The sequence below is a fragment of the Phocoena sinus genome, chromosome 8 (assembly GCF_008692025.1).
Source record: "Phocoena sinus isolate mPhoSin1 chromosome 8, mPhoSin1.pri, whole genome shotgun sequence".
Classification (NCBI taxonomy): domain Eukaryota; kingdom Metazoa; phylum Chordata; class Mammalia; order Artiodactyla; family Phocoenidae; genus Phocoena; species Phocoena sinus.
The window spans coordinates 11,204,853-11,493,210 of NC_045770.1; the positions used below are offsets into that span (position 1 = coordinate 11,204,853).

At 45.2% G+C, this 288,358-nt stretch overlaps 1 protein-coding gene across 3 annotated transcripts; it reads right to left on the minus strand.

The window, feature by feature from the left end:
- Positions 1 to 60,900: 60,900 nt before the first annotated feature.
- SORL1 (sortilin related receptor 1) lies at positions 60,901 to 228,110 on the minus strand. Of its 3 annotated transcripts, XM_032638923.1 has the most exons (48): positions 227,799 to 228,110; positions 211,611 to 211,727; positions 205,429 to 205,554; positions 198,639 to 198,800; positions 197,182 to 197,249; positions 191,885 to 192,065; positions 182,616 to 182,717; positions 181,431 to 181,600; positions 175,613 to 175,805; positions 172,657 to 172,774; positions 172,373 to 172,446; positions 151,719 to 151,807; positions 141,983 to 142,161; positions 140,337 to 140,523; positions 136,510 to 136,638; positions 135,583 to 135,668; positions 132,129 to 132,301; positions 130,920 to 131,051; positions 128,780 to 128,871; positions 127,301 to 127,547; positions 125,953 to 126,091; positions 120,752 to 120,925; positions 119,248 to 119,361; positions 115,024 to 115,146; positions 112,627 to 112,746; positions 106,638 to 106,763; positions 104,093 to 104,200; positions 102,854 to 102,985; positions 101,730 to 101,861; positions 100,944 to 101,078; positions 99,953 to 100,108; positions 96,428 to 96,577; positions 91,858 to 91,989; positions 90,374 to 90,500; positions 90,044 to 90,213; positions 86,559 to 86,671; positions 86,213 to 86,317; positions 85,477 to 85,549; positions 82,655 to 82,737; positions 81,136 to 81,232; positions 78,902 to 79,086; positions 75,559 to 75,678; positions 74,472 to 74,636; positions 72,976 to 73,150; positions 71,839 to 71,945; positions 69,066 to 69,258; positions 66,410 to 66,622; positions 60,903 to 65,007 (listed from the first exon to the last, which is right to left on the minus strand). In XM_032638923.1, the coding sequence occupies exons 1-48, from the start codon at positions 228,072 to 228,074 to the stop codon at positions 64,940 to 64,942; spliced, it is 6,636 nt and encodes a 2,211-aa protein (XP_032494814.1). In that variant the 5' UTR covers positions 228,075 to 228,110; the 3' UTR covers positions 60,903 to 64,939. The 3 variants fall into 3 exon arrangements, with proteins under 3 accessions (XP_032494816.1, XP_032494815.1, XP_032494814.1); XM_032638925.1 differs by lacking the exons at positions 181,431 to 181,600; positions 182,616 to 182,717; positions 197,182 to 197,249; ... (2 more) ...; positions 211,611 to 211,727; positions 227,799 to 228,110 and having other exon boundaries at positions 60,901 to 65,007; positions 191,885 to 192,012; XM_032638924.1 differs by lacking the exons at positions 181,431 to 181,600; positions 191,885 to 192,065; positions 197,182 to 197,249; ... (2 more) ...; positions 211,611 to 211,727; positions 227,799 to 228,110 and having other exon boundaries at positions 60,901 to 65,007; positions 182,616 to 182,633.
- Between the last annotated feature and the right edge of the window lie 60,248 nt (positions 228,111 to 288,358).

Genomic DNA, 288,358 nt, shown 5'->3' on the forward strand with positions numbered 1-288,358 from the left:
ACAATTTGTCTGGGCGTAACTTCAGTGGCTCAGAGGGCAGCTGAGGTAGAGCCTGGCTTTGTAGTCTGAGCAACCTGGGTCTGATTCCCGGCCCTGAACAAGAACACTGGAGCCTCAGTCTCCCCATCGGTCATAGCATCATCTTGCAGGGTTGCTGTAAGATGGTTGTAAGTAAGATCAGAGCCGCCAGTACTATGCCTAGTACACAGTCTGTTCTCAAGAAATGGTACCAATTTCTCCCCAGAATAGTCAGGAAAGAGTCAAGCCATCACCAGAAAAGATGTTGTATATCTGACTTAGGAATATGGTAGTAAGGGCAGGAAAGAGACATAAACTAGGTTATGAAAAAAATTTTTTTTGCGTGGTTTTACTATCTCTCCTGTCACCTCTAAGGCAATTCTTTCCCCTTCCATTTGTGTCACTGAGGAAGCTGGTGGAAAACACCCCCTAACCCCCTCCCCAAGCAAGCATACTAGCAAGCCCAGGAGATCCTTGTGCTAAGCTACTTTACGGGGGTTTTCTGTTCTTTTTTCCTCTCTCCTTTCACACTAGAATTAAGAAACCTGTAACTTGCTGCTTATCTCATTATCTCCTGCCTTGCATTTTAATGTGTTGCTTCTAAAAAGAACTCATTGATATTCCAGTTATGCATGTGTTTGTTTGTGTCTCTTGGGAAAATTTGCTACCCATCTTCCAAGTTGAGCACCCGTGTGCTCACAGCTCAAAGGTGGAGCTCTCTTTTGTAAAAGAATGAATAAATAAATAAATAAATAAAATGGAGACCGTTTGACGATTTTGCATCTACAAGAAGCTGCAAATAGAGCAGCTCAAGAGTCTCCATCCAAAACCATGCACAAAAAGGCAGGTGAAAAATTGGGTGTCTTCCCGGGATGCTGGGTTATGTTGATGAATAATTCAAGCCTACAAGCCTGTGTCTTAAAAGGACACAGTTACCTGGTTTTCCAGATAATTAGAGACCACCCCTGACAAAAAGGTTTTAACCTAATTTAACCAGATAATTAACCAGATCATCCAGAAAAGAGCAAGCTTTTTATCCTGCCTAAATTATCCTGAGTTTCATCGTTATTAGGTAACCGACAACCTTCTCCACTTGGGGCTATGCTGAGTCTACGCTGTGGACGGAGCTAAATCAGGCCTCGAGTTAGCAGGTGACATGAACAGGATAATAAGAAATCATTTTACAAAATCTAGTTGCCCTTTTCAAGCATTACAGATCCCGGCTACCTCCACACAAATTTCAACGGGAGGCTTAGGGAATTATCTGTAACAAAACAAAACAATCCTACCATGGGGACAACCTAGACGGGGCTGAGACCCGGTTACATTGACTTTTTGCACAGATCGAATTACTGAAGTAATAGCTTGCTTCATGTTATTTTGCTCTGTATTAACATTAGGAGACAGAGGTCGATGGAGCATTTTTGTGATGTTACTGCAGCTGATGAAATCTTCTCATCTTATTCATCAGCTCCTTCTTCCCCAGAACAATGCATTGAGACCTTCAAGGAGTTGGCCGCTGCTGATACTGACGACATATTGACTGAATACCAAACATGCGCATTTATTATTATTTCATTTAAACATGGAAAAGGCCCTTCAAGGTAGGTTAAGCTTCCCCCACCTTTCAGGGCAGTGATATATATAGAAATTCTGACTGTAATTTCTTAGGTTCAACCATCTGCCGTTGGTTCCCTTGTGCCGGTTGAATCGATAGCAAGAGACAAAAAATTTTTTCTACCTAACCGCGGATTCCAGCCACCCGTGGGGTTGAGACAGGATGTTCACAAGGGAACTTACTTTGCCTTGACAAGAAGTCGTGGAACAGAGCCAGATGTCCCATTAAAAGGCCTTCCGAACCTAAATGAGTTTGTGACGATGTGTGTTTAGACGTGTGAGGATAAAACATACTGTGAGCATCCCTTCTCCTAGTGTGTGAGCTGTTATCTGAGAAGGAGGCTCTTCAGGAGGCTAACTGAGCACTGGAGGCTGTCTACACAGGCAGAGCAGAGGGGAGATCTGGAACCCTCCCCATTCCCCACCCCACACGCACACATAAGCAAAACCCTGATAAATTATCCAGAAAGCCCATTTCATTGGATAATGCATCGACATCAACTTCATTTTGCCTCTATAAGACAAAATATTTTTACATTTTTGGGAGCCTGGGCTCCCAGATGCCCAGATACATCTTAGCTTATTCTGTGAAATGGTCCTCACGGTACTTCAGAGCATACCTCTGGCTCTGCCTGGTCTGCTAAGACAGACTCAGCCACGATGCTCCAGCACTGATTTTCAGAGCCTTCCTGTGCTGGCCACAGCCATTTTGTCATTTAATAACGAGCATTTACAAGAAAAACTAAAGGTGAAAAAGAATCACGTTGAAAGTCGACTCCATATTTTATATAAAGATGTTATTTTTTTAATGGCTACTTAAGATCGTTGGCCTTTTCAGATTATGACACCGTTTTTGTGAGTCGCAGAAGCAATCTGTCCCCCAGAATTACACAGAAGGCCACCCAAGCTCCGTGTTTCCTGTTATCCAGCTGTAAATCAGTGTAACTTGCGGGGAAGCATGCCACAACACACCGATGGCCGGCCCGTCCTCTGTCACAATCAATGCCGTGCCCACCACTCCCCTCTTCTCGCTCCCCAAAGGGTCCTGAAAGAGGATTTGTCCAGGACCGCCGCAGCCCCGCAGCCTGCTGACTTTATAAAGAGACGAGGTGAAGTAACACTTTTCTTTTTAATACCCCGCGGTGTGGAACTGAAATTGCAGCCTGCTTCTATTTTCAGAGGCCTCCTTGGTAAGAGAATGTTTTTATCTGGAGATACAATGACCGTGGCCCATACTCTGCCGTTCCCATGAAGGCCTTGCCAAAGTCCATGAATGCTCGCTTTATGAATTGGTCTTGCAGGTGTTCAGGGGGGTATGTAATCACGAATGAATGGTCGAAAAACACAGAAAGTCTCGGCAGCCTCTGGCACCGAGAGCTGCTGGGCTTTATAATTCTGTGAGAAAACACACATGCGTCGAGAGCATTCCCCGGGCTCCACTGTTGCCTCAGGCCAAATATTCGTCACAGTCCATCCCTGGGCTGGTGGTACATTCCAGAAGAGAAGGGATCTGTAAGTCGCCCTGTGGACCAAGAAGCTGGTAGCTCTTAACACGATTTTCCTGCTCTGACTTGCTACAGGCATGATTTGGGCCAAGGTACTATTTTTCTGCACACGTGTAACCCAGCAGGCTAGAGTGTCTGGAGATTTTATGAAGACCTCATGGTTGCCGGCGCAGGTGGGCTGGTTGCCCAGGCAAAGAAGGCCTCAGGAGGTCGAGACCAAACGCCCTCGGATAACCTGCACATATCCTCGGGCAGGGTCAGGACTAGAACTGTGGCAGGCTGCATAAGGGGGAGGGGACTGGGAAAGCCAGTCCTGCTGTTGGAGGTCCAGAGAGCCCTGAGGCCTTCATTCTAAACTGGATCTATTGTATCCCCTCCACCCAAGAAAAGCTACCTGAGAATCAGTGATGATGGAAAGAGGGTCACTATTAGCTAAGCTAGCTTGTCCTTCCCAGCCTCAGCCCCAGGGAGATAGCAAAGATGTGGAAGAAAATATTTGTCCTTTTTCTCACTCTCCCCACCTGCCCTTCCTCTCTACCCTGGGCTCCCTGAGAGCTGGTAAGTGGAAAAAAATCCCTGAAGGGGAACTCCATCAGCTCTCCAGCACTCTGGAAGGATGCAAAAGACGCAGGGGCTTTGCTGAGAGATTTCCAACTTTTTACCAGTACAGACTCAGGGCCATTGAGAAAGACAGGAGCCTAGCCTGGGAAAAACAGGACATTGGGTGGTAATAGGTGATACCTCCCAGAGGCCTCCATGGCCAGAAGTAGCCCAAACCCCTGGCACCAAGTGCCTCCAGAGGCGCTGGTGATGCTGAGAAAGAAAGTGGGAGCTGACAGCATGACAAGGTGCTAGCCCGGAGAGGGAGGCTTCTATTGTTCCAGCACCTGGAACTGAGACCACTCTCATATCCAGAGCTGACAGGAGTGGCCCCAGAGCAGAGCTAGAATTGGAGTTCAGAAGCTGAGCTGTCAAGGCCACTCATAAACATTGGGAAAAAGAAAACCTCCTGTACTTAAGGGATTAAAGAATTTTCAGATGTGGGAGCTACAAAGATAGTAGGCTCTCACCAAATACCCACCTTCCCTGGCTTCTCATACCTCTCCTAATTCACGTTACACCAGCATTTCCTATCACCTACACTGACACCCAAGATGCCAAAAGTATCCCATAGGTTAGCCGACTAGTTATAGTTAAGTGGAAGAGGAAGTCTTTGAATTAGTTAAATTTCAGAGGCACAAATGAAAACATTCTATTTCCAAAAATATTCCCAATTTGGCTCCCTGACACCAGAAATTCCATGATATGAAATGTATTCCTTTGGTTTAATCCAACGTTAAGCTACCATAAACATTAATTTATTCAGCAAATATCTATTGAATACCTTCTTCATTGCCATGCCCTTTACTGGGCACTAGATTGATGGGGGAAAAAACATAGACAAAGTTTCTGCTCTCATGGCACTTAATCTCCCTCAGTCATTTAAGCATGAGTTTATCTAATCATTTCCTGAAAGCACATTTCAATAGAAGAAGGTGACTAAGTGAGACCACCTAAAGGACAGCAAGATGGAGATGGGCTACCCCCGAACAGAAAGGCAAAAGGATGAAAAAGTGGTGGAACAAGAGCCACTGAGAATTTCATTCATTCATTCATTCATTCATCCATTCCACAAATACATTTTAAGCATTTCCTTAGAGCCAGATACTGAGGGTAGATAACTGAACAAGAAGGACACAGCCCCTGCCCTCAGGGAGCTTATATCGGGTGTAGTCAGACACACATCTGAGTGGTGCTAGTCAGGGTGGGCACAGGGCACTAAAAGGGCACACATTCGGGGCACATAAAGCAGACTTGGAGAAAGGGGTTGATCAGGGAAAGCTTCTTGAAGGGGATGAAATCCCAGGAGTGAGGGTGGGGCTTCAGTATTCCTGAGAAAGGGAATTGCTTATGCAAAGTCCCTAGAGAGAACCACTGTGCTCCCTGCTCCACTGTTGAAAGATGGAACATCAGAGTATAGGTGAGGTGAGAGTGCAGGTCACCTGCGGGTCTAAGCCAGAAGTTGGCTATGTTTCCTGTAAAGGGCCAGATAGTAAATACTGCAGGCTCTGTGGCCCATGTGGTCTTTTGCCACTACTCAACTCTGTCATTGGAACAGGAATTCGCCACAGGCGATATGCAAAACAACGAATACCACTGTGTTTCGATGATTATTTATAAGATGAGGCATTCTTATAAGTTTGGTCCATGAGCCATAGTCTTTCAACCCCTGGTTTAACCAGGACTTGGAGCCAAACAGAAGCAGCTAAGGGAGCTTCACCCACTGGGGTGGGCCTCCCTGCAGAGGGTAAAATTTGTGGCAAAAGAGTAACCAGGCAGGGAGCTGGGACATCTGAACTTGGGTCTTGGTCAGCGCACAAACTCTAGGATAATGTCTTCCTCATCTGTAAAATGAAAGAGTAGAATAAGGTGGTCTTTAGGGCCTCTTCTCTGAAAGTACTTAACCTGGGGCACAGGGATACCCCAAGGAGTCTATGGATAATACTGAACAATCCATGAACTTAGATAAAAAAAAAAAAAAAAAAACCCACATTTTTAGTTTCATTATTTTTCAACTGAAATGTAGTGTTTGTTTCAATGACAAGTGTAGTCAACCAAGCACAGTCATATCAGCAGTACCTATGATTTTGTGTCCAAGAGGCATCACAGCGATTTTCCTATCATGCTACGGTTGTAGCATATATATTGAAATATCATCTGTAGTCATCACTTCTTTGAACCTATGGTAGCTACTGGATCTGCAACTAAACTTTGTTATTTAAAATGTGAGTAGATATACATATAATATCTATGGGGTTTTTTGATATTTAAAAACTATATTTCAATATAATTAGTTTTCTTTGTAATCCTACGTAATTTATTTTGCCCTTCAAAAAACAGTGTTCTGAGGAGTACATCTCCCCCAAAATAGTTAACAACTCCTAGTCTAGAGTTAATGAATTATATTAATTTATATCCATCCTGCTGGCAAAATATTCTTTCTAAAAAAGCACCCTTTTCAGGGGAAGATGTGGCAAAGGAGTACTTTCTCACGTAGTTGGAAAAAAATGAGAATTGTAACAGCCTTTTTAGAAAGTAATGTGGCAATATTTCTTTAAAATTTCAAAATGCGTATATACGCTGTAACCTCACTCCTGGGAATTTAGCTAATACAAATAAAAACACCCATACAAAAAAAAGTAGATTGGCGAGTATTGTTCAAAAGGCCAAAAGTGAACAAACAAACCTGAAAACAAAGGGAATGCCTATTGCTAAGGGGAAAGTTAGGAGGTAATGATCTATCCACACTCTGGAATATTATATAGTCGTTCAAAAGAATGATTCAGAGCTCTAAGAGCTGCCCTGGTGGGATTTCCTGGAAGAATCATTGAATGAGGAAAAGTGATACAATTTTATTTCATTTAAGTAAAATCCACCCTGACAAAGGAATGTTGTATGTGTATGATGTGTGATTACATGAACATGGAGAAAAGTGAGGAAAGAAAGACAGTAGGGTATTCATGTGAGTTACGTGGGAGAAGGTGATATGAATGGAGGCAGGGTGGGGAGGAAGGAGCTAAGAAAAATGGAAAAGAAAGACCACACAACAAAGTGTATTACAATTGCATTTTGTGTTTATATAAAATTATGTTTGTAGGGTTAAAAGAGAGATCATTCCATCCACCCCTCTGAAAAATCTATGATATCAGATAAATGTAAGCTGAGTTCAGCCTCTCTGGTTAACTGTCAATATACTGAGTATCTTTTGAATCCTGCTTTGCTCTCAGCCGATGCCTGACATCTTCTGGCCGTGTACTTGGGGGTTGAAAAGATAAATCACAACAGCCTACATGGTTTTATCTCACAAAGGAATATGTCTATTTTGATACAAACAACTCATTCATTCACTCATTCATTCACTTACAGAGAACCATTAAGCGCCAGGGACGATGCTACACTCTGAGAATACAAAGGATGGAAAGGACAGGAAGGGAGGAGTCTTTGATATTCTTTTCTGTTTCTAGTGTGTTTCTTTATTGTTGCCGTTCACTAAGGTCAAACATGTATTTTTTTTCTCATTTCCTCTCCTTATGCCTTTGCTGGCTCACCAAACTCTCATAAAGATATAAGATTGATGCCCATGATATCACCGATACCAGCAGAGGCTCACAGAGCAATGAATGCAAGTCCACTTGTGGCTCCCTTCAAGGTCAGGAGGGCGTGGTGTTGGCTCCGGCCAGTCGCCATGCTGCCCAGTGACCTACAAGCTCAGGAATCTGATCAGGCCACTTTGCAGAGGCCGTCCACGCCATGGACTGCCCATCAGTTTCTGTTCTGACGGCCAAGAGGGAGAACAAAAGAAGTGAAATGCCAGCAGCTTTCAGTCTCCTCACTCAATTCGATGGCCTTTTTGTTTTTTTACCTCCCCAGATCTATTCTGGGAACTGTTAACCGAAAGATAGACTGACTCTCTCAAACTGCCTCTTCTTAACTCTTAGGAAGACAAAGCCTCTCACCATTTTCTCCTTGCACAGAGTGGAGGATGAGAAATAACTCGAGACATCCTGGGTCCTCTAGTACAGGTGGCAGGCACTACTGTCTAACAATCATTACAATTCCTTACGGCCAGGGCCACACATTTCAAACTGTTTCCAGCTGCACATAAAATTTCATAAGAGACAGGAAGCACAGTCAGTATAATTAGCAGGAGGCGAAGACGCTGAATCTAGGTATAGATAAGCAACTTGCAGGAGATGATAAACTAGGAATACTGGAATTAGGAGTCCAACCCAGGTGCTTCGAATAGCAACACAGGAGCAATCAACACTTTCCAGAAATTGGTGTAGATCAGCACTGCCAGCAGGAATAGAATGTGAGGCACATGTGTAAGTTACACATTTTCCAGTAGCCACACAACAAACTAAAAAGAAACAGGTGAAATTAATTTTAATGTTTATATGTAACCCAGTATCCTTTAAATATTGTCATTTCATCATGCAATCAATATAAAAATTTTGATGAGCTAGTCTAACCTTTTTTTGTACTAAGTCTTAGAAATCTAGTGTATATTTTATACTTAGAAGACATCTGAATTCGGACTAGCCCCATTTCAAGTATGTAATAACCACATGTATCTGATGTCTACCATATAGGACATATGGCTCGTAGACATAGAAAAAGGGAGAAAACGAAGATGATAGGTTGTACTGCAAATCCAGTAGAATTCCCTTCAAAATGGAAATGTTTCACCAGAAAATGTGCTGAGGGGAGCCAGCATCAGCCCCAAACGTGGAACCCGGCATCACAGGTCACCCAGGAAAACAGTATTAGCCCTCGGTAATAGAAGGAAGGCCTGGAAAGGTTAGGGAGAAGCTGCTCCCTCCAGGATGGAGGCAGGAGTAGACATACTGGGGTTTATAAACCCCTGTCAATAAGAAACCAAGCTCCACAACAATTTTAAACCACAGTGAGTCCTGACAGGAAACTGACCTAGTAAACTAGACAAATTACCGCGGCAGCCCTCCCTGCCTACTTTCCACTCCAACCCACCCCCCCTCACCCCCATGAAACTCGAGCTGTTTGGAAGCTCAGCTCTCTGGAGAGTAAGAGAGGGAAGACACACAGAGAGGCCGTGAGACCTCCGACAGTCCAAGCCACACGCCCTAGGTCACCTGTCTGAGAGCAAGTACCGGCGCGTGAACTCGGCAGCAGGGGTGAATCCTGATTTGCTGCGTGTCTCTGAGCTGATTGGTTCCCCTCTCTGACCTCTTAGTTGCCCAATCAGAAAATGGCCATCATAACGCCTGGTCACCTGGGACCACAGCCGTTCAGGCGGTGATTTCCTCAGGGAGCGGAAGTCCATTCATTGCCATAATATGTAAACTACCTTTGGATAAAGTGGCCTGGGGTGGTCACACTGGAATCCTTGGGACTTGATTCCTGGCAAGGAGGCCAGAGGGACACAGGAAGAACCACAGGGAAATGAAAATCATAAAAGTCTAAAGCTTGGGATCTTCTGGGAAAATAGATTTGGGAGGCATCAGCAAGCCAAGTGGGTGAGAAATAGCCTCTGGGGCTGGAATTTACTCCACCTCCATCTTCTGTGTAGACAGGAAGCCTGTGCTCCTGCTTGAGGATTATAAACAACAAACCGTAAACTCAGACAAAAGTGGTGTCAAATCAGTCTTGAAATAGGGCACTTTGAATTATTGAAACAGCATGAACCTGCTTAGCTTGGAGCGGTCCCAGCACCTCTCTGAGCCCCGTTACGTATCTACAACACAAGTCAAGACGCCTTCAGCCTCCAGTGTCATCTGAATCTTTTTCTGAGCCCTCTGTACATTCTGCCTGTGCCACACGCTCTTAAACACGCACTGAAAGGATAAGTCAGTGCATTCCATGCAGGACAATAAGGGGGCTCTGTTATCACTTTGTCCTTATGCTCGCTCAAAATGCCAAGGTGCTAGAGATACATCCTATGGGAAGGACCCGGAAGGCAGGTGCATGTTGGGGCAGCGCAGAGCGGGAGAGAAGGAGCCCCATCATTTAGGAAGCTCCCGAGCCTTTGCCAACCCAGCTATGTCTCCCCCGCTTCGACCTGCACCTGTGTCCTAAGCGCCAGCGCTGGGCTCCTTCCACTCAATTTTTGTCCCCTCAGTCTGCAGAATTTCTCAAATGCTCCAGATTTTCTGGCTGGTTTAACAGCCTTATGGAGGGGTTAAAATCTCAAATTTAAACTGTCAAAGCTGTTTAAGGTCAAACAAAGCCTCAGTCATCTAACTGAATCCAGGTTCCTCTCAAAGATGCAACTGAACGCCATCATCATTTGGTTTTTGCAAATTCCCCCTTTTCTATTGATGTTAAGAAACCTCGACATCATCCTAGAAGACAACTCAACATGCAATGAAAGTAAAGGCAATTTCTTAGCAATACCTTACGCTCTAATTCATATCAGTCAGGGAAACAGTGATTTCTAAAGAGAGCGGCTCTAACATAAACTGCTGGCACCAGTCAGACACCCACATTTCTCTTGTGTCTTCACCCTGATTTCTGATATAAAACTGAGCAGTTTTCTTGAATCCCGGAGCCTCAGTTTCACTACCTGTAAAATGGAGATAGCCACTTATTTTCTACCTAGCAACATGTAACAATAATGTAATATTGGAAAAACTTGAATTGAGAGGAAAAAAACAGCAGAATAATAAAAAGGACTGTTATACATATATATATATGTTCTTTTTAATATTCTTTCCTATTATGGTTTATCACAGGATATTGAATATAGTTCCCTGTGTTGTACAGTAGGATCTTGTTTATCCATCCTATATAGAGTAGTTTGTACCTGCTAATCCCAACTCCCAATCTTTGCTGTACAGCAGAAATTAAACACTACATTGTAAATGAACTCTACTTCACTATTTTAAATAAATAAATAAAAATAATAAGAAGGACTGTGATAGGATTATAGATGGATTTTTTTCTATCCCTTATCTTCCAACAGTTTTGAAATTTGATTACGTTAAAGAAAAATTTTAATTTATTGTAACATTTCACATAAAGTAACTTGAAATTGATGAACTCCACGTGAGGGCAAATCGGAGTCAATTCTTAATTATCCATGTGCCACTGAATGCACAAAGTATTTTGTCTACACTCATTTTTTAAAACCCAAATGGGACGCCCCTGCTCACTAAGAACCCCTCTGTGGCTACCTCGATCAATCCATCCATCAAAAAATGTAAATGCATGTGTTTATTTGGAACTGTGAATTCAGCATTGTGGAAAACGCGTGGGTGATAGATATGAAGGGCTCCGGTCCTGCCCTGTCACAATGATGTTAGAAAAACAAGACCAATGTGTGACAAAATACAAGTGACAAAACTGTGGCTATGACTAAAGGGCCAAACCGTAGGGAAAAAACTCTAGAGATGAATGAATACCCAGGGTGACCAGTGACAATGTTATAGCAAATTGGGACTAAGTGAAACCTTGAAAAATGGATAACATCTATCTGTGAGATAGAAGGGAGAAGGGAGAGCCCCGCAGGAGCAGAAACAACAAAGCAGGAAAGAGAAACTAATATTTCCTGACACCTACTATTCAACGGGGAATTGTTGTAGGTATTTCACTAAGTAATCTTCTGGACTCCTTACAGCCAGCATGGGAGGGAGTCATTCTTAGTAACCCCATTGCACAGACAAGCAAACTGAGCCTCCACTATTGTGCTATGCTCATGGGATAATACAGGAACCTGCCTGGTTATAGGTGGCAGGAGTGCCTGGCGACATAATGAAGCGTGACCTAGAATAAAGAGGGACCAGATGATAGAGTTATGCCTTTCAATATGGCAGCCACAAGCCAATACGCCTATTGATGACTGGAGACATATCTGCTGGGACTAAGGAACTGAAACAGGGTGAAACATTTTCCTGTTAAACAAAACTTTACTGTCTGGTACGACTACATTTTACTTTAACCACTGAAAATGTAGCTTCCAAATTGAGATGTGTAATAAGTATAAAATACATGCTGAATTTCAAACACTTCATGTGAAAAAGGAATGTAAAATAATTCATGAATAATTTTTAAGATAGATTAAATGTTAAAATGAGAATGTTTTGTACATATTTAGGTAAAGTAATATATGGTAATAAAAATATTGCATTTATTTCTTTTCATGTTTTTAATGTGGCTGCTAGAAAATTTTAAGTTTCTCATTATATGTCACTGGGCAGTATGGATAGAGAGCTTTGAAACTCTGGGCATCAACAAAATATAAGTTAGATGCCACGAGACATTCTTTTTTAGTGTTAGCCTGAGCTAACATGCCCTTGGATTATAAATTAAAATATATTCCCGGGCTTCCCTGGTGGCGCGGTGGTTGGGAGTCCGCCTGCCAATGCAGGGGACACGGGTTCGGGCCCTGGTCCGGGAGGATCCCACATGCCGTGGAGCACCTGGGCCCGTGCGCCACGACTACTGAGCCAGCACGCCACAACTACTGAAGCCCTCACACCTAGAGAGGCCACCGCGATGAGAAGCCCGCGTGCAGCAGCAAAGACCCAACGCCGCCAAAAATAAATATAAGTAAAAAATAAATAAATTTAAAAAAAAATATATATATATTCCCAGTGATTTTAATTGCCTGATTAGGATCATGTGTAATCTTTTCATACATTACACTTTGCAAAGCACTCTCACACATTTATGTGAACCCCTACATCTCTGTGATGAGACAGAGTGAGTGTGATTACCCCATTTTACAGAGCAGGACACTGAGGCTAGTTAATTCAATTGCTAGTGAGGGGCACAGAGGGTTTCAGCCAGTTTTTCAGCTCCAATTTCTCATCCTTCCTTGGCCAGAGCCTGCCTCAGTATACCCTTGTCCCTGTCACTCTTGCTTGCACAGCCCTGGGAGGCCTCCCCATGCAGCAATATTGCTCAACAAAGGAGTCCAGATGGATCTCTAGGACGTCTTCCATCAACACACAACCATAGCACTATATCAACTCTTGGTACACAAGAACAGTGTTACAGCCTCTGTGCCTCAGGTGCAGGCCTTCTGGACGCTCGTATGTGGATATATATCCAGATGCACTCCCATCCCCTTTTCCAGCAGGCGTTGGGAACTGGCTGTATGGCTCCAACAGGCTGTTCAAGCAAGTATCTCCAGACAGCAAGAAACCACCAGCAAAACATGTCTCTGCTCTTGAGCTAAGTAAATTGGCTACTTACCCAAGGCCCACTTGGATATGTGCACCAGCTTCCTGAGTACGGAAGCGCTGCCTGCTTGCTCAGCTCTCCGCCTTGACAGCACCCTATCAGTAATTCCTGGCACAAGGGGCGGGCTTAATAAAGGTCCACCTTGACAGGTAGACAGAGTCAGCAGCTTCTTTCTAACGGTAACCCAGAGAAGATTAAGAGTGGCCATGTTGCCTGGTGCTAAGTGTGTGTGTTCTGAAGCTAGACAGAGGCTTGAGTCAAGGTTCTGATTCAGCTGCTTGGTGCATATGTGACCTTGGGCAGGTTGCATAACCTTTCTGAGCTTCATTTCCCCAGTTTTAAAATGGGGATGAGGGTAATGGTGGGAGTTGGTACCTATGGCTGTGGAGGTGAGGTGGGGCTCCAGTCTAGCTCGTACTCTTATCACCAGGCCACAAAACATGGTTTGAGGCAGTGTGTGCCAGAAAAGAGGCTCACCATTCTCAAAACCACACAGAGGTGCTATCTACCCACCACGCCTGTGCCCGCAAAGCCAAGTCTGTCCAGATAGGAGGACTTTTTTTGTTGTAAGGATTCATTGTGCTAGATAGTGCATGGAGTACTCAGTCAGAAATGACGGTCTTTCAGCATGCCATCGTTTAGGACCTGACGAAGCATTTTGTATCTTCATGGAACTTTCCGTACTTGATGTCATGGAAAGAGGACAGCGTGGGCTCATAGCCTGGTTCACCCCTTTCATTTGTGTCTGCTGAGCCTCCATTTCTCATTTGTAAAACCAGAACAAGAATAACAGGACTTTTGTGAGAAATCAAGGAAAGGGTATATGGCACAGTGGTGGGCATATGGCAGTCTTATGATAATTTTGAATGACCTTCACACTTGCTGAGAGAGAGGGAGAGAGAAGGCTCATAGGGAGAGGGGCCTGAACACCACACTGATTTCCCTGACTTTGTCTCCTTTACTGATTCTCAGTTCCTACCCTACACCCCAGCTTTGGACAGTGGAGAGGCCTACCACCTTGTATTTGTCTATTAGAGAATTCATCCACTAGCAGGGCTTCAATCTCCACATCTTTTCACATGGCACCCAACTTTTTCCTTGACTGTAACCGCCCAAGTTGTAATCACATTGCTCTAACTGCCTGCTGGGTATTTTCATCTGTGAGACCAATCAGTTCATTAAATTCAACTCAGGCAGAAACAAACTGACGATCGTCCTTCCAAAATCTCCAACGTCTCCTCCCCTCTTCTCTATCCACTGGTGGCCTTGCTCCTTATTTCACTGAGGCAGCAGCGATCAGAAGAGAACTTCTACAAGGCCCACCGCCAAATCTAATAACCTAGTTGTACCTGTATTCACATCACTGCCTTGACAGCAGTTCCCCCCTTATCTGCAGGGTACACATTCCAAGACCCACAGTGGATGCCTGAAACCATGAATTCTACCAAATCCTATATATACTACGTTTTTTCCTATATATACATACCAATGATAAAATTTAACTTACAAATTAGGCACAGTAAGAGATGAACAACAATAATAATAAAATAGAAAACGTATAACAATATACTGTGATAAATGTTATGTGAATGTAGTCTCTCTCTCTCAGAATATCGTACTGGACTGTACTCACCCTTTCTGTGATGATGGGAGATGATGAAGCGCCTGTGTGATGAGATGAAGTGAGGTGAACGATGTAGGTGTTGTGAAGTAGCATTAGGCTGCTCTTGACCTGAGGATACATCAGAAGAAGGACCATCTCCTTGGATCATCAGCCATGACAATGCTGAGTTTGGACGTCAAGAGCAGACCATGTCAATGGTCGGGGATCCCAGGCGGGATGGAGTGGGATAACATGAGATCCCATCATACTACCCAGAACAGTGTGCAACTCAACACTTATGCGTTGTTTATTTCTGGAATTTTTCCATTGAATATGTCCAGACCATGGTTGACTGGGGATAACTAAAACCATGAAAAGCAAAACCACAGATAAGGGGCAGCTCTGGTATCCCTATTACCATAGTGAACTGCCTCTGCTCCTGTCTCCCAGGCCAACCCCTTCAGTTCTCATCCTCACTTAAACAATCCTGTCCTCTCTCTCCTTAATATTTCCTTCTCAAATGGACTATTCTCATCCCATCAACCTACGAACTTACCAACAAATCCCCTTCCCATTAAAAAATTCCCTTGACACCCACATCACCCCCATTCCTCTGCTGACTTTCCTAAGATACATCCTCAGAATAATTATGATACTTGTTGTCTCTATTCTTCTCTCATTTTTCCCAGGATCAACTTCTGTTAGGCTTTTCAGTCACTATCAGCCAAAGGAAAGATTCTTGTCACCAGAGACCTCCAGGTTGTCGAATCTAGTAGCTACTTCTGATTCTCATCTTAATCAATTTAAGATCAGCATTTGATGTAGTTCATTGCTCTTTCTTGAAACACTTTTTTCATCTGGCTTCTCCCATGGTCCTCTTCCTTGGATCTCTCCCCAGCTATTGCCTATTCTTACTCAATCTCCTTTGCTGGTTCTTTATCATCTTCTCAACCTCTAAACCTTGGAACGTATGGTCCTTTTTCTCTTCTCACTCCAGTGGTGTTCTCACCCAGTCTCATGGATTTAAAGGATATCCAGACACTGAAAACTCCAAAAACTACATCTTCAGGCAAGAGTGCTTCTCTAAACTTCACAGATCCATATATACAACTGCCTACTTGATATTTCTTCTTACAAGTCTCAAATTTATTATGTCCATTTTAGTCACAACTTCCAACACACACACATACACCAGCCTGCTTTTCCCTGAAATATCTCCATTTCGCTTTCTCAGGCCAAAAATCTTAGAGACAACCTTGACATCTCTCTATCTCTTATACTTCAAATCCAAATCATCAGGTCTACCTTCAAAAGAGGTAATTCAGAAGGTAATTTGCACCACTTCTTCCATTATCACCGTAATCTAAGCCACCATCCTGTCTTCCTGTCTGCACATTAGTGTAGTAACTTCCAATAAGATCCCCTGCTTCTCCCACTAAAGTTTATCCTCTACACAGTGGGCAGAGTGATACTGTCAAAATAAGCCAGCTCATAACATTTTTCCATTCAAACGTTCCAATGGCTTCCCATCTCAGAGCAAAATTGAAGGTCCTTTCCATAACTTACTAGCTCCCACCTGATCTCCAGAAAAGTCCCTGCCCCACCTCTCTGATCTCATTGCCATGACTATTCCCTTGCCCACTCTACAACTTCCTTGCCACATATATGATCTCCTTGCTGTTCTACAAATTTTCCATACCCACTCCTACCTCAGATCCATCCTATTTGCAGTTCTCACTCCCTATATGGTCCCCAGAAAGTTGTATGACCTGTCCCCTCCCTGATTTCTCTTCTCAAATGCCAACTTGTCAGAGTAGTCCCCCTTGATTACTTTATACATATAACACCATCTCACCATCACTCTTTCATGCCTTACTGAGCTTTATTCTCCATCACACACCCACCACCCTTTGACATGTTATATATGCATGTGTTTATTGTCAGTCAGTCTTCTCCTACTAGAATATAAGCTCCATGAGAGTAGAGGCTTTGTTTCTGTTCACTGCTGTATCCTCACACCTATTAACTAACTAACTAACTAATTAGTAATTAATTAAGAATTGTAGGGACTTCCCTGGTGGCACAGTGGTTAAGAATCTGCCTGTCGAGAAATTGTTTCTGGGGTTCAAGATGGCGGAACAGAAGGACATGCGCTCACTCCCTCTTGTGAGAGCACTGGAATCACAACTAACTGCTGAACAGTCATCAACAGGAAGGCACTGGAACTCATCAAAAAAGATACCCCACATCCAAAGACAAAGGAGAAGCCACAACGAGATGGCAGGAGGGGCGCAATCACAATAACATCAAATCCCATAAGTACTGGGTAGGTGGCTCACAAACTGGAGAACACTTATACCACAGAAGCCCACCCACCAGAGTGAAGATTCTGAGTCCCACGTCAGGCTTCCCAACCTGGGGGTCAGGCAATGGGAGAAGGAATTCCCAGAGAATCAGATTATGAAGGCTAGTGTTATTTGACTGCAGGACTTCAACAGGACTGGGGGAAACAGAGACTCCACACTTGGAGGGCACACACAGGTAGTGTGTGCATCACGACCCAGGGGAAAGGAGTAGTGACTCCATAGGAGACTGAACCAGACGTACCTGCTACTGTTGGAGGGTCTTCTGTAGAGGTGGGGGGGTGCCTGTGGCTCACCATGGGGACAAGGACACTGGCAGCAGAAGTTCTGGGAAGTACTCCTTGGCATGAGGTCTCCTGGAGTCTGCCATTAGCCCCACCAAAGAGCCTGTAGCCTCCAGTGCTGCATGGCCTCAGGCTAAACAACCAGCAGGGAGGGAACTCAGCCCCACCCATCAGCAGACAGGCAGATTAAAGTTTTACTGAGCTCTACTCACCAGAGCAACACCCAGCTCTACCCACCAGCCATCCATCCCATCAGGCAGCTTCCACAAGCCTCTTAGATAGCCTCATCCACCAGAGGGCAGACAGCAGAAGCAAGAAGAACTACAATCTCGCAGCCTGTGGAACAAAAACCACATTCACAGAAAGACAGACAAAATGAAAAGTCAGAGGACTATGTACTAGATGAAGGAACAAGATAAAACCCCAGAAAAACAACCAAATGAAATGGAGATAGGCAACCTTCCAGAAAAAGAATTCAGAATAATGATAGTGAAGATGATCCAAGACCTCAGAAAAAGAATAGAGGCAAAGATCGAGAAGATGCAAGGAATGTTTAACAAAGACCTAGAAGAACTAAAGAACAAAACACCTAGAAGAATTAAAGAACAAACAAACAGAGAAGAATACAATAACTGAAATGAAAAATACACTAGAAGGAATCAATAGCAGAATAACTGAGGCAGAAAAACAGAGAAGTGACCTGGAAAACAGAATGGCGAAATTCACTGCCATGGAACTGAATAAAGAAAAAAGAATGAAAAGAAATGAAGACAGCCTAAGAGACCTCTGGGACAACATTAAATGCAACAACATTCACATTATACAGATCCCAGAAGAAGAAGAGAGAGGAAGGACCCAAGAAAATTTTTGAAGAGATTATACTCAAAAACTTCCCTAACATGGGAAATGAAATAGCCACCAAACTCCAGAAAGCACAGAGAGTCCCAGGCAGGATAAACCCAAGGAGAAACACACCAGGACACAAAGTAATCAAATTGACAAAAATTAAAGGCAAAGAAAAATTATTAAAACAATAAGGGAAAAATGACAAACAACATATAAGGGAACTCCCATAACGTTAACAGCTGATTTCTCAGCAGAAACTCTACAAGCCAAAATGGAGTAGCATGATATATTTAAACTGATGAAAGGGAAGAACCTACAACCAAGATTACTCTACCGGGCAAGGATCTCATTCAGATTCCATGGAGCTATCAAAAGCTAAGAGGATTCAGCACCACAAAACCAGCTCTACAACAAACGCTAAAGGAACTTCTCTAAGGGGGAAACACATGAAAAGAAAAGGACCTACAGAAACAAACCCAAAACTATTAAGAAAATGGTAATAGGAACATACATATCGATAATTACCTTAAATGTGAATGGATTAAATGCTCCAATCAAAAGACACAGGCTCACTGAATGGATACAAAAACAAGACCCATGTATATGCTGTCTACAAGATACCCACTTCAGACCTAGAGACACATGCAGACTGAAAGTGAGGGGATGGAAAAAGATATTCCATGCAAATGGAAATCAAAAGAAAGCTGTAGTAGCAATACTCATAGCAGATAAAATAGACTTTAAAATAAAGAATGTCACAAGAGACAAGGAAGGACACTACAGGAAGGATAGGATAGTGATCAAAGGATCAATCCAAGAAGAAATAGCAATTATAAATATATATGCACCCAACATAACAGCACCTCAATACATAAGGCAAATGCTAACAGCTATAAAAGAGGAAACCAACAGTAACACAATAATAGTGGGGGAATTTAACACCTCATTTACACCAATGGGCAGATAATCCACACAGAAAATTACTAAGGAAACACAAGCTTTAAATGACACAATAGACCACATAGATTTAACTGATATTTATAGGACATTCCACCCAAAAAGAGATCATACTTTCTTCTCAAGTGCACATGAAACATTCTCCAGGATAGATTACACCTTGGGTCACAAATCAAGTCTCGGTAAATTTAAGAAAACTGAAATCATATCAAGCATCTTTTCCAACCACAATAGTATGAGATGAGAAATAAACTAGAGGGGAAAAAATGTAAAAAACACACACACTTGGAGGCTAAACAGTACGTTACCAAATAACCAAGAGATCACTGAAGAAATCAAAGAGGAAATCAAAAAATACCTAGAGACAAATGACAATGAAAACACGATGACCCAAAACCTATGGGGCACAGCAAAAGCAGTTCTGAGAGGGAAGTTTATAGCAATACAATCTTTCCTCAACAAGCAAGAAAAATCCCAAATAATCTAAACTTACACCTAAAGGAAAGAAAGAAAGAAAGAACAAACAAAACGCAAAGTTAGTAGAAGGAAAGAAATCATCAAGATCAGAGCAGAAGTAAATGAAATAGAAACAAAGAAAACAATAGCAAAGATCAATAAAACTAAAAGCTGGTTCTTTGAGAAGATAAACAAAATTGATAAACCATTAGCCAGACTCATCAAGAAAAAGAGAGAGAGGACTCAGATCAATAAAATTAGAAATGAAAAAGGAGAAGTTACAATCGACACGGCAGAAATACAAAGCATCATAAGAGACGACCACAAGCAACTCTATGCCAATAAAATGGACAACCTGGAAGAAATGGACAAATTCTTAGAAAGGTATAAGCTTCCAAAACCAAACCAGGAAGAAATAGAAAATATGAACAGACCAATCACAAGTAATGAAATTGAAACTGTGATTAAAAATCCCCCCAGAGGGAAGCAGCCACAAGGCACAGGGATATTAGCTCGGTGCTTTGTGACAGCCTGGAGGGGTGGGATAGGGAGAGTGGGAGGGAGGGAGACACAAGAGGGAAGACATATGGGAACATATGTATATGTATAACTGATTCACTTTGTTATAAAGCAGAAACTAACACACCATTGTAAAGCAATTATACCCCAATAAAGATGTTAAAAAAAGAAAAAAAAATCCCCCCAGAAACAAAAGTCCAGGACCAGATGACTTCACAGGTGAATTCTATCCAACATTAGAGAAGAGCTAACACCCACCCTTCTCAAACTCTTGCAAAAAATTGCAGAGGAAGGAACACTCCCACTCATTCTACAAGGTCACCATCACCCTGATACCAAAACCAGACCAAGATACTACAACAAAAGAAAATTACCACCAATATCACTGAAAAAAAATGGATGCAGAAATCCTCAACAAAATACTAGCAAACAGAATCCAACAACACATTAAAAGGATCATACACCATGATCAAGTGGGATTTATCCCAGGGATACAAGGATTCTTCAATATCCACAAATCAATCAGTGTGATACACCACATTAACAAACTAAAGAATAAAAACCATATGATCATCTCAACAGATGCAGAAAAAGCTTTTGACACAATTCAACACCGATTTATGATAAAAACTCTCCAGAAAGTGGGCATAGAGGGAACCTACCTCAACATAATAAAGGTCATATATGAGAAACCCACGGCAAACATCATTCTCAATGGTGAAAAACTGAAAGCATTTCCTCTAAGATCAGGAACAAGACAAGGATGTCCACTCTCACCATTATTATTCAACATAGTTTTGGAAGTCCTAGCCACAGCAGTCAGAGAAGAAAGAGAAATAAAAAGAATACAAACTGGAAAAGAAGTAAAACTGTCACTGTTTGCAGATGACATGATGCTATACATAGATAATCCTAAACATGCCACCAGAAAACTACTAGAGTTCTTCAATGAATTTGGGTAAAGTTGCAGGATACAAAATTAATACACAGAAATCTCTTGCATTCCTATACACTAATGATGAAAAATCTGAAAGAGAAATTAAGGAAACAATCCCATTTACCATTGCAACGAAAAGAATAAAATACCTAGGAATAAACCTACCTAAGGAGGTAAAAGACGTGTACTTGGAAGACTATAAGATACTGATGAAAGAAATCAAAGATGACACAAACAGATGGACAGATATACCATGTTCTTGGATTGGAAGAATCTATATTGTGAAAATGACTATACTACCCAAAGCAATCTACACATTCACTGCAATCCCTATCAAATTACCAATGGCATTTTTGACAGAACTAGAACAAAAAATCTTAAAATTTGTATGTAGACACAAAAGACCCCGAATGGCCAAAGCAGTCTTGAGGGAAAAAAAATGGAGCTGGAGGAATCAGACTCCCTGACTTCAGACTATACTACAAAGCTACAGTAATCAGGACAATATGGTATTGACACAAAAACAGAAATATAGGTTAATGGAACAGGATAGAAAGCCCAGAGATAAACCCATGCACCTATGGTCAACTAGACTATGACAAAGGAGGCAAGGATATACAATGGAGAAAAGACAGTCTCTTCAATAAGTGGTGCTGGGAAAACTGGACAGCTACATGTAAAAGAATGAAATTAGGGCTTCCCTGGTGACACAGTGGTTAAGAATCTGCCTACCAATGCAGGGGACATGGACTCAAGCCCTGGTCCAGGAAGATCTCACGTGCTGCAGAGCAACTAAGCCTGTACGCCACAACTACTGAGCCTGCACTCTAGAGCCCGCCAGCCACAACTACTGAAGCCCATGTACCTAGAGCCTGTGCTCTGCAACAAGAGAAGCCACTGCGATGAGAAGCCCACACTGCAATGAAGAGTAGCCCCCACTGGCTGCAACTAGAGAAAGCCTGCATGCAGCAACAAAGACACAACACAGCCAAAAATAAAATACATGTATTTAAAAAAAAAGAATGAAATTAAAACACTCCCTAACACCATACACAAACATAAACTCAAAATGTGTTAAAGACCCAAATGTAAGACTGGACACTCTAAAACTCTTACAGGAAAATATAGGAAGAACACTCTATGACATAAATTACAGCAAGATCTTTTTTGATCCACCTCCTAGGGTAATGGAAATAAAAATAAAAATAAACAAATGGGACCTAATGAAACTTAAAAGCTTTTCCACAGCAAAGGAAACTATAAACATGATGAAAAGACAACCCTCAGAATGGGAGAAAATATTTGCAAATGAATCAATGGACAAAGGATTAATCTCCAAAATATATAAACAGCACATGCAGTTCAGTATTTAAAAAACTAAAAACCTAATCAAAAAATAGGCAGAAGACCTAAATAGACATTTCTCCAAAGAAGACATACAAATGGCCAAGAGGCACATGAAAAGCTGCTCAACATCACTAATTATTAGAGAAATGCAAATCAAAACTACAATGAGGGGACTTCCCTGGTGGGGCAGTGGTTGAGAGTCCGCCTGCCGATGCAGGGGACACGGGTTCGTGCCCTGGTCCGGGAGGATCCCTCATGCCACGGAGCGGCTGGGCCCGTGAGCCATGGCCACTGAGCCTGTGTGTCCGGAGCCTGTGCTCCGCAACGGGAGAGACCACAACAGTGAGAGGCCCGCGTACCACAAAAAAGCAAAAACAAAAAACTGCAATGAGGTATCACCTCACACCAGTTAGAATGGGCATCAATCAGAAAATCCACAAACAACAAATGCTGGAGAGGGTGTGGAGAAAAGGGAACCCTCTTGCACTGTTGGTGGGAATGTAAATTGATACATCCACTATGGAGAACAGTATGGAGGGTCCTTGAAAAACTAAAAATAGTGTTACCGTATGACCCAGCAATCCCACTACTGGGCATATACCCTGAAAAAACCATAATTCTAAAAGACATATGAACCCCAATGTTCACTGCAGCACTATTTACAATGGCCAGGTCATGGAAGCAACCTAAATGCCCATTGACAGACGAATGGATAAAGAAGATGTGGTACGTATACACAATGGAATATTACTCAGGCATAAAAAGGAATGAAATTGGGTCATTTGTAGAGATGTCGATGGACCCAGAGACTGTCATACAGAGTGAAGTAAGTCAGAAAGAGAAAAACAAATATCGTGTATTGATGCATATACGTGGAACCTAGAAAAATGGTACGCATGATCTGGTTTGCAAGGCAGAAATAGAGACACAGATGTAGAGTAGGGACACCAAGGAGTGAAAAAGCGGGGGTGGTGGTGGTGGGATGAATTGGGAGATTGGGATTGACATATATACACTAATATGTAAAAAATAGATAACTAGTAAGAACCTGCTATATAAAAAAAGTAAAATAAAATAAAATTCAAAAAAAATGTTTCGAATTTTGCCTTTATCACTAATGGTCACATAAACTTGTTTTGTAATCATGTCAGGATGATGTAAAGATTAATCTGTTTTTGATGATAATAAAAGTGAAGTAGAACTTTAAAAAAAGAAAAGAATCTGCCTATTAATGCAGGGGACACAGGTTCAATCCCTGGTCCAGGAAGATCCCACATGCTGTGGAGCAACTAAGCTTGTGCGCCTCAACTACTGAGCCCGCACTCTAGAGCCCGTGAGTCACAACTACTGAGACCACGTGCCGCAACTACTGAAGCTTGCACGCTCTGGGGACCATGTACCACAACGAGAAGTCACCACAATGAGAAGCCCGCATACCTCGACAAAGAGTAGCTCCCACTCACCACAAATAGAGAGAGCCTGCACACAGCAATGGAGACCTGGCACAGCCATAAATAAATTAATAAAATTTTTTAGTATTTTAAAAAATAAATAAAAGTACAAGTTGCGTCTTTAAAATAAATTGTAAAAAATTGTAAGAAATCTTTTTTGATGTGTCAAATCATTTATAACTTACCCTAATCCATGAATGCTAAGGTTGCTTTTATCCTTGTCCATAACCCTTTAAGGATCCCCCACAAACTACAGGACAAAGTCCAAGCTCAACTTGGCATTCATGCCCCACCATCATCTGGTGATGCCTATCTCATGGTCGCCCCCTTCTCTACATGCATCCCTCCCTAAGAATATGCCTTTCTCCTGCTTGCTTCTGCTTATATTGTTCTTCACCCTCCTGTGATACCTTCTCTCATCTATTTACCAAACTCTACCCACCCTTCAAAATCTGGATCAAGACCCACTTCTCCTTCAAGGACTCTCCTAATCATACCACCCAAAAACGAACATCCTCTGCTCTGTCTTCCCGTAGGTCTCACTGTTGGCGTTAGTCGTGTGGCATGTAGCACACCCTGATATTTATTGATCATTGATTCATTCATTCAACAGATGTTTATCTCATCAGGCCTCTATCATATATTAGCAATATTCTCTTTCCATACATACACTTGATCTATTTGATCTATTTGTTCATGTTATAAATTCTTTGGGGGAGAAAACTAAGATTTTAACCTTATTTGAACGGTCTATGAAAAAAATATATATAACAAGCAAAGAAAATGTGGCCTGTTTCATGCCTCTGTATTGTTAAACATATTGTCCCACTAGCCTGGAACGCCCTCTCCCCAGCTCTTATTATTCCCGTCTGTCAGGCAAATTCTTCCTACTCTTTAAATAGAAGACTTAGGCTGATCTGTCCTTCCTCTGGGTCTCCTCTACCTCTAACATATTGCTCTTTTCTGGCTCTCATGGTTTTCTTGTTTGTCTTGTTTGGTGAATGATTTCCCCTCCTAAAACCACTAACTATGATATCCTACGGTATATTTAAGTACTTTACATTCTTCACAAGAAAAGCATGCAGGTGTTGTAGTCATTGTTTTGCCCAATATATCTATGAACTTTAAATGCACATTCTCGTGATTAGTTCCTTATGTATCTAAAATGTGTTTCTTCCTTTTTTACCCTCACAACATCCACGTGAAGTTGCTATGAAACAACCCCATATTGCATTTGAATTAACGAGTCCCACAGTTTTGTGTCTCTATTTTGTTTTACATGTTGTTCCACTTGCCCACAATGCCCTAAGAGTAGAAAGAGATGAAGTGAATTAATCAGTAGAACATACTCAATACACACTGAAGGTCCCTATATTATTGCTCATATCTGCCATTCCTTGGGTATCGCAAGTGATATTTAGAAACAAAGAGGAATTAAGAAGCTTGATTATAATACAAATTCTGAGAAATCTTGAAGATTGAGAAAGGTGATGTTAAGGATAGATAGCCTATAGTGGTTAAACTGGCATTTTCTAAGCAAACTACCTTGATTCAAACTCCAGCTCCACCTTTTTCTAGTTGAGTGTCCTTAGGTGTTATTTTATAACTTTTATTCCCAATTCCTTTGTCTATCTAGTGAAGATAATAGAAGAAACTAACTGATAGTATTGTGATGAGTCAAAAAGAAACATACATAAAATAATTAGCATGCTGCCTGGCACAAAGTAAGCATTCTATAAGTAAATAGATGTTATTTATAAATATTATTGTGTCAAAAGACCAGAAATAGACATATATCTTCATACTTAAAAAGAAAAATAAATTCTGGAAAAAGCTTAATAGTGAACATGATATAGACAGAATCCTAGAAAATATTATTAAACAATGACTTATGAAGAGAAAGAAGTGATCCCTTTAGGTTAGTATGTGTTCGTTATGACTAAGTCAAATCCACCAATCTTATTTCCTATTTGAAAATGATTATTAGAGTGATTTTACCTAATGAAGGTAGTGTATGTTCATTTTTTGTAATGTTTTATACTCTTTGGTAATTTCTTTAGAAGAATATATACAAAATGAGAATTCTGTTAGGTAAGCTGGTTAAAAATATATCACTGGCCATGACATCAGGTTTGTCCTCCTATGGTAAATAACTAGGAAACTAGACAAAGCAGTGAACTATCATTTTTCAGACATTAGAAAACAGGCAGTGCTTGATTGTGATCCCTAAGAGATGCAAACTAGATGAGCCCTGTGGTAGGTGAGGCATTCTGTCTGAAAGCATTTCCAAGGCCATGGTACAGAGAGAAGCAGCCCAACTAAAGCATAGTAGTCTTGCTGAACTGAGGAGGTAGAGATCAGTGTTTGAGTATGCTGAGGCAGCTGGAATTTGTGGAACAGAGTACCATAGAAAAGGAATCTACACAGGAAAAGAGATCCAGAAATTTGCATAGTGATCCTCTTGAGTCTTTCATTAAGTACTAAGCTTCACATGCTCAAGAAGAAGTGCTATGAGGCCAGGCAAAGAACAAATACTGAGGAGACGTAAACTAAACATTTCTAGAGCTCACATGAGGCTGGGAGACAGTCAAGTTCCAACCAGCCCCCCATGGAGAGAATTTGTTGATCCTTGGGGCATTCAGTAGAGACTGAGAAGGGTCACACCTTAGAAATATGGTAAAACTATCCCATGGGTAAATTTATTTTAAAATAAATACACCTACTTTTTTAAAATTATTGAAACAAGTCCCAAAAGGATCAGGCTGTTCCACAAGTAACCTAACAGCTTGCCAGAAGAAACATTCATCACTCCTTAAAGAAAACAACACAATCTAAACTGTTACAATCACAATCTCCAACACCAATTGGATACCCAACATGAAGAAATTGCTTGATATGTAACCCATAACCAGTAAAAAAATTTTTAAATAATAATACAAGAAAAACAACGGAACAGATAGAAACAATGAAGGTAGCAGATGAAGACTTTTAAATGGCTAATATAAATATGTTTGAAGATTTAAAGGAAAACATAAAAGTAATGAAATAAATTAAAGAGATGAAAAAGAAGCATAATGAAACTTCCTGAGCTGAAAAATATTATATCTGAAATTAAAAATTTCCTAAATGTACTTACTTAATAGCAGATTAAGCACTGCAGGGGAAAAACAAACAAACGAAAGAAAACAGTGAGCTTTTAGGCAAGCAACAGAAAGAGAAAAAGAAATGCTCAACTCTTAAGACAATATAAATCAGTCTAATATGTGTGTAAGTGGAGCCCCAGAAAGGGAAGCATAAAGAATATTTAAATGAATAAGTCAAAATTATCCAACTTAGTAAAAATTATAAACCCACAGATTGAAAACACCAACAGAGAGCAAGTAGAAAGAAAAAAATTAGAATCATCATAGTGAAACTGCTATAAATCATAGGTAAAGAGAAAACTGTAAAAGTATCCAGAGGAAAAAGACATATCCAAAGAAGTAAAGTAAAAATGACTGCAGACTTCCCCCCAGAAATAATGCAAGCTAGAGGGGAATTGAATGACACCTTTAAAGAAAAACAGTCAACCCAAAATTCTATATTTATTGAGAATATTCCTCAAAAATAGAAGCAAAATAAAGACATTTAAAAAAAAAAGCTGAAAGAATGTGTCACCAGCATATCTGCACTCCAAAAACAAAAAAAAAAATGTTAATGAAATTCAGGCTGAAGAAAAATGACACCAGATGGGAACTCAGATCTACATGAAGAAATGAAGAACGCCGAAATAGTAAATGTATGAGTAAATACAAAATATATTTAAATATATTGAATTTGTAAATTAAAACATTCCTCCAAATAAACTCCAACCTCAGATGATTTCACTGGGGAGTTCTAACAAACCTATAAGGAAGAAATAATATCCATCTCACAAAAACTTTTTCAGAAAACAGAAAAATGCCAACTCATTTCACAGGACAGCAATATTACGATACAAAACCAAATAATGAAATTACAAGAAAAGAAAATTTCAAACCAATATCCTTCAAAAATATAGACACAAAAATCTTAAACTATTAGCAAATTAAATTCAGCAATGTATAAAAATAACAGTGCATCATTACTAGATGAGGTTTATACCAAGAATGCAATATTGGTTTAACATTTTAAATTCAACCACTGAAATTTACCTTAGTAACAAAGTAAAGGAGAAAATTTTATAATTATCTACATTTCTTATAGAATTCGACAAGCAGATTCTAAATTTATATGGAATGCCAAGAGTCTTTAATATCAATAGTGTAATTTTAGATAAGAACAAAATTGGAAGATTTATACTATCTGATTTCAGATTCACTATAAGCTACACTAACAATGCAGTGTGGGATGGTGTGAGGGTAGCTATACAAATCAGTGGAGAGTACAGAGGGTCCAGAAAGAGACCCACACATTATTTGGTCAATTGGTTGTTCAACCTTTTGGTCAGTTAACTCAAACAGTTGAATTACCAAGGCAATTCAATGGAGGAAACAGACTTTTCCAAAAAAATGGTGTTAGAATAACTGGAATTTGTGGGGGAAGCCATGAATCTTGACTTTTACTTTACATCACACACAAAAAGTAACTCAAAATCAATCATCAAACTGAACCTAAATTTACAACTACAAAACTTCTAGGAGGAAACACAGGGGGGAAAATCCTATCAACCTTTGGGCAGCAAAAATTTCTTAGGGCAAATAAAGCATTAACCATAAAAGAAAAATGATAAATTAAACCCATCAATATTTAAAACTTCTGTTCTGTTCTTTGAAAGACACTGTTAAGAAAATAAAAAGGAAAGCCACAGACTGGAGGAAGGAAGGGAGGGAGGAAGGGAGGAATAGATTTCTCTTCTCTCTCTCTCTCTCTCTCTCTCTCTCTTACAATTTGATAATGAGAAGATGAATACAAACAACCCAATTTAGAAGTGGAGAGAAGTCAGGTCAAGCCACATGTGACAAAGCAAAGCAGAAACTATGGCAGAGGAAAGAGGGGATGGGTCTTTTTTCTTTTGGGGTTCTGCTCTACAACATCAGTGATAGAAAAAACCTTTCTAAAACAAAAATGGACACAAAAGATTTGAACAGCCACTTCACAAATGATGATATATAAGTGGCCAGTAAGCTTATGAAAAAGAGCTCAAAATTATTAGTCATCATCAAAATAAAAATCCATTGCACAATGAGACACCACTACACACAATAACAGGTGTTGGTAAGCATGCAGAGCAACTAGAACTCTCATACATCGCTGGTAGAAGGACAAAATAGGACAACTCTTTGGAAAACTGTTGGACAGTTTCAAACAAAGTTAGCACATATTTAACATATACCCTAACAATTCCACTCTTAGGCATTTACCCAAGAGAAGGGCAAGATAATGTTCATACAAAGACTTGTACACAAATGTCTGAGACTGATTTAACCACAATACCCAAATGCGGTAATGAGATAACCCAAATGTCCATCAACAGAGGAATGAATGAAGAAATTGTGATAGATTCATATAATGGAATACTCCTCAACAATAAAAAGAACAAACTACCAAACTACTAATATAGACTCTGCCACACGAACGAATCTCAAATGTGTAACACTGAGTAAAAATAGCCAGACACGAACAGTACACACTGGATGATTCCACTTGTATGAAACCCTAGAACAGGCAACAGTGTACTTATCGATACTGACAGAAAACAGGGTTGTGGGTGCCTGGGTCCAAAAGCAGTGAAGATTGCCTGCAAAGAGACATGTCAGGTAATGAAAATGTTCTAGATCTTGATTGCGGCGGTGCTTACGTGGGTCCATACATATGTCAAAACTCATGAAAGTGTCCACTTAAAATGAGTTCATTTTAATGTATGTAATGTATATGTAAGTTATACCTCAATAATGTTGATTTTAAGTAATCAAATAAGATCATATAAATTGGATTAAAAGTATTGGGTTTCGTCCTCAACCTTGCCTGCATCTATACTCTTATAGAGCAAGATGTCATGTTTTGTTTTGTTTTCTCCAAATTTTTATTGTGAAAAAATTTAAATACACTGGAAAGTTGACAAAAAACCGGTAGAGTGAGTACCAGTATAACACCTAGTTTATGTATTGTCCTTTTTTTTTTTCCTTTGGATAGAACACTTGAAAGTAAGCTGTAGACATTTTTTCACTTCACCCCTAAAGGCTTCAGCATGCATCTCTTACCAATAAAGATTCTCTCCTACATAAGCACAATGCCAATAAAGAAATCATGTTTACCAGATGGATTGGTGACACATAGTTGGGGGAATGTCTTATTTGTTTATTCAGCAAATATTCTTTAAGCACCTACTGTGTGCTAAGTATTTAAGGCTATAATGGTGAAGGAAAAAAGTGAGGTCTCTATTCTCATGGCATCATCGTCTTATGGGTGAGGCAGATATTAATCAAACAAGTGGAATGCACAGTTCTAAGGTGAAGGAAACCAAACAGCTCCGTGAGATAGATCATATAAAAAGGAATCCGACTGGGTGCCTAATGATGAGTGGGTAGGATTTATCTAATGGAGGGGTGCATTTTGCATTAGGAAGTCTGAGTTGGGGTGGGAAGCATTTTGAAGAGGCTAAAGGAATATCCGAGTTCGGAGCTCTAAGAACAAGGCAGAGAGTGCAACAAGATGAAGCATGAAAGATGGGAAGCCGTGTCCAAGTACATCCTGAGAGCAATGAGAGCCCCCAGAGGGGTCCTGGGCAGGAGCAATGAGGTCAGACCCTCTGGTGGTGGTCCAGCGCTGATACAACCGTCCAGGTGAGAAGGTTGGCTGTTTATACTAGACCAGTGGCCATGGGGAGGCAGAAAAGTGGATGTATTTGCTAAATAGGAGGTAAAACGGGTACTTGTTGGTGAAGGTTGGACATGGGGGATGAGGGAGAAGGTGGAGTCCAGGATTCCAGCCAGGTTTCCGCCTGGGACACCTCCATGGGTGCAGCGTTCTTCACTGAGATAACTACACAAAGGTGTAAAAGCAAACTGAGAGGAGGGTGGAGAAGACGGGAGATGTATGGAATCTAAAGTGCCTGGAGGACCCTGATACAGGAAGTCCCAATTACTGGCACCACCTAAAGTTTGGAGAGCTGGGCTGGAGCTGTACTACAGCCACCATCAGGACAGAACAAATCATCAAAAGCTCTGGGGGTAACACATATACATGGAATCTAAAAAAAAAAAAAAAACAGGTTCTGAAGAACCTAGGGGCAGGACAGGAATAAAGATGCAGATGTAGAGAATGGACTTGAGGACACAGGGAGGGGGAAGGGTAAGCTGGGACGAAGTGAGAGAGTGGCATGGATTTATAAATACTACCAAATGTAAAATAGATAGCAAGTGGGAAGCAGCCACATAGCACGGGGAGATCAGCTGGGTGCTCTGTGACCACCTAGAGGGGTGGGATAGGGAGGGTGGGAGGGAGGGAGACGCAAGAGGGAGGAGATATGGGGATATATGTATACATATAGCTGATTCACTTTGTTATAAAGCAGCAACTAACACAACACTGTAAAGCAATTATACTCCAATAGGGGTGTTAAAAAAAAAAAAAAAAAAAAAACCTCTGGGAGGATGAGATCACAAAAGCACAGTTGTGCAGGGAGTAGGACCCAGGACAGAGCCCAGAGGAGAACCGGTAGATAAGGCCCCGCCAGAAGAAGCAGGTTCCACAAAGAACAGTGATAGAAGGAGAGCCCAAGAGGTGGGAGAACAGGCAAATGTTATACCACAAGGGCCAAGGGAGGGAAGAGAGCATTTCAAAGAGGATACAGTTGGAGACGGCACCCCCTCTAACTCAAGGTTCCAGACCCACGCAGGAGGCCAGTGGGAGGGTAGTGATAACGTCTCACCCGATCGAGTACTTACTGTACGTTCTAGACACTGTTCTAAGCACCTTCCGAGAATCCTCTGATTTGATCTCTGCAACAGCCGCAGTGGGTAAGAACAGAAAACAGCACTGCTCTAGCTCTCCTGCCAGAGCGGGAACTAATACAGGACTCCTGGCTCCCATTCCGGTTCTCCTTCCCCTACGCCTTTTCCTTGGCCCAGACCATCTAGCCATCGATTTCTCCAAACTGCTCCCCTCCCCCACCCATTCTCTGCACCACGGAACGTGGTGTTCACCAAGATATCTGAGACTTCGGACCTCTGGGTCTCCGTCCTGGCCCACCCTAGAGCCAGCTCGCTCACAGGCCAGAAGGAGAGGCAGCTGTCGAGTAGCTTCCAGGGCAAGAGCATCTATTCCTGCAGACACGGGCGCAGCGCCCCTCCCTGCCCCACCTCCATGATGCAGTTATTATTCCACAGCTGGGGGCAGAACTTCTGCAGGAGTTATTATCTCTGCAACCTGAGGCGGGGGGGGGGGGGGTGGGGTGGGTGGGGTGGGGGGAGGGATGGACAAGGGGGAACAGCTCTAGCTGCGTCCCCTGCACTTCTTCCTCTCCCTCGCCATCCCATCCCTCAGATTGGCATCCTTCTTCTTCCTTCCCGGGCCTTATATAGTCATGCGCTTTCACAAGTCCCAAGGCAGACTGTCTGCCAACCCCTCTAACCACTCCGCTGCCAAGGCGATGGCAGAGGCGAGTTGCAAACTCCGCGTCGGAGCCAGACACCGAATATATCTATTTTCTGCTTCTCCAGCAAGGCACCCGAGACGGCCTGGGGACCCTGGGTCCCTTCCCAGCTCGTGCCACAGGCACTCCACAGATGCTTACAGGGACACCAGGATGTCGGGGGGTGGGGGGTGGGCAGGGGCCTCGGTGCCCAGGACTGAGGGAGTCGGGGGCGGGCTGGCCGGTGCACTGGGACGCAGGCAGGTGCGAACCACCGCCCGGCTCCCTCTGGTCGCAGTGCGCGCAGGGCTGCGGCTCTTTGTGTCTGCGGCTCGGCTCGCAGTCTGCGCTAGACTGGGTGGGGTGGGGAAGCCGGAAGCGGCAAATCAGCATCTGGGTCTTGAAAAATGCCTAGAAGTGTGGACATTTTCATTAGAAACCCTCGCACATTTGGGGAGAACAAGTCTGCCTGGCCAGCGGCCTTCCCCTCCGGCCCCCTCCCTCCCGCACGCCCACTCCCTATCGCCTGGCCTCCCCCTCCCCGGTCATCTGGATCTCGTTGTTCTTGCATTTCCCCAGCTGCCCTTCTGCGTTTGCAGCCCTGCACGTGCACAGACACACCCGTGCTCATGGCACCCACCCTGCGGCCCCCTTTACCGCGACCACCTCGCGCTGCCACTCACAGATCCGTAAGACAAGGATTCCTTCCCTGGCTCCAATCACCTTAACAGAATGAGCCCTTTATTCCAAAGGAGGAAGAGAAAGGGCCTCGGGTGTAGTTAACAGGAGCAAGAGAAGCTACCAGGAAGGCTTTTTGTATGGGAGAGTGCGTGGGCAGTTGCTGTGGTTTGGGATGTTTTCATTTCTCCCCAAAATATACTATATGAACAATCTAGTTCTCCACTTTGGGGGCTTCCCTGAAAGAAGACTGTTAAAGGAAAAGTTCAGAGAACACAATTAACAGTATGTTTTCCCCTCACTTCACCTAAAGGCCTTTTGCTACATTCAGTTACTGTTCATTTTCTATTTTACAAATGTTAACCGATGTGCTGAAAAAACAGAGGCAAAAAATCTAGGACATTGTTGCTTTAAGAATCTAGACTAAAACACCTTAAATGAACTCTGCAGCAGACAGATAAAAAAAAAAAAAAAAAGGCCCTTCTCTGGCCCTTGCTGCTTTTGCCATTATTCATGATGTAATTTTTCAGGTGTTAGTTTGGCAGAGAAAGATTGGAACAGGGCTTGTTGCTAGGACATGAATGAAGGAGAGGAATCCCATTGGTTCTCTGGGACTTCACGGGAGCCAATGGGAATGAAGGGGATGTAGGTGGAGGGGGCGGGGAGTCAAAAAAAAAAAAAAAAAAAACTCTCCGGCTGGACTGTTCTTGTATTTGCTATGCTAAAGTGGGGTACTGTAAATTTATGGGGTTTTTTTTTTTTTTAGGTCTATGTGTAAGGTGTGGGTGGGTAGTGTTGTCCGAGGGACTAATGCTGAAGAGTGAGCAAGAGGCAGCTTTGTTCACACGGTCCTGCGTTTCACTAATAGCTCACTGTCACCAGCAGTCTGGAGCAGTCTGCAAACGAGGTTGGGCACATTTCACACCCTTACCCTGCAGAGCCACACAACGCTCGGGGGATGCAATTATGCTAGAGCTGAGTTGGGAGGTGGGAGTGTGGGTGGAGCGGGGCTGGAAGATTTCTCTGGTCTTAATCACCATACGTGAACCCCGAACAACCTTTGGCAACGTAAGTGAAACAGTTTTGTGTAACGTAAACCGGGGGCTCATCACGTTCCCTGCCCAAGGCTTCGGAACCGCCTCCCGACTCGCTTCCCGCGGCCTCTCAAGGGGTCACGGCAAGATCTGGCCCAGCAAAAGCTCCAGTTCTGATAACAACCACGTGTAGGCACCGTTGGGCCGAGAATGTCACCCGGCTGCCAGACCCGGGCTATAAAACATTCACCCACTTCAGCCGTTTGAGGCTCAGTCTCCTGGCTAGCAAAGTAAGCAGTTTTGTGTGCCAGTCAAACTCAGCGGCTCGATTCTAGGCAGTTCCTTGCAAACCTAGGCAGGAAGAGAAGCTCTGATCCCTGCAGGGCCCCTGCTTTCCCTCCATTGATTGCACGGACTTGACAAGCATCCACCTCCCTTGCCATATTCCATTGTCTGGGCTCCGGCTGTAACCCACACCTTCTCTTTCATAAACGTGCAGTGTGTGTGCGCTGGGTGACTTGAAACACGCATGCAATAAATTCACTTCTTATTGGGTTATGGACCTAGCCAGTTTATTTACACCCTGGAGGGGGCCCTACCTCTGCCAGATTCCTAACTTCAGAGATCCTGTGGCTGGAATCCAGCAATATAAAAGGATTTCTCCTTGTAATCGGAGCACTTCCTAAGACCACAGGCAGTTTCAACCAATTAACATCTCTGATTGCAACAGAACATTTTAGGAGACTCAGAAGGACCAGGAGGGTTTTCAACCATAAGCCTTTATTGGATCCATGGCAGGAATTGATCTGATTATTGATTTCTTTCTTGTGGATTTCTATGACTTCTCAAGATTTGGGGGGAAAGAGGGTGGGCCATGAGCAGTAAATGGGAGGAGACAAAAGCAAAAAGGGAGATTTTTAGATAGGTCTTTCTTTTTCTGTCAGTTGCACAAATCCCAGGCTCTGCTCACATCCGCCCCTCTGCACTGATAGAGAACACGGCTCCAAGTGCAGACCCTAATTGCAGTCCTTCAGGTGACAGGTAGCTTGTGTGCTTCAGTTCAAAGCCAAAGTGGAGGTTGAGTAAATCTGATTTCAGACAGTCAGCATTTCAAAATAAAAGCGTTCAACCTTAAGCCCCAAACAGGAGGCCTCCTTGCAGCCTTTTACCAGGAATCCTGTGAGATGTACTTCAGTCAAGGTCTCCGCTCAAACCTCACTTTGTTCTCAGTCCTCGTAAAACCTCAGACTGCTTACAAAGCTGCCCCGCCTGAACCAAGCAGAGGCCCCAGAGACTAGTGCCAGGGAGTGTGAAATGCATGGGAACGATGTTGCAGCCAGCCCACACTGTGGGGTGGGGGGCCGGCCGCCTCCGAGGGGGACAAAATGGTCCCAGAAAAGAACAAGGAAGGTTACATGGTGTCTTCCTTCCCTGTATCTCAATGCACTAATTAATCAGGGGCCCTTTTATATATATTAGGGAAACGGGTAAAAATCATAAGATCTGAGCTCTCCCTTTCATGGAAAAAAGGGAGAGAAAAAATTACGGGTCCAGTTAAACAATCAATATTAGAGCTCTCTCATTTAAGTAATACGGATTGTATTCAAGGCCGGGATCTAACTTCAAGCCTCTACATAACCAGTTTATGTATTATTAACTCTGTATAAAAGCACTGTCATTCCTTGGTGCAAAGAACTAACAAAGGCCCCCGAAAGTTGAGAGATCTGCTTGGTGATCCCCAGTCTGCCTGGGACAGGAGCCAGGAGGGGACACCTCCACTCTGAGCAGGAAAGGACCCTCCACCCACAAACTTCAGAAAGGAACACATTTTCATTGTCACTGTGCGAACCGTAAGCTAATTATGTTTTCCTGCAAGGGAAGCAAATTATGTTGATTGTACAATAAAAGCTATTGTCATTCTCAGTATATTCATCATGACTCAGAAAGATGCAAAAATATTGACTTGCTCTAAATAGCATTTTACTTTTCTCTCCAGACAGCAGTTTTTAAGACACAGAATGACCAGAGATAGTTTTGTTAACCAGTCACAGGGAGGGAATGTGTCAGCAGAGATGAGAGTTATGGGTATAACCTAAGCCACCATTTGTGAATGACAGAGCGCCCTCAGGGGAAGGATACACGTCTCAGGCTTCACGAAAGAGTTAACCTGGACTATTCCATATATATTTCTTAAATTCCTTAAAACTCCCAGTAGTACCTACGGTAACAAGAAATTAACAAAGCCCACTGACATGTCTGAAAGGAAGGTGATTAATGAAAGTCATTAGGCTGCATTGAATTATTAAAATATGAAATCTTCTGTAGGGATGACCAAAAAAGGCAGAACATTTTTGCAGTTCAAAAATTAAAACCATACTCCGATTCATTAGCTGAGATGGGAACTCACACGTTTTAGCCTACAGTGTTATTCACAGATGTGTAAATGACTAATATTGCACACCTTCGTAACGGTTCTTGTAAAAAGAAAAAAAAGGAAAGAAGAGAAAAGAAACAACAACCAGACTTCAATGATTTGATTGCTTGTAGGACAGAGGAGATCTTTTGAAAGAATGACAACCAGCCTTTCGGGTTTACTTTGAAAATGCCCCGAGGCTTTGAAATGCCAGGTGTGTGTGACAGGGGCTTGTGACAAAAGTCAGGCTGGGGACAGTGAAGGGCAGAGAACCACCTCTTGACACATTCCTCAGCTGTGTCTTCAAAGTAGTCGATGTCTCCTTCCTTCATACTAAATCAAATCGAACTCCTTGGCTTGATGTTGAAATCCCTAACTGTGATGCTCTGCCCCACCTGTCCTGACCCTAGGAGACCAGCTCCAGGTCAGTCAGGCAAATCCCACTACCTTGTTCCAAACCATACTCACTTCTCCTTCTACATCCCCAGGCAGCTTGTCCCCTGCCTGGAATATCCTTTCATTCTCTCTGATCCACCCTAGCCGCCCCACCTCTCAGAACCCAGCTTCAGATCCCCACAAAGGCTTCTGCTCTCTTCTCCCAGATCTTCACACGCAGAACCTAAGCTGTCTATGATTTAATTGAAATCTGATCATGTCTCTCCCCTGCTTTAAAACCTTCTATGGCACCCTCTGCCTTCAGAATAGATGCTCAGACAAATTCGTTCCTCTGGAATCTGGCCCTAGCCTATTCCCCCAACCAGTGGGTAGTGGTGGTTAACCCACTTCGGAGCCAGACCACCTGGGTGAGGACCCAGCTTTGCCACACCCGGGTATGACCTTGGGCGATTGCTTCACGTCCTTGAGCCTCAGTTTTGACAAAGGATTATTGAGATGATTACAGAGTTAATATATGTGAAGCACTTAGAATGGTGCCTGGCATATTCTTGGCACTGGATGTGTATTTCTTATTACCATTATCATTAATGTTATTTCTCCACGTCACAATCCTGCCCTCCGGCAAACTATTCACTATTCTATTTGGCTTTTCCACCAACATCCATTGTTTAAAGTCCATCAAAACCTACTAATCCCCAGGCCCCACTCTCATACCACATTCTCCAAAATTCTGTCCTGGATTCAGCCCCACTAATCTACCCAGGGCTAGACTTCCTCAGCACATGATCTGTTTCTCTGACGAGGGTTAGCATCACCTGCTTTATAACACAGCTTTGCACAGCAATTGAGGGTAGGGGCTATATCTATCTTTACATCCACTCTCCACTTGTAGCAGAAACTTAGTGCTCAAACATTCCAGGTGTTCTATATGTTCCAGCCTCTCTTGCATGACTTTGGGGTCATATGACTAGTTTAGGTCAACAGACTGTAAGCAAAAGTGGTAGATGTCACTTCTGGGCTGCAGGTTGAAAGCCAATGTGCCTCATCCATCCTTCTCTTCCCTTCTTTGGAAACCTTAGAGGTCACATGTCTCCCCAGAGTGCGACTAGAAGATGGCAAGCTGCCATCCGTATGGATCCCTGAATGACTGCGTGGGGCTGGTACTCCCGATGACCCTTCTTGGGTGTGTTACCTGAGCTAGAAATAAACTTTTGTTGTGTTAAAGCTCTGAAGTGTGTGCACTATTGTTACCTCAGCATAGCCTAGCTTATCCTATTATACCCCACCCACCACTTTTCAACACTCAGGGAACTTAGCACATAGGGAGTATTAAATATTCAAATGCTGAATGAATAATGTACAAAATGACTTTTTTAAAAATATGTCTTTTAGTATAATGGTGCTCAATCCAACTTCAAGCATTTTATTTTGACTCCTTACTTAGAATGCATATCCTCTGTGGGTTTTCTCTGTTGGCCAAAGGACCTACCATAGCACTGAACATGTGCTTAGTAAGACCTGGTGATTAATGAAGGGTCAGCTTCTGTTCACCAGCTCACGAGAATCCACTCCATCTGAGACCAGGGCTTGGTAGTAAGAGCCGATTCCTCCAGAGCTACTTCTGACTCTATGCCCTACCGGGGTTTAGTGAGATGATGACTGAGCCGTGCAGTGACTGCCCAGCTCCAGAGACCACAGTTCTTCAGTCAAGAGGACAAAAGAGATAAAACTGTTTTTCAACACTTTTTAACCCATACCTCAGTAAGTCAAGATTTTATTAGGGCTTTTGCTAAGCGGTTTATAGTATAAACATTCACTTTCTAAACATGAAAGTATAATGAATATATTTCTGAAGAGTACCCCTTCTTTCCCTCCGTTGTCTGCTCTAAAGATTCTGATACACACTGGATGGGTAGAGATGTAGCTCAGCCCCTGTAACAGTGCAGTTTTCTACCATCTTCATCCCAGAAGGATGAATCAGGAATCCCATGTGATTACCCCACCCTCAAAGAGCCTCTGACTTTGGTGGAATCTAAAGAACCAGGTTCAAGTCCCAGATCCACCTAGTGGGTAACTCATCGCTTCTATGTCTCAGTTACCATCTGTAAAAAGGGAGGGGGAAAAAAAGGGTCCTCTTTCCTTCCCTCACCCTTAGGATAGCAAGGGATGCAATGAGAAAATGTGTTTTCCTATTAGTTTCTTAATAAAAGCCCCTATTCCCTAGAACATTCATGTAAATATACGGGACAAAATCTACCTTTTAGGGCCGCCGCGTATATCTGGAGTGTATGTTTTAGCTGTCAGTGAGAATGCAACACTCAGAAATCTAGGCATCAAGCTCCTCTTTACCGTCAGGGTCATGGGAAGTTTGCCCACACAAGGAAAGACTAAAATAAAATAGAACAGAGGCAACTCAATTCAGAAGAAGAAGGGTAAACTTTGGGGTTTCTCTATTGACTGGGGTTTAAGAAAAAGCATTAGTTAAGAGGAGGAATATTTGGTCAGCTCAGCTGAGGAAAGCTTTCCACTCTGGGGTCATGCCATAAAACTAAGATGCCATAAACTCAAAGCCATCTCTTCCACTTGAAAAAGAAGAAAAAAAGTCTGAAATTCTTTAGAGGGAGGATAATTCAAGAATAGACATCATCTGTGGTGAGATAACCCACCTAAACCTGGCTCCATTCCAGAATATCAGAAGCTTATACAGAGCATCCAGGATTCAGGTAATTACCATCATCCTGACTTGGCCAGTCCACCAATGGTAGATTACGCCACGGGGCCCGGGCACCTCTCAACTATCCTCTTAATTGGTTTTCTCCTGTTCCAGCTGCTCTCAGAGCCAGTTTGTCCTGTGGGGCATTGCCCCCGAGTGGACAGAACTAGCTTAGAGTTGCCAGGGCCACCGGGATGTCCAAGTGCTCTAAACCCCTAAATGTGCAAGTTCAGGACATCTCAGAGGGGAAGGGCTGGCTGAAGGTAAGCCCTCTCAGCCAGGAGAGATGGGCTCATCAGGTCACTGCTTAAAATGTAACAGGGAAGCAAAGCTGGTCTCTTGAGCCAGGTGGGAGCCAAGGCTGGTAATTAAGAGGTAAGTGACACTGGAGCCAGTGGGCTGGGAATTAACCAAGCAGATGGTGGAGGTGGAAGTGCAGTTGCTCCCCAGCCGAGTGCCCTTGTGCACAAATGACATTGCTGGTTAAGTGTCCTGCCAAGGCTCCAGCTCTTCGACATGGCAATGCCACTGTCCTGCCTCCTGCTGCATGGAGACAAGTCAGAGCCACTCCTCCGTCTCCCCCAGAGCATGTCAGAAGCAGTGCCTATCTCAGCCACAGAGGTCTCTGCTTGGGGGACATCTTACTCTCCTGCTTGATCTTTGAGATTTCTTTCCCATTCATTAGACAATGAGCAAGTACCAATCATGTGTCTGGCTTTGTGCTATACCCTGGGGACTCTAAAATAAATAAGACATGATTCCTACATTCAAGACATTCAGACTAGTAAACTGCATCATGCAGGTGATGCAGTTTCCAGGAGAGAAGCCTGGCATGTTGATAACTGATTTCCTCTGAACACTGTCTTCTCTGGCTCTGAGGGTCCCACACCCACCTGGTTTTACTCCTCAATCAGTGGTTTCTCCATTTCAGTTTCCTTTGCTGAATCCTCATCCTCCATTTCTCTACATTTTAGAAAGTCCCAGGGCTCCTTTCCTGGACCTCTCCTCCCCTGGGTGATGTCTGACCTGGTGGCTTTAAGTACCATCTACTGACAATTCCCAAATTTCTATCTCCGGCCCAGACTTCTCCCCTGAGCTCTATTTCATGCCTGCAATTGCTCCCTGGCATCTGTGCTTAGCCGCCTAAGAGACATCTCAAGCTATCTTTTTACCTATTGATTTCCCTCTTCCCCAAATCTGCTTCCACCTCCACCACCAAACAATCGCTCCCTCAGTACACGGCAAGACTCAGTTGCTCAAATAGAAAACCCCAAAGTTCTCTCTGCTTCTGCCACTACTCTCATGTTTTCTCCAGTCCATCAACAAATCCAGAATAAAATCTAGCACCTGGCTCCTTCTCACCACCTCTTCTGCTCTTATTCTCATAGTGGTTGTGGATCCTATCCCCAGAATATGCATGTATGCAACCTTCTCCCTATAATTTCAGTGATTTCATAGGGGGAGGGGTTTAATCAATAGATTCCAGGGTAGGAACCCAGGTCATCGGCCACTATAAATGAGTGTTTCCATCTGTTTAACAGTTTTAGATGTTAAGCTACTTAGGGACAGGAATCCTTCATGTAATTGTCTCAGTAGGGCACCTGGCACAGTGCCTCATACAGCTAATCCCTTAATTAAGTTTTTGAATATAATATGAAGAAAATTAAGCATTCATCCAATAAATATTTATTGAACACATACCACGTGCAGGGCCTGTGTTGGTTGTCATGGGGTTTACAAAGATTCCGACAAAACATAGGAAGAAAGTGAGTCGACGACACAAGAGTGGCATGGACAGAAAGGAGACGTCAGTTCTAGCTTCAGGGTCCAGCATTAGAGAAGATGCAGGGGTGAATAGGACAAGATAGGTTTGTTGAAAAGTAAGGCAACCCAACCTGGCTAGAACAAAGGGATCATACAGGGACTCAGTGGGGCCAAAGTTGAGAGGTAAAGAGCAGTGGAAATAACTCTCAAGCAAAACCTTCCTGTGGCTGAGCTGGCAGGAAGAATCATTTGTCACTATTCAAAAACCATCAAATCACTGAAAGGGGTGGAGCAGCCTTCTTTATCGCCCGATTTTCATTTGGAAGAAGGAATACGGTTTAGGTCAAACCACTTAGAGGGTAGTGGGGCATTGGGGTCCTTACAGAGGGCACTAGGGTATTGATGTGCTTAGACATGTACTATGTGTGTCATAGGTGTGTGCCACGGCCTTCTAGCATGACTGTAAGCTCTTTGAGGGCGACTATAATAATAAGCTCTCATTATGGCAGTAGTTAAGAGCTTACAAAACACTTCAACATGCATTATCTTTCCTTAATCTTTAAAACTTCCCACTGAAAGAACCGTTATTCTAGCTGCATTTTGCAATAAAGAAATTCAGATTTAAAGAAAGGGAGAAGGAATTCATGTTATTGAATATCTACCAAGTACCAGTTTGTCAAAAATATTTCATTTATTCCTCACTGAAATGCCACAAAATAGTATGAATATTCCTAATTTACCGGCGCAGAAACCGAGGTTCAGAAGGGTTGAATAACTTGCTGATACACAACAGGGAGGTAATACCACCGGTCTATGGCCCCCTTACCACTAGCAATGAGTACGGTGGCAGACATGTGGCAGATGTTTAATAGATACAACTTGAATTGGTGGATTAATGGACGGCAGGATGGATAGTGGGACCAAGTGGCTAGTGGGGAGCCCCTTCATTATGACACAGAACACAGGACCTTCTAGAGTCACAGTAACTCAAGAAAAGGTCCCTGCAGGAAAAAATCTGGGGAATTTGAACAAAATTAACTTCAAACTTATCACTCTCTTTCATCTAGGGGGACTGGAGCTCCCATACACAAAGCTTACCTAGCAGTTTCTTTTAGCCACTTTGAGAATCCTGCTTGTCTGTCTTTTAATGGGTCTTTACCCTGTGCCCACAGTCCCAACCCTCTGTTCCTGATGACAGTGGACCCATGGCATCCAAGCCAAGGGAAGAGACATGTCCCCAAATAATGAAAGTAGACCATTTATAGCTTTCTTATCACCAGACCTCTAAGTGGCAGGCAGAAGGATCGCTGTTTCTGAAACCAGAGAATTTACAGATAATATTTCTAAGGTCTTGGTAAATCGAATTTACAACCAGACTCTTCTTTTGCATAGCACCGTTCCTTTAAGATATTCAGCTGATTATAATCACTCTCACTCCACCCATACTCCTATTTCCTGGGATCTCCTTCTCCATACCAATTTATCTGATAGCATCTGAGGATGAAATCAGTTCTGTGGTCCTACAAGAAGTTGCAGCAGAGATGAGATCTAGATCTAGAGAGCCTTGAGGAGCAGGGTCAATGTATAATGTATAATTTTGTGCTCCCACAGAGCCTGGTACAGTGTCTCATGAGAGTTGCTCAATAAATTATCACTGAATTGCACTGAAGTGAACCAAAATGGTTCTATGAATAGTGTTCAGAGAGGGTATGGTATGTGATTCTTTGGTCAGAGACTGAGTCTCTTGTAGGGGGAGGACTCTTGTGCTTCTAGTTTAGGATGGAGGATAAAGAGATGAGAACCTCTCTCTATCACAAGGTGATGTCCCTAAGCCCAATCAGGTTGCCAGGTGTCCATTCTCGGCCAATGGAATCAGTCACCAAAGCCACCTCGTGTTGTCCTTCATGGGATTTAAGCTGCTATTTGATTCAGCATGAGACTTATTTTCTACAAGAATCCCACAGACATGGTCAGCTTAGTCCTGAATTCAGAAAGTACTGGAGACTCATTTCCTACCCTACAGAGATAGAGCCTAGGAGTGGGGGGCAGGGACAGAGGATGCTTTGAAGAGAGTAATCAAGGAAACATTGTCCGGACAAAGCATATAAGCCAACATAATTACCCACCATCTGTTATATGGACTAAGGATGGTTATTTAGTGATCAGAACAGACCCCATGTTTCCTGGCCCAGGCTCTTCATGGAAACTGCTTTGTGTTCTGAACTTGGTTCTTTTGACTCTCTGCACACAATTGACTGGTATGGGGAAGAGCGGTGAAATGGCGATGCCTCTGTAGATGTGATGACAGTGCACTTCCCATATAGCCTGGACAGGAATACCACTCTAGCAATCTTTTGATTTTAATTAGTATTTGCTGCATATTTGGTGGATCTGCTAGTGCAAAGGGCCCCATGTAAGAGCAAAGTCTGATTACTATGGTTTATGACTCAACTCCTTTCTCAAGCACTGTGTTGACACAATTTAAAATCCCACTGAAATTTCAAAGGCAGAGTTGATCTCTTTTACATGTATCGGGAAAGCAGCTTCCCAGAGGAACACAACTGGAGATTCTCACTGTCTTAGGAGCCATACTTAAAACTCACACTAATACAAATAAACCCAGAGATGGAGCTTCAATAAAGTAGACTCTGTGACCTGTTTATGGCTGGTGGTTCCTACACAAGTAGTCAATTCTCAATTATGCACTCAAATAAGGGACTAATAGTGCAGAAATCTAAAGGGATGTCAATGAAAAGATATTCCTCTTTGTCCACTGCTTTATCCACTCACTCTTTCAATAAGCATTTATTGAGGGCCTACTAAGTACCAGGCAATGTGCTAAGTTCTGGAGATTCAAAGCTGACTAAGACATGGTACTTGCCCTTTAGGAACTCATGATCTAGTAGGGGAAATGGACAAAAAAAATAATCACAGCACAGTATGATAAATACTATATACAGTAAAGGTACACAGATTTGCTGAGAGCATGAAAGAGGAATGCTCTCATCTTCTGCCCTGGTGACGGCCCACTGAGTCTAATCCAGCTGAGGTGGGTCCCTGGCATGAGCTGGGCAGCAGCCAGGCCACTGTCCTACAGCCATGATCCATGGAGCCAGCAAACCAAGCTAATTTGAGGAAACCAATGAACCTGAGAACACTGACTGATTACTGTAGCAAGCAGAGCTTGAGGCAAGGATTGAGAAGTGAATTGTGGAGTAAGGACTGGAACTCCAAAAAGGAGGCGAATAAGGAGCAGTGGGATAATTCTAGAGAAAGGTATAACTGGCTGTTGTCAAGAGCGGCCTTCCATGCTCCTCACTACATGGATGGAGAGCACAAGTGAGTGTCAGGAACAGGAATGGAAAAGGAAAGAGTGACTAATTCTGTCTGCAGAGGTTGGAGAAAACTTTAGAGTTGAGTCAGGTATGCTGGTTTTGAAGCATCAGTACAAGTTTACCATAGAAAATTCACTAATTAGATAACAGTGTTGACGCTTATACGGCAAAGAGTTGTGGATGTAAGATGAAGAATACATTTGGTTGATCTTTTCTTAAGGTCAGATTTTGAAAATTTTTCCTACGGCATTCAAGGCCACGCATCATCTGACATCAATCAATATTTAAATCCCAGGGCATCCCTTCACATATCTATTATCTTCCAGATACACTGGACAACTTCCGGCTCTGTAACTTTGCTTCTACTGTCCCCTCAGCCTAAAATCCCCTGCCTTGCCATTTTCCTACTGAAATTGTACACATCTTTCTATACCTAACTCAAATATTGCCCCCTCTAGGGAGACTTCCCTCACTACCACCAACAACCCCCCACCCCCAGGCCCCAGGGAAAATGAGCCATTCTTTATTCTGGGCTTCCAAGACTTACTACTTATACCTCCACTGGCCATCCATTCTATTCTGTCTCAGATTCGACACAGTGATTCACATGGCTTTTTGCCCTTGATAAAGAATAAATGGTAAGTAAATAGTAAAATCCTTGAAGACACAGGCACTTCTTTTTCGTCTTGCTTTTTTATTTTGAAAATTTTTCATCTACAGGAAAATTGAATGACTAGTCAATGAACATCCAATACACTCCATCCTTGCTTTACCAATTGCTAACATTCTGGCACATTTGCCTTTCCTTCCCTGAATCATTGGAAGATAAGTTGCCAACATCATGGCATTCATCCTGAAATGCCTCTAAGGATGAGGAGTGTCTCCTATACAAACGTAATACTATTATCACATCCAAAAAATTAGCAATAATCCCATCATGCAGTCTACACTCAGGCTTCCCTGACCGACTCAAAAATGTCTTTTACAAGCTTTCCCCCTTGGATCTAGGCTCTAGTCAAGGTCCACATATTGCATTTCGTTATAATGCTTCTTTGGTCTCTTTTAATCTGGAAGAGTTGCTCCTGGGTATAAGCTTTTCTTACCCATCTTTTTTTTTTTTTTTAATGTAGTAGGTATTTAATAAATGTTTAATGATGGAAGAAACAGGTGGATGGACAAATGAACCCCAGTGATGCAAGATCCCTTGGCAGTTCCTCCAAGAAGGGACCGAATTCTACTGAAGGGACTTACAAGTGTCCTTTGTGAAACCACCAGGCAGCGGGTAGGGGACTAAGTCATCGTCTGCCCGTAGCTGCTTCTCGTCAGATTTCCACTTTAATCGTCATGAACTAGCCCTTAGGCCACTGGGGAAATGGCTCTAGAGTGATTGAAGGAAAGAAAAGAATTTGGTCCCTCACATCTGACCAAAGATGGGGAGGTCCCAGAGAGCAGGGACTCATTGCAGAATGTCAGAGTGAGAAGAGGCCTCAGAGGTCATGTCCAGGAGAGAGAACTCAGGCCCAGAGAAGTACAAGGGCTCCTTCGAGGCCACACAGGGAACCTTTGCCCCTGACTCCTGTCCAGCTTCCTTTCTACTTGACCTGGTCACCACGATGATATCCAGGATCTTTGCCTCTCGTTTCCAGTGACTTATGGTCATTCACTCAACCTATAAGCATCACAGATCTATTCTCTGAAACCCTACCTCAAGGGATGAGCCAGTGACTATTCCTTGCCCACGCAGGATGGAGTTATTTCAGAGGGTGATTGTTGCCCCCAGTGGGGAAAGACTGAGAAGCAAACAGCATCTTAAACAGTCACAGGGAAGGCTGGCAAGAACCAAGCCCATGGTCTCACCAGCTGAGGGGGGGGATGGCTCCGCGTTCACTTGGTTCACTGTCATCTACTTAATCCTACACACGATGCTGAAATTTTCTAGGGCCCTCTTGCCTCCCCCATAAAAACAGATCACTGCAGATCTGTTATTACACGATGGCCTTGTGCAGGCGTGAATCCCATTTGGAAACGGAAGTGATAAATGAGGGACATCAGGGTGCAGGGTGATTCTCATTTCTGAGTGTATGCATTTATTTAAACGAGCAAAACTGAAAATTCCTCAGGAAGTATTTGCTCTTTCCAAATTTCTTAGAAACAACAGTGACACAGGTTTGTGGTCATTGGAGAGTTTCACTGAACAGGGAAAAGTGATAGTAGAAGAGGTGATTGGCTCAGTGATTGGAGGAAGAGTTTCGACCATCACTGAGGAGCTAGTGCTCTTATACAGAAATTCCAGGCTTGGACTCGAACTTGAGTGGCTTTGGCAAAACCCCTTAACTTTTAGGAACCTCATCTAGTTGGGATAGAACCTCATCAAGCTGGGATAGAATCACAGTGATTTTTTTTTTTTTTTTTAACTTTCGGGTGTACATTAAAATCATCTGGGGGCAGGGGGACTGCGGATTAAAATTACGATATCTGTCTCCCACCCTATTTCCATTCTGATGTCAGCATCTCTGGGGGAGCATCCAGGCGATTCTTAAGTAGCCAGGGTTGAATAGCCTGGATTATAGAATCTCTAAAAGCTGATTCTCAGAAGGGAATAAAGTTATCGTGGCAGTGGAGAGGAATACTGGAATTTCTCGGCTACTCTTGGTGTACAAAGACTGTGGTAAGTATCGTGCTCACCTGTCTACTGACTGGATGATTTCCGCAAGCTGAGCACCTGCTAGGATGGAGGTGCAGCTCTTACCACTGACCATCAGCATCTCCCCAGCAACGTGGAGGGACACATGCGTTTTCCAAACTGAGAGGAAAACAGTCTGCAGCTTGGACCCCTAAACATTAAGGAGGTGTTCAGCTAGCCTTGTGGAGGTCCCATCACCCTTCCTATGTCTAATCCAGGCAGCGGGGTGGCCGCTGGAGCAGGGAGGGGCGAGTGCGAGGTCCCGACCACATCTGACAAGATGGCCGATCTGCCTGCTTGTCTGCCTGATGCCGGCACCAGCCACCAGCTCCTGACACACAGGACACGAAGCATCTGCCGGACGGGTGCCGGCTTTTGATCAGGAGCGTGTTAAGCCAGAGACCTGCAGGGAAACAGCCAGGCTCCCCGCAGTCGGCTAGCAGGAATCTCTCTGCAACCGCAAGAGAGGTGCTTGCAGAATCTGAGCACAGATGGAAAAGTGGGGTGCAGGCAGGAGGAGGGGGGCCTCATGACGGAGGCTGTCTCCTAATGCCAGGCTACTCCATCTACGCTAAGGGAAGCAAGACACCCTTTCCTGTCTGACGATCGGAGCAGGATTCCTGGGCTGCCTGAGCACATGTGTTACTCTTCCCCAGGGCTCGGTGAATCTCTTAGCCTCAGCTGACACGTCTGTAAAACCCGAGACCACCAGAGTGGGTGCCCGGTTTCCGGGGTGTCAAGCACCAGGGTGCGGCAGTGACCGACTGCAGCAGGGCTGTTTACAAGACACTGGAGGCCTCCAGCAGGTCTAGACGCCTTCACGATGTCCTGCGTTTTCTAACTGGGTCCTCCAGGGCCTTCTGCTGGTGTGCTTAGGAAACCCAGTCTGTGTCCCTAGCTGGAGACTAGGGGTACCCCTCACAGCTGTGTTAAAATACCGGCCCCTCCTCCCTGGCCCCCTTCCTGAGCTGCCAGGCCAAGTGTGAGCAGAGGCCCATCCACAGGCAGATAGCATTCTGTGTCTCACAATAGCAGCTACATGACTTGAAGGGCTCTTCTCTTAGAAAACCAAATGCTCACCGGTTCTACTTATTTGCTCTAACCTTCAAAGAGCCCAGAGGTCCCTCCCTAGTTCAACAAATAAATCCAGTTCCATTCTAGCAGACTTCGACCCACAAAGTTCTATTGTTACGCCTTCCCTGAATTTCCCCCTGTTCTGTCCCTCTCGGGCACCTCAGCCCCAGGCGGCTCACCCTTCTTTCGTTTGGGGGATAAATCAACCTCTGGGTTTTTGTGCGCATTTTTTTTTTTTTTAATTCTTTCAAAGGGTAAGGAATGTTGACACCCCCTGAAACATGCCTCTGATGTCTGGTTAGACTTCAGACGGCTGTATTTGAACATGTGCTGACGCAATCGGGCAGATTGGGTTAAACCAAATATTACAATTGCAAGAACTCATCTGGAACTAATAATTTTGAGGCCACCAAAAGTAAAAGGGCCCGGCTTTGGGCCTGGCCATTGGCAGAGGCCAGGCCGGGCCGACGCTGCCACCTGCCGGGAGCGTGGGGAACAGGGCGCGCCGTCCTGGCCTTCCTGTTTTGTTGGGGACGCACTGGCTCCCACGCACACACGGTCCCCAGCCTGCCAGACCAGGGCTATTTTAAAAAGCTAGCGCCTCTCCCCAGCCCTCGGTGTAAAGATAGCTAGTCTGGCCGCCCTGGCTTTACTCTGGGGAAGAAGGAGGAAAAAAAAAAAAAAAAGCCTCCCAATTATAGAGCCAGGGCTGGCTACAAAGGCAGTTTGCACTTGGCTCCCCATGAGACATGTGCCCTTGGATTAAACAGATCACGCGTCAGTGGCTCACTTAGGAGGAAGGCTCGTTCAAGTAAGGATTTTAATTTTGCGGGGGATGAAGCGAACGCACATCTCTGGGTTCTGTTGGCACACTGCTGAACTGCAAGTCACATGCCGGATCCAGAAATGATGAAAACATCTGTTTTCGCTTTAGACCAGCGAGGCTCCGGCTGCGGTGCGGAGGGGCGGGGCAGGGAAGGGAAGGGCTTTGCTCACCAGCGCCATCTGCTGAGCCTGGTGTAGAAGCGCGTGCGTCCCAAGCACACTGCGGCTTGACGTTCACCCCGGGAAGGGGGAGATCAACAGGTGCGGGGGGAAGGGGAGGGTCTGTGCCCCGGCGATCACTCTCCTTGGAGGACAGCCCTGATTTTGCCCTGGAGACTGTCCAAGTCCGTATTGCCTCGGAGTGTTCACAACAAAGAGCTTTGTCCCTGGGGACTGCTCTGGGGCAGAAGAGGAGGAGGGAGAAGCGGCAAATGAATTCCCAGGTTGGGAGGGAAGGAGGTAAAGCGGGAGGGGAGTAGCTGGTTGGTGGTTTGCAGACACTAAAATTTGCTGTTCCTTCTGGCTGAAATCTACCAGAACAAAGGAACCGCACCTCGTCTCTAGGAAAATTCCCAGCTGCACTTCCCCCAGCCGTCCCTCCTTCCTGCCATGGTGGCTTTTACTCTAAATGTTCCAGTATTCACAGAGACTATTCTGGTGAGGCAGGGCTTGATCAACCCTTGGACATAAAATCCACCCAGCCCGGTGTGAATGGAGCGCTGGGGATGGGTTCTGAATAGGAGCCATACTGACAGCCAAGCCACCGCATTTTTTCAACGTTCAGCAAATATTTACTGCCTGCCTGCTAGGTGCCCAGCACTCACTCAGCACAACTATCTGTCATACAGTTTTTAAAACAATACAAATATGTTAGAGGAAAATGTATGTTTAATGTCAAGTCAGTGTCCGTGACAAATGACAGCTGTGAGTTCAGAGGCAGGGAGGGGATTCCAGACCCTCAGTCGACCTTTTCTCAGTGTTTGGGGGCAATTCTGAGAGGTCTGATTCTCCCAATCATCCCTTGTGTTGTCTAATCCCCTAAATAACTGATTTCAGTCAACCCGTGTCAGCCTTGACCTCCATTCCTCCAGCTTAAAGTCAAATCCTCGTCTCCAGTTTCTGGGGAGCTCATTGCCAGAGGACAACCCTGCTAGGGGACCATTCAAACTGCATCCTATCACGCAAAATCAGAATTGGGTGGGTCCTAGACTTGACTCCCAGGCAACATCCTTGGGAGAAGCAAAATTCCAAGATACAGCTGTGTGAACAGAACTCCCCAACAAGACACAGGCTGCGAGGGGTTAATCTACAGGGGAAAGAACTGTGGTCGAACGTAAAGGTCCAGGCTCACAGATCTCACTCAGTCCCTTTACCTCCCTTGACACACATCTGCTGAACACACCCTCAGTTCTCTGCTGCCTACCTTTGACGTTCCCAGAAGAGGAAAGTCTGCTAATACGGACTGGAGTCAATCTGTCTGCTCATCTTTTCCCACCTTACCTATAAACTCCCCAGTTCAAAGGGAAACTGAGGTTCTCTACTGAGGCTCAGTCCTTCCCATTCTTCCATTTCACCCCTAAATAAATACAGAAAGAGATGTCCTCTGCATGGGTCTTTTGAGCATGAGCCCTTCTCCTTGCTTGGTGCCCTGCAAACACACACTGTACTTTCCTTCACCACAATGTGTCAGTAAATTGGCTTTGTTGTATGGCAGGCGAGTGGACCTCAGTTCAGTTCAGTAACACCACCATCTAAGGGATGAGTCAGGAAGAGTTTCATTTCCTCTTTCTGAGGAACTGAGAACCAGCTCAGTCTTCACAGATCTTGCTCTACTCTAGCTGTATCTCCAGCGGCCTTATCTGTTTCCATAGAACCCAAATTCTTCAATGGCTGGGGCCCAAATTCATCCTCAAAGCTGTTTACAGGTCAAGCCTGCCCTGCTCTGGTGGTGGAAAATTACTAGTTCAGGGGAACCATGCAAATCATTACAATCAACTTCAGTTTTTGTTGCCTTAAGAGATGAGAACATGAGACTTTGTTTTAGCCTGGTTTGATTTTGATCTGCCCCGGAGAGTTCTGATGAATTTTCTTTGTTTTGTAAACTGAGGAAACCTGGTCACCGGCCCATATTTCTTTGCTGGACTCCTCCCTTGACTTTTTCTCATTTGCAACAGGTGTGTGTTTTGATCCATGGGGGGGCTGGATCTGGAATTTTTCATGCCACAGGGACATCTTTGAGCACAGAAGTTAGGGTGTTTTGGCAACATTCAGCAAAATAAAATCTCTGAACTAGACTCAAAGAATAAAGTAGAAAACTGCAGGTGAAAAGATGTGGCATGAAAATCAACAGCAGTCATTTTGTGCTTTACCAGGTGTAAGGCGCCAACCTTCCAAACTATTCTTCCAGTCCTATCCAAACTCTCTTTTCCTCCTTATGAAAATAAATTCTATGGCCCTACTTCGCTCCATACACCTTGGTGTGATTCTCTTCACACAGAGAAATAACCTTTGTTCAAAGCTCCGCTTTTCTAAGCTGTGCCAACTTCTGCCTGATCACTCTCCACACGTAAGATTAGCACCTCCTTTCCAGCTCCAAATAGACTGTAATCCAAATGCTGCTCTTTTAAATAGAGGTTTCTCTTATGCTTAAATTCCTAAATAAAAGAAACATCAATGCTACTGCTACTCTCCCCAGTTAAATCCGATTTGCAAGATGTGCTGCTCAAAAATCTGGGTGTGAGCTGGAGCCTGGGCTCAGGAACACATTTGGGATTCTCCAGTCATCCTCTATCTGGAGGGCCCTCCAGTGGCCAAAGTAATACCTGATATAAACAAAGACCACCGAAGCGAGCGGTTACAACAAAGGCGGGCGATGGACATTTTGCCTGCGTTGAAAATGCTGCCTGTAAGCCCCCCACTCTGCCCCATAGAGGTGTGTGTCGTTTAAAGAAAGTCAAGACAGAATCACAGCTCAAGAGGAGCAGACATTTGCATTACAAAAGGACCCTTCATTTGATAGAGAGGCAGGTTTGAACTCCATGAAATGACAGCTCCCTCTAATTTCTTTAAGATTCTATTGAATTCACGGAAAACAGATTGACACATTCCAGAATGCATCTGGGGTATAAAACATGGTAGGTTTGAACTCGATCTGCACTACTCAACCCACCTCATCCACATTTCCGTCTCTGAAAACCTCATAAGCACCCTGACCATGAGACACGGGAGAAAGTGGAAGTCAGGTCACCTGGTAAGATCTGAATGCTCAGTGCAAGTCCAAGGTCCTCCGAGCCCAGAGCTGCCTTTCTGGAGCACTGCGAGAAAAAACAGGAGGTTGCTCCAATATGCTTCCCTCTGGACTTAGAGGACACTGCTGGTATTCCAGAAGAAGACTCCAGAAGGTTTTCCAGAAGAAGCTCTGCCACGAATTACAATGTCATTGAAACCGAGCACCCTCCCCGGTACAAAAGCCCCTCCATGTTGCGCGCGCGCGCGCACACACACACACGCACACACACACACCTGTTTCTTGTTTGTAGGAAAAAAAGCTTTAGTCTCCTAAGCCTTCCCTGAGTTCCAAAGAGCAGATTCAAACAATTACGAATTAGGGAAGTGAAGGAATGTAGAAACAAAGGGAAAGCAGCCAGGAGACAGTTAAGTCAGCCATAAAACAGAGTCCTAGTTCCTCCTCAAGGGATACACACAACAATGTGCTGCAAGTCTTGGAGCTGCTCTGCGGGAACTAAGGCCCCCTCCACCCCACCCAGGTGGAGGATGCTGACCACACTACACGCTGACCGCAAGCACGCAGACTCCAGACTGTTTGGCACCAGAGGGCTGATTAAGATTCCTGGAACACCGCCCTGTTACCTCACCACCAGCCAATCAGAAGAAAGTCATGCCCCCTGCAGCTCTCACCCCAAATGTTGTCTTTAAAAACCCTTCCCTGAAAGCCACCAGGGAGTCTGGGTCTTTTGAGCACGAGGTGCCTGTTCTCCTTGCTTATTGGTGTCCTGCCATAAACCATCCTCTGCTGCAAACGCCAGGGTTTCAGATACGCCTTACCCTGCTGTGAGCACACGGACTCCGCTTCGGCCACGTGCCCCTCACCCGGAACCGCCCCCAGCACGGCCCACAGCAGCCGCACCCAACTGACTTCCCTCCACAGACCACAGTCTTCACACACCTGCCCTCACCCCACCCCCCATGGGGCAAACTCCTACTCATTCCGCAAGGCCTCGGTCAAGTGCCAACTCCACGCTGGCACCTTCCCCAACGTCGCCAAATGTACGGCTGTTCCATCCCCTTCAGCCTCCATAGCATCGTGTCCCTGCCTCTGTCAGGGCGCTTGGCAGTGCTGGGCCCTCCAGCCTGCGGATGGCAGGTAGCCTGGCTCCTCCTTTGTCTTTGCATCCCAAGTGCTTAGCGTGGGGACTGCTGAGTGGACGTGGAGTAAGGGGGCTGAGGCTGGGGCCAGCATCCCCCCTCCCAGGCCACCGCATGCCACTGCCAGGTGCTGGGGGAGGTGGAGTGGGGGGCTCCCTTCCCCCAGTGGAGTGTGCTGGTGATGGAGGGAGCATTCTTCCCTCTCCATCCCCTCCCTCCAGGTCAGGCACCCGCCATCAACCAGGCCCCCTCTGCATCCCAGTGACCTGGGTTCTCTCTGCACTTACGGCAGCAGCAGCAAACACGGAGAAGCAAGTGATATCGAACCTAACCTGAGTCCACTCACCTGCCATGCCGTGAAGCCCGTCTGCTGATGCCCGGCTGTGGGGGAACGAAGTGCAGCACTTATTGCAGGCACCAAGCAAGGAGAACGTATGACTCATGCCCCGAAGAGCTGAACGCCAAGGAAGGATTTTTTAAAGGCAAAATTTGGGGGTGGGGCTGCAGGGGGCATGACTTTCTTCTGATTGGTTAGTGGTGAGGTAACAGCGTGGTATTCACGAATCTTAATCATTAACCTCCTGGTTTCAGTCTGGGGTCTCGTGCTTTCGGTCAGCACGTAGTCACCATCCTCACCTGGGTGGGCGTCTTAAGTGCCTGTTAACTCAAAGATCTGCATCAGATTGTATATTCCTTCAGGAGGAATTAGAACTCTCATGGCCGAACTATTACCTTACTTTTCTTGCATAACTGCTTTTCCTTTGTTTCTGCATTACCTCACTTCCCTAATTAGTAACTGCTTGAATCTGCTCTTTGGAACTCAGGGAGGCCTAGGAGCCTAAAGCCTTTTTCTACAAACAAGAAGTAGGGGACACGGAGGGCCCTGCAGGTTCCTGCGCAGTTTCGATCCCCCCTTTTTTGATACCCCTCAACGGAACAGAGACGGGACAAGAAAGGGAATAAAGTTTTGTGCAGAGAGGTTAATCATAAACTCGGCAGGGGAACTTGGTTTGGGAGGGACTCAGTTTCACGAGTATCTGTCTGGATGCTGTGCTAGGCTGGGTCCAGCTCGCACTAGGTCTCTCTCTGGAAAGTAGAGAAAGAGGAGCCTGAAGACGGCTCCTCCACACCGTCCACGCCCTGCTCATCCTACACTAAGCTAGCGTCCACACCTCATGCCCCAAAAGCCCTCTTGTGAGGACACCACTGGTCTCATCTAAAATCAGGGTGCAGGGCTTCCCTGGTGGCGCAGTGGATGAGAGTCCGCCTGCCGATTCAGGGGACCCAGGTTCGTGCCCCGGTCCGGGAGGATCCCACATGCCGCGGAGCAGCTGGGCCCGTGAGCCATGGCCGCTGAGCCTGCGCGTCCGGAGCCTCTGCTCCGCAACGGGAGAGACCACAGCAGTGAGAAGCCCGCGTACCGCAAAAATAAATAAATAAATAAAATCAGGGTCCGGCTCGCAGGGCTGTGGGGAGGACAAGAGTCACTCTCCTAGACAGCGTTCAGAGTTGTGGCATTTCATAGGCGTTACCTAATGTATCTAATCTGATTTCATCCTCGCAGCAACCCTATGAGGTAGGTGCTAAAGGATCATTATTTACAGGTGAGGAAACAGCAGGGCAAAAAGGGGCAAGACACCGAGAGTCACCAGCTCCCCAGGCAGGGTTCCAACTCAGGCCATCTGAGCCCAGACCCTTGACCACATGCAACTCTGCATGAAGGGCTGCCAGGCACAGAGGAAGAAAATGCCCCGCAGACGCTGGTCATGGTTCCTTGAGGCATTTGCCAGGACTGAATACTCCCTCCTCCGAGGGCACCTGAGGGCTCCAATCTGGCTTGGCCCAGGTCCCTCGGCTTTGGGTGTTACTTTGAGATTTCTTTTCACTCCCAACATCACTCTCTCTCTCCAGGCTTTTATCTCCACCGACCCCTCTAACTCTGACCATTCTAGATGTACCTCTGCAGCAAGCATCTCCAGCCCAGCTCGGTCTCTGAGCTCCAAAAACTGCCTAATCCTACAGCACCTTCCAGCTTCAAAGCTCTTGCACATCTGTTTCTTTAGACCTCCCAACACCCTGTGGTGTCAGCTTTGGTATCACTCCATTTGATGGACAAGAAAACTACGGCACTAGGGAGACTTGACAAGTGGTCTCTGTAGTCACGTGGCTCACAAGAACTGCAGCACCAGGATGAGACCTCAGCCCGCACTGTCTCCCTGAGTTGGACCTATCGAAGTGGGCCAGCAGTCTTCCATTCATCCTGCCTTCCATTGAGGAAGTCTACATATAAAAAGCAATAGCTCAAAGGAAACAAGGTATGACATTATTAATTAAAATGTGGATACGCAGCCAATGATGCACTCTTCTCCTCGAAGTAGGGTTTCAGTGTTTCTCTTAGAAGCTGAGCTGGAGCCTTCTTCCTCCCCCAGCGTAATCATGGGAGACCCCAGCACAGGCTTGACCACAGGCTTTGAGAATTAAGATGTGTTAACTCCCTAATTAGCTGAGCTCTTAAGCAAGTCATGTAACATCCTTAGCCTCCGTTTCCCCTTTTATGAAATCACATACACCATCTACACAAGACTCGTAAGTGACTTGCCAACCCTGAGGTTTATTCTCTGCTGCTCCAGAGGGCAAGCATCCTGTCTGCTTTTACATTACTCTTCCAGAGGCTAATGCAGGACCTGGTACAGAGGAAGTGCTCAAATAATACTTCTTGAATGAATGTTGCTCTGGGGTCCAGGAATCAGGTGCCTGACTGACAGGGAGTTTTGAGTCTTGTCAGCCTAGAGCTTGATACCCGACATTCATCTCTGACTTATTTGGAACTGCCCAAATCCTCAGAATTCTCTCTTCTTCTGCCTGATACCTCTCTATCTTAGACACCTGCAGACATTTATAGGAGAGTCCAATGGGGGCTCAGCATCTATTCACATAAAATCCACCTGTTCTACCCTCCAGCTCTTGCAAAGCTAGATGCTGCCGTTTAATATTTAGGGAAACTATTTTGCCATTTAACACATCCCCTGCCCTGCTGAGATGGAGAAAGTGTTCACCATCCAACACTAAATATTAATACCTCCAAAGCTCCTTCCAAGTGCTTCCTTTCCTCCTACCCCATCACCCAGAAACACGCAAAGTGATCCCACCACCTCGCTTTAGACCATCCCCTTCTCTTCCTCCGAACTCAGACACATCCCTCTTGATGAGTCAGGTTACTTTGGGACCAAACACATTCATATGACAACCATGTTTGCAAAGCACCTTCTGCTTATGCATCTGTCTTATGCTCTCATGTCTACTTAACGCTGTCCATTTTCTTTGATGGGATGCATCGAAAAGCTGTTCCTCCCATATTTCCGAGCAGCAAAACACTCAATAGGGAAAAATTAGTGAGCCAGAGATAACGAAGTGACTCAAATAAATCCTCCTGAGTTTCACTAGAACAGAAGATGAGTCAAAGTACTTCACTGTGATGATAGGTAGAAATGCAGCTGATGGCATGGTGGTCCTCTGGTTCCACTGGTCCTCAGAGTAAGTCTATATCAAAACTGCTTATAGGGACAAAGGGGAAGAGGGTATCAGGCTGCATTTGAGATCTGCATTCAGGTTCACCTTTGTGGTGGAACCAGGACAGAACAGAAGTAGCAGAGCTTTGGGAAACTCTCCCACGTGAACTTGGCCACATTCACGACAACAGAACTGTAACCAGATGCAACTGCTCATATAAAATAAAGTGATAAAGGGACACACACCAAACGTTAACAGTGGTTGTCTCTGGGATTTTACCAGGAAATCTCATTTCCTTCTTGCTGCTTCTTTCATTTTTCCCAAATTTCTGTAGTGGATACAAACTCCTTTTATAACCCAAAAAATAAAATGTTTAAAAAGATAAACTGGTTAAAATAAATTCCAAATGTATACACCCAAATCAGGCTCTCAAAGGGTCACTTGGCGTGTCTGTGTGAAAGAATTAAAAGCACAGACTCCGAAATCAAGCTACTTGGGTTCAAATCTCAGCCCTGCCTCTTACTAACTGTTGTGTACTTGGGCAAATTTCTTAACCTTTCTGTGCATCAGTTTCCTTATCTATAACATGAGGATAATAATATCTTCCTTACAAGATTATTGTGAGGATTAAATTAGTTAATACACAAGAAACCCCCTGAACAACGCCTGGCATAAAACAAATACTTATTTGCTATGATGACTTATTGCCATAGGACTACTATCGCTCAAAATGTTTAGGGACCATCTATTGTATTCAGGGTCTTAAACACATTCCCTTGAATCATTTCAATGGGATTAAAATTTCCTCCTCTGAAGATATGCCAATTCTTGGGAGCAGTCAAGCTGTTTGGGGTTCGGGGTAAGGTGTGTTTATGAAATCAAGGGCTATTGCTCATCTACTGCCTACGAAGAATTCCATAAAACACACATGCACACCTACCCCCAGGTAATTCAGCACCACCTCGGGTGTGATCAATCCCTGGGTAACTAATAGGTTCTGCTTCTGCTAGAGAGAGGCTGAAAATTAAAGTTTAATTATGAGACCTCTTCATTCAATTGATCTTGAAGGCTTTATGTACTAGCATACAACCAAAGGGCAAATTTCATAAAAGGCTGATTTACATTTAAATTCGAGCCTTTTTTTTCTTCCTCAAAGTTTGCTGATGCTGAGTTTTAAGTATGATATTGTTTTCACACAAATACTCCCAAACATTACCAGTTGTCATCTGGCGTTAAATAGGGTTGTGGCACGACAATGATAACATTAGCATTTTTAAAAGCATAACATCATTGTTCTTCTGTAAATTGTTGCAGGCTCAAATTACCCTACACATAATCTTTTTACAAAAAATTAATGGGGCACTGGCATCAAAGCCAGTTAGGGTTGTATACAAAGAATGGCAGCCACCTCCTTTTGCTGGGACCCTACTGGTCTTGTGTGAGCCCAATTAGCGCCCTAATGGGACATGGTGCAATCGTATGCTCCACTGTGTACATAAATAAAGGTTAGTAAAATGTGCACTGGACATCTTTTCCCAAGATGCAAAGGATTTTGATAAAATCTAACTGGGTTGTCGCAAAGCAAAAGAATCGTTCGTGTTTCTGATTACTGAATTCTTAAAAAAAAAAATTCCAATTAAAAAAAAGGCTTCATTGATCTAGCATCAGTAGGAAATATTGTGTTCCACATAAATGATTTTGCAAAGCAACTGAAGTTTACCTCTGTCTCCAAATGTCATTTTTAATCTTTCTGGTGGAAATCTTTTAAAAATGTATTACCTCTACCCTTGAATTCCCTAAACAGTATTACTATTACAGACTTCTAATATTGTACCAAAAGGGCAGAGTAGCATGGCGAATAAGAACACAAACTTAAGAATGGTGTAAGTCTAGGTTTGAGTCTAGATTCTACCACTTCCTACATGTGAGATCTTGGAGGTGTCACTCAGCCTCTCTTACGAGCAATTGTCCTCATCTCTTAAAACAAAGGTTAACTATCTAAATCACAGGATCACTTTTAGAATTAAAAAAAAAAAGTTTATAAAGAGTTTAGCACAGCAACTGGTAAAGAACAGGGGCCAAACTGAGGAGAACCATTATTTTAATCAAGTGGGTAATGTAACTTGTAGGACTCTGTACCTTTGGGGCCCGATAGGGTCTATACTAAATGGCCCCAACAAACTGTTGAATTCCTTTATCTCTAACAGAGGTTTCTGACAGTCTCTATTTTCTGATAGCTTTTCATTTGTTGTTGTCAGGGCTTCTGCCTCAATAATCTTTTTCCATTTTTAATTTACTGTGGCCTAGGGAACCAGAGACTCACAGCTGACACATGTAGGCAGAGTTTGAGAGCTACACTGTCACTCCAAGGACTCAAAAACAGCATCTTCCCAGGGTTAAACTTTAAAATCAACACATAATAGGCAGAATAATCTTACAGAAACACGGCTCTCAAGCCAGGAAGATAGTATTATAGCCCAGTCTGAATGCAGTGTTAACATCAGCTACGGAATGTTTTCGTGTCGGGGGGAGTGAACTCAACCACAAAACAAAAAGATGACTCAGGGTGCCAGACACGGGCAGTGCCCAAGCCCTGTCCAGGGGAAACTGGCAAAGGGACTTCAAGGATTAAGATGCCATTGGCAAGACCTTCTTAAATAGAAATGGATACAGGGAGTATCTATATCCTGAAGGTTTCAAATACTAAGTTTGTATGGAGTAGATTCTTCTTCTAGCGGAACGTCCATCATTCGTTATCCTTTCAGTATTTATTGGGCGACCACTATTGATGCCCAGACCCCTAGCTCAACAAGCAACCTTTTCGTCGTAACTGGCTTCTTAGGTAGAGCTCCTTACATGGGGAGAATGTACTGGCCACATTAACCTGCTAAGAGACAGGGCGATTTCCTGAGGTGAATTAATAAATGGGCGTTACCTTGCTGCATATCAGTCTCGGGAGCTTGGTTAAGGTGCGTTTGCCGTCGAGAGCTAACTATCGTATGTCGACAAAACCCTCTATCTAAGCCTGGAACCTAAGGGCTAGGCCATGACCGGATGGTAGGTATCCCCTTGGGATTCTTCTGGGCCCAAGGCACTGGATTGAGAGTGTTCACTCTGACACTGAATGGTGACAGGAGGCAGGGCGGCACAGTGATACAGAAGAGGGGCACTGTTCTATTGAAGGCTGGTTTTGCCATTCACTTTCTGGTTTCCCTTAAGCAAATTACCTAACTTCTCTGAGCCTCTTTTTCCTCATCTACCAAATGGGATGATAAAACTTCAGAGGTTGATTCCGGCTCAATATTTAAACAAAAGCAACATCCCGGAAGATGTCACACCAAAGCACCCTCTCCCACCCGTTCCGTACTCTCCAGTCCTGACTTTGTCGGTCCACCTGCCTTTTCATCACTGATCAGAAGCAGGGGCGGCATCCCTCATAGACTTCATCACCTCCAGAAGCCTCATCATACCGCTGTGCTTTCTTCTCTCAGATTTGAAAATTGCCTTCTTAGCAAACTGTCTCTTAGCAAAGGTAGTTACAGCTCTGAGGGAGCCACTTAGCTGTCGTCCTGGCAGAATAATTTTATTGACTTCAAAACAGCCACCATGTCTCCCTTCTCCTCAGCCAACACAAGGAGACATCGTGATCCGCCACCTGAGACCAGCTTGTTAATAACAAAATTATTCCAGGTCTTAGTGTTCTCTTCTCGATGAAATAAACATGCCTTTAAAACAGACAAATCAAATGGTGTTCCGAGACTGTATTAACCATCTTTATTGCACTCCAAAGAACAACTCGAGACACGCGTAGAGAGTGGATATTCAAAGAGGTGTTTTCTTGACCCAGTTAAATTTTTATTCAGTGAAAAAAGTTGACATTGAGACAAAAATGATTTAAAACTGTGAGACAATATAGTAGAATCTTCAGCATAAACCAGTGATTTGGAAACTTATCGAGGCAACTGAAATGATAAATATCTAATTTCACTTTGGAGAGAAGCAAGTATACAGCGTTTCACTTTAAGAGCAGAGTAGGCCTTTATTTTGCTGCAAATACTTTTGATTTTTGCCTGTAGGTTCTAATAATTCACAACAAGAGCCTTTAATCGAGAAATGACATGGAATATCAGAGACTAATGTTCCATTCCAGCATTCGTACATGTCCCATCTGAGCTATTACACATGAAACTAATACCATTCTTGGGTTACTTGGCTCCAATGATTTAATTCAAAATATGGCTGCTCAAAATGAGTGGGCAGAAACATATACACGACCCATCCTCCCTCAACCCACCTTTGCTGGGGCTACCCCTTCCGAAAACATGCTTGCCATCTGTGTACCCAACAGCACACATAATCTCTCACTATCTGCTCCGTACCTCAGTCTTGCATAGAAAGTAGTCTATATAAACTTAATGCACTGGCTTTTATTACATAAAAATTGTACCTGAAAGGCAACACATGCTTCCTTTAAGAAAAATAATGCAATGGGAACGTCAAGATACAATATCAACACGAGTGAAGATTCTGCACAGCATTTTGGAGTCAATCCCTAAAATCAATATGGAAGTGGTATGGGGTTTGCTGACTTCCCTGGATCCTTTCTTTGAGGGACCTCCAATTCTCCGCAAGGAAGAGAAACATCTCAGGGATTCACTGTGACATTCTTAGTGGGAAAGCAACCAACCAAACCCGACAGGATGGGGTTTCTGCCCTTAAGGAAGTACTGAGAACATGACCTCACTAGATGGAGAGTTACCACTACGTGAATATTTGAAGGCAGGACTGTCCAGTCCCCCTACCCAAAAATGTCCACTGGTCTGAGAAGTTCCTTACATTGTTGGAGAGCTGCATCTAGTGGGTCACACGTGTTGGGCAGAGAGAACATGTAGCTGTGTGTCGCACATCTGTCCCCCACAAATATCCCCAGTGAAACTACCAGAGATGGAACCCCAGGAACCCCTCTTCCCAAAGTCAGAAGTTTCAACCAGTTACCCAGCTTCGTAACTATTTACCCAGCTTGCCAGGGCAGCCAGTGGTCACGGGAGCGTCTCACCTGTCTGGAAAAGGGTCTGCATAGGCATGGCCTCTCCCTGGATTCCTCTGCAGAACTATATTCTCTGGTATTTTATCCACACAGACCCACATCTCATAGGCTTGAGGGCCATTCAATCCATCAAGGGGCAAAACCAACTTCCAGAGGAGATTTATACACAATCCCCCGCCCGCCCAACTGTAGTGATCCACTCATGGTCCGTCGACCACATGAATGTGGGCTTCTGAAATTCTAATGCATCCTGGAAGAAAATAAAGCCCTTTCCCTATACAGTGTGAACTCTGGAGGTAGGATCTCCAATGAGGTACAAAAGCCCCTTCTTCAAAGGCTCCAACTGGTCACAGTGAAGACAATTATCTGGTCACCTTCAAAGTCTCCACGGAGTTTTCTGTTCTCATTTGCTCTCGTCACTCCCACCTCGGGACTCTTGCAGACGGCGTATATACATCAAACCCCACAAAGCTATGCAGAGGGAGGTGAGAGTGCGTGCTTCAAAAGTTCATAAAAATAGACAATTTCCACATAGCTCCATCTATCTAGCTTAGTCTTCGGGAACTTAGCTCTTCTGTTTATATAAAATACTCTAGCCCTAAAAGGCTGCTTTTTCTCCAACAGCCCAGTAGCATTTTCCAAGGAGAGGGGTGATGGCCAGTCTATACAGTACAGCGCACTAAAGCATTGGCAGGCACTGGGAATAAGACTCGGAAGCTCAGGAATACCTCAAGTTGCCAACTGGAGACATGTGCTCTGTAGAAAGGCTTTTGCCTATGGAAAAACTGAATATAAAGTCTCAGAGCCTTTGATATCAGCTTTCACAAATGCCACCAAAAAGTTGGCGGAAAAGGAAAAGAAGAAAATAGACTTTCTAGTGGTTCGATTAAATGACTCGCCTCCCACCAGATCGTTCACCTTTCAGTTACTTAAAGTGCTTATTTATAAAAAGGGGAGGTGGTAGGGCTCGGAGTTCTGAGTGAAACTCCGCGGTAAGACAAGATAAAGCCAAAGAAATTCCAGTCTTTAAAAACACAACACGGGAAAGAGATAGAAGAAAAACATGCTGGAAGAAGGCTTGTCCTTTACCACCACTCACGACATACCAAACGTCTACAATTGAAAATACTCCTCAAGCAGAATATATATATACACAAGTAAAATGTTTTAACTAAAAAAACTTTAATTGGCTCTTTGTTTCCCAAACACTCCCCAGGTAGAACAAAACTATGTTATCAGCCAAGAATGATACTTCTGGTTAAAAGGAAGCAAATACTTGGGAGAAGGTGATGCATTGCATCTAAGAGGAGATGGGGTTTTGACAAAGCTTGCAGATGAGGGACACACGTGCAGAAGCATGACTCTGGAATATCCCTAGAGCTCACTGCTTCTCTTTCAGGAAGAAGTTCCGCAGTGAGGTGCATACGATAGGCAACACAACAATGCTAGACACTGCTGCCAACAACACTAGGTCTCAAGAGTGGGCACCAGTCCCCAGTGGATCTCACACACCTGCCAAGTGGCCACGGTTTGAATACAGGGGAGGCATTGAAAGGCAGAAGGATACGGCCCAGCTTATTTTACAGAGCATATCAACTCTAGCGTTGCCACTACCACGAACTGGATCGAATGGTCTCAAATTCACACATCTCCTGTCTCTCTGTAAGAGTGAAGAGCATTTTCTCTTTAAACTGGGCAGGGGTACAGGTGAGGCAGGTGGTAGAAGAGAAGAAAAGAGAAGGCACTGACCCAATTCAAAATGACTGCATATATCAGTACGGATTTTTAAGGACAGTAAGCGGCCAACTCAACACAAATACAAAACTTTACATTCGACATTCTTCAGCGGTAAGTAAAAACAAAACGAAAACAAAAAAATCCCAAAAGGAAAAATTAGGTACTGTATCTGCCAGTGTAGCTATCATGGCACAAATCTAGAACTCTCTCCCACAACCAGAGCAATGTTTTGCAATGACAATGACACCAGTGTATAATAAAGCAGTGTTATCAGTTTGTAGCTTTCAAAGCTACATCTTGTACAGAGGTGTGTACAGTAAGAATCCATCCATTAATATGAGAGAGGAAGCTGTTGCTTGCAGGGCTTCCCAAGCTGCATCTCTGTTTAACTGAAATGGAGCAATGACTCAATATGCTCTCCTGCCAAACACCGTCGTGTGACACACGAGTGAATAAAAATGGATTGCTTCTGGAATGGCAACAAAACTGCTTCTGTTCCCCACGCCTCAACCCTATAGGCGAGGGGCTCATAACATGTGTGGTGTCAGAGGACCACTAAAGCCTTGCCCTATACAGAGTTCCAATAAATTAACAAAATAACACAAAAGAACCTTCCCCCGTCACACGCCCAAACACTTTCACAGAAACTAAATGCAAAAAAAATTTTTAATTTGAGCATACTTTCGAGGAGGAGGGATTCTACCCGTCACTCCCGAAGTTTTTATTAAATACATTTCTGTGTCTTAGAAAAATAAAAAGAATGGCCAATTTACTGAACCAAAATTATCTCACAGACTTAAACAGCATATGCCCAGTAAGCACAGCCCTGTGAGACTACCCTAATATCAAACCAAAGCAATTTGGTTACTAAAATCCACCTGGTTTGAAGTTCACAGTTGATGACGACAAAGTTTATTCATTCCTTTCTTTCCTCCTTTTTTTTTTGTTGTTTTTTTTTTGTTTTTTTTTTTGGCCCATATAAAAATAACATATTGCAACTCAAAGTGCATCTTTTAAAATAAACCATCAACTATCTTTATCAAATAAAATATTTACACCATTTGGTTTCTAGTGAGGAAAGCTCTTTTAGGCTATCACCATGGGGACGTCGTCGGAAAATCCAGTTATCATTGGAGCATCTTCATCGTCCTCCCCTAAAGGCAAGACAGTCAGTCCTTGGTGAGTTCCGGGGCACTTCCGCCCAACCCCACACCCCACCACTGACCCTCCATCCCTACAGTACAAGCCCCAGCTGGAAAAGTCAGCAGCAGAGCCAGCCGGGCACAAGAATCGATGCTGAAACCCAGCCCAGCTTCTCTCTGACACTCTTGGGTCACCTGTTCCCCATCAACGGGTGGCCAAGCTTATTTTCATGGTACTTGAAATTAACCAAATAAGAAAAGTAAATCTTTGATGAGGGAGGATCTTATTCCCTACCCCAAAGTCCAACGGGTGGCTTAGGTGCCCCGATTTGAGTTGTCCACGCCCTATGCTAGCACAGTGAACGTCAATGTCTGTTTTCTCCTTTGAACCCACACCGATCATGAAGAAAAGGACCTTAGAGGGGTTTAAGCATTTAGCCAGACTCATGGTTGTCCCCTCGTGGGCCCTGGTACCATCCTGAGCAACTAAGTGCTGATCTGCTTTCAGTGATCACAGCACGGCCCCGTGATGGATGGATTCCTCTTGCCCCCAGTAACAGAAGCAAAGAACCCACCAAAGAACCCACCCTATTCACGCAAGGCAGTCCAAGCGCCTGTGATAAAACAAGAAAGGAAACTGAGAAGAAAAGGGAGAAGACTCAATAACGAACGATCAGTGAGCAGGAAATACGTAAATGTCTGTATAGACAAAACTGTAACTAGTTGACAGAAGAAAATAAATATGTAAACTCCCATTCAGCAGTCTGAGTTTGGACAAGCCCGAGTTTGGGGAAGGCCCCAAAACACACCTATTTGATTACATTTATTAAGTGGCCTACTTGCTCAATTAGCATTTAGCAATTTGAGCGCACAGACGTTTATAAAAGGAACATCTCCCTCTCTTCGCCATGCCGTAATACGTCAAAGAAGAATGGCCAGTGAGGTTGTGCTAGCCATCAGAAAGAGAAACAGTAAGATGGGAAGGGCTTCTTTGGACAGAAGCCGACGGGGAAAGCATGGCTTTTTGTCTAGACTTAACATCTCCAGAGACGTCAGGCCTCTAGGTCTGTGAAGGATGAGAGGGGTCGGAAATTCTTAAGAATTTGCCAATACTTTGGGAATACCCCAAGCCCAGGGTCTGCCTATCCTTCCTGTAAAAGGCAAGCTCCTATCTGTTCTTTCACAGAACTCCCTGTCTCGGGCACACTATTTAAGAGAATACTGGTATTTTAATTTAGGAGCAACTTCAAAGCAAAGGGCTCCAACCGATTCAACCCAAACCAGTAGGATCACTGGTTAGTAAAGCACTCTGCTAGCGTCAAAAGATGAGCTCGAGGCAGGCGTTTCCTCAGCAAGCCCCTGGCTTTGTGGGGTCTGCCCTGGGAAGAAGAACCCTGTGCCCTGACGCACTCACCCAGGTCATCCCCCGAGGAGAAGACGGCCGAGCCCAGCCTGGAGCTGTAGTGGCTGTTGGCAAAAGCGGTGAAGCTGCTCTGCAGCCTCCGATGCTTCGTGTACAGGACGGCAAACCCGACGCCCAGGCTCAGCAGTATCAGGAACAAGATGGGCACCACCACGGCAGCAACGTCGGTAGATCTGGCGGCCTGGATCGTTGAGGCATCCCCACCTGCCAAGGCAAGAGGCCAACCCGTAAGCCTCCCACGAAAGGGCGGGAGAACAGACTGGGCAACCCCTCACTGCCCCACCCACCCCAAAACGCCAAGAGCTTGCAACACCTCCCCGAACCGCCTGCCCGGTATGGCACGTTCCTGCACGTGACGCCTGAATGTTTCCCGACTCCTTGCCATGAGTGATGGAGGACAGGCCTTGTGCATGCAAATACGGTAATTACATTAGGCTCCTAATCACGGCCTCGTTGGTTATTTAGATAATCTCTTGGAAGGGAGACCTTTGTTGGGGTACCAACACTGATTTCATTAGCGTTATTACTTAAGACCGCTCGCTTGCCTTACATAAGAGGATGTGAAATCAGACCACTAATTAACGAGATTGCAATTATTTCCCCCTACTTGGCACCAAAGTCACTCTGAACTGCAATTACCTGAAGCTCCATTAAGTGATACAAATGAGATTCCTTTACTGCAATACTGACTTAACAGCTCATGAAGTTTTATGAGGTTTTTTTAACTTAAATAAGAGAGAGAATCTTTCCATATACATTTAACATTTTGTAAAAGCTCTTTGCAAAGCCATTTGGGTGTCTATAACCTAACAGTGATGCTCCCTTCCCACTGTTTTAAACAAATACTAGCTTTAGCATGAGGTACTGACAAAGTTGTAGCAACAGGGCTCTGGGGCAAAGCCATCTCCCTGTTGGGTTAGAGCCAGTCTTCCCGGAAGGGGTAGATTTTTATGTCATAAATCCTGGGGAAAGTCTGAACCTGAGGCAGGAACATGGCTTGCAGGAGTCAGTTTTAGCTAAGGAAGCAAAGTGGACTTTCTCGGTCTCCATGAGGAGCTTCATCAGGCTTGAGGTTGTTCCCTGGTGCAGGGCGCGGCGATGCAGGCCAGGGCTCTGCCTTGTGAAGAGAGCTCAGGAGCTGCCCAGGGTTTCATCCCAATAGGTCCTCGTAAAGATGGGCCAGAGAGCAGCCATTTCCTGTGAGTCTGATCTAACAACTCAATAGCCGCGTCGTTAATTTCTTGCACTATCGACTTACTGGAAAAAACTCTCCCAAATCTCAGTTCACGCGTCCCAACCTAATCCCAGCTGTGAAGTGGAAAATTGGGGGAAAGCTCTGGGCTGGAGCAGTTAAGAGGAAGCCAGCACGCTGGAGGCAGCAGGAATGAGTGAGCTCCTGTCCTCACCCCGCCTCCGAGGGGACGTGCACATCAAGGGGCAGGACGTGGCCCGAGAGGTCTACCTGAGAGATTCTCCCACCTGACAGTCTTGGTTTACAAAGGTAGCTGGCAGATGTCCTCACAGCAGTTTTCCCCAAAGTCTATTTCACAGGTTGCTAATAGGTTTTACTTAAAAAGGAGACTCTATTTAAAAAACACTAGGACAACAAGAGTTTGGTTGTTTGTTTCCTGTAGAAACTTCCCAGAACCTCAAACATGCGACAGTTCTCCAAGGGATGTGGTGTGCAAGGTTTCCCTCTTTTAGGGAGGTGCCAAGGATAAAGGATTCCCCCAGAAGCCACGCCGGGAAGCGTGATGGAACATATAACAAGTCTAACATAAGATTCTGAGCTTAAGCACTGGTTAGTTCTTGGCTGGGAATAAATGGAACTACAAAGGCCAGTGGCAAAACATTTGTTGAAATCCTGGCTAAGCTATTACAATCTGAGCAGAATTTCCATGTAAATGGAAGGTTCCTCTCCCCTGCCATCACCATGGCCCGACACTGCTGTCTGTGTGTGTCCAGAAGACACTGAGATCCCAGGTCAACTTCAGGCTTTGATCTGAGGCTGACGGTGAAGATGAAGAGGCTGAGAAATCAGGGAATCTGTGATGAGATAATCTACTGACTCGCAGAATCCTAGGGAATATTAGCAGCTCTGAACAGTCCTCCAAAGAATAAAAACAAAACTCATTAAGCTAGTGCTTCCCAAGCAGAATCTCCTTTTTCAACAAAACCTCCCTTTCTTCTGCTTTACATTCAGAATATGGTCACCTTATAATCCCAGCTCCTCACACCATGCCTGACTCTGGAAGCATTTTTTTTTTTTTTTTTTTTGCAGTATGCGGGCCTCTCACTGTCGCGGCCGCTCCCGTTGTGGAGCACAGGCTCTGGACGCGCAGGCTCAGTGGCCATGGCTCACGGGCCCAGCCGCTCCGCGGCATGTGGGATCTTCCCAGACCAGGGCACGAACCCGTGTTGCCTACATTGGCAGGCGGACTCTCAACCACTGCACCACCAGGGAAGCCCAGGAAGTATTTTTTAAATATATCAGTATCTGATTAAACTGATGCATAAATGATTTTCCTTTGAGCTGCAAGAATATTTTTAATGCATTTTAGAAAGACACATGTTTATCAAGCCATGCTATATCCCTGATATATTTCCTCGGAATTGAAGATGGAAATGGGCAACAACAGCAACTTACCAGATCCCAACTCATCATAGAGCAGGACAGCAGGCTCCCCACAAATCTGGCTGCCAAAAAGGCATCGTGCTTGGACAGTGAAAGTATAATTATGACCCAACTTCAGGTTGGAGATTTTAAAGAAATTGTCAGTAGTATTCCCAAGGTAAGCTGTGATATTCATGGCACTATCAAACATGTGTATCTCGTAGCCCTGAAAACAAACACAGGAGGGACTGCTCAGGAAGTTAAATAAGGAATCTAACAGCTGCTACTACTGATTCCAACTTTGTGAGCTCCTTATTGCAGACATTTTTAGATGCTAAAGCAGTGTGTGTTTCGTACCAGTTCTTTTTACACAGCACTGAGATACCAGATTCAGAAAACGGGAACATTCTCATCCCCAACATCTAACTACCCACTTCTGAGCCACATAGTAGAAATGAAAAGCACAGACCTAACAAAAGCCATTTTAACAAATACTCCAGTACAGAATTCAAAGTTCTGGTCAGCAATCCACTTATCTCAAGGAATATTAAATGAAACAAAGAATCCAGACAACACAGCAACAGGTCATTGAAATGAGACTGGACCAATAATAAATCCAAGTTGCAGTGGACTCCGGGCATGGGGTAAAAAATAAAAGCAAGACATTTCTCCTTAGAACAGCCTATACAAACTCCACTGCTGGCTTGCAGTTCACTTCCTATCTCCGTGCTTTTTAGTTCATCCAAGCTGATCTCAGCCCCAGACAAGCCTGGCCTTCAACTAGGCAGCACTGCGGCAGCTCAGCCTCTGCTCACTGGGGGAGTGTGAAATAAGCATCCTACTTAGACTGGCTCGGGGAGAGTCTTGGACTCCTGTGCTGGAAAAATCCCTCTTGGAACAGCCCGAACCCAGCATGCTGGCTGGGATCAGGATTGACTCCCAGACTTCCCGGTTGATCTCCAAGTCTTCCAGTGTCATAGCTACCAGCACCTCCCCCCACCGCAAAACCCCTCCCGTCTTATTTCTACCCACATATTGGGCCCCACTGCATAATCATGGTCTCCCGGTTCTCATTCTGATGACCTGCCTCTTCTTTGAACTCTAAGTCAGGAGGAAGGAATAAGGACGCGTTAAGCTTATGCTGGAACCCTGCACTGGGAATGGGATACTGACTGCAAGCCCAACCTTTATGAAGCTGGGCTCCTGCCACGCTGATGACAATTGGCTGCCCGACTGGGTCTCCCTGCAGCACCTGCCTGGAGTCCTACTCCTGCCTTCTTTTTTATAGACTACTAACTAGCAGTTATTATTTTCTATCTAATGTATATGTGGTGTAGGACATTTGCAAAATACATAAGGGGATAAAGGAAAAAAATGTAAATGATACCAACATCAGCCACCCATAATTGACTTGACCAACCCTCTTCTAGTGGGCATTTAGGGTGTGTCCTCTTTCTTACTGTCATAAATCAAGTTCTTTATGCACACTGTTTCCTTAGAGTAAAATCCTAGAATTGCTGGATCAAACGATGTAACACTTTCAACGTTTCTGATACCTATTGCCAAAGTGCCTTACAGAAGGTTGAACCCATTCATGTTCCCAGAGCACTCCTCTCCCCAGCTATGACTCATGTTGGTACTACCCTCCCCCAAAACTTTTGCCAATTTAATGTGAAAGTGCTGTATCTGTGCTGTTTAGATTACTAGTGAAGCTGAAACTTTATTTTCTTTTGCTCACTGCTGCTTGAACATTTTTACCGTGCTACCTGTTCCTTATTCAAAATTATAACACAGTTGACCCCTGAACAATGTAGGGGTTGGGGCCCTGACCCTCTGAGCAGTCAAACATCCGAGAATAACTTAGAGTGGACCCCCTGTATCCTCGGTTCTGCATCCTTGCATTCAACCAACCACAGACGGTGTGGTACCGTAGGTTCCACGTATAAGTGGACCTGCACAATTCAAATCTGCGTTTTTCAAGGGTCAATGTGTTTCTGTTTTGAATTGATTTGAAAGCTCTCTTTACACTTAAATACATTAACCATTTATATGTCACAGTTGTGAGAATTTTCAAATTTTGATTTAGCCTTCCTTCTGGTATTACACTGTGACGATTTAGAACTGTAGGGCTCTTTGCCAACGCTCTACCCCGAGGTAGCCACGGTTGATTTACTGTGTATCTATTTAGCTCATGCTTTGCTGACAATGGGGCCAACCCAGCTCCACTGGAGAATCTGTCCACCCTTGGATGGCAAATCTATTCCCAGGTGCCACTCTCCTCCTCCTCCTCCTATCTCCTGCTGTGAGTTCAGTAATCGGTCTGCTAAAAACAAAATGAAACAAGGTGTTTTTCATATGTCAAAAGACTATCTTCAAGCACTTCCTGCTCACTGGAAAGAAACTGGTAAGATTCCAGGTTGGCAGTGCAGCTCGGTTCCCCAGTACTGAAGCCACAGCCCCGCCCTCCGACTGTTTGGGAAAGATGGGGCCCTGGGTTCCGATGCTGAGCCCCAGTCCAGCCTCAGGAAGCACAGTGAGGACTCCAGCCCGTTTCTCTATCTTTCAGGGGACGACAAGTTCAGGATTGAAAAGTGCTTAGTGCAGAGATTCACATCTTTAATGGGCAGTATAAACATTTCACTAATTAGCAATCCCACAGAAAATGGTCCTTTAATTCTCAAGTTCACTCCCCTGCCCTATTCTTTCTTTTTACTCTATCTACGCCAGCTCGCTGTTAACGAGCTCATCTCTAAAATGGCATTTCAATTAGATTTCCGAAGTCACTGAGAAGGAGGGAGGAACTTACCCTGCTTTCATTAAAATGCTTTTCCTTCAAAGCTAGGCTTTTCCAAAACAGAAGAACATGGTCATTTTCTGTTATGATTTTTAAGGCATCAGGTGCTGATAACGAAACTGAAAATTAAAGGTGACGTAGGATGTGGTTAGTGGCTCAAAAACTGAGTCTCCGTTTCCTTGTCTGTCAAAGGTTGATTAAATAATGCTAATCTTGAAGGGACAGGTTAAGAAAGGAATAATACACATATACCGCTTCGTATACAGCCTAGCACATTGCAGACACTCTTTAACTGGCATCTCTTTTGTTGTTGTAATACCTTTAGCCAAGAAATCTGGACATTATCTAGACTCAAGGATGGCCAAAAACAAACGAGGTAGGGGGAGGAAGGGATGGGGTGGGATGGAACCATGTTCAAAGTTTACCTGGACCTCTGCTCTGGTTCCAGTCTACTTTCGTGCTCCAAATGCCAGAGGCCTTAGAGGTCAGTGAGGGCCTAGGGAGCTCGGTCTGAAGACAGAGCCCTAGAATGACCACAGAGTATGGCCCAGGCCCACGGTTCACACTGCCGGCCTCCGTTACTGACACTCCTGATATCGTCTGCTGCTGTCCGAGTAACTGAGCTTATTACTTGCTCTCTGAACTTGAGCCTGACTGCTGAGCCAGCCTGGAGCCGGCAGCAAATCCCCCTTTAATCTGCTGCCCAGTTACTGGTCTCCATCCATTTCCGCACATGATGTTGCCCCAAGGAACCACGATGACTTCAGTCCAGGTGCCCAGATGCAATGCTTGGCTTTAAGTGGCAAATGTTCAGTTTTATTTCCTAACTCTCTTGGAAATGTCAAAACCAGCTAGGGGAGGGGAGACTAGAGGAGATGGAGAATATGGAAAACGACAGCCACTCCCCAGCCCACAGCGCCCTGGCCACCACCCTGCAGCCCAGATACTGGGACGCCTGCACGGCTCTGCCCCAGCGTGGACACTGCAGGTCGTCTTCGCACTTCCTGTGCAATTACTGATAGAAATCCTATGTCTTGAAAAAACTAAAAAATAAAAAAGGACAAAAAGAAATCCCATGCCTAGAGGCGTTCTGGCGGCACTGGGAGTGCCTTGCCGTGTGAGGGGGCCTCCAATTGCTTGTCTGCTCACCTGTGGTAATTTTGATACTGGAGTCCTTGCTCATGTTCCCCAGCTGGACAATCACATGGTATTTCCCTCCAGGCTCCAACTTGCTAAGGGTGTATTCCACGGTACTATTGTGGGATTTTACCTTGTAGCTCCGGTCACTCTTCCTTATGAGATCTTTAACTGCAATTGCATATAGCTAGGACAAGAAAAAGACATTTTAATGGTAATCAGGAACCTGGAGTTGTTTTACTCTTTGTAGTTCAATGGTGGCCCATGTAACATAAGTATGTCAGTGGTTGTGACCCCCGGCAACAATATTTTGAGCCCCAACGTCTGTTCTTTGGAAAGCCTCTGGGGTAGTCATGTCCCAACCTTATAACAAGTATTCGCTCTCAGATTTGTACAGAGAATTGTCAGTTTGATCCACCTACCCACCCTCCCCGCAAAAAAACAACTCTAGGGAAAACCATATTTGTGATGGCAGCAGCAGGTATGTTGGAACATGCAAGAAAAACGCCAGTTCAGGGCTTCCCTGGTGGCGCAGTGGTTGAGAGTCCGCCTGCTGATGCAGGGGACACGGGTTCGTGCCCCGGTCCGGGAGGATCCCACATGCCGCGGAGCAGTGGGCCCGTGAGCCATGGCCGCTGAGCCTGTGCGTCCAGAGCCTGTGCTCCGCAACGGGAGAGGCCACAACAGTGAGAGGCCCGCGTACCGCAAAAAAAAAAAAAAAAAAAAAAACCCAGTTCAGTGTTTAAATTCTCTATCTCCACCACTGCCATAGTGTTGGGATGTCGTCAGAGGGGAACAATGAATGAAAGTGTTCAATCCCAGCTCTAAGAGACAAAAAACCCCATTTACTTTCTCCCAGGTTGCTTCTTACATCTATGGGGACAGGGAGAAAGTAAAAGGACAGGTAGTAAGCACAGGGAACTCAATCATCAGGAAGAAGCTGAGAGTCCACAGGAGTCTTTGTGACCAAGCATTTAAAACCACCCACCCCTGGGACGGCAGGAAGGGCAGAGGGCACGGAGGTCAGAGCAGCCTGGGCAAGGGAAAATGGGAGGTTTTTTCCTAGAATCAATGCCTCTTCTCTTAGGGCATGGGGCAGCAAACTTTTTTGTAAAGGTTCGGACAGCAAATATCTTAGGCCTTGAAGAATAGATGGTCTCTACCACAATTACTCAACTCTCTTGTTTGTAGCATAACAGCAGCTCTAGATAATGTGTAAATGAATGGGTATAACTTGGTTCTAATAAAACTTTATTTAGAAACACAGGCAGTGGGCTAGATTTAGATTTGTTAGTGAAGGCAGAGAAAGCAGAGAAGGAGGGACAAACCAGTATGGTAGCCAGGAATACTGGAGATGTGACAATGAAGAAGAGGCACCTGTAAGGACCCCGTCTTTGACCAGGCAGAAATAGGGGGAGACCTCCTGCTGAACTCCAAGCACCAGGCCTAGGTTTCTTGCCCCATTACAGGACCCACCCGCCCCCGAACCAGACCATGCGTCCCCTCACCAGGTCCTGGTCAGGAGAATCGTATGGGGATTCCCACTTGATGACGGCGGAGGTTTTGCCTGTATGAACCACGTGCAGGTGACGGGGAGGAAGCCTGCTATCTGGGATCATCCTCACCACGACGTAGTCAGAGGACGGCCCCTGGTAGGGCACCACCACCCGGACCTGAAACAAACACCACTCGAACTCATGCAGTTGTCACCAAACCACTGCTTCAACAAAATAGTGACATATGGATACAATTAAAATTCAATGCATACAAAAAGATGTAGAATAATTCCCCACCTACCCCAGATCTCTAATCCATTTTCCCAGAGGTAGTACCAGTAATGATTTTATGTGCTTCCTTCCAGAAATGTCCTGCACAAATATAAGCCCAGATATACGGGTATGTGTGTATAGATATGTACTTATATATGTGTGTACTTATGCATGCATGTATATGTATAGTCTACTGTTCTTAATTTTTTTTACACAAATGCAAAAACATTACACGTATTATTACGCTCTTCGCTTCTTTACTTAATAATACAGCATGGAGATTTTTCCAAATCAGTACATTTGGAGTTTATTTGTGTTGGATGGTTGCGCTATGCTCCGTCACAAAGATAGGCAATAATCCTTTTAACCAGTCTTCTCTTGATAGACGTTTGTTCCAAATCTTTTGTTTTCACAAGCAACAGTATACCAAACATGTTTCTCTAAATATCCTGGCACACATGTGAAAGCATGTAAGCTAAATTCCTAGAGGTGGAATCTGACAACAGCTTTTATTTATTCCTGTGACCCATTCTCCAAGTTCTCAATCCTGCACAAGGGTGCTGTAGTTGGCTAAGTGGCCGTTCGTTCTGCGTTTCAAGTAAAAACCTGATGCTTGTGAAAACGAACCATCCTCCCGTGTGTGTCTCTCTCGCACAAACACATACACAGGTGTGCGTGCGCGCACACAGGCGCACATGCATCGCACGCGGATCCTGGAATCCACATCTCCAGCTCCCCAGGTCCTGGGTCTGAGCCAGGAGGCCAGCAATTAAGACATCCTCAAAAAATAAAACATTCTTCTGTACTCCTGGCACAGGAAACTTACCAGAAACAAATACTGCTCATCCCCACTGACAAGGACTGTTTTGTTGTGCTGTGATGTAGTCAAGCTCTTGGGGTTGCGATACAGGTCAAGAAAGGATGTGGCATAGAAGATGCCGTAAACCTGGTAAAAGGAGAGAACAGAAAAGGACACCAGTTCAGTGGCCAGTGACCTCACTCTCATGAAAGCCCTAATTTAAGACCCGGGGAACCACTTCAAATGAGCTCACAAAGAATTCTTCATTCAACATCTATTTCATCAGCATTTACAGAGAAGGCACCCTGGGCCAGGCAGTGGCTTCCCACCTACAAAGATAAATACGGTGCAGACTCTCCTCAGAGCTTGCTTTTTTGAGGAGAGCCATGCAGAGAGGAAAAACAGAATTATCCATAACAAGATGCAAATGTGGAAGGTTAGATGCTATACTAGAAGACTGCATAATAAACTGGGGAAAAGAGCGGTTGACCAAGGTGCGAAGGGGATAGCAAGTGTGCAAGCTCGTGGAGGGGGCATGGGGAGGGAGGGAGGGCGGGCACTGCTGGCTGCCTAGGACATTCCCATCCTCCCCATGTCCCTCAGCAGAATCCTGGTGCTTAGTGAGAACTGCTACCTGGAAACATGCCTACACCCACACCTCCCTCCAAGCGGCAGAGGCCACGTGACAGGGCTGGTCAACAAGATGTCAGCAGATGTTCCAGGCAGGACCTCGGTGAGGACACATTGAAATGCAGGGAGCGGTGCACTTCTTCTGCCCTCCCGCTGCCTGGAATATGCAGGGTGATGTGGTCCAGGAGGCCCTCTGGACTGCAAGGTGATGCCACAGGCTGGAGGTGGCAGGGCCTGGGGCCCAGATCAAACTGTGCTGCGGCTATAGAGCTCCCAGAAGGCTGAACTCCAAACTCTGACCGACTTGTAATTAGGAGGGAAATAAACTGTTGAAAGCCACAGTTACTCTCCATTCCTGTTCTATGCACCCATTCTTAACCCTAATTGGTACACGTGGAGTTTAAAGCAGGAGGTGGGAGTCTGATGGCCTCATAGAGGGGAAAGTGGAAGCTGAGAGCATGTTTCTAATGGGGGACACATGAGGAAGCTTCCTTTGTAAGGTAGAAACAAAGAGCATTTTCTCCAAGAGCATATGAGCAGGCAAGAAAGGGGACTTGAAAACCGTGCAAATTTGGAGAAGCTATGGGGATGAAGGGAGCCCATCAGGGACATGCAAAAGGACTTGTGTGTCTCAGATGAACAAACAGTAATGGAACAGAAATAGGGGAAGGAGAGAGCTCAGATGGGATAGCAGAGGGGGACCCAGGGCGCAGGCAGGCCTGACCCCCAGAGAGGACAGGCCCGTGGCTACCATGGGGTGGAAGCTTCAACCAGGAGCCAGGAAAGGGGTCCCTGGAGCCACGGGAGCCAGGGTGTAAGAAGGCCCCATGCAGACAGTGATGGGGGTGGCTCTTGCGGTGCTGACGGCAGACCTGAGTGAGACCCCAGCGTCCGCAGTGAGATGAAGATGGGCGGAAGCTGAGAGCTCCGTCCAGAAGACTCCACCAGCCCCTGACCCTCGGAAGGCTACCATGAGTATGAGGGGTCTCTCAGCCAGGAGGAGGCCGGGCTAGGCTCCTTCTCCAAGTTCACGTGTGGTGAGACACTAAAAACAAGTCACGGGCCAATGTTCTGTACACGATGCCCCGCTCTGTGCAGACAGCTGGGGGTGACAGGTGGGCAGGCTCTGAGTTGGGTACTTAAACAGAGACAAAGGCCCCTCTGTGATAACGGTCTACTTCCAGGTAAAATGGAGACCGGGGGTGGCTCTGGGCATTCTCATCTCTGTCCCTGCCCCGGAGTCAGGTTCTGGAGCAACAGAAGAGCCCAGGCTGTTAAATTAGCTGGACCTGAGCTCTAACTCGGCCTGTTGCTTACTAACCCTCGACTTTGGCCAGTTACTTCACCCCCTCTGAGCCATGGTCTCCTCTCCGGTAGAGCAGGAACATTTACCCCACAGAGCTGATGAGAGGATTAAGTGCGAGACCACGGATGAAGGGTGGGCATCGTGCCTGGCACACAGTGGGTGCTCAGTTAACGCCTACCTCCCCCTCCTTCTTCACGGCTGATCTCACAGACAATTCCTTGCAAACCTTGGTTCTTTCCCCATGAACCAGTCCTGCCCCCGACGCACACTGGGGATGCCCTCAGAAGACAAGACGTGCGTCAGTTCCTCCTCACCAGCCACTGAGGATTCACTAAGGCTCAATTACAGATTTAGTTCCATATGCTTTTCCATTTGGAAAACCCAGAAAACAATCCTTCCCTTCAAGAACTTACAAACTACTTAGGGAGATGAGAGTGGACAGAAGATATCAAATCGGATACATAGTATCTAATGAAACATGCTGTGTGGCATCAACTCTAAAGATTTAGGAGTTGGTAAGGGAAAGAGATCCAGCAGAAGAGCTAGGATTTGACTACACAGCAGCAGGAGTGGGAAGGATTCCAGGGAAGAGAGAGCAGACGCCCTGGTGCAGAGGCAGGAGAGGCAGGAAAAGAGGCTTGCGAAGGTGCACCTAAAAGCAAAGGAGGGTGCACACTGTGGAAGGTGGGAAATCAAAACCAGGCTCAAAAAGCAGCACAGGGCTTCCGTGGTGGCGCAGTGGTTGAGAGTCCGCCTGCCGATGCAGGGGACACGGGTTTGTGCCCCAGTCCGGGAAGATCCCACATGCCGCAGAGCGGCTGGGCCCATGAGCCTGCGCGTCCGGAGCCTTTGTTCCGCAACGGGAGAGGCCACAGCAGTGAGAGGCCCGCGTACCGCAAAAGAAAAAAAAAAAAAGAAGCAGCACAGATCTAATTCCAGTGAGTCAAAATGCATACATGAAAACAAAAGGCCTATATACAAGTAGAGCCAGCATCCTGGAATGAACTGGGACGGGGCGTGTTTGGGGGGACAGAGAAAGCAACCTGTGGGCGGAGAATCCCATAGGTGAGGAGGGGCTAGAGGAGCCTGAGGCACGGTCCTCAGGTGCATACTCATTGTCCTGCAGGCGACTTCTCACCCATCCCTAGGGGAGACTCCCAGCTCGGGAATGTGCCCCCTCCTCAAACTAGGTCTATTCAGCAAAGAGCAGGGGGCTCTTTGTCTTGGATGCCAGGCCAGGATGCAGAAAGGGATGCTGAGGCAGGATGTCAGGCGCCTCTAGAAGGTAATCCAGAACTGACTACAAGGGTAGCTTGTGTTTGGGGTGAGAAGAAAAACAACAGCAACAGAGGGGGAAGCCCTGGGGGTGTCTGGTGGCCTAGTGCCAGGCGACAGTCCATCCGTGCTCTGCAAGGGTCATCCTGGCTGACTTACCACATTCCTGGGGCCGGTCCAGGTGCATTCCACCGCCGTCTGATTGACGGCCTTGGCTTTGAGGCTCGGGGCGGGCGGGCGGACTCCTCTGGTCGTGACATGCTCAAATGCCAGAGGACTGTCCCCCAAGTCAGTCTTGGCCCAGGCAGAAATCTCGTAGGTTGTATGAGCTGTCAGGTTGCCAACTGGGGAAACAGGGACAAAGGGCTGGGGGCAGCAGTCAGGAATACATATCTTTATATGCACACCCTATTTTTTTTAATGTCTTCTCTCCATGTAAGTATGCCCCACATGCTGTAGAATTTTTATTACTTTACAGATTCACTCGGCGTGATTTATTAATGACTACTGCAAGCAACACACTGCATGGGCATGGGAAAATCCCTTTTAAAGCTGCCTATCTGGGGATATAAATTGGTACGACCCTCCTGGAGAGCCGTTTGACCTTGTGAGAGTCCTGAAATCCTGTATAACCTTCAGTGCAGTTAAATGAGAGGGATCCCCAAAATTTGTGCAGCCAGGACGTCTGTCACAGCGTTTGTTATGGCAGAAAAAAGTATAATCATCTGACTGCCCGGCAACAAGGCAACAGTTAAATCATGTGCATCCATGAGCTTCACGTGCGTTCCATGAACTATTACGCGGCCACTAAAGGTTGTTTCCAAGAATATATAATGAAACTAGAAAATTCTGTTATTTACATTCAGTGAAAAAGGCAGGATATAAAATTCCCTATAGTATTATTCAAATTTTATTTAAGAAGATACAAAGAAATCAATGAGGAGGAGAAAGTATTAACTTAGCAACTACCCAAAATGTAAAAGTGGTTTCCGTGGGAAGTGAAATGATAGGAAATTAAAAACTTGATTGTACCTATTATGTTTTCTAACTTTCCTGTAATAAACATGTGGCCCCTTTCTAATTAGGGGAACTGTTATTAAAAACTAAGAGAGCAGTGAACAAAAAGGGGGTGTGCTAAGAGGACAGCCTTTGGAATCGGAAGGACTTGGGTTCAAGGCCCGACTCTACCCTTCGTACTTGGACAAGCAAGAATGAAGTATTCAAACTCTCTAAGTTCATTTCCTTGTCGGTAAGATGGAGGACAGTGACAGCACTTATACCAGCTGACTGTTGCAGGGAACAAAAAAAGAAAATTCCTGCAAAGTGCTCGGCATTGACGCCTGGCATGGAGCGAGCCCTTCGTGCGTTTCAGGCAAAGGCTGGTAAGACTTGTGCTCCTGTCTCTGCCAATTTCTATTGGTGTAACGTTGAGGCGATGAGACCACAGCCTTTGGAATTCGAGAGGCGTGGACTCCCATCATGGCTCTGCCACCTTCTGAGGGAATCATTCAGTCCCTGAACCTTGTTTTCTTGTCCATAAAATGAGTAGATCCCACCACACTATTCTGGAGGTGTTATGTAAAACACCACACACGGAGTGCCTGGGTAAGTGCCTGTATACAGTAAGTGCTCAATGTTATATACTCCTGCACAGCCTCCTTAGGCAGCCTTCAGTTCCCTCCCGCCAAAAAAAATATACTGTATATAACAGAACGCCTGCTAGGATTGAAAGTACTTTGCAAACAGAGTATAAGGGAAGAGTAGAAGCTCCCATGTCCTCTTCAACATTCACAAGCAGCCTTGGCCGATGAAGGTTTTGTCTTAGAAATAAATTAAAATCCTTCCTTTAGTCCATCTTCAGATATGAGGATTTTAATTGAGACTCACTATCTGTACAGATACAAGAGGAACTGGACCCTCTTCCTTCCATGTCTCCTTGCCTCCTTCGCTCAGTCTGTTGGTCCATTCGTTCAACAAATGTTTACCGAACGCCAATTAGCAGCAGGCCCTGCGCTACCTTGTATCAGCAAAGAAGGAGCAAACCAGGGCAGTAAAAAGAGAGACAGGTAACTAAACCCAGGAACTCTCTCCTTTGGGAGGCAAAAAGCATCTGTAGAAGGTTAACCTGGCTTCTTTCCAGTGTTTCCTCCTTTTTAAGCCTCCAACTTCCATGAAGAGACAACAGGTTAGAAGGGGATTTGGGGAACCACCTAATGGATCCCTCACCTGGACTCAGGAGTCACTGACAGCATCCTCAATGGACAACACCTGCCCACTCAGAACGGCTGCAGAGAAGACCCCCTACCTGTCCCGGCGCCCCACACAAGCTCTAATGCCAGGAAAGCATCGGTCTAGCCTTCCTCCTTACACACCGACCAGCTCCAGGGCGCTACCTTTGTGTGACAATATGCTTCCTCGGAAGTTCATCGTTCTCTTCTCCTGCCTGTGGGTGTCGAACGCCCAGAAGAGGTTCACCACATAGCCATTCACCTGCCAAGGAGCAAGAGCCATGTTACATGAACAGTCCACACTCACAGAGCTTACCAGACACTAAAGGAAGATCTTTTCTGTTGTTCCTCGGGTATCTATCGCCCTTCTTACAATGGACGGTCTAGTCCTTTGGATTCTTAAACCAGTTCCATTTGTGCTATCACTGAATATTTATGCTCCCTCCTACTCCTAAAAACAAATGTGAGACCATTTATAATACAACATATAGATTCAATGACACAAAAACCTTAATAAATAATAAAAGGACAAGAACCAGTTTAAAAAGGCAGAAAGAAGGGAATTCCCTGGCGGTCCACTGGTTAGGACTCTGAGCTCTCACTGCCGAGGGCCCGGGTTCAATCCCTGGTCAGGGAACTAAGATCCTATAAGCCGCATGGCACAGCCAAAAAAAAAGGCAGAAAGGATAAAAATTGAAAAGGTAATTAGATTACGGTAACTAAGGGTCAGTCTTAGCTCAGGTGGTCCTTGCAGTCAAGGCCAAGAGGTCCATACAAAGGGGGCTTGCTTAGATCTCTTTTGTCTAATAGGAGCAAACATATCCTTGGGTCAGGAGAGACTACCTTTTCCAAGTTCTGAGCATACAGAAGGATTTGATGTAAAGGTCTTTAAAAATATTGGCCAATGCACCAAATTAAAACGTTTTCAAGAGCAAAGACTATAGAGACAAGGTCTACACAAGGTCGAGCAAAGACTATAGAGACAAGGTCTACACAAGGTCGAGCAAAGACTATAGAGACAAGGTCTACACAAGGTCATTTCTGGCATCAGCTGTCTCTGAAGCCAAGGGCATGACGCCAAACTGTAGTTCCGTCAATGGCACAGGCTGCTGCTCCCACCACAGCTTCACAGAAAGGGAGGGATGTGAGGGGAGACAGACAAGAAAGAACCCCATGAAAGGTGTGTGGCAACTTGAGAAACCAAAGGGACACAGATAATTATGGTGAAGGTGGTCGAGCAGATGGACCAAGCGGAGGGGACGAAGGTGCTAGAAGGGGAGAATATTAGGTGGATCTAAGTGGATATGCTTCCGAGGTATCTGACTCTCTCCTAAGACTCACTCTTGGGAACCCCTGCATTAGCGCTCGGCACCAGGAAATCCAATAAAGCTGAAAATTACAGGGCATACATATTCTGTTAACACCAACTCTTTATTTGCACTGTAGCTGTGAACCATTTAATTATACGGTTAAAAAAAAAAAAAAAAGGCACCAGGCTGAGGCAGAATCATTACACGTGAAGACTCAAGTTGTTCTTCGTGGGGGGAGGAACCAACCTAGCTGTGGTATTTTAGCTTTGCTGGGTCAAGTCATTCATTTTTCTTAATCTTCCCGTCCTCTGCCGTATCGGTTCCCATGCAAAGTAAAGCCCCGCCCAACCGCTGGTTTGAAATGTCCACGTTACCTTGATGTCAGTGTCCACGGACAGGGTAAAGCTTAGAGAATTTTCACCATAGCTGTCAATGTGGATGTCTGGGGGTGGGATCACTGAGAACAAAAGAGGGATTCAAAAAGAGAAACCAGGTGATGAAAAGGGAAGAAGGCAGAACTTAACAGTTTTCAACTCAAGAGACAAAGCAATCTTTCAGTCGGGGAAGAAAGGGCATTTCTTTGGCGGCTTCTACTCTTCCCTTTTACCACTGTCGTCCTGAAGCTGAGGTTAGGTCCACAGTTACCTGGTGAACACATAACTACCTTGGCTCAGTCAGCTATCCCGGCAATTAGGTCGAGCAGAAAAGTTCCATTATGTAAATGTCCCTCATTAACCCAGCTTCAGCCTGGTTCTGAAAGGCACAGGGATCACACTGAGAGCCACCTGTATTGGCACCAACAAATTCCCAGAGGGCTCAAGTCCTTTTTGAAGGTTGACGGCAAGCTAAATCTTAAGTCCTAACTTGTAAATGCGTGTGTGGCAAAACGGAAAGGATCTGGGCTCTGGAGTCTCACACACTGGAGTTCGAATTCCTGTAGAGACACAGCACCGTGTGACCTGCGGCAAGTTACCTGTCCTCGTGAAGCCTGGAGATGCCCTCTGTACTTCTCAGAGGTGGGAAAATTCACTAAAATAATGCATGTCAAGGGCCTGGCACCCAACTACAGCTCCTTTTCTCTCCCGTTCCCACGACAGATTAAAGAGCTGGTGAGCCACTGGCATTCTCAGAAAGATCGGAGCTCAAGCTGGGAGCTGAGGGGACAAGGAGAGGGCAGCAGAGGGAAAAGACCCCTCTTGGCTCAAGTGCTGAGCTGGTCACTGTGAAGGTCTACCCACCAGAAACCTGACAGTGTGCTGCCACGCATAACCTAAGAGCGCTGGATGCAGCCAGCATCATCAGAAGATAAGATTTAAACGGCCGCTTGAGTATTAGACTCTCAGCACATATGCCTCTTATACTGGCAAAGCAAGAGAGACTCAAAGGAGTGCCTAAGACTTTGTGGCAAAGAGAGGTATCAAAATCTGGAGGAGTCTCTCCAGATGATCAATGAAAGTGGGCTCGAGGAAAACACAGCAACCAGAAGAAGAAAGGATATTAGGAGTTTCAGGCAGCCAGCTCAGAGCAAAATAGCTCGGGTGCTGCTGTAAAGCTGACCTGGGTTATAACCGTGGTAGCCGGGGACAGATCACAATCCTCTCCAGATCCCAGTTCCCTCAGCTACAAAATGAGCCTAAGAATACTCACAGGGTTGATAAGGATTAAGAGAGATCAGTTCACGTAAAACACCCCGCACGGTGCTTACTACACAAGCAGTGCTCAAAAAATGGTGGCTTTTCTCACTGCTGTTATAATTAATCCACTGCGTTCACTAATGAAGGTGGTGATTCTGGGTGACGCCACCACTGTTTTGTACCCCGTCTTCTTACCTTATTAGGACACGAGGTCACAGATAGATCACAACTCACACTTTTTGACTTGGCACACAGTTGCCTAACACATGCCCTGACCAACAGACATATGAGGAGTTGGGGTTCATCCTCAAAATCATATTAAGGAAGTTAAAGAGAAGCAACCCCCCACTGAGATTTTCAAATGCAGGTGTGACTTATGATGAGGAATTCAAGGTACTACCTGCTTTTTTCATGACCTTCCAATGTCCCTCCTTTTCAGTATGTATGGTCAGTCTGTTCTGACCGACTTTGTAGAGGAAAATAATACCACAATCAAAACTCTCGGGGAGTGTGAACTCGGTACACTTTTTCCAATACCCACACACTCCCTGCTCCACAGACTGGCTGGCTTCACTAAGTTTAACTGCCCCTGTCCTGATCTCAATGACACCGTATTTCACAGGCGACCAGACAGTGACTCTCCATGACCCAGAGCCTATTTCTCACGGGCTCAGATTAAAGTATAATCCCCCAAGCACGTTCCAGGCGACACTTCTGGCTTTAACACCCGCCAATCCAAAGACGAAAGCCCCAAGCGCCAAAGCTACAATCAGGAAGACGAGCTGGACTGTCTCCCATAGAGTGCCAGAGCCTACGTTTCACTTGCTTCAATTCACTCACTCATCCAGTATTTCATCAGCTCCTACCCGACACCACCCTCGAGGCACGTATGCAAGGCAAGGAGCCCCACCCGGCAAGCAGGTGGTACAGTGGTTCAGGGCACAGGCTCTGGACTCAGGAGATCAGGTTCCAATCCCAGCTCTGTCACTTGACTGACTGCGTGCCAGAGACATAAGCTTTCCAGTCCCTTATCTGTTCTTATAGTTGTTCTGAGGGCTCAGCGAGATGAGCTGGTGCATGCGGAGCAGGTCCATGGCAAGTCGTAAGCTGTGACTCCGATCAGCTCGAGCGCTAGAAAACTACCACCTAAGCATCGTCGGTCAGTGCCCCTGGGGCAGTAACAAGTGTCAGCATGGCACTCTCTTAAAAACACCACAAATACACATGGACAAGATCATCTTTATCTTGGCTGGGAAGGAAGGACTCCTTCTATTTTCAATACTGTGCCTGAGAACAAGGGCATGAAGGCCTCTGGAAATCCCTTTGTATGTTTTTATTATAACAAACGCTCAGTTCTAGAAGGAGGACTACCTTCAACAGTCGCCCCCAAAGACTTCGTGTGTAAAGCACTATGGAGACGCCCACAAAAGTGCGTGTATCGGGGAGAGGGAGGCTGTGTGAAGTTTCCTGATCTCTGCCTCTTCATTTTCCAGTCACACTGAAAGTTATTTCCAAAGGGTTATTCTATCTTCTCGAAATCTGCAGATGCTGGAATCACTTACCTTTTCCTTTTATGGTGGTAATGGATTTAGAATCGCTCCAGTTTCCTATTCCCCGACTGGTCACTGCAGCCACCTTTCAAATCAGAGTGCAAATTAGTATGAAATACAGGCAACATATACGAGCGAAAGTGGTGAGGCTTTGGCTATGAGGGTGGAAGAAATTATACACAGAGGGATTCAGGATAGTCAGAGGCCCCAGCAACTGAAATAAGACAGGGAAAGAGACGACGGGAGGGAACCTGGGTAAAGGGAATTGTGATAGCACTGAAATTATGAGGGAGTCTGTGTATACACTTAATGGTCTCAAAACACGTTTTGCACAAAATCTCTTTTCTACTGAAGATGTTGATGATATATTTCGTAAGAACCCCATAATATCATTTTATTAATGCTACTTATCATAGCTCTGCATCTCCCTGCAGCTAAAAATAAGCAGAAAAGAGGTGGGTGCAAAAGTAATTGGAGCTAAAGCACTAGCAGAATATCTGGGTTAAAAGCAGGTAAAGCTGCATTACCATCGGTTGTTGGTTATCTGAGCAAAGTCTGATTTCAAGTTCTCTGTGGCCTTGGTTTACGAGACTGAAAGAAATGACAAGCTTCCAGAGCAACAGGTTGGGTATTGTGCACACCACGAGTAAACATCTCACAAAGGTAGGCACGGAGTTCTCATGAAAGGCCAACCATCTCCCCATGTTCCAAGACCACCTGGACGGCTAAAACGCGTGTGAACACTCACTCTGACAGTGTACTGAGCGTTGACCAGTAGGTTCCTTATTTCTGTCAAGTTGCTAAGAGCTCTCTGGGAGGCCCACATCTTGGAACCACTCCTGCTGTACTCTACCTGAAGTGAGGAGAAAAAAAAATACTATGGACAGGTACCCAGAGGTCTGGGCATCCCGACATCTTGCAAGGAGGCAGGCGGAGAGAGGGGAAGGTGAGATGCAAAGCGTTCCAGAGGATGGATGATTATTTACAAGGCGACAGCAAACCGCTTCCTTGTCACACAGAACATGCTTCTGTTCTACCAGCCCCGGCAATCTCTTGCGCTCACCCGCGCACAGCCGGCTGCCAGAGGGACTTACGATGTACTCCCGAATGAGGCCGTGGCTGTGGGCGGGAGGGGCCCAGCGGCCCACGATCACTCCTTCCGCTTCCCTGTGGAGCGACAGCTGGAGGTTCTGAGGGGCGTCTGGCACTGGAAAAGAGGCAACTCAGGGTTAAAATCCATCTGCATACGCATCAACTGGAGGAATTTCCCTGAGCTTAAAACTCGGACGAGAAAGAATCCAGAGCTGGCAGTGGGACCTATCCCCTAGAAAGCGCTGTCAGCTGACAGAACACCTTTCCTCTCTTCCGGAATGCAAGGCCTGCTTGCACTCATCACACATCTAATGACTGCACGTATCAGACCACGGCTCAGCGAGTCTGACGCAGGCCGGGGGCTCACAAGGGCTGCAGGATAGAATCACGTGGGCGGGCTAAGTCACCACTGGCCCTGCGCTTTGATGCTGAGATCTTAATTGTCAAGGACGGCGTCTGCTGTCCTGAACTCTCGTACAACCAGAGAACCACTGGTGTGGCTACAAAGAAATAAAGCTTACTTTCTCTTTTTTTTTGGCCATGCCACGCAGCGTACAGGATCTTAGTTCCCCGACCAGAGAGCAAACCCACGATCCCTGCAGTGGCAGCCCGGGGTCTTAACCACTGGACCACCAGGGAAGTTCCAAGACTTACTTTCTAATAGCACAGAACTTCGAGATTCAAATGAAGGGACCCCCTTCAAAGCAGGTTCCTTAATAACTTCACTGCTGGCATTTCTGAGACCTTTCGGGATCTCCCCTTTTGTGACTGCCTTCAGAGTCCAATTAGAAACCACACAGAAACCAGTTACAGTGCTTTCCAGTCCAACGTCATTTTGACTGCACAGTAGTCATTCATGTTGATAATCCACTGAAGATGAATATTAAGGGTTGAACTGTAGCACCTCCAACCCCGAATTCAGGTTGAAGTCTTAACCCCCAGTACCGCAGAATGTGTATTTGGAAATAAGGTCTCAAAAAAGTCATTAAGTTAAAATGAGGTCACTGCCCCTTACCCAATGTGACTGGTGTCCCTATAAGAAGAGGAAATTAGGACACAGACACACACAGAGGGCAAACCACGTGAAGACGGCCAAGGAGGCCTCAGAATGAAACCAACCCTTGACCTTGGACTCCCAGCCTCCAGGACTGGAAGAAAATAAATGCCTGTGGTTTAAGCCACCCAATCTGGGGTACGTCGTTAGGGCAGCCTCAGCAAGCGAATACAGTGAATTCATCAACAAGCCATGGCCTGCAAGCCCTTGGAGGGCAGGAACTGTATCTTATTCATCTGAGTCTCCAGTGTCTAACCTAATTCCTGAGCAGTAGTAGGGACTCAGCTACCACCTGTAGAAAGAAGATCAACGAATGGGATATTTCAAAAATGGTTCCACTTAGAGTTTAGCTAAGCTAGCCCACGGTACTGCTGCCTCAGCACCCATTTTATTTAGACAAATAGGCTAAGGGGGCCTTAAATTGACATTAGCCCCCAAGCAAGCCCCGGATCACAGCCCAAAGAGTCACAAGCAAATGCAAATCCCTAACATGACTTCCCCAAGGGCCCTTGTGATAAAGTCTCCCCACCTCCCAGGGCCTTCTCCCTCGTGCTCCTTAGGTAAGATTCCCAAGAAGTTTACCAAAACCCCCCTTTTTTGGTGTGAATTGGCCAAACCAGCCCTAGCCCAGGAACTCCACAGCACTCCACCCACAAATCCTAAAAAAGGCGAGTGCCCCAGGTCCCGCTGCTCTCTGCCTGCACCCTGCCTTGACCTCCTGCGTGGCCCCTTGAGGTATGCGTATACCGCCTTCAGAACCTGGGAGTAATAAACTTCTCTATTTCACTTTCCCTGGTGGGCTTCTGCTGACTCTCTGGCACTCTCTCTGCTCTACTGAACAAATGTTATTCTAACAAAGTCATAACTCATAGGTCCTTTTTTGTGTGTTTTGTTCAGCACTTCCTTAATTTCTTTTTTTGAATTGAAGTATAGTTAATTTACAACGTTGTTTTAGTTTCAGGTGCACTGCGAAGTGATTTGGTTTATATATATATATATATATATATATATATATATTTTTTTTTTTCAGATTCTTTTCCACTGTATATTGAGCATAGTTCCCTGTGCCATACAGTAGGTCCTTGTTGTTTATCTATTTTATATCTAGTAGTGTGTATCTGTTAATCCCAACCTCCTAATTTACCCCTCCCCCCAATTTCCCTTTGGTAACTATATGTTTGTTTTCTATGTCTGTGAGTCTATTTCTGTTCTGTAAGTAAGTTTGTTTGTATCACTTTTCTAGATTCCACGTACAAGTGATAGCATATGATATGTGGCTTTCTCTTTCTGACTTACTTCACTTAGTAAGCACTTCCTTACACTCTGGCACTACCAGATGCTCCAGGCTTATCTTACAGATCTCCTGCCCCAGGTCTGGATTTGGCCATTTCTTCAAAGAGCCCTGTGTCCTCCTATTGAAGAAGGCATTAGAAACCTAAATCTGAATGATAAAGTTTTTCTGGGCCTTCTCAGTTGACAAAGCAGAAAAAATATGCGTGTGTACTAACCTGTGCACATACACAGATCTAGAAATATTTTAAGTGTAACCATCTACACGCACATTAAGATAAACATGGGTTCATGTTAACATCTCCAAATGTAAACATGGTTCTGATGGCAACTGCAAATGAAAAGGTCACAAAACCTGGGGAGCAGAGATCACGGGAATCAGCACAGTCACCCAATGTCAACTACTGTGAAGGGGGAAGAACTAGGGAACTCTCTATGACCCAAGGGTTTTGGTACATTTCCTTAAAATGAACCCACAATACTTCTGACGAGTCTCATACGTTAACGATGATGATCTCCTAAGTACCAAATACTGGGAAATACCTAGAGACGGAAGGTAGAGGTAGAAAGAGGGCAACGGTGGGGCAGAAAAACATTATGTGTGGTGATCATTTTGTAATTATAGAAATATCAAATCACTATGTCATACACCTGCAACTAACACGGTGTTGTAGGTCAATTACACTTCAATTAAAAAAAAATCGTTTTAAGACACTGAAAACAAACGCATGATTACCAAAGAGGAGAGAGGGAGAGGGATAAATTAGGAATTTGGGATTAACAGATACACACTACAATATATAAAATAAATAAACAATAAGGACCTACTGCACAGCACAGGGAACTATATTCAATATCTTGTAATAACCTATAATGGAAAAGAATCTGAAAAAGAATATATATGTGTATAACTGAATCACTTTGCTGTACACCTAAAACAATGTAAATCAACTATACTTCAATAAAAAGAATTGTATTGAAAAAAAAAAGTGACATAGTAAGAACAACTCAGCCAGGACCATAAAACCCAGCCACATAGGAAGCACAAGTACTTTTGTTTCCACGCTCCTGAGCATCCTGGGAAACTCTGAAAATCCCACATAAGGTCCTGTCCCTGCCATAAAAATAAGCTGTAGCACTTACATCCTTCTGGAGTCCTCAGGGTCACGAAGTCATTGGTGCTGTGCACCTTGCTCAGACACTGGACCTGGACTTTGACCTGATATGTGGTGTCTGGCTTCAAGACTTTCAGTATTGTGTTCGTTTTATTGCTGTGGGTTTCCAGAGTCTTCCATATGCTCTCTCCAACCACCCTGGCCAAGAGAACAAAGATAGCATCACATCAAAGACGCGTGGGGTGGCTGAGATGTCTGAATACGTCAACAAAGAGCTGCTCTGTGCGCACACAGAGTTTATGGAACATCCAGTGGCAACAGAAACATCATTTTCTCCCACGGCAAAGATGGGACCAACCTGTAGTAGACGTTATACACACAAGAAGCAGAGGGCATTTTCTTGGGCCGCATCCAGGTCAAAGTTACATCCCCAGAGAAGTCAGCTGTCCACTGAAGATTCTGTATTTTGTATACATTTAATTCCTCTAGAGAGAGCAAGGAGAAAAAAGAGAAATTGGTATCTTAGAAATCTTGGATTTCAAAGGACCCAACAGGTTCCTTGGTTTCAGGCAGACCTACTGTGATGTGGTCAGGCCACCACCATTATCTTAAGACACCCAGAAAAAAAAGAGTTCAGACCTTCCTATATAACCTTTCCCAAGGTCTCCTAAATTTCCAAGCATGGCATTTCTCCTTGCATTTCACCTCCTTGTCTGCACTGATTTAAGCCTGATTCTCAACAGAGAATGCTACAAATCCAAAGACAATGTCATGGCAGGATCCATTACTGCTACAGACTGAAATGTTTGTGTCCCCCAAAATCCGTATGCTGAAACCTCATCCATCCCCCATGTGATGGTATTAGGGGGTGGGGCCCTTGGGAGATGATTAGGTCATAAGGATGGAGTCCTTGAAAATGAGATTAGTGTCCTTGTAAAAGAGGGCCGAGAGAGCTCCCTCACACCTTCCACCATGGGAGGACACAGAAAAGACAGGCTGTCTGTGGACCAGGAAGTGGGACCTCACCAGACCACCAAATCTGCTGGTGCTTCAATCTCAGACTTTCTAGCCTCCAGAACTGTGAGAAATGAGTTTCTGTTGCTTCTAAGCCACTCAGTCGGTGGTACTGTTACAGCAGCCCCCAAATGATTGCTAAATGCATATGCCAGACACAAGGATGGAGTTCACCCCACCACAAAGCCTGATGCTCTGTGGGAGCAATGATGCCTCAACACGCGGGATGTCCTTCCAAAGCCAATCTAATATACTCCAATATGAAATAAAAATTAAAAAAACTCCTATGAAAGATCAAGTTAAATTGTTTCATTTGTATAACAGAATGTACTACTGTAATTAAGCAAATCATAATTCTAAGACACTACCTAATTTTTCATAAGTAGTACCTTTTGATTAAAATTATCATTATTTAAACTCAAAAAAACCCCATTCTGAGATGTAACTATTATATACAGGATGAATAAACAACAAGGTCCTACTGTATAGCACAGGGAACTATATTCAATATCTTGTGATAAAGCATAATGGAAAAGATTATTTAAAAAATAAATAAATAAAAGGATCCAAGTACCAATACAAGTAATAAAGCAAGAGAAAACAGAACAAAACAAAAACACCCAATCTAAGACCAACATTTCCCTGAGAGGGGCGAGGTGAGCTGGAGGCTGCATCAGAGGCGGGACTGGGCCTCGCCTCACCTGCAGCTCCAACAGTGAGCAAGGGTCTTTGCATTTTCAGACTGAGGAAGAGCTCAAGAGGGTTCAACCTCAGGGCCTAACCAGCAGGGCCGAGGGTGAGCCCGGGGTCCTGGGGGACCACACTCACCGCTGCAGGCGTGCTCGTCGCTCTCGTCCGAGCAGTCCAGGAAGCCGTCGCAGCGCTCGGAGAGCACGATGCAGGCCTCGCCGTCCTCGCACCGGAACTCCTGGCCTGTGCAGGTCAGGGTGCTGCGCGTGGCTGCAACACACGAGGGGCCACGGTCGCCAAAGGTTTCTCGTGTTCGGGAAAAGGGAACTCGTCAGCTTCTGCTTCAAAAGACCCTCGGGATGGGGGTGGCGGGGACCCCACGCTGGCTTGCTAATCCCTCTTCATTTGACATTGACCGGGGGAAGGTGCCTTCAGGAAGGGCCAGAGCTTTGGCGTCAAAAGAAATCAGGGTTTACATCCTGCTCTGTACGAGCCTGAGCTAACTGTTTAATTCAGGCGCACCTCGTTTTATTTGCTGAGCTTTATCATACTCTGCAGATAACTGCGTTTTTTAACACATTGAGGGGTTTGTGGCAGAGCCAGTGCTATTTTTCTAACTGCATTTGCTCACTTCATGTCTCTGTGTCACATTTTGGTAATGCTCACACTATTCCGAACTCTTTCATTATTACTGTATTTATTATGTTGCTCTGTGATGAGTGATCTTTGATGTTACAAACACGTGGCAAAAAGATTACAACTCACTGAAGGTGCAGGCGATGGTGAGCATTTTTTAGCAATAAACTATTTTAAAATTAAGGCATGTACGTTATTTTTTAAACATATGCTACCGCACGCTTAACAGTCTAAAATATAGTGTAAACATAAGGCTTTCATATGCACCAGGAAACCAAAAAATCCGTGTGACTCGCTTTATCGCAGTGGTCTGGAACGGAACCCGCAAAACCTCCGACGTCTGCCTGTAGTGCCCAAGTTCAGTTCCCCGGTATAAAACTGGGGTGACAACTCCATCCCTATTGTGTCTACAAGGACCCAGTGAGATCAAGCACCTGGAATACACCTGAGAGCCGGCACCCACAAGGTGCAGCTCTTCCTCTGCGGTACTTATTCCTAATCATCTGCTCCTGTTGTCAGTCTGCAGTCCAGAATGACCCTCTGATTTCTGGTTTGAGTGAGACTAATAATAATGAGATGAATCACAATAGTAAGAGGCATGTCTATTGTATGTAGTCTTTTTAATTGTTTAGCTTTTCAAAGTATTTCCGCAGACAATGAAATAATGCAAGTAAAGAGCACTGATGGGTTAAGAGTTACACAACTCGTTGGCTAGAAACCATAATCTGATGTTCTCTCCAGTTTGGAAAGTAGATTTAAACTGCATGAGAGGCTCTAAAAAGGAAGCGATGACAATGTAACTGCAAATGATCCTAAAAAGAAGAAAGATGAGAATGGCTACAGAAACCGCATCTGCCACCCCAGGTAGGTCTGCACCGGGTCCTGGTTCAGGTACCTCGGGCCTTCATTATAGAGACTCACACCTGCTTGCTCGGCCCTGAACAGGGAGAGTTATATCAGAACCCGACCCCACCAGTAGAGCTTCTAAAGTTACTCTTGCTCCTCCGCATCAAATATGCCCATGTTCAAACCCCTGGAACATGTTAAAGTCACCTTATAAGGCGAAAGGGACTCTGCAGATGTGATTGAGGTAAAGACCTTGACATAGGACTTAAGCCTGGGTTACCCGGGCAGGTCCATCCAATCACACAGGCCCTTAAAAGCAGAGACCCCGGGCCTTCCCTGGTGGCGCAGTGGTTGAGAATCTGCCTGCCAATGCAGGGGACATGGGTTCGAGCCCCGGTCTGGGAGGATCCCACGTACCACGTAGCAACTGGGCCCATGAGCTGCAACTACTGAGCCTGCGCGTCTGGAGCCTGTGTCCCGCAACAAGAGAGGCTGCGACAGTGAGAGGCCCGAGCACCGCGATGAAGAGTGGCCCCCGCTCGCCGCAACTAGAGAAAACCCTCGCACGGAAACGAAGACCCAACACAGCCAAAAATAAATAAATAAATAAAGCAGAGACCCTTTCCCAGCTGTGGTCAAAGAGGAAGATGTGAAGACCAAAGAAGGATCAGAGAGACAGAATGTTGCTGGCTTTGAAAATGGAGGAAGGAGGCCTCTAGAAGCTGAGAAAAGCAAGGAAACGGATTCTGCCCTGGAGCCTTCAGAGGACTCAGTCATGCTTTCATCTCAGTTTCAGCCAGTGAGACGTCTATCAGATTTCTGACCTACAGAACTGTAAGATAATAAATGTGTGTTATTTTAGGGCATTAAGTTTGTGGTAATTTATTACAGTGGCCATAGGAGACTAATACACACTTGAAATATTGTAATTTGCCCAGATCTTACATTGGGATTCTACCTCGGTTTCCTGAGTTCAGACTGTAATTTCTCCACTGGGACTCTGAATCAGACTCCTCCTAGCTTATGCCCCCCACCCCATGGAAATATACACACAACGTTCCATACAATGACTCTACCCACACTAGAAGAAATCCAAACAGACCACTAAACCATGGTGATTATCCGACAGTAGAGAATCTACAACAGTGGTTCTTAATAGTCTTCTGGGGAACGTCTAAAACATACAGATTCCTAGGACTTGCCCCAAAGCTACTGAGGCAGAAACACGACACTGGACGTGTGTCGTATTTACAAGCTCCACAGTGATTCAGCAGAATTGGCCAGCACTGAGGACTTCTGTTCTAGAACAAGGTGATCCTGTTTTCTATCTGAAGCACTGCATCCACTTCTGAAAACCACACTCTGAGACGTAGGTAGAGAAACTGGATAATGTTCTCACAAGAGCAAGCAGGATGGTCCAGAGGAACAGGTAAAGGATCCTGGGAGCTTTTACTAGAGATGAAAAGATACAGGGTTTGGAAGTGGGAGGTGGGGGCAGAATACTATAACAGCTGTCCTCAACTGATGAATTTCCTTGTGAAAGAAGGATTAAGACTTCACTGAATGTCTCCAGGATGGAGGTACAGAATTTAGTTTTTTAAGAGAATCCTTGTATCATACAGTTCTGTCATTTGCTGAGCAAAAATTGGTTGGCCTGGGGGAGCTTGGGTGGGGGGCTTGGTTACATATAAAACTACATTAGAACATCTAGAAAAGGTTTGAGAACTACTAGTGAACAGTCTCAGAAGCCCAAGATGGAATTCATCCATCCATCCATCCAGTGAACATTTACGGAGGTCCTACCATGAATCAGCTGCTATTCAGGATGTTAAGGATATGGTGATGTGTCAAACAGACAAAGGACCTACCCTCATAGAGTTTACCTTCTATTGAGAGAAACAGCAAATGAGTAAACAAACAAATACGTTACTTTAGATAGTGGTAAGAGCTACAAAGAAACATAAAGACAGTAATAGTAAGAGAGTGATGGGGACTTTATACAGGAGAGTCAGGGAAGGACTCCATGCCCAGAAGGGATTGTTTCGGAAAATACCAAGATCCCCATCACAGAATTACTCCACTTGGTAAGAATGTGGTGAAACATAATCAAAGAACAGCTGAACAGTAAAGCTGGAGGATGTTTGAGGTTTCTTTATGAAACATGTCTCAATATTTTATTTTATTTATTTATTTTATTATTATTTTTTTTTTTTTTTTTTTTTTTTTTTTTTTTTTTTTGCGGTACGCGGGCCTCTCACTGTTGTGGCCTCTCCCGTTGCGGAGCGCGGGCTCCGGACGCGCAGGCTCAGCGGCCGTGGCTCACGGGCCCAGCCGCTCCGCGGCATGTGGGATCTTCCCGGACCGGGGCACGAACCCGCGTCCCCTGCATCGGCAGGCGGACTCTCAACCACTGCGCCACCAGGGAAGCCCATGTCTCAATATTTTAAAAGGGAGAACATAGTTTTTAGAACCTGGGAATAAGGCTGTCATTAATCTCCAAAAATTCTTAAACTGATTATTAAACAAATGATTAATGGGCACTTAGAACAGAATGTAGTGGCCTTCAGGGGCCAGCTTCTCTAAGAAGAGGCATGTCACACGAATCCCATTTCCTTTGCTGATAGGGTTATCCGATTAATGGATTGAAGAAAATTGTAGATAGGGTACACCTTGATTTTAAGACCTTGACCAAGCAACATCCTTATGTATAAGGCAGATTTGAAACAGGCTAAAGAAACTTATTTAAAGAATACCCATTAATGAATTAATCCCACCCAGGAGGAAGGCCCTACTTCATTTCTTCTTTGTTAATTATGTTTAATGTTCTTCTTACTATACTTATTTGGCTCAGATGTTCCTACTATTATTATGGTAAGTGTTGGATCAATCTGCCCTGTTATTTTAATGTCCCAAAGGCCCACTTTGTTCACTCTTTTAATATAAGAGCAGGATTTTACACTAATTCCCATTTAATTTCTCTGTGTTATTTTGGAGTATTCCTCCCTACGAGAACTTTCAACATGGTTTGATGAAAAGATCACAATTTTGTACAAAAAAATACTGAATAAATGCCCCAGTCTGCTAGTGACCCTCTTTGAAGCTTAACTTTCCTATCTCTAAAATGGAGATAATACCAGAATTATTATTATGAGAAACAAAGCAGAAGCACAAGACATCCTGCCTCTAGAAGTCTTCCCTGGGGGAGATGGCCCCGCTGATGACTCACGGCAGTTGGCCTCGTCCTGGCCGTCCTGGCAATCCTGAAGGCCATCACAGTGCCTCCAGCTGGGGATACACTTCTTCGGTTGCCGGCACTCGAACTCAAATCGGTCACATCGCCCAAGCTGGGTGGGAGTGGAGGCAGCAGTGACATTTGCTAGAAGAAAAGATTTTTAAAATTCACTTTTTAGTACTGAGGGGCTGGCGAGCAACAGCGACCTATTGGGTGTGTTGGAGATCTCGGTGCTTTAGAAATTACGATGGGGACCTGAACAGAAACGTGAGCTCTGGTGCAAGGCGGCAGGTTGACAAGACACAGGGATCTCATCCTTCTCTCTCTCAGGCCCAAACTTAGTTGAAGGCTTTGAAGACAGAGGTGAGTAAATCTTGCAGAAAGTAGAAAAAGAAAAGATTGAAGAAAAATTTTTTTAAGTTTTAAAAATGTCAGTGGACTAGATCAGGAGATTCAACATATTACTGACGAGAGTTCCAGGAAGAAAAAGAAAAGAGAGAAGAAAATACTAAGGGCTATTTCAAGAAAATTTTCCAAAACTAAAATACGTAAATTTCCAGAATAAAAGAGGACATCAGTGCCATCCACCACATTAGATAGAAAGAGACCCACAGCAAAGTACATCACTGTGAAATTTCAACACTGGTACCAAAAGGAAGATTCTACAAGCTTCCAGACAGTAAAAACAGATTACATATAAAAGATTCCAATCAAAATGGCTTTGGATTTTCCAAGAGCTGCTTTCTGAAGACAGAAATACCAATGTCTTTGAATTTCTGAAGGAGATATATATATATATATATATATATATATACATGTTTTTTTTTTTACAGTCTAGAATTCCAAACTCAGCCCAGTAACCAATCAGGTCTGAACACGGAAGAAAAACACTTTCAGACAAGCAAGGCCTCAAATATACCTCCCATGTACTCTTTCTCAGGAAATTTCTGGAAAATGTGCTCTACCAAAATGTGGGATTAAACTAAAAACCAAGAGGAAAGATCTGAGATATAGAAAAAAGGAGCTGCAACGTGAGAGAAGTAAAGCGAGTCCTAAGGATGGAGAAGCAACCTCCCAGAAGATGCCTGTGCCCCAGACAACCCACACAAACCAGAGAAACTCGAGATAAACACCTTGAATGAAGGCCATCATCACCGTGTCCTCGGGCACCATATCATCATATTCACCTGACAAAGCTACCAGAGGGTGTGCTCCAGCAAAACAAGGGAGTAAACCAAGAAAAAGCAAGACACAAGGTCCAGGAAAACGGGGAATCTAAATCAGGAGAAAGGCAAAGAGAATTCCAGGGAGGGCAGTGAAGCCCCAGGGTAAGGACAGGCAGCAGGCTGGGAGAACAGTCAGCCGAGATAGGAGACGCCAAGCTCCTCTTAGAAGGGATATCTCCAAGGGAAACAATGGAGCTGAGAAATCACCTGATACGGTGACCTTGTGGAAAGTTACACCAAAAGGCTGCTGAAAGGGAGGAGGCACCAGCAAAAGATACAAAATAACCTGAGCCAACAAACAAGAGAAAGCAATGATTAGCTTTGGGATACTGTGTGTAGTCCACAGTTGGATAACTGGATTTTCAAAGGGCCTCTCCAACCCCCAGAAGCACTCTGCTAAAACAAAGTGCCTGGAGAAGAGTGGGAGAAAAAAATGAGGCCAGAGGACTGGGCCGAGGCACATCATGGCGCTTACACCAGGACAGTAAGGGCACCATCGGGGGGTCCAGGCTGAGAGAGGATATAATTACGTATTAGTATGTATTAGGCTTCTTGGAAGATAAATCGCAAAGGGGGAGACATGAGGCAGAGAATCCAGTTCAGAGGCTTATCCAGTGAAGAAATAAGATCTGAGAGCTAGGTGCCAATTTAACGTTACACGGGCAACATACATAAAAAAAGAATTCAAAAAAGCTGAATGCAGCATCTAAACAGGAATCTGCTCACTGAATTAGTCCGAATTTGCTAGAGTTGGTTAACATCCTGCTCAGTTTCAGTAACCAACAGGCAATTTTGAGAGAGGGACAATCAAGTTACTACAGAGAGATGGGCCTTGGGGGAAAAGGGCAGAGACAGAAGGGTTTTTTTTTTCATTTGTTTTAATCTGAGAAGCATTTACGGGGCACTGGCTATCTGCCTATTATTGTGGTAGGCAGAGTGGGAGATTCAGACTAAAACACGAGGTCCGGCACAATCGCTATGGAAAGGAAAGATTTATGCGCATGCAATGACCAAGAAGTAACACATGGCTGTTCATAGTTCAGCGCCAAAAGGACAACAGGGCAGAGTTCAATGACACTGGAAAAGGGGTGGACATCAGCTACAGAACTCAATGAACGCTCTGTGGGGGTGGGTCTTGAGAAGGGGAATAAAACCCTACCTGCCTGAAAGAGGAGCCTCAATCTTTAGTCAACCTACCATTCACACGGGGAGCTCCCGGGCTCCAGGCAGAAGTCCTGATTCTATAATTTTATAAACACCCCAAGTGATTCCATTACAGGTGGGCTTCATGCTGTACTTTGAGAAATACTGACAACATATTGAGGTCTCCTTTAACTACGAAACCTGTGTTTCTGTCTGCCCTGACCGACAGTGGGTTTCACAGAGAGGGAAAGTAGGGGGACGAGGTCGGGTCTGATAAGGGCAAGAACCCTACTGGAGGAATCTAGGCAGAGAAGAAGCAGGTGTGTCCAGGGTGGGTGAGGAGTGCAGCTTGCAGAAGTGAAAAGTAATGGCAAGCAAGGAAAGATCAGCTCAAACGGGGCCTTGAAAATAGGACTCTGGGGTTAGGGTCTATCTTCTGGACAAAAAGGGCAAGTGGAAACCAGTGATGATTTTAAACAGGGAAGAGATGGGATGAAAACAAGTCTTAAAGGAGGAAAATCAGAGTATTGACCTATACGTTTGCTGAAAAGAATTATGTAAACCATGGCAAGCAATGATCTATTATTTTATTATAACTGAGTTTGAAATGGAAAACTGTTTAGGAAAGGATACAATTCTGCCTGCAGTTAAGGGTGTGCCCTAGGCGGTGGTCTCACGGTTCACCAAGACCTCCAGCAATCCGGTCACTCTCAGACCTCCAGAGCCTCTCTGTGTTCAGCCACTAGATGGCAGTGCTTACCCTTCTGTTAATAGGATGGCCGCCAACTCGCAAGCCAGAGACTCGGGTTCTGTACCCTGCACCGCCCCGGGAGTTTAATACACACAGACAGCTCCCCTATAATTCCCATGGTAACCTCCTGTGGAGAGGAAGCAAAGGAGACCCAACCACAGCCAAGGAGGAAAGCAGGGCGGCTGGCCTTTCCCTGCAGGAAGATCAGAGGGCAGTGATAGAAGATGACTTCTGAGTTCCCCAGGGTCTCCCTGCTCTGGAGGTGAGAAGGGGCCTGGCCACAGAGCAGAGTCCCAGAGGGCAGGGTACTGCCCTCAGCCAGGCTGTGCCCAGGGCGTAGCCCCAGAGGTCCTCTCCTCAAAGCAGGTGCCACGGGCCAGGGCCGGGTGCAGTACTCACCAGGCGAGGGGCACCCTTCCTCATCTGAGCCGTCTGCACAATCTCGGTACCCGTCACACACCCAGCTGTCCATCACGCAGGCCCCACTGCTGCAGCGGTAGTAATTGGGCAGACACGTAGAGGGCCCGGGAGTAGGGGAGGGAAGAATATGTGAATCTGAGAAAAACACCAAGCAAGGAAACCCAAAATGTTACAGGAAGCTTGATCTGAGACCCAAATGTGTCCCAAACCTACTATGGATGTCCCAGATTTAGCTGCACCAGCCCAGGGAGGCCGGTGTCAGGCACGGTTCTGAACAGTGAAAAATCATTTATGATGGGGTGTCAGAACAGACTGTATTCTCTTCCCTTCTTTGGAGCGGATTCACCTTACCTATTTGATTTGATTTGGGCTAACATTTGGATGAGTTAGTTTTCACAGGGGCTCATGCAGGCTGGTGGAAGGACTTGGAATGCACAGGGTGGGTGGGAGAATTAATTCCTGTGGAGGATAAACCCTGTTCTGCTTAACTTAACGCCAACCTTCCCGAGACCGGCTCCGGGACAAGAACACCAAGAAGGAAAGGGATGGGCACACCGCCCACACCAGTGCTCCCCTGGCGTGTATCACGTACACATAAATGTGTCATGGCCCATGCGTCACCCAGAGCGCTCGTTACAATGCAAACGCTGAGTCAGGAGGGAGGCCTCGGGTGGGGTCAGAGGCTGCCATTCTAACAAGGAGCTGTGGGTCTGCAGGCCACACTCGGGGTAGCCAGGCTCTAAAGTCCTCACTGTGCCCTGGAAAGCATAACCCTCGGAACAGGAGAAATCAACCGGGCTGCTTTCACAGTGGGATGGGGAGAGAAAAGAACTCAGAGAGAGAGTTACCCCCCTCCCCCCTAAAAAAATCACTGCCTAAGCCAGGCACCAAAGAGACAGAGCTGGATTCTGTGTGAACAGGTGGGAGGACGCTGGCATGTCTCAGAGATGGGGCTGCCCCGGACCCTCACCTGCACAGTCCTTCTCATCAGACCAGTCCCCGCAGTCGTTCTCCCTGTCGCATTTCCACCTGTTGGGGATGCAGTGCCCATTCTCGCACGGGAACTGGAAGTAGCGGGAGCAGTTGGGGGCCTCCGTGGGGTTTTCTGGGGGGTGAACCGCATGGTCAGTCATCTGCCCTGCACGCTGTGAACACAGAGCTCCAAGGACACACAGGCTCCTCACCCAAGCCCCAAGGCAGCCCACAAGGTCCTCCCAGAGAAGGACAAGGCAGCTTCCTGGACGCATCGGGAGACAAGAGCATATCCACAAACAAAAGCCCACCTTCCTGGATTCCGTCTCACATTCTCTGACGTATGCCTCTATGTCTTGCTAATGATACCTGAGTTTTAATTTTGACACTTCACCAAAGGAATGACCTAACTACTGATGACAACGTGATGGTGAACAGTGATTTCTATTACGTTGTGGCATCTGTAACCTTTACAGGGGAGGGGGAAGCACATTCCAAAATATTTATCATAACTCTTCCATCATATTCCTTATATATAACGTGAACTTCCTAACTGGGGAAAGAAAAGAAAACGGAATAAATACTCCCTGACCCCTGCTGGGGGGTAGGTTCTCACTTTAAGACTCAATTCCTTACACGTGGATTCAAGAACTGGCAGGAACTGTGGCTGAGGAAGGAGATGGCAAAGCCGGTGCCAGAATGGGCCGAGCGCCCCCTCCTTAACTTCAGGAGCCTTCAACCCGGAGATCAGGGAAGCGAGGAGGCAAACCCCAGGTCTCCTTACCACAGCTGGCTTCATCAGAGTCATCACCGCAGTCATCCATCCCGTCGCATTTCCAGATCAAACTGATGCACACTCCATTCTGACACTGGAAACTGAACTCATCACACACCTTGTGGAACTCGGGGCCTGGAGCTAGGGAAGGAACACCCGAAAAGTCCAGATTGCTTCTACACCGAAGAGCTCAATATAACACTGCTGTTTGGAAACGAGAGGAAAGAACGAACGTCCTCCACCAAGAGACTGCACGGCTGAAGGATCCCTCGAAAGTGAGTCAGTGGAAGGCCTGGCCCCAGCAACTCAGAATGCAACTGTATTTGGAGATAAGGTCTTGAAAGGGGTCATTAAGTTAAAGTGAGGTCATGAGGGTAGAGCCCCAATCTAACAGGACTGGTGTCCTTATCAGAAGAGTAAATGAGGACACAGGTGCAGCAGGAAGACCATGTGCAGACACAGGGAGAGGACGGCCATCCACAAGCCAAGGAGAGGGGCCTCAGAGGAAGCCAACCCTGCCGCCATCTTAACCCTGGATGTACAGCCTCCAGAACTGTGAGAGATCACCTTTCTGTTGTTGAAGGCCCCCAGTCTGTGGTCCTCTGTTTTGGCATCCCAAGCAGACTGACGCAAGTACCTACTATTGAGTTGGCCCAAAAGTTTGTTTGGGTTCGTCCGTGACAGCACGGGAAAACCCGAACGAACTTTTTGGCCAGCCCGATGTAATTCGTGCAGGGCAGTGTTGGGGAACAGGGCTGTAGCAGTGAACGAGACAAAGACCTGCTCTCATGCACACACACTCCAGCTGGGGGAGGCAGCCCACAAAATAAGCGCACAGCGTGCAAAGTGGAAGTGAGTGCGGTGAAGACACTGCAGCAAGGCAAGGGGGCCACTCAGTGATGGGGGCGCAAGAAAGCCTGTGGGTGAAGTTGACATGTGGGCCAAGGTCTCGGTCATCCTCTGTCCTCCCGTTTATCTGTACAACTAACAAGCAAGTTTCCGAAGCAACAAAGGTGAGCCTTCTCAGAAAAGGCAAGACTGGACCCTCAATCGAGACCTTGTAAACTAGATGGAGGCACATCCCCAGGCAGCCCAGTGCCCGCGAGTGACCCCCCTCCCCCCGCCCCACTCACGGCATCCCGCAAACGCCGCATCCTCGTCCGAGCCATCGCGGCACTGGACGATACCGTCACACACCATGGACTGGAACAGGCACTGCTGGCGGTTCTTACACACGAAGTCCATGAAGCGAGTACAGAGGGGCTCTGGAAGGGTCCAGCAAGGGAAAGAGGCTGTGAGCCCCCGGGGCCGGAGGCCTCGTGGGCCCTGGGAGGATGCACCCTGGCCAGACGCGCATTCGGGAGATGGGAGTAACAGGCACAGTCACCGAGCGTTTGCTTTGAGCAAACCCTGAGCTCTAGTACATCGTTAAACTCCCAGGACAATATGATGAGAGGTTTTACTCTCCTGTTTTCCAAATGAAGCACAGGGGGTGGCAGTGTTAAGTATTTTGCCAAGAGCACACAGTGGATGAGGGTGGAGCCGGACCTAAATCCCAGAGCTGCCTGACATCAAAGCCCATGATCTTAACCACTTATCGATCAAATACTGACTCTCCGATATGGGGCCTGGAAAACTGTTGCTATGAAAGCACGGAGTCCTAACCGCTGGACCGCAAGGGAATTCCCCCGCCCCCAACTTATATTATGTTGAAGCCCTAATCCCCAGTGTGACTGTATTTGGAGATAGGACTTTACAGAAGTAATCCAGGTAAAGGGAGATAAATCAATTGATAAACTGATCAAAAGCATCAATAGAAGTGGTGTCCATATAAGAGGCAACAGAGATGCAGGCACAGAGGAGGCCACGTGAAGACACGGCGAGACGGTGGCCTTCAGACCTGAACTGCCACGCTGGCTCATTCCTGGGTCTCCAGCCTGCTCTTCCCCAGGATGGGCACCACTGACTCCAGAAAACCTTTCCGGGTCCAAAAAAACTGGGCATAAAAAGGGTCACTGGGCCTAAAACTATTACCCGAGTGATAGTCAGCAACTAGGAAAACCAATGAAGTAGGAGAAATAAGTGTCCAATTCCAAACCATTGGTCCATTCACAGGACATACTGCAGTTGAACAAAGATGATCATGGACCATGACCTAATTCCACAGTCACCCACCACGGCTCTCTCCCCTGTTCTCCTTCCCCCAAACCGCACCTCCCCAACTCCATCCCTCTGAGTCCTGGTGGAGAACTTGGGGTCACCGCATTTACAAGCTAATTGCAGGCAGGTACTGAGGAAATGAAAGCACTTAGTCCAACGTGTGCCCTTCACTCACAGCCACAAGGCGCCCCCCAGGCAGGGTGAGGACTCACCACAGTGCTGTTCGTCTGAGCCATCCGAGCAGTCGTGCAGACCATCGCAGTGTTTGCTGGACGGGATGCAGGTGCCATTCGGGCAGCGGAATCCGTTGCACTTCTTCTCTGGAATGTGATTCAAGAAGAAGCAGAATAAGGAAACAGGCAAGCACTCACATCATTGTTTGGCCGGGGGGCTGGGGAGGTGACGGGTATTTGTGCCACCCTACGGAGAGCTATCACTATCATAGACGTATACATACGGTGACCCAGCAATGGCACTTAAGAAAAGTAATCTACCTACACGAGTGAAAAATAACAGAGGCACAAGGTTATTCATTGTAGCACTGTTTGTAATAGATTGAAAACCACCTACGTATCCGTCAATAGGGGACTGTGTAATTACTGTACAAGAACACTAGCCTGTTACTAAGAGACTGAAGAAGCACTACGTAAAAACAAGTCCTAGATATACAGTTACGTGGAAAACCAAGGTACGTGGCATACTACGTGTGTAAAACAGGACAAGAACACGTAGTATATTTAAATTTGCATATATGCACAAAAAATATTCTGAAAGGATACACAGCAAAGGGAGGGAACTGAGCAGATTTTTCTTACGTAATCAAAAAAAACTTTTTTTTAATGTAAATTAAAAGAAAAGCTTCAAGTGGATGGAAAAAAGTAGGACACTCTTAAATCACTCACTGTCTTAATTCTTCGGGAATTGTAAACCGAAGCCCTTTTGGAGAAAGTTTGTCCTAGAAACGTTAAGAATCTTAGGTTTCGCACTTAGCATAGAATTCTTAGCGCTAGGTCACCCCTTCTCCTGAACAGAGAGCTACTGCCAGACATGTGGCCTAAAAATCACTTCCAGCAGGCCAGTTAATATTGTGCCATGAAAGGAGCAGAATATAGAACAGCACGCAGACAATGAGTACAACCCCATGAACATCAGGGACGTATGGTATGAAATAACAGAAAAGATGTATATTGGTCTCTGCCCCCGGTTACTGGCATCAAGCTTCTAAAACGCTTATAATTTCCTGAGCGATGGGAAAGTTTTTTGTTCTAATGAGGTGACTGGGGGGGCTGGTCATCAGAAAAGCCATGCGACGATTAGAGGCCTGGCGCTTTCCAGCCCATCCCCACTCCAGGAAGAGGAGAGATCTGGAGACTGAGCTCACGATGGATCATGCCTAAGTGATGAAGCCCCACCCCGCCAAGTCCCAAAAGTAGGCGGTTCAGACCGCTTCCAGGCTGTTGAACACGTGGAGGTGCTTGGAGGGTGGTGGGGCTTGGAGAGGGCGTGGAAGGCCCATGGCCCTCCCCGTACCTTGCCCTGGGCTCTGGGCTCTCTTCCATCTGGCTGTTCACCTCTCTCCTTTATCATGACCTTTTATAATAAACTGGAAAATGTTGTTTCGCCGAGTGCTCTGAGCCATTCTGGCAAATTATCAAACCCAAAGAAGAGGTTGTAGGAACCCAGATTTACAGCTGGTTGATCAGAAGAACATGTGACAACATAGGACTTGTGACTAGCATCTGAAGTGGGGGCTGTGTGATGTGACACTGCCTTGAGGAAGACAGTGTCAGGATTGAGTTAAACTGTAGGACATGCCGGTGTCGGGGAATTGCTTGATATGGAAAACACACATTTGGTGGCCAAGAAGTGTCAGAAGTATTGTGTGAGCAGAATATTGAGACTATAAGGACAAAACAGGGAGTCTTTCCCACAGACACACGGCAAGAGGGTAAGGAGAGAGAGCTTTAAAACTATTTGGTGTGAAATGGGAAAGGTTGGGGGGAGGGATAAATTAGGTTGGGATTAACATGTACGTACTACTCTATATAAAATAGATAATCAACAAGGACCTACTGTCGAGCACAGGGAGCTCTATTCAGTACACTGTAATAACCTATATGGGAAAAGAATCTGAAAACGAACAGATACCTGTGTATGTGTAACTGAATCACTCTGCCGCACACCTGAAACTAACGCATTGCAAATCAGCTATGCTCCAATATAAAACAAATTTTTTTAAAAAATTTGGTGTGCAAAAGCATTTTATGTATTGTGTTTGTACGACAGCTATTTTGTGGTTAATTCGAATGATTATCTCAGAATCCTTTTTTTAATAGATCATATGGAACAAGTTCTGCCTTAACGAGTGGTAAGCCATTTTCCCAAGAGGCCATAACAGAGAGCTCTTAGCCATAAAATGTACCATTTATATAGTAACTCTTGGCTAACTTCTGGCAGAACACTGGTAATGTGACTGCATTTAGTGCTCCGGGTGGGTTAGTGGGTTTCTATTTCTTTTCTTCAAAGTTGTTATGGGCAAGCAGTGAGGCAACCTGCTTGCCCAAGGATTAAGACTACATAACCCAGGCCTACACATTGCACGGCAGTGCCGCACAGAAATTGTGGGCTCACTAGTGGTCAGAGTGGGCACCCGGGCCCGGCGGGACACCATTCAATTTCCTGGCCTGTCTGTTGTCTATCTTCCGGAACAGCAGACATGGGAAATGCTCTGCGTGGGGACAAAGCATCTGCATTTACCACAGTTGACTGGATCTTCATCAGAACCGTCTTGGCAATCCATGTCACCGTCACACGCCCACCGCTGGGGGATGCAGTGCCCGTTGTGACACTGGAAGTTAGAGGCCTCACAGGTGTGATAGATGGCTGCCAGAGAAGGAGAAGAGAGAAATGGTCAAGACGTCCCTCACCTCCGTGCTCCCATCACCATCAGGGGCCAAGTGGAGAGAAGGCTTGTACTAGATCACAGGTATGAATGACCCGGGGCTGCCCTTAAGGTGGAATGCAGCCTCCTAAATGGGCAACAGCTTGAGGCTCTGAGTTTATCAGCGATACAAGCACAGATATACATGTTAAAAAAGTCAGTCACTTTCACAACGATTTATGAGGTAAGAAGTGTTCCCCCTTTTACAGATGAGAAACAGGCTTAGGACACTAAGAAGCTCGCCCACATTCACAAAGATAATGAAGTAATGGCACCAGGGCTGTCCAAATCCAAAGCCTGTGCTTTCTCCACCCTACCTGGCTACTTTATCTTCTCACTCATCCGGATTCTGCAGGATAAGGACAGGCAGTGTGTGCTCAGGGAACTGGGTTCTAAAGCTGGTCCCCACTGTGTGGAGGCCTCAATTTCATCATCTATTTTCATATCTAAGGACCCCTATAAGTTCTGAAAAGCCATGATTTTATAATTCTAAATAAACCACCCAATTTCAAATGTGGAAAACCTCAGGTCTGAAGAGAATAAAAGACGTATCCAAAATCTAACTTTCTGGACAGTTGAGAGAGACATCTACCAGCCAATAATACGGGGCATTCTCTACAGTCATTAAAAGAAAAAAAAAAAAAAAAAACAGGCAAGTGAAACAGAGCCACTGTTATAAATTAACAGGTTCATCTGCATACATGGGCTGAGGCCACCTGGAAGTCGTTTAGAAACCGTCCCAAAACCTCGGTCAAAGACTATTTCAAAGGCATAGTATCTGCCTCAACCCCAACCAACGCTACTAAGCGCCTTCTGCATCAGATTTCCCTTTCCTCCTCTGACACAGAGAGCAGTTTGTGTCTGTTTGTTGCTGAAAGCCAGCGCTGGCCTTGTTTACAACTGGCATAAAATAATATAACCAAGACAGACGGGCTCTCTTGGTTTAACTGTGTGGACAGGACGTTCTAGCAACAGAAGGAGGCAAAACAAACAACAGTGGGTTGTTGAGTGCACACCATAGTTATTTATTCAATCGAGATGGTTGGTAATAGTGACTCAAGGGTTGGGAAAATGGGCTTCCAATGCCCTCTAGAATTTCTACTGCCTTTGAGGCTATTTTTTTTGCAACAGTCTGAAATACAAAGCACCTGATTTTTCAAACCACTTTACAACAAACGGGTGTCCAACATCTGTTGACTTATCTCCTCAAAGACCAAGGCTATATCCGGTAGCATGCAAATAAGTCTACAGGAAGTTTCAATATTTTACAGCCTTTGGCAATCAGAATCCATTAAACATCTTTTTAAAATATACTTATCTCTGATAAGAGGAATAAGTGTATCATGCATGTTACATGAGCTTGGCCCCAGTAACAGCCATTGCCTGGAATACTTCTGATTTATTGGTTTTACAAATCTGACAGCCCTTCAAAAAATTCCTCACCAAAGCCTTGCTCGCTTTCATAAAAGATACTGTCGCCTAAACTCATTGCCATACTGATGTACTTGTTATTATTCAGCCTATGCATTTCAATTCCAGTTGAAAACAATTTCAGAGCGTTAATGAAGTTTCCAAATGACAATTCTGGGAGGCATGTTTGAGATCTCCAGATTCCATCACAGATGCTGGGTCAAGAAAGACTAATTAATCTGCACCATTTCATTCAAGTGGCCAGGTAGGGCTGGAATGCTTAACATACTCTCTTTTTCTGAATTTTTCTGTCTTCTGAGTAACTTACTAGCTCTCTGTCATTGAGTGTCTGATGAATGATACATGCTCAATCGATAATATTTTTTAATTACAAGGATGAAAGAGATGGACTTTAATACAGACTAAAGAATTTGGGGAAGATGAAGAATCCTTTGCATAGCAGAATTCATTGTGACTCTAAGAACAGAAAGGCTAATGGAGCAAATGATCCTGAAATTAGAATACCAGGGTTTCTAATAGAGGCCATTATCCTCCTACCTATTCTCTGACTTGGGCAGATCTCTCCTGACTCAGCAAGACCCGTTGTGACACCTGATCAAAAGCATGAGCCAAATAAACGCGGGGCAGAAGAGATGAATTAATTACCGTGACAACAGAAGCACCGCCTTATTATAAAGCACTGGACTATCAGGAAATGAACGAGGAAAAAGAAATGCTAACAGCAACACAACTTGAACGATTAATAATGTAAAAAAATAACATAAAGCATGAAGAAAAGCGCACTGAAAAATAAAAGGCAGAATTTGAAAAAGAATCAAATAGAGGGACTTCCCTGGCAGCGCAGTGGTTAAGAATCCACCTGCCAATGCAGGGGACGTGGGTTTGATCCCTGGTCCGGGAAGATCCCACATGCCGCGGAGCAACTAAGCCCTTATGCCACTACTGAGCCTGCACTCTAGAACCCACAAGCCACAACTACTGAGCCCGTGTGCCATAACTACTGAAGCCCACACGCCTAGAACCCATGCTCCACAACAGAGAGAAGCCACTGCTATGAGAAGCCTGCACACCACAACAGAGTAGCCCCCACTCGCCGCAACTAGAGAAAGCCCGGTGCAGCAAAGAAGACCCAATGCAGCCATAAATAAATAAATAAATTTAAAGCACACATATAGTACACCAAAAATTATATACATAAAAGAGAACCAAATTGAAATTCTAGATATAAAAAAACATAGCCATGGAAATAAAAATAGCTCAGTGGGTGTGTGAAACAGTAGATCAGATCCAGCTGAAAAGAGAATTGTTGAACTGGAAGAGAAATCTGAGGAAGTAACTCAGAGTCTAGCACAGAGTCATAAGGAGACAACAAATATGAAAACCAGAGGCATGAACACCAGAATGAGACAGTCCAGCAAATGGCTGATAGTTGCTGCTGAAGACAAGAGTAGACAAAGTAGCAAACAGATACAGCTGAAAAGACAGTGGCTGTGATTTCCCAGAATTGATGAAAAATGTAAATCCTCAGATTTTAGAAGGAAAACAAATAGGATAAATAAAAATACTCCCACACCTAGGTAGGTGAAACTGAATAACAAACAAACAAAATGCGAAAAATCTAGAGACGACTGGAGAGAAAAGAATGTCAGACTGTTGCTTCAACAGATAATCTGAGAGGAGAATTTAAATCAATACAAAACAGGCCAGAAAAAAAGGGACTAATTCCATCAAAATACTCAGGGAAAATTACTACAAATCCAGAAACCCAGATCCATCTGAATTCAGTTTTGAGATCAAAATAAAGACATGTTTCTATAAACAAAAACTTGAAGTTTACTACTCACAGACTCCTGCTACAAGAAACACTTGAAGGATGTGCACAGAAAGGAAGCATTAGGTACAAGAAGCAGAAGCGGTAGACAGGTACGTACCTATAAATAAGTTTGGTTACTAAAAAATAATAATGATGACTAATTTTAGGATTTTTAAAGCATAAAACTAAAATACGAAGTATTTCGTGTTTTAAAATACTAAATATATACGAAGTATGTCAGTATTGAAACTGTGGTCAGAGACTGGAATCAAAGCAGGTCGAGGGGAGGGGAAAGATATTAGGAATACACATAAGATGTCTAGGGCAACAGCTAAAAGAACAGAAATGAAACATTTACATTCAAAATCAATGCAGGGGGATGGAGGGGGAGGGATAAAGGAAACTCAATTCCACAGAAAGCAAAACAGGGGGAGGGGAAGAGCCAAGAAAATGCCCGGCACAGACCATGCATGAGAGCTGAGGCCCACAGGACGTCAGTCGACCCACTTTCTTTGGCTCTGCAGGTGACTTAACTTACTAGGCCAGGAAATGAAGTAACCCGCCACACATCAAAATGAGCTCACACCTGACCCCCGACTATTCTGAGATGACAGACAAGGAGAATCATCTTTTAAAGGTTTGGAAGCACAGCCATTGGAACAAGGCTGCAGTTGTGGTGCAAGCACTCTACACTTCCCCAGGTAGCCCTGCCAGAGAAAACCAGAGATAAAACGAGGAGTCTGCGACAAGCCCACCCACAGAAATGAAGTTGTTCATTCTCTGTGGAGGATCGACACATGCACCTGAAACACACGTTTGACTAATGTGCTTGTGCTAACGAGATGTTCAGTCTCCTTCAATACTGCAATTTACAAACGGAAATGCCCAGGTGCGCCCCTCTAATTTATTTATTTATTTGTGGTGTGCGGGCCTCTCACCGTTGTGGCCCCTCCCGTTGCGGAGCACAGGCTCCGGACGCGCAGGCTCAGCGGCCATGGCTCACGGGCCCAGCCGCTCCGCGGCATGTGGGATCTTCCCGGACCGGGGCACGAACCCGTGTCCCCAGCATCGGCAGGCGGACTCTCAACCACTGCGCCACCAGGGGAGCCCCACCCCTCTAATTTATTAACCAACTATCTGCCCGACTCAAAGCTTCCGAACAGCACTCATATGCTTCCTGGGCTGATGGCAGTTCCTTTGCGGACCTTGGTTATCCCTCCTTCCGCGGGCCAGGCTTGTACACGGAGAAAAGCAATCGCCTGCAGTCCTTCCAGAAGCAGAGGCGCAGACACCGAGACTGCGCCAGAAAAGATATGGGGGCGGGGGGGAGTTTACGGGGGGGTGGAATCTGGTAACATCACAGATCGGCCTGTGTGATGTACCTGGCCTTTGAGGAGCTCCGTTTACTCCTTAAAGTCACGTAAGGTCACCTCTAAAGTAAAATGAATGGAGAGTCACAGTTGTGTACAATTACCCAATCAACAGAGGTTCTCTGAACTGGGCACTGGGAGAATATAAAGGAGTAAAATATCATTTCTGCCCTTCACAAACCAAATCTAAAGCAAAGCATAACACACTGATACGTAAGTGTGGGACATGATAACAGATCTACTTTTTATTTGCTTTTACAAATTAGGAGGCATGCTTTGAGCTCCCGGATGCTGGATGGTGTGTAAGAACTGCTGGGGTACCGTGGGGGAAAGAGAGATTAAGACACGGGACTTAAGGGATTTAATTCGCGAGACTGAAGATCCATTCACGGTGGATGGCAAAATGAAGCCTGAATGACCAGATCTCCCCTCGCCACAAAAGGGTTAAAGGAAACATCTTTGCCTCCATCACTGGAGGGATTCAGGGTAGAACGGAATGACAATTTCTAGAGGAGGTTGCAGAGAAAATTTACTCATCAGAAGTGGGCTTTGTTTTCCTGCCTCCAACTTCCCCAACTCCTTGCTGTCCCCGAGTCCACCATGATGTATACGGCCCTCGTTCATTCATTCATTCACAAAAAACAGTGGAGTGAACATGAGTGAACTTAACACCCAACAGAAGAATTACAACATTACTTCTACCTTACACCACCCAGCCTTCCTCTCATATTCTAATGTTGATCCCAAATTTACTTTCAATAAAATCTTACCCAACACAGGTGCAAGCACAATTTAAGCTTTCGGTGTTCAGGGAACCCCTTGATGCTGCATTCCAAAACATGCGCTAGTTCACTGTTACTCAATGTATGGTCCCCAGACCAGGGGGCAGTCTGTAAACTCTGTTACTGGTCCTAAGGAAATAAGCTTGAGCCAAAATGTAAATCAACTCGATCACTCAGGAGACTGTTCAGTTGAACACTTTTCATGGCAAGACCTTCTCAATGGAGGAAGCAGAGAGTTGGTTAAATTTTCGGCACAAGCTTATCAAAGACCAGCTCTTTGAGAAGCACTGATCTCGCTGGTTTCTAAGGTCCATTTCTTACAGCCTAGATTCTGCGATCACGTAGGGCTGCAATGCTACCCAGCACGTGAGCAGGGAAGTGCTTCTCAGGGAGTCCAGGGAATACTGACCGGTACAGTTGACTTCGTCAGACCAGTCCCTGCAGTCGTTGTCCCCGTCACACACCCAGGAGGAGCGGATGCACATGCCAGAGCTGCAGCTGTATTCGTCAATCCGGCACTGGTGCATTTCTGCAGGTGAGACCACAGATTGAGCACAAAAGCTTGCCCGGAATTCTGTCTCTGACGTCAAAGCTCCTAAGGGTTAGAGATGCACCCAATATCCCTATTATCGCTGATGATCCACGCGTGAAGACTTTAACCAGGGATGGAAAGTCCTCGAGGATGGTGCCCAAGTACAGCTGGCCCTCCGGATATTCAGGTCTTGCATCCACAGATTTAGCCAACTGTGCAATATGTACTATGTTTACTGTGCTGAATCCGTGGATGCGGAATCCGTGGATATGGAGGGCCGCCTATGGGACTTGAGCATCTGTGGATTCTGGAACCCGTGGTGGGTCCTGGAACTGATACCCTGTGGATACCCAGGGATGACTGTAGTGCGCTGCAAATGGGGCACAGGTGTGCTGAGATCCTGCCACCTCACACTCTGGCCACCAGTTGCCTCTAGGCAACAGCGGCCTTGGCCATTTATCTTGGTGCACTTTACAAATATCATTTTCTATGCCTCCTATGTCGGGAAGAAGGTTGGGAAGCAATGCTCTGGCTGCCCAGAAAGCCAAATTTTCAAGAAACAGACTTCCAGAGACAGAGCCTGTGGTTTCAGAACAGGAGTAATGAGAACGCCGAGTGTGCTGATCAATGTGAGATGCTTAGCTCAGGGAAAAGAGAGATCAGTGCTGAGCTCCCCAAACAGAAAAGCTGGTGACTTCCTGTGGGCAGAGCTCCTGGGATGCTGGCCGCTGGGGCTGTCTCAAGAAGGGTGGGGGCCGGAGACAAACGAACCAGGGCAGTCTGACCAGGACAGGAGGGGCAACTACACTGACAGCATCTTTTGTAGGCCCTGGGGATACTAACGAAACAGAATTTTCACATGGAATTGTAAAGATTCTAGGAAAACAGGAGTAGCCAAGCCTGGGGGCCCGGGGTGGCTGCCTCAGTGAGAGAGGTTGATGGTGAACTGGGGAGCAGATATTCATGAGGAAACAGTCTGGAGACTCACGAAGAGGACCTGGATCTGAGGTAGGGACCACCCGAGACCTTGAGGTGGACTCAGGTGCACCAGCGTGAATGGACCATGAACAGAGAATCTGAGGGACGGACACCGTTTAACGGTCCAGCACGTGTCCAGTGAGTGGGTGAGAGGACACAGAAACAGATAACCGCGTGGCGATTCCTCCCGACGAGAGCAAAACTGGCTGCACACGTTAACCCTCTGAGTGCAGCGGGGGACGTGGGAGGAATGAAGGGAAAACAGCGCAAACCCCAAGGACTGTTTCCTGGAGCTTCGTATTTTTACAAAGATGAAGGGAAATTATGCAACCACTCCCCCCCAGAGAAGTGCCCTGAGATCCAGGCTAGGATCATTTCCCCCACTCTCCTTATTTGAGTCCCAGTGAGTCAAACCCCCCATTCGTGATGATGCAGGCCCCGTCCAGAAGCACACGCACAGCTGGGCTGGACCTGCCCCCGTGTACAGGCAGGGAGCCCACGGGGCCTCACCGAACCCTCGCAGCGGTGGGGTCAGCATCCGGCCCCCACACGCACTCCCCTCCAGGCTGGGGCACTCTGTGTACTGTTCCCTCCCGTGACAGTCAGCAGCTACGGGTTTGGTACCCAGAGCCCATCAACTAAGACAGGGCTCGTGAAACTGACAGGGGAGGATTATGCAAGAAGAAGGGCGTGGGAAACACAGTCCCAGTTCCCTTTTCTGACACAAACTAACTGTGTCACCTTGAATAAGCCCCCTGACCTCTATGGACCTCAGGTGTTTCATCCGGAAATCAAAAGGACTGAACTAGAGAATTCCCACCACTCCTTCAACTCCAACACACTATTTTCCTAAATAAAAATATCCATTCAGAAAACAGATGCTCAAACAACGTTTGTACCATCCACTGACTTCTAACAGGGTTTACTGAATTAGATCAGTTAAAAAAAAAAAAAACGAAAAAACAGTTCACAAAGGTATAGCTCTGAGTCTCCAGGAGGCTAACGTCATAGCTGCCCAGAGGCGTGCGTGGGCTAAGGCTGTATAGCTGTTAATAACTGCCTGAATTCATTTAGAAATCTTCCTAACTCTCACACTCACGCGTACAGCATCTCTGTAAGGAAGCAGGGTCCGTTACTTTATGAATGAATCAATCCTACCATGTGAATGGAGGCGGCCATGCAGCTGATGTCATGAATCCCACAATGGCTTTCAGAAATCCTCCATTTCCAACCCGTCCCATGAGCCAGGGTGCCGCCCCCTCTGGAAGAGGATTCCTGGACATCACATCCCCTTACCACAGTGACTTTCATCACTATTGTCGCCACAGTCATCCTCAAGGTCACATTTGTAGGAGAGTGGGATACAGGTCCCAGACTCCTGGCAGCGGAACTGGGTGTCCAGATCACAGATGGTAGTAGCTAGGATGGGAAAGAGAGACAACATGTTCATTAGGTCCAGTCAAGTCCCCCCAGATACAAACATCCCACTGGAAGGCCAACTGAAAAAGAGGAGGAAGCAGATTTTAATTGTAATATGAATTTCAACAACAGAATTGAAACCGGGACTTACAGAAAAAATAAACTGCGTGAGAACCTGAAATTTACAACCAAGGGAGATAAGGGCCTATCTTTCCATGGACGGATTCCAGACCCGAACAGGGCTGGGAAGAGTGAGAAACCGTCACTGAGCTAGGAGACAGCATGATGCGTTACATCAGGGGCCCCTGGTACCGGTCCGTGGCCTGTTAGGAACCAGGCCACACAGCAGGAGGTGAGCAGTGGGTGAGCGAGAGAAGCTTCATCTGTATTTACAGCCGCTCCCCATCGCTCACATTACGGCCCGAGCTCCGCCTCCTGTCAGATCAGCGGTGGCATTAGATTCTCATAGGAGCGTGAACCTTACTGTGAACTAGGCATGACAGGGATCTAGGCTGCTCGCTCCTTATGAGCACCTGATGCCTGATGGTCGGAGGTGGAGCTGAGGCGGTGATGCTGGCGCTGGGGAGAGGCTGCAAATACAGATGATCATGAGCAGAGAGGTCTGACTGCACAGAGACCATAATCAATCAATGCGCTTGAATCACCCCGAAACCAGCCCCCCGCCCCCGTCCATGGAAAAATCGTCTTCCACAAAACCGGTCCCCGGTGCAAAAAGGTTGGGGACCGCTCCACTAGATAACCTCCTCAGATCCCCTCAGAAGTGACGGTGTCTTCCTAAATAAATGGCAGAAATACCTTCATCTGGAAAACTACCATTAGGAGGCCCAATTTTACCAGGAAGCTGGCTCCTCACCGTACAGAGGACAGAGGGAGGGTGAGGTAAAATTCTGCAGCAGGAACAGAGGCCCTGCAGTCAGGCGAGACGGGTTTTCAAATCCTGGCTCTGCCTCCTCCTCTAGCAATTAATTTTAACCTTCCTGAGCCTCAGTTTTCTCCACAGCAAAAGGAAGATAAGGTAACGTGGGCAAGCGCTTGTGATGACAGACACAAAGACCTGACGGGGGTCTTAATTCCACCAGCCACAACTTACTTCACCCAACCCCCCTGGGCTTCCGGTCCCGCTACTGTAAAATGGAGATAATACCTACCCTCCTGGCATTATTATGAAGGTCAATAAGAAAACAAGTTTGGGACCAGCACCCATCCTTAGGATGTGAATATAATGGGCTCTAAACAAATGTCACGTCTCCTCCCATCCTTCCTCTCGCCCTTCTGCCTCAGAATGTGAACATAATTCGATTTTTCTCCCCCTTCTAAACAGAAATTATCTGGGTTTAAGCATAAGCCCTAGAACCTTCCAGAAAAGGCTTTGGGAAAGAAGGCTGCTCCTAGAGCAGCCAATCCACAAGGAATGACATGATAGAACAGAATCCTGGGAAGAGGGTGGGGAGTATCAGGAAGTGAGAGGCGGGTGGCAACCCTGCAGTCAGACGTGCCCGGCCACTCTTTATTTGCAGCTCCGTTTCTTCTCCGTAATTGAGTTCATGGTGGGAGGCAGGGGATGAATGCAGAAATGACAAGACTGCAGGGGATTCATGTCAAAACCCCCAGCGGCTGACAGCCACCCAGGGCAGGAGCCTGCTGAAGAGGAAGGGGGATGTGCCGACAGCATCCCTCCCACGTCTGCCTTTGTTGCCACACCTCTCCTCTCCCCTGGCAGCTGACGAGATGCCTCGTTTAACTTCCAGACAGCATTGCCCAGCCACGGCCTGTCCCCTCCTGCAGCCCTGCCCAGGAACAGGGTGCCTGGCCCCTCCTTGATAAGGGAGACCCTCAGGAAGGCTCAGATAAGCACCACCCTCCTGGCTCCCAGGCTCCACGTTTTATACCCTGCAACCCTCACCCCCTCACCTCTGCCACATCTGACTAGTCCAGGACCCAAGCCGCGGGGAATTGCAAGAAAGCAGAGCAGAAAGCAAGTCTCAGGGGCTCGGGAGGGTAAATCCCGGCTGACATTTGCACCTAACCAGAAGGAGCGCAGAGCCAGCTGCATACTTCACTCCGAAGAGAAGCTTAAACTCTGCATGGAAACCTGTGAGGCCACAGCTCAGGGGCTGTGGGGAAGGAGATGGAGGGAGGTCTTCCTCGCAAAACACTGAACCAATATGAGACCCCAGCTCATCCATCTAGTAGAAACCAAAGCCCAGGAACCCCAGGAGGAATCCCGAGCTACTGGAACACGAGGTCATCTAGTTTACAGCTCTCTGCTTCAGCTACGCCTCATTACGTCCGGGCAGTTTTCTTACAATGTGTTAATTCTAAGAAGTGTCTCCTTGCCCACCCTCTTCCGTAACAAACTCCTTTGCAGAATCTGCTCCAATGATGTTAATATCAATTAATGTCTGTAAGGAGCGTTGGCTATTCCCTCACAAATATCGCACCTTCCTGAGACCCTTGCAGGAAAGAAAAACACACGGAGAGGCTGGTGCTCTCCCAAATCTGCTGTTGGTAAGCTCCTCTCCCTCCGCGTGAAAGGCAGCCACCGAAACCAAGGAAAAATGATTACGGTCTGGTAATAACCTCCTATGAGCCAGAAAAGGCATACATAGGATTGCAGGGCCCAGATGAGTTAACGAGTTGACTGTTTCTGAAGTTGCTTTCTGGGAGGAGGGGCATATGAACGGGCACGTGCTCTACAGACGGCTGGCAAAACACCTTCGCCAGAGGCAAGGTGGGTACACAGAGATGGGACACACCCATTAATCTGTCCTTATAGCGCAAAATGAGAAATGAGCTTCTGGAATGCCAAAGGCAAAATATTTGGAAGAGAAGCCTTCAGACTGGTCTCTGGCTTCCCTGCTCCGGCCTTTCTCCCACCTCATTCATTCTGCCCATGCCTTTATCTTTCCAAAGGCAAAATCTTATCCTGTCATCTCAATGTCATTCCAAACTGTTCTTCTGATAAAGTCCAAAGGTCCTTGCTACTCTGGGCCCCAGGCACCAGGCCACCCTCCCCTTACCCCACAGCTCCCACTCAAGTTCTCAATAACCCACGCTGCTTTCCAGCTCGCACAGCACACACTGGCCTCAGGGCTTTCGTCCATGCTGCTCCCTTGCCCGTCACTTTCCTCCCTCTACCTCTGCTTGGTTCACCTCTGCTCACCCTTCCTAAGGACCTCCCCAAGGCTGATGGGGGCACCCTTCCTGAAGCTCATGGCGCTGCCCCATCACAGCATGGCTCGAATGTACCTGGCTGGTTACTTCTCTGACCCCGCTTCAGACTGTAAACTCTGTGTCCACTTTGATCACCAGTTTATCCCCAGGCCTATCACAGAGCCTGGAACACATGGTCCTCAAGAAACACGTGTTGAGTGAACGGGTGAACACATTACTGACTGACCTCTCCTTAGGAGATGATGTCGAAGCTACTAAAAATTAACTGAAGAAAGACGGCCAACTTTGCGGTAAATAGATTATCCATTATAAGTAGTTATTTGTTTGTCCTTAAACCCTGCTAAACAGAATCACATACTTCCGTAGTTGGACCTTAGAAATTACATAGTCCAAAGATGACATCTACTTGCACACATCCCAATGTTCCCACAACCCAGGCCAAAGCTGACATCACCAATTAGAACAGCCTCTCCTGAGCCTGGCAGGTAGCCAGCACCAACTGATTGGAGGTAACAAGGTAAAGCCTGTTTCCCATCTCCGAAAAGGCTAAACATTAAATTTATAAATCAAGGACTATCACCTGGTCACCTGCCCCAGGTCACCAGCTCTATTCACAGTGGAAGAGCCACAGTCAGAGCCCAGACTGCCTGACTCCCAAATCAGCTCAGTTCCAACCATGCGACGTATTTGTACATCTCTTGCAATGAGTAGCTAGCTTACTTAAGTGGGTTTGCTTTAATTAATAATAAATATCTAATACGGAAATGTGTTTTCTCTAGCCGCTTAAATGGGCATCACTGATCATGGGGGCCCCAGACTGCAGGCCCCACCCAGGAGGCGCCGACCAGCCTTCCGAGTAATGGGAAATGCCTATCATCCCGAAAACTCGGCCAAGCGGGGACTCACGGCAGTTCCTCTCGTCGCTCATGTCCCCGCAGTCGTTGTCAAAATCACACCACCAGATGCTGTTGATACAGTTCCCATTGCTGCACCGATACTGGTTGCGGAGACAGGTGTTCTCTGGCCATCGGGGGAGACAGAGGAGGAAACGAAACCAATATCATTCTTCCTGCTGGACCACAAGGCTTTCTCTTTTGAGTGTCCATCTGTCTTACTCAAATAACAGGCCTTAGACGGCAAAGGGGAAGGGGGATGCCACAGACACGTGCCCACCGGGAAGCAAGGGTCCAAGGAGGCCCCCTGCTCTCCTCTTTTAATTAAAATTGGAGAAGAGGCAGCTAGGAGCGTCAGAGGGGGTTACGAGGATGAAAAAGGAGAGTGATGGTGCCAGGTGGGTCTAGTGGATACAGTGGGTCTAGTATCAATGTTATAAAATACTAATTTCACAAGGAACTCCTTAAGGGACTGTGTGCAAAGATCCAAACATACATTCAGTGTATCGATATAGTTTATACATACTATGGTCATATATATTCACATATATTCCATTTATTAACGAGGAGGGTTATGGAGATTTGCTTTACATATTCTTGAGGATTTTTTTTCTGCTTCTTCAAAGCAAGCAGTTACGATTCCTCACACAGAAAAAAAGGCACTGTTTAGTCGACTGGGTCGAGAACACGTGATGACTGGCCTCCTGTTTGGGTAACCAAAGGCATTCTGACAGGGATACAGAGAGGCCCTCTTCTCCTGCTGGAATTCAGTGTTAACTCCATTTCTTTCCAAACAACTTTAAGATGATGTCGAGAGCCTGAAAGAGAGTCTCCTGTGTCTTAGAAGAAAAGGTTCATTTTCTTTCCGTTTGTATTTCTTAAGAGAGCCCAGAAGGCCACATTGGATAAATGGAAAAACTAGACAGGAAAGAAAGATTGAGCAGGTTTTCAGGGGGAAAATGTTAGAATCCACGTGGAAAGGGGGAGTGAAATGAGGCTGCTGTAGTCACTTGGCCCGGGCTCGGGAGGAAAGGCTCGAAGTCCTCTGCAATATTGGCTGGAAAGTTCAGACGTTTCCAGGCTGGCAGGGGGCAGGGGGCAGGGGGGCGGGAAGCTGCCGGATGAGATGTGGTGAACTCTGAAGGAGTCCGACCAGTCCCTTGCCTAAGTCAGGGTGGTCCGACTTACGGAAGCAGGAGAACTGGAGAAGATAGATGTGGGGCGTGGATGAGATGAGGAAGAGGTGGGAAAGAAAAGAAAGGGGCACTCAGAGGAAAGCCTGCATCTCCTGACACGAATCCTAAAAGCAGCTCTTATTTTTAAAGGAACAGCACGGGCCTGTTCTGGATGAGGACTGAGGGATCAAGGGCCTTGGAACCTGAACCAGGATGTCTGTATCTAGGGGGGTTTAATTTCTACCTGGGGCATTTTTAATAACCCCAAACATGAGTGCATCGAGGACACCCGGAGTGGGGACAGAAGGGAAGGGGGATGGTGGGAAAAGGAAAGCGACGCACCTTCTTTGACACACGTGCTGTTCTTCAGCTGATAGCCGTGAGGACACTCACACATCAGGTCCCCGGACGGGAGGGTGCTGCCGGACACACCGTCTGGACACCTGCAGCTTCTAGTGTTGTTGGCCTTGGGCAGACACAGCAGGCTGCACGGCCTGGATGCACAGGAGGTGCTTCCTGGAAAGGAGACGGATGGTGGTGGCCAGGTTAGTAAACACCAGGGTGCACCGAACGCAGGCCTGAGACCCAGGGCGACTTCCTCCCTTTACAGACCCAGCAACACGAAGCTCAGGAAGAGAAAGAAGTGGCGAGTGTGAGACGGGCCCTGGCCGGATCAGATGGCCCCGGATCCAAGCCAGGCACCCACCGGTCCTCCTGGGAATCTGAAATCAGGACGCTGAGACACCACAGGGTAGGTGGGGAGCGGATCCGGGAGGAGAGTCATGCCCCATGGGTGTCACAGGTGCTGCAGGGGATCACAGGTGCTGCAGGGCAAGCCAAAACCTGTACAAATCAGAGCCGTGCAGGTAGGATCAGGCTGCAGCGTCAGGAGGATGAAGCCGACTTAGGGAGAGAAGAAAGGATGACACCAGGACGAGGGAACGGGGAGGGGGAGGGAGGACGGCTTTGCCAGGCCCAGCCCCAATCCCCATAGGTGCACCTGCACCTCCTATATTGGGTTCCTTCCTATCCCCCCTTCATTCTTTCCACAGCACTTTTCACTTGAGTTAGCTTGAGTGAGCTTACTATACCTTGTGACCCAAAAGCCCTTAATTAGAACATACACCTGAGAAACGACAGGGCTCGGACAAAAATCTGGGCCTGCCCTTCTCAATTCCTTTATGCCAGGGCACAGCTGCTGAGCCCAATGAGGAACCAACCAGAGACCCATTAGGCAATAAATCCACATGCAATGAACCCACATAAGGACCAGTCACTGTTGATCTAGCCCACTATTTCCAATCTTTTCTCTGGTTTAGCTTTCTAAAGAGAGTGCCAGCTAGAGTCCATACAATCCTCCACTGTGCTCTCAAGGGAGGACTTCTGTGGATGGGCAGTGATGGAAAAGGTGTTTTCTACCCTCCACGTCTTTCTGGGAAGGAGAGGGAGGACCCATAACCATTTCCTAACAGCTGAAAATATGATGCGACTATAAAGCAACGTGAAAGCCATGTAAATTAAGAAATGTATTTTTTCCTTTTGCCTGTGATTACTCATCACCAAAACTGGGAAAAAGAAACATAAATGCTTGGATAAAACTCAACTGATAAAGATTCTTCAGCTGTGCCATCTCGTGGACAGAGAACCCCACCAGAATGAAATCCAAGTAACCGGTTTCCAGCCAGCCAAGATCTGAGCTACGCCACGCCTCTGCTGGCCTCTGGCAGGGAAACAGGGTTCATTAATGACAATCAGTACTCAGATGGGTGATGACACACTCAGAAGCCTTGGATGTGTCGGCACCTCATCGGTATTTAACTGGTATTACACATAAAAATAAAAACCCCCATGGTACAGCAACAGTATTGCTTTCGTGCTAAGGATCCAAGAGCACAAGGCATTACCAAGTAGATAAAATACACACATCCACAGGGGGAGACCTGTATGATGAAACATTCAAAAGGGGTTTGCAAATGACTCCATCAACCTATAGGCTGGATTATCATAGTGAATAACCTGCTGACTGGAGCAGAAATGCCAGAAACCAGCTCCCGCTCATCTGTTCCACGGGCAGACACTGTCCCTTTATCTCAAATACACCTGCCGTGGGCTGCAGAAGGGAATGTTGAGCTGCCAGTAACGAAAACAACCCCATCTGGGGTTCTGGAACATGTTCTTTGTATTCAAAGGATGCTGTCATGTTTGACGTTACAAGAAATTGAATAATAGAATATTCGAAAAACACTCAACGACAGGAGTATTTTCACATGGGTCGTGTCTGTAAAATAACACAACTGACATTTTCCCGTGCAGGGCAAATGTTCCCACCCGAAGAAGCAAGAGGTGAAAGTACAGTGCCCAAAGGGAGATGCAGTAATTCAGGAGATTGGTCTCAACAGACCCGAATGAACCTGCAGCCCGAGAGGCAGGGCCAGGGACAAACCCCAACCTAGGCAGCCAAGTCACTGACCCCGACCCCAAGAGTTAGGCAGGGCAGGAGTGTGTGCGCAGGTCCAAAGCCACAGTACAGAAAATGGGAGTACTAGTTACAGAGAACCCGGGAGAGCACGGAAGGAGGATTCAGCAGAGTTCCACTACAACACAGCTAGAGACCCCTCACCCAGGATGTCACAGCCTTTTGTGGGCAAGGTGGGCAATGTGAAGAGTGGACAGCCTTCATCTCCAAAGATGTCCCTTTAGAAGACCAAACACTTAGCCCCACAGTGTCTTCACTAGGCGTAGTCAGAACATTGTTAGACTTCCTCTTTGGAAAACTCCCCCAGAACCAGTTTAGGAGCCAAAATTGCTATTATCTCGCTTAACGATCTACATACTTGACAATTATCAAATCCACCCCACACGATAAATATCTGTCTTCACTACAGACACTGAAAAGCACGTGTTTACTGCCGGCTCTGAAGGAGAATTCAGAGAACTCCCGAGTATTTTAACCCATTACAGCATCAGCTGCATACATGAATAGCCTTGCAAAGTACGCTGTTTTAAGGAAAGAACACTCTTCATGAAGAGTTAATTCCAGTAACGCTGTGTAAAAAGCAGCCAGGTATAAAGACCCAAAAATGCATCTGTTTATAACCAAATATCCCAACGAGACACTTTGCAAGTGAACAAAATGCTTATCCTAAACAAGAATCAATCAAAATCTAGTACTTCTCGATCACTGTTGTATCCCACGGCACTGCTAATCCAACAACAGATCACAGACGGAACAGAGCCTGATGGTTTTATTGAAGTTCAAGCTTTGAAGTCAACTAGGCCACGGTTCAAATGCTCACCACTTACTAAATGTGTGATGGAGAAAAGGTACGGAACCTGACTTCCACATTGTCATCTATAAAATGGGAATAATAATACGCACGGACTTGGGGAAGGTTAACTGAGGTTATATAAGCCCACTGAGCAAGTCAGTGTGGTGCTTATGACACAGGAAAATCTCTTAGAGTAAATGCCGTTATCACTTTACACACGGCTAGTACAAAGTCCTGTGTGTGTTAGGAGCAGACAACAAAGTTAATAAAGCTCGACTGGCACCAGGGATTGCCACTACCCATCGTGAACTTGTAATACTCTCAGTGTCCGACAAAGCAGACAGGACTGAGCAAACAAGTTCAAGGCCAAGAGGCGCCCACTGCACACCGGCAGTGCTGGCAGCCAGGTGCCACTGCAAATGCTTTGATGTAACCCAAACCGGCCTGAGACGTGACATACTGGCTTCGCTGGCCCTGTGTCTGCGGGCAGGAGGTCCCCGGGAAGCGGGAGACAGGCCATGATTCCCCCTTTACGTCTCAAAGAGTCACCTTCCTTTAAACTAGCCAGAGTAGCTCCGGGGTCACAGCGGTGACCGCATGGCAGCTGGGATAAAGTGACCGGCCGAGACTCGGGGTGGGAACCGGGGTTTACAGGTCCATCGGAACACAGGGTTGCAGGAGCTGAGGCTGTGTGCTCAGCCAACACATGCTGACAAGCACATGTCAAAATGCAGACCTGCTTTTCTGGACGGGGAGGTAACTTGAAGAAATGCTGAGAATTCCCTCGGCTTGCCAGCGGGGCGGATCATTAGAGCTGGGTGTCCTCCGTCAGAGGCCCTGAGATTTCAGCCCCTGGAGCTGGAAAGCATGATTCCTTTCTCTCTCCTTGTTTCATTCTTTTTTTTTTAATCTTTTTCTCTGTTTTGTCTTTGAGAGAGTGTGTGTGTGTGTGTGTGCGCGTGCTTTTTTTGCTTTTTGTCTCTCTGCCTTATTTCAAAACAGGCACCTCCTCTAAGAAAGAATGTGACTTCTTTGTCTTGTGGCAGAACTGGAACAAAAGCCCAGCTCCTAAACAAGGGAGGGGTCTTCGGGAAAGCTAATTCACATCTGAGATTTTGTTCCCTAATCTAGAAACCATGGACCATAATACCAGCCCTGCCCACCTCACGGGTGAGCTGTGAAGACGTAACAATAATGCAGACTTCCATTTCTAGGACACTTTACAGTTTTCCAAGCGTGTTTTCATGCTCTCTTCATTAGTCCCCAAAGGATAGCAATGATATCTATAACCGTATTATTTCCCCTTGTCAATTTTCTCTTAGCACAGGGCCAGCCAAAAACCACAAGACAATTATCAACGTTCTAGTTCAAAACAGGAAACCTAGCAGTCTGTCAATAAAGGAGAGTCAGCAGACCCAGGATGCTACTTAATCCTGCTGAGATAAAGAGGGCTCTTCTTAAAGGGACTATTCTTCTGGGGAGTACCCAGATCCCCCTCCTCTAGAATCAACAGTATGGTCGGGAGATAAACAAGGGGCAAGGGCCATGCGGTAAGGAAGAAGGTATCCTACTGAATAGTCTCGGACCCCAGGACCAGCCAGGCAGAGCCTTGCAGAAGTCCTTGAAGCCTCAGCCTACAGTCTTTCATACACCCGTTCTCTGCACCCACCAGCAACACTCCCCACCCCCCATCCCTTCTTCTTTTAACAAGTATGAATTGAGCAGCTACTGAGTGCTGGTCATTGGTAAGATTACTGAGCAAGAACAAAGACAGGATCTCCTTCTTCATGGGGTTTAGAGTTTCACAGTGGGGACAAGCGAATTAAGTCATCATATAACTAGATCTCACATTGCGAGGGAAGTAGGGCTCAATGAGCAACTGGTCATCTGAGCAACCAGAGAAGACGGGACTCCTGTCGGAAGCTATGCACCCAGCACAGCATCACTCCCTGTCAGGGTGCCAAGCGGGGATTAAGTGCACACTGGGCCTCTCCAGCTGCAACAGAAGCCACACCACCCATCAGTCAGGGGCCAAAGGCAGGAGGAGGGTGTAATTTACCCACCAAGCACCAGCGTTCCAGGCAGGCAAAAACATGCTGTCTTCCAGCTGTTTGTGTATCATTAGAAAAGAAATTAAGATGTCATAGGAAGAAATTAAATAATGCACATGTTGTCATGACAGGCTGCCACATCCTGCTTGATCAGAGACTGCCCACACCCAGCCCCTTTCAAGAGATCAACTCGACAGAGATTAAGGAGGAGATGCTGCCTTACCGGTTGTTTTCCCCCGGTAGAAAATCTTCAGGTCCATGGGCCCCGTGAGCCGGTTCGCCAGAATCGCCATCTCAGACCCGCTGTATTTGGAAGCTCGGAATATGCTGAGCTGTGACCAGTCGTCCCAGTAGATGTCATTCTAAGAAGAAAACCTCTGTTAGTGAGTCAGCTCTTCTGTCTTTTTTCCCGGACCCTCATTCAGACCAAGAGGTCCAGCGTGCAGTGGACACCTAACATTCACTGGCTGAATGATCAGCCTGATCAAGATCTGACTTAAATGCAAGTCAGTGATTTTATCCAAACCTCACCAACTATCCACACTGAAGGAACGACCCCAAAGAAACTATCCGATAAGCATCCGATAAGTCTGACCACAAGTTGAACCCTTCCGTAGAAAATCTGAACAACCATTTTGGGTTCTAGAGTCGAAGCACAAGTGACAGGCCACCCCCAGGAGGCAGAGGTGGGACAGGGCTCATCTCAAGACATCAGGGAATGAAGAGAGCAAACCTCACAAGAGACCAAGACACAGAGCCAGGGGCTTCCCTGGGGACGCAGTGGTTAAGAATCTGCCTGCCAATGCAGGGGACACGGGTTCGATCCCTGGTCCAGGAAGATCCCACATGCTGTGTAGCAACTAAGCCCACATGCTGCAACTACTGAGCCCACGTGCTGCAACTACTGAAGCCCGCGCACCTACAGCCCATGTTCTGCAACAAGAGACGTCACCGCAATGAGAAGCCCACGCACTGCAATGACGAGTAGCCCCTGCTCACTGCAACTAGAGAAAGCCCGCGTGCAGCAACGAAGACCCAATGCAGCCAAAAAATAAAAAATTTTAAAAAAAGACACAGAGGGCTTCCCTGGTGGCACAGTGGTTGAGAGTCCGCCTGCCGATGCAGGGCACACGGGTTCGTGCCCCCGTCTGGGAAGATCCCACATGCCGCGGAGCGGCTGGGCCCGTGAGCCATGGCTGCTGAGCCTGCATGTCCGGAGCCTGTGCTCCACAACGGGAGAGGCCACAACAGTGAGAGGCCCGCGTATCACCAAAAAAAAAAGACACAGAGCCAAAATGAGGCTACCGATACTGAAAGGCAAGCCAGGAATTTTCATGGGATGCAACCTCAAACTTTTGAAAGATGAACAGTGAGCATCCTGGATCCCTGGCAGCTCTGTCTGGCATCCCTCCCTATGGGCAGAAAGAAACTGCCTCCAATTCAGAAATGAGCTGATTTTCTAAGTTAGATAAGCATCTCTGCAAAAACCCAGAGACAGCAGGCTCTACACCTCAGTCTGCTCCTCACCTACACTGACAGGTTGCCCAATGCTGGAACAGGTGAGGCCCCACCTTAAAGACAGCAATGGCGTAGGGGTGTGGGAGGTTGTCCAGGATGACGGAGCGCTGCTGGCCGCTGAAAGTGATCCGCTCGATGCAGTCCAGGTAGGCATCCGTCCAGTAGATCCACCGCTCGTCCACGGTGATGCCATTGGGCCACTTCACGTCCTCCGACACAAGACGATAGGCAGCCGAACCATCCATGTTGCTCCGGTAAATGCCAGGCCTCAGGTCCCCCCAGTCGGTCCAGAACATCACCCTGGCGCAAACCGGGGAAGAACACACATCCCATCAGAACTGGGGAAATGGGAGCTCAAAAACTGCTCCGAAGAGACAAGCATTCAGCCAGTTAGTTCAGCACTGTTATTATAATCTCTAATTCTAATAGGTAAAGCCACTTAATTACTTGACCCACAAATTCTTTTATTGGAATTTATCTATGGTATAATCAAGTTATGCAAAGACAATGTACAAAGATGTTCACCACAGCATTGTTCATACTAGCCAAAAAAATATATATAGGTGTGTATACACCTATATATTTAGGTGTATATACACGTATACACACAAAAATGTTAATCTATAAAGTGATACATTATGGTACACACAAAAGAATATTATGATGTCTAAAGATCTACATGTGCTCACATAAAACAATCTTCAAACCATATTAAATATTTTTAAAACATGAAGAATAGTAAATATCCTATAATCCTTTCTGATACGCGTGTGTGTGTGTCTGTGTGTGTCTATGTGTCTGTGTTTAAAGGGCATACACGTGTACACGGGTAAAAATAAACTCTGAATGATAACTCTTAACCAAGAAACTGTTAACAATGATTACCCCTAGGAAATGTGAGGGTGAAGAGTTAAGAGAATGGAGGAAACAAATATTTTTCGTTTCATAAACTTCTACTCTTTTAATATTTTTAATCAAATGCATATCTTATTTTCAGAATTTTCTTTTAAAAATCGATCTAATTCTCAATCATAAATGCTACAAAGCCTCATCCAGAATTTCCCTTTTAGCTCTGTTTCCTTAAGTTAATAATAAATTAATAAAAAGCACCTCTGCGTTTCCCAAGTGCATACAAATTGCTGGTAAGAAAACACAAGCTGGGGGGCAGAGAAAAGAAGCAAGAGGTTAAATGTGTGTATCACACGTTAAACTCAAGATAAAGACTCCTTACAATATCCAACTATGTGGGCCTGACTATGTCCAGAGAGACTTTTAATACTACCTTTTGTTAGAGAAACACCCCACAGCTGTGAGACATCTGGGTGCCTACAGAGATTCTGATGCTTGCTAATGGAAAGGGGATGGAGCTAGCTGCCCAGGATGACTAAGTCATGGTTCCAAGACTTGCAGGTCATAGATTATTTCAACCACAATCATTAGAAACAAGTTTCTGTCCAGCAGTTTGCCGTTCCATGAGAATCTGTCCGTTACAGCATTGGACACACACAGATTTCCTTTGGGACCACACTTACCCGTCTTGGGGCACGAGGACCAGAGCCCTGGGCCGGTCAAGCACAGAGGAATTGACAACCGTGAGTCGGAAGTCGCCATCTGGATTCCCCACCTGACAAAGAAGGGGAAAAGGCCAAGACGGGTCTGAGCTCCTTAAACATTGCTAAGTTGCCTACTTGGCTCCCTCCTACAGATGGGTCCCTTTATGGCCGCCTGATTCCCCTACAGACTGATCTGTAAACCTGCTCTGACCCCCAGCCAGAATGAGTTCTTCCCTCCTCTGGCTCAGGTGACAATTCTCACACAGTCTGACAGCGGAGCCAGCGCCACCCGTGCCCCCAGTCCTGGGGGCTTGATGACCTGCACGAAGTAAGTGCTCACTGTGTATTTACTAACTCCACCCACCTCCGCTGCTCCAAGCTCCAAAGCCACCAATGGCTCTGCTTTGCCCACAAAACAAATTCTCAACGTCACCGCCTTGCCGTTTAAGAGCCTCCACAGACTGCTCTCTCCACATTCTCTCCTCCACACAGGCTCCTACAACTTCAGGGAGGCTGATCTTCTCATGGTTCCCCAAGCCTGACATACCTGCTCCCGTCTGCTCCCACCAGATCCACCCCCAGGCCCACCTGCTCTGCTGACCCTTCTGAGCCGCCTTGATCAAGGGGCAGCCACTCTTAAACCATTTCACACACCGTATTTGAGCTGTACACTGTGGACGCGTGTGGACACTGAAGCTTTACCTGCACCCTTCTAGCGGAGCGCTGACCACACTCAATTAAAAAAAGGAGCGGAAGAGTAATAAGAAGACCACCGACGCACCGCTCAGTGTGTGCCCGGCGATGTGCATCTTTCCATTCCGTTCTCTCAACCACCCTGTGAGGGGAACACTCCAATGATCCCCTCCTCGATCAGGGCTCAGCTCAGGTGTCCCTTCCAAGACACTTCCTCTCCCCAGTCACACAGTCACATTGCCCCCATTTGATGTTCTTTGCCGCACGTGGCAGCAATAGGACGGATGGACTTATTTCTTCATTATTTTGCTCCACTAAAACCTAATCTCTCTCAGCACAGGGACCTGTGTGTCCTGCCTCCTGCTGTATCATCATGACCTAAAACCATACCTGGCACGAAGTGTGCCCGAAAACAGCACTTGTCAAATGACTGAGTGGATAAAGGAATCCTCACCTTACAGATGAAGAAACTGAAGCTTAGAGGGGATAAGAAACTTGCCCGAGTCACTTAGCTACTAGAATAAAGACTGAACCCAGGGCTTCCCTGGTGGCGCAGCGGTTGAGAGTCCGCCTGCCGAAGCAGGGGACACGGGTTCCTGCCCCGGTCCGGAAAGATCCCACGTGCCGCGGAGCGGCTGGGCCCGTGAGCCATGGCCGCTGAGCCTGCGCGTCCGGAGCCTGTGCTCCGCAACGGGAGAGGCCACAACAGTGAGAGGCCCGCGTACCGCAAAAAAAAAAGACCGAACCCAGGTCTGTCTCTCGAGTTTGTGGCTTTTGTCATGTAACTTCCCCCAACTCTCTGGGTCTCTCTGCTTCTACTGTGCCTTCCAGTAAACCACGAGTCATGTCTCCCCAGTGAAATCAGTATAAAGAGGTGCGGAGGCAGCGCCCCACTGCCTCAGCAGGAACACGCAGGGGTTGAGCACATGCCTAGGAGACCACGACTTCTTACCCTCCCAGTGCCCTGCGGAGCTCAGGTGCAGACAGGTGAAGTGAGGATACGAGAGCACCTACCTTACAGGGTGGCTGTGAGAAGTGAATCAAATAATTCCTGCAAAGTGGTTCCAACAGGGCTCCTCATCATTAATAACAATGATATTATGATAATAATCACGATATTATCTTCATTATGCTAATTGACAGCATAATACTCGAGCGTGGCTGTTATGGCATTGTAAGAACGCTACGGTATCATTATCATCATTGCTGTTACTACTCTATGCTTCTGCTAGCCCAAAAGTAAGTATTCAGGTATCTTAATGAAATCTCTGTTTAACAGATTCAGGCACCCTGTTCGTACACGGGACCTCCATTCTCTGCATTTCTCAGGGAATCTCCAGAGGAATTAGACACACTGGCTCCTGCTTCTGTGTCAAATCTGGCTCACAGCCCAGGGGCTCCCCTACTTGCATAATTAAGGACATACCTCAATCTTTTTGAAGCCAGAATCCACCCAGTAAAGTAACTGGCTGAGGGGTTCAAAAGCCAAGGCTTCCACTGTCTCCAGGCCAGAACTGACGATCACCTCTTGCCCTGCACTCCCGTTCAAACAGAGGCGCTGATGAGAAAGAAAGAAAGAAGAAACGGTGTGAAATGTTCAAATGACCTCCAGCCAAATCAGCCCCTTCGATGGGAACCCACTTATTCAATTGGCTTGAAGGGTGAGGGCGGAGATGTTTTATATTCGCAAGTGTTCCAGATGCATGAAGCTGGTTTTTGATAAAAGCATTTCTAAAATGGATTATGGCTTCCTGTTTGAAGCAGAATAACTAAACAGAACTGAATCTTTTACATCACCTTGCATTATCATCATGAACACCGGTCACTGAGCTGTGTTGTATCACAGTAACGAGGTGGAGATGACCAAAATGCGTAAGTCTGTCTGCTTTTAAAATAAACGAAAGCAGACGGCTGTTATTTTTTAAATCCTGTGTCTGCTTTTTATAAAAAGCCTTTCCTCCCTCGGGAGGCTCCTAGCCATCAGGTGCTATCGCTGGGACAGTAACGGGCAGTAGTCACTGCCACCCCCCCACCAAACCCTTCAGATATCCGGGCCCTGTAAAATTTCTGTTGGGTTGGAAGTCCAGATAAAACTTGCTAGAATTGCTTCTCTAAAAGGATTAAATAAGCAACGAATAAATATCAAATAGCTCTCCTTTAAAATGCATGGGTCTGAGTGTATGGCCATCTATCTGGCCTGCATGGCGACCTTCACAGCTTACTTCCTGGTTCTTGACCGTGCTCAGAATAGCTGAAATGGATAATTACGTGAACTATGGAGATCAAGTGTTACTATATCACGGCTTGGAAAGAAGGATGCTAACGAGGCAGTGCATACGATAGGGAGGGACTAATAGTGCTACATACCGAATCCTAAAATATTTCCAGCAGGTAAAGGGAGACCTCACTTATAAGCAATACCACAGATTGGGGGCTCCCTCTGTCCTTCCTACAAGGACAGAGGTAGGTAGGGAAAGAACATACTAAAACAGAAAAGTGTCATCCGTTGGCCCTGAGAGGAGTTACAACTTAAAAACCTCCAATACCCATCTCCTTGGGCCACTCTGCAAGAAGCTTACCAGGACTGGGCAGTCACGAGGCACAGCCCCCATGAGCAGACCCAGAGTGCACGCACCTGGATGATGTCCAAGGCCAGGTCGGACCAATACAAGCAGTTGCGGTCATAGTCGAAGTCCAGGGCCACCGCTGCCCGCAGCCCGGTGAGAGGCAACTGCTCGGTGGCTCCGGAGGTCAAGTCGTAGCGGTGGATGGACTTGCGCATGGCGTACAGGATGAACTCGTTCTCCTCTGCACAGACACACAAAGACGACAGGGGGCTGGACCTGGGGATGCTGAACGGGTCCTCGCACGTCTGACCCTCTTTTTTCTCACCCATAAACCTCAGAGCCACTGCACGTGGCGTGGGTCAAGTGAGAACGTAGGAATCCAGACTTAGAAGGTGGGTAAAGGAATCACATTTCTGCCTTGGGCAAGTTTCTTAAACTCCCGTGAATCTCTGTTTCCTCTGCAGAGTGTCTACTTGCTACATTTTTAAAAAATCTAGATTCCCTCCAGTAGTCATGCTCCAATAGCTATTCTTCAGAGCTCGGCCCAAAAGTTTTGGTCACACTTGACAAAATAATTACACCAATCAGCACGTTCCTCCTTGTCACAGGACTGCATCACGTGGCATCGTAATCTTGCTGACTAAAGACCCCAAGTCGCTGAAGACTTACAGCTAAGTTTCCTAATCTATTTACTCACCCATTCAATATTGTTCACAATGACACAGAGCAATTATATCACCCTACTATATTTTCAAAGCAAAAATACATCCTTGGCCACCTACAAAACGTTTTACAACATAATCATCACAAAGATTCTATTTCTACTTAAATACTTACACAACGTACACACTATGTACCAGGCATTGTCTGATCCCAGTAACAACTGTATAAAGGAAGAACTACTATTAACTTGATTTTACAAATGAGAAAACTGACAGCAAAGAGGTTAAGTGACCCACTCAAGGTCACACAACTAGTAAGTGGCAGAACCAAGATTTGAACTCGGATGGTCTGGATCCAGAGTCTATGTTTTAACACCCAATGGTGTAACACCGATGGTGCCATTTCTCAAGACATAGAAATAGAAGCCCAGGGTGCTTACGAGACTGACTTAACGTCAGACAACTAGGAACGTGAAGAGCTGGTGCTCTATCCCTTCCACTTAGGGAACAGCCTGGAAAACATCCAGATTCTTCCAAGGGAATGGAGATGAGCAACACACCTGCATCCATACCTGAGGCATCCGTTGTGACAATATGTTACATCTGGGACCAAGTTGCAAATCTGGATCCCTCTGCTGCATGCCTGCACGGTGACTGTGGTTGTTTGCTCTCTCTCTCATCCCATTCATTCAACGAGTTAACATGTCCTAGCCACCTCTGCTTTATAAAGGCTTCAGTATAGATAATGCACCCCCAAAATGTAAGTCTACCTACTATTTTTTACCAAAGGTAAATTTGCCTTCTTTTCCTTCAGTATTACTTCACTTCAAAAGTATCTAAGCCACCACCACATGACAACAAACCCTCCCTTTGGTTTGCAAGAAAACCTTCCCACTGTAATTCCCAGGGGAGGGAATAGCCAAGATGAAAAGTGCCGAGCTTGTAAATGACACTGGAATCAAGGATTCTCATGGCAGCTGCCGCGTGGAGATGCGGAGACACATTCACAGCAGCAAGCCCTTCACCCACATCTCTCTACCATCCAGAAACCTCATTCTGTTGCTTTGGGTTTTTTTTTTTTTTCCTTCTAACCAACTAGTGCCTTTTGAGTAGAGTCTGAGTCCTGAAACACCTGCCTTAGGATTGGGTGTAGAGGAACAGACAGCATTTTGTGTGCAATCCTTAACTTAGAAAAGAAATAGAATTCTTGGTAAATCCCAGCCATACATGAGCCCAGCCTAGAGATGTGCGTTATTATCCTAATCTCAAAGGAAGAAAAATTACTTCACTTTTAAAAATCCTTCCAGACGACCAGATTACCTCATCTTTGCAAACATATTATGGTTCCACATTAGTCCTATAAAACCATCTTTTCCTTTCTTGGTACATCCCTGCCTTCTATTCCATGCTTTACAAAAAAAAAAAAAAAAAAAAACATTTAGGAGGTGGCCTACACTACAAATGAGATTTTTCCACTTCATTCCCTATTCTATCTTCTCCTATCAGAAGAGAAAATAGCTTTCCTACCAGTTTAGACAGTTTTAAACAAACTGTTTTGTCCCTCGCTGAATTACCTTCAGAAATATTTATTACCAAAGTACCTACTCCAGCCCCTTAAGAGCGATCACTCAAACCCAAGCCCTCATCAATAACAGCTCTCGTGAGGGGACTGTTTGAATATTATCTGCTCATTTGTGGGAATCTGCGGAAGCCATGTTCTTTTGAAGTCTCCACAGTGAGGGATGTTAATTACTCAGTAATGATGGAAGATTAAATTAAGGGACTAATGAGCTTAGCACGAAAAACACCAGGGCAAACTGGCGAGCAGTGAGCGAAGCAGAGGGCTGCTCTTCCCTGCCCGCGGAGGACGAGGCTGTTCGCTCACGCTTCCTTTGGCGCTGATGGCTGTTCCATCAGACGCCACCACCACCAATGGAGCCAGCTCCAGTCACGCACCTTCCCCGAGAGGCATGAGCAGGAGGGAGGGCTCAGAGGGAAGAGAAGCCCTACATGAAAAAGACTAGAAACGGAGCAAAGAAAGGAAAGATGCTAAGAGATTAGCTCTTTGTTAAGGTATCATAATTTCACGTCTATATTACGAATACCTCAACATCTGCTATCACCACCAAATCAACTTGAAATGTTTGGAGCACATTATACCTTTATAGCATGTGCGCTTGCTGTAAAAGTCTCCCCCGATAAGCAGGCACGTGATCACCTCAAAGAACGGGAATGGCGCTCACATGCCACTTGAGTGATGGCCGAACAAGAGCATGAGGCTTGGAGTCTGAATTCTAGCTCTGTCACTTACCAGATGTGTGACCTCAAATAAATTGTTTAACTCTCTCCTCTGAACACACTTCCTCATATTAAAAAAAAAAATGGAGCTAATAATATCTGCTTCACTGGGTAGTTCTAAGGACTAAACTGATAACGCATGGAAAAGTACATTAAAATGTGTAAAATTCCATAAAAATATTAGTCATAATTATTGTTATAAAAATTAAGATAGATCACTTAGCTATTTCCCAGAAAGCCATGAGTCTCTTTCTATGACAAACAAACAGATCAAGGAACACACAGAAGGCCTAAGGGTGCCCTCAGCCCCCCACGCCTAGAATACAACAGATGCCAAGTAAGTATTTTTCAATGAACAAAAGGGATTTCCCTCCGAAAATGTCTTCCGTTCCTATAAAAACATAAGGTTATAAAGAAATGTTGTTTGGATACCATGCTTAGGGGGAAACGGGAGCTCTGAGATACCCATCCTTTCTCTCCAGGAAGTCTGAAGAGCCAGGTGAGATCACGGGAATGCTTCAACAATGTCTCGACAAGACAAAGGGAAGAAACCACGTCTCACCTGCCAAAGGACACGGCACCAGCTCTCCTTCCAGGCGTACTTCAACATCTCCTCCACTGCAGGTGTCCCCAGAAATCTTCCGATAGCTGTCACCCCCACCCAAGAGTAAGAGGTCAGAAACATCAAAGAATAGTCATAAAGGAACATTTACCCATCCATGGACAATACAGCTTATCTATGCATTTTCCTATACAGCAAGAAGAAGGAATTGAATCATTCTGAATTGCTTCTGCCTGTAAATAAATGAGGCAGCACAGACAATTTGGAGCACTGTCCCAGGCGAGAGTTTCACACATACCGTTGACCCTTGAACAGCTCCAGGGTTAGGGGCACTGACCAACCCCCCACCACTACAGGTAAAAATCCACGTAGTACTGCTACCTCCACCTCAAAATCAAAGGAATTCATAAATGACTCGCCCAAAGGCAGGAACTCGAATAGTCTGAGTAGAATCAGGATTAGAACCCTAGTTCTTTTGATTCTACATACTGTGATCTCTCATCGAACACAAACTTTCCCCCACCTGAACTTAAAAGTACAATGAAAATACAGGTATTATATTTACTGAAGAAACTCCACATGTAAGTGGACCTTACATGCATTTCAAATGTGTATTGTTCAAGAGTCAACTGTATCTCTTCAACACAATGCTCTGAAGACGTGCACTGGCTGAAGTTTATGACTTAAGAAACAACTGGAGTTGCAGAGACGCTTACAGACTTGCATTTTTTTCCACGGGGGGCTAGGGTGGGGAGACGAGTTTGCAAACATCACAGTTTTAAATATTCCCCAAGCTACCTGAAACCTGCTACCTTGGAATTCTGGCATTTAGAGTATGAAAGGAACCCAGGTGGTCGGTCCTCTGTGCTCTCCATACCAAGTGCAGACCCGCCGTGTCCCAGACATGGCAACCTCTGTGAGACGTACCCTCTGGTTCTCCTGTAAGCAGAACCCACAGGACAAGGCACGGGAGGGGAGTGCGACTTCCCAGAAAACTCAGGATCCGGAACACAAACCTCTAATAACAAATCTTCACTCATCTTGAAGCCAAAGTCACTGAAAAGGCAATTGGGGATCGGTAAGACCGCTGGTTGACACACTTCAGGTATTTTGGGACCCTCCCTGGCGACGTCCACCCTACTGCCCACCACCTGTATTGTAAGTTACTCAACATGTCCCTTTAACGAATACTCACTATTTTACACTAATGCATTTTCAAAAGAAACTTTATAACGGAGTCGTAATTGGAAAACCATTATCGTATATGCCATAAATAGACAGAAACGAGACAGATCATGATGCCGGAGACAAAATAATACTGACTTTTTTTAGCTGGACCCAGTTCCCTGTCCAGAGACGCTGGGCCTGCCCTCTGTTTGTTAAAAGCAATTGGCAAATGTGAAGAATTACTAGCACCCAGTGAGACTTTCTCCTTGACATGACTGGAAGGATTAAAAGAGAAATTTAAAGGAACCGTCTTTTTTCTAAACTAAGGATTCAATGTTATTTAAGAGCATGTCCACCTTCTCCCTAAAATCACCGTGGGGGCCTCCTCGTGCACTTCGGGACCCAGACCTTCTGCAATTTGGGGACCACATCTCTTCCACACTGGCCAGCTAGCCAGGCAGAGCCCTGGGGTAGGAAGCAGGGGTCCCAGGTCTAGTCTTGGCCCTGCCCTTGTCTGCGTGAGTGGACGGCTCTAAAACGAGGCAGCTGTACTTGCCAAGGTCTGGCCCAAACCATAAACTCGTAATCCAGTGGGACTTTCCATGTCGATGTGCTTTACCGAAAAGCCTTCATTTACTCTATCAAGTATAACACCTACTGCAGGAAAAGTATTAACAGGTACAGGGCAAAGTGGTTCGTGTACATATTACATGACAGTCCACATTCAGCACCCTGTAGAGCATTTTTCAGAAGGGAGCAGTTTTATTACTGTACCAAACACGTTCCATTCATTAAATCCGGTAAATTTCTATGGAATGGCTGCTTTAAACCTTTTGGGGGACTAAGCAGAGCATTAATTACTCCAATGGCAAAGTACTCTTCTTGGGCAGTTTTTTCAAACTATGGGTCATGACCTAGTGGGCTGTGAAAGCATATTGGAGGGTCCAGACCTGCTTCCTCCCCCTCTCACAAAGAAATTGCAAAATTCATCGCACTTGAAAGTAAATCTTACCTCATAAAACTTCTGTTTACATAGATGTGTGTACGTGTCTACATACACAAATATGTGTAGGTACAGGATCACACTATAAAATACACTGCTTACTAGGAGTTGCAGTCAAGAGTTTGAAAAACACTCTTATTGGCAACCTGGGGGAATATAAAGATGTAAAAGAAACTACTCCTGAAATCAGGGAACATACAGGCAAGTAACTGTGCTTCCCAGGGAGGCCCGAAAGGACTGTTGGAAGTAAGTACAGCTGTCCCTCAGGAGCAGGACCAATGGACAGACACTGGGAGCTCGCCGATTCTCACTTCCTCTCTTCATGTCCATGTCCAGACCCTGCCCTCCCCACTGCCACAGGTCAGTGCCACCAAACCTTTCCAAGAGCCATGCAGTCAGGCTGGTTCCTTTCTAGAAACTACAGCAAACAGGGCAACTACAGGATGCCCTGAAACACACCCTTCACCGTTTGCATGGTCATCATCCCACAATCCCATCTGGCCCAAAGCCCAAGAGGGGTGGGGCAGGCCGTTTCCTGGTCTCAGCCTCCAGTGGCTTTTAGCTGAGTGGGTGTGGTGGACCCATGGGGGGCCAGGCACCTGGCTTTTGCTTTTGGTTGTTGCTGTTTTGGGGGGATTTTAGAGAAAAACGATGATGATTTTAGAGAAAAACAAGCATAATAGTGTTCATGAAAAAAAAAATCAAGATTTGTCAGATTTTCTCACATATTCTTCATTTTGTCTTATTTTCAAGTATTTAACGGGGATAAAAGAGGGAGGAGAGAGGGCTCGTTATCTTTTCCATGACCAGGGTCCCCAAAGTCTCAATCCAGTTGGCAGGGATACCTCAGACCGGCAAAATCCCTCCGATTGGCATTACCATTTAGGGTTCTCTAAGGGAGGGCAGAAGGCAGCAGAGGGGCACTGAGCGGACATCACTGGGAACATTGAACAGCTCTGTGCTTCTGCCATGAAAGCGTCTACGTTGTTATCTTAGGACCACACGGCTTTCGGAGAGGATGCTCGTCTTCAGCTGTCTAAAGCCCTGCTGCTCTGAGGGGAGCTCTGCAGAGAAGCAGCCTCGGGGTCACCTGGAGCCTGGGCGACTGCAGGGCCCCAGGACAACCAAGTCAGGACTTGCATTTTAATGAGATCCAAGATGATTCACACGCACCTTCAAGTTTCCGAAGCACTGGTCTAGGACCGGAACTGCCTGAATCTGGTTGGCTGTTTTGTAAATAAAACTTTATCGGGTCACGGCCATGCCCATTCATCTAGGCGGCAATCTCGATACATAGGCAGAGCTAAGTAGCTGCAACGGAGACTACATGGCCTGCGAAGCCTAAAACGTTTACTCTGTGGCCCTGTTCCCACCTCTGAACTAGAACACATCCAAGGTTTCTGGCTTTAGTCAAGATAAGTGTGGCTTCCCAAAGCAACCTTTGGTTTCTTTATGCTTCGGCAACCACTGAAAAATGAGTTATGTGCTTATGATCAGTACCCGTGCTCTACCGAGAGCCCTGCAAATCTGGAATGACTTCATGCTGGATCACAGACCTGGGGGATTGTCTACGGGCTCTGAGACCCTATGTCTCTACTGCTAGCATCATCTTCCTAAAGCTAAGCTCTGTTCTGGTCATCAACTCTCCTCAAAAGCCTCCAAAGACATCCTCCTGCTTACAGAATATGGTCCATGCCCAAGTCTCCACCCCACCGTAGTCTCCCTCTTTTCAGCCTCATCTCCACTCACTGACCCCCAGTCGTACACCCAACAAGACATCCAAACTAAACCACCAGCTACACTTTCCTGTTTCCACACCTTCACGCTGCCGCTGCGTCTTCCTAGAACGCTCCAGTCACATATCCAGATGCTTCTTCCTTAAAGCCCATCTCAAACAGTGTTGCCTCCAGAGATTTCCTGATTCCCCAGCAGCAAATCCCAGTCTCCTCTTTCCTATCAATAATCCCAGTAAAAGCACCTGTTCCTCCTCCAAGGTACCTGCATCTTCCCGTCTCCTGTTACAATGATTTGTGCGCACGTCATTTCTTCCACAATGTCAAGCAGTGCCTTGGATATTTTACTCAAGGACTAATGAATATACAAATATATATGTGTGTGTGTGTGTGTGTGTGTGTGTGTGTGTGTGTGTGTGTGTGTGTGTGTGTGTGTGTATATATATATATAAAAAACACCAACCCCCCCTCGTTTCAGATAAAGAAACAAATTCCCTCTAGAATAGGGCTCCTAACAAAAAAGGAGTTATCTACCATCGAACCTTCAGCATGTTCCTTTCTTGGGCTGCCCTCGTAGAAACAAATCCCAGAGTGATCTACTCCTGCATAAACCACTGCAACTTGCCTGGGTGTCACACCTCCACCGCATCACACGGCTGTAACAACTAAATGGAATAATCTGCATAAACAGTGCCTAGCACGGTTCCGGGCTCGTAAGAGATGCTTAATAAATATTTGTTTCCTATGATTCCCTCCCTTTCTTCAGGGGAAGGGACCACGTCCTAGTCTGTTTCCCACACCGGTGAGTGACCCGAATAGAACTCAGTCCCTGGCATGGATGTAGAACCCACCATTCATAGTCCTGGCGGGTACAGGAGCAGTTGGACAGGACCACTGGCCGGTCGAAGTCTTCTCCGTTAAAGCACGTGGCGTGGGGGATCCTTCGTTTGAAAACAGTCTTGTGCCCTAGCAGACACTCACTGCCCCGCTCATCAGACGGGGACCACAGCTTGTAGTCGTTCTCTGTGCAGGGAACCCCTGAGGAGGAAGAAATACAGCATTACAGGCAGACCCACGCAGGGTTTCCTGTCCTGCCCGCCCCGCAGCCCAGCCACCCACTTCCCGTGCCTCCCGTTACTGCCCAGGAGGTGTGCAGGCCTCCGGAGCCAGCCCGCCCCTCTAATCAGCCGGCTCTGAGGCCGGGCAGCAGCCCCCTGGTGTCCCCTGAAACACGGACGTGCATCTGAGAAAGATGGGAAGAAGCAAGCATCTTTGGTGCTCACTGTCTACACTTCTGAAACATTTCAGCAGATTCTGCAGTTTCCTTTAGAAATAGGTGCCCAGAGGCGTTTATCTCCAGGAAGTTAGGTAGAGGCTGAATCCCTGAGAGATGGTATCACTCAGGAGTACTGTCCCTTGCCTGCTTCCCGAGGCAGCGTGGACGCATCTGGTAGTATGGCCCACTGCTCAGAAGGTATGGGATCTTCACGAAAGGAGGCTGAGAATTGGTCAGACAACCTGGACCGTCATTCCATCTACCCACATCCACTCGAAATTTAAGTAGAGTGGTTTCTGCAGGAATTCCAAAGTACACCAATGTCTATACTGGTAGTTTACGTCTTTTTCATATGTGTGTCTTTGGTCAGATTAAATGCTGAAATTGACGAACTACTGCCAACTCAACACCATTCCAATCAGCAAGCATTTATTAAACCCTTACTGACAATAAGGTTATCAGGCCGTCCAGTGGGTAGAATATAAATATGCACAGGGCAGGTTCTTGTGTCTAAAGACCTATGATCTAGTTGATGGGAGAGGACACACCCAGAGTGACAGACACAAATTTGTAATTCAAGGTGTGATGAGTACACGCACGCTAGGGACACAGAGAAGAGGGGAGAGATCTTTTGGTTGGGATTAGTAGTCAAGTGCATCTGATCCATGAGAAGGATTTCAACGAGTGGAAACTGAACCCAAGGGGCATTCCAGGCAGCTGGAATAAAATGTCAGCCAAAGCAGAGAAGTTGCCGAGGGCAGGGTTGCACGGGGGTGAGGAAGGAAGAAGTATGATAAAGAAGTTCACTCTCCCTGCTCGCTTATGTACAGGTCCTGGGTCTGGGCTAGCAGATGGTGATGAGACCCCAGACAGCTCTGAGAGGACCCTGCATCACTAGTAGTAGTTACCCACTGAATTTGCCAAACTGGAACTGCTAATTTGGAAGTATGTTTTCCAAGCATTCATTCATTCACATGTTCAGCACACACATATGTAAACCTGCCCTGTGCCCGTGACCGCACAGGAAATGAGGATACAAAAGACAACATGTGGCCCTATTAACAACTGCCCGAGCAACTGCCTCTGAATCTCTCATTCACTTACTGCATATGTGCCCATCTTCTTCAGTGGATCACAAACTCTTCCCAGGGCACGGTATCTAAGCTGATGCTTTGCTCAATAGGTATTTCCATGCAAAGGGCCGAGGAGGCAGCAGCTTACCCAAGGCATCCGTGGCATTGACCTGGAGGATCAGCCAGCTGTGGATGTTCTCTTTGTTGGAGCCAAAGATGGTGAAGACAGTGCTCTTCTCGCCGGGCTCCGTGAGGAGCCCGTACACAAACACCGGCTTCTCGGAGAAGATGAATGTTTTCCAGGTCTCCCCTTCGTTGGTGCTGTACCTGCCCAAATGCAAGTAAAAGGATCCTTGCGGTTAAAGTCTCTGGGGCAAGAGCTTGGGTTCCAGATAACATTCATCTGTAAGAGGAACCAGGGCTCCTTGGAGAAGTGGCTGATACTGGGCTAAAGCCGGGCAAGTTTAAGGTTGTGCCAGAAAGGGGGGAAGTGCTCACAGATGGATGCGGATGACCCAAAAGGACATGGGAGCCACCTTGATGGGGCTCCAACTGGCCAGTCTGGGAAAATATGAACTTAACAAAGAGAAATGATGGTAACAGATAATACACTGAATGAAAAGAGGCCATGGGTCTCTAAATGATACCAAACAGGAAGAGAAAGGGAGGAGGGAATTCTTTTTTATTATACTACACTGCTACCTAATAAATGTTGAAAACAATGACAGGATGAGAAAAGCGACTGTACTATAACCTCCCCACTGTAACAACCGAGTCAGACAAGAGGACCAGAGTGCTCACACGGTCTAAAGATATAAACTCACACTCACTGCAAAGGGGGATACGTAATTTACAGCGGACAATCTGAGGTACAGCCCTCGACAAACTTAGCATCACTCACAGTGGCTCAACCTGACATCGTGTACCTCCTGGATAAAGCACTGAGGATACCACATCATCTAGGCACTACTATTCCATGCGACTGGACAAATGCAGAATGTGGAACTTTCTACATGACAACTGGTCTGGATTCTTCAAAACATCAAGGCCATGAGAAACCAACCAACAAGAGGCAGAGGGCTTGTTATAGACTGAAAGAGACTAAAGAGGTATAATAACCAAATGCGATATGTAAACATGGACTGAATCCTGGATTAGAAAAAAAAAAAACAGCAGCTACAAATAGTAAAGGACAACTGAGAAAATATAATAGTCTATAAGTAATACTGAGTTCATGATCATTTTCTTGGGCGTGATAATGGCATTCTGATTGCGCAGGAAAATACGCTGACTTCCTGGAGATATGTGTATGTTTAAGTATTTGGCTATAAAGGGGCCCAAGAGCTGCAAGTTTCTTTCAAATGATTCCCCAAAAAAAAGGGTGGCTGCACAGATGGATGGCTGGACGGATGGATGGATAGAAAGATGACAAACAGGATAGATGGCAAAAGCAGAGCAAACGGACAAAATGTTAACAATTGGTGATTAAGGGAGCTATAGGGGAAGGTCACGTGAGTAATTTTTATACAATTTTTCCAACTCTTCCCATAGTCTTAAAAATTAAAAAGTTGGAGGAAAGTGTGTCCGGAGAGAAGTCTCCAAGACAGACTACATCAGAACGAGAGAGAAAGCCCTTGAGAAAAAAAAAAAAAGCAGCACTTTAGTAACTGTATTGATTTCAAATTATCTTTTGTATCGAAGAGGAGAAGGAGAGGAAAGTGTGCCTGGTATTTGCTTCATCGCCCAGTAAGCTGGTGAGATGCTCACCATGAGAAACCACTCAATTAAGAGGGGGTTCATGAGGGTCACAGAGCTACTGGGTCTCTCAAATCCAAATTATATACAAAACTTTTCTTTCACTTTTCCCATGTTTTTGAGATATTAGTTTTACTCACTCAGGATCTTAATACTTGATGTAGTTCTTTTTACAACATCATTCAATCCAAACACTTCCTCTTGTCTTGAGATTACTAAAATTGGTACTTCTGCAAGAAGTGCTATGGGTTAAACCTAGTGGTGGGGCTACAGGGCAATGGGGACTAAGTAATCTCCTCCACAGATCTTCCTAAGAGGAGAAATTCTCTTCTGGCTGATATGTTTTTGGTTTAAGCTATCTCTGAAGCAGGTACAGGGATAAGGTAACTCATTCAATCTCTTTCTTGTAGCAGGGTGATGAGCGAATGGCTTAGTGCCATCTTTAAAGCAAACTGAACCAGCGGAGTCAGCCTATCAACCAGACATGATGGGAGCTATCCGTGTGATAATGCCGGAAGTCTGCCTATTTGCACATTGCCTAGGTAATTCTACTTAACAGCTCCTCGAACGCGAGATAACCTCAGGAAATGAATCATCCCATTTCTTGAGAAGTCCCCAGCAGACTCTGACCATAACATATTAATGAGACTAAAAAGCAGGTGCATGGCCGAGTACAGCCCTGAACCTAAGAATAAACTGTGCATTTAAAAAACAGTGCTTTTTCAAATTTTTGGAGACATGGTAGTCACATTATCAACTGCAAAAGTTAAGGGAACATCTGTTCTGGACCAAATTCTGACCTCCAGAGGAGAACTTGTGCTGGTGAAGTGAAAGTGACAAGAACCTTGCAAGAAAACAAACCAAGCCATCTTTATACGCCTAATAGTCGTGAAAGAGGACGTAGGGCCCCAGCCTTTAGGAACGGAGAATTTAAAACGTTCAAACAGAAGTATAGACCTAATCTCATGGCCAAAGCTCTCAAGAAGATGGGACTATAATATAATAGTAACATGATATAACCAAAGATACACTAAATAAGTGAAGCAGTGGTAGACACTCAATTTAAAACACAAATGTGTGGCTGGAGACAAAGGTCCTTGATGAGCTCAGACTTTAAAACAAAACATATTCAAGATGAGAAAAGAGTCATATTAACCAAGGGCAAAAACTTAAAGAGCAGTAGCAATCTGCTAATTAATCCTAGCTGTCATTCTTACAGCTAGTAATCTGTAGAAACAGTGGCCAAACAACGCAAACTCAAAATAAGTCAAGGATTATGCTTTAAATGACCAAAATAATTGGTAGGTTAGTGAGCAGTGAGACGTGGGTTGGTTACCCAGCAAGTCCTATAAAGAATTAGAAACGGAGGGCTTCCCTGGTGGCGCAGTGGTTGAGAATCTGCCTGCCAATGCAGGAGACACGGGTTCGAGCCCTGGTCTGGGAAGATCCCACATGCCGCGGAGCAACTGGGCCCGTGAGCCACAATTACTGAGCCTGTGCGTCTGGAGCCTGTGCTCCACAGTAAGAGAGGCGGTGATAATGAGAGGCCCGCGCACCGCGATGAAGAGTGGCCCCCGCTTGCCACGACTAGAGAAAGCCCTCGCACAGAAACGAAGACCCAACACAGCCATAAATAAATAAATAAAGCAAACTGTCAACAAGTAAAAATAAATAAACACTATTATTAAAAAAAAAGAATTAGAAATGGAATAGGCTCATCCGTCTGATGGTTAATGGTATAAATAGGAAAGACAGAAAAAGAGGCAGCAGTAGTTAGTCAATTTCTGTTTTGGTTTTGTCTTTCTTAAAGAGAATGATCTTCAAACTGGACAAAGCAGAAAAAAAAGACAGAAGTTAAAGGAAAATGAATGCAAAATAAAACACACTCTAGGGAACTGAAAGATTTAAAGGTATAATTGCAGAGCTCCTTTCAATAATCTCTAAAAGGAACCACGAGAACAGATAAAGATCTCAAGACTAGATGAGAAAAAGTAGTTTTATTTCCCTTAAAAAGAAAAAGTTGTTTCAAGAATGGAGTATGAAACAGTTGATTGGAGAGAACTTAGACACAAAGGAAGTCGGAGCTGGGAGCTCAAATTGTTTCACACACAAGTCACAATAAATGAATCCCGTTTCCTTTTCTCAGGGTAACTCTTGATTTCAGAATAGGGTAATGATACAGGGCAAAGAAAAACTGTCTTAGGGTTTTTATTAAAAGAAATTGAGTGTCTAGGATCATGCTGGTATCAACGCCAATGTGACGCATGTTTCAGGCTGCTGGGTACAGATCTGGGCTCTACATCTTAAACCTCTGACTTTGTGAGGAGGGCCCAAAGGAGAAGCTAGAGGGTGTAGATTCAGGATCCTACAGCACAGGAGGGAAGGAACGGGGGCTGTTTGCCATAGAATAGGAGATGCTCTGAAGAGGACAGGGAGAGGTCCTCATGCATCTGAAAGGCTTTCAGGCAGAAGAGAAAATATCTGTTGGATGTATCTCCTGGAAGCTGAGCCCGCTGCGTAGCAACGGGAGTGAGGAGAATTTGGGCTCTCTCTGACCTGAGAACTTCCATTCATAAAGGAACGGATGAATAAATACTTAGTGCACGAACAAATGAACAACAAATTGTCCAAAGTGAAATGGAAGCTCCTTTTGATTTGGCAAAGTCCCCATCACTAGAATTATTCAAGCAAAGACTTGGGTGATCATCCATCACAGATGACAGAGAGAAAATTCCTGCAACGGGCAGTGGAAGACAGAACCAGATGATGGAATATGTCCAGATCCCTGCTGGGGATCTCCCCATGGACATACCACAGCCACTTCAGTTCAACTTGTCCACATCTGCACTCATCCTATGGCCCTTCAGGCCAATTCCTTTTCCTCTGCTTTTCTGAGTGATATGATCATCTTGCCCTGTGACCCCCCCCATCCCCCCTGACACCGTCTAGTCAAAAAGCAGGTCCTGAACACTTAGTCCTCAAAATGCTTGGTCCCCACCTAAGCAGCATGTCTCACCTCCAGTCTTGGTCCTTTTATATTCATGCTCCTCGACTCGCCAGAGCCATCCTTCTACACTAGCCATGTCACTGCCCTATTTGTAAACCCTCAGAGGGACCCTATCATTTCAAAAGCAAAGTCTAATGTCTCTGGTGCGGTGTGTAAGGTCCTCAGGGGACCTGGCCCCTGACCACAGAGCTACTGCAAGCCTCATTCCTCACACACACCCCGAGATTTACATTCTGTCAATACTAAAGAGCTGCACCTTGCACTCTGATTCATGCTGGTCTCTGCTCAAGCTCTTTCTAAACCTGGGGTGGCAATCCAACATTGCTTTTTACCCTTGAAGTCTCAGCTCAAGTTTCCTCTCCTCCCAGAAGCCTTCTCCTGTCTCCCAGATAGCATTACTGGCCCTCCTGTGGCCGCCCCACACCCTGTGCTCACCTCTATCTTATACCTGTAACGGAGCAGGACCCTATGGAACAGACCCCCTCCCCTAGGTCCTCTGCTATAGCTCCTCTCTGACATACCTAGATAACAGTATATGATGCACATTTCCTGTGTCGTTTTACAGATGCTAAAACCACCACCAAATGGAAGATGTTAACCACTTGATGACCATGAGCACGTAGCCTACTGGAGCCTAAGGACTGATAATGTTAACCCCTGTGGCACCATCCTGTTACCTCATCATCAACCAATCAGAGAACTGTGCAGGGCTGATCACACACCCTGCGACGCCCCTCCCTCACCTGGCCTTTAAAAATGCTTTGCTGGGCTTCCCTGGTGGCGCAGTGGTTGAGAGTCCGCCTGCCGATGCAGGGGACATGGGCCTGCGCGTCCGGAGCCTGTGCTCCGCAACGGGAGAGGCCACAACAGTGAGAGGCCCGCGTACCCCAAAAAAAAAAAAAAAAAAAAAAAAATGCTTTGCTAAAACCCATCAGGGAGTTTGGGCTTTTTGAGCACTAGCTGTCCCGGACTCCTTGATGATGCCTTACAATAAATGCTGCACTTTCCTTCACCACAACCCAGTGTCAGTAGATGGGCAAGTGGACCCAAGTGTGGTTCAGTAACATACCTACTATATTTAAATGACCTGATTTTGCGAGCGTCTTCTACTAGGGCTGCCGTTCATCAGGAATAAGACCTCTTACTCACTTTACTGCCCCTGGCACACAGAGGGCCATTAATTAATGCTTTTTTGTTAAAGGAAATTAAATGAACGGCACTGTTTTTTTTTCTAACCCCATCTCTCAGTTTCTCAACAGTTAAAGGTTGATAAGAATACCTGTTCCTCTATAACTCACAGGGCCAGAGACACCACATGGGGGGGAGAATGAAGTGGGGGCGGGGCTGGCTCTCTCTGCAACCATCCAGGTAAGTTACTAGGAGAGGAGGTTCCGCAACCACAAGGACAGGTTAGCTGCCATCTCCCACGTTCCAGAACTGTGAAGCTGCTTCCAGAACTCAGGTCCAGAAAAGACAGCTGCTCTGCTGGGTGTAGTCTTTGCAGTGGCTTTTCAGGACTCCCCAGAGGGAAGCCCTATGAAGTCTGAAATCTCCTATGAGGAAAGATGCTTTGGGGAAAGTCCAAGGTATTATTAGTAACTACCAATATCATTATGCTGACAGGCAAACCACTAGGAAGAAACGGAAACTGATCTCATCCCTCACTATCAAGCCGACAAGCTTGGGTTTGGGTCCGTTTTTGGTCAGAGTGCAAAAACACAACAGCCCCTTCTCTGAAAAACACTGATTCTATACAAGAACGACCTGCAACCCCTGAGCAGGTTCACGGTGACAGCATGCTGAACGAAGGGGTAAGCGACTCCCAGAAGAGGTTCTTGTTTATTCATTTCAGACATGTAGAAAACAGTAGCAAAACAAAGCGTTCCACTTCTTACTCTCAATTTCAATTAACAACAACAAAGAAAACAGCCTCAGTGGAGAATCAAGGCAGAAGCTGAAACAAGTAATCATCAACTCTTAGTTAACTATGCTAAACAGGGAGAGAAAGACATAAATTATTTAAAAGAACAACCAGAGACTTCCCTGGTGGTGCAGTGGTTGAGAATCCACCTGCCAATGCAGGGGACAGGGGTTCGAGCCCTGGTCCGGGAAGATCCCACATGTCGCAGAGCAACTAAGCCCGTGAGCCACAACTACTGAAGCCCGTGCGCGTAGAGCCCGTGCTCTGCAACCTACAACAAAGAATAGCCCCTGCTCGCCACAACTAGAGAAAGCCTGCACGCAGCAACAAAGACCCAGTGCAGCCTAAATGAATTTAAAAAAGAACAACCAAGAAAAAAAACACCCCAAAACTTAACTCTTATGTTAAGCAATGTTCCACCCTCTGTCCCCACTAAACCTCTCACTAGGGTAACTGTTGTTACGGCTTCCTCCCTAAGGCTGGATAAGCTTTGGGTCGGAAAGCTCTTCCCCTGGCCTCTCCTTCCAGCTGGCTCAGAAACATCTCAGAGCCACAGTGGGGCTGGACAGCTCCCAAAGGATGCCTCATTCACCTCTGCATCCTCGGTTCCTAGAACAACATCTGGCTCCTTGTAGATATTCAACAAATGTTTGTGTAATTGACCTGAAACGATGCTTAACAGAAATATGTTCCATTTCCATCCAGCGTGGACCTGAACTCTTGACAGTCAGTCACATTCTCACCAGACTGCACACATCCGGGGACCCCTACTCACGTTCGAGCTCCAGGGACTGTCATTTACAACAGAGAATAACGGAAGTGCCCCCACCCCCGGGGACTGCGATTGCCACGCTACCCCACCCTTTCCAGTTTTATAAACCAGGAAAAAAAAAAAGCAATCTTGGAAGATTAAGTGTACATGACCTATTTATTTGAACAATCAAATATTTACTAAGTGCCTGCTAGCCTGCATAGAATAGAAATCCTTGTCTACAAAGACCTTGTTAATGAGTTGAGGAAACCAGGCATATAATGAAAAGGTAACTAACAAAAGGAGGCAGCATGCGATGAATGCCAAATCAATGAGACAGCCGCCAATAAATACTATGAGACTCAAAGGAGGGAGCCATGGCCACGGCTGGGGAGACCAGACTTAGACGTGTCTGAAGTCCTAGACCAGCAATAGAAATCCAGGTGAGTCAGAAGCAGCTTTCACTCGTGGGGTTTAAGGATCTGAACTAATTACAATATTTATTTCCCGCTTCTCTTCTGATGAAGCTGATAGCACACAGGTCAAAAGCAGAGCGGCAGGAGAAGCAAGAAAAAAACAAAACAACTCTGTGAGCAACATACAAATGCCAGGTGGCTACACTACACAGATTTTGGCCAAGCTCAGCCTGATATCTGGGACACACGCACCTGTCAATAGGAGGCCTGAACATATTCTCATATTTCCAAATGTTTTATCTGAACCATACCTACAGACACCTCCACGTGACCTGTGCAAATAGAGGGATGCTAGAGGGTCCATATCCTTAAAGTCTACCACCCCAAAATCATTGCTCAACATCTGCCGAGGGCACTGTGATTTTCTGGCAGCGGGTCTATTTTCCTGATTATGTTTTCCTGCAGCTAGCTAGCAATGACGCTGCGTTCCCCGAGCACATATGTACCGACAGATGGTGTAAGAGGACCAGAATCACATTAACTACTCCAGAGAAGCCAGCTTGGAATGCAAATGTAATCTGGAGGAGAGTTAAACAGGGAAAATCAGGAACTGTCTCTGCAGTTTGACTGCCACACACAGAATGAAATGTATTCCTAGGGAGCCAAACTACGTCCCCTGCCGTACTTCTCAAGGAGCGGCCCGAACATCGCGTTGTGTACTTGTGTTATCTCACCACTAGAGGATGGAATCCTTGCGAGTGAAGGAAAACATCCTATGTCTCTTTAGATACACATCACCAGGCACCATCAGTGCTCGCGAAATGTGTGAGATGGGAATTTATAATAAATTAATGGATAAATAAATGACACGAATGTGGGAAGCATGTACCCTGTGACTGTCCTCATTTGAGCAAACGTCAATCTGAATGGGGACACAGTCTGTTGCGTACAAACAGGACTTCTTCTGACTCCTGGCTTTAAAGCAGCCGCTGACCAGAGCTGCACAGACCAGAGACCAGCCAGGTGGAGCGCAGAACACCGGGACTTTGTTTCTCTCTGCTTCTTGGAGGCCAGGTCACTCAGCACATGTACAATTAACCACAGGGGAAACGAGCTAAGAGCTCTTTTTTCAAACCACCCACCTCTCTCTCTTGCTGCTGACCCTGTTTCTAAAAGGAGCCAAGGAAAAGAAAGCTTTCTCCCTTGCATTAAACAAGATGATTATAGGAGCTCTCTCTCCCTCCTTTAGCAACCTGTCTCATGGGTTCAGCCCAAAAACAAGGAGAAGTGAGAGCTAGTCTGTCCCGACCGAATGTTAACAAAATTAACTTCTGTCCTAACTCAGACTAAAGTAATGAAAGAATTGGTTCTGATAAAATCAGACTCAAGAAAGCAGAGGTTACTAACTCTTGACATTTTTGCTTTTCAGAGGAATATACTGCAAAGACTACAGAACGTAATTTAAAGACCTGAGTGCTCGTCTTGTCTGTTATTAACAAAGGGGAGGATCTTGGGTAAGTTACTTTACGTTTCTGAGCCTCAGTTTTCTCATCTAGAAGGTGAAGCCATTAACCCCAAATGTCCTTTCCAGGTCTATTTGCAAGAACCCCAAAACCAAAGGTATCACAGTAAAAGTCACTTGGCTATCAAGTAATATGTATTCTGAAATTATTACTCATGTATCATTATTATTTATTATTATTATTACTCATTCTATGAGTAACTCTGTGTGTCACACACAAAGCAAAGAGACAAGTTGAAGAGCCTCTAGTTAATTTTTTAGTCATTATTAATTTATATTTATATAGAGCTGTGCTTTTTCAAATCAGTAAAATTATTTCATTTGTTCCTCTCTGAGATAGGAAGGGCAGATTATGATTCCCACTTAATAAACAAGAAAAATTTAAGTAATTTCCCAAGGCACAAATTGTGCTGTCAATAACCCAGTGCTACAGAGATAATCCACTTATAATCACAGAGTTAAATTTCTGGGAGAACAGTGTGATGCTAAAATGCTTCACCAGAGACACTTACTTCAGCTCGTTGGTTTCCATGCCTTGGGCGATGGCCATGATGATCCCGCCATGGTCTCCCCATGTGTAGTAGTGAGGGCCAGGAAGAGCCTGAAGAGAGAGAGCCAGTGCTGATGTCACTGCCATGGAGATGGCCGGGCATAAATGGTACACACCACACACACGTGCACACACACTCAGGCACACACATGCACACACACAGCAGGGATATCAACCACCTGAATACAACTTTTCCATTTCCAGAGCACTTCACAGCCATTCTCTCATCTGATCCACACAACCCTGGGGCTGGGCAGAGCAAGTTCTCACATTCCAATATTTTTTTGCCAAATGAAGAAACTGGAGTTCCTATTAAAGTGGCAGACTGTAAACTGCAGACGCAGGAGTCAAACCCACATCTCTGACCCTCACCAAGCAGCTATTAAAAATTAACCAACTAGAGTTCTGGTTTTTGACTGTGACAGTATAAGCCCACTCCAGCCCATCCTTCTTGTTAATTACAACCAAAAAATTTGGACAAAATATTCAATACAAAAAGACAGCTACCCAAGGATGCTGAAAAGTAAACAAAATAAGGCAGCTTATGAAGGGGATTTAAAACCTGGAGAAACTACCCAAACAATTGGGGCTTCCTGGTACACCTGTGCCCTGAGGGAATGCCCCAGCCTAGAATACGTTAGTCCCAGCCAGGCAGCTAAACCTTCAATGGAAACTTTCTGCCTAAGGAGTCAGGAAAAGAAGCCCCTGCATGATGGAGAGAATGTAGCTGGAATCCCAGAGGGGAGAGCATGAGGAAGTAAACCCTCTAATTCTGTGGATGGACTCACATATGTTTCAGCCTAACCCCTAAACTGTATGTGTGGGGAACAGACCCAAACTAGCACAGAAAAGACTTAGCAATCTGAACTGAGATCTCCAAAGAATGCAAGGCAGAAGTTACAGTCCAAACCTGAACAGGTTCATTACATGCTAAAACGAAAACAGCAACATCCTCCAGAGGATGTCATTTCATGTCCGGGATGCAATCCAAAATTACTCAACGTACAAACAGATCGGTAAAAAGTCTCCAAGTCTCCAGAGAAAAGACAATAAATGGGTGCCAGTTCCAAGATGATCCAAACGTTGAAATTACCAAAGACTTTAAAACAGTTCTTATAACTGTGTTCCATGAGGTAAAGGAAAACACACCTGAAATAAGCAAAAGAAAAGAACTCTTCCCAGAGAAGCGGAAACTATTTTTTTTTAAGGAATGAATTCTAGAACAGGAAAATAAAATATCTGAAATAGGAAATTCACTGATGGGCTCAATGGCAGAATAGAAATGACAAGGGAATTAGTGAATTTAAAGATAAATACAGAAGAGTAGAAATGACCTATTCTGGGACTTCCCTGGTGGTCCAGTAGTTAAGAATCCGCCTTCCAATGCAGGGGACACGGGTTCAATCCCTGGCTGGAGAACTAAGATCCCACATGCCACAACTAGAGAGCCTGTGTGCTGCAACTACAGAGCCCACACGCTCTGGAGCCTGCACGCCACAACTAGAGAGAAGCTTGCGCACCGCAATGAAGAGCCCTCGCATCTCAACAAAAGATTTCACATGCCACAACTAAGACCCGACACAGCCAAAAATAAATAAATATATTTTTTTAAATGATCTATTCTAAAGAACACACAGAATAAAAGACTTAAAGGAAAAAAGCCCCAAGAAACTGTGGGACGATAACAAAAGGTCTATGCATAATTGGAGGCCAAGATGAACAAGAGAAAGGGACTGAAGCAGAAAAAATATTTGAAAAAATAATGGCTGAAAATTTCCCAAATTTGGTGAAAAAGATAAATTTATAGATTCAAGAGATCGATGTCCCCAAAAACAATCATCACAAAGAAAACCACACCTAGAGACATCAAAACAAAACTACTGAAAACCAAAGATAAGGAAAAAATATCGAAGCATCTTAAGGAAAATGACACAATACATACAAGTTAATTAATTAAAAGTGCTTCACTGCTATTAAAAAAAAGCTAAGCGTCATCTGAACCTGCAGCAAGTCACAGTAGGAACATCAAAGATCACTGAACATATATCACCATAACAAATGTATTAATAATACTGAAAAAGTTTGAAATATTGCAAGAATCACTAAAATGTGACACAGACACAAAGCAAGCAAATGCTGCTGGAAAAATGGCACCGATGGACATGCTCGATGGAGGGTTGCCACAAACCTTCAATTTGTAAAAAATACAATATCTACAAAGTACAATAAAATGAGGTATGCCTCTATGGAAAGAAAATTACTATCAATCCAGCACACAATATCAAACAAACACATCCCCCAGGAATGAAAGTGAATTACCGAGATTCTCAAATGGAGGAAAATCAAGAAAAGGAAAACCGAGAGAACACATAGCTAGTAGATCTGCTCCACAACAAATGCTAAAGGCATATCGTCAGGCTGCTGTGAAATTTACAGAGGGAAACAGGGATCTTCAGGAAGGAAGGAAGAGCAAGGGAAATGGCAGATATCTGGGTGAATATAAAAGACTGCTTTTCCTCTTAAGTTCTTTAAAATCCATACGATGATTAAAGCAAAAACAAAGACATTGCTGAGTTTTTCAATATGTGTCAATGTGATAAAAAACGAAAACAAAAAAGTTGGGAGAAGAGAAAAGGGATTTATTTGGTTGCAAGGTTTCTAAATTTGATGTTAAGTGTAATATTATGTTAAATGCAGTATTAATTCAAAAAAGACTATGAAAGATTAAATATATATGCTGTAATCCTTAGAGCAACCACTAAAAAAATAATCCTACAAAGAAATATAATCAAAAAGATAATATTTAAGTAAAAATAGAATACTAAAAATACCTAAATAATACAAAAGGAGGCCATAAAGGAGGAACAGAATAATTTTAAAAAATGAAATTTAAATAAACAAATACATAAAAATTAAACCTAAATCCAACCATATCAATAATTATATTAAATGTTAATGGCCTAAGCATTTAGTTAAAAAGCAGAGCTTATCAGAATAAATTAAAAAGACCGACTTCCTCTCAGAGGTCTTCCCTGGCATCCCCCTCTAAAGATAGGGGGGACCTTGAAGATGGCGGAAGAGTAAGACGCGGAGATCGCCTTCCTCCCCACGGATACACCAGAAATACATCCACACGTGGAACAACTCCTACAGAACTCCTACTGAAGGCTGGCAGAAGACCTCAGACCTCCCAAAAGGCAAGAAACTCCCCACGTAACTGGGTAGGGCAAAAGAAAAAACAGAGACAAAAGAATAAGGACGGCACCTGCACCAGTGGGAGGGAGCTGTGAAGGAGGAAAAGTTTCCACACACTAGGAAGCCCCTCCGCGGGCGGAGACTGCGGGAGGCGGAGGGGGGAGTTTCGGGACCGCGGAGTAGTGCACAGCGACGGGTGCGGAGGGCAAAGCGGGGAGATTCCTGCACAGACGATCGGTGCCGACCGGCACTCACCAGCCCGAGTGGCTTGTCTGCTCACCCGCCGGGGCGGGCGGGGCTGCGAGCTGAGGCTCGGGTTTTGGTTTTGGACGGAGCTCAGGGAGAGGACTGGGGTTGGCGGCTTGAACATAGCCTGAAGGGGTTAGTGCACCACGACTAGCCGGGAGGGAGTTCGGGGAAAAGCCTGCACCGGCCGAAGAGGCAAGAGACTTTTTCTTCCCTCTTTGTTTCCTGGTGCGCGAGGAGAGGGGTTTAAGAGCGCTGCTTAAAGGATCTCCAGAGAAGGGCGCGAGCCGCGGCTAAAAGCGCGAACCCCAGAGACGGGCGCGAGCCGCGGCTGAGGGCGCGAGCCCCCGAGACGGGCGCGAGCCGCGGCTGAAAGCGCAAACCCCAGAGACAGGCGCGAGCCGCGGCTAAAACCGCGGACCCCAGAGACGGGCGGGAGACGCTAAGGCTGCTGCTGCCGCCACCAAGGGGCCTGTGTGCGAGCACAGGTCACTCTGCACACCCCTCTTCCGCGGAGCCTGTGCAGCCCGCCACTGCCAGGTTCCCGGGATCCAGGGACAACTTCCCCGGGAGTACGCACGGCGGGTCTCAGGCTGGTGCAACATCACGCCGGCCTCTGCCGCAACGTCACGCTGCCTCTGCAGCCGCAGGCCTGCCCCGCACGTAGTGCCCCTCCTACCCCCATCCCCCAACCCCCGGCCTGAGTGAGCCGGAGGCCCCGAATCAGCGGCTCCTTTAACCCCGTCCTGTCTGAGCGAAAAAACAGACGCCCTCCAGCGACCTACACGCAGAGGCAGGGCCAAATCCAAAGCTGAGCTCCTGTGAGCTGTGAGAACAAAGAAGAGAAAGGGAAATCCCTCCCAGCAGCCACAGAAGCAGCGGATTAAAGCTCCACAATCAACTTGATATACCCTGCATCTGTGGAATACCTGAATAGACAAGGAATGATCCCAAATTGAAGAGGTGGAATTTAGGAGCGAGATCTATGATTTTTTTCCCTTTTCCTCTTTTTGTGAATGTGTACGTGTATGCTTCTGTGTGAGATCCTGTCTGTATACTCTTGCTTCCACCATTTGTCCTAGGGCTCTATCCGTCCATGACTTTTTTTTTAAAAATTCTTTTTCTTAATAATTAAGTTTAACTGTAATAACTTTATTATACTTTACCTTCGTTCTTTCTTTCTTTCCTTCCTTCCTTCCCTCCTTTAGACAACGAATCACCCCAAATTGAGGAGGTGGTCTCAGGGAGCAGGATTTATGATTTTTCCCCCTTTACCTCTTTTTGTGAAGGTGTATGTGTATGCTTCTGTGTAAGATTTTCTCTGTATAGCTTTGCTTCCAACATTTGTCCTAAGGTTCTATCCGTCCCTTTTTTTTTTTTCTTTTTTTTTTCTAAATATTTTTTAATTCAATAACTATATTATACTTTATTTTATTTTTACTGTATCATCTTTCTTTCTGTCTTTTTTCCTTCTTTCCCTCCTTCCTTCCTTCCTCCCTCCCTCCCTCCCTCCTTTCTTTCCTTCTTTGCTTCTTTCTTCCTTCCTTCCTTTCCTCCTTTCCTTCTTTCTTTACTCATACTTCTACTAATTCTCCCTACTTTTTCTCCCTTTTATTCTGAGCTGTGTGGATGAAAGGCTCTTGGTGCTCCAGCCAGGAGTCAGGGCTCTGCCTCTGAGGTAGGAGAGCCAACTTCAGGACACTGGTCAACAAGAGACCTCCCAGCTCCACATAATATTAAACGGTGGAAATATCCCAGAGACCTCCATCTTAACACCAGCACCCAGCTTCACTCAACGACCAGCAAGCCACAGTGCTGGACAACCTATGCCAAACAACTAGCAAAACAGGAACACAACCCCACCCATTAGCAGAGAGGCTGCCTAAAATCATAATAAGGCCACAGACACCCCAAAACACACCACCAGACGTGAACCTGCCCACTAGAGAGACAAGATCCAGCCTCATCCAGCACAACACAGGCACTAGTCCCCTCCACCAGGAAGCCTACACAACCCACTGAAACAACCTTAGCCACTGGAGACAGACATCAAAAACAACGGGAACTACGAAAGTGCAGCCTGCAAAAAGGAGACCCCAAACACAGTAAGATAAGCAAAATGAGAAGACAGAAAAACACACAGCAGATGAAGGAGCAAGATAAAAACCCACCAGACCTAACAAATGAAGAGGAAATAGGCAATCTACCTGAAAAAGAATTCAGAATAATGATAGTAAGGATGATCCGAAATCTTGGAAGTAGAATGGACAAAATGCAAGAAACAGTTAACAAGGACCTACAAGAACTAAAGATGAAACAAGCAACGATGAACAATGCAATAAATGAAATTAAAATCACTCTAGATAGGATCAATAGCAGAATAACTGAGGCAGAAGAACGGATAAGTGACCTGGAAGATAAAGTAGTGGAAATAACTACTGCAGAGCAGAATAAAGAAAAAAGAATGAAAAGAACTGAGGACAGTCTCAGAGACCTCTGGGACAACATGAAACGCACCAACATTCGAATTATAGGGGTTCCAGAAGAAGAAGAAAGAAAGAAAGGGACTGAGAAAATATTTGAAGAGATTATAGTTGAAAACTTCCCTAATATGGGAAAGGAAATAGTTAATCAAGTCCAGGAAGCACAGAGGGTCCCATACAGGATAAATACAAGGAGAAACACGCCAAGACACATATTAATCAAACTGTCAAAAATTAAATACAAAGAAAGCATATTAAAAGCAGCAAGGGAAAAACAACAAATAACACACAAGGGAATCCCCATAAGGTTAACAGCTGATCTCTCAGCAGAAACTCTACAAGCCAGAAGGGAGTGGCAGGACATACTGAAAGTGCTGAAGGAGAATAGCCTGCAACCAAGACTACTCTACCCAGCAAGGATCTCATTCACATTTGATGGAGAAATTAAAACCTTTACAGACAAGCAAAAGCTGAGAGAGTTCAGCACCACCAAACCAGCTTTACAACAAATGCTAAAGGAACTTCTCTAGACACGAAACACAAGAGAAGGAAATGACCTATTGTAGCGAACCCAAAACAATATATAAAATGGAAATTGGAACATACATATCGATAATTACCTTAAATGTAAATGGACTAAATGCTCCCACCAAAAGACACAGATTGGCTGAATGGATACAAAAACAAGACCCTTATATATGCTGTCTACAAGAGACCCACTTCAGAACTAGAGACACATACAGACTGAAAGTAAGGGGATGGAAAAAGATATTCCATGCAAATGGAAATCAAAAGAAAGCTGGAGTAGCAATTCTCATATCAGACAAAATAGACTTTAAAATAAGGACTATTAAAAGGGACAAAGAAGGACACTACATAATGATCAAGGGATCGATCCAAGAAGAAGATATAACAATTGTAAATATTTATGCACCCAACATAGGAGCACCTCAATACATAAGGCAAATACTAACAACCATAAAAGGGGAGATCGACAGTAACACATTCATAGTAGGGGACTTTAACACCCCACTTTCACCCATGGACAGATCATCCAAAATGAAAATAAATAAGGAAACACAAGCTTTAAATGATACATTAAACAAGATGGACTTAATTGATATTTATAGGACACTCCATCCAAAAACAACAGAATACACATTTTTCTCAAGTGCTCATGGAACATTCTCCAGGATAGATCATATCTTGGGTCACAAATCAAGCCTTGGTAAATTTAAGAAAACTGAAATTGTATCAAGTATCTTTTCCGACCACAACGCCATGAGACTAGATATCAATTACAGGAAAAGATCTTTAAAAAATACAAACACATGGAAGCTAAACAATACACTACTTAATAATGAAGTGATCACTGAAGAAATCAAAGAGGAAATAAAAAAATACCTAGAAACAAATGACAATGGAGACACAACGACCCAAAACCTATGGGATGCAGCAAAAGCAGTTCTAAGGGGGAAGTTTATAGCAATACAAGCCCACCTTAAGAAGCAGGAAACATCTCGAATAAACAACCTAACCTTGCACCTCAAGCAATTAGAGAAAGAAGAACAAAAAAACCCCAAAGCTAGCAGAAGGAAAGAAATCATAAAAATCAGATCAGAAATAAATGAAAAAGAAATGAAGGAAACAATAGCAAAGATCAATAAAACTAAAAGCTGGTTCTTTGAGAAGATAAACAAAATAGATAAACCACTAGCCAGACTCATCAAGAAAAAAAGGGAGAAGACTCATATCAATAGAATTAGAAATGAAAAAGGAGAAGTAACAACTGACACTGCAGAAATAAAAAAAATCATGAGAGATTACTACAAGCAACTCTATGCCAATAAAATGGACAATCTGGAAGAAATGGACAAATTCTTAGAAATGCACAACCTGCCAAGACTGAATCAGGAAGAAATAGAAAATATGAACAGACCAATCACAAGCACTGAAATTGAAACTGTGATTAAAAACCTTCCAACACACAAAAGCCCAGGACCAGATGGCTTCACAGGTGAATTCTATCAAACGTTTAGAGAAGAGCTAACACCTATCCTTCTCAAACTCTTCCAAAATATAGCAGAGGGAGGAACACTCCCAAATTCCTTCTACGAAGCCACCATCACCTTGATACCAAAACCAGACAAGGATGTCACAAAGAAAGAAAACTACAGGCCAATATCACTGATGAACATAGATGCAAAAATCCTCAACAAAATACTAGCAAACAGAATCCAACAGCACATTAAAAGGATCATACACCATGATCAAGTGGGGTTTATTCCAGGAATGCAAGGATTCTTCAATATACGCAAATCTATCAATGTGATAAACCATATTAACAAATTGAAGGAGAAAAACCATATGATCATCTCAATAGATGCAGAGAAAGCTTTCGACAAAATTCAACACCCATTTATGATAAAAACCCTCCAGAAAGTAGGCATAGAGGGAACTTTCCTAAACATAATAAAAGCCATATATGACAAGCCCACAGCAAACATCATCCTCAATGGTGAAAAACTGAAAGCATTTCCACTAAAATCAGGAACAAGACAAGGTTGCCCACTCTCACCACTCTTATTCAACATAGTTTTGGAAGTTTTAGCCACAGCAATCAGAGAAGAAAAGGAAATAAAAGGAATCCAAATCGGAAAAGAAGAAGTAAAGCTGTCACTGTTTGCAGATGACATGATACTATACATAGAGAATCCTAAAGATGCTACCAGAAAACTACTAGAGCTAATCAATGAATTTGGTAAAGTAGCAGGATACAAAATTAATGCACAGAAATCTCTGGCATTCCTATATACTAATGATGAAAAATCTGAAAGTGAAATCAAGAAAACACTCCCATTTACCATTGCAACAAAAAGAATAAAATATCTAGGAATAAACCTACCTAAGGATACGAAAGACCTGTATGCAGAAAATTATAAGACACTGATGAAAGAAATTAAAGATGATACAAATAGATGGAGAGATATACCATGTTCTTGGATGGGAAGAATCAACATTGTGAAAATGACTCTACTACCCAAAGCAATCTACAGATTCAATGCAATCCCTATCAAACTACCACTGGCATTTTTCACAGAACTAGAACAAAAAATTTCGCAATTTGTATGGAAACACAAAAGACCCCGAATAGCCAAAGCAATCTTGAGAACGAAAAAAGGAGCTGGAGGAATAAGGCTCCCTGACTTCAGACTATATTACAAAGCAACAGTCATCAAGACAGTATGGTACTGGCACAAAAACAGAAAGATAGATCAGTGGTACAGGATAGAAAGCCCAGAGATAAACCCACGCACATATGGACACCTTATCTTTGATAAAGGAGGCAGGAATGTACAGTGGAGAAAGGACAGCCTCTTCAATAAATGGTGCTGGGAAAACTGGACAGGTACATGTAAAAGTATGAGATTAGATCACTCCCTAACACCATACACAAAAATAAGCTCAAAATGGATTAAAGACCTAAATGTAAGGCCAGAAACTATCAAACTCTTAGAAGAAAACATAGGAAGAACACTCTATGACATAAATCACAGCAAGATCCTTTCTGACCCACCTCCTAGAGTAATGGAAATAAAAACAAAAATAAACAAATGGGACCTAATGAAACTTCAAAGCTTTTGCACAGCAAAGGAAACCATAACCAAGACCAAAAGACAACCCTCAGAATGGGAGAAAACATTTGCAAATGAAGCAACTGACAAAGGATTAATCTCCAAAATTTACAAGCAGCTCATGCAGCTCAATAACAAAAAAACAAACAACCCCATCCAAAAATGGGCAGAAGACCTAAATAGACATTTCTCCAAAGAAGATATACAGAATGCCAACAAACACATGAAAGAATGCTCAACATCATTAATCATTAGAGAAATGCAAATCAAAACTACAATGAGATATCATCTCACACCAGTCAGAATGGCCATCATCAAAAAATCTAGAAACAATAAATGCTGGAGAGGGTGTGGAGAAAAGGGGACACTCTTGCACTGCTGGTGGGAATGTGAATTGGTTCAGCCACTGTGGAGAACAGTATGGAGGTTCCTTAAAAAACTACAGATAGAATTACCATATGACCCAGCAATCCCACTACTTGGCATATACCCTGAGAAAACCAAAATTCAAAAAGAGTCATGTACCAAAATGTTCATTGCAGCTCTATTTACAATAGCCAGGACATGGAAACAACCTAAGCGCCCATCATCGGATGAATGGATAAAGAAGATGTGGCACATATACACAATGGAATATTACTCAGCCTTAAAAAGAAATGAAATTGAGCTATTTGTAATGAGATGGATAGACCTAGAGTCTGTCATACAGAGTGAAGTAAGTCAGAAAGAAAAAGACAAATACCGTATGCTAACACATATATATGGAATTTAAGGGAAAAAAATGTCATGAAGAACCTAGGGGTAAGATAGGAATAAAGACGCAGACCTCCTGGAGAACGGACTTGAGGGTATGGGGAGGGGGAGGGGTGAGTTTTGATAGGGCGAGAGAGAGTCATGGACATATACACACTAACAAACGTAGTAAGGTAGATAGCTGGGGGGAAGCAGCCGCAAGGCACAGGGATATTAGCTCGGTGCTTTGTGACAGCCTGGAAGGGTGGGATGGGGAGAGTGGGAGGGAGGGAGACGCAAGAGGGAAGACATATGGGAACATATGTATATGTATAGCTGATTCACTTTGTTATAAAGCAGAAACTAACACACCATTGTAAAGCAATTATACCCCAATAAAGATGTTTAAAGAATAAAAAAATAAAAAAATAAAAAATAAAAAAAAATAAAAAAAAAAAAAAAAAAAAAGACCCTCACTATATGCTGCCTATAAGAAACACTTCAATGTAAAGACACAGATGGGTAGAAAGTAAACGGATAGTAAAAGATATATTATCCAAATAGTAAACATAAGACGGTTAAAGTGACTTTCAATAATCAGATAAAAAAGACTTCAAGACAAAGGGTATTACCATAGATAAAGAGGAATATTCCATAATGATAAAAGGGACAATAAATCAGAAATAATTATAAATGTGTATGTACATAATAACAGAGCGTAAAAATACATGAAGCAATATTGATAGGATTTAAAGGAAAAAAAGACAATTCCACAATCACAGCTGGAGATTTTACCTCCAACAATTCACAGAACTGCAATATATAGCAATTTATGGAACTCGCCCCGAAGTATGTAGAAGGTCTGAACAAGTATCAACCGCCTTCATATAAATAACATCTGTTGAACACTGCATCCAACAACTGCAGAATATACATTCCTTGCTAACGCACATGACATATTCACCAAGACAAACCACATGTTGGATCACAAAACAAGTCCCATTAAGTTTAAAGGACTTGAAATCATATAAAGTGTATTATCTGACTACAAGGAAATTAAGATATCTATGAAAACATCAAATATCTGAAAACTAAACAACCCTTTTCTAAATAACTTATCAGACAAAGACAAAAAGCAAAAGGGACATTATGAAGTGATAAAAATGTTCTGGAATTAGATAGTGGTGATGGCTACACATCACATCACTTGTGAATATACCTAAAACTACTGAACCATACACTTTAAAGTGGTACATTTTATTGCATGTGAATTACTTCTCAATTTTAAAGGGAGACATTAAAAAAAATTCTGAGGACTTCCCTGGTGGCGCAGTGGTTGAGAGTCCGCCTGCCAACGCAGGGGACATGGGTTCGTGCCCCGGTCCGGGAAGATCCCACGTGCCGCTGAGCGGCTAGGCCCGTGAGCCATGGCCGCTGAGCCTGCGTGTCCGGAGCCTGTGCTCCACAACGGGAGAGGCCACAACAGTGAGAGGCCCGCGTACTGCCAAAAAAATAAATAAATAAATATTCTGAACTGAATGACAACAAAAACACAACACATCTAAATTTGTGGCATACAGCTAAAGTAGTATTTACAGGGGAAATTAGAGCTACAAATGCCTACATAAGAAAAGATCTAAAAATCAATAACCTGAAGTTATACCTTAACAAGCTACAAATAGAAAAGCAAAGTAAATCCAAAGTATACAAGGATAAGGGAAAGGTAATACTACAGAGGAGAAAATCAACAGAATAGAAAACAGGTAACAGAGAAAATTAAACCCAAAAGCAGGTTCTTTGAAAAGATCAATAACATTGACAAACCACTAACTAAACTAATCAAGAAAAATAGAGGAAAAAAGTACAAATCACCAATAACAGGAATGAAAACAGGTTATTACCACAAACCCTACAGACATTTTAAAACATTAGAAAATACCTTGAGTAATTTTAAGCCAACAAATTCAATAATTTTAGATGAAAAGACAAATGTCTAAAAATATACAATTCACCAAAATGGACATAAGTAGCAGAAAATCTGAATAGTTCTCTATCTGCCTGAGAAACAATTTCTAAACAAAAACATTCCCAAGAAGAAAACTCCCGGTCCAGATAGCTTCACTGGTAGATGATTCAAGAAAACAAAAAACACCCCTCTTACACAAACTTTATCAGAACATAAAAGAGGAAGAATTGCTGCTCAGTTTGTTTTACCCTAACACCAAAATGTGGCAAAGACATTACCAAAAAAAAAAAAAAAAAAAATTACCAAGCAATATCTCTCATAAGTAACACAGAAACCTTTTAAAAACTACTAGCAAATCAAAACTAACCTTACGGGGGCCTCCCTGGTGGCACAGTGGTTAAGAATCCGCCTGCCAATGCAGGGTACACGGGTTCGAGCCCTGGTCCGGGAAGATCCCACATGCCGCAGAGCAACTGAGCCTGTGCGCCACAACTACTGAGCCTGCGCTCTAGAGCCTGCCAGCCACAACTACTGAGCTTGTGAGCCACAACTACTGAAGCTCGCGCACCTAGAGCCCGTGTTCCACAACAAGAAAAGCCACCGCGATGAGAAGCCCGCGCACCACAACGAAGAGTAGCTCCCACTTGCCGCAACTAGAGAAACCCTGCGTGTGGCAACAAAGACCCAACACAGCCAAAAATAAATAAATTAATTAATTTTAAAAAATACTAACCTTACATTAAAAGGATAATATATTGTAACTAAGTAGGGTTCAAGAATTATTCCAGTAATTCCAGGATAGTTTAATATTCAAGAACCAATTAATGTACTACACCATATTACATATTACATTTGTGATACTGTGATACAAGAAGATATATAAACTTTGGTCTTTGTTCTGGGCTCCTGGTGAGAGGTCCTAAAATCTTTGTAATTTCCTAAGTGATGAAGAGAAATAGGAGCACCTTTTGTTTTAATATTTGGTCTTGGACCCCAGTTCCTGACACAGAGCTCCTAAAACCCTTGTAATTTTCTGACTGATGCGGGTGACAGGAGTGTGTCTTACACAGAGCTCCTACAGCCCTTGTAATTTCCTGGGTGATAGGAGCGTCTCTTGTCCTAATGACAAGACTCATGGTGGGCTCCTGGACAGTATGGGGGCTGGTCAACAGAAAGACTAAGCATGATTAGAAGCTTGAAATTTTCAACCCCACCTCCATCCTCCCAGGAGGACAGAGGGGCTGGAGAGTGAGTTAATTATTAATCACGCCTATGTGATGAAGCCTCCATTAAAACAGATAAATAACAAGGACCTACTGTATAGCACAGGGAACTATATTCAATATCCTGCAATAAATCATAATGGAAAAGAATACGAAAAAAATATATATATATAAAACTGAATCACTTTGCTGTATACCAGAAACTAACACATTGTAAATCAACTATACTTCAATTTAAAAAATAAATACATAAAGTCAAATGATTAGTAAAAAAAAAAAAAAAAAAATCCCTAAACTGCAGGATTCAGAGAGCTTCCAAGTTGGTGAACAAACACATCCACATGCTGGAAGAACAGCACACCCCAACTCTGTGGGGACAGAAGCTCCATGGTTGGGACCCTTCTGGACCCTGTCCTATGTACCTCTTCATCTGGTTGTTCATTTGTATCCTTTGAAATATCCTTTATAATAAATGGGTAAATGTAAATAAATATTTTCCTGAGTTCTATCAGCCATTCTAGCAAATTACTGAACCTGAACAGTGAGTCGTGGGAACCCCCAGTTTATAGCTGGTCAGTCAGAAGTACAGGTGACAACCTGAGACTTGCAACTGGCGTCTGAAGTAGGGTCAGGTGGGGCAGTCTTGTGAGACTGAGCCCTTAGACTCTGGGTCTGTGCCAACTCCAGCTAGCATGTGTCCTGACTTAATTGTAGGACATCAGTGGGTGTCTGAAGAGTTGGAGTACTGCTTGCTGTGATGGGAAAACTTCCATACATTTAGTATCAGAAGTATTCTGAGAGTAAGGGAAAAGAGTTTTTCCTTTAACATAATACAGCATATTACATATTATCATATTATTACATATTAGGGAAGGGAAGAGAAGGAAGAGAGAAAAGGAGAAATAAAACAAATAAAGATCACAAAGGAAGAAATAAAACTGTCCCTATTTGCAGATGATACAACTGCTTATACTGAATCTACAAAACTACTACTAACACTAATGAATTATTTTAGCAGGGTTGCAGAAGATAAGGTTAATATATAAAAATCAACTGTCTTCTTATATACTATAAGAAAAACTGAAAAATGAACTTTAAAGAAAGTCCCATTTACAGTAATACCAAAAAATAAAAAATATCTAGGAATAAAGCTAACAAAAAGAAAGTATACAAGACCTCCACATTGAAAACTATAAAATACTGCTAAGAGAATTTTTTTTTAATGGCGTAACACACCACATTCATGGATTAGAAGACCCAGTAGTGTTATGATGTCAATTTTCCCCAAATTGATCTATAGATTCAATGTGATCCCAGTAAAAATCCCAACAGGAGTTATAGAAATTGACAAGTTGACTCTAAAGTGTTATGTGGCAACAAAAAGAAAAAAATACCTAGGAATTAACCTACCTAAGGAGGTAAAAGACCTGTACGAAGAAAACTATAAGATACTGATGAAAGAAATCAAAGACGACACCAAAAGATGGAGCGATATACCATGTTCTTGGATTGGAAGAATCAGTACTGTGAAAATGACTATACTACCCAAAGTAATCTACAGATTCAATGCAATCCCTATCAAATTACCAATGGCTTTCTTCACAGAACTAGAACAGAAAATTTCACAATTTGTATGGAAACACAAAAGACCTCGAATAGCCAAAGCAATCTTGAGAAAGAAAAATGGAGCTGGAGGAATCAGGCTCCCTGACTTCAGATTATACTACAAAGCTACAGTAATCAAGACAATATGGTACTGGCACAAAAACAAACATTTAGACCAATGGAACAGGATAGAAAGCTCAGAGATAAACCCACGCAGCACCTATGGTCACCTAATCTATGACAAAGGAGGCAAGAATATACAATGGAGAAAAGACAGCCTCTTCAATAAATGGTGCTGGGAAAACTGGACAGCTACATGTGAAAGAATGAAATTAGAACACTCCCTATCATCATACACAAAAATAAACTCAAAATGGACTAAAGACCTGAATGTAAGGCCAGACACTATAAAACTCTTAGAGGAAAACACAGGCAGAAATAAATCTGACACAAATCGCAGCAAGATCTTTTTTGACCCACCTCCTAGAGTAATGAGACATAAAAACAAAAATAAACAAATGGGACCTAATGAAACTTAAAAGCTTTTGCACAGCAAAGGAAACCATAAACAAGATGAAAAGACAACCCTCAGAATGGGAGGAAATATTTGCAAACGAAGTAACTGACAAGGGATTAATCTCCAAAATATACAAACAGCTCATGCAGCTCAATATCAAAAAAAACAAACAACCCAATCAAAAAATGGGTGGAAGACCTAAATAGACATTTCTCCAAAGAAGATATACAGATTGCCAACAAACACATGAAAGGATGCTCAACATCACTAATTATTAGAGAAATGCAAATCAAAACGACAGTGAGGTATCACCTCACAGTGATCAGAATGGCCATCATAAAAAAAAATCTACAGACCATAAATGCTGGAGAGGGTGTGGAGAAAAGGGAACCCTCATGCACTGTTGGTGGGAATGTAAATTGGTACAGCCACTATGGAGAACAGTAGGGAGGTTCCTTAAAAAACTAAAAATAGAACTACCATATGACACAGCAATCCCACTACTGGACATATACCCAGAGAAAACCATAATTCAAAAGGACACATGCACCCCAATGTTCACTGCAGCACTATTTACAATAGCCAGGACATGGAAGCAACCTAAATATCCATCAACAGAGGAATGGATAAAGAGGATGTGGTACACATATATGATAGAATATTACTCAGCCATTAAAAGGAATGTAACTGGGTCATTTGTAGAGACGTGGATGGACCCAGAGACTGTCATACAGAATGAAGTTAAGTCAGAAAAAGAAAAACAAATATCATGTATTAATGCATATATGTGGAATGTGAAAAAATCGGTACAGATGATCTTACTTACAAAGCAGAAATAAAGACACAGACATAGAGAACAAACATATGGATACCAAGGGGGAAGGGCGGGGTGGGTGAATTAGGAGATTGGGATTGACATATATACACTATTGATACTATGTATAAAATAGACAACTAATAAGAACCTACTGTATAGCACAGGGAACTCTACTCAGTGCTCTGTGGTGACCAAAATGGGAAGGAAATCCAAAAAAGAGGGGATATATGTATATGTATAGCTGATTCAGTTTGCTGACACACAAAAAAATAACACAATATTGCAAAGCAACTATACTCCAATAAAAATTTTTTTAAAAAGACACATGCACCCCAATGTTCATTGTAGCACAATTTACAACAGCCAGGACATGGAAGCAACCTAAATGTCCACCGACAGAGGAATGGATAAAGAAGATGTGGTACATATATACAATGGAATTATTACTCAGCCATAATAAGGAATGATATTGGGTCATCTGTAGAGACGTGGATGGACCTAGAGACTGTCATAGAGTGAAGTAGGTCAGAAAGAGAAAAACAAATATCATATATTAATGCATATATGTGGAATCTAGAAAAATGGTATAAATGATCTTACTTGCAAAGCAGAAATAGAGACATAGACGTAGAGAACAAACGTATGAATGCCAAGGGGGAAGGAGGGTGGGATGAATTGGGGGATTGGGATTGACATATATACACTGTTGATACTATGTATAAAATAGATAACTAATGAGAACCTACTGTATAGCTCAGGGAACTCTACTCAATGCTCTGTGGTGACCTAAATGGGACGGAAATCCAAAACAGAGGGGATATATGTATACATATAGCTGATTCACTTTGCTATACAGTAGAAACTAACACAACATTGTAAAGCAACTATACTCCAATAAAAATTAGTTATAAAAAAATTTAAAAAATAAAATGTTATGTGGTTAGACAAAGGAACTAGAATAAGTCAACGTAATTTTTAAAAAGAACAAAATTGGAAGACTTACTGTACTTGATCTCAACCCTTACTCTAAGTCTTCAGTAATCAAGACAATTTGGTTTTGGTGAAGAGACAGGCATATAGATCAATGGAGCAGAACAGAAAGTCTTGAAAGAGACCCACACATACGGCCAATTGATTTTCAAACAGGTACCAAGGCAATTTGATGCGAAAAGAGAAGTCTTTTCAACAAGTGGTGCTTGACCAATAACATGTTTATAAGGAAAAAATGAGTATCAACCCTTCCCTCACACCAGATATACAAATTAATTCAAAATAGATCATAAACCTAAACCTAAAGCCTAAAACTATAAAACCTGTAAAAGAATACATAGGGGACAATCTCTGCTAACTTGGGAAGGACCAACATTTCTCGAACAACAAAGCACATAAAACATAGAAGAAAAGAACTGATAAATTAGACTTTACCAAAATTAAAAACATTTGCTCTTCAAAAGACACCTTTAAGAAAACAAAAAAGCAAGCCACAGACTAGGAGAAAAAACTTATAACACACATAAAAGACTTAAATTCAGAATATATTAAAAAAAGACCTCTTACAGCTCAATAAGACAAACACAGCTCTTTAAAATATATAAAAGATCTGAACGGACACTTCACAAAAGAGTTTTAAATGACCAATGAACACATGAAAAGAAACAACATCAAAAAGAAAAAAAAAACCAGAAGCCCAACATCATTAGTCATCAAAGAAATGTCAATTAAAACCACAATGAAATATCATATGCAGTTACTAAAATGTCTAAAATTTAAGAGATTGACCATATCAAGTGTTGGCATGCACCGGGAGCAATCCGAACTCACACACTGCTGGTGGAAACATGAAACAGTACATCCACTTTGGAAAACAATTTGATACTTTAAAATAATCTGGTAATTCCTTTAAAAGCTAGACATATCTACCAGGTTGCCCACTCATTCCTTCCTACGGTATCTACCCAAGAGAAATAAAAATATATGTCCACCTAAAAACCATGCAATTAAATGTTTGTAACAACTATATTTGTAATCAGCAAAAACTAGAACGTCCATCAATCAACGAATGGATAAAGAAACTGTGGAATATCCCCACAATGGGATACTGATCAACAATGAAAAAGGAAAGAATCACTGATAAATGAAACAACATGAATGAACCTCAAAGCCAAAAGACCCATACTGCATCTGTATGAGTCCATTTACACAGAATTCTAGAAAATGCTAATAATCTGGAGGGATGAGGGTAGAGACCAGAATGAATTACAAAGGGACTCAAAGAAACTTTGGTGGGTGATGCAACTGTCTTAATTGTGGTGTGGGTGAAGGTGTAGTGATGGTGATCAATCCTGATCAAATTATATACTTTATGTGCAGCTTACTGTACATGAACAAAGTTTTTTTTTTTTAAGTGCAAAAACGGAACTCTGTGGATCTGAGAATTTGCACAACTTATTAGTAGGAGAAGGGGAACAAGAATTCTAGTCATCAGTTTTCTAGACAGCATCTGTCAACTGCATCCCATTTCCTCTTCCCTGGCCACCATCTATCCCCCTCACACACCCGAGACTGTCCCTCTAAAGAGAAGGCTGCCTGTGGGGACTCAGATGCCCGCTCACACAGACAGTCTCCACCTTTTCATCCCCTAGTTAGTCCCTGCTAGCTCCAAAACTAAGGTCCCTTGTGCGATGGCTGCCTCTTGGCAGGCGTGGAGCATGCCTGGCAGGAGGTGCTGACAGCTGCCCCAGCATTAGCCAGACGACACCACTTCACTGGAGGAGGAGCAAGACACTGCTTTCTCCCCAGAAGGAAATCACTTGCAGATGTTCAAATCCCAGATTACACCAACATCAGAAGGTACGAACAAACCACCAGCCTATCTGCAGAGGAGAGAACACCCAATTTCAAAAGGAATGTCCAGCTCCAGGGAAGAGGAAAGCCGCTGCTTAATCTTTCCCATGGAAGCTAGACAAGGATGCCCCGAAAATTCCGAAGTGTTCACACTTTTTGACTACTCTGGCCTTAACAATCTCCCTCATCCGAATATGTAATTATGTTTCCTACCATACTATACAGCTGTGTAGTCCTTACTTACACACACACACACACACACACACACACACATGCATGCACATACACGCACACACACACAATGTATGGAGGGACAGCAAGCCCTACCTCGAACGAGATAAGGTATGTGACAGGCCAAGACCCAAACAAATGCTGGGTATTACTACTGCTTTACATACTATGTATTTCACTCTGAAAGTGATGTATTGCATTCCCAGGAAGGGCACCATGAGGATGGGAGCTGTCTGCTGGTTCTCCCGAGAATCCCACAGCCCTCCTGACATCACATCCGGCCTGCGAGAGATCTGGTGAGTTCTACCCCAGCAGTTCCCTGCACACACAGCAGAGCACCGCTGAAAGCGGCCCCTACAGAATGAGACCAGATCCCTGTCTCCCTGATGGGAGACTGGTGAAAAACACTTTTTTTTTTTTTTTAAACAAGTTTGGGAATTCTCTAATGTCCAAGGCTGAGTTAGCATTTGGGGACTAGAGAACTAGCCCCACCTTCAGAATTGGTACAATCAGTTCTTAAGGATCCAAATTCGTCACACAACCTTCAGGCAAAAACAGCCTCCTTCCACAGCAGAGTCTGCCGTAGCACGGAGTGATATGGAGGGCCTGCGCAGTACAGCCAGTCAGGGAAGGGGGCGGGGCAGGGGCTTGGTTTAACTTCGCTAATATGCAAAAATAAGTAAGAAACCAGGGTCAGACCTGATACCACTACAAATACGTGACGATCTGCCGGTGGATTCAGCAAACAGTCACTGAGCACCACGTGTCCATGCCAGACGCTGCTAGGTCCCAGGAGTAAAGAAGTGACAGAACAGACACTGCCTTATCCTTACGGAACTTATAATCTTGGGATATTTACACAGATTCACAGTTGTTTTTTAAAAAGTCTGTTTTGGATTCAAAGTAACATTTTTGGCAAAATCACAAGCCCACATCACGGGGTGTGAATACAAATCAGTGCAGCTGACCCTGTCAGTGTGTCTCCGGGTACCTCTCCTTATCTTATAATCATACTTGGCGTCATTGGCCTCCACCACCAGCCGTGTGTGTCCTTGAAATGTCAAGGCACGGTCCACATTCTCCCACAAACAAGGGCAGGGGTTGCGGAGGGAGGGGCCTGACCTCTCGCCACCGGGCTCCAGCACTGCTGGAGATGTACACGTTTGTCTTGCTTGCCAAGTTCTTTCCCACTGAACCTAAAATGCAAGAAGAGTAATTATTTTTAATGTCAAGAATACGCCAGATAATCACCTTGCTCAACCAGAAATTCTGAGTCATCTCGCAACTAAGATGTCTCAGAACCACGAACAGCCAGTATTGCCCTAGGTGGCAGCGGTCACTGTGTACTTGGCTGCACGTAAGCCAATAGCTTAACCCGTCAGTGAGAACAGGCAAAGCCAACTTACCCGTGGCGATGACGAGACCGGGCGCCGACTCCTTGGACAGGATGGGCATCCTTCGGAGCTGGAGGCTGAGCAGCTGGCTGAGCCGCTGGGCCAGGTGGAGGGAGCAGCCCTGGGAGAGCTACAGAACACAAGTTCAGGAGCCGTCAGCACGCGACACGACACGGAGGTCTCCCTCGAAACGCCGAGGCCTCCTGGGCCCACGCTGCAGTCAGCACAGAAGAAGGAGATCTGGCCCAAAGGAGACCAGAGCCACAGCCTGGCTGTCCCCACACTACCCCAGGTGGACGTGATCATCTGAACCACATAAATGCCTCTCATGGAAGAAAAGAGAAAAATCCTAAGAAAAAATTCCTTCTGAGACTCTCAGAGAATAGCAGTTAGGAATCAGTGCCATATATAAAATAGATAACCTACAAGGACCTTCCATATAGCACAGGGAACTGTACTCAATATCTTGTAATAACCTATAATGCAAAAGAACCTAAAAGAGTGTGTGTGGGCTGCCCTGGTGGCGCAGTGGTTGAGAGTCCGCCTGCCAATGCAGGGGACGTGGGTTCGTGCCCCGGTCCAGGAAGATCCCACATGCCGCGGAACGGCTGGGCCCGTAAGCCATGGCCGCTGAGCCTGCGCGTCCAGAGCCTGTGCTCTGCAACGGGAGAGGCCACAGCAGTGAGAGGCCCGCGTACCGAAAAAAAAAAAAAAAGTGTGTGTGTGTATATATACATATGTGTGTGTGTGTGTGTGTGTGTATATATATATATATATATATATATATATATATATATATAACTGAATCACTTAGCTGTACACCAGAAACTAACACAACATTGTGAATCAACTATATTTCAATAAAAATTAAGAAAGAAATCAGTGCCAACTCAAGTAGATAGGAAAGCTTTCACTCTCTCACGTTACCTAGAATTTCTCTCACGTCATTTGAAAGAATGAAAGAGAATGAAATGATTTCATGGTACTTATTTTCTAAGTCAATGAAGATGTATTTCAAATGTGATTTAAGCAACTCTGTCAGAAAAAAAAACTAAGAATCAGAAGTCAGAAAGGCTCACTGATAAGCTCCCAGATGTACAACACATATGAGATATAAACACCAAAAGAGTCACATTAAACTCTTTTAAGCAGTCTGCATTTGTACGACAAGTCTTCAGGTGTCCTCTGCAAGACTTCAGGTTGTTCAAACCGGCTTCCATCACTTATGCTCAGATTTTAATAGTTCTGCAAACAAGGCCTTTTGCTATAGGGTCACACCTGATTCTCCCGGCCAGAAAGTGACTGTCAAATGTTACGTAGCCTTGTCTGGTGTTCTAGATAGGGTATCTCTATGTGTGCTTAAGTTACAGGTAAAAACTGACATGATTTGCTAGATATACTTATTTTTATAACAAAAGGATCTCTCTAACAAATATCTGTCTTGCTAGCATCAACGTTCAGCAAATGAAAACTGGAGCAAATGAGTCTCAAATATCTGCCAACTCACCTTTTCTGTCACCACCTAAAATCAGAAGCAGAAACTAAAAGCTGATTACTAATTGTTGTACCGTTCATAAATAAACTGACCAGTCAGGGAAATAAGCCGCTGGGTTTTAACAATACTATTCATTTTATTTAACCAAGGTTTGGCCCCCTACCACGTGCTCCAAAACCTATATCGTGCAGTGAAACAACACCTAGGGGTTTATCTGCACCTACTTATAACCTGCCTCTCTCCAAAGCTAGACTCAATGTGGTAAGTCCAGACCTGTTGCCAAATAGGGAAGAAAAATCAAGAAGTACAAAAAAGGAAAAGAAAAAAAAAAAATCAAGAAGTACATTCTAGAACAAGAGTCTCCAAAATAATCTTCCCAAGGACCACGGATACAGCATACAAGAGAGTCAATGGACAAATTATGGACATGTTACTGACAAATAACCATGGACAAATGAAATTCAAAAATCCAAAAGACCAGGTAATTGTCTAACTAAAATGTTTTGGTTTCTCCAAAAATGAGTACTACTCTTTTTTTCCAAGTTCCTTCCGCCTGCCTACTTTACACACCCTAGATCCCCTAGAGAAATGAAAATGGAGGTGTGGGGTGTCACATGAAGCCAAGGACCACGATCACAGACTTCTCCCCAGGGAAAAGGAAGGAGCCACTTAAGCGAATGGTAACACTGAATGGGACCAAATAACACATTTTAGTATCGTGAGCTTTTCAGATGAAGCCACAGGTAGGGAAAACTGTAGAATTTTAGGTAGAATCCTAAGTCATATGCAGGGAGAAATTTTTAAAGATGTTCCCCAGCAAATCATTCTGCTGTACAGCACAGGTCCCCAGACTTTCTGGGTTCCCAGCACAACTGGTATCTCAGTAATTTTTTTTATAACAGCCTCAGGTCAGAAGAAATACCAGTGTTTGTTTTTTTACATAGTTAAGTCCAAACAACTTAATAAGTATACGTCCTAATAACTTGGCAGCAGTTTGAAATAATATTGTGTGTGTATAAATTGAAAGAAAACATAAAATTTTATTTCATTCTTAAATAACCAAAATTACTTAATAATAGTATATAGACACCTTTTGGGCACTGCACATCTTCTCAAACTTTGGAGTCTAATCAGATATCACTACCATCATTTCCCGTGCCAACCTGATTTTCTTACTTGCTTTCTATCACATCGAATGCCAAAAATCCAGCTTCACAAAGATATGTCATCAAGAGACATAGAGCATGAGCTAATGTTGAAACGGTGAACTAACTCAAGATAGTAATTCACATGGTGACCAACAGACGTCAAGTATCACAGTTTTTCCCTCAAAAACTTAAAATATCCCATGGTGCCCCTGTGAGTTCACTATGGCACCCCAAGGCATCTCGATGCAGAGTTTGGGAACTGTAAGAGTAGAACTACAGTTAAGAGTGTGTATTAACAATCCAAACGAGAGCAAAGTATCTATACCTCACAATCGATTTTCTCTCCATATCCCGTGAAGGCTGGGGCCTGAAGGAATTCCCAGGTCCCCCCTTTGTCAAAGGTGATGACTGATCTCATGTTCTCTTCATTCATGGAACCATTAATCAGAGTAGCAATGTAGACCCCCTGTAACCCCTCCACGCGGTGGAAGTCAGCAAATGGTTCATTTGCAAAATACCTACATTAAGAGAAAATAAACAGCTGTGAGCATGAATTCATCATTTGCTTGGCATGTTCTTATTTTAAATAACATAAAATTTAACCATTTTAAAGTACACAATTCAGTGGCATTAAGTACCTTCCCAATGTCATGCAAGCATCATCACTGTGTAGTCCCAGAATATTTTCATCTTCCCAAAGGGAAACCCTGGACCCACTGGCAGTCATGCCCCACTTTCCCTTTCCATCCCAGGTGCTGGCAACCACTGATCAGTTTTCTGTCTCTATGGATTTGCCTCTTCTGGATATTTCATATAAATGGAATTATACAATTTGTGGCCTTTTGTATCTGCTTACTTTCTCTTAGCATAATGTTTTCAAGGTCCATCCATGTTGTATCAGTACTTCATTCCTTCTTACGGCTGAATAATCTGTCCTTTTTAAAGAGTGATGTTTTGTAATTTTGAAGGCCAAGATGCTCATCTGACCTATCACTCCTCACGTGGGGTTCAGAATGATTAATACAACACGGAAAAGTTGATGTCAGAGTCACATTTATTTCTCCACTAATGAAACTGACCCCAAATCCTCTAGTGAGCTGTGACAAACAGGAAACCTTAAACCAAACTCACCGATACTAATTATAGTGCTGGCCTATTCACAATAGCCAAGACACGGAAACAACCAAAATGTCCATCAACAGAGGAATGGATAAAGAAGACATGGTACGTATAGACAATGGAATACTACTCAGCCATAAAAAAGAATGAAATAATGCCATTTGCAGCAACATGGATGGACCTAGAGATTATCATACTAAATGAAATAAGTCATAGAGAGGATGACAAATACCATATGATATTACTTACATGTGGAATCTAAAACATGACACAAATGAACCTATCTATGAAACAGAAACAGACTCACAGACATAGAGAACAGACTTGTGGTTGCCAAGGGAGAGGGGGTGGTGGGAGAGGGAAGGATTGAGAGTTTAGGGTTAGCAGATGCAAACTATTATATACAGAATGGATAAACAACAAGGTCCTACTGTATAGCACAGGGAACTATATTTGACATACTATGATAAACCATAATGGAACTGAATATAAAAAAATGTATATATATGTCTAACTGAATCACTTTGCTGTACAGCAGAAATTAATACGTTGTAAATCAACTATTCTTCAATTTAAAAAAGTATAGTGTTGATGCTTACAATCTAACCCAATCTATAGGAATATAGCTAAGGGGTTACACAGCCACTGTCCAGATAGTGACAACTAATTAGCCAAAACCCTGATCAGACAGAAGCCGGTAGGATTTGTCAGGGAGCAAAGCAGAACCCCTTTCCCAAAGGCATGGTATATCTAACAAGGATGGCTCTGGAAACCTTGAGGTTATGCTTATTAACAGTGAAGCAGAGAAGACGACCCTCCCCGGCCTTAACTGCTATCCCAGATACTGTAATTGCCCTGGGAAGAAGTTTTGTTCTAACATGGTACACACGTTACAAACAGAACAGATCTCTCAGAAAGGGTAGCCACAGTTCACGTGTGGCTTGTAAAACTGGAAGCGGGTCCTTTATTTGGAGGGTTCTGAGCCACTGGGCTTTGTAAAAAAGCACAGAACTGCGCTCTCCCTTTATCTGTCATACAAATCTCGAGCTGGATGACTGTTGGCCACCTCAGATGGGAAGACGCACACAGAAGTGGCAGGGCCACCCCAGCTGAGAGGCGGAGCAAGGTCCTCTAGAAAACACCAGCGCTGAGACCAAATGTTCTGACGCGTGGTTTCCTTAGGTCTGTTTTAGTTGTTTTTCAGTTGCTTCCTTAGGAACGGGCCCCACGTCTGCTCCCCTCTGCCCTCCATTCACCTCGGCTCTGCTGCTTGTGATCCTAGCACCGTGAGGTCCCCGTATTGGCTTCTTTCAATTTATCTGGGAGGTCTGAATTGCTCTCGTTTTCAGGAGCCCTGTTTCTCCCCCTGGTCTCTCTCCTGGTGTTTTATTTTTTCAATCCAAGCAGAAGCCTATCCTCTGTACGTCCCACGCTCCTCCAGGCCCCAGTCCACCCTGTCATCTCCCGCTCTGACGCCTTGCACCCTACAACTACCTGACTTACCCAAGCATCTCCCCCGGAGAGTCCGTTTTCTTCCGTTTTCTCTCCCTGGCTCTCACCACTTGCTCTTCCCCTCGCCAGGCAGCTCACCAGGTCCCCCTCAACCACCCTCAGCCCAAACCCAGCACATCCTCAAGATGCCCTGTGGGCCCACCACGTCTGTCCCTCCATCTAGACGCTGCCTTCACTTGGCACCTCTCACAAGGTCAGGGTCACCCCTGCTGAGAATTCCTTCTCCCCGTCTCTAAGTAAAGAGATCCAGGTCCTCGGCACCACACTTTCCCACTGAGCTCAAAGAATAGCTCGTTTGGTTTGGTGTGGTTTTCTTTTTTTTAAGTTAAGCCAGCCTGCCCACATAACCTGCTCCTTCACCCCTGTCCCATGTCATCGTGCTGAGACGGAGACGCAGCTGACAAAGGTCATTCAATCGAGTACATCTGAACATCTCCAGTCCCGAGATAAAATCTGAAGGAAAAAAATAAGAAGGCCGAGGAGGATGTCAGACTATGAATCTTGACGTAAATCTATTTTCATTTTCCTAACTGGACCGAGTGGTGAGGCAGGGCAGGGAGTCGGTGGGGGGGGGAACGTTTGTAACTGCATAAAGGGCCATCTGTCTGTGCGCAGTGGCCGCATGGCCACGTCACTGAGGTTCCCGCTTCCTGGGGAGCCGCTCGCTGCAGCTTCGCACTCCTGCCCTGCCCTGCCATCTCCATCCTGAAGAGCTGACAAATGCAGAAGCCAAGCCGTGACTTATCAGCCCCATAGCTGGAGGCTCTCAAAGGTGACAAACAAAGAGTCGGCAAAAGGCCAGAGAGAGAGTGGTTCATGATTTTAGTTATAAAAAAGGAAGGACACTATTACTCACCCATACAGAGAAATGAAGTATTGATTGACACGTGTTACACGTGGATAAACCCTGAAAACATGACATTACAAAGTGAAGCAGACACAGAGGCAGACACAAAGGTCAGGTGTTATGGCATGATTCCATTTATATGAAACAGCCAGGACAGGCAACTCCGTAGAGACAGAAAGTAGCCTGGTGGCTGCCAGGGTCTGGAAGAGGGGAAAGTGGAGAGAAACTGCTGAACGGGTAAGGGGTTTTCTTTGGGGGAAATACAAATGTAAATGTTTGGGAATTAGATCAAGCTGGTGGTTGGACAGCACTGTGAATGTGCTATATGCCACTGAGTTGTTTACTTTAATAAAATGGTTAATATCATGAGAATTTCACTTCAATAAATCAAAAAAAAAAAAGCCACAGGACCAGCGGAAGGGGCCGTGACTGACCGCACCAGAACAACCTGAGGATGAATCACGGCAGGAATGGTTTATAACACATCATAAGACACTGAATAATAAGTAACCTGTTGGGGGGGGAGGGGACCCGGAATAAATAAATAAATAAATAACCTGCGAGTCTACACCGGGGAAAAAAAAAGTAAGGAGTAAAAGATGACAGCACCTCCAAAGGAGAAGAAACAGGGCGTAGAAAAGCATATCAGAGACCACACAGAAAGTTCTCTGCTTGGATATCTAATAGGCATCTCCAAACCAGAACTCTTGATCTTATCCCCACACCTGCACCTCGCCCAGCCCTCTCGGTCAGTCTGAAACCATCACTGCAGCAGCTACCCCGGCCAAGCAGTGGTGGGTCCCTGACTCCTCCTTCTCTCATACTCCATGTCCAGTCCATCAGCAAATGGTCAGAATTTGACCATTTCCAGCATCTCTACTGCTACCGTCCCGGGGTCCAGACAACCTCCATCTCTACTGGCCTGGATTCCGGCAGTGCTCTCATAGCTGGGCGACCCCCCCGCCCGACACATGAAAGTCCGCTTCCACTCATGTCCCCACCAGACACATGAAAGTCCGCTATCTAATTTCCACACGGCATCCAGGATGGCTTCTTTAAAAGATAAGTCACGTGAGCGTTCACTGAAAATTATTTATTAACACTACCCATTTATGTTTTATGCACTTTTCTTTACATAATGCAATTCACAGTTTTTAAAATGGCGTCCAAAAAAACGTAACAGGTTAAATCAAATAATGTCCAGCTTCTGGTCAAAACCCTCCATCGTGCTTAGAAGAAAAAATAGGGAATTCCCTGGCGGCCCAGTGGTTAGGACACCGCACAAAAAAGAAGAACAGAAGAAAAAGATAAAGTTCTTTCTACGCCCTTGAGGGCTCTACACGACCTGAACCCTGCTCTCTTGGTTCCTGTGTCTTGGGGATGCTCTCTCCCCTCCACCAGCTGTTTGATCCACCCTGGCCTCCTCACTGCTCCTAAAATAAACCAACAAAGTCCCACCTCAGAACCCCCGTGCCTGCTGTTCCCTCCACCTGCAATGCTCTTCCCCGGGGTACGTGCCCAGCTCCCTTCCTCGTGTAATTCAGGCACCTGCTGGAATGTCACCCTCGTGAAACAGCCTTCCACGACCAGCCAATATAAAGTAATACCCTCGTAACCCTCTGTCCTCTTATCTCGCTTTATTTTTTTTCTCAGCGCTCACCATTATCAGCAGATCACATATTTGCTTATATTCTGTTTTCCCCCCGTTAGAACAAAAGCTCCATAGAATGCGGGGCCTCGTCCTGAGTTTTCCTTGCTGGATACAATATCCCATGGCTGTACACGCAACATCACCAGGCACCAAGCAGCAGCATACTTGCTGAATGAACTGATGACTGAATGAACTGGCAACGTGAAGACGGACAGTGGGCAGCAAGGACATGCCCTCTGACCTGGTGGTCACGGCCTTTTGGGCCAGACCTCACTGCAGACCAGCCAGTCAGCTCCACCGGATGGCTCTTCCCAAGAGCACAGAGTAAAGGTAATCACAGTCAGACACACACAAGTTTGGTTTGTCACCCGATAAATGAGAATAAATGGGCTTGTGGCACCAGTGCCCCCACGGATTCGTGGCATCCACCCCTCCCAAACCCCGGACTCCTCCACAACCCAGAGAACACCCGTTACCGCAGGATCACTCCAGGCATGTGATTTACTGACAAAGGATCGGTGATGTTGGTGTCTTTCCACAGACACCACAGAACAATACTTTGCAATTACTGAAAAAAAGAGTAATGATGTCAATTAACCAGAGTCACACAGAAGCAGGGCCTTGTGGCCACATATACCAGCTGGTCTGGAGTTGATGATAATTTGTAAGCGCTCTTTCCCACTGGCTCTGAGACCACAAAACCAGGTAACTGAATGAAGGGAACCCAAAGGAGGGGCTGACACTGTGGCGGTGACCCTAAGTGTCACCCAGGCAGTGGTGCTCAGTCTGTACATCACATAAACGTCACCTGGGGAGCTTTTGAAAATCATCACACACCCATCACACCCCAAACCAGATAAAATATAATTTCTAGGAAGGTGAGCCAGGCATAATCGGGGTTTCTGAAACCTCCCTGCCGAGCTGAGTCCAAACGTGCCGCTAATGTTGAAAACCACCCAACCAGAGGTCATGCGGGGGTGTAAGAAAGCAGGGAGGGCCTCCCGGTCTCCTTACCTCACCAAGGTGTCACTGCCTGCCCCTGCTGGGCTGTAATAGAGCACATTCTCCAAGGACAGCGAGAACTTCAGCCCCTCCGCCTCCGAGATGTACAGGTTGGTGCGGTTGTTACTATGACTGACACACACAAACACCTGGTCCTCGGAGGCGTCCGCAATGTAGTATTCCTTTGGCGTCAGAAGTCAGAAAAGACAGAAGTCGAGAAACCACACAGGCCCTGTGGACTGTCCCAGCGCACCCTAAAGCAATGACTTCCAAATGTCCCAGTGAGGAGTGTGGGCTCGGAGCCCACGGAAAGCCTCCCCACGTTGGGAAAGAAGCTTGGCCGACTCTCTCTTTGGAGACCCTGAGGCTGCCTTACGGCCGGAGCAAACCCCTTCTTGGCAGGTGGGACACAAAATAAGAATGGGCCCTGAACTCCAAAAATGACCCAGAAATCGCTTTTAGTTAATAATGCCTCCCTATCATTAGTACAAAGTACAACATGGCTTAACGTGCATTTCCTTCCCTCTCATTTTCTAAGGTGACTATAGGAAGGCAGAGCCCAGAGAAAGCAAAGAACCGACAAGCGTGTTCTCCGTCACACCCTCCTCTTAGCTACTAACCTTCCATCACACCAACTCCTGGCATCAAGGCCTCCAAATGCCACCTCCCCCCCCCCCGTGGTCACTTCTCTGATGACCCAGCCCACACTGACTTTCCCTATCGCTCTCTATGTTCTAACACGTACTGCATAGTCAAGCCTTTGACTGTACGTGATTTCTTCCTCTGCTCTGCTCTCAGGCTCTCCAACCCATCTGTTTCTAAAAGGGTGAGACTCAAATCCTAGAACCTCACCATCTGTGAGCAACACAGCAGGTACTTAATAAATAACTACTGCTGTCACTAACCTCTCATTCCTTCAACACTAGCACACTGAGACCATTGACTCTGGTTCCAAACCTCTCTGCCAATCCTTCTCCACTTAAAGCAAATTAAGGCTCCCATTCAGCTCCACTTCAAAAAGTGAAGAGGGAGAAAACAGACCAAGATGCCCAAAGCATAATGGTTCTCTCTCTCGAGACCAATCTAGAAAGTGACTTCAGGGAGCCTCCATCAGGTATCCACCCCCCATCACCCTCCCTCTAACCTCTGCATGAGGACAACGGCACTCCTTCCCACCCCAGCGTGGACCCCACTCACATTAATAGGATATCTTGTGACAAACTGGGCTGCTCGCATGGGCTTGCGGCCAAAGGAGACCCAGAGCTGGACAGAGGATGGTTGCAGACTGCCGAAGAGATGCTGCCAAGGAAGAGGAAAAAAAAAATCAACTGTACTATATTATCGCCACTCAAAATGAGTGAAAAAAGGAAACAGAAAAGTCAGACCCCTCTGATTCAACTAAAAACACAAAATAGAGAGTGTGACCGCAAATGCACATTTTTGCAACATTTGCTGTCACTGGGCAGCTTGGGCTGTACCACTTTATACCTGGTCTACAATAAATATCAGATACTCCAGATACCACATGATGGGAGAACTTGAGCTTCGGGAGGGGGGCGGTGGCCGCCAAAGCTTAAGCAGAGAGTGAAAAGGGAGAGAATTGTGTGATGGAGAGACAGGCGGGGCGGAGGAGCCTACAGCCCCCAAACCACCACTGGGTGAGGTCAGCCACATACCTGATACGCATAAAAACATACCCTCTTCCTCCTTCTACTCTTATCTGCAGATCACTAGGATCCCCGAGTCACAGGGCTTTAATTTGTACCAAGAGTTGAAGGGATTTTCATTGATTCTCTTTTTAATCTTTTAAGACTCCTCAATGATTAAGGTCTTTTGCTAGAACATGCTTTCTTTGGTAGCATACCGAGTACGTCACACGATGCTGACCACATCACGTTGCGTTTTAGAGATATTAAACCACAGCTGGAAGCTTGAGAATGTATATAAAAGCACTAGATTTGGAGCTACCTCTAAATTTCTCTAGGTCCTAGTTTATTCATCTATAAAATGAGAAGCTGATTTGAATCGGGACTTTGGGTATGGGTTTAAGTGGTCCAGGAACCCCAGAAATATATATACAAATTTTCTGTGTCGATGTACTCATTCGTTTTGCTAGGGAGAACGTCTCACCAGGTTCTCAAAAGGGTCAATGATTCAAAAAAGGATAAGGAACACTGTAAAGGATCTATGTGGCTCTTTCCAGCTCTACAAGTCTGTGACCGGGAACTGAAGGCAAATGTTGCACATCTACGAAAACAGACAGGGAGGTCCATCCTCATGTGGACATCCTCGCAAGCACGACTATCAGCCAACTGATTAGGATGTCGGGATCCCCAGGCAGAAGGCTTCACTTATCCTTGGCTATGTTGTTACTGTTTATCATAGATTTTAAACTCCTATAGAGTGCGGACGATGTCAATTTCTCTTAACTGTAATATAACAACTACTAATACACATGCTCATGCATGTCCGATAAATACTGTGAAGAGGAAGCTGATGAAGTTATTTCCTATTCATTTGAGGAGCAGAATGTGTGTACACACACACACACACACACATTTTTTTCAAGCCACCACTGAACACTGGTTAAAAGCAGTCTGTGTTAAAAAAGCCAGGTAGAGAAGTATAGAAGACTGCCTTTTCAAAATGGCACCCTGAAAACCACATAATAGCTTGTCCTCAGTATGGGGCTATAGAAATGATAGATTGATTAAAAACGCCAAATGTATCACCTGAATGAGAGAAGAGTTCCCAGTAAAACTGCTATGTATAAATTCCAAAAGCCCTCCTTAAGTCAATAAAGTTTTATAACTATGTATAAAGGTCAGATGATTTAAGTCACCCTGTATAAATCCTTATGAATATATATAAATACACAGATATCAGTGAAACACATATTTTTTATGCTTTGTGTTCTGTCACTACTTCCTACTGCAGTTATACCTGAGAAAGGAGCCACTTTTCTCAGTGACATTCAGGCATCATTAGTTAAATGTTCTTAACGATGGCTGCTGGGAGGCTTGAGAATTGAGAATGGATAGCAAGGCATAAATGCAAAAATCACAGAATACTAAGGTCATGAAAAACCTCTAAACACATCCATCCCACTTCCTTCCAAGAGAATGATTCCTAAATCTGGATAATCAGGTTCATTCCTAAAGCATTTGTAGACGAGTTATTGTGGTATTTTACCACCACCAAGAAAAGTATTAACAATGAAACTATGGCACATTGATTGTAAGATGGATTTCTTAATAAACTATGGGTTTTTGTTGATGTTGGGTTTTCCTTTACCATTATTATAAAAGCAAAACATACTCATGAAAAACATCTCACGATACAGACAGGTATAAGGTAAAATGCAGAAGATCTGTTTCCGCTCCGCTCCCGAGTGCTCACTGGTAACGGGCTCTGGGCCATTCCTTCAGAAATGTTCTGCGCAGTCACCTATGAGCATATTCACAGAGAGGCAGACACTGCTACACTTACCCCAGCATCCATTAATCCCTTTCATCCTTGGCAAAAGGACCCTGACGGCCACCTGAGTAAAAGACTAAGGCTCTCTTCCTTTTGTACAACTCTGTGTGGTCATGCGACTGAGTTACCAGTCGATGAGACGTAAACAGACTATTGTGTTGGGTTTCGAGGAAAGCTGCTTAAAGAGACTGAATCAGCTAGGAGGGGTCCTATTTTGACCTTTCTGTCTGTCCTTAATTCTTCTTAACTCCAATAGACTCGAAGGCTAGTACACGTGTCGTGGACCATGAGGGAACTTTGAGAATGGAAATCATTTGTTTGGATGGTAGAACAGCAAGATAGAGGCCTGCGACCCCAATAACACCAGGGCACCAACATGCCAGCCCTAGACCGCCTACCTCCGGTAGCACTGATGAGGGAAAAACAAACCTCCGTCTTGGCTACGCTGCTTTTATTTCTAGTCTGCTAGCCAAACACAGTGCCAAACTGATACATCCAAATTTCTTTTTCACACACAAATTAGATCATGGTAGAAATGGGCTGTGAGATTCCCTGCCACCTTCTCCTTCAAAGCAGTAACAAAGTTTCGGCTAAATACCATCCACATTCATGTTGTTTATACCCAATTTACGGATAAAATGATGTATCTGGATTGGCTTTAAAACAGTCCAGGAAAAAAAATAAGTAGTGCGTAGACAGCTGAAAAGAGATTAGCAAACGTAGATACTACTGAGACTGAATGAAGGCACAAGGGGAGGTCATATCAGTACAAACTATTCTTTTATGTAGATGTGAAAATGTCCATAATAAAAAGTGTGCAAAGTTAATATTAATTGAAAGCACTTCTGGAACGGCAAAGTGAGGAACTCTAAAAACCCACTCATCTGTGAAAACAACAAGAACACTGACAAAAATTCTCAAAATCAACTTTTTCAGAATCCTGAAAATGAAATAAAAGCTTGCAAAAACTCAAGGAGCATTTATTCAAGACAACGACTGAAGACCGGCAAGAAGAGCTAACTTGGTGATGTTTTAACTTGTTCTAATCCCATCCCTTTTCTCTCTAGCTCTGTGGTAGCCTGGGAAACCCACAGCTTCACGGCTACAACAGCTGTGAAAACCACCAGCCCAGCAGCCACTGGAGAGGACAGAACAGGTTTGAAGCTTCCCAAATGCCCCACAGCCAGAGGACTGTCAGATCTGATCTGCTTGGTGACTCGCTTGAAAGCTGCATTCTCAGGTCTTCTCTTTATATAACATGACTCAGCTCGCTGTACACACAGACCTGTAGCCAGGGCGTTTACGGGGAACAGTGACAAGTGGCAAATGTTTTAACACCACAGCTGCAGGAGAAACATTATCGCTTGGAACTGCAAAAGGTGAACTAAAAAGCCTAAAAGGAAAAACTGGGGAAGAAGATGTCCATAAGAGGCTTTGATAAGCTCTGAAATATTCCAAGACATTTACAAGGTCACACACAAAAGGGCTGTGCTATGCTCAGGAAAGAACTGAAAGGGCCTAATCTCTCACAGCCAGCTAACAACCTTGAGTCTCTACACAAACAAGAAGCAGAGGCTAAGGCAGAGTTGTAGAAGGCATGCCACCAACACACACTCAGAGGCCCTCAGCAAAGGCTGCCAGACGAATGGCTCAAAGTACTTAAGGAAATCTCTGTTCCGTCGTTAGCTGACCACTAATGGTCAGTTCTTTACTAGCCATACCCAACAAGGGATGCAGACTTTACAAAATGAATGCAGGAAACTCACAAAACAAAGGCAACAATAATACCAACAAAAATCAACTTTTTCAGAATCCTGAAAATGAAATAAAAGCTTGCAAAAGCTCAAGCAACAAAAAGCTCCCCCTGGGAATGGGTTACTCTGATGTGAGTTGTCACATTTTATCACTTAAAATGTCTGGTTTTCCACCAAAACAATGGCAAGCAAACAGCAACGTATCACCCATACACACGACACACACACGACACACACACACACACACACACACACACACACACACACACACACACCAGTCAATAGAAACTGTTCCTGAGGAAGGCCAGATATCGGACTTATCGGCCAAGAAATTTAAATCCCCTATCCTAAACGCATTCAAAGGACTAAAGGAAATCATGTCTCAAGAATGAAAAAGGAGGGTGAGTTTTGACAGGGCGAGAGAGAGTCATGGACATATACACACTAACAAACGTAGTAAGGTAGATAGCTGGGGGGAAGCAGCCGCGAGGCTCACGGATATTAGCTCGGTGCTTTGTGACAGCCTGGAGGGGTGGGATGGGGAGAGTGGGAGGGAGGGAGACGCAAGAGGGAAGACATATGTATATGTATGGCTGATTCACTTTGTTATAAAGCAGAGACTAACACACCATTGTTAAGCAATTATACCCCAATAAAGATGTTTAAAAAAAAAAAAAAAAAGGAAAGTATGAGAACACTGTCTCACCAAATAGAGATCTATAAAGAAACAGAAATTATTTTTTTTCAAAAAAGAAACAAATAGAAATTCTTGAGTTGTGAAGTACAATGACTCAAAACAAAAATTCGCCAGAGGGGTTCAACCAGAGATTTGATCTGGCAGGAGAAAAGAAGCAGCGAACGTAAAACTACGGTGATCCCATGATCCCTGCTTCAACGCACATGAAGCTCGAAAACACGATACTACGAAAGACAACAGTGACGGAAGGTCACACATCACGTGACTCCCTTTACATAAAATGTCCAGAATTGGCAGATCCGTACAGCAGCAAGCAGATTCCCGGTTGCAAGGGGCTGGAAGGAGAGGGGAGCGGAAAGTGTCGCTGCTGTGTAGGAAGTTTCCTTTGGGGGTGACCACGACGTTCTGGATTTGGATGGTGGTGAGCGTTAGTGACCTCGTGAAACAAACCACTGAATCGCGTACTTTGCAAGGGTGCAAGGGTGAATTTTATGCTGTACAAATTATATCTCAATACTGGTGCTATAAAAAGTTAACTTTAAACACATTGGTATTATAGTTTCTATTTTTAATCTGTAAAAACGTTTGAGCTTTAATGTTGTATGAATTATAAGCAGTGAGTGCATATACCTAGGTCTATGTTGAGAGACATTTAAGTGATGTCATAATTAAAATAATGCGTCAATAGTCAGATGTTGGTCAGTTATCCTGAAAGTCACATCCCAACCGTGGCCAGCTAACCTCCCGTGTAGAAGTCCATAGTTCTGAGGCAATAACTAAGTTTTTCCATTATCTCTATCAGCCTTAGCGACTTTAAATTAGCATAATGACGGTTAGAAATTGGTTTCCAATAGTGAAATTAGTGGTTGGCTGGTCAGAATAGTGAAAGTCCAAATGAGTTCTCTCGGAAAGTCTGCAGGATGCAAGGTGTCTGAATTAGCCGTAATATCCTAAAGGTAACACCCTGGCGTGAAAAGGGCACAGCAATTTCGGGAGGCCTGTCACCTGAACTCTTGGGGGTTATGCCTCAGATTTATCGAGCTCTTGCATTGGAGGATTCTAGCTGCCTGATGCCAAGCGAAAGGCGAACAGAATCCTGCCTCTAAAATGACGGTTGGCAAACTTTCTCTGTGAAGGTCTGTATAGAAATACTTTAGACTTTGTGGGCCATCCTGCCCCTAGGAAATGATTCATTTCTGCCACTGTAACATGAAAGCAGCAACAGGTGACACATAGCAAATGAGCATGGCTGTGTTTCAGTAAAACTTCATTGACAAAAACAAGTGAAGGACCATGGTTTGCCCAGCCTGCTCTAGAACCCTGTGTCTGCATCATCTGTAAGAACAGAGAGGAGACTCCATCAAGCTCATGCATTGGGTGTTGGCTCACTGCTGCACGTTTGTGCAAGAAATGTCTGAGCCTGGCTTTCAGGAGAGGCTGGGAGTGCAGCTGGAGAGTAGCAGCCAGCCCTTACCTCCCTCCAACTGTTCGGCAACTACCATCATCCACCAGGAAGTACCTCACAGCTGCGTCTCACCAAGTTCACAAACTGATGTCGGTCCCTTTGCAGAGGTGCCTCCCTGTTGCATTAATGGCCCTATGATGTGGACTACGTAAGTGAATTTCATGTCAAAAACCAAGGAAGAAAAATTAAACTTGGGTTAAAAGGAAATTGAAGGGCATCTGACACAAAGCACATGTGAAGTAAGAGCCAGGTCAGAAGGCCTCCAGAGAGTTATGAAGACTTGAAAACCAGCTCCAGTCCAGAACCCAGATGGCTGCCCAGACATGTTCTAAAGTACTAACTTGCAAAGAACTGGAATCATTCACGGTGCCGGAAAAAAGCCAAAGAGTTAATCGCCCAAAACCAATTTTCGGTCGTTTTACAATTAGTTTCTTGACTTTCCTAATTTGATTTGAATCCATTTAACATTAAAGTCACTCAGAATTCCCCAAAACCAGCAACCAGAGTGCTGGGCACATCCCAGATAAGAAGTGACACTTGCAGGCCTCAATACTCCTACTGACAGGGTTATCCAACCAAGGCTGATGTTGTTTTATCCTTATGGCTTAGGACTCTAGTGTATTAAGGAGAAAAATACCCATTTTATTATCCACTGCCAGTTGTGTTTCTTCTCTCATCAACCTATCCATTGAGAAACGTTCCTTTGATAATATAACTATCATTGGAAGCTTCTGCATGTAGAAGGCTTTAGGGAAGAATGTCTCAAATTATGGAGACTCTTAGGCATCCTAGGGATGCTCAGGGGAAAAAATGCATTTGGGCCCTGCCATCTGCATTTGTAACAAGGGCCCTTGCTGCTGCTGCTGCAGGTGACCCTAAGACAACACTTCCAGGAGGTGGCCTAGCTCATCTCACCTGGAGCCTCTAGCTAACACCACTGATCTTGGAATCTGGTGGTCCATCCATGTGCTGAAGCAAGAAGCCAACGCAACTACAATTCTGCCACCAATGCCATATAAATCAATAAGCCACACACAGAGTTGAGAGTTGACAATAAAAGAACTAATAATTTAATATCCCCCAATCCCATCCCCCCCCCAAAGAAAACCCCAGTAGCCTAATCTTTCTAAATTAGGCAGGCAAAGATTCATTCGACTCCACTGTACGTCTGCTATGTATCAAGCAATGTGCAAGACACTGGGTACTGCATCAGTGATAATCAAACAGACACAGCCCCTCATCCTACCACTGGCCAGGAACAGTAAAGAAATTACCACCGGCACTCTGCAAATCAGCTATGTCTACAGAACAGACATAGCTGTGATGGCAGAACAGAGGCACAGAAAGCTCCAAGTGGGATATAACTTATTCTCAGGTGTGAGATCGAGAAATAATAGGATAAGGGAATGCACAAGTGCTCTCCACCTCAGACCCTCCCAGCTCAGTCAGTAAAAGAAATCTGGGAATTAGTCACCGGGACTTAAAATTGAGAAATTAAAAATCACAAAAAGCACAGGCCCAAGAGACTAAAACAAAAAAGACCTATGAGCACCAGAGGACTGCAGACAAGGTTTTAAACACAACTGGTACTTGGGGTCACCCAACTGGATGTCACAAGGTACCAGTCCTCAGGCTTGACCTCTCACCTCTGCACTCCCAGCACATCCCTGTGCCTGAAGCAACTCAAGGATGCTTGTGTCCTTGGGCTGTTCTGTGTGCACGCGCGTGTGTAAGAGAAAGAGACAGACAGGCAAGGCAGGAAGCAAATGATCCAGGGAGTGACTCGAGGCAAACAGCCTGACAGAAGAAAACTTGTCATGGTTTAGTGGTCTTAAAAAACATTTTTCGAGGGCTTCCCTGGTGGCGCAGCAGTTGAGAGTCCGCCTGCCGATGCAGGGGACACAGGTTCGTGCCCCGGTCTGGGAAGACCCCACATGCCGCGGAGCGGCTGGGCCCATGAGCCATGGCCGCTGAGCCTGCACGTCCGGAGCCTGGGCTCCGCAACGGGAGAGGCCACAGCAGTGAGAGGCCCGCGTACCGCAAAAAAAAAAACACACATTTTTCGAGGTGTGTAATGGGGAACCCCTCTGGCCTTTAGCCTCTCGCATCTTCTCTTCTGATTCCAACCTCGCTCCCTGCTTTCCCTTTTGGGGAAGTCCTCTCTCCACCCTAGGACCCTACCAAGCGGGTTGACCTGCTTCTGCCTGGCCAGCTACCAACATATAAATAAGTGAGAACCTGGACGAAAACACGACATCTGGTTTTAGTCCCTAAGGTTAACGACGACAGAAAAGAGCAACCGCCCAGGCACCAGAGACCTCCGTCAGACCTGAGGTCAAGGAGGCAATGGTCGCGTTATGAGAGCAAGCTTGCACCCCCCAGCAAGAGCAGCCCAACCTACTCTGGGCCAGGCCTGGTTTTTTCCTTTACACAAGGGCAGTATGGTTGCAACTTGATACAGCTGCAAGGCAAGTCCTGTTAAATAATCAACTGTGGTTTTAAATGAGCAAGCCCTCCATTTCAGCGTGTGGCCCCAACACATAAAATCAAGGAGAAGATTCTCCCAAAGCCTGAGACTTAAGCTACTTACTGACAGCTGGAAGCTTAAGTGCTGCTTTTCTTAGAGCATTAACTCCCACTAGCCAATGACTACACATTCTACTAGCCACGTAAATGAACATGTGTCCAAACCTCCCAAAAAAATGAGCCTGGGCTGCAGGGAAATCAGGTAGTGGGATTAAAGAAAAAAAAGCCACTTAGCCCCACCCCTCCTTTCTGTGTTCTTTTCATTGGGATTTCAAAGAAATGTGTGTTGGTCAAGGATGCTTGGACCAGGAAAGGACCAAATTCCCAGCACCCAGAGACACTCTGAGTGGTCGTCTAAGCTTTTCTGCTCCTTGACCACCCAGAACCTTCCAGGTCCCTTGGGAGTGTCCAGCTACATCCAGCACCGGCTGTCAAGCTCCCCCAGGCACGTGCATTCCGTCCCTGCTTGCATGGACCCTCCGTGCCAGATCACGGAACACCCACCCTCAGAACGGACACGCAAAAGCAGTTTACTCCTCGAACTTACCACCACCTTTGTGGCAAACATGTACTTGTCCCGCAGCTGGAAGTCCCTCACTTCCTCCAGGATCACCTCCAGGTTCTCCCGGGACTGGAAGAAGTCTGTACTTCGGAAAACTGTGGAGTAGCCAGAGGGTTCGTGTCGTTCAACGTAGATGGTGTTTGGCTTGTCGTAGGGATCGATTCCCCTGGAAGGAAAAAAAAAAAAAGCGGTTGTCATCATCTCCACATTGAGTCGTTGGAGGTGTAGAGGTCCTGCCATGCAGACCGTCAATGAGAACCCAGGGTCACCATGGCAGCAGCTACAAGTGATGCTCTCTCTCTGTGCCGCAAACACATCCCTTTGGTGGCTCCTTGGCTCAGTAGAGAGGGAAAGGAATTGCCACTTGTCAAGTGTTTTCTGCTGGTACTGTCGTTAACAGTGCAGCCTGGGTTTCGCTCCAGGCAAGCTCCAGCGGGGCTAGAGGGGAGGGAAAAGAAGGAAAAGTGAAAGGCAAGTGTACTGATCCCCTTGACGTCCTTCAGAAACGCAGGGCTCAACTCTCCCTCTGTGCTTCTGTCCACACTATCCCCCTCTGCCTGGATGCCCTCTGCATATACTCTGACCTGCACATCTAAATCCTACTCGTCTTCTGAGATCAAGTGCAAGTCCCCCTCTTCCAGGAAGCCTTCCCCCATGCCCTTCTCCCATCACTAGCCATGCGTCTCAATTCCAAGCCTTTTTTATGAGTTCAAGAAAAGGGAGGGAACTGCCTTAAGTGGATTTTGGAATCAGTCTTCTCACTTTATACGATGGAGCTTCTTACCCACTATATTATACCGTTCACCATCATGTGTGTGCCTGAGCTTCCTAGACAGAGTATAGATTCCATCAAAGGCCATGCCTTACATTTCTTTTTATCCTATAGAGTTCCTTGCCGCATTGATCTTTGCTGCGTGGATCCATGGACGTATTGCAAAAGCTCTCCCAAACCAAAAACTGCAGAGTGATTAGATCAAACTACCTCAAAGAAGAATCTCTGCACTGGTGTGTCCCCTAAGAAGGGCCCTAAGAACAGCCTGGGAGGACAACTAACCTGCCTGAGGTTTCCTAACACGCACAAGAACACCAAGGCCAGGCGGACCATTTAGCAAGAGGGAAAAACAGTTGGAAAAATCTGGAGGAGAGCGTCACAGTGAGGATGCAGTGATGACCCAAGGAGAAGCAGGACTCATTAATGATTAATTCACACAAACCATCTTTGTACGGTTCCATAGACACAATGGCTCTCGGGATAACGAAGGCAATGATAGGAAGCTCCTTCCAAGACGTATTGTCAAGAGCAAGTTCCAAGACAGAAGGGATGGGAAGGAAAAGAAAAGAAAGGAGGGAGGATGGGAGGAAGAAGGAAAGAAGGGAGATAAGAAAGAGGAAAACAAAAGAGCCTCTTTTTGCAAAGGGGGAAGACTTGACTTTGGCCCTACAATCTGGCATCTTGGTGGGACACTGGAGAAACCAGCCTGTCCCAATGAGAGAAACTAACGTTCACCATGAGATGCTCTGTGTGGGGAGGACGTGTTCTCTTCTTTTCCACAATTGGAAGTACCGATTAAAGTACTTCCTCTACCCTAGAGGATATGCAAATTAAAACACGCTGGATATTTTTAAAAAGGCAGAGAGGAAGGGACCTTCACCCAGATATTGAGGTGGAGCTCGCCTCTACTATTCCTTCGTAACCCAAAGCAGCAGCCAACAGCTAGCAACAGAAAGAGCTGCGGCTTTCATCCCAATTCTCTTCCGTAATCCACATCTGAACCTCTCCTTTCTGAGAGCTGCTCCCCCAATAAATTCCTGTACTTGGCAATCGCTAGCCTCCCACTTTCCATGCTCACTGACACTGACTTCCTCTTCTCTTTACCCTCATTTGGAAGTTCCAAGCCTTGCTCTGTCTCTGAGCACAGTCATTGGTCCTCACTTGGCCTCACCCACCTCACTTACAGCCTTTCAGAGGTGCTCCACAGGGCATCCTTGAACCCGCCCCCATGGCTCATCCTCTGTCCTGTCTTACCAATCTCCAGCTCTGGATAACATAAATCACTGGTTTTCCTCACCCCTCCTGCTCCCAGGCTGCCAAGCATCGTTGAACAAAGTGTGCCTTTATTCTCTGAGAGGTTACATTACACTCTCACGTATTATGGGGAACCCTAGGAGAAATCCCTCAAATAGCCTGAAATTCCCTGACACCAGACATGTCATTATCTACAGTAAGACAGGCAGCCCCTTCCCCTAGGATACCTATCTGCATGTCTGCACAGAGGCAGAAGGTACAACACAGAAGTTCCCAAACATGAAGCTTCTTTATTTAGTAATCCTGCTGGTTTGCCCTCTTAATATATGATTCTCTAAACAGAGAAAAGAACAATTTGTCCCTTTAAAGTTCAAAAAAAAAAAAGTTCTAATGGTATTCCCTGGGTAGAGGTTGTACTCGGATGAGAGTGTGGTTATAATCTAAGACTCTACCACCTCTGCCCCAGGAAAATAATGAGAGTCAAAAAGAGCTGCCCTCTGCAAAAACGAAGTCCAGGGCTTCCCTGGTGGCGCAGTGGTTGAGAGTCCGCCTGCCGATGCAGGGGACACGGGCTCGTGCCCCGGTCCGGGAAGATCCCACGTGCCGCGGAGCGGCTGGGCCCGTGAGCCATGGCCGCTGAGCCTGCGCGTCCAGAGCCTGTGCCCCGCGACGGGAGAGGCCACAGCAGTGAGAGGCCCGCGTACCGCAAAAAAAAAAAAAAAAAAAAAAAAAAAAAAAAGGAAGTCCACTGGAGCCTGAAGATACTCAGCTGTAAGGCCCCTCTCTGCTCCATCCTTTACTGTCCTTAATTACTAAGGAAGCAATACGAACTCAAAGACTTTCCTCTTCAAAGAGACGGCTAAAAGACGTACAGACAGGATCTACATCTTGTGGAGCCACTACGTTTAATGAGGACTAAAACCACATGCAAAAGTCAAAAAACCAATGACAAACTGGAAAATATAAATATAAATGAACACACACATACAAGCTCTTTCATATCACAAAGGACCAATCTCAAATATATAAAGAGCTCCTGGAAATCAGTAATAAAGAGATGAACAATCTAATGGAAAAAGGGCAAAGGGCATGAAGAGACATGGCCCCAAAAAAGAAGTAAAAATGACACTTAGGTTAAAAGATGTTTTAACTTATTCATAATAAGAAAAATGCAAATCAAAACTATACCAAGGGACTTACCTGGTGGCACAGTGGTTGCTCCCAATGCAGGGGGCCCAGGTTCGACCCCTGGTCAGGGAACTAGAGCCCACATACATGCCACAACTAAGGAGCCCACGAGCCTCAACAAAGACCTGGTGCAACCATGTAAGTAAATAAATAAATAAAACAAGATTTAAAAAATACAACTATACTGAGATACTAACACATTGGCTGTGGGAAAAGGCATAATTCTATGTTGTTGAGAATGAATGCAAAATTTGACACTTTCTATAGAAGTTTTGGCAAAGTTACAATTTCAATGCTTTAGTCACTGGGGATATATCAGTGCAAAACTGAAAAAAGTCCATGCCCTCGTGTAGTTTTATTCTATTGAAGAAAGACAAATAATAAGCATAATAAGAGTATATTAGGATGTGATGAGTGCTGTGCAGAAAAAGAACAGATCAGGCTACAGCAGACCGGGAATGACAGGAGTAATTGCAATTTTAATGAGATCCTTAGGATAGGCCCCATCTGGAAGATGTTATTTGAGCAGACTTGAATGAGGTAAAGGAGCAAGCCACAAATATATCTTTAGGACAAGCATTCTAGACAGGGAAAATAGCAAGTGCAAAGGCCCTGTGGTTAGGAATGTAGCTGGCATTTAATCTGAGAAAAGTAATGATGCACATGAAAGGGTTCAAAGGAGAAGAACAACATGATCTGACCTGTTTTTAACAGAATCAATACGGCCGTGCTGAGAATCAGTTGTAGAAGGACAAGAGTAGAAGTAGAAAGACCAGCTGGATGATTAATGATTGACAGCAGTGACGTGGAGTAAAGCAGTTGCTGAGTAGTGGATCCTGGGTATATACTGAAGGTACAGCCACAGGGATTTCCTGATGGACTGAACGTGAAGCATGAAACCAACACGGAATCAGTCATGACTCAGAATTTTTCACCTGAGCAACCAGAAACTGAAATGGGGAAGATTACGTATGGGTAGAGCTGATCCAGGGTGGTGAAGGTCAAGAGGTATCAAGTTTGGTAGGTGTGAATGGTTTGACTTTTTCCCACTGACCCACCAAGTCCGCTCCTGGGAGTCTGCTCTACACATTCGTCTGCATATGTACAAATTCAAGATTATATACATCATCTCCATAACAGTAAAAGGCCAGAAGTGACTAAGACCAGAAACAACCTCTTAAAGGTTAGCCCTGTTGATTTCACTTTCCTTCTCAAAAACCTACAATGGCTCCCGATTGCTTTCAGAATTCAGTCCAAATTCCTTTACCAAGCAAGCACTGCAGATTCTGATACCAACACCCCTTTCCAAATTTCACCCAATACACTGTCCAAGGATAAGACTGAGGGTTCTCCACCCAAGCACCACAATGCCTCGTCTCTGCCTTGGGCCATTCTGTTCCCATCTGGAATTCCCATCCTGCACACGTCCAAACAGCCACACCCTACCTGGTGTGCACATCCTGGATCAACAGTAACCTCCTCCGTGGAGCTGCCTATGACCCATCGGGAAGGAGCATGGCCCTCCTCTGGCTTCTTATGCTATGTCCGTGGGACTCCATGCTTCTTTCATGATGTATGTCACATGCACAAAATGTCTCTTCTTCTCTCCTAAACTGCAATCTCCTTAATAACTATATCCATCAGTTATCCAACTTCTTACACCCTAAAGCGTCTGTTTTATATTCAGCAGACGTTCCAAAAAAATATGTTATGAGTGAACAAATGAACGAATTTTAGAGAAAAGTCCCCACTTCTGATATGCTGCCCTAAAAATGAAGGTCTTTTAGAAATTCTAATACATGCAAGAGCTTCAAGATTCCCCTGGATTCCCCGATGGATTGAAAAATGCAAAAGCTCTGTCACTCCCGTCACAAGTGACCTTCCTTCCTCACCCCCCCAACCCCTGGGGAGTCTGTTATACCTGCAGCTCTCATTCCTGGGTCTGAAATGTGTCTTTCCTGAACCAGATGCTTCACATTTCAGGGGAGGGCAGATTTGCCCTGCGTGAAGGAGCTAGAACTGAAGAAAAGGATTATGTAACTCAAATTTCTCAGATGGCACGACTTACCAAGAAACGGACTTCACATGTTCCTGAATCATGATCCAGGTCTGGCCAAAATCATCTGATTTCCACAGCTGCAAAGACCAAAGCGACAAGTGGTCACGATGCAAGAGGCGTGATGTAAGATCCCCGAATGGCATCACCAGCACACACCCGTGGAAACCCCAGCCTCAACAATACGTCCCCTGTGAAGACAGGTGGGGAGATCACATTACCCAACCCCGTTACCCCACGTGCCAACAAGGGCAGGAAGGGCAGGAAGTTCACCTTTGCATTCTTCTCCATTCAGTTACTAAGGTCTCAGTACCTCCGTATTGGAAGGAAGGAAAAACGATTGTGCCTTGTCTTCCTTTTATGTATTATCAGAAATTATATTTTACTCAAGACTGACCCTCAAGTGGTGGTGAAAACAAAAGGATTATACTCAGTATTTCTCGCCTGGGAAACAGTGTCCTTGAAAACCCAAAATGGGACACAGTGATGAAAGCTGAATGGAGAGGACTCAGGGAATCCCCTGAATACAAAGGGTGTGGCCATGAGTAATTGACTTGCTGACCTTTGCCCCTCAACTTCCAAAGACAAAACCTGAGGGTTCCTGTGGCCCCAGGGACCAGGGAGTAAGAAGCAGGAGGTTAAAAGCAACAATAGTCCACCTACACTGGTAAACAGCCCATACTTGGGTTACTCCCTAAGGCAAGTGAAGATAAACAGGTCATGTTCTGGTTAAACAACCTGCAAAGAAAAAGAATCGTTCCAAGGTTCCTCTGGGCAAAGTCATTTGAAACTCATCATGAACCCAATCCTACAGGGCCAACAGGTTGCACAGGATTATGCCACATCAATACCCTTGACCTGGCGAGTTTTAACCTTGAGATAGAAACTTACCTGGGCTCTCTCCCCATCTCTCACCTTTCCTTCAAACCCGGGTTAAAGGAAGAAAATGCACACATTTATATTATATTCACGCATACACGTGCGCTCGTGTGCCCGCACGCACGCGCACACACACACACACACACACAGCAAGAATATTTAAGTGAATGGTAACTTCAAATAAATGGTAGGCAAGGGCAGTATGTTTAAGGTGGAGGATGGGAAAGGTAGAACAGAAATTCGACAAGAGGTCCCAGCACAGCTCAGATGCCAGCCTTCCCTACCTGGCTCTCTTTGATTTAATTCCAGAGACCCGATTTACCCCCAGGACTAACAGAGGTGTCCCTGCAGCAAGAATGGCCTGATGTGTAACTAACAGGGCCTGCCGGGGCTGGGTGTTGCTCCCTGGCTAGGATGCAGACCCAGGGTGCCAGGGGGATATAGTTTTCCGCAGCCGTGGGAAGTGAAATAGTAGCTACAAAGGCTCAGCCTGAGACAGGAGGAGGGAGGGGCTGGGGGAGGTCACTCGAAGGACAGGCGATCCACTGGGGCAGAACAGAAACCTCAAGGAGCCCCAGAAGCTCTCTTACCTGCTTGTTGGGGTGAGACCTGTCAAAGCCCAGGAGCAGGTTAGAGGCCTTGCTGTGCAGGAGGAGATCGGCTGCCCGGAATGGGATGGAGAAGCCTTGGATGGTGTTGCAGAAGTCAAACGTGGTCCAGAGGTACTGGGCATAAACATCTGCAAAGATGTACTGCAGGGAAAGGAGGAGAGCTCAGGGCAGAGCCTGGCCGCGCCCCGAACTCCCCTCCCCAGCAGAGTCTGAGCGCCCACGCATGCAGAGGCCAGGGGCCGGCACCCTCGCACACGGTCTTCTTGCCATCTCCTGACAGTGAAGAGACTCCGGTGCACATCACACGAGGCTCGGCAAAGGAAGGGTGCAGACGGGCTGCGCTGAAGCCAGGTGGAGCTCTTGTTTACCCAGGTAATGAAGCGAGCCAAACCTTTCTATTTTTTCTTTCAACTGACTTGGCCTTTCTCATTCCCTGGGGGGTGACCCGGTCACAATCAGAGGGCGGCTCTAGGAAGCCGGGCAGAGAAGCCCTGCTCTCCAGGCTGGCTGCACACGGATGGGCCTGCTCACTATCCGTGCATCCTCTGACACACCTTTCCGGGAAGACCCCTGACATCACACACACCCAGGAAGCTTAGCTTCCCCTTCTTGCCCCTGTGCCGGGTGACAGGGCAGCTCTGAGGACCCAGTGGCCACTGGGGCGGGCAGACTCACTGTGGGGCACAGCGGGCAAGCAGGGGCCTCACCTTATTTTGCTTCCCCACGGGTGAGTGAACAAGTCAGGCTGGAGAGTGACTGCCGGCCTGAAGAGTTCTCAAGGGGAAAGGATCAAAGCAATTCAACTGAACAAATGTGCACCGAATATTCACCCTGGACCAGATGCCGAGGGCGTCCCAGACGAAGCAGAGGACCCTTCCTCTTAAGCACCTTCCAGTCTAATGTGGGAGAAAGACGTGTCTACAGCCAACTACAATGCAAGGGGAAATGAGACCAACTGAGAAACCATGGACAGAGTCCTGTGAGAGCACAGACTATAGATCAGTTCCGGTTTGGGAGATCGGATATGACTCCATGGAAGATTTGGGCCTTGACGGGCAGACAAGACTTCCACGCCGCGTCGAGGGCAGTTTGAGTTTGGGAACAAAAGAGGAAGGAAAAAAAAAACAGTATGGGTTTGGTGACAGTCTTGGGGCTTGAGGGAAGTATCAGGAAATTAAGGCTGGAAAGCCCAGAAGGTGGCAGGCCTTGCGTGCACACAGAGAGCTGGAGGACGTCCCCTGCTCCCAGGAGCACAGGGTGGCTCAGAGGACGACTGTGACCCAGAACCAGAGCTGGGGGGACCCAGCGCCACCAAAACTCAGCCACTGACATCCTAGAAATCACTGACGCACAGGAATCAGTCCAAGGACGCGTTCCCTAATTGATTCCACCTGCCCCAGACCCCGCTTCAGCTCGGAGCCCTTTCAGCTCTAACAGCCTCAGCCTGCAGAAACAATCTGCACTTGTCTACACGTTGCTTTCTGACATTCCTGCTCCTTCTCCTTCACGCTCTCTCCCCACATCCAGCCTGTAAACTTCCCAGGCATGCGTTTTATGTGTTCTCTCTCCTCTGTTTCCTCCACAGCATCTAATGTGAAACTCCAAACTCTGGAGAAGGCTAATTAAATCTAACTCTATAGGGTAGTAAATGGTACGAAAGCAAAAACTAGCGGAACCAAAGGCAAAGTGATAAAAACAATTAGGACCCTAAGGACCATCATCATTTGGGGCATAAAAGTGTCCCCTAGAAATAACACAGCCCATCTTCCCGCTCTGAAACCGTCTTGGTTATTCGGGGGAGGGAGTGTTCTCTCAGTTTGAAAAGTTTTCTCCAGAAACACCTATCCCATGGCTGCCTGCAGTTTCACATTTGAGGACCTAGAAATCCCATGTCCGGCCACAGAACGTATGATGTTCATGACAGTAGCTATGATTTTTCTTTTTTCTTTTTCTTTTTGTTCCTTTTGGCTGCGCCGCACAGCATGCGTGTCTTAGTTCCCCGACCAGGGATTGAACCCGTGGGCCCCTGCATTGGAAGCGCGGAGTCTTAACTATTGGACCACCAGGGAAGTCCAATAGCGACAATTTTTCAAGAGGCACTTAGTATGCACCAGGCACTGGGCTGAATGTTTGCACACCTTGCCTCTTTTCACTCACAGCGCCCCTGCAGCAACTCCAAGCTATGACACTGTCATCTCCTCTCTTACCAATGAGGACACTCATACTTAGAGAGGTCGGCTGCCCAAGGTGACCAGGAAGAGGCAGCATTCGTATCAGCGTCTGGCTGGTTCATCAAACCTTACCTCTCTCCTTCCAACAAAAAGGCAGTCTTTCCCGAATTGAATCCATAGGTCTTAGCCTGGATTGCTAGGCTCAGTGAAGTGCCTCCTCTCTTAATCCAGTCCCCAAGCTTCCCTGGAAACGCTCTTGCCTTCTGCGACACTGTCGTATCATCGCTCCACGCCCCACCCCTGACCATCTGTCTTTGGCTCTCTTGCCAGCCCCTCTGTCTTCTTCAGCTCCTCGCCCTCAGGTGACCCTGACTCCTCCATCCTCGGCTGCTACCGTGGCTTATGGCTCATCCTTCCAGAAGCTTCCACCACCGCCCCTCCAGGAGCCCGCATTCCAAGACTCTCAAATCTCCACGCCCACCCTGATGTCTTCCCAAGAGTCTAGTTTTCATGACCTTCTTTACCTTCTCAGTCAGCATCTCCACCCGGATGTGCCCAGATATTGCTCTCTGTCCAAAACTGAATTCTTCGCCACCTGCCCCCCAAAACCCACTTCTCCCTCCCCATGTCCCGAGCCCTATCCACGTGACACCTTCCCCGGCCCCATTACTCACCATTAGGGTCTGGTTTCTACTCCACTGCCTTCCCTTACTTTCAATCGGCCACCTACCCTGTTAGGTTTTCCTCTAAAAGGTCTTTCACAATCAGTGCTTTCCTTTTTCTTCCCAGTGCTACTAGTGTAGCCCGTGGTCCTACTAGAGACTATGAGGAAATTGGGGTCGGCACTGGGTTCTACTCATCCTCCCGGCTTCTAGGACCAGCAGGGAGCGAGACCCTTAGAGGGTGGATATTAGGTTTGGTAAAGTGACCGGGCAACTTCATGCCTATAGTAACCCACAGGCTCCCTTTCTTACCATCCTCTAACCTTGCCCTTCCAGCCCATCCTGCATGCTGCCGGCAGACCAGACACAGGTCCCTAAGGGACAGTATTCACAGTCACCCGTCAGCTCCAAGGTTCTTCCATGGCTCCCTCCAGTCCTCAAGGCACAGGGAAAACTCCTCCCTCTTCAGGTGGGGCCCCACTGACATCATTAAGCCATTCAGTGCAAACACTCCCCTCCCCGCCTGCAGAGAAAACACATTTGGCACCCTGAAGCCTCTGCCCATGCCCTTCTCCTCCCTGATCCCCTAGGGTTCCCACCAGCTCTGCTCCAGCTACAGAAATCTGCCCATCTGTGAAGCTCCAGCCCTAGTCCCGAGCACCCACGAAGCCTTCACCTCTCTGACCCAACGTTACTCTAATGACCTGCAGCTTCCATCCCACCCTTAGGCACGTGCTTCCTGCCGCTAGGTAACGTCCTCCAATGTGCACAGAGTACGAAGGCACGGGACGTCCTACTCTGCTTTTAGTCCCGGGACGCCTGGCTGTCAAGTCTGCTCGAGGCGACCCTGCAGACTGGCCAGCAGAGCTGACCTACTAGATGCTTCCTAACCTGGGCAATTTCAGGAGCATCCTCACCGCCACCCCCCACCTTTCCAAGCATGTCTGCAATCACTTAATATTCCAGACATGCTTTATCTTTTCCTTTAGCTTAACGCTACGCTCCCTCGTAAAACACAAAGACCTCCGGAGAGATAACAAAAGTCGCTACAGAATTCATCCCCATGTCAGCCTAAGGGACTCTCTCCAGTTTCGAGTGAAGAAGTCAAGAGTACCGTGAAAGGAGGATGGGCAGACGAAGGAGGGAACGGACTCACCTCCAGGAGGTGGGAACCAAGGGAAGAAAGAGCGTTTCACCGTCTCACCCGGGACCAGCCTCTGCCTAGAAAAAGGCAGGACCAGCCCTCGCATCTGTGGAGGCTGGGAAACCTGACCACACACATCCAGTGACCTTCAAAGAGCCCAGACATGTCTGGACACTGCTGACTGATCCCGGGGGGCACTGCGAGGCTGGTGGAACTGTCAGGTGGCTGGAGCCGCATGCTGTCCAGGCGGTGGCACACAAGGGACCGCAAAGAAGGAAGTGGGACAGCGGGCTGATTCGAAAATAGACTCAAACTCTCACGTGACCCCACAGCCGCTCCATTTACCTAAGCAGCGCCTTCTTTCCCCTCCTGCAGGCCACGCCCCCCAGACTTCCACGTGGCCCCTTCGTGACACCTTAGCCCTTCCGAGCAGCTGCGAACAGTCATTTCCACCATTTCCAATCGCCCTCCGTGGCAGCCACGCTAACGTCTGTGCACAGGTGATTTGCCTGGGCCCAGCACCTTGGCGTAGAGGGCAAAGCACTCAGCCATGGGGGATGTTTATCAGGAAATGGTAGGTCGAGTGGGGCAATCTGCCTTCCAAGGGACAAAGGCAAAAGTAACCTAAGTCATCAGCACAGTAAGAGTCACTTCCTTCCTGAGACGTCTGAGGAGGGGTAACAGCCTCCTCTGGGGAGTTACAAACCCAACAGGGAAGGCAGCATCCCTAACCTCACTCAGCCTGCTCCAGCCCCAGGTCCAACAGCCACCAAGTTCTCCAAGAAGGCAGCCCTAGGCATCCTCCCACCAGCTCCAAATCATCCCCAACTCAGCCCTGAGAAATTGAAGCAGCCCTCCTCTTCAAGGTGACAGCACTGAGGCCGGGGGCCCATGGCTCCCACCTCACCTGCAGCACCTAGAGCTCCTCTACTGCAACCATTCCCTGGTTCTCCTTCCTTCTTGCCCTAGCCCCTGCCCTGCTCCTTCACCCTCTCCAAAAGCCCCAGATCCCCTCCCCGCACTAAACCACCCCCCGCCGCAAGCCCCTAACTTCATCTTTCCTGTCTTCTGACTCTTCTGACTGTTGGGTTTAGCAGCTGCTCACCGCAACCCGCGACAAGCAGGAAGGGAGACGGAGCCTGCTGACAGACATCTGTGCCCTGCGGTCAGAGGCGAGGAGGGGACGAGATGGGGCTGAAAGGGACAACAGAGCAGTTTCAAGACCACAACTTCAGCAAGAGTTAACTTCGGGACAACGTGTAATAGAACTACTACTAATAATAATGGATAGGTGCCACCTGACACAGAGACTAATCCAAGGGTTGTTTGATTCTTGAGAGGCAGATCGATCCACAGGAGATGCAACACGGCCAGCAAGCTGCACCCTGGGGCAGGGCTCCCCAGTCACTCGAGGGACCGGGAGTCCCCGGTACCAGGCCTGCCAGTGCAGTGGTGGGGAGGGCGCGGCGGGCCTGCTGTCCAGACTACAGAAGCGATTCCAACCCCTTTCTGTGCTTTTCTTCACAGAGGGAAGAACTGCTCGGTCACCTTGGAGTTAGGTTAGAGGGGAGTTTGTCCTAACTGCCCCTCCACTTTGAGACCATCGGACAGGGCTGATATTAACTAGTAGGTACCAGTAGCACCTATTCTAGTTGTTAAAAAACAAGTGCTTCTGTTAGCAAATAGGCAGTTTAAACCCAGGAGCGGCCCCTCCTAAAGCTCCACTGGCCTGGTCCCCTCCCCAGGCCCAGCCCACAATCCAGCAACTGAAAGGTTAATGCCTGCCTCAGCAGGGTGGCCTTCAAAGCCCAGCTCCCTCCAGACTGGGTCTGTTCCGATTGGTCAGGGCCATTCCAGTGGCTAAATATTTTGAATACAGTCCCTGCTAACAGACCACAGGCAACCTGAGAAGCCAGCACTGCGGGGGCAGGGGGGCGGGGGTGGACCTGGTCAGAGGACCCTGTGGATTTCGCTCTCTCCTTTCTGGATGAGCAAAAAGCAGCAGCTACCCCGTACCTTCGCTTTGGCTTCTAAGGAGCTAGTTTTCGAGCATCCTTAGAAGCAGCCATCCTATCCTAGACATGAGCTCGGGATCACTAGAGCGGGGAAGAAGGCAACCAAACACAGCTCTCCAAGCTAAAGGTACCTAACCAACAGGAAAGCCTTGCTTCCCGCACCCCCCTCTTCCTCCCTGGGGCCCAGGCCCATCTCAAGTCTAGGCTTCCTCCAAATCAAACTGCCCGGGTTCCACTGCAGAAACAAAGCCCCGGGGCAGACAGCTGGGAAAACAAATGAGGAGCCGCAGCAGGATCAGCTGCCCTGGTTTTCCCTTCTAGACCGGTACAGGCTGGAGGGAAGCGGGGTGGGGGGTACACATGCACACGCAGGTACACACGTGTGTACACACACTGGTGATACCCATGAAACCAAGACTTCAGCGGCTGCCCTGGAGGACCTAGATTAGACCCCAGTGCAAGCCCCAGTGGCCCTGGGTAACATTTTTGCCACCTAGGAAGCAGGCGACTTATTTGGCAGTTGTCAGACGCTTTGGGCTTTAACCTGCCCTTGTTTGTCTAGAAATCCTGCCTGGCCAGGACCTGGCCTGCTTGATTATGCACAGCTCTGCCCTGAGAATGACATTCTGTCACCGACTCCCAGGTAAGCAGAAAAACAGTCCCCGGCTGCCTGTCACGTGGCAAAGACGCCCAAGCGCTGCATCTCCCAGCCCTCCTGTAGCGCAGCCATGGTCCCAAAAGACAGCCCCACGCGGTCACGACAGGTGACGTCCTTACACGCTTGTTGTCCGCAGGACTGTGGTAGAACTGGGCGATCACAGCTTCACTGCTGTTCCCCTCGCCAAAGTTCAACTTCTCTGAGATTCTCCTGAATGATCTTCCGTAGTCGTAAGACACGTACACCTGGAAGACGGAGGTGGGAAAGAAAAGGATCGGTGAGAAAAGTGGCAGAAAGGCGGCTCCCTCCGCCTCCACTTGCAAACGCGTCCCCTGCGCCCTGAGTGTGGTTCCCAGCGGGTCCCTGATACCATGAAATTACAGGTGTGAAGACAACCCACAAAGGAGAAGCAGGCCACCTCTGTGTCTGTCCCCAAGTCGGTGGCCTCTTTTCTGAGGCCACAACAATCCCCTGGAGGGGGAGACACGCAGACAGAAAGCATGATAAGCTCCTCACCACGGCTGGGTTGAGTGTTTAACAAACTACATCCAGAGGCTGAGAAAATGTGATTGTCTGAGGGGAAGGGACTGAGAATTTGTTTTGCCATCTGTTGAAATGTCCCCAAAAGGTAATCTAATTCTCATCCTTCTGCTGGGGAGTTGTCCTTACAGCATTCCAGACGATTAAAAAAAAAAAAAAAACCCTCATGGGTTTTCACAGAGTAGCCCCAGAGATGAAAAAGAGAGCAGTGCTAAGTGATTAAGTATGCACAGAGGGGTCCCAGAACCCCCCTCCTCCAGCACCCTGACCCTGTAACATGGGAGATTCTGAGTTTAGAGGAACAGCAGGGGGGGCCATGCAGTCGCCAACGGTATTTACTTCTCTCCTGCTTCCGGGCCTCTGGCTCCCCGGTAACCACAGGTATGAAACAGAAGAATAACTTGTGCACTGAGTGTCTACCAGGTGCCCGGAGGCTACCTGAAAGCCATCACACCTCAAGAAAGGGATGGAAGAAATGGAAGCTGTCAGATAGTTTGTCCCTAGACTTTACTAGGCACTGTGAAATTAATACAGTCAGTGGGTTTAAAATGAGCCTGACAGGTGAATATAACACTATAATGTTATGGACACTATGAATATAATACTGAGTTAGAATTGGGGAAAGTGTTAAAGTAAAAGGACAGGTGAATCCCAAGAAGAATGGGAACTCGGGACGAATCCCATTGACTCAGCAGCAAACACGTTCTGAGGGCTTCATGTGAGCCAGATGCTGCGCTAGACACCAGGCATACAAAGACACGGCCCTTCACACAGTGGGCATGTAAACATGTCACTGCTGGTAAACGATGCCCCCACGTGAACAATGAACTCCACGATGTTTGTGCAAAGAAAACTGAGCGCACATGCGGGTTATTAATATTTATTAGACGTCGAGGTTGGAAGAGCACAGACAGAACCTCTGCCAATGTCTGGAAGAATTCCTGTTACAAACACACACACTTAAGCACAGCACGTGTTCCCCGACTACCAAACACACGGTAAGGGACTGCCACAGAAACAGCTTCCTAAATTCAGCAGGTTGGGAGTTCAGAGATCATTTGAGTGGTAGGAAGACCAAGACTTTCTCACTTCCATCCTCCAGGCCAAGAACAGACATGAAGTGTTCCTTGTGACATTCAAAGTCACACACAGCAAACTGACGGCTCCTCCAAAAGGGGGCTCAGGCTCCTTCCAGCCCTAGCATCATCCCTTACACGGATAATCCACTCCGTTACCTCCTCAGAGGCACAAGTGTGATAATAAGCTCACATTGGGGCGGCATTTTTCAGTAACGATACTCTTTTGTATACATCAACTCTCTTGATCTTTAAAAACCCTGTGAGTGGGTCTCTCCGTTGCCACTTTCTGTGGACCTGGAACATAGCAGGTGCTCAGAAAAGAATTCTGAAATGAATAAATTTCACTATAAACCACAGCATGAGTAAATGCATTCGTTCTGTAAGTGAACAAAAGAGAGTGAAATGAATAGATCCCTGACTCGGTGAACAACTGTTTACATTTAAGAGATAAAACTCAGAGAAATGAACCACTAGCCCAAGGTCATGCTGCTAGAAACTGACAAAACTAGGAGGGGTTCCTCCAAGCCCAAGTTCAGCTGACTTTCCACTCTCTCAAGTCAACGTTCAGGGTGAATGTTCTCCTCTGCACGCTTGCGTTTCTCTGCTAAAGAGGAAGATCACACACCAAAGCTACAGCCCAGGCACTGGAAGGAACACTGAATGAAGAGAGAAAACACCACCTTGAATGAAGCACGGGGCCTTCCCCAGACACCCCGCCACACCTCTGCGACACCCTCTGGTGGTGGACGTGCGGCCACCCTCAAAACCACAAACCGCGCCCTTCACATTCTCCTCTGTAAGCAAACTCCATCCCTTTGGGGCTTATACTAAACAGAAGTGAGGAAGGTATGTGAGGGTCTCAAACTGCTCAGCAGCCTTGCTTCCTTCCTCCAGGCTGGACAACTCCAACACGGCATTTTGATCCTATCCTCACAATTCTTATCCCTATTTGATCAACAAATCAATAGGGCAAAGGCAAGCTCGGGGCTGTGCGCAGCTATTCACCTTCCTCCACGGTGAAGGGCCCTGCAAGGGCCTCTTCTAGTGTTCAGACGAGGCCAAGTGGGCTGATGACCTCATGGCCTCCACACAGCACCCCGGTTGGTACATTCTGGGTCAGGGTTTCTTTCCCTAACATGCTGCCTCACTCATGGCCCACAGTGAGCTCCAGGAGAACTGAGGCAGACGCCCCCAGGCTCACTCATCCTGTGCTTCTACCGTTTGCTTTGCATCCAGACACAGGTTTCTGCACTAATTAGTCTTCTCTGGCCTCCACAGGACACTACTCCCTTAACTAATAAAGAAGATTCTCTTTTTTTTTTTAATTAAAGTATAGTTGATCTACAGTAGTATATGAGTTTCAGGTAGACAACATAGTGATTCAATATTTTTATAGATTATACTCCATGTAAAGTTATTACAAAACAAGGGCTCTATTTCCCTGTGCTGTACAATACATCCTTGTGGCTTATTTACTTTATATACAGTAGTCTGTATCTCTTAATTCCACACCCAGTTCTTAAACTGCCAGAAGTTGCTAGTTAGATCAGTCTTGCCTCTAAAGATGGTCCTTCAGAGTGAACGGTTTTAAATTATTTCCCCTGTACTTCAAAACCATAAATAATAACGAGAAGGAGGAGGGGCGGGGGAGAAGGGTTAAAGTGTCCAGAAAGCATCTCCGTGTCTGGTGCTGTTCTAAGTACTTTACACCCGTACTTCTCAAACTGTAGCACGCCTACAAATCACCCAGCAGGACACAGGTCAAAATGCAGACTCAGATTCCGGAAGTCTGGGGTAAGATTAGAGATTCTGCATTTCTAACCACCTCCCACGAAACCCGCACACTGCCGGTCTGCAGACCACCCTTTGGGAAGCAAGATTTTACAAGGACTATCTCACTGATGGATGAGAAAACCAAGGGGAAATGAAGGAATTGGCTCAAGGTCAGACTGCTGATGGTAGAGCCAGGATTCAAACCCACACATTCTGCTCTCAGACCTGGGGCTCAGCTAGACTCCGGCTCCCACAGGCTACAGGCGCGGGCCCTGCTCCCCTGCCAATCCCCAGGGGCACCAGTCACACCACTCTGGGTACAAGGGCAGTGAGTCCTACCATTCTTGATGCCTCCCCTGGTTGATTCTGGTCTTCTGGTAGACACTATCTCTGGAAAGCTCTTTGGTCAATTATGTGGCAACCGAGTACTTGATAAAATACGTCAGGAAGGTGCAGAAAGGAAGAGGCGGGGACGGTCAAGATAAACACCACCTTCGGTTTCCTTTCATCTACAGGCTTATCACAGAAAAAGACAGGTCCTGCAGGAGCCATGCTTCATGGACTCACACTGGCTACAAGTTCATCGGGATATTCTTTTTTTTTTTTCTGTTTAAGAGCAAATCTTCCGGGATTCCAGCTTCCAGATCCATCCCTTTTTTATATACTGAATATGTATGAGTTGGCCGTTCTCCAACTCACACAGTTCCTAATTTGTATAGGTTCTGTTCCTTTTGGATTGCTGACGGGGCCCTGTGAACCGTGCTTCCAGTCTTTAAAGAAAATTTAGATTGTTACTACTCCAGCACCACCTACTCCTGCCTCTGAGTCAGAATTTATTTTTGCATTAACTTTCCACATGAGAACATCTCAGTTTCATCTGCCAGTTCTTTAATGTAGCTTATGCATTGATGAGGGAAATCTCTGCCATCCCAATTTATTATCTCCAAGCACGAAGTTTCCTTTCCACTTAATCTTAGCGTATACTTCATTCCAGAATAGTTTATCGTTTCAAATGTTCAATGGGTCCTTAGGAAGAATCACCCAAATATTTAGGCAGAGTGAGAATTGGGTTTGGATAGACTGGCAATATCTGCAGGGTGAGCAACCTTCCTGGTTCATCCAGGACTGAGGAGGGTCCCGGGATATAGGACTTTCAGTGCTAAAACGAATGCTGGTCACCATGGCAACACTACACCCTCACGCACTGACCGAGTACATGATGGGGTCTTAGCCCCAACCCTGCCGCAGACATGCTGAGTGACCCCACGCAAATCACTGAATGCCTCTCGGCTCCTGTTTGTACCACAAACAGTAAAAAGATAGGTCTTCGCCAAAAATACTATCTGCACAAAGAATTTTTAAAATACATAAAAACCCTAAGGAGGATTTAATACAGTAGGGCAGAGAGCTGTCTCCTGTGCTCAAAAGAGATGCCTCTGAATACAGGGGCCTACGGACTCTCACAGGCCAACAGTCATCAATACACTGCCATCTGTGCTTGCCAATCCTGATCGCATTTATAACTGGGCCAAAGTCATGGCCCCAAACAAGCCTAGCCCTGCATCAGGTCACTGCACCCAGCTTGGCTGTCAGCTGCAGCGGTTTCCCACCACCACTGCTCAGCACCCACCCTGGGCCAAGTTACACATCACAATAGCCAGCCCTTCGTCTGCCCTCCCCAACTGCCCCCATTCAGCTCCCCAGAAAACAGCCCCTGGGGTGCCCTCTGGTCCCCTACCTTGGAGCACATCCAAACCAGATGGTGGATACAGAGTGAGGAGCCTCATGGAGACCAAATCTAGGCTCAAGAATTCCAAGTATGTCCTCCAGGCTGATGGGACAGTGCTAGCAAAGTCATCAGGGGCTTTCCTCTGGCCAGAGTGCAGAGTGACCGAACCTCCACAACGTGGTTTTCTGTCCACAGCCTCACCCTGACCCGAGGCAGGGGCTGTTCCTCTTCCCCACAAGGGGAGGTTCGGAGAAGGGGCCACAGACTTTGGACCCAAGGGCTCACTCTGGCCCTCATATATGTTTTACTTGGCCCACACGCAGTTTGTAAAAACTATACGTCAGCTGCCAACTTGTAAGACTCAGCAGTTTTCACGTAAAAATCCCCACCTCTGAGCTTCTCTCAGAAAATCAGATCCAGCAGCACTGGGCCCTGCATGGCAACCAGAGCTGAGAGCCAATAACAGCCCAGAAGCTCAAAGTCCCTCCACTTCCCAGTGTCTTATACCCTGAGACCAAGTAGCATCCACCACCATGTTCAAATCAAGATACTGGTGAATGTTTCTTGAACCTGCATCTCTACCAAAAGTGGGGAAAAGTCCCAGAGGGCCACATACTTCAAGAAAAATGGGAGAGATCCTTCCTCCTTGTGGAGGTGAAGAGTGTTATAAACGTGGAGGCAGCTTCGCCCCCGCCCGTTACCCACCTGGCCTCTATCACGGGTCTTTTGAGTGTGTGACCCTTGGTCTAATGTCTTCAAAGCACCTAGGCTATTAAACATTGTAAGGTGCCAACTGTGGAAATTAAGAGTCTGAGCGATTCAGATTCAAGGACTCACGCAACTGTAACGGGTTAGAAGAAATCAGCACATGGGAAAGACCCATTCGGTTCCATCGGGCTCCACTGCCGACGGACAGCTCTGCCCAGGAACGCACTTCCGGCATTCTGAGCAGATGCGACAATCGAGATCACACCCTCCCACTGCACAGAAGTCACCACACATCACATGGGTCTCTTTGCAACACTGCCTGCACCACCCTGTGTTCCGCGAATAAGGGATATATGTTATTTTCCAGATTCTCCCAATTACCCAATATTTTGTCTGGCACGATAACCTCGATGGATGAGAAAAAGGCGTCCTGGCTGCACAGAGGAACGCCCAGAGCGACACCAATACTTACATCGCTGCTCTTGGGCCTCGCCAACGCCAGGCTGTCCCGGGCCAAGGCCACGATGACGTTGCTCTTCTCTCCGGCCCAGTGCACAACCATCTGATTGTGGGAATCATTCAGACTAACCTGAAAGAGATCAAACCAACACAGAAATTAGGACCCATGATGAGTGACGGCCACCAACTTTCTAAAGCAAGACTCTCTCCCCCTCTGTCATGACTAAGTGCTTACACTTGGAGCACTGGGCCAGGGTGGCCCGTTTTTCCCTCTCTGCAGATTCCACCAGACTCAACTTCCCCAAGAAAAAACACTAGCCCTCTGCTGTGTGGCATTAACCGGATTGCAAAACATCTTCTTCGCAGGCTCTCACTGGCATAACCAATAACTTGGCTTATTTTTGTCCCTTGTGAAATCAACCTCTGGTTATTCTCATCCTTCCTCCATACGTGGGACATGCAGTCTTCAGATTTGAAACCAAAACACTGAAGCATCTTCTTCATTTAGAAAAGGGACACAAGTCGGAAAGACCACATGCTTTCAAACTTCTGTTCAACCTAGTTCTCTCTGGCCTCCAGGTGACATTGCTTATCCTTAGCTCATAACAAGGAGGAACAAAAGGAAAGCATCAGCTTTATTTAGCTAGTTTTGAAGGATTCCAAGTAAGGAAATATTTTCCAGGACTCCACAGAAATGACCTTCGGTTTACTGTGAACAGTAGTTCCCAGGCTTCTGGGTTTTGTAAACCAGTAAAACGGAGAAGAATTAGGCAGGCCAACAGGAGACTGGTCGGCCACCTCTATTTCGCCAGGTAAGAACATTAATGCAAACAGCCACCGTGTCAGAGCGTGGCTGGCTGTTCTCTGGATCTCTGTCCCCGGCCTCCTGAGGACACAGCAGACTGTTGGCCCAGGCCTTACGATGGGGTGTGGCCTCACACGGCCCTGTTTTCTTTCCCTACCTGCAGGCTGCATTCAGTCCCAGAGGAGAGTGGGGCCACAGGACAGAAGGAGCCCGAGTCCCCGAGGAGAAGGCCCTCCACTAGTTTTGCACTTCTCATAATGGGGAGATGCATTCACACCACTGAGCTCCTGGGATTCACCTGTTATGCAGCCGCCCCCTTCCAAAGCAACACAACCACTATCCAGAATCACCGCCGTGTTCCAAAGCAACACAACCACCATCCAGAATCACCGCCGTGTTCCAAAGCAACACAACCACCATCTAGAATCACCGCCGTGTTCCAAAGAAAGGACATTTTAACACAGAAAACTGAGGAAAAGGAAAGATAGACTCTCAGAATCAACAGTTCTTTCTGATAGGTTCTGCTTTATGAAAAGCTAACTCCATTCCTCTGATTTTTCCTTTCACCCGTCACTGACGGACAGTTCAAGGGCTGGCATCTTGGCACACCTGAGGCAACCGTTTCACCCCCCCCTCCGTGTGGGACGAGCCAACTGATGACCACACACAAAAATTCTGAGAGCTGGTGTGAACGTTCAGGACAAAAGCCCCCCAAAAATCCGGAGCACAAGCAATGCCTGGGAGAAGCCTATCCCAGCGGCCCCTTCAACCTCGGCTTGTCTCGGGCACAGGAGAAGGAAATCGAGCTTCTGGACCCCGAGGAGCCTCTGCACCGTCCACCTGCACGCTTCCCCACCCTCACCCTACCCCGCCCACCCCACCTCCGGGACTGATGCAAAGTACACACCTGAGCTGATGGGCCCTCAGAGCAGAAAACCCTCCCCTCCCCTCTCCATCCCCTTCCCCTCCCCCCTCCCTCCCCCAGCTGCTTTCTCCTTTCCCCTCCTCATCCCGCCCACTCCTTATAGTGCTCTCAGACTGTCCGAATCGAGAAGGGAAACACCTGTGCCACCAACTTGGCTGACAGAATAACAAAAGAGCTAATCCTTAACTACATTGCTTTGGGTCTTAAGCACCTGCACCTAATTTGATCCAGGACCCAAGCTCTTTGGGGAAACAGGTGAAATGAGGCCTCTTTAAAGAAAAAGCCCCTGGATATATATATTTTTTTTTTTAGGAAAATATGTCATTCCAAAACATTCCTTCTCACTCCCAGAGAGGTAAGTCCAGGCAGGCATCGACAGAGACGTGCAAATAAAAAATAGAAATAAGTAAACTATTGAGCCCAGATGCTCGGGGCGGGGGGGAAGTAGCTAAGGGAATCGCCACCAGCTGCAGAGTCTTCCTCCAGCCCTCCCTCTCCCCCTCTCCTGCCAGCCCTCGCCTCTGGGAAGAATCTGGAAGCATCTATGGATCAGAAGCCCACCATGCAAAGGTGCCCTGGGAATTCAGGCTAACAGCCTTCTCCCTCCAAAACATCCTCACCCTTAGAACCAGAGGGTAACAAATTGAGGATTTATGCAAATGTCAGTCGATAAAGGATTTGGAACCTGGAAGAATCACTAAGTTCATCCAGGGTCTGAGATTTAAAGCCCAGCAATGTTGCACTCAGGCAACCTCAAAACAGCCCCATGGGCAGGTTCACAATCAAGTAACGCTTGGAGCAGGTTACAAAGCCTACAGTGATCAGAGCGGGAACAAGGACTGAACACAACTTGCTAAAGTCTTTCTATTCAGAGGACGTGAGATTTATGGGGCCCCCTCAACCAATCCTAGGAGAGGTGAAGGGGTGAGAGCAGCACAAAGGAGGCATCCGAACATCCAAGGGCTTTTTTTTACAAAGGAAGCCCAGAAGGCGAGCTTGGTGAAACACCTTTAAAAAAAAAAAAAAAAGATTTTATTAGATGTCCCTTTCACTCCTAAAAGGGTAGCCCAGTGGGAAGAAAAAAAAAAATCTCAGGCGAGGAACGGCTTGTCCAAGGGCCACCAGGCAACTCACACAACAGCTCAGCTCCTTCCCTTGGCGGGATGTCAGCGCGCGCCGCGCACCTCCTGGTCAGGGGGTAACTCCCTGGGGAGCTGCCTGCCTGGCTGAGGCTGATCCCCACTAAAGCCCAGGTGCCCACCCCCCCACAGCACAGTGCAGAGTCAGCTGTGGGAATCCACCACGCACCAGGCAGGCTGGCAAGCTGTCCGGTTTACTAAGGCAGAGACATCATCGCGCTCTCTGGCCTCACTTTCCGCCTCTGCATCTCCCCTTGGTCTTCATCCCCTCGTCCCCACCCCAGGAGAAAGGGAAGATGTCAAAGCAGGCCCTCCATGGACAGGGACCAGGCAACCAGAGGTGCAAGAGTAGCCCCCAGCGATCATAACACCTGCAGGTGCCAGTGCTGGGTCCCTGCACTTAGTGGGTGGTTTCCGGTTCGTTCGGGTCCTCCTCCATCACCAGGGATTTCCTCCTGGCTTCAGCCCCTAGCCTCCCCCATCACCAGCCCTCTTGGCGCAGCTGCAGGCCTCCCGATTTCCGGATCACTCCTATCAGCCTTGCTCACTCAGGTCCCAAAGACCGCATGGAGAGGAGTGGGCACATACGGACCCAGAAGACACCAGTCTGGGAGGGAGTGAGAGCCGATGGGAGGGTGGCTTTTCGACAACAACATAACCTTGATGTGCAGTCAGCTATAACTACAACCCCGGGGGGTGAACAACCTTCCCTCTCCGATCTCCAGCTCACAGGCTGTAGCTGGAGCTCGATAAATGAGCCACAATTAATCGGAGCTGTAATAAAGCAGCAGGGAGAGGGCCCAACGCCTCCCCCTCATAAGGCAAACAGGAAAATCACATGCCACAGAAGTCTCTGCACAGAGAAACTGCCTCATAAACAACAAACAGCATCGGGGTCGGAGCTTCAGGCCTCTGCGAACATCACAGGCAGGTCGTTAAGAGTCAAGGTAGCCCCCCCCAAGTCACCCGGTTCAGGGGTCCCAAACCCAGCTAACAACCAGAGACCCCAGAAAGGCCCCACCCCAGTCCTACTGATTCAGAACCCTCTGACTGGAGCCCAGAAATCGGTATTTTTAAAGGACACGCCCCTGGTGTCTCTCATGTAGCTTATTTAGGGAACCATGAATCTAGTTCACTCCCTTCCTCCTGGCAGAACCTGAATGACAGTGGCTGGAAGACTCACTCTTTCTGTGAGGGTCTGTCTTTGGGTGTCCTGGGTAGCTGTTAAAACCCTATGATCTACTGATGTATGCCACAACATGGATGAGCCTCAAAAACACGATGTTAAGGGAAGGAAGCCAGACACGGAAGTCACATGTTACATGATCCCACTTATACGAAATAGCCAGAACAGGTAAATCCATAGAGACGGAAAGCAGGTTGCTGGAGTGGGTCTCTGGTCAAAGCAATCCTTCAAAATGCTGTAAGCGGCATCTGCAAAGCCACAGCATCCCTGCGGGCCTGGTCCCTGGTCCCTGGTCCCTGGCTGGAGCAATGGCCATAGGCTCAGGGCTAGCATCCACTTCGCAGTTCACAAGTCATCACCTGGGTCCCCGTCAACCCACACATCGTCTCAGTCTCCCGGCAGGCCCCGGCGTTCCAAAGAGATTAAGTGTTTTGCTTCACTCTTCGGAGAGGGGCAAGAAGCTGCTGCCACCCAAGCTCCAAGCTCTGGGTTGTTAGAAATAGAAGGAAGCCAAAGAAATTGCTTGTTGTGGGAAGGTGGTGATTGCTTATACACTGAGGCCCACTAAGGGCTAGGTACCCTTTGGGGCTCTTTACTGACTTCTCACCTGTCAAGAGTACACAGAGCAGGGGGCTTCCCTGGTGGTACAGTGGTTGAGAGTCCGCCTGCCGATGCAGGGGACACGGGTTCGTGCCCCGGTCCGGGAAGATCCCACATGCCGCAGAGCGGCTAGGCCCGTAAGCCAGGGCCGCTGAGCCTGCGCGTCAGGAGCCTGTGCTCCACAACGGGAGAGGCCACAACAGTGAGAGTCCCGCGAACCGCAAAAGAAAATAAAAGAGTACACAGAGCACTTCTGGGGGAAATCAGCGCGACAAGTCTGACAAGTAATAAGAAATTTACAATAAAACCCACCAAAATCTGTATAGTCATTGAGTCTTATTCAGAAGGATGGGGGCCCTTAATGCAAGGGGTCTCATGCCATCTCCATTCATTTCTTCTGCCATTACGTCTCTCAAATTGGTCAAACCCAAAGATCAGGATGTCCTAGACACCCACAGCCTGTAGTCCTCACCACTCCTTCTTTCCAGAACACAGGATGAGAAGGACAAATAAGGCAGCCTGGTTCATTCCACTGCCCCACTAGCAGTGAAATACAAAGAAGCATTTTTAAAATTCTACAGTGAAGTATAAAACAAATATCCTGTCCTTCAGCTGCAAGGACAGACGTAGCTGCTAAATCCTCGGAACTGCAGGATGGACCTGAGGAAACCAAAGACAGGCACGCAAGGTCCAAGCATAACAAGGTTTCTCAGACCATCTGTTTGCACGACCTAAATGCTGGTTATGCAAATCGCCCCTCCATGTCCCCTTTTGAGACTGTGTTCCCACTATATTTAGTAAGCTCATTTCCCTCCCTGGACTCTCCACCTCCGAAGGAGAGCTGAAATCTGGTTTAAGAGCTCCCTGCAGAGAGGCCCTGTCCTGGCCTCTCCACTCATCTCACTGATGCTTCACCCAGAGAATTCGTTAACTACTTCTCTGATCATTGCAGGCTGCCCATTTCACAGACAAGGAAACAAAGGGAGAAAGACCTCAGACTAAAAAACTTAGCGTTTCACTATAATCTCCTTAACTAGAGTAATGAGCTCTCTTTAGATTTATTTACATGCCTCTTCCTGACTTACAGTATCAGCTCGGAGAGACTTTAGTTCGGATTAATCTTTGGCAAGTAGAATCCACCTCTATCTGCCACTCCCTCCTGGTGAAACCCACTTTGTCATTTAGCAAATAGCCCGCTCTGCTGCTCTGGGAGGGCTCCCTATAAAAAAAGAACTGTGAAAAATCTCTTTGTCATGAAAATAATCACCCCTTAATTCACCAGTTGGCAAGTAAGAAAAAGAAGAAACTATCCGGTCCAGAAGGAACCTCAGGGAACATCTAAACCACCTTCCACACCTTGCAGATGGGGTTAAACCCAAAGAAAGATCTAGAGGTGGGGTTTCCATCTGCCTTAAAACCCAGGACCGCAGAGTGGGGCACACAGCACTGAGAGCACAGCAAGCCCCTCACCGGTGTTTACAGGCTGCTGGACACACTGAACCAGGACTAGCCTTAAATCAGGATTCACCTGTGTAGGATGGTTCCAGAACATCCACTTTCCCTGACCCTCCACTTTGGCTCTGCAGCTCCACCATAAATAGCCCACCACCTCATTCATTCAGTAGAGATTTACTGAGCACTTACTACATACCAGATGCTCTACTAGGTGTTAAAAAAACAGCAGACTTCTAGGTCCTGCCTCGTGACTCTTAAATCAGTAGGGGAAACAAACGTTAAACAATTAATTTCATGAATAATACTTACAGATGTTAAATATGGGAGCCGGGAGGGGGGGGCATAACCAAGTGCAGGGCTGCACTGAAGACAAGACCCCCAGTGGGTACCACAAGGATGAAGAGGGAGGAGTCCAGGGCAAAAGGGATGGAGAACAGAAAAGACAGATCCAGAGGAAGAACAGAGCGAAATCCAGGAACGGGCAGGGACCTGGAACTTGACAAATTTGAAAAGTTAAAAGTAAACTGGTGTAGCCAGGAGAGCCAAGGAAAGGGTGGCATTATATGAGCTCTCTAGGTTTTGAAGGGGGAACAAAAGAGATCACAGCCACCGGACCCCTGGCTGAAAGCAAGGCTTTCACTGGAATATTTACAAGAGGGAAAGGTGCCACCGTAAATCTGAGACAAGTCAGAGGCTTGGGTTTGCGTCCTGATCTCGACGACTGATGGGCTGCACAACTTGGGGGACGTCCCTTTGCCTTCTGGAGCCTCAAGATACTCATCTGTGAACTGAGAATAATAATAAGGCTTCCCTGAAGATGTGTGACACCACAGAGCCAGTGGAAAGTTCTGCTCGAACCATCACCACCCTATGAGCAACAGCCACACAATTCAGGGTCTTGCCAACCAACATGGCAGCAACATCCCAGCTGCCCACCAGCCTGGCCACAGAAGGTGCCCTGGATACTTCTGCTTTATTAACAAAGGAGGGAAAATTCACTGTGTTGACATGTACTGGAAAAGCTCTGCAGGGGGAAAGTTATTCTTTGGCAAAATGGATTTCTTAGAGATGTCAAAAGGGGAGAGAGACAAAATTGTTACAGAATCAAAATATGTGCCGGGATTTTTTTAATGTATGGATGCCTCTTATTAAGATTTAGTCTTTAATAGTGATCCTGGCAACTAGTCCTCCCTACAAAACAAATAAAGACTTCCTTTCATATTGCTAAAAAAAAAAATTTTTAATAAATAAATAAGGCTCACCTTCAAATCAAAAGAGATCTTATCCATGAATATATTTCATAAACTTCAAAATGCTAAAACGTTATCTCCTCTTGTTACTGGTATGGTCTTTATACCATATTCTTCACAAAATGGCAGCATATCAAAAACTACCATGAGCAGCATCAGGGTTGGAACACTGAGGCCTGAGAGCAGGAAGTAACAACATACATAAACTGGTGAAACACTGTACGTCTGGGTCAAGCTCAGAAGCCAGTCGTGGGGACTTCCCTGGTGGCGCAGTGGTTAAGAATCCGCCTGCCAATGCAGGGGACATGGGTCCGAGCCCTGGTCCAGGAAGATCCCACATGCCGTGGAGCAAGTAAGCCTGTGCGCCACAGCTACTGAGCCTGTGCTCTAGAGCCCGCAAGCCACAACTACTGAGGCCATGTGCCACAACTATGGAGCCCGTGTGCCACAACTGAGCCTGCGCTCTAGAGCCCATGAGCCACAACTACTGAGGCCGTGTGCCACAACTACTGAGCCTGCACTTTAGAGCCCGTGCTCCACAACGAGAAGCCACCGCAATAAGAAGCCCACACACTGCAACAAAGAGTAGCCCCCACTCGCCGCAACTAGAGAAAGCCCGCGTGCAGCAATGAAGGCCCAAGGCAGCCAAAAACAAATAAATTAATAAATTTATTTAAAAAAAGAAGCCAGTTGTGGCCAAGCCCTGCGCTCAGGCAGCCTTCCCCTCACTCCACAACCAAGATTCGAAACCTGGGGAGACCCAAGCTCTGGTTCCCAAGGCTCCAACGAACCATCCAACACAGAGGTGGCACTGATTTCTAGCATCTCCCTTGCCCCAAGGGGAAAATATTTACATGACATCCCAGAACCAAACGCCTCAAGACCTCACCTTACCAGTGGTTTAAACACAACAGCAAGGTCAACCTTTCAGTCCTGTGAGATGCCTCTGCTACCAGGAGGGCAGGAGAAGCCCCTCGGGCCCCACCCCCACGCAGCTTAACTCCCCAACCCTGTGATGACAGCCTTTCTCCTCCATCCAGCTCTCCACATCCACTCCCAAATTCTTCCCCTCTCCAGGTCCGAGGCTTGTTTCTGCAGGAACCCCTGCATCACCTCCACAGCAGCACACCTCGCCCAATCCAGCAAACTACGTGCACAGTTAACTGTAGGATTTTCTTTAAAGAACTATTCAGAGAACTTCAGGGAACTAAATATATACAGATGAGGTAAGTTATAGGTACACAGTCCCACGTTACCCAATTAATGGAGCACAGCTTTAAAACATTTCAAGTCTCTTCCAAACCCTCCCCCAGCCTCACAGGCCCCACCCACCCACCTCTGTCCGCTGTCCCCACTCCCTGTCATGGGCAGCTTCCTCTGCTGGGACCCTGGGGCAGGCCTTCTCCCCAGGCCCCTGGCATAGACCCACATGGAAACGTCTTGCCTGTATCCTCTGGGCTAACAGAGAAATAGAGTCCTTTACTATCTGGGCCCCTCCCCCATACATGGCTCTTCTCAGATGTACCCACGCCAGGCTCCCCAGAGACAGTCCCTAAAGTGGCTTTTACTCCAGGGTTATTTTTAACCCCAGCCCTCCAAGCTCCATCAGATTATACCAGCTTCTCCCAATTTCTTCTGGACACAGAGGTTTCCTAAGAGTGAAGAATTTCACCCTGACACTATTCAGCTCCCCAGATCATCAAAGTAGACTGGATCTCACCTCAGTCCCAACTAACACATTAAAATCTCCATTCACGACCCACCCATTTGGCTCAAACCCTCATTTATTTATGTAAGAATCAACCCATCCATCTTCCCCCCTTCAATCCAGTTATTTGGGGGCAGAGGGTTTCTATTCAACAGGCTATTCTCTTTTCTAAATAAAAGATGCAATATTGGTTAAAAAACAAAAACAAAGGGAGGGGGAGGGAGATAATAAACCACACGTTGGTCCCTACACCGCACAAAACACGAATATAAGATAACAAGTACATCTTTTTATTGCCCTTGTCTGCCACTCCAATTTGGGACGTAATCACATCAGCCTGCCTTTCTGAGAATTTGTAGTGGTGTTTTTAATCTAATTCAGGGGACTGGAGATAAATCATGGTGAAGGGTCCCAATTTGCCGAGCCCAGCGCCAGCAGCTGCAGCAGCGGGCGGGGTTAGAGGGCCGGCGGGAGGCGGGGGTCCCAGGCGGTGATGAAGACCACACGCCCACGCCCACGCCCACAGTGTTTGTCTTCACGCCAGCCTGCAGGGCTGCAGGGACGGAAGACAGACCTGGCTGCGTTGAGGGAAGGCAAGGTGAGCCCAGGAGCGGAGGGCGGGGGTGGGGAGGCGGCCCGCACGTTAAGGCACCAGGTACAGCTTTCTCGGCTAAACAGACGAGCAGGGTCTGCACACCGCCCGGGCCACGTGGGCTGTCTGGGCAAAGCCACGTCAAAAGTGAAGGCACACAGGTCAGCCTTCAGTGCCCAGGTCCCTGATGGGAGGAGGCAGCTGTGCAGAGGCAGCTGCTAAGGTGAACGGGGCACCCACGGCACCCTCCACCACAACCCCTGATGCAGCCCTACCCGGGAAAGAAAGGCCGGGGTCTCCCCACACTCAACCTGGCAGCCAGCAGCCGCCAAAACCTCAGGTTCAGACAGCAGCCCTCAACTCTCGCTTTCCCTCCCCTGTTTGTGGTGGAAACAAAGACAGGCCTTGCTGTGGCTACAAGCTTCTCCCCCGGGTGAAGCACCAGTCGCCACCACTGGGAAAGGGAACTTCACACAACCGCTTAAAGCTATGCTGTCCAAGGGCCACGTGGGGCCGTTTAAACTTAAATTTAACTACGATGAAAATTCAATGAAAGGAAAATAAATTCAATTCTTCGGTCATACCAGCCACATGTCAAGCTTCAACTGCCACAGATGGCTAGTGGACACCCTGGCCAGCACAGATCCAGAATATTTCCGTCATGGCGGGAAGATCCGTTGAAGAGAAGACCTGACACGAGGTCAGGAAGATAAACCCTTCCAGCTCCTGGCCAGAAGCGGTGACATGACCATGGATGTTACCATGATTATTAACAATTACGCAGTGGAAAACAGAATTTTGTAATTATTTTTAACTCCCTGTTGTGTTCAGGACTACAAAAGTCATGTGACTTATGAAGTCCTATTTTTATGGAACCCAGCCCAAAACGCTCAGAGCATTTCTCACGTTACAATAAAAAGTTGAGGGTCTCACAATAACACGGGAGGAAATCCAAATCTTGACCTTAATCAGCAGTCCGCCCACCTTCTCTGATTTTACAGCATCAGCCACTTGGATGCTAGAAGGCTGCCCGTGCCACTCCTTCGAAGACCCAAGGTTCACAGGTCGATAAACCAGTAAATTAGGTCGAAATTAACTGCAGCTCATTTTAAACTGAGGGAAGTTGATTTCTGCATTTACATGGCTGGACTGAATATGCCATGTGCCAAGAGATTCTGGCATACCTAGGGAATGCACAGGAAGGTTCTGTGCTCCACAAAGATGCCTCAGCCCTGCAGCCCAGACCACTTCTGCTGAAACACTAAAGAAATATTCAAACGAAAATGCAGTGAGCTCTCCTTTACGTTCCATCACACCTGAACCTAAAAAAAATGGAGGAAAGGTTACTATAATACCTCGTTTTAATATATTTCTACGTGGTCAACTCTCAAATTATCTCCATCTGAATTATTACCGAAAATTCTAAACTCCAAACTGGCTTTCCCTAACACATGTATGCCGGTCATTTTGCATATCAGCTGTTCAAAGAATGCAAACTCATTTTAATATTCACCTAAGCAAAATTTAATCAGGAAGGTAAACTGATCCTTAAAAAAAAAAACAAAACACTAACTAAATACATAGCAAAGGCAAATAGGTTATTCTTTGCGTTACCTGCTCTCCAGATTATCTGCATGCTCCTGTGTCTGTCCATTACAGGGGACAGTACAAGGCTTGTCTCCATCCATCCTTGGCCCTCGGATTAAACAATGACACTACCAAGATGGCTGTCATCTCTAAGGAGGAACAGCCCAAAATACGACAATGAAATGTTCCTACAGCATGCATTTTTTTGCTTTGGGATGTTCACTGCTGTTAGAATCTGCCTCCTGGATCCCAGGTCTCCAAGTAGTTTATTAAGCATACTATTGACTCCACTTTACAGAATCTAAAGAAAACATTTTCTAAAAGAACATGAGTTAAAGCCAAGATCCGTGATCTCAGTATTCTGATGTTCTCACAAACCTGGGCTCTACATCTCTAGGGAACTGCCCTCCAGCGCCTTTCCAAGTGACAAGAGGGCTACGTAATGCTGCTCTCCCTGGCCCTGGCTGGCCGGAATCCTTGAAGTGGACTGGTATTTTCCACCCTGGCCTGGAGGAAAAGTAACAATCTATTTTATACTATGACACTTCAGGTAGCTCCCTTCCCATTGACAGTAATTATGCCATAAATATATTTTGGAGCTGATGTCATTATTCATGATATCAGGGGCTGGGGATAATAGAAAGCCGCTGATATCTCAAGTTTGAAATTTTATGTCCATATACGTTACATATGTGTAGAATGTTTTTGGAAGGACGTACAAAAAACTGATGACCGTGGACACTGGGTGAATGGGGTCATGTAAGGAAGAGAAATTTACTTCTCACTACATACTCTTCTGTTAAAATATTGTTTTGCAAATATGCATTACCTACTGAAAGCTAAATAAAGGGACTGGATGGCTTTACATTTCATCCCTTTCATTCCCCATCTCCTCACTCCTGTTCCCTGTCCGTTTTCCTCCCATCCCTTCTACCTCTCAAAGCCTCCACCTGCCACGCCCCAAGACAGGCAAGCTATTAAACAGTGGCCAGACACCGAGCCAAGAACTGTGCCCAAGAAGAGATGCCAAGTGAGATCAGGAAGTCTTTCAAGGTCACACCCATGATCGAGCCAACCCAAAACGCCAAGGAACCCTTCACCTATGCAGAAGAAGCCAACTTGAAACCACAAATGCTTTGCCTTCTCATCTTTTGGAAGCATACAGGTCAAACATCCTAACTTCAGAATCAACCAGCCAATTCTTTCCCAAGCAAGTGTATCATACAAGAATCTACCCCAAAGAGATCTAAAGCTACACAGTCTTCCACCCGCAAAGGAGGCTCTTTGTCTCAGGGCCTTGTGCTGTAATAGACACTTTATTTTCAGTCTCAAATCAGGACACTGAATACTCCCTGGACTCTAAAAAGCAGGAATTATGAAGAGCGAGCTCATTGGAAGGAAAATAAACCTGTAAATCCTGTTAGGCTTTGCGCTTCATTCCAAAGGATTTTTCCCCAAAACAATACCATTAGCAATACCATGAGAGCCCTAAAAGGGAGCATTCTGTACGATAGAATCCCAGCTCTTCATTCAAAATAAACCCCAAAATAGCACAGGAAAATCAGGGCTCCCAGACCCACAACCTGAGCCAACTCACTTCCACTCTCCATTGTGGGCTCACGACAGTCCTCCTTATAAATACCTTTTCTGTAACTTGGATGTGCCTCCTACCCTCTAGGCCTTTCTCTTTCCAGGTGGGCAGCTGGTCCACAAATATTCATTAAGGGCCTCCCAAGTGCCAGGGACACAGAGGAGAGACTTGATCCATGCCCTCAAGGAGCAAATAGGGAGATGAAACAGTTAAACAAGCAATTAGAACACCAGGCAGTCAGTGCTGTTACCAAGCTCAAAAGAACTCTTCCCACCAGAGCCTGGGAATACTAAGAGGTACTCCTTGGATGCTGAAAAATGGAAGAGGGGTTTTGCAAGCAAAGAAAGAAACGGGGAAGGACCATTTGAGGCAGAGGGGAAAGCAGGTGGCACAGAGGCACGGAGCCGACATAAAATCAGGAGGAAATCCAGTGTGACAAGAATTCTGGAATCCCCCTTCTTGGGTCTGGCCTGTTTTAGAAGGGACACAACTAAGCCTAGTTTACTCCATAGGTTAGCAGAGCCAGAGAAAAAGAACTGACACTGACTGCAACACAGGGCTCTTTCTCAGATGCAAAAGCGCTCCTGCTCTCCTCCCTGGGGCTGGTGGCCTGAACATCACCCCTGGGGCTTCTTCCGTCAGGCGGTTTCTGCTTCCAGCCCTGATCTGTGCTGCCAGGCATCCTCTTAACCTCACTCAAAGGTCAGAGAGCGAGAAGCTGCAGAGTGTCTGAGCCCACTGACCCTTTATCACTCCATCTCCCATGCCCTCCCATATCAAACAACCCACTCACACCCCACTGAAGAGTTGTGGCTGGTGAATCACGTCCGTGTTTCCTTGTCCCTGTCTGGTACATTTCCATGCCTGTATATTTGCATCTGCTTTATCTCCTCCTTAAATTCTAAGCTTTCTGAAAGCAGGGATGCAAACTCTCCCCACCTCCTCATCTGCACCCCCATCCCTATATAGAATCACACTGAATTCAAGTGACACTATGGAAAAACATGGCAATTCCTTACATTTCAAAGTTAAAGGGCAGAGATTGGGGGGAGTGTAACGTGGGAATTGGCTTAGGGCTAGAAGCAGAATGGCCATCTAATTTATAGTCTGCATCCTGACACTTTTTTGAGTGAACACAGCACTTTTCATAACCATCAGGGATAACGTATAAACCAGGTCTGTCCCAGGGAAAACAGCGGCAAATGGGCATCTCTGCTAGAAAGATTGTTCCAAATAGCTGGGCGGCCCTCCAGAGCTCCAAGAGGGACACGCCAAACCCCTTCAGTTACTGATTCCTGTGCTTGCAATCTAAAGGGTCTGCACCAGACAAGTGTTTGTAGCAGAAAGCCCAGGACCGGGAAGTCCTTCCTTCTATCTAACTCAAATCTTTACAGATTCAAGTTAATCCGTTTTATTAGCTTCAGGGCAGCCAAGAACAATGGCACAGCGGGGAGGCCTCAGAGAAGAAAAAACACTGCTCTGGGTCCTCACCCTTGGTAGGAATTCCTCATTATGAGTCCGAGGGCTAGTTCTCCAACCTTCCACTGAACCAAACTCAATCTGGCTCAGAAATATAAAAGCCAAGGGTTTTTTAGTCACTCCCAAGAAGAACACAGTTCATCTTTAACTGGCCCCAAAACCCCAGGAGCTTTCACAAACCAAACCCAAGGAAGAAATGGCACCAGTGTGCATATTTTTGCGACCAGGAAGCTCTTCCCGTGGCCCAAACTATAATGTTAGGGACCTGAGCTCCGGAAGGGATCATCTCCTGCGGCTCTCCACTCCCAGCCCCCAGAAAGCTGACTCAAGCCCACAGCAGAGCTGGGCTGATGGGGAAGGCTCAAGGAACAAGGGAGCCTCTCTTTCTCCCTCCCCCATCCTCCATCAGGACGCTGGCATCCCTGTGGGGAGCAAGGACCTTGCTGACTTCTTTCAACAATACAAAAAAGAAGTTTCAGATGGGGGTGGGGAAGGGAACAAGGATCTGGACCCACGAGGGAGCCAAACAGGCAGGCTCCTGCAGCCCATGCCCACCAGCAGTTATATGCCCACTGGTACACGCTCTTGCCCAGGAGCTGATGGTGGATGGAAGGCAAATGCTCCCATCCTCTCACCTCCATCCCTATCCCCTCTCTTACCAACACATTTTACTTTAGAAAAAAGTTATTTAAGAGGCACTGTGTAAAGAGAGGGCGACTATTTGATCACTCGAAGGTCACTGAGAAATGCAGACAAAAACTAAAGGGCATGTGACCCTGGGCTAGTCACTTCACCTTTCCCAGCTCTGGCGGCTTCATCAACAAAATGGCACAATAGGGGAGATGGTTTATAACGTTCTTCCTGGCTCCAAGGGTTGAACATTTAACTCTGTATATTTCTTGAAGAAACGGCTAAAGGAAAATCAGTGAAGAGATGCAGAATTCACACTAATCCTTTAATTTCTACTGTGAAGGGAATATTTTGACTCTAGAAATCGTGTAATTGACCACCTACACTGGTCCCACTTTTTCTCCCCCACCGACCTTCCAGTTTTGCTGATGTCAGTCTCAACCATAGGACTACGAGTCTCATGAGGCAGTAACACGGACAAATTAATTTTGCCAGCGCTGATACTAACCCACAAACTCGGTTTGTAATTGCCAGAAGTAAGTCCTGCCATAAAAATGAAATTCATGTTCCTTATGATCTAATTAAATCCATTGCCTAGATAGAAATAAATCACTTACTGAATAATAATGCCCACCGAATTATTGCAGTCTTTCAAATTCCCAAGTGTCATGAGGGATATTCCTGTCCAAAATAAAAAAAATTCAGCCCACACACACACACACACACACACACACACACACACACACACTCACACACACCCCTCTTGCTTGGACTATACCCAGAGAGTAAGCTTTCAGGTTTGCCCACCTTAATTGTGGTTAAAAACGGTAACTGTGGAAACCCCCTCCTCTGACGGTTCTGGGTAAATGTACTGCATCTGCAGGGTGCTCGCCTCGGCTGCTAACTGATGATACACGAAAGAAAGCCCATTTTTTATCCACACGTAAAATGAAGCTGCACCCCTCTGATACCTGCGGGAAACTCCACCGCTGAGCACACACCCTGGGGAAACAGGCAGTGCACCCCGCGAGTGCCCTGGAATCCGTTTGCTAAAATCGACAGGAAGAAGGAAAGATCAAGGCGATTCAAGTGCTGACGGTTGTACTCCTATGTGAGGAGGGGAAAAAAACAAACGCCAGCCGGGAAGTCCCCAGCGGTGCCTGCACCTGGGAGGCGACAGCCAAGGATGGATGCGGGGGTGAGGCGGCGCAGGGAGAGGAGAGAGCCGGGGGAAGGCGGGGGCCGACCGCTCACCTGTCCGTACACCTGGATAGGCTCGGGCTGCAGGGCAGCGCTCCGTCTCCTCCGGAGCGGCTTCTCGTCCGCCCTCCGGGGCGCCCCGCGCGCCCCTCGCCGCAGCTCGAGCGGGTCGCCCCGCACCACGAGGAAGCCCCGATCCTGGGGCCCAGGCGCGCGGCCGCCGGGCAGCGTCGGCGGCCAGACCTCGCCGAGAGCCCCGGGCGGCAGCAGCGCTATCAGGGTGAAGAGGAAGGGGAGTCGCGACTCCCTCCTGCTGCTCCGTGTCGCCATGTTCGGGCGAACGCGACCGCAGGTGGCGCCGCCGCCAGGAGAGAATGTGCAGCGCGAGGCCGGGACGCCGGCCGGCCGGGGCCGCGCGCGCCGCTCCCGGGGCTCCAGGCCGCCCTGCTGCGCCCGCCGCCGCCGGGTCCCGCTCTGCTCGGCGCAGCCCCGTCACGTGGGAGGCTCGCCGCCGCGGCCCCTTCGCGCACTTTCTCCGCTGCGGCCCCTCCTCCGCGAGGGGATGGGGAAGTCAAGGCAGCGGGCGCGCGGCCCGGTCCCCTGGCAGGCGCTACTCGTCGCCCGTGCGCCCTGCGGCAACCGGGAGTCGCGTGGGGCTCGCCCGTCCTCCCTGGAGTTCTCGCCTCCTCTGCCGGGTCGCGTCGAAGTCGTCCTCAACCGCGGCCGGTCTCCTCTCCCGACTGCACAGCCTCCTGTCCCGCCACACGACCACCTCGCCCGCCCCCTGTCGCATCCCCACCTCCGGGGGGTGCGCGGACAGCCAGAGAAAATTAGCTCCGAGAACGCGGCGGGCACGTTAGAGTCCAGATGAACCCGCCCCCGTGGTGCAACTCACACAGTTTCAATAACTCTGGGCACCAAAACTACCCTTGATCGAGCTAAACTGCCCCTGCCCGGAGCACAGTAAATACACATCCGGCACAGAGGCACTAAACGCAAGGGCACGTCCGACAAGGGACTCGCCACACCTCAACAATCACACAGTTATACAATGGTTCCTTGCACAGAACACCCGCGCGGGACGCATGGCCCCAGCACAGTGGCTTACTTGTGATCCCCTCCTGGGTGAACGAGCACTGAGCCACCCTACCTCACCCCCAAAACGGGCACACACACCAATCCCTTCAGCCCACAGCCAACCCTGCTTGCTGCAAGTCCCCTTCCCAAGGGGGTAAAGCTTGCCACTGGGGGCAGGGGAGGCAGACACTCAAAGAGTGGGGAGGACGCACTTTAAATCAACCCTACATGCAGCTGGAAGATCCAGACCTTCTTTGAAACACAAGTAGATAAAACTGCTGTTGGAACTGCAGAGGCAAACCTAAGGTCAATATTTTTCTGCAGGTTTGTGGGAGCAGCCAAGGCCTGTCCTCTGTTTCATTTTATGTTTCACTGTGTTCTGGACTCAAACCCTGGTTTTTTTTCCTTTGGTGTTTTTTGTTTTTTTTTTTTTTTTTTCGGTACGTGGGCCTCTCACTGTTGTGGCCTCTCCCGCTGCGGAGCACAGGCTCCGGACGTGCAGGCTCAGCGGCCATGGCTCACGGGCCCAGCCACTCCGTGGCATGTGGGATCTTCCCGGACCGGGTCACGAACCCGTATCCCCTGCATCGACAGGCGGACTCTGAACCACTGCGCCACCAGGGAAGCCCAAAACCCTGGTTTTTGATAAGACAGAGGAAGCAGGGCTGAAGGAGAGACTACTTCTAGAGTTGCATGCAAGCCCTTGGTTTACAGGGAGGAGGGGATGGTCATTTCAGTGCCCCCAAATGCTCCTCATCCTACCCCTGCCCTCTAGGACTCTCCAGTTAGCTTAGCAGACCCCCTTCCGCTACCTAGCACCACCCCTGGTGACAACCTGACAAAGGAAAGACAGCCTTTCCTTGCCTCCCTAAATCCAGTCTTCTACCACCCTCCCATACCCCATGCCAGACTTGCTGGGGACCTGGCGTCACGTTCTGGAGTCCCCTACTTCCTCGCAGCCCTGCTTTTCTCCCCCAGCTTTTCTGTCCCTCTCACCAAAATCATAGAACCACCCAGTTCTCCCCACTAGGCAAATCACTTATCCTCTGGGAAAGCCTCTGGGCCACTGCCAGCTCCCACTCCCCATCTGGACCAGCACTGCCTTGTGAGCATCACCTTACCAGGTGTGGACCACCCTGTGGCCTCCCCAGACCAGCAGCAAAAGGCACATGGACCCCTATTTAACCCCCCCAAGGGAAAATGAGGGGAACATGGCTAGAGTCAGAACACCCAGCAGATGGTTCAATTATTGTTTATTTCAACACATATTTAATGAGAACCTTTTCTACAAGAGTGACTGTCAAAGTCCCAGCAGAAAACACAGGTCCCCTAAGTGTGGATTTGAAGACAGGGAGCTGCTTTTCCCACACAGACTGCTGGCTTGAGGTTCAGATGGCAATTTTCAGGTAAGGATTAGTAGGGCAGGACCAGCTACTTGCTGATTTTGATTTTGATTTTGATTTGCACCGTGGATACTGGAGAACTGGCAAGAATGCTTAAACATGGTTAACTGACTCCTTGAAAGCCCTCCTCTGTAATCATTATCTACCTTCCAAGCTGCGGATAATCAGCAAACCCTGAGACTGTGTGAGCCTCATAACCAAACAATCTCCGAGCTTCAGTCTTCTCATCTGCAAAATAAGTATCTTAATTCCTGCCTATTGCACGGAACTGCTGAGAGAATCAGAGGAGATAATGTATGTAAAATTAAATTACCATATGCAAATTGTGAAGGCCCCAGACAGAAGTATTGTACACGGGTGGCATTAGAGACCTGGATTCTAGTCCTGCTCTGTAACTAGTTACTGTGTGATTTTTGCCCTTGATCGTCTGGTCTCTCTGGGCCTTGGTTTCTTCCTATGTGAAATAAAAAGAGACTTTGCAGCCCTGACCGTTCCCCACCCCTTCAGGACCCGCCCCCGCCCCCCCCACCCCCACCCCCACCCCCACCCACCCCACCCCCACCCCGGGCATGAGATGGGAGCAGGCACAGGCCACGGCTGAATTGTGTAATTGACAAGGATGTTCCTCCTACCTTCAAAACCGGATCTGGGTTGTAAACAAGCCGCCACTTCCTCCGTGTCAACATCTGGGTGGGCAGGTAGATCGAGAGAAGGCAGGATCCCCATCCCCCTCCACCCCAACTTGCATGGCCTTGTTCTTCACGCTGCCCAGCATCAGGAGGAAAGCCAAGATGCACGGGAATTTTACACTACACTTATAACTGTGTAAAAAAGTGTCTTGAGCCTAGGGTCAGACTTTGCCCTCCTCCGTCCTTCTGCCCCATCTAAGACATCCTGAGCTAAAGCTAGAGATGGAGCTGAGGAAAAAGCACCCAGAGGTTACCACTGTCCCACATTTTTATCCAGATGGAGTCACAATTAAAATAGCACCAAGGACAGTCACAAAGAAGAAGGCAGAAAAAGACTCCCAAAAGCCTAACTGGACTTCTTTCTGCTCTCTCTCTCTCCCCTCCTGGCCTCCCCTAATGCTGGCATCTGTCTGCTCACCCTTCCTCCCTGCCCAGCCCCTGGCCTGGCCAAACTCTATGCATCCTTCAGGTTCCAAGAGGCCTCCCTCTGCACCTAGCCTAGGTTACACCAACTTCCTCTAACGCCCTAGGTCGCCTGCAGTCTTTGATACTTTCTCTCTGGCACATTACTTATTCATTTTCCTCTTAAACTACAAGCAGCAAGAGGGCAAAACCAGGTTCAACTCGCTCAAAGTCTGTGCGCCCATTGCTCAGCGTGATCCTGGCACACAGTGGGTACCCAGTGACATTTATGGAACGTCTGTGTATACATGAAGGGAGGCCAAGACACCCTGTACCCTCGAGGGCTGGGGAGTGGTCAAGGGGCAGATGTGCTTGAATCTCAGAGCTTGACCACCGTCTGCCCTCCACCACTGCTTTCTCCCAAAAGTGCCCAACCTGAGTCACAACCAGACCTCTGAGTCGCTAAAGCAGAAAAGGGATGGCCCTGCCAATGCTGGTAAGTTTATTCCCTCTTCCACGCCATTTTAGCCAAGTAACTACCATTTACCTCACCAGCCAGGGTGAGCTAGAAATACCCTGCAGCCCCGAAGAAATAACTTTCTCCTGCCGTTGCTAAAAATGCCTCTAATTAAGGCAAAGTCCAGGATAACTGATGAGGTTTAAAATACAGATGCACCCAGAACATAGAACAAGCAGCTTAGATTCTCACTCTTGAATAAATTAAATCCAAAGAGGAGGTTCTGAAAATAGTAGTAACTTACTTTCACACAGCAGTGACTTCTATTTGCATTGTAACAGCACTGTCTAACGGCTTTCATCTCTCAGCAAGCCTTCAGAGGGGACCAAAGCGGGCATTATCAACAGCCCATTTTACAGATTTTGAGAATTAAGGCTCAGAAGGAAGGACCTGCCCAGAATCACGTAGTTTGTAAGGTTTACATTCAAACCGAGGTTCTCTGACTTTTTCTACCACATCTGATATCTCCATTACAAAGAGAGAAGCGCTGGTGTTTCAAGTCCTGGGTCGGGTGGAGCAGTGAGAACCAGGGCCGAAAGGAGAAGACAGCTGCCCAAGTCCTCACCTCTTGCACAGCTCAGCCCTGCCTTAACCCTCCGTAAACGAACACTGTCCACCTGGGCGCCTAGCTGAGGCACGATGCTCAAATAGAGAGTAATGTTACAGAGCTCACGAGTTAAATCCTGTTTTCCCTGCTCTTCTGGAAGATAAATGGAATGAGGGACTTGGTTTCAAATTTTCAAAAGAAGGCTTTGGGTTCAAGACCTGTGAAGGAGGGCAGGATTTAGAGGCTTCCCTCGAGTTCTGGCCTCTAGCTCTCAGAAACTCAACTTCCTGAGCTTCTGTAAGAAGAAAGCATTTAGAACCTTCTCACAAAGCATGTGAAACGAAAACCTGGAAATCTCCTGATTGTTATGTAGAGTCCAGGACAAACCTCCAGCCGGAAGACAATGGGAAATTATCCTCTTCCCCAAGAATACAGAATCGGACTCACCCTCCTGGGTTTGGAGTGAATGGGAGGAAGTAAAGCTGGAAATTCTTTGAAAACCCCTGAATAATTACATATCTAAGGCTCGTGTATCCTTCCCTTGGAGCCTCTGCAGGACAATAACGGGGCGAGCACAGCTTCAGGGGCTAGAGAGCCGAGGTACCACCGAGCCAATAGGAAAGGACTCGGTTTAATGGTGTGAAGCGGTCCCGGGGCCATCCAGACAAGGGAAAAAGACAGGCTGTCTTGCCTTTTGGCCCACCTCTCATTCTAACAGGGACATAGGATCCCCAGAAACCCTCCTTCCATTTTCCTGCCCCACCCCAGTCATTGCTCACTCTTCAACTAAAAAGTCACTTCTTGATTCTGCCCTGATTCCCCTCAATCACCCCAAAGCCCTGCTACCTTGATTTCTGCCTCTCTTGAGATGTTGATAATGTTCTACCTTTCATTGCAGCAGTTACCTTGGTACTTAAACTTCCTTTTTTTAATTATAGTTGTGTCTTTTGACCTATTCTCCACTCTTGCATTTAATAGGTTATATCCTGCCGAGTTGAAATGAACCGCCGGGTAGGGAAGACGTGGCACTGCCCTCACCCCTGCTACGCACACCCGTTGACAGTTGGTTCTGTACGGAAAAACAATCCTGTGTGCTTTTTATTTAATTTTATTTATTTATTTATTTAGGAAGACCAATTTTGAATTAAGTCTCTTGGGAGATGAATTTCCCATCCTAGTGTCCACATCAAAGGATACTGGAAAGATGGCTGACGATACTGGAAAGTGGTTCTCTCAGCACCAGCTGAGTGAGCATAGCTGAGAAGTGAGTCCTTCCCTTGACATAGTTTTACATATGACCTCATCATTACCTACTGCCCAAGGATGGGGATAATAGGGTATAAGTGTCTGTAAAAATCCAGCCACCACTCCCAGGGAACTTGCAGAAAGAAAAGACACAAATAGCAGAAATGTGTGACAGCAGCGTTTAAATTAATCAAACAAGGAGGCCATTAGGCTGAAGTGGCTCTAATGCTTTGGTGACCTTAGACGAAAGCCTAAGCCTGCACGTGCCTTGAGGTTAAAAAATGGAAGCCTGAGGACAGCCAATCACAAACAGCCGACTAAGCCTTAGGCTACAGCCAATCAATAATTTCCTTTCTTTGTTTCCTCACCTTCTCGATACGTCTTTCCAGGTTCCTGGGACTGAGCTCTCCTAACCGTTTCCAGTTGGGCGCTGCCTGATTTGAATCAAATTTTGCTCAAATAAACTCTTAAAATGTGTCACATGCCCCATTTAATAAGAGAAAGAGCTCGGTTTTGAAAACAAAGACGATCGATGGATTTGGGGAGAGTGAACTGGGGAGAACTTTCTAGAGAACCAGACCTTCGGAGCCGTGGTCTCTAGTGTGTGTCTGCGGGTGGGGAGTGGAGAGGGAGAAGCCTGAAATTGCTGTGTCCGGAGGAAACAGGAGGTTATTTTATGTGCCTGAGGGGAATGAGCAGGAGCTTCAGAATAAGGGGATGATGGCAAGGGAGGGTATGGGAGCAAACAGGTAGGGTGGTGCCCGCTGCCAGAGGTCGTGAAGGCAAAGGTCAGAGAAACCAAGGAAAGCCTCATCTAATTGTGTCAGGACTGTGGTCCAGGGGATTTACGGATGCGGTGCAGCAAGGGCGGCTGTTTCACCAGGACCAGGACCTATGCTCCACAATCACCGCTTTGTATACTTCCTGCTACCAGGAGGCACCTGTTTATCACACGTGGGATCCTTCGTGGGGTACCGCGGATCATACCTCTCACTGTCTGCCATCTCGAAATCCATCACACTGGAGACTTTACATGATGTCATCAGCTGAGTTAGCACCTGTAAAAATGATCACTCCCATTGGACTTAAAACTGCAAGCGCTTTTAATGAGGCCCTGGATAAAGGAATACATTTTCTCAGAGCCCTTATACAAATTCTATTAAATCCTCCACACCAAATAAATGACTGAAATGGTGATTAGGGTTTGGAGGCATACCATATGCACCATACCATGCATCCACTCAGAGGCAACTACGTTCTCATCTGAGGTCTGACCCAATGCCAGAGTTAGTCCAGCCACCTAAGCTGAGCGCTAAGCGAAAAATCCTTTCCCTTTCCCTGGTTATTTCAACAAGAACTTCAATGCCAAACTAGCAGTGAATTTTGTGGATGAATTTTCTTTGCATTCTAACGTTATGTAAATGAAAAACTCAACGAAGTGCAAATTAAGACTATTCTTAATTCTAAAAGGCTGCTATTCTGTGATAATGACGCCATGGAATATTTCACCGTCTGCCGAGCACGGTGTGTGGTTCCTGCTCCCCCATCTGCCTTATTCGCCTCCCAGCAGGGGGGCACCCACTGTGTCCTCAGTTTTTTCTGCCCTCTAAAGTCAGAGCTGGGGGACTTCCCTGGTGGTCCAATGGTTAAGACTCCGCACTCCCAGTGCAGGGGCCCAGGTTCAATCCCTGGTTGGGGAACTAAGATCCCACATACCACAACTACCGAGCCCAGGTGCCACAACTAGAGAAGCCTGTGCGCCACAGCGAAGACTCAGCACAGCCAAAATAAATAAATAAAATAAAGTAAAATAAAATAAAAATAAAGTCAGATCTGGCCCCCTGTCCCTCTTCCTCCTCATGGTCTAATCTTGCCAAGATCATTTAATCATATAAACGGAACAAGAGGTTGATGTGGGAGCAGTGTGGCGAGACTAGAGGCCTGAGTAGGGAGGCAGCTCACCTGGGTTTATACCCCAGCTCTGCCGTGCACCTGCTGGATCTTCTCAGGTACCTTCTCAGAGCCTAACTTTCTTCATCTGTAAATGAGTTGCCTACCTCTGCAGGTTTAGAGGACTAAGTGAGATTGTATATGTCAAGGTTTCATGGTACATAAAACTTGTTCACTAAATGATACCTATGGTTATTATGTAAAATTCAGATGAGAGATTGTTGCTAAATCAGTTTGGTCATTCAGCAATTGTCAGGGTTTTATTCAGGTTTGTCTGTGTCCCATCCACCCAGGGACATGTGGCAATACAAGCAAGTCCCACATCCAGTTCAGCCATACACACAAGCATTTCTTAGCAAACAGGCATGGAGGCCTTACTGCAGCCTGTTTCTGGAGGCTCACGACGAGCCCTGCTCTCACCCCCTATGCCCCTTGCAGGAAAACAGGGACTCTAGGAAGATGTCGCAGTGTTCTGAGGCCAGGGATCCACCAAACTCCTGGTCAAATCAGTCAACAGAGTTTCCCATTAAGCAGAGGCCACAAGAGACCAGATGAATGCCGCCCGGTAAGCACAGCTCTGGAGAAGGAGTTGGTCTGCCATTTGCCGGATTCTTACAGCTTGTCCACTCAAGCCCATTCCAGACAACCACGTTTCTTAAGCAGCATCAATTTCACGAATGAAAAATTATTCCTAGTATCCCTTACGCTAATTCCTGCATCGTCGGATTCAGATTGAGATCTTGATGTTGCCAGTTCTGGGCGGAGGAAGCCACCTCTGCAGCGTGGATTCCTGACCAGGGTGGTTCAAATGCAGACCCCACTTAAGGGTGTAGCATTCCTGACTAGGACGCTTTAAACGTTAACTGTATGCCCCCCGGCAGGGATTAAAGTTAATTTATACACTCATACCTGACACTGTTTATATTAAAGTAGTTAAAAGTCAATTACAGACAATAGAGCAACTATGAATAAGCAAAGGATTCCATCAGCAACAGAATAGGAGACAGATGTAAAGTATTGTGATTGGTAATAGGAAATATATATGTGGTCTTCATCCCACTTCTAACACAGAGCTCCTAAAACCCTTGTTCCTAAGTGACAGGCTCAGTAAAATTGTCTTTTGTTATTCATAACAAGCCCCCTTCAACTGCACCAGAGTTTGTGAGGTGACTTTTGGAAAGCCCCTAAGGTTGGGGGCTGCTTTCCAGGGGAACCAACCTAGATTAGAGGGTTGGAACTATCAATCCCACCTCCGCGCCCCAATCTCTGGGGAGGGTAGAGGGGCTGGAGGTTAAATCAGCTGTGGATCGCCAATCATTTAATCAACCATACCTGTGTAATGAAGCCTCCAGAAAAACCCAGAAGGATGGGGTTCAGGCAGCTTCTAAGTTGGGGCACACGTAGAGATGTGGGTGTACCTAAAGAGAACATGAAATCTCCATGCCCTTTCCCCATGCATTGCCCTAAGCATCTCTTCCATGGCCTGTTCCTGAGTTATAACCTTTTGTAATATACTGGTAATCTAGTAAGTAAACTGTTTTCCTGAGTTCTGTGAGCCAATTAATCAATTTGTGTAGCAAAATTAACCAGACTTGAGGAGGGGGTTGTGGGAACCTCCAACCTCCAGCCAGTTGATCAGAAACACGGGTGACAACCTGGGTGTGGATTGGCATCTGAAGTGGAAGAGGACAGTCCGAACCCTGAACCTGGGGATCTGATGTGATCTCCAGGTAGACAGTGTCAAAATTGAGTTAAATTGTAGGACACCCAGCTGGTGTCACAGAATTGCTCAGTGTGTGGGAAACCCACGTATCTGGTATCAGAAGTGAAGGAGTATTGTAGCCGTTGTGGAGTATAAAGTAACACACACGAGGACAATGTTTTTCCTTTAGAACCACGGATTCTTCTTCGGTGGGAATGCTGACGCCTGTCGTTTATTTAAGAGTCTCCAGCCTGAAGAGTAAGATATTCAGTGTCATTTGGGCAGCGCCCTAGGTTAGTCATTTGCCCTCATCAGGAATGCATGCCTCTGGGGTGGCCGGCTAGGCCCTCATCGGAAAGCCCACACTCCAGAGGCGGCTATTACAAGTGTGCTGGTTATTCGACTCTCAATCAATACACGTGATTTTCCTTTTTACTAATTAGCATAACAAATGTTAAAAATATTTTTTCATTAGTGGCTTGTTAATGAGCTTAATGAGTATTCGAAATGGGTTCCCGGTAGTGAGTTCAGAAGTATTTAAGACATGTGGCTCGTCCAAAAGATGTTATAGACACACCCATTCATTGCGTGAACAGGTGTAAGAATATAACAAGTCCTCCAGCCTCAGACCTGGCAGATTCTTGTTCTCTGACTCATCCTGTGTGCTTGGTCTGAGGATTCTGGTTGCCTGTTACCAGTGTCTAGTAAAGCACATTCAAGTAAACTGGGATGAGAGTACCTAAAAAGAGATGTCTCTTAATGTGCCCTGTTATCATAGATGCGTGATAAATGCCTGAGTGCGTGGCAGAACCAGCTGTGAGATTTCCTGTCGTTAAAATCTGGCAGTGAGGTATGGGGAGTATATTTGTCTGCTAAGGCTGCCACAACAAAATACCACAGACAGGGTGGCTGAAACAACAGGAATGTACTCTCTCACCGTTCTGGAGACTGGAAGTGCCAAATCAAGGTGTCAGCGGGGTGGGTTTCTTCCGAGGCCTCTCTCGCTGGCTTGCAGGTGGCTATCCTCTCGCTGGGTCCTCTTATGGTCACCCCTCTGTGCATGGCCACCCCTGGGGTCTCTGCCTCTTTTTAGAAGGACACCAGTCAGATTGGATTAGGGCTCACTCTAAAGGCCTCATGTAACATAATCACCTCTTCAAAGACCCTATCTCCAAACATAGTTACCTTCCAAGGTGTTCAGGGTTAGGATTTCAACATGTAAATTGGTGGGTGGACACAATTCTGCCTATAACAGGGAGTAAATAATCTGTACCTGCTCTAACTTGGTGGCTACCTTTATGGATCAAAAAAGCTACTGACTAGGCATAGCTAAACAGATTGAGACCAGTTTTCACATGTGGCTCTAGAGTGGCCCTGTTGGGAAACTAAGCTGAGGTTGGAAGTAGCAGGTCCAAGGTTCTCAGGATCAGTGCATGAGCTGTGACAAAATTTCAGTTGCCTGTCACAGAGACCCACAACTGATGGTGGCTCACACAAGACCAAAGTGTATTCCTCTCTCTTAAACTGGTACCTCAGCCTCGCTTGGCGAAACTGCCAGGTGTTCAGGCTGCTTCTGTCTCATTGCTCTGCCGTCCCTGGGTACCTCCTTCAACCGCATGGTCCACGATGGCTCCCAGGCACATCCTCCTTCCGGACAGTGGGGAGAAGGGGCTCAAGCCCAAAGTGCGCACATGGCTTCTGCTCACGTCCTCTTGGCCAGAGCTTAGTTATATGGCCACACCCACCCACAAGGGATGTTGGGAGGTAGAGGCACTATTCTGAGCATCCCTGTGCCCACTTACAAATCAGGGGTTCTGTTCCCAAGGGGAAAACAATACTGGGGAACAACCAACAGTCACTTCCAAAATTAGAGAGTAGTAATGGAGACAACACAGCTGAGAGTCAGCAGGCAAGCTCCAGTACTGGTACCCTGCTTCTAAAAAACATCAAAACATTTGCGTATTTATTGGCGAACAGTCACTGCTCTAGCCCCTGAGCACCCCCCTCCCGCTGCCCCTTACCATCCCAGTCCCCCCCCCCCTCCCCCAGGACACCATGAACTTCCCCTAGGACCCACTAACTAAAAGGTTAATGCGTGGTCCACAGGGGCCTCCCTGACCCTGATCCTGCCCAATGGCTTGTGCCCAGTCTGATTGGTTCATGCCCTTGTCTTGCTGATTTTTTAATATTTCAAATATAACTTGTGGGAGCAATGTCTGGAAACCAGATTTTATGAAAAAGTTAAAGAACTAGGGATATTTAACCTAAGACAGATTTGGCAGGGGAAACAGCTCAGTCATCATCTTTAAGCATTTATAATAATAGTCACTACCTTTAAATTTTCCTTTAAGTGTCTATTATGTGCCAAGACCCGAACTGGGCTCAGTGCTTTATATGTACTCTTTCAAATTCTCAAAGCAATCCTGTATAGTGGGAATTATTTTCGTTTCATTGACAAAGGCACTGAAGATCAGAGACATTCAATTACTTGCAGAAGACATACAACCAGAGTCAAGATTCAAACCCCTGGATGTCTGGCTCCAAAGGGGAAGCTTTCTCCCCAGCACCATGTTGCTTTCTCTGTGAAAGAGGAAGTAGCCATATTCACATTTCTTTACAGAGCAGAACTAAGACGTTACAGGAGAGCCAGGAAACATAAGTTCAAATAAAAATAGAACTTCTAACAATTGAGTTATTAAAAAATGAAATGTACTGGTGAGCTGATAGTAAATTTTATATAGAAATATAAAGGACCTAGGACAGTCAAGGCAACCTTGAAAAAGAACAAATTTGAAGGACTTATACTACATGATTTCAACACTTACTGTAAAGCTATAGTAATTAAGAAAGTATGGTATTGGCATAAATAAATAAACAGATAGATGGGGAAAAAATAGAGAGTCTAGAAACAGAATCATACACATAGAGTCAAATGATTTCTGACAAAGACAATTCAGTGGGGGAAAAATCATTTTTAAGTGGTACTTGATTAATTCAATATTTATATGAAATCAATGAACCTCAACCCCTACTTCACATCATATACAAAAATTCATTTGAGATGGATCACAAACCTAAATGTAAAATCTAAACTATAAACCTTCTAGAAGAAAATATGGGAGAATAAATATGCAAAGACTGGGGTGGGCAAAGATTTCTTAGGCCATGTAAAAACATAATAATAAAAGAAAAAATTGATTCCATGTACTTTATTAAAATTAAAATTCTAATCATCAAAAAGCATTGTTAATAAAGTGAATAGGCAAGCTACAGACAGAGAGATGTCTCTGACAAAGGACTCGTAAACAGAATATACAAAGAACTCCTATAAATCAACAATAAGAAGACAAACAATATTTTTAAATGGGCAAAAAACTTGGACTAACGTGTCACAAAAAAGAATGTGTGTGTGACCAATAAGCACATTAAAAAAGTTTCTGAGCATCATTGTTCAACAGGGAAATGCAAATTAAAACCACAACGAGATATCACTACATACCCAGTGGAAGGGGTAAAATTTTTAAATTCTAACGATACCAAATGCTAGAGAGGCTGTGGAGCAACTGGATCTCTTGTACATTGATGGTGAAAGGATAAAATGGTACAGCCACTTTGGAAAACTGGCATTTTCTTATAAATATTCACCTCTCGTGATCCAGGTATTCCAAAAAAAATGAAATCATATGCCTACTAAAAAATTGTGTAAGAATGTTAATTGTGGCTTTATTTCTAATAGCCAGACCTTGGAAACAATGCAAGTGTTCATCAATAGGAGAGCAGATAAGCAAATTGAGGTATATTTGTACAGTGGGATATTGTCCAGCAATAAAAGGGAATAAATTATTAATACATACAGCAACATAGATGAGTCTCAAAAATATTATGTTACGGGAAAAAAGCCAGACACAAAAAGAGTACATACACTGAATGACTCCATTTATGTGAAGTCCAGGAACAGGCAAAACTCATCTATGGGAATGGAAATCAGAACTGTAGTTACCAGACTTCGCTGGTGGTCTAATGGCTAAGGCTCCACGCTCCCACATCGAGGGGCGTGGGTTCGATCCCTGGTCAGGGAACTAAGAAACTGCATGCTGCACAGGCTACAAATAAATAAATAAAAGGTTTTCAAAGAGGAAAAAGAAAAGGACTTCCCTGGTGGCGCAGTGGTTAAGAATTCGCCTGCCAGTGTAGGGGACACGGGTTCCAGCCCTGGTCTGGGAAGATCCCACACACCACGGAGCAACTAAGCCCGTGCGCCACAACCACTGAAGCCCCCGTGTCTAGAGCCCATGCTCCACAACAAAAGAAGCTACCACAATGAGAAGCCTGTGCACCTCAACGAAGAGTAGCCCCTGCTCACCGCAACTAGAGAAAGCCCATGTGCAGCAATGAAGACCCAACGCAGCCAAAAATAAATAGATTAATTAATTAAAAAAAAAGAATTGAGGTTACCTGTGGGAGGGTGTGGAGAGGGAGTGGGGAGGGAGGGTGGTTGGATCATGGGGAAATTTTTTGTGCAATGGCAATTTTCTACATTTTGATTTAGCCATTGGAAACACAGGTATATTTGTCCAGACTCATCAAATTGTACACTTAAGGTCTGTGCATTTTACTGTATGTAATTATACTTCAATTTAAAATGAATTTAAATAAATGAAAGGATGAAATTAGTTGCCTCTCCCAGTATTATGCTCCTCGGTATTGGAAGTATTCAAGCTAGAGTAAATGCTTGTCAGAGATATTGTGGAGGGTTCAGATTAAGTCATTTAAGAAAAAATAAACTCAGATTTTTAAGACCTTGGTATACATGATACTATACCAATCATATATTTTGGAAGAGGCAGCACCTGTGTTCGCCTTCTAGTTTCGAGCAGTCGACATAGATAAGTAAATTTATGTTGCTAAAAACTTTAAAGCACTTTAAAATGTTTTTGTTCCTTTTTCTTTTGTGAAACTCTTCCCCTATCTGGCCTTATTTTTTCTGCCCTCCTGACACCCAAGCCCTTAGCCATTCTATGTTCCTATATCTTACAACCTGTGGTGTTTGCACACTTCCTTTGTTAAACATGCTCCCCACCCCCATTTCTCATCAACTTCTGCCTCTCCTTGAAGATTTTATGCAGAAGTCACCGCACCTGTAAGACCTCCCTGTAAAGACCACTCCCCACAGCTTGAGCTCTGTGCCCATGCTAGGTTCACCTGTAACGTAGCGTTTACCCCAGGTAAAATGATGCCAAGGTTCCTCCCAGCTCAAAGATTCTAGCTTTTTTTTTTTAAATAAATTTATTTAGTTATTTATTTTTGGCTGTGTTGGGTCTTCTTGCTGAGTGTGGGCTCTCTCTAGCGCGGAGAGCAGGGGCTACTCTTCGATGTGTTGTGTGGGCTTCTCACTGTTTTGGCTTCTCTTGTCGTGGAGCACGGGCTCTAGGCCTGCGGGCTTCAGGAGTTGTGGCACGTGGGCTCAGGAGTTGTGGCTCACGGGCTCTAGCGTGCAGGCTCGGTAGTTGTGGTGCACAGGCTTAGTTGCTCCGCAGCATGTGGGATCTTCCCAGACCAGGGCTTAGAACCCGTGTCCCCAGCATTGGCAGGCGGATGCTTAACCACTGAGCCATCAGGGAAGTCCCGATCCTAGCTCTTTGAACGAGCAATTCTAGACCTGAATGAAGAGAAATAGTCAAGCCACCAGCAGTAGCATCTTCATGAGGTTCTACATGAGGTAGACGAATGAAAACATAGGACCTGGGGACACTTTTCTATGGGAACTACATGACAGCGTTAGATCGGAAACTACAATCTCTGCTGACGGATGAGAGACTTGTAGCTTTGGGGCTGGATATGAAGGAACTAAGCTCTGTGCTTGCACAACAATGGGCCCGCGTGGGTGCCATGGGCATAGGGGTTTGAAAGAAAAGGATGAATGCAACTCAAGGCTAAATGCAGAAGCTAACGTTTATGAAGTACCTTCTCTGGTGCCAGATTCTATACTAAACACTTTGTATCCGTTAATCTTATTTAATCCTCATTATAACTCTCTGCAGAGAGGTTAAGTAATGTGCCCAAGATTTCACAGCTAGTAAATGATAGAACCGGGTCTCATTTCCAGGTATGTTTGACCCCAGAGTCCACGCTCTTAATCATCAGGCTCTCCTGTGTCCCGGGAAAAGAAGTGCCAAAATCATTTTGCCCTGTCTCTTGGCTCTAGGTACCTCAACCAGCCCAAACGACAATCTTCTTTCCCATTATTTTTAGGTTATCTGGGAAGAGGAGTCTACAGCATTCTTGTTCCAGTAGTTCTCACGCCTCCAGCCGGGGAGCCCTTCTTTTATGTAATCTGAGCCCCGCCCCCCTACTTTTGCTGCATCACTGGTAGATGAGCTGAAGGCCCCATTATACTTATAATTTCAGTGGAAGGAGAAACTGCTGCAGTAAGAACTTTAACTATTCTTTATCTATTCAATCTGTCTGAGTTTTGTCAGGTTTCTATAGCGGGGTAGTCTAGAGCCATATGAAAGGAGACTGGTGAGGGGACATGATAAGACAAGAAGCAAATGTTCATTAAAGAGATGGAGAAATGGATTTATTCTCATCAAGGTGGAAGCACTGTAGCCCACAGAGCAGACCTCATAACGTGAAGCTATGGTCTAGCCAAGGGAAATGCAGGAATACTCTGGTAGGCGTGGGAACCAGGAGCAGGAAACCGTAGCAATGTTATGCTGACATTTTGCAATAGTCTTTCCACCTTGGTCACTTGGTCTAAATAAACAAAAACCACGTCAAATATATTCAGCACTTACTAGGAAGTCATTTCTCCATCCTCACCTCTTCCTTCTCTTGAGCGCACGTGACCGTAGTAGGGGGAAATCTTTGCTTTCAAAAGAGCGCTGTGTGTACCCAGAACTTGGCTCTTCCTTGCTCAACAGCCTAACCTCCGTCCTCAGAATTGAAACCTAAGATGTCTCAGCCACTGAGCTGGGAGTGGGAGGTTTTAAAGCTACGATCAAAAAGCTAGTATGGGGCAGAGCCCACGTTGAGAACAACATCGCTAACTTAGCAACAGATAGTTGGTTAATTTTCTCTTTTAATCTCTTCCCGTTTTCTTCAACCCAATGTGAGAAATGAGACTCGGGACAAGCACAGTTGACCCTCGAACAACACCGAGGTTTGGGAGGCCCACCCTCTGAGCAAGCAAAAAATCCTCCTATAACTTAGAGTCAGCTCTCCATCCCCACGGGTCCCCCGTAGTCCACGTTTTGCATCTGCTGATTCAACCAGTGGCCTTTCAGTGGACCCGTGCCATTCAAACCCATATCGTTCCAGGGTCCACCGTACATTGTTACAGAGACCAGAGCAGAGAGGAAGAACCAGTGCATCGAGTGTCATCCAGGAAAGCAAAGCTGAGCCAAGCATTAGGGTGGGGGGCATCCTGGTGGGGGTGAGCCATGTGAGGTCAGGTACCATTAAAGGGAAAAAGGATGAGTTATTCATGTGTAATACTTGCCTCAGGTGGTTTCTAAGTAAGGATCAAGAAAGGAAGCTGAGCTGGGCTAACATGTTGACACTTTCCCTCACCCGATGGGGCTTGAATAAATACACCACTTCCAGCATCTCTTCTGGTTGCCCGTGCAGCAACTACATGTGCTTTGCACAAGTCTGGGAACAGGAGCCAGGTTTTCTGGTTGTTGCTTGTTTGTAACCTTTCCAAGCTTACCTCAGGGCAGATTATCTGTTGAGCAGACACAATTGTGAAATTTCCCTAGGAAGCCTTTGGCAAGAACAACAAACGGGGCCACCCCAGAGGTCAGATCAAAGTGTAAACACGGAGCTAGCATTTGAGCTCACTGGAGGTCCCTTCAGAGCTCTACACCTCATTGTGCCAGCTGATTGGGAAGGACATGAAGGGGACCAAGGTGGGGGGCTGATCCAACTTGCGTTGGAGGCCTTTTTTTTTTTTTTAACATCTTTATTGGAGTATAACTGCTTTACAGTGGTGTGTTAGTTTCCGCTCTATAACAAAGTGAATCAGCTATACATATACATATGTTCCCATATCTCTTCCCTCTTGCATCTCCCTGCCTCCCACCCTCCCTATCCCACCCCTCTAGGTGATCACAAAGCACCCAGTTGATCTCCCTGTGCGCTATGCGGCTGCTTCCCACTAGCTATCTACCTTACGTTTGGTAGTGTATATATGTCCATGCCACTCTCTCACTTTGTCCCAGCTTACCCTTCCCCCTCCCCATGTCCTCAAGTCCATTCTCTAGTTTGTTTTGTTTTGTTTTTTACTTTAAAAAATTTTTTTCTTAATAATAATTTTTTATTTTAATAACTTTATTTTCTTTTATCTTTATTTTATTTTATCCTCTTTCTTTCTTTCTATTTTTTCTCCCTTTTATTCTGAGCCATGTGGATGAAAGGCTCTTGGTGCTCCAGCCAGGAATCAGTGCTGTGACTCTGAGGTGGGAGAGCCAACTTCAGAGGCCTTTTTGAATTTAAATGATAGAGAGGGGGATTGAGAGAGGATTCCAATAGTCAGAGTGACCAATTACTTCGGCTGGTACAGGGATACACACTTGATAAAGTGTGTATCCCTGTACCAGCCGAAGTAATTGGTCACTCTGACTATTGGAATCCTCTCTCAAATAGAGATTCTCTAGATCCAGGAGCTGGTTCTTAATCTGGCATGCTAGGAAATTCAGTTTTAACAAAGCACATGTACTGAATTGGGCCATTATCAGTTTCCTGGATATGGTCTGTTGACCTTTAGGTCAGTCTCCATCCCTACTCACCCTGCTCTGTGCTCCCAGAGCCTGGCAGTATGGACCATGTCAACAGAACCCCTGACCCGCTGGCTCTCAGTTGTCTTTGGCCAATCGGAAGCGCTGGCAGCAGGTCATAGTGTGGTAAAGAAAGGCAGTCAGTGTAGTTATTCCCCCAATTTCCTACCCTCCAGGTAGCTGTGGATTAGCCTCGTCCCAGCTCCTGTCAGGCAGCTCTGTTCCATACAAGCCTAGGGAACATAAGAGTTTCCCCACGGCTATTAGCCCAGAATACCACACTATTCCTTGCAAATTTTCCACACTTCGTAAATCATAGCTTTATTAAGCTCTCCTTAAAATATCGAATTGCATGTGTCATCTCAGAACACTTCTGATGTTCAACCAACCTGATATTTAATCAACATCTGTCAAACTAACAGCATAGAAATGAAGATCAGAATAAGTGTCCCCAAGGCAAGTTTATATACCGACTATGATTTTATCCTCTAACCTTATGAGTTTGGCTTGTTGCAAAGAGAACTTTCAAAAGCTCTTCATTTTATCCTGCGTACTATGCCTCCAGTTTGAATAAGCTGCCTTCAGATGGATGACAGTACTTGGTAATAATCTTGTTAAATATGTATTAGTGTTAGATATGCCTGCTTTTTAAACTCAATTATGTGAGAATATGAAACTAAGACCGTATGAAAACAGTAAAATGTTAAGAGTAACTGAGTATTAATAGGTATAGTACAGTAATTTAGAACACAGGCTTTAAAGTTAGATATTCAAATCTACCACCTATTAGCTGTGTGGCTTTTGGAAAGTTACTTAACCTCTCTGTTTTGTTTTTTAATCCATAAATAGTCATAAAAATTGTACCTATTTCTTACTATTGTTGTAAAGTTAAATGAAATCATGTATATAAGGTATGAATACAATGAGCACTCAAAAATGCTAGTGATTATAACTATTACCATTAGTAAAATGTTGTTAAAATAATGACATGCCAACCTTAAGGTAAATGACCTCATCAGGTTGTTCTGAAGGTTAAATAGTGAATATTTTTAAAGTGCTTAGAACAGTACCTGGCACATAGCTCAGAGCTATATGGTGTTAATACATAAACACCATTTAAGTACAAATACCTAGGTATAATCTGATTTCTTTCTGTCTTTTAATTATTCTGTCTCTTCTCAAACTACTTTTGGATTTTCCTCCAGGCTTAAATAGAAAAGAACCGTTTAACTTCATCCTGAAATTTTTCTTGGAGTCAAAAACCTTCTTAAGCACATGCATGGTTGTTTCAAGTTCTGATTTCTTTTTTTTTTTTTGGCCATGCCACGCGGCTTGCGGTATCTCAGTTCCCCAACCAGGGCTTGAACCCGGGGCTGCATCAGTAAAAGCCCAGAATCCTAACCACTAGGCCACCAGGGAACTCCCCAAGTTCTGATTTTAAGCATCAAGTCAGCTTAGGGTCAAAAGCGATTTTAAGCCAGTTTCCTTGAATATTTTATTCCTCACAATCCTGAAGGAGATCTTAAGATAATCTTTTGCCACAATGGTAGAGAAACTGACGTTTTTCTTCCCCGTCCAGCCTCTCAGCTTTACCTGCCCCAGAAACGGAACACGTGGTCTGGGCCCAGAGCTGTTTAACGTCTGCTTATTCTGGGATTTGGGTCCATTAAAGTAAGATAGAACTCAGGATAATAAAGGGATAAATGCTTTCTTCATAAAATAAGGCCAGGATTATCACTCTCCCAGTATCAAATTTACGATAATAGGTGAATATGCATTTCTTTGTGAGGCCAGATGAGCTGTGTTTGGTTCCAGGTGCCTCGGAAGGAAGACACCCACAGCCCAGTGTGGAATGTGCTCAACTGCTCCCACCGCTCATCCTCAGAACTGATGCTAAGCTGCTTCCTTTCCTGGGGAAGCCAGGGAACCCTAAGTCTGGAACCTTGCCTCCTTGCTTCAGAGCAGTCCTACTGAGTGTACAAGTAAAACCACCCATAGCCGTAAAGGCTGACGATGTGAAATATACTATATACAAAAAAAGCCTTGAAATTTAACTCCTGCTCCTGGGAAGGTAGTGAAATCCAGGAGAAAAGGGGATTGGACGCGGAAGGAAGAGGAGAAAAGCATCAAAGGGTCAAGACTCATAAAAACGAGAGAGAAAGAGAAAGAAAATGAGGTTCAAGGGAATATCCACCAGGGACACCCTCTGAAAGCTTAAGCAGCAAGGTCCTACTCTTTGTAGGACTGAACATGTGTTGCAATTCATATATTGAACCCTAATCCCCAGTGTGACGGTATTAGGAGATGAGGCCTTTAGGAGGTGATTATGTCATGAAGGTGATTAGGTCAAGGATAGAACCCTTGTGAGAGATTAGTACCTTTATAAGAGGCCTCAGAGAGCTCTCTTGCCCCTTTCACCACATGAAGGCACAGTCAGAAGGCAGCGTCTGGAAGCCAGGGAGCTCTCACCAGACACTGGATCTGTTGGGGCCTTGACCTTGGACTTCCCAGCCTCCAGAACTGTGAGAAATGATGTGTGTTGTTTATACGCCACCCAGTCTATGGGATTCTGTTATAGTTGCCTGATCAGACTAAGACAATAGCACAGAGGAGCAAATTAGAATAAGCCCAATACTTGATCTCATGCCGTCCCTCGCCCCTGGATGCAAGCCATAGAGCCGTAGAAACTGAAACTACCTTCAGTGTTAAAGGGCACTTACTGGCTTTTTTTTTTTTTTTTTGGCCGTGCCACTCAGCTTGTGGGATCCTAGTTCCCCAACCAGGGATGGAACCTGTGCCTCCTGCAGTGGAAGCGCGGAGTCCTAACCACTGGACCGCCAGGGAAGTCCCCTTAATGGCTTCTGGCAAAGGAAAAGCTCTGTGTTTTCCTCCTCTACTCACCCCTGCTACCACACTTCCGGTCACTGAAAGTGGGAGGTGGTTTTCCCACACGAAGCAATTCTGCGAGCCCAGCTGGGTGTCCTACAATTCAATTTAGTTCTGAACTATCTACCTGGAGATAGTGTTAGATCCCACAGGTTGAGGGCTCATCTCACAAGACTGCACCCCCATCCCTTCAGATGCCCTTGTAAATCCAGGTTATTATCTGTGTTTCTGACCAACTAGCTATAATATAAGTCAGATGTTCCCATGACCACGTCCTCTGGTTTGTTTAATTTGCTAGAGCAGCTCACAGAACTCAGAAAAACAGTTTACTTGCTAGATTACCGGTTGATTAAAAAGGATGTTAAAGGATACAAATAAACAGCCAGAAGAAGAGATACATAGGGCAACGTCTGGAAGGGTACTGAGCACAGCAGCTTCTGTCCCCGTGGAGTTTGGCGTACACCACCCTCGAGCCACACTGCTGAGTTCTTCCCCAACCCGGAAGCTCTCCAAACTCCATCCTTTTGGGTTTTTATGGAGGCTTCATTACATAGGGATGATTGATTAAATCATTAATTGTTGGTGATTAATTCACTCTCCAGCCCCTCTCCCCTCCCCAGAGATCAGGGGGTTGGAGCTAAAAGTTCCAACCACCTAAAGACACGGTTTGTTCCCCTGGCAACAAACCCCCATCCTTAGGGGCTTTCCAAAATCACCTCATTCACATACACTTAGGCATGGTTGAAAGGAGCTTGTTATAAATGGCAAAATATACCTTTACCTCTCCTATCACTTAAGAAATTCCAAGGATTTTAGGAGTTCTGTGCCAGAAAAGGAAATGAAGACCAGTTATATCTTATTATAAATCGCGATACTACACTTCTATAAACAAGAAGTCGAAGAGGTGATCTAAGTTCAGGTCCAGCTGAATGCAGGGGCTCAAATTACAACATATGGACCATGGTTTTCACCACCCCTTAGTTCCACAGGCAGCTACTTCTGTTGGGTCCAGGCAAATTTTCTCCAGGTGACAGCGAAGATGATTGTGAGTTTTCCCTGGCTCGTATCATCCATAAGCATAAAGAGAAAAGAGAGTACCTCCTCGCCCTAGCATAACATTCAGTCTGTATCAGTTCCTGAACAGGACGCCGATGAGATCACATGCTCATTTTTCTCTCTCCAGGAGGATGGGGTATTCCGATTGTTTAGCTGGAGACATGTACCCACAATAATCACATAGTGTGATTTCTATGGGCATTTCTCAGAAGGAGGGCTTGGAAGACAGCTATCTGCTACAGGCCCTAAGTCCATTCGGCCTGAACATTCTTCTAAACTCTCCAATATAAAGCTGTTTTCACACCCATGGAGTTTGGTGTGTATTCAGTTTGGAAAAAAGGAGCACTGCAGGTTTGATGGCGTCAAGGACAGTTCAGAGGTCATCTTCTCTGCCCAGTCACCATCAGAAGTCTTTGTACATCATGGTGGACCACTGCTTGATGATGATCATCTAGCGATTACAATCTAGATTTTAAAAACTGGAAGGGTCTGGACTTCCCTGGTGGCTCAGTGGTTAAGAATCCGCCTGCCAATGCAGGGGACACGGGTTCGAGCCCCGGTCTGGGAAGATCCCACATGCCGTGGAGCAACTAAGCCACAACTACTGAGCCTGCGCTCTAGAGCCCGTGAGCCACAACTACTGAGCCCGCGTGCCACAGCTACTGAAGCCCCCGCACCTAGAGCCCGTGCTCTGCAACAAGAGAAGCCACTGCAATGAGAAGCCTGCGCACCACAACGAAGAGTAGCCCCCGCTCGCCGCAATTAGAGAAAGCACACGCGCAGCAACGAAGACCCAACGCAGCCATAAATAAATAAATTAAATAAATTTATTTTAAAAAAGAACCTATTATTTTAAAAAAACCAACCAAAACTGGGTCACTCTGCTGCACCACCTCCCCAACTAACCCACCCGCCTCCTCAGATAGTAACTAGAGACACACCTGTGAGACAGGAAAAGAAAGTGTCTTGGCACAGACTGGTCATGAACAACAGCCGTATTTATTCTTTCCTACTCTCAGTTCCTTAATCTGCATTTTCTTTCCATTGGGGTAAAGCCAAAAAGACAATGAAAAGAGAACACGACCATATTATTCATCATTCTTCTGTGATAAATTCATGATTACCCCTTATTTTTCAGTGAGGGTGTTTTCTGACAGTTGACCTTTATCATTCATCTATTAGATAGTTTCAATTCAATGACCGATTTTTAAAAATAACTTTGGCAGGGCTTCCCTGGTGGCGCAGTGGTTGAGAGTCCACCTGACGATGCAGGGGACATGGGTTCGTGTCCCCGTCTGGGAAGATCCCACATGCCATGGAGCGGCTGGGCCCATGAGCCATGGCCGCCAAGCCTGCGTGTCCGGAGCCTGTGCTCTGCAACGGGAGAGGCCACAACAGTGAGAGGCCCACGTACCACAAAAAAAAAAAAAAAAAAAAAAAAAAAATAACTTTGGCAGGCCCCCTGGTTTCAGCCATTTAAACAAAACATAATAGAATTTTCCCAAAAAATAAAAGGTGATGCCTTTATACAGCTTCCAAACAGTCCATCTGGAAAACTAGAACTAATAAACTTATGAATGAGATTCTCATTTTCCTGTTCTCAGAATCCCTCCCCTCACTGTATCATTACTCTTTCAAAACCCTAATACGAAATTATTCCCTCTAGGAAGTCTTTCTGATTAATCACTTCCGGATCTAATTACATGTTGTTCATCACATAAACGATAATTGTGGGTACAGTTTCAATTAGGTTCACCTTCTCTGGTTTGTATATGGATTTAAAACTTCATGAATCTTAGAATATGAGTGTACCTCCTGCTTTCCTAAGTGACGACTCATGGGCAGGGGATCTTCTCTTTTGTGTCTGTATAACTATCCCTCTACTCTCCCCTCATGCCCAGGACTGCTTTAAGCAAAGACAAAGGAGGAACTTATTTACTGGCGTAGTGAAAGATCTTGGGCTCTGCAAATCGCAGAAGTGAAATTCCAGCGCTACTATTTACAGCTGCTTGGAGGGAAAGAATCTATATTTAAAAGCTTAATTTTCTTACATGAAAACATGATAATAAATTCTTGAGAGTTTGTGTGATGATTAAGTCACATATGCGTTCAAAAGCACTTAAGGATGCTTGTAGATCCTTCAAAAAGTATTCGTTTCCTTACCAATATGATTGTAGAAGCTACTGAATCTATGAGATGTATTTTTCTTTTGCTGGTGACATTTGAAATTTATTTCCAGAAGCAAAACTTTTTATGCCAGATTAGAAATAAGACTGAGGAAATTCCCTGGAGGTGCAGTGGTTAGGACTCTTTCACTGACGAGGATACGGGTTCAATCCCCGGTCTGGGAACTAAGATCCCTCAAGCTTTGAGACACAGTTCCCCCCCTAAAAAAAGAAATAAGATTGAAATTGTAAATAATCTCGGGGGCAAGGAACAATCAAGTCAAATATCTTCACTCTGCCAGGTCTGATAAATATATGGCCACATACCCCAACACTGCTCCTTCCCTAACCAGTGATGGACTCTGTTCACTTGTCAAAGCAGAGTATCCCATTCAGCTTGTGATACATCTGAGAACTCTCAACACGGAACTCAAGACAGACACTGGCAATCAACTGGAGTTTGTCCACTCATGCTAACATACACCCTTGACACCTGGCTACTTTCAGAAGAGCAGGATTTGATTAAAGGATTAGGGGACAATTGGAGGAAGAGAGTAAGGGAGAATTCATTGCTGGATGTAGAGGTGAGAATGGACTCCAGGAGAGGACAAAAGGTGCAAGTTCTCTGGCCTGATATATTTTCTAAGATGTTACCGTTACCAACAGAGTTATTTCTCAGGGTCCAATTGAAAGAATTGTCCCACGGACAACTAAATAAAATTATTGCTAATTATGAGGTGTTCAGCAGGGTGGTGTAGTAGAAAATAGCTTGAGGAGTCCTGCTGCAGACAGACTGGTCTGTGGAGGCCCCTCTAAGAAGGTGACATTTGGGCTGAGATGTAAACAATGATCTTCAGGAACCAGCCATACACAAAGGAGCAGGAAGAAGCAAGTAAGAAAGTTTCAGGCCAGAATCAACTTGGGCTCCTCAAAAAGTCTGAAAACCAGGAGGTCTGGAGCAAAGTGAGCAAAGGAGAGTGACAAAGGATGAGTAGAAAAGTGATCAGGGCTGGATCATGCAGAATTCTGGGGCCCATAATAGGAAGCTTGGAGAGACACTGAAGGGCTTTTAGGGTAGTTATATGATCTTAGGTAGATTTAAAAAGCCCTCTCTGGTTACTGTGTACGAACTGGATGGGAGGTGGGGATGGGTCAAGAGATGAAGAGAAGAGATAGGTTAGGAGAGATAGGTTAGGAGACTAGGTGAAAGAGAATCATGGTTTAGTCTGGAGAAGGGGATAGTAATACGTGTCCAAGAGGTTGCTACTCTAGGACTTGCTGATATACTGAGAAGGGGGATGAGGAGTAAAGAGGAGTCATAGGTGACTCTGCATTCTTGGTGATGGTGCCCTTTACCCAGATGAAGGCTAATAGGAAGAGTAGCTTGTGGGGCGGAGGGGCAGTGATTTTCTTGCAGAACAAGCTATGTGTCATTCAGTAGCCACTTACTCTTATCCACTGGGAATTCTGGGCATGAAGTTGAGGGAAAAAGAGAGAACAAGAGGGAATGTGTGCTCTTATTAGGGTCATTCATTGATTCAACAGATATGTATCGTATGCCAGACCCTCTTCTAGGTTTGGGGATTGCCAAAGTTCTTGGTCTCATGGAATTTCTATTCTACTAGGTGTGGGGTGTGTGTGTGTGTGTCTGTGGTATGTGCACACAAAAGAGTACATAATATACCAAATGTTGATGAGCTATGAATAAAGTGAAACAATATAAAAGATAAAAAAATTAAGTGTATGTGTGTATAAGGGGGTGATTTGCTCTTTTATATATGGTGGCTGGGAAACCCTCTATGATAAGGTGACTTTGATTAGAAATTTGAAGGAGCTGACAAAGACAGCTATGTGGCTATCTGGGGGCATTTCAGGCAAAGGCAGACGAAATGCAAAGGCCCAGTTTGCTGTGGCCCAGGAGCTGCAAGGAGGCCTGAGTGACTAAGCAGAGTGAAGGAGGGAGAGTGCACTGAGATAGGATGCCAGAGAGGTAGTGGGGCCAGGTCTCATATGACCTGCCATGGCCACTTTAAGAAATCTGGACTTGACTGTGAGTGACAGGAGGAGCCACCGCAGCATTTCTACCTTTACTGAGGACACACCAAATATTCCCATTTGCATCTCCTATTCTTACTAAATGAGGAAACATTTTTTATATCTGGCCACTTTGTGGTGAAGCATAAAAAATAGATCAAGGATAAAATGAGTACGGAGGTACCTTCTAGCAAAAATTGCCTAAAACAAAAAGATATCAACATTTATCTGACCCAGGCCATTTCATCACTGAGCAGCTTGGGATAAAATCTCTGCAGCTGGAAAATTCTGCTATAGGAGGGGCATGATTTAGGGAAAATAGGGAAGTTTCTCAACTACCAAAAACCTTATCCATCCATCCAACCAATGAACCAACCAATCAATATTTATCGACCTTCTACTACATGTACAGTGGTGAACTAGGCACTATGAATATATACGGATGGATAAGATTCCCATGTTCTGTGTTTTCTTAGACTCTGTTTGTCCTTTTTGCATCCAAAAACAAACCCCAAACAATTAAGAAAATGGTAATAGGAACACACATATCAATAACTACCTCAAATGTAAATGGATTAAATGCTCCAGACAAAAGACACAGACTGGCTGAATGGCTACAAAAATAAGACCCGTATATATGCTGTCTACAAGAGAGAGACCCACTTCAGACCTAGGGACACATACAGACTGAAAGTGAGGGGATGGAAAAAGATATTCCATGCAAATGGAAATCAAAAGAAAGCTGCAGTAGCAATTTTCATATCAGACAAAATAGACGTTAAAATAAAGACTATTACAAGAGATAAAGAAGGACACTACATAATGATCAAGGGATCAATGCAAGAAGAAGATATAGCAATTGTAAATATTTATGCACCCAACATAGGAACACCTCAATAAATAAGACAAATGCTAACAGCCATAAAAGGGGAAACTGACAGTAAAACAATCATAGTAGGGGCCTTCAACACTCCACTTTCACCAATGGACAGATCATCCAAAATGAAAATAAATAAGGAAACACAAACTTTAAATAATACATTAAACAAAATGGACTTAATTGATATTTATAGGACATTCCATCCAAAAACAACAGAATACACTTTCTTCTCAAGCGCTCATGGAACATTCCCCAGGATAGATCATATCTTGGGTCACAAATCAAGCCTCAGTAAATTTAAGAAGATTGAAATCGTATCAAGTATCTTTTCCGACCACAACGCTATGAGACTAGATATCGATTACAGGAAAAAAACTGTAAAAAACACAAAAACATGGAGGCTAAACAATACACTACTTAATAACCAAGAGATCACTGAAGAAATCAAAGAGGAAATAAAAAAACATCTAGAAACAAATGACAATGAAAACACGACAACCCAAAACCTATGGGATGCAGCAAAAGCAGTTCTAAGAGGGAAGTTTATAGCAATACAATCCTACCCCAAGAAACAAGAAAAATCTCAAATAAACAACCTAACCTTACACCTAAAGCAATTAGAGAAAGAAGAACAAAAAAACCCCAAAGTTAGCAGAAGAAAAGAAATCATAAAGATCAGATCAGAAATAAATGAAAAAGAAATGAAGGAAACAATAGCAAAGATCAATAAAACTAAAAGTTGGTTCTCTGAGAAGATAAACAAAATTGATAAACCATTAGGCCGACTCATCAAGAAAAACAGGGAGAAGACTCAAATCAATAGAATTAGAAATGGGGGGCTTCTCTAGTGGCACAGTTGTTAAGAATCCGCCTGCCAATGCAGGGGACATGGGTTTAAGCCCTGGTCCGGGAAGATCCCACATGCCGCGGAGCAACTAAGCCCGTGCACCACAACAACTGAGCCTGCGCTCTACAGCCCGTGAGCCACAACTACTGAGCCCACGTGCTGCAACTACTGAAGCCCGCGTGCTTAGAGCCCATGCTCCACAACAAGAGAAGCCACTGCAATGAGAAGCCCATGCACTGCAACAAAGAGTAGCCCCCACTAACCGCAAGTAGAGAAAGCCCGCATGTAGCAATGAAGACCCAATGCACCAAAAAAAAAAAAAAAAAATAGAACTAGAAATAAAAATGGAGAAGTAACAACTGACATGGCAGAAGTACAAAGGATCATGAGAGATTATTACAAGCAGCTATACGCCAATAAAATGGACAACCTGGAAGAAATGGACAGATTCTTAGAAAAGCACAATCTCCTGAGACTGAACCAGGAAGAAATAGAAAATATAAACAGACCAATCATAAGCACTGAAATTGAGGCTGTGAATAAAAATCTTCCAACAAACAAAAGCTCAGGACCAGATGGCTTCACAGGCAAATTCTATCAAACATTTAGAGAAGCGCTAACACCTATCCTTCTTAAACTCTTCCAAAATATAGCAGAAGGAGGAACACTCCCAAACTCATTCTATGAGGCCACCATCACCCTGATACCAAAACCAGACAAAGATGTCACAAAGAAAGAAAACTACAGGCCAATATCACTGATGAACATAGATGCAAAAATCCTCAACACAATACTAGCAAACAGAATCCAACAGCACATTAAAAGGATCATACACCATGATCAAGTGGGGTTTATCCCAGGAATGCAAGGATTCTTCAATATATGCAAATCAATCAATGTGATAAACCATATTAACACACTGAAGGAGAAAAACCATATGATCATCTCAATAGATGCAGAAAAAGCTTTTGACAAAATTCAACACCCATTTATGATAAAAATCCTCCAGAAGGTAGGCATAGAGGGAACTTAGCTCAACATAATAAAGGCCATATATGACAAACCCACAGTCAACATTGTTCTCAGTGGTGGAAAACTGAAACCATTTCCTCTAAGATCAGGTACAAGACAAGGTTGTCCACTCTCACCACTACTATTCAACATAGCTTTGGAAGTTTCAGCCACAGCAATCAGAGAAGAAAAAGAAATAAAAGGAATTCAAATCAGAAAAGAAGAAGTAACGCTGTCACTGTTTGCAGATGACATGATACTATACATAGAGAATCCTAAAAATGCTACCAGAAAACTACTAGAGCTAATCAGTGAATTTGGTAAAGTAGCAGGATACAAAATTAATGCACAGAAATCTCTTGCTTTCCTATACACTAATGATGAAAAATCTGAAAGAGAAATTAAGGAAACACTCCCATTTACCATTGCAACATAAAGAATAAAATACCTATGAATAAACCTACCTAATGAGACAAAAGACCTGCATGCAGAAAACTATAATACACTTATGAAAGAAATTAAAGATGATACAAATAGATGGAGAGATATACCCTGTTCTTGGATTGGAAGAATCAACATTGTGAAAATGACTCTACTACCCAAAGCAATCTACAGATTCAGTGCAATCCCTATCAAACTACCACTGGCACAAACTACCAAACACAACTTGTATGGAAACACAAAAGACCCTGAATAACCAAAGCAATCTTGAGAAAGAAAAACAGAGCTGGAGGAATCAGGCTCCCTGACTTCAGACTATACTACAAAGCTACAGTAATCAAGACAGTATGGTACTGGCACAAAAACAGAAATATAGATCAATGGAACAGGATAGAAAGCCCAGAGATAAACCCACGCACATATGGTCACCTTATTTTTGATAAAGGAGGCAAGAAAATACAATGGAAAAAAGACAGCTTCTTCAATAAGTGGTGCTAGGAAAACTAGACAGCTACATGTAAAAAAATGAATCAGAACACTCCCTATCACCATACACAGGAATAAAATCAAAGTGGATTAAAGACCTAAATGTAAGGCCAGGCATTATAAAACTCCTAGAGGAAAACATAGGCAGAACACTTTATGACATAAATCACAGCAAGATCCTTTTTGACCCACCTCCTAGAGAAAGGGAAATAAAAACAAAAATAAACCAATGGGACCTAATGAAACTTAAAAGCTTTTGCATAGCAAAGGAAACCATAAACAAGACGAAAAGGCAACCCTCAGAATAGGAGAAAATATTTGCAAATGAAGCAACTGACAAAGGATTAATCTCCAAAATTTACAAGCAGCTCATGCAGCTCCATATCAAAAAAAAAAAAAAACGCAATCCAAAAATGGGCAGAAGACCTAAACAGACATTTCTCCAAAGAGGATATACAATTTGCCAACAAACACATGAAAGGATGCTCAACATCACTAATCATTAGAGAAATGCAAATCAAAAGTACAATGAGGTATCACCTCACACCAGTCAGAATGGCCATCATCAAAAAATCTACAAACAATAAATGCTGGAGAGGGTGTGGAGAAAAGGGGACCCTCTTGCACTGTCGGTGGGAATGTAAATTGATACAGCCACTATGGAGAACAGTATGGAGGTTCCTTAAAAAACTAAAAATAGAACTACCATATGACCCAGCAATCCCACTACTGGGCATATACACTGAGAAAACCATGATTCAAAAAGAGTCATGTACCACAATGTTCATTGTAGCTCTATTTACAATAGCCAGGACATGGAAGCAACCTAAGTGTCCATTGACTGGATAAAGAAGTCAATGGATGAATGGATAAAGAAGATGTGGCACATATATACAATGGAATATTACTGAGCCATAAAAAGAAATGAAATTGAGTTATTTGTAGTGAGGTGGATGGACCTAGAGACTGTCATACAGAGTGAAGTAAGTCAGAAAGAGAAAAACAAATACCGTATGCTAACACATATATATGGAATCTAAAAAAAACAAAAAATGGTTCTGAAGAACCTAGGGGCAGGACAGGAATAAAGATGTAGACATAGAGAATGGATTTGAGGACACAGGGAGGGGGAAGGGTAAGCTGGGATGAAGTGAGAGAGTGGCATGGACATATATACACTAGCAAATGCAAAATAGATAGCTAGTGGGAAGCAGCCGCATAGCACAGGGAGATCAGCTGGGTGCTTTGTGACCACCTAGAGGGGTGGGTTAGGGAGGGTGGGAGGTAGACACAAGAGGGAGGAGATATGGGGATATATGTATATGTATAGCTGATCACTTTGTTATAAAGCACACCATTGTAAACCAATTATACTCCAATAAAGATGTTAAAAAAAACCCAAAAACTTCCTTCCCTCTTCTCCCACTCCTTCTTTCTTTGAGTCAAAAATCTCTTCCTTCCCTTTGTCTCTTACCTAATTTCCTCTTTGCTGTGCCTATGATATGGTTTCTTTGTTCAGGCAGCCTGATCTGTGTTCCTCCTGCCCTCTGAGACCTGGAACGTGGGCGTTGGTTGGTTCTTGCTTTTCTTAGGTGCACTGTCCTTTGGCCCCATCGCTTGTGGACAGCAGGCTCCCTCCTATTTGCCTTTGAGCAGTGCTTCAATTCCCCTTGCTCCTGACAGACTACAACGAAAATCTAGTGTCTTCCGGCCACTGCTCATTCTTAGAAATACATTTCCACTCTACTTAGTGCCTTTGAGTAGTTATCATGGTTAATGTTTGTACTTTAGTGCTCCCTCTTGAGCAATGGTTCATCCAGCTAAGTCACACATTTGTGATAATTAGAAAAGAGGTGACCGACATGGGGATTTAATTCTATGGCTTAGTTTGGGAGATAAATTTTTTTTATTGTTAACTTATATGACAGATCTGGGAGGCACTCTTGGCTAGCATTCATTTATTTTAAGGGGGTGAGAGGTTGTGCTTTTCTAACTCTTTAGTTGAGCTTGCTGACCTTTTTAAAGTCATCAAAATCCAATAATACTATTTAAGCATCCTTGTAGAATCTATGCTAAACACTAGCAATTAAGTTCAAGTGAATACAGTGTCCTCTGATATTTATATTCCAAAGCTGACACAAACGCAAAACAGTTTAACACAGTACTGTGAAATACGCTCATGTGTTATAATGATTAATTCACAATTGCTTCCTAGGTAAAGTTTTAGCAACTAAGTGCTAAGCCTCCCCTTCTACTAGACCTACTGAAATACACTAGAAATCCCTGGTGCTCAGACACTGATCCCAATAACAGTGAGAACATTCAGTGAAAGATTTCAAGCTGTCAACAAAAAAAGCTTAAAATTTGTTATATTCCCCATCCCCACAAAAACGTTTTAGGCTTGTTCCTCCAACTGCTTTCATTCCGGATTTCCCTCCTTAGTGACTGGTAGCTTGGTGTTTTGATTCAATATTAGGTTTCAGCTGGCTATAATGTGTCAAGTAACTCATTCTCACAGTGTACATTTATTGAGCATCCGCTTCTTATTCTTCAGGCATCCCTTAAGAGGCCCTGCCGTGACAGGGAAAGTCCATCTGGTTGCGCAGCACAAATCTGCATGTATCTTTCCATCCCTCAGGAGAACTGAAACCCTCCAACTTTCCCTAATGCCAGTTGGAGCAAATCTTAACAACAACTTAATCCTGCATTTTACAGGTCAACTAGCACTTATCTAAGTAATTAACAAGCCTAGTTCCCTGCTGTGTGAAAGCTTTCAAACTCCTACAGAACTGGACCTGTAAATTTCTAATCCCATGACCACACCCTGGCACAGAGCTTGACGGCAGTCACTTTGTGTGCGTTTATTCTTTAGAGTGCAATAGCAAAATCATTCTGGACTTCGGGCAAGAACTCTCAAGACAAGAACCTGAGATAGGGGGAGAGAGATGTCCTTTTGTGCATCCACTAAAGAAAAACCTCAGGCTGCGCACTTCAACTCTACAGGGAAACGGGGACTATGCCAAAGAGAGACAGATTTCAACCCTGTGCCGGCTGAAATCTAAAACGCAGTCATTCATTTGAACTGCAGCTAGGAGTTAGCTCTATGTATCTGTGACTTTGAAAAGGCAATATCCATCGTGGTGCTATTTCCCTTGGACTTGGGGCAAAAGGACTTGAGCGGAAGGTTCCCATCACTACAGAGACATTTGAGGGAGGGAGGGAGGAAGAACAGTATGTCTCTCGTCTCTCATTCGGAGATCTCTCCTCCTCATGACTGCTCTTTCTTATTCCTTATGTAGGGGTTTTGCAAACGGCCCATAAAAAAGAAAGCCTATTTCTTATTCTGCCATCAACTCACACTTTGAAAAGAGAAAAACTGCCTTTACTGGTTTAACATTAATTTATTTTACTTCATTTATTGTTAGATGAATATATATATATATATATATATATATATATATATATATATATATATCCTCTCTCCAGTGGATTGTAGGCTTAGGGGAAAGCAGTAGCTCAGTAATAGGTTATTTTGGCAGGGGGGCGGGGGGGAGGGGGGGGCAGGGGGAGGATTTTCTAGCTCTCTCCATTTCCCACATTTACTTTAGAACTGGTTCACAAGTCACCCCTAAAGCCAGTTTGGATACTTTTAATCATTATACTTCATTTATTTTTTTAAAAGAATTATTGAGGTGTAATTGACATAGAACTCACCCATTTTTAGTGTACATTTCAATGATTTTCAGCAAAGTTACAGAGTTGTACTGACATCACCACAATCTAATTTTAGAATATCTTCATCACCTGTTCCCATCCATAGTCCTAGCAACCACTAATCTACTTTCTGACTGTATGGATTTGCTTTTTCTAGATAATTTCATATAAAAAGAATCATATCAGGGGCTTCCCTGGTGGCGCAGTGATTGAGAGTCCGCCTGCCGATGCAGGGGACACGGGTTCGTGCCCCGGTCTGGGAGGATCCCACATGCCGCGGAGCGGCTGGCCCGTGAGCCATGGCTGCTGAGCCTGCACGTCCCGAGCCTGTGCTCCGCAACGGGAGAGGCCACAACAGTGAGAGGCCCACGTATCGCAAAAAAAAAAAAAAAAGAATCATATCATATATGGGCTTTTGCAGCTGGATTGTTTCATTTAGCACAATGTTTTTGTTTTTAAGGTTCATCTACGTCGCAGCATTATTGATGCTCCCTTCATTCCTTTTTACGGCTGAATAATATTCTGCTGTATGTGTAGACCATACTTGTTCATCCACTCATCAGTTGATGGATATTTGGGTTGTTTCCAGTTTCTGGCTGTTATGAATAGAGCGCCTCTGAATGTTCACAGTCTTTGTGTGGACTTGATTCCTTTTTTATCAGAAAATGTATTTCTCAATTTTATCTTGCATTTATTCTCAGTAGCTTTACAACATGAGACTATTCAAAAGAATGTATCACAGACTCTGAAGGTGATGCACAAAGAAAAGCTTTGCTGAAAATACTCTCTACACAGACAACACCATTGGACCAAGATGTGATTGTACTGAAGGAAACAATATTTATTTGATATATAAACAGGGGTATTGGTTATAAAATAATCTCATATGGACAGCTTAATTACAGCACTCCTGTGAGTCTACAACAGTTTAGCTCAATACCTTGCAGATAGTAGCTTCTTGATAAATACTTGCTGATTGATTTTAAAATGCCCACAGGGTTCTCCTTGGGAAGTGAAATCTCAAAAGGTTCAATGCTCAACAGTTTTTTTTTTTTCTCATTTTGTGTAAACAACCAAAGCCCCCTGAGAGAACATGACAAGCTATCCAAAGGCCCCCAAGTCACATTTATGTACCAGGCAGCCGCACTGATCTTCCTTCATCTCAAGAGACCCCCGTCAGAGCAATTGCTCTGCAGGCTTGGAGAGGCAGGAAGCGTTTGTGCTGGACCAGTGGGAGCATTTGGTCTGCCAGTGCATTGTATCTCCATGAGAAACAGTCCCGGGAGGCAAGCTTTCTCCTGGCAAGTGTCTCCCCTGCCCCTTTGTGGCACACGTTTTCAGAAGGTGGACTGGCCTAGATCCAGTATTGGCTAACTTCCCCTCACTTGCTCCCTGTACACTGTTCCAGGCCTGTGTGGTCAGATTTGGGCTGTTAACTCAGCAGACTCCGACCAGTCTGTGGAAACCAGAAGCACTTGCCTGCTGACATTTTAGATGCCTTATTGGCTCTGGGGAGCCACTAATACACATATGCCTGAGGTCTGTGGGCTCTGGGGTGGCACTCAATGAAAACCCATCATTAATTGGACAAATGAAGCGTTCTTCTCTGGGTTTTTCCGGTGCTGAAGAAAACAGCACATTAGAAATGCAGTCTGAGCGTCCGCCCACAGCCCATGCTCTGTGCGCATCTTCCCTAGGAGCACTGCCAAGGGCAGAGGATGCCAGGCTCTTTCTGCCAGCTTCTACCACCTCAACGGTCTGCTCTTTCCCACTTTCATGTGGTCATAAATTGTTTCTGGTTTAGTTTTCAAAGCACCTTCCTACATGTATTAACTCATGTCATAAGCACAGGTTTTAGAACTGAACAGAAAATGTATTTAAATAAGAATAATTCTTTTCCACCAAATTTCATTTCAGTAGACACAATTAAGATTTAATATACTCAGCGTTTTATTGTTTGCTCATTACCCATTTATCTCCCTTCAAAAAGGAAACAGCTATATGTGTAAGGGAGATTAAGAGGTACAAACTTCCAGTTGCAAAATAAATGAACCACAGGTATAAAATTTACAGTGTGGGGAATGTAGTCAATAACCTATGTAATATCTTTGTATCTAGGTGATTTACAAGACTGTGTTAGTTCCACAGCCATTCAATATTTCTGTATGTTTCAAAATGATGAGATTGTGATTAGACTTATTGTGGTGATCATGTTGAAACATACAGAAATATTGAATCATGGGCTTCCCTGGTGGCGCAGTGGTTGAGAGTCCGCCTGCCAATGCAGGGGACACGGGTTCGTGCCCCAGTCCGGGAAGATCCCACATGCCCGCGGAGCGGGTAGGCCCGTGAGCCATGGCCGCTGAGCCTGCGCGTCCAGAGCCTGTGCTCCGCAACGGGAGAGGCCACAACAGTGACAGGCCCGCGTACGGCAAAAAAAAAAAAAAAAAAAAAAAAGAAATATTGAATCATTATGGAACTATCATAGTGTTGTAAACAATTGCACTTCAAAAACAAATAAGCAGGGGCTTCCCGGGTGGCTCAGTGGTTAAGAATCCACCTGTCAATGCAGGGGACACAGGTTCGAGCCCTGGCCTGGGAAGATCCCACATGCCGTGGAGCAACTAAGCCTGTGTGCCACAACTACTGAGCCTGTGCTCTAGAGCCTGCAAGCCACAACTACTGAGCTCACGTGCCACTACTACTGAAGCCCACGTGCCTAGAGCCCGTGCTCTTCCACAAGACAAGCCACCGCAACGAGAAGCCCGCACACCTCAACAAAGAGTAGCCCCTGCTCGCCACAATGAGAGAAAGCCCGGGCGCAGCAATGAAGACCCAATTCAGCCAAAAGAAAACAAAACAAACAAGCAAACTCATAGAAAAAGAGATCAGATTTGTGGTTTCCAGAGGCAGGGAGTAAGGGGAAGAGGAATTGAATGAGGCAGTCAAAAGGTACCAACTCCCAGTTATAAGATAAATAAGTACTAGGAATCCAATGTAAATGGTAAATATAATGAACACAGCTGTATGTTACATATGAAAGTTGTCGAGAAAGTAAATCCTAAGAATTGTCATCACAAGGAAAAAGTTTTTTTTCTTGTTTCTTTAATTTTGTGTCTATATGAGATAATGGATGTTCACTGAACTTACTGGGATAACCATTTCATGATGTATATAAGTCAAATCATTATGCTGTACACCATAAACTTATACAGGGCTATATGTCACTTATATCTCAATAAAACTGGAAGAAAAATAAAGCTGTATATGTTACTCATTAGCTAATTAAAAAATTTTTCCCAGCATTGCTGCTAATTAACTCTATCCATATAATATGGTTACTGTCTCTCCTCTTCCTTTGAATATTTTTTTTAATTAATTTATTTATTTGTTCGTTTTTATTTTTGGCTGCATTGGGTCTTCGTTGCGGCGCATGGGCTTCGTCTAGTTGCTGTGAGCGGGGGCTACTCTTCGCTGCGGTGTGTGGGCTTCTCATTGCGGTGGCTTCTCTTGTTGTGGAGCACGGGCTCTAGGCACTCAGGCTTCAGTAGTTATGGCACGTGGGCTCAGTAGTTGTGGCTTGTGGGCTCTTGGGTGCAGGCTCAGTAGTTGTGGCGCACGGGCTTAGTTGCTCTGCAGCATGTGGGATCTTCCTGGCCCAGGGTTCAAACCTGTGTCCCTTGCATTGGCGGGCAGATTCTTAACCACTGTGCCACCAGGGAAGCCCCTTCCTTTGAATATTAATCCTTAGTATCTTTCTTTGACTGTCTGGCCTACCCACTGTAGGGCACACCTATTTTTGTTTGCCCAGCACCCTCCCCTCTGAAAACACTGCCCACCCTTACTCCTCCAGCCAAGGGATCCCAGTAGAACTTTCCTCTTCTTACCCAACTCTGACTGGCTGGCCCAGGGATGGACAACGACCCAATTTAACCTATCACAGTCCTTTCCTGGAACTATTCCAGCTGAACTGAAGGGGAAGCGGGGTCTTTGCTCTCTGATCAAGATGGTCTCATGTTTGCTTAAGAAAGTCCCAGATGGGTATTGTCATTTGCAACCAGAAGGTTTGACATATATACCTACTCTTTTCCTATAATCTTAGCCGCAGTCTTTCTGGTTGTATAACTTTATCACCAACTTTGTGGTCAGCAAATTAAAACAAAACAAAACACATGCTATAATCCTTTTGCATTGTCCTATTTCCGGTTTATAACCTAAGGATCTTTCAGTAGCTCTAAGGGTCACGAGAGAGAAGAGGTGAGTATAGGAAGGTGTTTAGAAACCACATCCCTACGGAATTGCAAACATCTGAGCATTCAACTACAAAAACAAATAAACAGCCTCTGGGGAAGGGGTGCTGGAAGTAAAGCTCTTTGCAATTATTTGAAAAGTTATGTAGAGAAGGAAGTGAAGTTTGCTGCTTGTCATTTTTATAGAGGCATCAGTCCCCAAGACTAGAATTAGCAGGGTCTGATTGTTGTTCTTTATAAAGAGAAAATACTTTCTAATAACCAAAGTGTACCAAAAATGAAACAGGATTCCACTCAAAAAGTAAGATTCCTTGCAGCACAGCTGGCAGGATCTTAGTTCCCTGTGGCCCCAGCAGTGAAAGTGCCAAGTCCTAACCAATGGACCGGCAAGGAAATTCACCTCCCCCCTTTTTTAAAATATATTGGAGTATAGTGGATTCACAATGTTGTGTTAATTTCAGGTGTACAGCAAAGTGTATCAGTTATACATATACATATATCAATTCTTTTTCAGATTCTTTTCCCATATAGGTTATTACAGAACATTGAGTAGAGTTCCCTGGGCTATACAGTAGATCTTTGTTGATTATCTATTTTACACACAGTAATGTGTATATGTTAATCCCAATCTCCTAATTTACCCCTTCCCCCCACCCTTTTGTCTTTGGTAACCATAAGTTTGTTTTCTACATCTGTGACTCTATTTCTGTTTGTAAATAAATTCATTTGTACCGTTTTGTTTTTTTTCAGATTCCACATATAAGCGAAATCATATGATATTTGTCTTTGTCTGACTTACTTCACTTAGTATGATAATCTCTAGTTGCATCCATGTTGCTGCAAATGGCATTATTTCATTCTTTTTCATGGCTGAGTAATATTCCATTGTATATATGTACCACATCTTCTTTATCTATTCCTCTGTCGATGGACATTTAGGTTTTTCCATGTCTTGGCTATTTTCGATGGTGCTGCAATGAACACTGGGGTGCACGTATCCTTTTGGATTATGGTTTTCTCTGGATATATGCCCAGGAGTGGGACTGCAGGATCATATGGTAGTAGAGGTGATTGTTTAAGGCCTCCTGAGTGAGGGATATTACTTGGTGTTGAAGTGGATATGGAGATGGGAATATTGCTGGAGAGAGAGGTCAGGAACTCGGAGCTCTGCCTAGGATTAGCATCAGGATTCATTTGAGACAGGTATAGGTTCTCATCCTGTATCCCGCCATGTTGGTGCATCTAATCATTAATGTCCCTGATTGCATTCATTTAAATTATTTAAATGGTAGCTATATCTGGCCTCTCTGGATCTTGGTTCTCTCGAATAGGAAATGGGAAACTTGGACTAGCTTAGAAGTCTCCAGACATTCTTATTAGGGATCAGAGAGGGAGGACTGACAGGAAATTCTAAACATTGGAGAGGTGAGGAGATGCAACGTGCAATATTCCACATACAATGCTCTCTCCCTCTCTCTAGGCATTGGAATTGTGTTATGGCTGAAGAGGTAAATGGAGGGAGAGAATGATGCAGAGTGAGGGGGTATAAGCAGGACTGGTGACATAATTTGTAGGACCCTGCATAAAATGAAAATTCAGAGTTCCTTGTTAAGAATTTCAAGATAGCAACAGTAGAGCATTAAACAAATTGCAGTGTCCTTCTAAGTGCGGGGCCCTGTGTAACTGCACAGGTCATGCACCAATAAAGCCAGCCCTGGGTGTATGACAACACCTGTATCAATTGGAGCAATTTTATTTGAGGCTCCTTTTCTAGATAATTTCAAAACTCTCCTTTGGGGCTTCCTTGGTGGCGCAGCGGTTGAGAGTCCGCCTGCCGATGCAGGGGACACGGGTTCGTGCCCCGGTCCGGGAAGATCCCACACGCCGCGGAGCGGCTGGGCCCGTGAGCCATGGCCACTGAGCCTGCGCGTCCGGAGCCTGTGCTCCACAACGGGAGAGGCCACAGCAGTGAGAGGCCCACGTACCACAAAAAAACAAAAACAAAACCAAAAACTCTCCTTTGGCTCTAACAGGGGATATTTCAATCAATAAATCAATCGAAAGCTTCACTGATCATCTATATACTAAAAAGTTTGGTAATTCTATAAGTAAACAATAGAAGGAACAAATAAACGCCCAACAATTACTAAATTTCTCTGAATTTTCTAAATTTGGAATGATTGTGGATTTGGCTCATTAAGACAACCTGTTCCCAAAGAGGCCTGTCAACTAAGGGGGTTTGTCTGCATTGTCTAACATGCATTTTATCCCCGTTTGTCTTTATTCAGAATCAAGCGCATACAGTTATCCCTTCCTCTGGGATTGGTGTCAATGAACCATTTTTCTTCTCTTACTCATTCAGCAACTACTTACTGTACCTTCTGAACATTATATGCCCCACACTGCGCTAAGTATTGAAACCACTGGGGACAAGTCTACAAAGAAGGATGGCTGGTGTGATGGGGTGAAGAGTCATCTAACTCATCTAAAGGAAGACAGTAACATAAGCCAAGGCATGAAGGTCAAAATCTTAAATTGGTCATTTGGTGTTCAATCCTTTTATGGGTTACACACACAAAAAATGTCATCATTTGGTGACCTTTCCAAGTTGTTGGATGTGGGGCTTTGGAGTGGCCTGAGCCATTGTTTCTGCACAGAGATGCTTCAAAGCCTTATTAAAAATGTTTGGGGGCCTTCCCTGGTGGCGCAGTGGTTCAGAGTCCGCCTGCCGATGCAGGGGACGAGGGTTCGTGCCCCGGTCCGGGAGGATCCCACATGCCGCGGAGCGGCTGGGCCCGTGAGCCACGGCCGCTGATCCTGCGCGTCCGGAGCCTGTGCTCCGCCACGGGAGAGGCCACAACAGTGAGAGGCCCGCGTACCGCAAAAAAAAAAAAAAAAAAAAAAAAAAAAAAATGTTTGGGGAATTCCCTGGAGGCCCAGTGGTTAGGACACTGCGCTCTCACTGTCGAGGGCCGGGGTTCAATCCCTGGTCGGGGTAAGATCCCACAAGCCGTGCAGCGCAGGCCTCTTTCCCCCCTCAAGGAAAAGTTTGGGTCCCCAGGAAGCCCTATTATATACACGTTTACCAGGAAATTTGGGGAGGAATGGGGTTGATGGGCTTCATCGTTTATAAAGTCAAGAGTGCTGGTAAAAGCACTTTGAAAGTTTTGAGTCCTGAGTCTACGCATGGCCATCATTAACCAACTTTACTTGGAGCGCACATCAGGTGGAACAGCAGTCTGTCTGTCAATTTCAGCAAGCTCTGTTAGATGGGACATGGAACGTTACTCTACACATGGCACGAAGAAATGTACCTGTAAGATGCCAGAAAAAAAAAAATCTTAAATTGGGAAATGGCAAAGAATCCAGTGTTGCTGGAGTGTAGGATGTATGTGGGGGATGACGTGGGAGGTGAATATAGAAAGGGAGCTTGGAACCAATAGTGGAGGGTCTGGGAATGCCAGAGGAGTTTGTCATTGATTCTATGAACAAAAAGGAGCTTTTGAGCAGGAAAGTGCCAAGATCTGAGCAGCCCCTTTAGGAATTTGTCAGTCACACCTGGCACTAAGTGCTAGCAATTATTATTACCTTATTATGTAACAGTTTAAGCAGTATGTATTTAGAAAAAGAACCACAAACAATGTGCAGCAATGTCATTTCCCCATAGTCTCCCCAGTCTGTTGAACTATCGACTATCATGGTCTAGCTCTCCATGTATTTAGGCCTTCTTCAATTTCTCAGTAGTTCTCAATTATCATTCATTAAATTCATCCCCAAGGATTTTTCTTAATACTAGTATAAATAATAGTTAAAAATTATTTCCAATTGTTTATTGCTAGTGTATAGAGATATAATTGATTTTTTAATGTTGAAATTGTATCCTGTGGCCTTGCTAAATTCACTTATTTCTATTAAGGTTGGGTTTTTTGGGTAGATTTTTAGAATAATTTTCCAAGTACACTATCATGTTGTCTATGAATAAAGTACTATTATATCTTCCTTTATAATCTGTAAGTTTTATTTCTTTTCCCTGTTTTACTGGCTAATACTAATAGAATTGTCAGAATAGACATTCTTGCCTTGTTTCCAGTCTAAGGGGAAAACCTTCAGCTCTTTAGCATTAAATATGATGTCAGCTGTGGGTTTTTATAAATGCCCTTTATCAGACTGAGGAAGTGTTCTTTCTCTAGTTTGCTGAGAGTTTAGTTGGAGTTTGTCAAATTCTTTTGCTGCATCTATTAAGGTAATCTTATGATCTTCTCCTTTATTCTTCTTTTTTTAATTAATTTATTTTATTTTTTGGCTGTGTTGGGTTTTTGCTGCTGCGCACGGGCTTTCTCTAGTTGCAGCGAGCGAGGGCTACTCTTCGCTGTGGTGCACGGGCTTCGCATTGCAGTGGCTTCTCTTGTTGCGGAACATGGGCTCTAGGTGCGCGGGCTTCAGTAGGTGTGGTGCGTGGGCTCAGTAGTTGTGGTTCACGGGCTCTAGAGCACAGGCTCAGTAGTTGTGGCACACAGGCTTAGCTGCTCCACGGCCTGTGGGATCTTCCCAGACCAGGGCTTGAAGCTGTGTCCCCTGCATTGGCAGGCAGATTCTTAACCATTGCACCACCAGGGAAGCCCTCTCCTTTATTCTTTTAATGTAGTGAATGACATTGATTGATTTTTATTATTGAACTAACTTTGCATTCCTGCCTGCAGCCTGCTTGGGCATGATGTACTATCCTTATATATAGCTGGATTCAGTATGCTAATACGTTGTTAGATATTTTTTCTTTCATGTCTAAGAAGGTTACTTATCTATAATTTCCTTTTATTATAATGTCCCTGTCTTATTTTGATAGCAGGGTAATTCTGGACTCATGAGTTGGTAAGTGTTCTCTCCTTTTTTTTTTCTAAAAGTATATGTGAAAAATGGGCATTGTTTCTTGCTTACATAGTTAGACCACTTACTGTTGTCTCATAACGAATGCACCAAAGCTCTGTTCGTTTTATTTTCACTCTTTTTTTCTCTCTGTGATCCAATTTGTTTAATTTTTATTGCCCCATCTTCCAGACCACTGATTTTTTCCCTAAAGTGTCCAATATCCTGCAAATAAATAAAAATCTAGTGATTATTTTCATTTCAAATATTTTATTTTTCATTATTGTTTCACTATTATTTTCATTTGCTTTTCAAAAATAGTTCTCATTTCTCTGTTGAGCTCCCTCTGTATTTCATTATTGTATTAGTTTCCTGCAGCTGCTGTAATAAATTACCACACACTGGGTGGCTAAAAATAGCAGAAAAGTATTCTTTCACTGTTCAGGAGGCCAGAAGTCTGAAATCAGTATTACTGAGCTGAAATCAAGGTGTTGACAGGGTCACACCCTCTCCAAGGCTCTAAGGGAGAATATGTTTCACGCTCTTCCATCTTCTGGTGAATTTCTTGGCTTGTGGCCGTATCACTCCAATCTTTAGGGCCCATATCTTCAGATCATTCTCTATTCTGTCTTCCCTTATCTCTCTCTCTCTCTCTCTCTCTCTCTCTCTCTCTCTCTCTCCTCTTTCTATGTGTGTGTGTGAGAATCTCCCTCTGCCTCTGTCTTATAAGGATACATGTGATTGCATTTAAGGCCCACCCAAATAACCTGGGATAATCTCCCATCTCAAGATTCTTTATCACATCCACAAAAACTTTGCAATATAAGGTAACATTCACAGGTTTCAGGATTAGGATGCATAAATATTTGAGGGAGCTATTTTTCATTCTATCATACTCATTATATCCATTTTTTCATTTAAGTTTTCTAACACATTTATAATAACTTTTTAAAGTTTTTGTCTGCTAATTCCATCATCTCAGTCTTTTCTATTGACTTTTTTCTTCCAGTTATGAGCTATATTTTTCATCTTTTCATATGTCTAGTTATTTCTGATTGTCTGTTGGACACTTTAAATGCTACATTTTTTTTAGAAGGTAGATTTTGCTCTCTTTTTACAAAGAGTCTCGAATTCTGTTCTGAAAGGTAGTTCATCTGTTGAGGGGTCACTTTATCTTGTTCAGACTCGTTTTTTTTTTTTTTTTTTTTTTTTGCGGTACCCACAGGTCCAGCCACTCCGCGGCATGTGGGATCTTCCCGGACCGGGGCACGAACCCGCGTCCCCTGCATCGGCAGGCGGACTCCCAACCACTGCGCCACCAGGGAAGCCCTCAGACTCGTTTTTAAGTTTTATTAAAATTAATCTAGAATAATCCTAACTTTGGGCAAGAGTAGTCTTACTCTTAAGGCATGGTCTCAATTGTTGTTGAGCAAGGGTTGTTCAGCAAGATTTCTGGCTAGTTGGAATTCCAATATCTCCCCCCAGTACTGTGTGACCTCCAGAATCTCTGATGATCTTACTGATCCCCTAGTAGCTATTCTCTGCCAGGCCTACATTAGTCTTGCAATGTACATATTTAACTTTGTATTTGGCCAAAGACTCAAGGTTACCCTAGGCTAATTTCTGGAGCTCTTTCTCTGTATGGCTTGCTATCCTCTAATGCTCTGCTCTGTAAAATCCAGCCACCTTCGTGGCCCCCACCTTCAATCTGTTTCTTCCATCCTTCTTTTCTCTCTCATACAGTTTGGAAATAACTCCCATGCAGAAGGATGTGATGAATGTGGAGCCCACCTAAAGTTTTTATTTTTTAAAAGATCAAATTCCTCCTGTATCTGTTGTTTAAGGCTTGAACATAACTTTTCAAGTTCAAAAAGTTGGAACACAACTTTTAAAGCTTGAAGGTAACGTAACAGTTTTATAATTGTTTACAATATAAAGATAAATTTGATATCTGTTGGTAAAAACCCTAAGCCCATTCAGAGAAAACCATAATTCAAAAAGATCCATGCACCCCAATGTTCACTGCAGCACTACTGAAAATAGCCAAGACAAGAAGCAACCTAAATGTCCATCGACAGAGGAATGGATAAAGAAGATGTGGTACATATATACAATGGAATATTACTCAGCCATAGAAAGGAACAAAATAATGCCATTTGTAGCAACATGGATAGAGATTATCATACTAAGTGAAGTAAGTCAGACAGAGAAAGACAAATATCATATGATATCCCTTTTATGTGGAATCTTAAAAAAACAGTACAAATGAACTTATTTACAAAACAGAAATAGAGTCACAGATGTAGAAAGCAAACTTATGGTTACCAGAGTCAAAAGAGTTGGGGGGAGGTATAAATTAGAAGGTTGGGACTAACATATACACAGTACTATATAAAACAGTTAACTAATAAGGACCTACTGTATAGCACAGGGAACTCTACTCAGTATTCTATAGTAACTTCTATGGGAAAAGAATCTAAAAAAGAATGGATATATGTATAACTGATTTACTTTAATGTATACGTGAAACTAACAGAACATTGTAAATCAACTATACTCCAATAAAAATTTTTTTAAAACCCTAAGTCCAATATTACTTTTTTTTTTTTTTTTTTTGGCTGTTCTGTGCAGCCTGCAGGATCCCAGTTCCTCAACCAGGGATCAAACCTGGGGCCCCAGCAGTGGAATAGTGGAGTCCTAACCACTGGACCACCAGGGAATTCCCTTACTATGTTTTTTTTTAATTAATTAACTTTTATTGGAGTATAGTTGCTTTACAATGTTGTGTTAGTTTCTGCTGTAAAACAAAGTGAATCAGCTATACCTATACATATATCCCCTCTCTTTTTTGTATTTCCTTCCCATTTAAGTCACCACAGAGCAATGAGTAGAGTTCCCTATGCTATACAGTAGGTTCTCATTAGTTATCTATTTTATATCCCTTACTATGTTTTTAAAGTTTTCCATTTACTGAGTATTTGTGTGGAAGGCTAAACACTTTACATGAATTTTCTCATGTAATTATCAAATAACTCTATGTGGCATATACTACATTTTGTAGATGGGTAAATGAGATTTGCGGAGGTTTAAGTAACTTTCCTAATGTCACAGATTTTGTAGGTGGCATATTCAAGGTTTGAATTCATCTGTATCTGATTAAAAACCCAAGTTCTTAACCATTACATAATAGAGTACACTTAAAAACACCAAGACCCATATCTGGCAACATAGTTGAAATTCAATGAATCAGTAAAGCAGGCCTATTCAAATTTCTAGTAATGCAACTACACAAGTGCTTTAGAGTAGTTGGCTAGTCATTTTGCCTGTTTGATTTTCCCCACTTCTCCATTTTTCTCTTTGCTGTTCATTATTGAAGGAAACCACTTTTTCCAGGCTCCCCTTTCCTCTGGGTTCAAGAAATAATAAAGGAACTTCTTCAGGATAAAAGCAAGTGACACCAAGAAGCAATTCAAATCCACACAATAAAAACAAAGAGCACCAGTAAATTATGTAATTTTAAAAGACAGTGTAAATGCCTTTGTGTTTTTTCATCTCTTAGCTGATTTAAGAGACAATTGTATAAAATGGTATATGTATAAGATTGTCTGGTTGGGCCTATAACATGTAGAAATAAGTGCGATATTGTGATTTATAATAAGAAATGTATATTTGGTCTTCATTCCTATTCTTGACACGTAGCTCTCAAAACCCTTGGAACTTCCTAAGCCATAAGAGTAACGGGAGCATATTTTGCTATAGTATTTGGTCATCTGCCCTTGGTTCCTGTAATAGCTCCAGAGCCATAAAGGTCACAGGAGTGGCTTGTTATTCTTAACAAGCCCCTTTTGGTTATGCCTGAGTTTATGAGTTTAATCATCAGTGGCCAATGATTAATCAATTTTGCCTATGTAATGAAGCCTCCACATAAATCCAAAAGGACAGGGGTCAGAGAGCTTTTGGGGTTAGTGAACACATGGAGGTGCTGGAAGGGTGGCGTGGTCAGAGACAGCATGGAAACTCCACGCCCCTTTCCCCATACCTTGCCCAATGCAGCTCTTCCATCAGGCTATGCACCAGTATTCTTTATAATACCTTTTATAATAAACTGGTAAATGTAAGTAAATATTTCTCTGAGTTCTGTGAGCCACTCTAGCAAATTCACTTTTCAAGGAGGGGATTGTAGGACTCTCCAAACTACAGCACACAGGTCAGAAGCACAGGAAACTACCTGGACTTGGGACTGGCATCTAAAGGGGGCAGAGGGAACAGTCTTGTGGTACTGAGCCCTTAATCTGTGGGATCTGATGCTAGCTTCAGGTGGAGAGTGTCAGAGATGATTTAATTTCTTGGTGTTGGAAAAAACAGTGGAATAAGGGGAAGGGAGGACTCAGTGATGACCTCCTGAAGACCACTGTTTGGAAGGCACCTCCATTATTTAATATACAAGTTACAACTAGTATGACAAAGATCCAAACATGTGGCTTAACCAGGTAGAAATTTTAACTGGATAGAAAGTTTCTCTCTTAGTTAACAGTTTCACATAGTTCGAGGCTGAGAGAGGGGGTGTTGGATATTGGTACTGGAACTCAAGCTCCTTCCATCTTGTTGCTTTGCAATTTCTCGGTTTGTCCACAGGATCAAAGATTTGTCATGACCACATTCCAGACTGTGGAGAGAGAGAGAGAGAGGAAGGAGAATGCTCCTTTCCTATTAAGGGCACTAGCAAGTGGTGGTACGCATCATTTCTGTTCACATCTCGCTGGCCTGAACCTAATTTCACAGCCATACCAAAGAAGCGTAAAATATGTGATCTTCAGTTGATCAGCCAAGGGCCCAGCATAAAGTGCTATTACCAAAGGAAAAAAAAAGAAAAGAGAGAGAGAGAGAGAGAGTGGATGCTGGAGGGAAAGAGGCAAGGTCCTCCACAAATGTTAGCAGATCCAGTTGTTAGAAAGTTCTGTGCTCACCTGAACTGAGTCTGCCTCTCTGACAGTTGCCTGTTGGTCTTACATCTACCCCTGGACTCAAGGAGCATAAATCTATCTCATTTTCTACAGAAAAGCCCTTCAAATATTTGAAGACAATTGTAACTTCCTCCTAAGACGTTCCCAGGCTAAACATCTCAATTTCCTTCAACCATTTCTCATAGGACGTGTTTTTCAGATTCTCATGAACTTGGTCAGTGTATTCTGTATACTCTCCTGCGAGTTTTGCTTTTCTTAAAAAATGGAACCAGAACAGGTTGCTTATGTAACACGAATAGACTAGGATTATCATCTTTCTTGTTCTCGAGAGTATATTTCAATTAATATAGCCTAAGACTGTATTTTAACAACCGAATTATACTATTGACTCCTGTGGAGTTTGAGATCAATGAAGAATACAACTCTCTTTCTCTCAGACCCTGAGTTTCCATCTTACAGTTATGCAAATGATTTGATGAACTAAAATGTACTACATGTGCATTTATCCCTACTACTTTTCTTCTTATTACATTTAGCCTAAGGTTCTAGAATACCAATAGGATTTCATCACCTAATCTATTGTTACCTATAACTTTCGGCCTAGATTTTAACATTTAAGCAATGAAAGAACCAAAATAATTATTAACTCTAGAAAAAAATTACACAACAAGGAAACAATAATACTATACTACTCTTTAATTTTTCGTAGTATACTACTCTAATGAATAGTAATAAATGCTATATAATGTAAGTATTGAATATGGAATGAGAGTATGAAATCCTCATCTCCTGAAATACAAAGATGAACAGATATTACCTAAGATTGCCAAACCAAGATATAATAATATAAGCAAATTATTTACAAGTACAGAAATAAATATCAGAATAAATAGCTTAAAAAATTGAAAGTCAATGCATCTGAGGAGTGGAGCTAGGGACAGGAGGTATGCAGGCAGGAACAACAAATTTTTCTTCTGTCCGTTCAGTACCATTTGGCTTCTTTTTTTTTTTCATTTTACTCCGTACATTTATTACTGTGTTAAAAATGAACATTAATTAAAAAAAAAACTCGGTTTAATTTGAGCTCGCTTCAATAAGTCCGAGTTTAGGAATCTATTACTTACTTTTTATGTGTCACTACCTAACATTTTAGCACAGGAAGGGGGAATTTTCTTACACTACGTAACACTGCATTTGGTATGGAGTTATCACTTGTGTCAGGGAGATAAATTTAATCACCCCTTTGGTGTCCTATTGTTCTGAAGTGACAAAGCTAATGCAATTTATTCAGTACTCTTGTTCCATTATTAATGTGTCACTCAGAGTAAGGCTCTAATTTTGTGAAATAATTTTGTTCTAGGTTTTAAAAAATCATCATTTCTGCTAGTTTTCTTCCCACCCCCCCAAAAAAATCAGACATTTGAATGAGAAGTAGTTCAGATCCAATTCCCTGAATGGTTGGTAGCTCAGGGGGAACATTTTTCTTGGTGAGAAAATGTGTTATTTCCCCCCTAAAAATTACATATTACATTATAAAACCCAAGTGATAGAAAACTTAGTCGTTACCTGATCTAGACTCTTCAGCCATGTAAACAGAGGCAGCGAGAACGGTAAGATTATATGAGTATCACGATGATGCTAAAGTTCTTTCAATTTTCTAACTACCTCTCCTATTACTGTGGTTTGGATTTTGGATCAGGTGGTAAGAGCCTGGATCCTGTCCTTTGGTTTGCTCCACATGCCATGGGTGCGCAGTCAGTTTTCATTATTTAGCGAATATTTACTTGGCTTCTCTAGTGTATGCAGGACAGTGGATGAGGAAGAGAACACAGCGGTTTAGTAAGACCCGGGACTCTTTACTCTTTTGCTGCCCTTTGCAGGGTGGACAAATACTCCATGTGCCCAGGCAAAGACTGAGTGCTCATAGCAATCTATACCTGCCCATCAGCCCCTGGGGAGGAGGACGGCAATCTGTCAGAAGAACAATGGACAATTGTCCCCCAGATGAACTCCATTGGTTCAAAACAGGGTTGCTTCGGTGTGTGGGAGGCGTGGGGTTTTGCCCAAAGCACCAGACACGTGAAGGTAAGCAGGTGCCTTGGGGTCTTTGTAGCTCTGTACATGCGGCAGGGGCATGCCATTGGGGCAGGGCAGACTGCCTGATGCAAAGCCTCTCCCAGGCATTTTGGTACGGAGAGGCAGAAGGTGGTAAAATGATTACACAGAGAGTAATGCATTACATACTGTGGAGAATTTAAAGAAACTCCTGTACAGATCTCTGTCTCTCTGCAGTTTGACCATGTTACTGGGGAAGCACGTACTTAGAACCAGACACACCTGGGTTCAGACCCCAGCTTTAAGCCTTACCCCAGATGACATTGCACAGATCACGGACCGACTATGAGCTTCAGTTTCTCTTACTCTGAGACAGATAACTACCCACCTAACGTGTTGTGCAGAAAGCCCCTGAAACGCAGCAGGCATCCAATTAACGGGAGCTATTAAACTTCTGTTTGTGGAACACCCGCAGGATTCAATATAAAACTTGAAGCCTGGAAAAATGTCATCAAATCACTTGACATTTTTTTTCTGAAGAAATGATCATTTGCTTAACTCTTGTGAGCTCTCTGCTCCTGAGTACTTGCAGATGCGGCACAGATCTCTGGCAGGGGCCTCTGAGTAGTCATTGCCAATAAGAGCTCATGCCCCATTTTATCACCCATCCCCAGAGTTCTAGCAACTAAACAAATGGACACCTCCATGAGCTGGGAACCAAAAGGGGGTCAATCCTCTTTCTGCCTGTGAAGTACTCTTTGATTGTCACTAATTGGTATTTACCCGAAGCCAGATTGGTGTACAGCATATTTAGTCCCCATCTTTCACACAGGCTGCAACCCACCCTTACCATGGGTGGGCGAAACCATACCCAGGAGGCAGGAAGAAGGCTGAGGACTCCCCCGGCAGGAAGAGGGATGCAAACTGTTTCTAGAGGGTGGAGAGGGCACAGGAAGGGCTAGAGGACAAAGGAAGTTGCTGTTCAGCTGGTTTATAGAATGGAAACGGTTCTGAACTTTCCTAAGAATTGGACACGGAGAGAGAATGAAACCAGACGTTTCCCCAGAACCTATCCATAAAGGGAAACCTGAACAACATTTCAGCTTATCTAGGTTGAGGCTAGGTCAAGGCTGGGCCTAATGCCCCTGCTTCTGAGAACCCATGATATCCCAATGTTATAAACACTTGTGCAACACGGATATCACTCCTGGCAGCCCCAGCTCAGAGCATGCTAACACGCCCTAGGCCAGCACCACCACCAACTATGGTGACCCCCTAGGGTTCATGAGGGTCCTGGGAGATTGTGGGTGGAGGGTTGGCAGGCGAGCGCTTGAAGCACAGACAGGGCCAGAATCTCACTCATGCCCCGATGAAGGGCTTCTAGGCTGAGGCCCTGGAGTTCACAGCTCCCAGACATGCACAGGACTCTCACGCGTTACCGCTCACTATGCTTCTCCTTGGGGTCCACTGACCCTGGCACTTTTTGGGCCATGGTCCAACCTGATCCAACCCTCAGGAGTAGATGCCCCCATACTCAGGGCCCCTCTCCTTATTTCCTCTTCAATTTTCCACCCATTTTCTTTTTTTGGCCTCACTCTCAAAAGCCCCTATTCTTCTAATTCACTTTTTTTTTTTTTTAAACCATAAAAGGGCTTAGTGGTCCTCCTAAAGAGCTTGATGGTTGATGGTGAACTGGAAAGTTTGTCCACCCTTTGCAACACCCTAAACCTTGTTTGCCCTCACATGGGGGTAGAGAGAACCCAACTCCTAGAAACAGTTGATTTCTTCCCAGAGTAAAACAACGTGTCCCATCCTTTCTGACGAATCATCATCTCCCAGGGATGGACAAAAGGACTTTCTGATAGAGTAACAAAACATAAACAAAATAGAAACAAACCAAAGAACCCCCATAAAATAGGTTCTTAATGGTCCATCCTGCAAGCTAAGTCGTGGGTTACCTTGTATACATTTATATAAATGCCCCCTGGCCCCTGTGAGAAGAGAAGACAAGGAATCTATCTTTCTCATTTTTTCTACCCCATCTCACTTGGCATTGTGCCTTAGAGCAAATAAAGGCCCTTCTTGTATCTTTTTTGCTGCTTCTTCAACTCTTTCTTATATGATGTGTACTCAAGGGCCTCTACCACTTCATTACCATTCCTGACGTACTCTCCTATATCCGCCGTCCTCTACAAGTGAGACCCCTGGAAGGAAATGAAGTATTTCAGCTGTGGTCTGTCCTGTCCAGAGCATGGACGAGGCCATAACTTTAAGACTTCTCTGTAGAGATTAATACCAACCTACTAATCTCTACCCTTATAGTCACTCAAGCAGTTATAAACCCACCTAATTATGGCTTTAATCCATATTTCTCCAACTTGAGTATACTGAAATCATAGAAGACTTTGAGGAATGTTGCTAAAGTAACGAAACCCTGTCAGTTACAGTTCCCTGGTCTTCTAGAATCATGTATTAAGTCGGATATAATTCTTTCTGCAGGACTTAAACAAGACAGAAATTTATTTTGCTCTCATGTAAAGGTCCAAGCTGGTATGCTGGCTTTGCTCCAAGGAATTAGCAGGGACATAGGCTCTTGTTGCTGACCCACACTTACATACAGCCCTCATCTGCATGGTTCAAAAGGACTCACTCATCCTCATTTTAGCAAATAACATGCATCTTTGTTTTGGGACATGACTCAGAAAAGGCATACTTCACTTTTGCCCGTAGCCATTGCCAGAACTTGGTCAAATGTTCTAAGTCTAGCTGCAAGTGAGGCCAGGAAATTTATTTTTTATTTGGGGTAGCTCAGGTAGGCTGAATAATGTCCCCTCCCCACAAGATGCCCATGTCCTAATCCACGGAACCTGTGAATATGTTACCTTATATGGCAAAAAGACTTGGCAGATGTGATTAAGTTAAGGATCTTGAGATGGGGAGATTATTGTTGATTTTCCAGGTAAGTCCAATGTAGTAAAGGGGTCCTTTTAAGAGTGAGGCAGGAGGGACTTCTGTGGTGGTCCAGTGGGTAAGACTCCAAGTTCCCAACATAGAGGGCCTGGGTTGGACCCCTGATCGGGGAACTAGATCCCACATGCATGCCACAACTAAGAGTCCGCATGCCACAACTAAGAGTCCGCATGCCTCAACTAAGAAGTACGCATGCTGCAACTAAGACCCTGTGCAGCTTAAATAAATAAATATTAAAAAAAAAAAAAGAGTGAGGCAGGAGAGTTAGACGGCAGAGGATGGAAGCAGAGGTCACTGAGAGAGAGAGACAGAGAGAGATTCAAAGATACTGTGCTGGTGGCTTTGAAGATGAAGGAAGGGGCCACAAGCCAAGGAATGCAGGCAGCCTCTAGAAGCTGGAAAAGACATAGAAAGAGATTATCTCCTAGAGCCTCCAGAAGAAATGCAGCCCCGCGGACGCATTTAAACTTCTGGCCTCCAGAACTATAAAATAATAAATTTGTGTTGATTTAGGCCACTAAATTGTGGCAATTTGTTACAGTGGCAACAGGAAACTAATAGAGTATCCATTTGCTCTGCTAAAATTTCTGTTACTATGGAAAAAGCAAAGACTAGATACTGGGGGATAACTGGAAGTGTCTACCATGACTTTTTTTGTGGTCATCTTAGGCCTATTCCTAAAGTTCACCTCTTTCTCTTCCAGTAGCCCCAAACATTCTTTTGAAAATCCCATTGTTTATCTTGCTTGGGCTCATTGTCAAACTCACAGGCCTGTAGTTCTAGGAATCTTTTCTATTTCTGAAAATAATTCCATCTTTCAGTCCTTCTCTCATTGCCCCGGACGCATCAGAGATAAGGAACTAGAGTTTAAGTTACTTGTTCTTTTGGTGTAAGTTTCAGAAGCTCAAGATCTGAAGTCAATTAAAGCATTAGGGTGTTCGTGCACTTTGGAGAACCTATCCCCACTTAGGAATGGTCATTCACCCTTTCAGTGGGGAGCTCATCTCCTTGAGACAGAATTCAGAAACAACATAGGTGCTGAGAAGTTCTGCTTTCTTTATGTCATCTATCTGCAGTATACCTTCAGCATTCAGTAACATACTTTGAAATTCTGGCTTAAATTACCTTGGATGATATTAGTTCACCTCCATGGGGTTTATGTAGGCCTGAGCCATTGCTGCTCTCTCTTGCCTAATCAGAAAAATGCAAAGGATTCAGGTTTCTCCATAGATCTCTTAGCAATTGCTTGATTAGATCAAATGCTCACGTTTCTAGGCTTCCGTCCCCTTAGGCCTCTGCTCCCTATTCCAGCAAGAATTCCAGGGTTGCTAAAACTGATGCATCTGCTTACCTTGGCTCACCCAGGGTCGGCTGCTTCTTCAAAGAGCAATTTGCTCTCAGACAAGCAACCTATGGGATGACAGCCAGGATAATGGGGGAATCAAGTAATTCCAAGGCTTAAGGTTTCCAAGAGATGTGCACATTTCTGTTTTTTCTCCTCACCTGCTCCATGTTCTCTCTGCCAACCCTCCCTCTGCCCCAGATTCATTGGCAGTCAAGTCAGGAGCCAACTGCCTACCGAGTGTCCTCATTAAAATGCACCGCTCTTGCTAATTAGGAGCCAAGGTTCTCCCACGGTGGGCTCGGCCTGGGTATTGCCATTATCTTCGTAAATAGACTCTTTACTTCGCAAATGGTGCTGTCATAGCCAGGCATTCCTGACCTGGTAAATGCTCTGTGCATTCTTAAGTGGCAGAGGGAATGTGTTAGCAAGAGAAGACAGAGGCATTCATGCTTGAAGCAGGGGCTCTGTCCTGACTTCACCCCACTGTCTGAGCAGCAGGCAGCCAACACAACGGCTGAATCTGCGTGGACAACCACGATGTGCAGGAACCATATGGCCCAGATTTTCAGGGAGATCTCATTTCTCATTTTAATCTTTGCAGTAAAGGCAACTGTTTAAATGCATCAATATATTTTTTTAAAGTTACTGAATTGCTTTACCTTTTAAAAGACCATTTCTAAGGACACACAGTTTTGAGGGCATTAGCCTGCTGTGGCCCCCTTTGCCTGGCAAAGCAATAAAGCTATTCTTTTCTACTTCACCAAAAAAAAAAAACCAGACCATTTCTACCAATACATTCACAAATCAGGGGAAAAGATCAGATGACTTCCTGGTCACCCAAAAGTGCCTTATGCCAGCAGTCCCCAACCTTTTTGGCACCAGGGACCGGTTTCGTGGAAGACAATTTTTCCACTGAAGGGGGTGGGGGGGTGGGGGATGGTCCAGGCGGTAATGCGAGCGATGCAGAGGGCAGATGAAGCTTCGCTCTGCTTGCCAGCCACTCACCTCCTGCCGTGCAGCCCAGCTCCTAACAGGCGCGTGGGGGGCAGGGGGTTGGGGACCCCTGCCTCATGCAATCTCCTCTCTGGGAATGTGTTTACTTATTTATTTTCTTTCACTTATAAAATCTCTGTTTTGTTGCCTGTCTGAGGATTCGCTGCCATTTCTAGTACTCGTTCTTTTTTTTTTCCAGCCATACTGCGGGATCTTAGTTTCCCGACCAAGGATTGAACCCTTGCCCTCTGCAGTGGAAATGCAGAGTCCTAACCACGGGACCACCAGGGAATTCCCTAGTACCAATTCTTTTGCAATGCCTGTTCTGACTCCCTCAATTAAATGTAATTTCTTTTTCTTCAGTGTCAGCATACCTGTTTATCTCTCCTATTTCTGAAATGCCAAGTCTGTGCCAGGTCTCCTCCTGAGAACTTTATATCCATCACCTCTAATCCTTACAACGAACTTGCAACACATTATGTGTTACACCCATTTTGTAGATGAGAAAACTGAGGCTCAGTGACATCAAGAAACTTGTCCAGGGATATCCCTTAGCAAGGAGCAGAGCAAGGCCTGAGGCTGAGTTGCAGTTCATAGTAAACTAGATTGCAGACTCTGAAAGAGAAGATTCTGTCTCTGTCATCTCAGCATTTTCTTTCTGCCTGAGGCGCTCAAGAGTAATGAATCAAGGAAACACAGTGCTTGATTACAATCTCATTAGGGAGATAAAAACTTGTCTTCAAGAAAAATAGCTATATTAATAGAAGATAGTCTAAAAATATAGTTGGTACAAGCAGTACATGTTCTGCAGGTGAACTTAACATTCTGAAAAGCTTACTATTAAACAGTCTGTGGGGCTGATTCAGTTATTGGGCAAGTTGTTAGCCATCCCCAATACTAGTGTTATAATGAAGCACGCCTCAAACTTTTTTTAATTTTAGTATAGTTGATTTACAGTATTGTGTTAGTTTCAGGTGGACAGCATAGTGATTCAATATTTTTATAGATTATATTCCATTACAGGTTATTACAAGGTAACGGGTATAATTCCCTGTGCAAATGAACCACCTCAGCATCTTGTTAGAATGAAGATTCCGATGCATGTCTGGGATGGGACCCAAGAATCTGTATTTCTAACAAGCTCCCAGGTGATGCTACAGCTACCGGTCTGCTGGTCACACTTTGAACAGCAAAGCTCTAAGAGACTACTAAGAAACTATAATTGGGGGAATCTGGCAAAAAAAGAAGCGGGGGGGGGGGGAGGGGGTGGAGATTAGAAGCCAGAAGAGATTGGAAATGGGAGAGAAGGGACTTCCTCGGTGGTCCAGTGGCTAAGACTCTAAACTCACAATGCAGGGGGCCCAGGTTCGATCACTGGTCGGGGAACTAGCTCCCACATGCCACAACTAAAGATCCCGCATCCCGCCACGAAGATCCTGCATGCACAGCCAAATAAATAAGTAAATAAATATTAAAACCAAAAAGAAATGGGAGAGAAAAGTGCAGGGAACATTTCACTGCTGGCAGATGTCTCACACACAGGCCCCCATGCTTTTCCCTGTGTCATACCATTTGCCTGCAGATCCCTTGCCAACTTTCACTGATAAACATTTATTTATCCTTTAAAACAGCTCAGAGGTCACTTCCAGAAAACTCTGCTGAACCTCCACGCTGAGCTAGTGCTCCTTTTCTATAAGTTCACGCACAGTCAGTCAGTGCACACTCAGTACTGTCTATCCGCTTCCCCACCTGCTGTCCCTCCCTTGAGGTCAGGGACTGTGCATTAAAGATCTGACACGTGATGGATGTTCTTTAAATAAGGGAGTTTATAATGGAGACCTAGGGGTGGGTAGTGAGAAGGCAACAGTATAGCTCTAGAGAGAGAAAAGAAACAAAACTAGGGCAGCAAAGGAGTTCTGTTCCAGTCATCTGTTGCCACAATAAGGCTATGTAAGAAATGGCCACAAAACCCAGTGGCTTACACTATGGAAAACAGTACAGAGGTTCCTTTAAAAACTAAAATTAGAGTTACCACATAATCCAGCAATCCCAGTCCTGGGCATATATTTGGAAAAGACAGCAACTCTAATTTGAAAAGATACATGCACCCCAATGTTCACAGCAGCACTACTTATAATGGCCAAGACATGGAAACAACCTAAGTGCCCATCGACAGATGAATGGATAAAGAAGATGTGGTATATATACACAATGGACTATTACTCAACCATAAAAAAGATGGAAGAATGTCATTTGCAGCAATATGGTTGGACCTAGAGATTATCATACTAAGTGAAGTAAGTCAGACAGAGAAAGACAAATATCATATGGTATCACTTATATATGGAACCTAAAAAATAATATAAATGAACTTATTTACAAAACAGAAATACACTCACAGGCATAGAAAACAAACTTATGGTTACCAAAAGGGAACGCGGGGAGGGATAAATTAGGAATTTGGGATTAGCAGATACAAACTACTATATATAAAATAGATATACATCAAGGATTTAATGTATAGCACAGGGAACTATATTCAATATCTTGTAATAACATATAATGGAAAAGAATCTGAAAAATTATATATATATATATATATATATATATATATATATATATATATATAAAACTGAATCACTTTGCTGTAAACCTGAAACTAACACAACATTGTAAATTAACTATACTTCAAAAAAAACCCAGTGGGTTAAAACCATAAACCTTTATTTAAGTCATGAGTATACAGGTCAGCTGGACAATTCTGATCCCAGGGAGATGTTCAGGTATCTCACTCAGTCAGCAGGTTGGCTCTGCTGATCTTGCTGGGCTCTCTCCCATAGCTGGGACCTCAGCTCGAGTCCATGTGGTCTCTCATCCTAGCAGCTAGCCCATGTTTGGGCTTGTCCAAGGCAGGGTTCCAAGAGAGGGAGTGAAGTATGCAAGGCCTCTTGATGTCTCGGCCTGGATATGGGGCACCACTACTTTTGCTTAACTTTTATTAGCCAAAGCAACTCAAAAGGCCAGTCCAGAGTTAAGAAGTTGGGGATTAGACTCTACCTCTTGCTAAGAGAATGACTGCATGGAGAGGTATAATTGGGGCCATTTTGGGGATCAGCTGTCTTAATTTTAGATTGACTCAGACTCTTTGACTGTTAGTAAGAGTTTGCAAATTCTAGGGCACACTAGCAGTGGGTCTTGACTTTCACCTTCAGGAGACAGCTGGGCTGCAAACATAGCCACTCTTCATTATTTGCACGTCAGTTACTTAAGGCAAATGTTCTTTCCCAGACTGGATTCTTAGCTCCTTCCTCCTACTGTCCAGCTGGTGTGTGTGTTCATATAATTCAGATTTGGCCTAAAATTACGGTGAGCAAAACATGATTAGAGAGGCAAATCTGTTGCAAAAAAAAAAGTAAAACCAAACTAAAACTAAATATAAATGCTTTAATGTTTAGCTTCATTCGGATTACCTGTGTTTTCTCAATGTAGAGAGCTGTTAGTGTACATATGTATTTTAATTTAATGTTTTGAATAGGTAATCCATTAACTAAAGTATAAAATACTACATGTGAATCCTCCCTCATACCATACACACACACACACATTGTCAATTAGCTCTTCTCAGAGGCAAGCAATGTTATTTTTTAAACATATCCTTCCCAGAATGCACATATAATCAGATATAAACAAATACAGACATATGTCATTCCCTTGATTCTGCATTTTGCTGTCATTTTTCAACTAACATCACATCTATAAAAATTTTGCCAAATCAGCACATACAAACTTTTTCATTCTTTTTTAGGGCTGTGTCATTTTCCATTGTGTGGAGGTATCCTTTCTCAGGTAATCAGCTCCTCATTGAAGGGCATTTAATTTGTTTCCATTCTTTTGCTCTTATAGAATTAAATACTGAGAGGACTAGTGTTAGCACAGTGGGGAATTCCAAAGTTTGGCCTTATGAGTGGATAGATGACAATGACTGCTCTCTTATGCTCTGATTAGAGTCTTTGTCTTGGTTCGGTAACCTTGCAATATTTAAGAACAAACAGAAAATTCCATGAAGATGCTAGTTTGGGCCTGTACCCAGCATTTTTGGAACTGGATGTTCTAAGTGACCGCTAGAGGAAGCCACAGGGGATCGTGGGGAGACGGTGAGTGAGCTGAATGATATGAGTAAAAATACAGTCGGCTATGTTGCATTCTTAAAAGGCTGTTGAGAACCGTTTAGGGGAAATGCCAGTTTGTTCAAGTGCCTCTTTGGGCTTAAGAGCTTTTCCACATTAGCCAGCCCTGCTTTGCTCCTGTCAACGCTTTCTGTTCCGGAGGGTGAATTGCAGGTGTGCAGAACTGGTGTCCTGAGAAAACTATGATATGGCCTTGATAGCTAGAATCTTAGGGGTCCCAGAACAACTGAGAAGAGTCTAAATGCCACCATTACCATCTAAGATTCAGGGAGGTCAAATCAGCCCATCTCTTTAAATTATTCACCACTGTGACATACACCAATTGTTTCCAAATGCCAGCTAAGTGCACCTGCTGCCTCAGATTCATCCCAGTTGCATTGTGGAAAACAGATTCCTAGGCTCCAGCTCATCAGACCATGGAACCAGCCACTCTGGAATCTCTAACAAGCTCCCTAGGTAACTCAGAAGCATCGTCAGGACTGGGAACTCCACCAAGGCAACAGTGCAGATAAACATTACTGCATTTAGAAACCAGGAATCTCAGGCCTTACAGACTCTATATGTGGGACACACCAAATGTTCTGCACTCCATCAGCCTCATGCTCAGGCATGGAAAATGCCTAATATTCTCTCTGGCTTCAAAGGGATCAAATGTGAAGCTCTGGCCCCTCCTGGCTCCTCGTCAGTCAGGTTTCTGGCAGGGACCCCGAATGGGACTCCGAAATAGCGATTTACAGAGAAACATGTGGTAGGACAGTGCTGACCTGAGGACCAGCCCAATTCTCCCCCTCTGCCTTGTATTAATAGACATGAACGCTTCAGGGTGAGCAATGGCCCCCTTACTGGGAGGTGGGGGGTTAGATCAGGTGCTGAGGTCGGTGAGGCTGGCAAGGAAGCTAGTCTGAAGATGCTGGATAAGGCTGGGCACGGTGTACAGACAGAGGTTGCTAAGGAAGAGCAGCTGCCTCCTCAAGAAGAGACTTAGGCCATTGGTTAGTGGTGGGGGAGGGAAGGGAGGAGACTCAGATGCGCCCCCTGTCCCCCCTCCCCACTCCAGGGAGGACTGTCTGGTCTTAAAGTCCAGAGTCTATTTAAGAGGCTCTGCTTTTCTAGGGGGAACTAGCCTCCTCACCCATATATGTGGCCCTGCTAGGGGCT

Excerpts from the sequence above, each read along its gene's own strand:
- SORL1 (XM_032638923.1), bottom strand. The coding sequence starts at position 228,074 with ATGGCGACACGGAGCAGCAGGAGGGAGTCGCGACTCCCCTTCCTCTTC. Across the intron at positions 86,672-90,043 it reads CCTGAGGACTCCAGAAGGAT|TGCCAGACGCCCCTCAGAAC; the intron begins GTAAGTGCTACA and ends CCTCTTTTCCAG. Across the intron at positions 66,623-69,065 it reads CTATGATGAGTTGGGATCTG|GTGGGGATGCCTCAACGATC; the intron begins GTAAGTTGCTGT and ends TTGCCTTGGCAG.